Raw genomic sequence first — 288,358 nt, 5'->3', positions numbered from 1 at the left:
TGTGGTCATATAGGGTATGAATCATGTACTAGTTGGAGATTGAGGGAAATTGGTCAGTCTGCTTATGAAGGGAGAAGGAAATGATAAAAAAGGAAGCATTGGGTGGGTGTCACAGTCCTTGTCTGCAATCCCAGCACTTGGGTGATAAAAGCAGGAGAACCGGGAGTTCAAAGCCAGCCTCTGCTACATAGTGAATTCCGGGTCAGCTTGGCTATGTTAGATAGCCCCTCTCTATGTGAGTGTGTTTCATGAATTATTTGCTAGTGTGTGGGTATGCACACATGTTTGCACCTATGTGTGGAAGCCGGAGATTTCCATCAGGTGTGTGTAGCATGAATCTTAAAATGTCTTATTAATAAAATCAAACCTGAGGCCAGTTATTGGGGTGAATGCTGGAAGATCAGAGAAGCAGAACAAACCACAGCTTCTTCACCTGGCCAGTTCCTCAGCTGATCTTGTTTCCTCAGACTGCAAGCTTCTGTGTCCTTATCCCAATGGCTCTCAGCTGAACTGGGGCTCAAAAGCCTGAATGCTTAACCAGCCAAATGCTGCTAGTTTCTGGTCTTCACTCCTTATATATCTTTCTCTTTCTGCCGTCACTCTCTGGGATTAAAGGCGTGTGTCTCCATGCTGTCTGTATCCTTGAACACAGAGATCCACCTGCCTCTGCCTCCCAAGTGCTGGGATTAAAGGCGTGCGCCACCACCGCCCAGCTTCTGCTATGGCTTGCTCTGACCCATTTTCTAGCCACCATGTTTGGCTCTGTATCTAGTGGCTGTCTGTTCTCTGACCCCAGATAAATTTATTAGGGTGCACAATATTTTGGGGAATACAATACCACAGGTGTGCTCCCCTTTCACTCCCACCTTATGCTTTTTCAGATGGATTCTTTCATTGGACCTGGAATCCACTGATGCAGCTAGACAGGGTAACAGCAAGTGCCAACAACCTTCCTGTCTTAAGCCTCCCACTTCTAGCACTGGGACTCCAGGCAAAGACAGCTGCACCTGACGTTTTATGTTGATTCTGGGTGTCTGAATTCAGGTCTTCAGGCTTGCCAAGCAAGCCTTTCAATTTTCAGTCTTGCAAGGCAGGCAGTTCACTGACAGTGCCATCTCCTCAGCCTCCAAGCCCCATCTCAAAAATATAAAATGTGTTTTTAAAGGAATTGATATTTTGAATTCAAAATAGAAATTAAATAATAAAAGTCTGGACTTTAATTGCTTGCATGAATCTCACAGGGGGCAATCAAGATGAGTAGGTTATTACAACATACACTATGACATGGTTCTGAAATTGTAGAATAATTGTTCTTTTAAGAAAAGGCATTCTGCCAGGTAGTGCGGTGCACACCTTTAATCCCAGATCTTGAGAGGCAGAGGTATGTAGAGCTCTGTGAGTCTGAGGACAGCCTGGTCCATAGAGCAAGTTCCAGGACAGCCAGGGCTACACAGAGAAACCCTGCCTCAAAAAAAAAAAAAAAAAAAAAAAAAAAAAAAACAACCAGAAAAGGCATTCCTTTCCATATTAGGACAGAAATTTAACTCAGCTTTATAAAATCCTATACTATTCTTATATTCCACTGACTTAGCCAACTCCATCTGTCTCTTGAGACCCCAGTTTCTACATCTGAAGACCACATGCTTTACCATTCTCCATGACTTATCTCATTGGAATGAGACAGGGATTCAGTGTGTGTGAGACTTTGTGAAGTATTGTGAGTACCAAGCAATGAAAACCATAAAGACTGAGAAAGATTCATATAAACAGTGATGTTGAAGGAGTGGTTAGAAACTGACATAAAAAGTACTTGCTTATTTTAATTTCCCTGTGATCTATACAACTTTAGGGTTTTATTTGGTCATGAATTATTTAATTTTTTTTAACTGTAATTTTATGAACTTACAATTTTCATTTCTCTTTAGTGAAAGCCACTCACAGAATCATTGTGAAAATAAAATTAGATGAGTATGAGAAGGCAGTTCTGAAAACGTAGACATTACCATTTTTAGATATTGTCCTTGGGATCTGTGTTATTTGATGTGTGGGTTGAAGAAGGTTCATAGATGTTGACATAATGACATCATCCAAGAGCTGGGACTAATTATGCACATCAGCAGATTTTATGATTACAAAGATGATCTGTGTACTAATTCAGCTTCAGTGGAATGTTTCAATTTTCTTATAAAGTGGGGGAGAGCCACATTTGTGTCATTAAAGAAAGCAAGTCTAAAATTAGTATTGTTTCAACTGGTAAGTATATTATCTATTCTTGCAGGGACTTGAGATGAATTTCAAACAAAAACAGCAGACAGGACAGTGCTCAAAGGGAAATACACACACACACACACACACACACACACACACACACACACACACACATGTCTTCCTGACACACCAGGAGGAAAGAAGAGGTCTCATGCAACTATATGGTTAAGAATATAGGGTTCTCAAAAAACTATCACAAACCAATATGGAAGACAAAACCAGATATTTATAAAAAAGTTAATTTAATTTCATCACTTTGCATTAATTATGCACGAAAATCAGTTTGTTAAACAAGAAGGAGAACATAAACATGAACTCTGCTCATTTTCCCAAAGGACCTCCTCCACAGAAACAGCAAAGGAGTAGATGGCCAAGGAAAAGTACACAGATTTGACTCAGAAAATGAAATATTTATGCATCATAAAACGTAACAAGCCCCAATGGAAAAATGATGGAGTGGGGATTGTTTTTAATGTGTGAACAGCCATGTGAAAAAACAAAAATAAAATGTGATAATTGAGTAAGAAATGCATATTATTCCAGTAGGGAAAGGACACATATCACAAGCAATTGACAATAAAAGAATTTCATACGGCTGATAAAAGAATAAGCAGCCTTGATGTCAGTACACACAAGGTGAATGAAATATGACTTGTCCTCTTTTAGCATGTAATAGAACACATTTAAATGGATATAGATGACAACAGATCCCTGGCATTGCTGGTAGGATTTAGGGTTCTTCTCTTTCTGGAAACCAGTCTGTTCACAAGTTTAGGAAATAATTATATATTTTTTACATAGTCACTTCAATTTTAGAGTATCAGATGAAACTATCAGAAAGCTTTGAATGTTAATAGTCAGGAATGTTCCTTTATACTGGTTTTTGTACAGAGAAATTTTCCTAAATATTGAATACTAAGAAAATAGGTAAATATAATTTTTGTTTTTTTATGAGCCACCAAAACAAGGTGAAAAACACACTCAGAATATGTGAAATTGATGGCCTCTAGAGGACAAGACATTATTGAGGTTTATAGAAGATGTCCTTTTATTTACACATTTGTGTTATTTGTTTTATCCTTCACAGCAGGCAGTTAGGATAACATTTAAAAGTTGGTGTGTCTAATGAAGTGCAGAGCCAATAATGATAAAATGTGAAGGGGCTGAGGTGTGTGTGTGTGTGTGTGTGTGTGTGTGTGTGTAATTATGCATAAGATTCTGATTTGTGTAAAAGATAAGTAGTGCAAATTAAGGAGAAACATCAGTATGTCAGCCATAGGCTTCTCCCATCTCCTTTTCTCTTTGTAAATGTTTCCCTATCTTCTAAACTATGTGTGATGGCATGAGTGTTTTATCACATGGAGATAGATTGGGCAGATGACAGACTCTGGAATTCAGATTGACCTTGGCACATTCTGGGCATTTCTGGTGTGTGTTTCTCAGCCTTTTTAGGAGATTTTTTTTTTTTTTTTTTAAAAAGCCTGGATAAAGTTAGTGATATTAAGTATGTGCATTTTCAAAACCGTAAACCTTGCAAGGATATATAGGCAATGTTCTTTTCCTCATTCTTTCCCCACCCTGTTCTAGGATTTGTTCTCAGCTGAAAGGAGCTCAGAAAGCTGTGCCCCACAGATTCCTGACATTCCTTCCTAACCAGGATCATCTTGAAGGGCTAGTGTGAAATTCTTCCTCAAAACTCATGCCCTGCCTCTTCCTTTGTTATTGGGCAGCGTTCATACTGTTTCATAGCTAGTGCTATCATATTACTTTCCTTCTTTAAACATCTGTCCATGATTTGTGAATACATCTGTTAACGTGGTGGACATCAATTCATGTGACATTGAGCAAATCACATTTTCTTCTTTCATTCCTTTTTATTTTCTTGGAGTGCTGTGGATCAGCCCATCACCCTGCACAGGTATGCAAACACTGTACCACTGACCCTCACCAGCCATCTTTCTTTTACATTTTTACGTGTGTTTACGATGGTCACCACTGTCACTGGTATTATTCCTTTTTGAGACAGACTCTCATAGCCTAGGTTGGCTTAGATCTTGCTATGTAGCCTATGCCTCATAGCCATCCACCTGCCTGAGCTGGCAGAGTTCTAGGGTTATGGGTTTGCACTGTCACACTAACACTCAGCCTTTTTTCTTTCTAAAGATGACATATTTTAAAAAGTAAAAAAAAAAAAAAAAATCAATATTGATTAATAAACATTCTCTCTCTCTCTCTCTCTCTCTCTCTCTCTCTCTCTTTCTCTCTTGGTTTTTCGAGACAGGGTTTCTCTGTGTAGCCTTGGAGCCTGTCCTGGAACTTGTTCTGTAGACCAGGCTGGCATTGACTCACAGAGATCTGTCTGTCTCTGCTTCCTGAGTGCTGGGGTGTTCCACCACCACCTGGCCTTCTCTACCCTTCTTTAGAACAGATTAGTCAATATCTTCTGACTTAATATCAGCTTATTAGTAGAACATTCTTTGGCCATCTTTAGAAATGTCGCTGATTTTAGCCACTCAGTCTAAGTCCCTTTGGGGAATTTAGATATTTTAAGTTAGTAGCAAGTACCTAAGATGGAGAGGAGGAACTTGGAGTAGATTGCAGGAAAAAATTGATTCTGTGAAATAAGGGTTGGCGGTCTCTGTGTAGCAACTATGAAAAGCAGTTTCGAGGAAAAGCTCTTTTTGTTTTAGACTCATGTAAGTTACTTTGAAAGATAAACACATCACTTTTAACAAATAGAACCATTGCAAGCTTTTCTTATATAGAGTAGATAGATGTAATGAGCCAGTTCTAAGGAAGTGCTATTGCCTTTTAATTGTTTTATATAACTGTTGGGACATATGTAAGTGATGCCAAACAATACTGCTGTGTATCTAAACTAATACCCAAGAAACAAGGGCAAACTAGACAACTCTTGCGTAGGATCTTTCCTCGGGTCGTCGTTTGTCCATTGTGATGATGTAGTCATTAAAACTGAAGATGAAGAATATGAAGAACAGAGGTTTTATGAAGTCTTGTGCATGTGTCTTTTTTTTTCCATACATGGCTGTGTCTGGTGTATGCTGGTTACCTTTAGTGGGTTCCAAATGCTCAGGTGGGGTTACTCAAGCAAAGAGGTAACAGTTCTTGGTACCATTAAGCTCTGTTTTCTCTAGTTCCAACATTTGCCACATTTCCTCACTTGAAAGAGTGAAGGCTGAAATAGGACACAGTAAGGGAAGATGGGCATGCATATGTGTGTGAGCGTGTGCATGTACGTGTGTGCGTGTGTGCGTGTGTGCGTGTGTGTGTGTGTGTGTGTGTGTGTGTGTGTGTGTGTCCCGCACAGGTGCATACTTGGAAATGAACCCAGGGCCTGGTGTATGCTAAGCAAACTATTATTCTATCACTAAACTATTCCCTCAGAATATAATACACTCCTTTTGGCAATATGCTGAAGTATTATTAGGAAAGAATGGACTAAGTTACATGCTATGGCAAAGTCATTTAGGAAATACAAAGAGGACCTGCAAGACAGTTCAGCAGGTAAAGGAGCTTGTGTCCAAGCCTAAGGACATGAGTTCAATCTCAGAAGCCCACGAAATGGAAGGAGAGAATTAACTCCTGCTGATTGTCATCTTATTGCCACACGTGTGGGTACCCGCTCACACATACGCACTCATATATACCTACATTCACTCACACCTAAGTAAATACATGTAAATAAAATAAGACAGCTATGGAAAAGATTCTGGTGCATCATGAGCTGGACTTCCAGGTTCTCCCCAAAGCTGTGGCATCAGGCATGAGTCTCCATATTTTTATATCTACAGCCCAGGCTGGATTAAATCAGTGATTTACAATCCAAGTTCCATGAAGTCATTTACAGATAGCCACGGGATGGACGAGGCACAAGAGGAGATCAGGTATTGTTCTCAGTGTGCTAGTGTTAGTACTTCAACAGCAGGGTAGGTGTGTGTGTGTGTGTGTGTGTGTGTGTGTGTGTGTGTGTGTGTGCATTTTGTCTCTCTGCGTTTGTCTGTACATATATGTGCATGTGTGTGTCAGCATACATGTGTCTATGTGCATTTGTGTATTTGTGTATGTGTGTGTGTGTGTCTGTGTATACACGTGTCTATGAGTGCATATCTGTTCTCGTGCATGCATGTTCCTGTGTGTGTGCATGTGTATATCTGTATGTATTTCCATGTGTACACCTGCTCTGTTTCACCATATCTGTTCCGTCCTCTACACTGATTCTAAACAAAAATTCTTTTGGAAAAAAAAAAGTTCTATCTCTAAAAAGTAGTGTGAAAAACACTGGACCAAATAATTGTTAAGATTGCTTCTAGCTCAAACTTTCTGTGAGCCTGTGAAAAAGGGTTTAAAGACAAAATCCTATTATTTTTACTAAAACACAATCCTTAAAAATTGCAAGAAACATTTTTCAACTGGGAATTTCAGAAACGTCAAAGAACAAAAGCAGTATCATAACCTATAACTGAGGTAAGAAATCAGGCATATGGTTTCTACATTTTTAGAGAAACTGTAGGTTTCTTTTGGCATCTACCTTTTGAAAATGTATTGCTTTTCTCTTTGTGAGAAGCAGGAGATGGTGCTATTCACAGCTGTATGTTGTAGAATATACTTTTCAACAGGAAATTACTTATCCTTAAAGTCATCAGGAAGTTCATTTTCCATCTGGTCTTTTTCTCTTGAGAGTTTATCCTGTCCCGGTTAGAACACATTTTTTTTTTTCCTGTTTCTTTTCCTAGGTGACAATCTATCAACTGGACACTGGAAATGAAATAGAATGTTTAGCTGTTTAGCTGAAAAATTTGCTTTTGAATTCCTTGTAGTTTTTGAGATCTTTATTTTAAAACCATGTTAAGTTTCCATTCTGTTGTTATGTAAAAATACTGACTAAAAGTAACTCATGAGAGGAGAGGATACAGTGTGTTTACAGTTCTGGGTCATAGTCAATCATTGAGGAGAATCAGGGTAGAAACTTGAGCAGAAGCTGGAAGTAGAAACTATGGGAGAAGGCTGCTTGCTGGCTTCTTCTCAGGCTCATGCTTATCTGGCTTTTTTATTCAGGTTAGGACTACCTGCCAAGAGAATGGTGCTGCCCACAGTGGGCTGGGCCCTCCTATGTCACCTAATAGTGAAAACAATCCCCCACGGGCCAATCTGATCTGGGCAATCTCTCAATTGAGACTCCTTTTCAAGTGAACCTAGACTATGTCCAGTTGATAATAGTTGACAGTCAGTGTCCAACCATTAATTACTGGTATTAATATGAAATATCATTTAGTTTCACAGTTTCAGGTGATAGGTAGCTGGAGCTGTGGCTTTGACCCTGAGGTGAGGGTCATGGAAGTGGGGAACATGACAAAGCTGATCACTTTATGGTGTCTAGGAAGCAGAGGAAAGATAGGAAGGGACCAGGAACAAGATGTGCATGTCAAGGACAGAAACCCAGTGACCCATTTCCTCCCACTTAGTCCTCACAACCTAGTGGTCCATTCACCTATGAGCAGTCTACTGACAAAGTTAGCATCCTCATGTTCCTATCACTGCACCAACAGGAAGCAAGCCTTCTACACAAAACACTTGGGGCTATTTTATCTCCAATCAATAACATTAGGCTAAGTATTTTAAATCCTTATTTAACCTTTAAAACCATGTGTTCTATTACTGCTACATTTTTACTTAGTCTCAGAGAGGTTAAATGACTTTCCTCGAACCACATTGGAAGGAAATGCAAGGCCCATCTGTATGCTGGCTCTTGAGATTGCATACTTATCCATAACACAGTTCATCACAGAACCACTTCTTCAAAGTTAGCACAGAGGCATACTCTAAAAGAAACTTCCAAACATTTCTTTTGAATATAATTTCCTCCCCCGAGGACATTTATTGTTAATTTATTCTGAATGATGACTTTCCCATTTCTTCTGCAATTTATAAGAGGCGTTCTTTTTCTGTGTAAACAAGAATGCTCTTCATTTCTGAAATTGGCATAAGCTGGGTATTGTCTCTTGAGATGTGAACCTGTATAGGAATCTAAATTAGATTTTTCTTGCAAATAAAGATTCACTTGAATAACAGAAACTCAATGATTACCGAAATTATGTTAAGCATTTGGCAGGCTTTGGTGAATTTTGATAGATATTAGTGATGGGCAAGAGAAAAAGGATTCCAAGATATGCAATGAACTCCCTCAATGATTGAGAGTGTGCCATTATTATTTTAATATACTCCTTGATGTTATACTGTGTCTTTATTTATGACACATTTTTCACATATATGTAAATATATATATCTTTATTTTCTTGGTGTCCACGTACATTGATTTAGAAATAAATTTTCCATTGTAATCGAAAATTCACAAAATCCAAGTTTTGGTATTTGTTTCTACTTTTATTTTTTCCCTCTATCTACTAATCTTACATTCTTATTCAGTGAATCCCAATTGTGCTGCCACTCTCCAAGCCTCCCCATTGGCTCTCAAAGAACATGATCCGTACCATCAACTGAACTATAGCAGGCCTACCATCTACACGAGTATTGTAAATTATTATTGTAATGTTTCCATTCTTTCCTGAAATGCACGAATGTGCATGTGTGTCCATGCATCAGTGCATGTGCATGATAGCGTGTGATGAGTAAAGGTTAGAGGACAACCTGCAGGGGTCTGTCTTTCCTTCTGCAATGTGGGGTCTGAGTATTGAACTCAGATTTTCAAGCTTGGTGGCAAACCTTTACCCCCTGAACCGTCTCTCTAGACCTACTTTCCATTCTTGAAGTAACTATCACATGTGATTAACTTTAGAGAAGAAATATTATGTTAAGAAAAGACATGGTTCATGTGAGGTGAGGACTGTGCCAAAGGAAATGGAAAGGGATTAGTTTTAGAAACAAAGAGATCTACATTTCAGCGGGTAAAGGAGCTGGTGTGATTGAAATGGACTGGACTTTCTACCCTAAGAGTCTAGCAGGAAGGTTCCACGAGATTTCTTGACAAGGCAAAGAACAAAATATAAGCAGAGAAGAGAAGGGATATTCGGGGAATGCCAAACAGTTATAATAGCAGGAATCAAGAAAGAAGAGGAAGTTAAGGCCACGTTGTGAAGACATGCAAATGTCATTGTCATAGTGTGTCACCAGCCAGTGTGAGGTCTGTTCCTCTGTCCCTCAGGAAGTTATTATTTTCATTAAATCCGCCATGTATGTATGGACTGCCTTCCCTTACAGAGTAAGATCTCGGTCATATTTACTTAGATTTACAGGTTTACTTAATGTATTGGTTGTTAAATATATATAAATATCTGAGACTATATAGTTTCCTTTACATTTTATGCATGGATATTTATTGATGATATTTATATTATATAATCAATGTTAGAAAAACTTTTTGTTAATTATATTAGAGTGTATATAGTTTCTATCAGTTGAATTGGTTAAATACTCTATATTCTCAAGACATTTAAAAAGCTTTCTGTCTAGACATTTCAGTTTGATCATGGGACTAAATCAGAGTCCACTTTTTCAGATGCTAATTCAACCATGGTGTACTGGGACTGCAAATTTCTCAGTAGCCATCTCTTCCCTCATCCTCTCCATTTTATAGAAGAGGAAATCAGGTTATCTCAAAGTCACCAGCCAGTTACTGGCAATGCCAAGGCTAAATCCTAGTTTGGTGTTATCTTTCTACCACATAACACCCTTTCTTATCTAAATAAATGGCCAACAAATGCAGAACACATGAATGACAATGTGCCCTGGTTATTTAAAAACTTAAATTTATAGATCACAGTAAAACATATCAACCAATTCTAAAGTTCAGACATACTAGTGTACTACCTGGCAGGTTATTTTTTAAAATTAATTTTTAGAACAGTAGTATTTGGTTTTTAACTATAGGTCCCTCAGCTACTTAGTTTCAGGTTCTTGGTCACCCTAGCAGTGCCAAGTATGGGTTCCATCTTGTGGAGTGGACCTTCAGTCAAATCAGATGTTGGATGGTTATGCTCACGAGATTTGTACTACCATTGCACTAACATAACTTGCAGGGAGGACAGTACTGGCAAAATCAAAAGGTTTGCACCTGGGTTGGTGTTTATGTTTCTACTTTGGTAGCCTGTAGAGTATCTTCCTGTACCAAAGAGGCTAGCACACAGAGGTTTAGGCTCTATGTGAGTACCAGCTTGGCTTCTCCATTTTCAATGATTTGTGTAGATGTTGTCTTCAGCAGTGGGGCCTTGCTGTCAGTTTGTGGAGAACAACTTGTAGTCTTGGCAACAGCCTTGTTTGTTTGGGAGTTTCTATGGGAGCCCTTTGGCCAAAATGACTTCTTTTTGGGAGGGGGGAGCTGAGGATTGAACCCAGGGCCTTGGGCTTGTTAGGCAAGCGCTCTACCACTGAGCTAAATCTCCAACCCCCCAAAATGACTCCTAATGACATTCTGTTATACTCATAGATGAGTGCCTTGCTCATCATCAGAGAAGCTTCCTCCTGCAGCAGATGGGAACAAATACAGAGACCCACAGCCAGACATTATGCAGAGTAAGAGACCTTAGAACACTCAGCCATAAATAAGATGTCTTCATCAAATCTTTTCCCTTGTGGATCAGGGAACCCCATAGAAGAAGAGATGGAAAGAATGTAAGAGCCAGAGGGGATGGAGGATACCGTGAAAACAGGCCTTCTAAATCAACATGGTGGATACACATTGAACTCACAGAGACTGAGGCAGCATGCACAAGGCCTGCATAGGTCTGTACCAGTTGGGGTTCTAGGAAACTGGACACAAGCATCCATCCCTAACCCAAAACTAATTTCCAACTGATAATCACTTGCAAATGAAAATGTAGTTTCCTCCAAGGGAGTCTCACTGGGGAAACAAACTACTCTTAAGGGCAGCAGTAGATAGCCAATAAAAAAGTGAACTCAATGGCATCTTTGGAGTTTCCTTGTTTTATATTGTTGTGTCAGGATTCTTCCTTTTTCTTCTTCTGTTTTTTTTTTTTTTTAACAATTACCTTAATATTTTTAATTTTATTTTTTTCTTCTCTCTTTTTACCTACTTCAGGTCCTTTGCATATATATCATGGTTCCCAGTTTATTGTTTTTATGAGTGTGCAAATGAGTAGGTCTGTTGCTTGTGCCTTCTCTTGGGCTCTTTTCCTTCTTTTTGCTTTGCTTTCATCTTATTTTATTTTATTATTATCCCACAGAAGCCCATTTGTTTTCTAATGAGAGACAGGAAAGGGGTGGATCTGGATGGGGGGCAGGAACTAAAATCAGAATGTATTAAGTGAGGAAAAAAAAAAACCCCTATTTTCAATAAAAGAAAAAAACTCAGCGCATATGTTGGGATATTTTCCAAGGGAAAATAGAATTAATCCTATTATCATTTACAGCAAGTAATCCTCTTTATTATTAATGCACCCCCAGGGTTCTGGAGCCTTCTTGGGAAGAGCTTGGTAAGATTTAACTCTGAAGTGAGAATCACATCCCTAGACAAAGTGGCCAGGATTTAACTCCTTACTCCAGCACAGGCACACCAGAGAGCATGTGGGTCTGTATTCAAGATTCCTCAAAGAAATGCTTGATAGAGTCAGACTTCAAAAGAACAAAAGGAACTCGCTGTGAAAAACGACTCTAATCAGTAACTCACTTCAAAGCCGATGGCATTTTTTTTTTTTTTTTCAGCTCTCTACAGATGGGTTTGTTTCTCACTTAAGGCCACAGAAAACAACAAACAAGAAAGATAAAACACAAATCAGCCTACGGAGCTGCTGGCTCTCACTTGGGCGGCTTTGTTAATAGTTGTCTGTCCTTTGTCCCCTTCCTCAACCATGCCATGCCCCAGGCTCCAAGCTGCTCTCTGAGTCTACAGCCTGAGCCACAGGAGGTTGGGGAACTGAAAAGCAGCGGAACCAGAAGTGAAGGGAGCGGTGCGGTCGTGGGGGTAAGAGAGGCGGAGGACCGGTAGGCCTAGTTTCCAGGCCGCGGTCGCGGTTGCAAAGGGATGGAACCTCTGCGTGTCTTGGAGCTCTACAGTGGCATTGGTGGCATGCACCACGCGCTGCGAGGTGAGAGCGGACAGAAAACTTCTGGGTGATTCCTTCCGGGCCGCAGGAGTCAGCTCTCGCGCCGCCGAGGGGCGGAGCGGCGGGGCGGCTCCTGGTGGCCGCGGACCTCGGTTGCCCTGGAAACCGCCTCAGCGCCGCCCCGGTCCGCCCCTCAGGGCAGTGGCTCCCCTACTCTGGCCCCAAGCTTTGTAGCCTAAGCAGGCTGGGTGCCCCAGAGTGCTGTTTGTGAGGGAGGATTCTTGGGCCTGTGAAGTCAAATGAATTTAATTTGGTTGAGACAAAGTTAAGGGAAGAGGGAGTCCTTTGTCCTGTGCCAAGGCCCATTCTAGGCTGGCTGTCACTGAGCCTGGAGGAAGTCACGAAAATGGGAGGGGGTAGACGGGGGTGGGGTGGAGCAAGGCGATAACTACAATTCAAGATAGAACTGTGCAAGTATTAGGATGTAGGGGAAGCGAAAAGGGGGAGGGAGTATGGTTAAGTCTGTGGAAAGAAACGTGCCTTCTGCAGGCCTTCACAGATGCCAGGGAACTGGGATCAAATTTTGCAACTTTGGCTTTACATTTTCGAACCTGTTACTTGGTTTTAAATGTGTGAAATAGAACTTCCAGAAAGGAACCTCAAGAATTAAAGATAGAGTAAGGTCCCTGACACGTTGTAGCTAGTTAGAAATTAGATCGCTGTCACTTTCGTTTTGAGAGGCTGTTTAATTTCTTTGGTATCTACCCACTTTTCGTGATAGTGACTCAAAAATAATTACTTTGTCAACTCCGTTGCCATGTAGAGAAACACACTGGATATGTGTGTGTGTCTATTCTGAAGCTGTTAAGGCAAACACAAAACCAATTCCTCTGCTTCCCTTTTTGGTATCTTGAGTAACAGGAGCCTAAGAAGCATGCAGTATCTAGTGGATTGAACTTGTACATTTTTCCCAGCAAATATTAATTTTTGAATCTATACTAGATTAGAAATATTACATACTACTTACTTTTTTTGGTCTTTACATTCATTTATCATATTAAAATTAAGCAAATTAGGGAAACGTGTACTATCTGCTTTATGAATTTTGTGCAGCATATAGTGTTACCGTTTTCCCAATATCTTAAAATTTTTTAATTAACACAATTTAAAAAAACACTTAGTACCTTGTTACAAGCTATACATAACAACCACTTACATTTTGAACTTGTAGATTTCTCCTAATTCTTTTCCTTAAACACATTGTGCTTCAAGTAAATCCTTGAATGTAAATCTTAATTTTTTTCTTGAAATGTGCTTATGATTTTTGGATTGATTCATCCAACAGTGAAAGCTAGAACCACAGTCATTTCTTATCTGGACTGTAAGCTCTTTTTTATGTCTACCCAGCTGCCCTCTTGTCTAGGCTCAGTGAGCTCAGTGGGCTTTGTGTTCCTTCACTCTTCTAAGTTCCTTCTTAGTTCTAGCCTTTGCTTTTGTTACCACTTGGGGTATTGCATACCCAGACTTTCCTATGATGCCTTTTTCCCCCCACCCATCTTATGTTAGTACTAAGTAAATGTTTTTTTTTCCTCCCTCCCTCCAGTTAACTGTTTTCACTGTGGTGTTTCCTCACTGATAAAATAAGATAAAAATCATGGTAACTATAACATTTTGTATTATAGAGTTTGAAATGCTAAGTTAATATTGATGAAAGGCATATGCATCTAAAAAGAATTAACCATTGAGCAAACAGGACTCAAACTGACAAATTGAAATGGGATTTTCAGAAGTTAGTTTGAGAGAACTTTATGAGTGATACCATAATTGTTTATATATTATATATGTTTTACACACACACACACACACACACACACACACACACACATACACATGGGTGCTAGAAGAGACCATTAAAGGTTGTTAGATTTCCTGATGCTGGAGTTACAGGTGGTTGTAAGTCACCCAACATGGGTGCTAGGAATTGAACTGGGATTCTCTGGAAGAGTAGTAAGTGCTCTTAACCACTGAGCCATCTCTCAAACCCCTATAATTGTATTTTATGGCAGTTTTGATAGTTAACTCGAGATGGAATACTGTCTTGTCCTCTCCTATAGTTTTCATTGACTTTTATCTGAATATGTCAAACATTGTGAAATTATTGATTATTGAGAAAATACCAGCAAAGAACATTGTAATATTTTATAGTGGTGGGACATTTACCAAATGGTTCTGTTTCCTCAAAGCAAATTTACAAAAGATACATTCAGAGTCTTTGTTATTGAAGTCTATAATCCTCTGGATCCCAGGTGTTTGAATTACTTGTTCACTATTTACATTGTTTATTTCCTTTGAATTCTGCATGTGAACATTAATTGGTTTCCTATCTATAAAGGACTGTAAAGAATTGATTTCCTGTCTATAAAGGACTGTAAAGAACTTTAACTTGTATTTTTTCTTTTTATTGAGTCGATGGGATCGAGTCATGCATTGAGTCACTCTTGTGGGATGTGTGTGCTCACAGTCTAAAATGTGTGCTTTGAGAAGTGTCTTTTGTTGTTCATCATCAGTATTTTCCTCTTATTTCTCAGGCTCATAACAAAAAGACCATTGAATTCTTTTATTTAAATATCAGAAAAGTTAATTTGTCCATTTGCTTTGTACTGATTGTAAAAGTAGTGCATTTTCTGGGGTCATGGTGGAGCATGCCTGTTATCCCAACCTTCAGAATATGAGCCAAGGGTATCAGGAGTTTAAGGCTAGTGTGAGCTACATGGTGAAATCATATCTCTAAAATCAGTTTAGACCTAATAAAACAAACAAACAAACAAACAAACAAACAAACAAAGCAAGAAGTAGTTCATCCTTACTGTTTTTAAACAATTGAATAGTACAAGGAAGCAAAGATTATATCTCCTGCAAATTTCATCATGAAGATAGCCCCTGATAACATTTTCTGTTTTCCCTGTTGTGATATGTACAAACCACCCACAGAGACATCAACTTGTGGTTCATGACTCAACAGGATACTCTGTAATTAGCTGTGGCAGTGAACAGGATGATTTTTACTTTGTATCAATAGCATGGATTGTCTTTTAAATATAACTGTTCCCATACATGCATGTAGTTTACATGTATATCTTTTTACATTTGCCAACATTTTTCTTTAGTACAAATTTCCAGATAACTAGGTCTAATAACTAGAAAAATTTGTAGACTGTAGGACTGAAAATATTACACATTCCTTAAAAAATATTGGAGATACCATTTACAAATAGCCCTCTCAGTATTTACTGTATTTAGCGTTCACATACAGAAATAGGTTATGGAGTTGCTCTGTGATGAAGTTCCTGCTTCCATAATTGAAGAACCCTTCCTTCTTAACTCCGTTTAGGATACCTGGGAAATGTTCATTAAAAGGTGTATTTTTGTTTTCAAATGTGTAGCTAGTTGACTAATCAGGTTGTTGTGTTGATAGTGCCCTGCCTTGAAGGTGACGTTTAAAATGCATTTCTTCATAGGAGCAAAGATGTGTCAGTGTGCATTCACTTGAGTGGCTAGTAGAAGCGTTTTCTGCAAATGACAAAACTCACCCAAACTAGTTGGCATAAAAGTTTTAAATACAGATTCATTTAAAGTCAGACTCTAAATTTGGGGTAGAACTTGAAGTAGTGACCCAAATCATGTCACCAGGAATTAATTTCTGTATACATGTGAGTTTTACTCCACATGGATTGGGTGCATGCACAGCCATCCTGGATTTTTATGTGAGAACTGGGGATTTGAATTCAAGTCCTCATGGTTTCAGAGCAAGTACTCTTACTCAGTGAACCATCTCATGAGCTCCCCAGCCCCGAACCATGTAGTTAACAATATAGTTGTTAAAAAAGCAATTGGACAGCAATTTTAAAGGAATTTTCCTTTTGCTTTAGTTTTCTGCTTCTGTGAATTTGGCACCGAGGTCTGGGTCAAAGAATGGCAGGTCATGAAAGATGATCTGAAGATCCACCCTCTTTTCCTAAACACTCATTGAGTACTGGGGACAGAAAGTTTCTTTAGAAGTTTTTTTGTGTGGACTATCTTCCTGCAAATTAGAGAAAACAAGTAATACATATTCTGGGCAGGGGAGGATTGCCTCACCGCTCCCCGTTCTCTCCTGTCAGCCTATGGGTTGATAGCAAGGCCAGGAAAGTTTTGCTTTTCTCAGCGCTCCTCTCAGATCATATTTTAGTCAAGTTTTACTTAATATTTATAGTGGAGGTTAAAGCCTTCTGGTTACTGTTGTGAAAGCTTTCTGCTTATGCTACTCTGAAATCTCTTAAAAACACTTCTGAAATTTGTGTCTGAATAGTCACAACTTAAATTTTCTCATTGGCCTAATTTCTTTGTAGCACGAATCTTAAAAGTTCTTATTAATAGAAATGAACTCAGAGCCAGGTATTGTGGTGAACACTGGAAGATCAGAGAAACAGAACAAGCCACAGCTACCTCACCTCGCCAATTCCTCAGCTGGTCTGGTTTCCCCAAGCTGGAAGCCTCTGAGTCCTCATCCGAATGGTTCTTAGCTGAACTGCTTCTAAAAGCCTAAAAGCTTAACCAGGCTCTAGTTCCTCGTCCTCATGCCTTAAATACCTTTCTGTTTCCTGCCATCACTTCCTGGGATTAAAGGCATGAGTCACCAAGCCTGGCTCGGTTTCTAGTGTGGCCTTGAAATCACAGAGATCCAGGTGGATCTCTGTCTCCCAAGTGATAGGATTAAAGGTGTGTGTGCCACCATTTTCTGGCCTCTATGACTGTCTAGTGGCTGTTCTTTCTCTGACCCCAGATAAGTTTATTAGGGTGCACAATATATTGGGGAACATAATATCACCTCATTTCCTAGCTTTAATAATGATAAAAACTAAACAATTATCATCATCATCATCATCATCATCATCATCACTATTTTGTCTGTAACTTTTTCAGATAAGTGCTAAGTGATGAGTGGGTTTTTTAATAATTACCAAGTATCTCCTGTTGCTAGAGATTTTATTGACTCTATTTCATTTATTTTTAATAGGAGCCCTTTATGGGAACTGTTTTAAATATCCATTTCACTAACGAGAGAGGATGAGTGAATTTATTTCCCAACACTGTAGCTCATGGGATTCCAACACGAATCTCTCTTCCACTGTCTCCCCACTGTACAGTGCTGACTGCTTGCCAGGACATCTCTTGATGAGCCTGGTGGTTAAAAGCTCACTGTGGATGCCAGCAGCCAAATGCAGCTGTCTATATTTCAATTAGATGAAATTAGAGAAAAATTTAGTTCCTTAGTTGTACTGGTCTCAAGCTAAATGCTTAATACCCATCCATATGTGTATCATACCAGACTATGCAAATATGGACCGTCCCTGTTGTCATCCATTGTAGAGTCCCATTGGATGGAGGAGCTGTTTTAGAGTAACTCTTAATTTCAGCTACCTATATTTAGAAACAAAAATTTTAGGGACAGTGCCTGCCCTGGGAAATTAACTCCTCAACCGTAAGGGTTATCTGTCCAAGGACTAAGGGTAGTGTTGGTGCTGCACATCATGCACTGTGTGGCCTTGACAAAGGGGTTCTTGAGTGACCTTTCTCTGTTGGTCTTCTGAGGAAAGCTCCAGGGAATCAGGAGGAGAAGACAGGAGCGGGTGGGTGTGGATGGGGCCGGTAGTGGCTCCCTCCTCTCAGGAACACAGCTTTGGTTGGGCTTTCCCAAACACTTCCTAGAAAAGAATTTTTGTGCCTCAGTTTCCTTTCTCAAGTTCTCCCCAAAATCCACCCATGCTTTCTTGAACTGTGTTGTGTTTTCTGAGGTGATCTCTTTACGTTTTGTGCCTGTAAGCTCCCTCATGTGTTCCTTTTTATTCAGTAACCTGCCTTCTTTCTCGCTCCCATGTCACTTCCCCAGATCTCTGTCTTTCCACATTTTTGTTGAAAAATAATATTTCAGTTCTAAGATGCAGTGTCCGTGGCATAATCAGATCTCAGTCCACACATCTAACCATATTCCTATGTGGCCTTCTGTACCAAGTGGGGTGTTAGCAGCAGTACTCTAAGGAGTGTCTTGACCCAGAGTAAACATGGCTGTTGATTATCTAAATTTGTAAGGCTTTCAGAGGAAATAGGTAGATCTATGTGTGTATGTGTGTTGGGGGAGGCTTAGTTTTCATTTTGTGTGTAGAAACAATTTCTTAGCAGTGTCTAGACATGCAAACAACTTTTAAGAAAAGCCAGGAAATATATTTGCTAATAGCAATAAAAACATTTTAAAGTGATTTTATGTATATATGTATGTATGTATGTATGTATGTATGCATGCATGTATTTATGTATGTATGTATGTATGTATGTATTTATTTATTTATGTATTTATTTATTTATTTATTTATGTATTTTGGGAGGCATGTGCCACGTGTTCGTTTGTGTGGGGCATCCATTCTCTTCACTGTGGTTCCTGGGATCAAGTACATGTTGTCAGCCCCAGCTGGCAAAGATGCCTTTATGTGTCTCAATGGCCCCAGTTGACAAATTTTTTAAATTAAAAGTCTTTATAATTCCATTTCTACCTAGCGTTTTTATTCCCAATGAAGCTGTCTCTGAATGAAGACTAGACCTTGGGTATACTCATCTGCTTCACCATTTCACAACTAGAGGTCAGTGTTAACATACCTACCTGATTAAAAGTCACAGGTGTGAGGCTGAGGCCACTTGAATATGTGTCCAGTGTTTTATGAGGGCCAGATCATAAAAAAAGTAGATGATAAAGAAAGACAAAAGCTCTTAAGAACTAGTTATTTCAGCGTGAACTGCTTAATTCTACATTTGAATTAAAAAAACTATTGGTATTTCTCCATGGAGTAACTATTCGTGAGTTTATCTATTAGGCCAGGTAGAGAAGGAACTTGCACCTTTTACTACCAGCTAAGTTCTTCCCTACAGCTTTTCCAGAAGCCTTAACCAGAAAAAGAAGGAAAACTATTGCTCTTCAAAGGTAACTTCAGTCCTCAGAAATGGAAACATGATGTCCATATAGATCCTGCCTCACATTGTCCACAATAGAGTGCACTGTGTGTCTCTGTCAGAATGTCTCACCTTTCTAAGAAACTGTGCTTCTTGTTAATAAACATGAAACCCAGCATATTAACTGAAATGTCATGGATAAATCTATGCACAGCCTGGGATCAAACTCCCTCTACTTCCAAAGCCCTGCTGGGTTCCTCTCCCAGTTCTAGTTCCTGTGAGAATTACTCTTGGGTCTTAGAGAGGAGACAACTCACATGGGCACAGTTCTAGAGCATTCTTTCCACTTGGACATTTTCAACTTGTCATTTTCAAAATGTCTCTGCTGCTCAAAGGCTTTTGGAATCTGTGGATTTAAAATTTATTAGGGACTATTAAGATGGCTTTCTTTGGATTCTAGTTGAAGACGTTGCCAGAAACTGATCAGCTTGCTTTTTCCATTGTTACATATAAGTTTAATTACTTCTTATAAGCATACCTAAACACTTGTTTTAAATACCTAAACATACCTAACAATTTTTTAAAAAATCAAGTTGAAGTTAACATCAGTAATGGCTTACTACAGGATGAGCATTCTAATTTAAACAGCAAACTGTGAAATGCTCCAAAATGAAAGACTTTGTAACTATCAACTTGATGCCACAAGTGGAAAATTCCACTCCATCTCATATAATTCGTTGGAGTAAAAAATGCCCAGAAACCAAACATTTTATACAAGATTAGGGCCAGTGAGATGACCTCCAGGCCTTATGTACAAGGCATATAGGAAATAAATTTTGTGTTTATAATTGGGTCCTACTGTTGAGCTATCTTGCTATATATATGCAGATATGCAGGGTTTAGATACTCTCTCTCTCTCTCTCTCTCTCTTTCTCTCTCTCTCTCTCTCTCTCTGTGTGTGTGTGTTTCCTAATACAAATAACTTTTTTGATAGTGCGGTAGGTTCCAATTTTAAAACAGTTTAAAATCTGTGCATCAGTCCACAAGAACAGTGCATTTGCTTATTGACTTTAAAACTCCATTCTTTTCTGAGAATTCCTTTCCAGTTCATCAGGCTTTGGATCTCCACATGAGACATTCATTTGTCAGTTGCTTTTTGTCAGGTTTTATGTCCTCCGGCATATTATACAAGAACATAAAATTACTTATTGACTATGGTATGGATTCAGCACATGATTAGATTTTCAGTCAACCTGAAAAAAAGATGAAAGTCATGTTAACCACCTCCAGGCCATCCTGCCTGCTTCTGTGGGGAACTGCAAGCAGGCTGCACCATGGAGATTTTAATTTATCTTATTTAGCAAAGTTGAATTCTGAGTACTCATAGTGATTAGTGACTTGAATTAGTAAGTTTTGTGATTTTTTAAAAATTAATCTTTATATATCTTTTAGCTTAGAAACCTTTTTGTTTTAGGTTTTAAAGTCTTTCATGCTTTTAAACAAAGATATAATTTATAAACTCATATATTTTAAAACAAGAAACTAGTTATTAAATTTAAATTCAGCCAGAGGCAGCCACCTGTGGTATTAAGTCTAGGGCCCATGTGCAAGGCACAGAGGACCATCCTTTTCCACAGAAAGGAAGAACCTGGGGGGATAGCTGAGTGATTTGGGCCTACCAGACAGACTATTTACTTGAAACATTGAAGTCCCTCTGTTCCCTTGAGCCTGTCTTTACTAGGATTGTGTGTCAGGTTGCAGTGACTTTCTGAGCATGCGTCTTTCTCCTCCTTTTGTCCTGTGATCTGGGCAGGCACTTAGATCCTGATTTTCCTTCTCTTTAAATGTCTGGACCAGGGAAAGCTGATTGTTAATGGCTACTAAAGAGAGCTGTTTGGGTCTGCTGGTGATCTCATCATGTAAACCAATAATTTTCTCAAGTTTCAGGTTCTTTTATGTTTAAAATTCCCCATGTTTCCTCTTGATTTTGAACAAGGTATATGCATAATTGATTTTGTACTTGGTTGGAGGTAACAGGGTGGTAGCCATGAGGTATAGCAACAGCCACACTTATAGAGTTCAAACTTTTATTACAACCAAAAATATGTTCAGATTCTTTGTTTCTGAAGCTGTGTTGAAAATGTGTTTCCTCAGCAGCAAGGTGAACCTTAATATGAGCATCTCTTCCTCTGTTGTCTCTTATATACTGTCAAAATTTAAGTTTTAGGCTCTGAACCTTTTACATTTGGACACCAATGAATTTACCTCACTTAAAAATTAAACTCTAATTAGGCTGATTGTGTTGTGTGTAAGTTATCTCTCAGTGAAGCTGTTATTACAAAATAAGCTTATATTAAAAGCAATTTCAGTGGTATTGTGAATCAGCTTTTCCTTAATACAGGAAGGTGAGAATACATGGTCATGTATTTATATGAAGTTCTGAATAATAGGGCTTCTAGAGTGTGTTATAAGTGTTGCTGTCTTTATTTAACTTGGAACACTGTGTCTGGCATAAGTGTGTGGTTTAATGAGGAAGGAAAGCCATCTCCTAAGATAATGTAAGAAAGGTGAAATCTTCTCAGCACTCAGCCTGCTGCCGGAAGTGGTTCTGGAAGACCCCCTCCTGCCTGTCCCTCCTGCCTGTCCCTCCTGCCTGTCCCTCCTGCCTGTCCCTCCTGCCTGTCCCTCCTGCCTGTCCCTCCTGCCTGTCCCTCCTGCCTGCCTCTTTATCAGGGTCTGAGATCAAGCTGGGTAGCTGAGGAACAAGTCAGTGCACTGCTGGGTTCTGCTCTTTCAGCCTTTCTTTATGGTGGTCTGATGCTGAAGACCTCTGAAGACATCCCGTTTATCATTACAGAAAGTGGTATCCCTGCACTCGTGGTGGCTGCTATTGATGTGAATACTGTTGCTAATGAAGTGTACAAGCATAATTTTCCTCACACACACTTGCTGGCAAAGACAATTGAGGTGAGTATATATTATTAGTTTAATACATATAATAGCAGTGAAAATGCATATTTCTAACAATTTCTAAATACTGGTTTCTAGCAGCTTGATTGGAAAATAAATCATGCAAATGAGAGTTTAGGAGAAGAGAATGTTTGAAATTCTATCAAAAGAGGGAGTTTTATTTTTATTAAGAAAAAATTTTAATTCATTTTACATGCCAATCAAAAATTCCCCTCTTTCCTTCTCCCACCCCTCCAGCCTCCCTGTCCTAACCCCCCCCACGTCCCTCCTATAAGAAGATAAAGCCTCCCATGGGAGGTATACATTTAGTAGAGGTACCCAAGCCCCTCCCCCTGCCTCAAGGCTGTGTGAGGTGTCCATCATAGGGAGTAAGTTATATAAAAACCCACTTAAAGAGTGAGGTCAGTATCTTGGTTTCAGAAAAAAAAATTTTGATAAGAACATGCTTAACTTGTAAACTTTAATGGTTCACATTCAGTTAATAGTTATGTAATACTTACAGCACTTGGTAACACTAAGGAACAGGTTCCTTGGCTATTACTTTTTGAATACTCATTAGCAAACTTGTCAGAGTTAATTTTTTTCACCTATCATGGACTCTGTTTTAAAAAGAATATGAACAGTAGATGGCCAACACAAAGGGAACTCAATTGGGAGATTTTGTCTTACAATGCTTTTGTTGGGATTTTTTTTTTTTTTTTTTTTAAGCTTGCTTGTCTTTTGCTTATCTATTATGGTTCCCAATTTTTGTTTTTATGGGTGTTTTGTATGTGTATTTCTCATGCTTTTTCTTTTTTCTCTGTTGTATTTTATTCTATTTTTTTTTAAAGACTTTTATCATGGGCCTGTTTCCTAAAGAGAAAGAAGGCATGTAGTTGGATGGGTAGGGAGAGAGGTGGGGAGGATCTGGGAGGAGATGGGGGAGGGTTAACCATGGTCAGAATAGACAATGAAAAAATGATTTTCAATAAAAATAAATAATAAGTAAAAAGAATATGAACATAAACACCCTGTTTCTTTCCTATTGCTTGTGTGTGTGTGTGTGTGTGTGTGTGTGTGTGTGTGTGTGTATGTGTGAGAGAGAGACAGATTGAGAGAGAGAGAGAGAAAGACAGAGAGAGAGAGACTGTGCATAAAATGGCATGAGCGTGTAGGGTTTTGTGTGTGTGTGTGTGTGTGTGTGTGTGTGTGTGTGTGTGTAGGTCAGAGGACAACTTGCAAGTGTTAGTCCTCTATTTATACTATGTGGCTTCTGAGGATTGAACATTGGGCTTGGGGGCAAGGAAGTGCTTTACCCACACTCTCACTGTGAAAGACTACCAGCAGCAAGTGCAGCTGCTTCGTGAGTTTTCCCACCGAGACGTTGATGGAACCACGTTAGATGGTTAAAGCACCTTGGAAAACTGTTGTTATCTCATAGCTTTGAAGATAATTGTCGCAGACCCAGTAATTGCATTCCTAGGTGCTTATCCACGGGGAAGGGAAGAAAAAACCCAACAGAGACCAATATTTCTTACTGTGAGAGTAAGGCCTCATTTTCTTATTGTGGAAATTTTACATGCAAAATTCTCATGAAGCCATTATCATACACAGTGCAGTGGCATCCATGCAAAGTGTGCAGTTTGTATTACTTACTTAGTTATATCAGTTATATGTGTTTTCTGGAATAAAATTTTTTGTTTAGAATGTGTATAACAAATATTTTCTCTAATTTTATGGCTTGTCTTTTTATTTCTTTAGGTGTTTCCATTAAAGAGCAGATGCTATAGTTATAAGAATTAGTTTTTTCTACATGGGACTTTTTCTAATGTATTCTGTGAAATCTTTTCATTCTCCAAATTTTTCTGTTTCTTTTTTTTCTTCTAGGTTTGTAGGTTTGGCTTTTACATTTTTATCTATTATCCATTCAGACTTACTTTTTGCAAACAGTATGCAGAATGGGTTAAACTTTTCCCCTTAAGAGAATGCAAAGTTGATCATTTGCTGAAGAGAGCAGTCTTCTCTTAGTTAGTTTCCCTGACATGTTATCAGAAATAGATCACAATTATGAGTGTATTTCTGAGTCCTTTTCTCAGTAGTATGCATATATCAATTCTTACTTCAATAATATATAGCTTTGATAGTGATAATTTTTAATACATACTAAATTCTGGCAATGTAAATTCTCTGTTGGACTATTGCTATACATACCTAGGTTCTCTGCTTTGTACTAAGTGATGCTTAATCTTGTGTGAAATCTGGAAATTGTATCTTTTCAGTAATTGTTCTTTCCCTAGTAGATGTTCTTTGCTCCATCTCATCCCACATTGACTGTTGTGTGCACAGACTGTTACCCAGAGACTACGTAGATAGATTATGTATAGCTTCCTTCATCCTGTGACACATTCTAGGCACCTTGACCTCCTTCCTTGATCTCCTTCCTGTCTCTCCTCCACTTGTTTAGGTTACTTGGTTCTGTTTGGGAGTTGCCTCTCTTTGCTGCTGTCTAGAAATAACTACTTAGCAGAAAGCTGTGGCAATTGTAAGTAAGATCCCACTTCAGTTTTTCAGTCTCTTCCTGGCAATGGTAGCCTGCACTAACTGGAGTCTACTATCTGAAAACAACAGCAGTTCTTACTTACATTTAACACAGCTTTCTAGGGCTTATGAGATTGTTTTGATTTTTTAAAAATGAAGGTTAAGTTGTTAGAACCTAAACTCTTATAGTTTCATTGTAGACGTTCACTGCCAGGTTTTTTCAACCTTTCTGCCTCCTCTTCCAAGATGATCCCTGACGCGTGTGCGCGTGTGTGTGTGTGTGTGTGTGTGTGTGTGTGTGTGTGTGTGAGAGAGAGAGAGAGAGAGAGAGAGAGAGAGAGAGAGAGAGAGAGAGAGGTCTCATTTAAGAGTTGAGGCTGAGCATGGCATAGTCTCTTATCCCGCTCTTTGAGCAGTTATGGGTCTCTGTTAACCTCCATCTTCTACTCCATCTCCTCTGATGAAGCTTCAGAGATGCAATATGGATATAATAATAATAAGTCATCAGGAGTCAGTTTAGCACTATGTCATTTTAGCAGAGTTATAATAGTAGGTTCTCACCTGAGGCCCATGACCTGTCTAGGTACAGATTTTTGGCCATGATTGCAGTACAAGGTATGATAATAACTAATAACAGTGCATTTCATAAGTATCATGGACAACCAGAATCAGTATAGCCTTCTCATCATGAAGGTAGCATTCAGAATAAGAATACCCAAAATATGTAATTCTGAATTGATTTAACAGACAGACTTAGGTATATTTAGGTTCCATAATTTCTGTAAGATAGCAAATGCCATAACTGATTATTTTGTAAAAATTTTTATTACAAAAGCAAATTTAATATAAATATTTTAAAGTAGGTGTAACCAAATATGACCCAAATCAACAGATTCTCAGTATAGTACCCACTCAATGCTTCACTTTCTTTTTTTATTTTATAATTAATTTAATTTTACATATCAGCCACGGATTCCCCTGTCCTCCCTCCTCTGCCCCCCCCCCCAGCCTACCCCTTCCCAAATCCACCTCCCATTCCCATCTACTCCAATCAAGGGCTCCCCTGGGGAGTCAGCCCAGCCTGGTAAATTCAGTTGAGTCCCCTCCTCCCTGTACCAAGGCTGAGCAAAGTGTCCCAGCATAGGCCCCAGGCTCCAGACAGTAGTTCATGCACCAAGGACAGGTCCTGTCTCCACTGCCTGGGGGCCTCCCACACAGTTCAAGCTAATCGACTATTTATCCAGAGAGCCTGATCCAGTTCAATATCCTGTCTGTTCTACTCTTTAAGAGAAATGATGCGAAATTATGTGTATTTGGACCTATTGAGAGCCCCAGATATGTACCAATAGAAGTTTGAGGGAGTCAAACTTTAATTATATTTCCTTGCTAGCTTTAATAGATAAAGGTAAACCATAATATATGCACAGTCTATAAAATTATTGGAAACAAGAATAGGGGCTGTGGGGAAGCACCTCTAGCTCATTTAAAGGAGAATCAGTTCATTCATGCTCCTAAGGGGAAAAAAGACTCTTTATTTTATAGTATAGTCAAGAAATAAGAATTATGTTTATGTATGGTATGTGATTTTTATGTATTCACATATGTAAGCTATGAAATGGTTCAGTTAAGCAAATTGGCATATTCTTCCCCCTACATTCTTACTTTGTGTGAGACTGCTGGGCAGGCACAAAGTACATCACCATGCTGTTCAGTGGGGTCACCCAAACTCACTCTGGTGGCTTACCTGAAGCTCGGTACTCTTCAGCCACTATTTCTCACCCAGTTTGCTCTTTGCCTCTATGAGTTTGTCTTTTTCAGTTAACATATGCAGGTGAGGTCATAAAGTATCAGCCAGAATCTAACTTAAGAGAAAACACTGATTTACCTTATGTCCCCGTGGATCAGCATGAAGGTGGAGGCTAGCTCCCTGCTTATGGTGTGAGGACTGGGTGAGTAGGAGGCTAAGAAGTGGAGAGTGCTTGGTTCTCAGAGAGAGAGAGTGAGGAAATTCTTTCAGTCTCCTCCTCCTCTCTCTAGTAGGCAGTAGCAGGTGACTTCTGATAGGCAAAGTTTGCAGATGAAGAAATGAATTCATTTAGAATAAATGAACACTCTGGGAGTAGGAAGATAACTGTGCTAAGAGCATGTTGTTCGGGGCAGTAAGACCTTGACAGCAGCTCCCTTCAGAGACTGGGATTCAGTTTTGGCTGTGTACCAGGTCTGTCTTGAGGAAGGCAGCTTTCTCCAGAAAGCCTGCCAGAAAAGTCTTTGTTATCATCCGTGGTCGGGCTGAGATGGCACACAAAGGTTCACAACCAGCAGCAGAACTCCTTAGTCAAAAAGCTGTAGATAAAACCAAAGTGCTCAGTTAAGTTAGCTTAAGTTAGTAAGTGAGAAATTACTAGTGGCTAGTGTGTAAGTGTCACGAGCAGACACTTCATTGAGCTTGTTCATTGTTGTGTACAACAATGCCTGCCATGTAAATGGTACTCAGAAATAGTAGTGAATTGAGTTATAAAAACTGCTTAATGAATGAACATTCTGTACTTATCAAAATGAACAGAGAAATACCAGGAAAATGCTGATAAAGGATGAAAGGGGGTTCAAAGCTGACATTAGATAAATGATTAAATGGTAATTGGTTTGTAAAATACCTTCACAGGGCAGGACAGGATAAGAAATAGCCAGCCAAGGTTTTCATTGTTTATCAGTTCTATGCTACAAGATAGGTAAACCATTGTCTTGTGAATACAGACTCCATAGTTACAAATAAAACATGAGCAAGCTAATCAGAAACACATCTTAAGTGTGTCTAAAGTGGGCTTTCAGAAATACATCAATGTCTAAAGTAAGGATTCTATTAATGTGATTTAATGAGATCCTCATTGAAAAGAAGATGACTATATCTGAAAGCATTCATCAAATTCAGTGTCTTTTCTGAACATTTTAATATCTTGTAACAAAATTAGAAAAAAAATTGAGCACTTCTCAAGATTGATATGTTATTTCCTGGACTTACGCATGTCACTAACTTTTAATTCAGTGGAGACAGCTGACGTGTTCCCAGGTTAACTCACTCTTCATAGAATTCAGAGCATAAAATTTCCTGCTTTATCAAAATACTTAAGCATTTTAGAGATTTGTTATAATAATTAGGGAGGTCATGATACTGGGCTATTTTTCTTACATTTCTGGCCATGAGTACATAATGAGAATTGGCAAATCCCTGACATGTGTTTCTCATTGTTTATCTTCTGTGTATACATATATATGTGTTTTTATATGCATCTATAAATGGAACCAATTAGGGATCATTGTAATTCATCTTGTCCCACTATGATTACTGTGCTAAACTGACATAGTACTAAACTGACTCTTCTGGCTATTCAGTAGTCTATCACACTTGCAAAACAGAGAAGTATATTGATAGATGCTTAAAGATTCCCCCAAACCTTTGCCAAATATGGTTAATTACAAAATAAAGTTCTGCTTGGTCAAGTCCAGAAAGAGCAGTGTTACACCAGAGACCTCCCAGAGGAACAAGTGTTGTGGAGGGAGGAAGCACGGATTTTTCTGACAAGATTGCTTTGTGAAGTTGGTGTAACTGAAGTGCTCTGTAAAGCACTGTGTTAGGTAGACCCATGGTTTCTGACGGCCTTCTTTCTAATTGTTTAGTTTTTTTTTCTTCACTCTATACATGTTTTTGTTTTCTTCCCAATGTTCATGCCTTAGGGTATTTCACTGGAAGAGTTTGACAAACTGTCTTTCAATATGATTTTAATGAGCCCTCCATGTCAGCCATTCACAAGGTATGTATAATACATATTTTCTGTTAAGGAAGAGTATCTGTGGGCTGAGGATACAGCTCAGTGGCAAATGCTTACCTAGCATGCATGGGCCCTGGGTTCAAATCACGACACACACACACACACACACACACACACACACACACACCTCACCACAAATAAGAAAATAAAGAGGAAGGAAGGAAGGAAGGAAGGAAGGAAGGAAGGAAGGAAGGAAGGAAAGAAGGAAGGAAGGAAGGAAGGAAGGAAGGAAGGGGGAAAGAGGAAGGGAAGATGAACAACTTTGTAGACTACAGCTGTACTCTCATAGCTTTCACATACTTTATAAATATATCCTTTTATTCACTCATATGTATAACTGAGCATCAAACATAGGATTTGACAGTTATTGTCAGAAGAGAAAAATAATTTCATCAATAGTGGATATGTAATACTATGTTATAGGTATATTAAGCTACATTTATTTTTGTTTCAAATTACCTTAATTGCTTTAAACTGTTGGGCATTTGAGTATTCAGAGCCAATTCTGATTAGTGAAGCTGAATTTCCTTAGGAAATGTTTCATTTGTAAATTACTTATGTAAAAAATTGAAAGCTAGTATAGCATATATTTGCAAATTGTGTATTTATCAAAATTAACATTATAATTCAGATTTTTCATAGCCACATTATAATTTCTCTTGCAGATTTATGTAATAATTGTCACAATGTGTCTTAAACCAAATTCATTTTCTCTATTTAACAAAATAAATTATTTTAAGTAGCCATATTAATGGAGTCTTATTGTTACCATTTTGTAGGTGAGAAACTGAGGCATAAAAAGGTTAACTTTCCCATGACTATATAGTTAGACAAAGGTCAGAACCATTATTTATTAATCATTTATATATTTTTATTATATGACTGTCTGAAGTGTTATATGTAATAAATATTTTGATTAGGATGAATATTCTTGTGCTACATTTTAACATCATTGAACTTAAGGAAGCTTGTCTCTCTGGGGTTATTGTGCCCATGTGCCATACAGTGTGTTTGATGCTGTAGTTGCTGATCTGTGGAGTTATAATTGAAAGGAATGACTCATAAATTAGTGTTACATAAACTGTGACATTTGGTACTATAAGATCCCTGGTAGTACCATGAGAACACTGAGGACAACATGGCATGTGTCAGAGAAGACAGAGAATGTGGCATATGAAAGTGGCGTTAAGCATGTGGGAGAGTGTGACCTAGTGTGCACAGAGCAGAATTCCCCTGCATATATGTCCTGCTGCAGTGGGCCCAGATCTAACCTCCTACCATCTTCACTGTATGTTAGCCTATTTCTAGCTGCTGATGCAAGCACTGACTCTATGGTTGTTATCTGAACTCTGGGTGGAAAGGGACAGAATATAAAAACTGAAGATTTCTGAGGAATCTGTTTAAGTCCAGTTTAATCCCCAGCCTTTAAGCCTCAAACCCACTGATAGATTGACAGAGATGTCACATAGCTTAGGGCCTTGAAGCCACTAATCACCGAAGTGGAAACCCCGAGCCTGGTCCTGCTATTCAGACCCCATCCAAGTGCTCCATTCCACTTGAACCTTGGCCATGCTGTGAACTTTGTCCGGTTTGTTTTCTAGCCCGGTGCTGCCTGACTCCTGTGCTGACCCTAGTTTGTCCAAATCTTGAGATCAAGGGTCTGTTTACACCGGACAAGACTATCTCAGTATCCTTATTGTCTAGTCTGTTGAAATGGCAGTTATCACCAGTGGTATCTGCTCTGGATTACTCCCCACCCCCCAGCATGTTTTCTTTCTTTTCTGTTTTCTTTCTTATGGTGAAGATCAACTTACTTAAAATTCTCTTAATTGACCAAGTCATTTTGGTATCATTATATACAATTTTTGATAGCCTTTTTTTGTGTTTGCTTTTTTTTAGAATTGGCCTACAGGGAGATATGACTGATCCAAGGACAAATAGCTTCTTATATATTCTAGATATTCTCCCAAGGTAAAAATTTAGATTTTTGTAAACTTTCCTTAAATTTAAAACTATGGGCATGGAAGGATGTAATGTTTGCCATTTTGTAGAGATTAACAGTTGCCACATGCACCCTTCTCTTGTCAGAACTAATAAAATGACAGCAAATGTCACTCTATAGTGAGTGACAGAACTTTTAGTAACCAGCTACATTTTCTTGCCTCTGCTCATTCCTATTAGCCATGCAGATGTTGCCAGTACTAATGAATACCTCCACCATGGCTGAATGGCAGCCAGTGCTGGTGATCACTGCTACCGTGGCTGAATGGCAGTCAGTGCTGGTGAACACTGCCACCGTGGCTGAATGGCAGCCAGTGCTAGTGAACACTGCCACCGTGGCTGAATGGCAGCCAGTGCTGGTGATCACTGCTACCGTGGCTGAATGGCAGCCAGTGCTGGTGATCACTGCCACCGTGGCTGAATGGCAGCCAGTGCTAGTGATCACTGCCACCGTGGCTGAATGGCAGCCAGTGCTGGTGATCACTGCTACCGTGGCTGAATGGCAGCCAGTGCTAGTGATCACTGCCACCATGGCTGAATGGCAGTCAGTGCTAGTGAACACTGCCACTGTGGCTGAATGGCAGCCAGTGCTAGTGAACACTGCCACTGTGGCTGAATGGCAGCCAGTGCTAGTGATCACTGCCACCGTGGCTGAATGGCAGCCCTTTGAGCTGTGCTGTGCAGAAGGCCTGTGAAACCCAGATTTTGAGATGTGCTTCAATGGACATTAACTCCTCAAGTGTGAACTTTTCCAAGTATACCATGTCTTGGGAGAAATTAATAAAATAGAGTTTAAAATTCTTTTTTTAAAAAAAATCTAGAAAGTTACTTAAACTTCTACTTCTCACAAGTTATGATTTTCTTTTTACTTCTTTGTAGTGAAATAGTTGCATTTCTGTTTGGTTTTGGTTTTTAGATTACAAAAATTACCCAAGTATATTCTTCTAGAAAATGTTAAAGGTTTTGAAGTATCATCTACAAGGTAAAAAAATATATTTGTCTTGCATATGTCTTAGAACTGGGGAGGGAAGTTAGGGGAAACTGTAGTCAGGGTGTAGTATTTGAGAGAAGATTGAAAGAATAAAATATTTGCTAAATTGAAAAATAAAAAAAAAAAATGTCATTTCTCAAGTAATAACCTAGGAGCCTTGTCTCTGAGTGGCTTGGGTAGATAGAGTTGGGTTTTTCCTGATGATGAAGTATTGTGTGTGCTGTTATATAAAAATGCCATGTCTAAGCAAGGGCTGGGAGCGTTTCTCTCCGACTCCTTTTCTCTTTCCAGAGGGCTGCTGATACAAACGATAGAAGCGTGTGGCTTTCAGCATCAAGAGTTTCTGTTATCTCCTTCCTCTGTAGGTACCACAGTTACAGACCCTTATGTAATTGATCATTTCAGGGCTTCCCCCACTGGGCATTTAATGTAATAACCAAATAGATCTATTTCTAATACTTTGTACAAGTGTTAAGTTGGCTCAGACATAGCTCTTACTTTTTGAAGAACATGGTGCATGCTTGTTGATTTACTTGTACATAAAATAGGTTCATTAAATCTCATGCATTTTTCTTTTAGGAAAATAAATGAGTGTAGGTTTTGAAAATGAGTTCTACATGTTTAAATTAGGTGTTTGCATGCTATAATGCTCAAAGTAATCTAAGATTGAAAGTAAAGTGGACATATTATTTATAATTCCTTTTTGTTGCATGACGTTAGGTTGTAAGCATTGTTTTCCTTTCATGTAAGAAATCAAAGCACTTATTATTTGAAAGATTGATTTTGTAAGTGTTGCTGTATTTGTTGTTTTCTTTTTAGTTTCTTATCATCATTAGCTATATTATATAGTTGTCCACAAATGAAAAGAAAATCTAGTTTAAAAATTTACTGTGTAAATTGTCAGAACTGGCAGTGTAACTGATCTTGTTAGCTTTATTTCAGATCATTGCCTCTTCTAGAGTATGGTAAATCCTCCTCTTCACAAGGAAAAGTAATAATAGCAAGAATATCTATATTTGAAGTTAATGTTTTTACTGCTATTATATTATCAATAGCAAATACAACATGTCTCTATTTCTTACTTGTGAATTATGACCCATGGATACATGATTTGTCAAGGATAACAATCATTCAGCAAAATGTAAAGAAGACTTGCAGCAATCAGTAGCAACATCTGCACTGGCAGAAACCGGGTGCACATCTGTCTGAGTTGTTCTGTAGGTGCTGCAGTTGCTCCAGATCCCCCACATTTCATGTGGTAACTAACCTCTCTGCTCTGCTTGCAGCTTGGTGTTCCAAACTCAAGGCTACGGTATTTTCTCATTGCAAAGCGGCAGTCGGAGCCTTTCCCTTTTCAGGCCCCTGGTCAGGTATTGTTGCTGCTGCTGCTATTACTGTTTACTTGTGAATGGATCTCAGTAACTGCTTAAGGCTTCTGTGTGTAGAGTTTATAGTACAGGTCATTTTCATGTCCATTCCAGGTCTCTGCTTCTCCTCATGTTTACTTTTATCTCTCTTCTCTCTTTACTTTTCACTAAATTAATTAAAACTAAAACTCATAAAGGCTTCATAAGTTTAAAAATTATCTTTAGTATTGTTATCCTTTGTCTCCCCATAACTTCAAGGACCACTGACATTTACATCTGTCATTCTCTCTTCCCAGTTAAAGCCATTGATTACTTCTGATGAAATGTAATGTGCTGCCTTTAAAATGGCCTGTTTAAACATATTTATTGTACTTTCCCTGACGCCAGTGTTATTTGTCTTAATTGGTTAAAAATGTAGTAATGACTAGTATAAGCTAATCACTCGCTTATACAAATTCTCAGCTGCTAAGTTGGGATTCTTGATGGATAATTTTATGTTTTCATGAGACATGAGGAAAGGTAACAGTTTCAGCGGCTGAAAGAGCTTTGCTCTGCATGGTCGTCTCCAGTTCAGCTCACCGCTAGTCACTCTGCTAGTGAAGACCAGTTATCATTTTGACTGTCTGTGACAGGCGCTCTTTCTCATACTGGACAGTTCCAGAAACAACATAAAAAGTATATTAGGGAAGACTTAATCACTAAAAATTCCTTGAGTAGTTTTATCATTTGTAAAATAGAAAGAAGTTTATCCAAATTATAAGTTTCCAATTACCCCACTGCCCACCCCTCCATGGGAAGCCCCATGGGACCTAAGTGTTCTCAGTGAAAACACTGTGAGTTTTGTTTTACATTTGAGTATGTTACAGCATTTCCTCTTTAATGAAGGTGTTTGGTAATCTTTAGTTCTGTGCACATTTTCCAATGCCAACATTGCCTTTTAAACTTACTTCTCGTGCTGCTGTGTTTATATTTTGTGAGCTTTTCTGTTAATAAGTACACCAAACAGGAATTCCATGAAAAAAGTCCCCTGCAGCTTACTTTCTGTATGGCTGTATGATTAATAACTTCTGACAATAACTCATGGCCATACAATCAAACCACAATGTCTGTCTTTTTAATGTCAACCTTATAAAGGCTAAAAAGGTTTCCACATATTCTGTTGACATTGATTTATCGTTATTTTAAGTAAAACTTTAACAGTTTATATTTTTTTATTTAATGCCAGATACTGATGGAGTTTCCTAAAATTGCAACTATACAGCCACAAAACTCCGCAGCAGTTGCAGCAGATACATTAGGAGTGCAGAGGAGTGAACCAAGTGTCTGCTCGGACAGCAGCAGCACACGGTGTTCTGGCAAAGACGCCATCCTTTTTAAGCTTGAAACTGCAGAGGAGATTGAGAGGAAAGCCCGGCAGGACAGTGACCTCTCTGTGCAGATGCTGAGAGATTTTCTTGAAGATGATGACACAAATCAGTGCTTTTTACCCCCAAAGTTATTGCTGCGATATGCTCTTTTATTGGACATCGTCAAACCCACTTCCAGAAGGTCCATGTGCTTTACCAAAGGGTAAGTTTGAAAGCAGTTTCCTCCATGTTGTATCTAAAATCCTGGGTCTCAGCTGGCCTTTTAGTTTTTCTCAGAACAAGACGTGTTTGATAAAACGTTTCTCTTAGCCTGACTTCTTTCCTAATTGCCAGTAGAGCATGAGTGGACATTCCTCATGCAGAACATTCTGTGCACCACCCACAAAGTGTTCACAGAAGATGAGGTCATTTGTGAGTGACCTCTGTATAGCTTAAATACTTGTGTTAACATGATTCCTGTAGTTTGTGAATTGGTCTTTTCATCACCTCTTTTTTCTGTGAGACACTTCAAACCTCGAGAGTGTATCAAAAGGAATTATATTTTAGTTTAAAGAAATAAATTGAATCATCTGGTTACAGTTTTAAAACTAAAACTTAATAGGTCTTTAAATGTATCTACATGTTCCAGAATTCAAAAGTTACTAAGATTATGAAACTCCCTACTAAATCTGTCTCTTGGCTGTCTAGTGTCTTTTGTTACCAGCCTGTGGTATCAGTGTACTGCATGGCCTTCCAAAGTGGTGTTGCTAACATTGCTTCTGGGGATGAACATCAAAGAACGTTTTCTCACCATGGCAAGAATGCCCTGTTCCTAATGTCCCAGCCACAAACTGAGGCATGATTCCACCAGAGTTTACTCTTGAGAACCAATGAGTTTACTGCATTTCCTTCCATAGCACAGATAAGGGGTTACTTAAAGGGATGTGGGTACTCCTGTCCTCAGCAGGCTGCACCTGGAAAGTCTTTACCCAGTGGGAATGATGCCTTGACTGTGTCTGCACAGATGGAGGATCCTTTTTCTAGTCTTCCCTGGCCTATATACTCCAGGCCTCCCTGAAGCCATATGCAGTGAAGGCAGAGTTGCACAGAACAGGTGGTAGGGAGCAGCTGGATACTCAGGTGCAGTCTCTAGCCCTCCCTACCCCTCCATGAGAGGCAAAACCAGTCACCAGGCCCAGCTGGGGTAATCTTCCCTAAGAGAACATAGATGAATTTCCAAAATGGTGACTGCTGGCTTAGAGGGTAGTCACTCATAATCTTTGGAGATTGTTGCCATGGTAATATAAAAATCTTTTTATGTTCATGGTAAAAGAGGATCGTAATTTGTTTTATTGGTTGCCTATGGTTGAACATTTTAGTGTTTTGCCTTTGTTTTTTTCTTGACTTATGACAATTTTTAAAAAGCTTAGTGTGATGGGAAAATTGGACCTTTCAGGAAAAGAAGTTGAAGACCCTATCTATTCTGTGCATGCCCCTCAACTTCATTCACTGGGTAGGTAGTTGGGTGATGTGACAGTTCAAACGGTCTTTTTGTCTGCTGGTTCTAGTCCCTCCTGCAGCCACGTGGACTCAGCCTGATTTTATGATCTGCCTCTGTGCTTGCAAGAGAAAGAACTTAGTACTTTAGAAGACTCCATTCGGCTGTTATCTATTACCAAGTGCAATAAGCTCTGCTTAGGACTCTCATAGAATAGCACTTGTCAATCTTGTAATGAAAAGCAACCCTGGTATTCTCATGTGATAAAGATGACATAGAGGAACCTTACTGTGGCTGTCCCTTCTGCTAAAGATGGCACACACACATATTTAACTGTGTGGCGCATACAAAGAGGCAGAGTGAAACAGTATTTTTCCCGATGTACTTTCCTAGTTTATAGTTTAAATTGTCCTTATTGTGAAAATAGAGTGTTTATGTGGTAGAAAGCCAGCTTGGCATCAACAGAAAAATAATGCTACCTTTCATTTCTGAAATATTTTATACTTCTTGTACAATTTTTAAAGTAGTTAATTCTTAAATGAAAATGATAATATAAGAATACTGAGGGGTTGGGGATTTAGCTCAGTGGTAGAGCACTTGCACTGGGTGTGGTCCTCAGCTCTGGAAAAAAAAAAGAATACTGAGTTGATGGAAGTTAAACTCAGATTTAGTTTCAGTGAACCATGTCTATGTGGTATTAGGGGGCTGAAGATTTTTGGATGCTGAAAAGAAATTTTAATTCAGGCATTATAAAAATAATAGTATGTTTTCATCTAGACATTTGACTTGGTGTGGCATGGACTTTTGTGTTATAGTGTGCACGTTCTAGTAAGGAACATTGCAAATATGACAGTTAATAAAAAATGCTAGTACCTCATTCAGTGGTGTCTCTACACCTCAACTGCCATGTGTAGTTTCTGAGTTTAGATAGAATTATGTCTTCTGTCTTATTTTAAATTACAAAGCATATTTATATACTACTACTCAAGATGTTTCAGAAGAATATAAATGTATGTCATCCAAGAAATACTTTATCACTTAAAAATATTTTTTAGAGAAATCTTGGAGGATTCTCAGGTCAGTACAGTGTTCTTAATCAGAACAGGAGTGAGAATTAGAACCCCAGAATCCATGTCAAATATAGTTAGGCGTGGTGGCATGCACCTGCGATCTCAGCTCTGGGGAAGTGAGAACGGCAGATCCCTGGGCCTTCCTGGCTGGCCAGCTTAACCTGTTTGGTGTGTTTGATACCAATGAGAGAGCCTGTCTCCAAAAAACATTGGAGTGTCCTTGAGGCATGACATCCAGTGTTGTCCTCAGACCTTCACACACATGCACATACATGCACACCTGCGTACACATAAACAGCACACAGACTCCCACATGAATACAGACACACACACACACACACACACACACACACACACACACACACACACAGATATTTGGCATTAAAATACATTGGGTATTGTGTATTATTCATGTGAATTTTTCAGGTACGGAAGCTACGTTGAAGGGACAGGCTCAGTGTTACAGACTGCAGAGGATGTGCAGGTACCATGTATGTTTTTACACTCAAACTTTCCATTCAATAACGTTAAATATTTAATTTAAGAATATTACAATAATTTTAAATGGCCGTTGTTGAGCCAATTACACTGCTGTTGCCCAGGGATACTTTGCTCACACATTCTGCTACCGTACAGCTCAGCAGATTGCTTGTCCACCGTTCTTAAGCTACTTTACAACTGGAAATGGTTAAGTTGGGTCACTTGGTAGTTTTTAATTTCTCTTGGATTTTTTTTTAACAGATTGAGAATATCTTCAAATCTCTTAATGATTTGCCACAAGAAGAAAAGATAGCTAAGTTGTCAATGCTTAAACTGCGATATTTCACCCCTAGAGAAATCGCAAACCTCCAGGGATTTCCTCCAGAATTCGGTATGTGGGATCCATGTAGACCACAGCTTTCCTTTATTTGAGTTCTCAGCATTTTGTTAGGAACTCACATGTGATTTTTGTGAATGAATCCGTGTACGACAGGTGAGTTAAGGAATCCCCCTGCTTTCTGCTGTGACAGCTTTGGTGTTTTCCTGACTGGTCTGCCCCTCAGTCATGTCTCAGACATGACCCTTCTACCCTGTTTTCCCTTACATCTGGTAGTGAGTCAGTCTACTCAGGCTGAGAGTAAAATAGTGATTACTAATTCCCTCAGGCAGTGGATGGAATCCCCTTTCTATTTACATCTTTGTTTCCAGAGGTCCGAACTTGGTAAGTCCACACTAGATTGTGTGTGGAGGGGGGAAGAATCCTTCAATTGACTCATTTTGTTGTTATTTTTATTAACTCAGGCCCTCAACTATGCTATATCAAGCTACATTCCCCTGCCTTTCCCTTTGTAATTTTTATAATGAGACAGGTTCTTTTTAAGTTGACCAAGTAGTCATGAGCCTACTTTTTAGCTCAGGTGCTCCTTGAACTCATGATCTTCCTCCTCCTCCTCCTCCTCAGCCCCCTTGGTAGCTGGGATTACAGGCTCTACAGCAGACTCAGCTAGGCTCGACTGGCATTTTCACAGTAAGAAGGTAAAGGGTAGTTGAGTTAACCAGTTGTTAGATCAGAGTTGTATTTGTGGTTGTTTTTTTACTCGGGCAAAACTACATTATCAGTCATTTGCCTTTGTTCTCTGCTATAAGGAATGTAAGGGGCACTCAAGATCCTTAGGGGATCTACAGCAGGGGAGTTCACAAACAAAAGCAAAGATAGAGGGAAGCCAAAGTCCTAGCCCCACCATAGTGCAGGAAATCCAGGGATTAGTGCCAGGAAGCTTGGACACTGCCCTGTGTCCTTGCAGTGACTCCAACCCCCCCCCCCCCCCCCCCCCCGTCCCCATTGCCACCAATGCTCAGCTCTAAGAGACCCATGTTTTTTTACACCAGGGCTCATGGGCTCTCCATACCTGGTTAAACAGGCAGAGGCACAAACAGACCCACCCAGCATGCCTCCAAGGCCAAGGAGGAGGAACTCTGCCTCTGAAGACCCTGCTTAAGGATTCGAATATAGAAGGAAGATTCATTACATCCAGTAAAGTTGTGATATTGATGCATGTTTGTGAGGTGAATAATGAGCCAAAGAGACTGGGCTTCAGATTCTGAATAATAAACTTACACATGAGGTCTTGGAACCCAGTCCTCTCATACTAACAGCCAGGCAGCCGTCCCACTTAACTGCTCTCAGTATTTGCTTCTGTGGACGTAATCACAGCAGCCGGGCTTATTTTCTACTCCCTGTGCTTTGAAAGTTAATCACTGTTGCAGTTTGTATTTATAAATGTAGGTGTTGTTATATGTGTGTGGTGTAAAATAACAATTGAAAGAGAGAGACCATCATTTTGAGAGGGAGCAGGGGTCAGGGAGAGGAGAGAGACGTGGGAGGAAAGAGAAGTGGAAATGCTCTAATTTTATTCTACTTTTTTTAACTTAAGAAAAAATTACTATTTTTCCCCTTTTTGGTCATCTCATTCAATCCTCAGTGTTTTAGTGATTATCACTTAAGAAAGGAAGACTCCTTGGTTTATGTCGCAAAGGGAGAAAATTGTAGGACCTGAGGGTTGGACTGACTTTCCTAGTGACTATTTTCTTCGTATTTTGACCAAACAGATGTAGTCTGCATACTACCTAAAAGTTTTGATTGTCTAATCAAAATGAGTTCCTAAGTCTCAGTACACTGATTATTTTACCTCTAAAGTTGTAGTCACCATGGTAATATTGAAACTTGATAAGGGATTTGGAGGGCCAGAGTCAGACCAAGCTATAGTCTTTGTCTGCTTACCTTAGATTAACTTTTCTCTTTCAGTTTGCTTGTTTGTAAAATGTAGATATAACACCCACTTTGTGAGGTGTTATGACAGTTGACTGAATTAGTATATTTAAATGCCTATATAATAACCTATAAAATTACATTGGTTTTAATTTTTAAATTATAGGGAAACAATTTTTAAATATTACATTATTTATTTTTTATTTATTTGTGTGTGCGCGCGTGCGCGAGTGTGTGTGTGTGTGTGCATGTGTGCACACATATGTGCAAGTGCCCTGATGTGTGTGTGTGGATCAAAGGCTACCTTGCAGGAGTTGGCTTTCTCTTTTTATCATATAGGTCTCATGAACTCATGTCTTTAGGCAATGGCACTGAGCTAGCTTGGTAGACCCTAGAGATGGGTACTGTTTATTTTATAAATTTCATGAATATTTTCTCTGTTTTGGAATTTGACGTAGTAAAATAGATTTTCTTGAGGTTCTTCAAATATATTTGTTTACAGAATATATGAAGAGTCTCTTAATTTTTAATTCCATTTAATTGTTAACATTTTTAGATTAGAATATAATCACATCACTTTCCTTCCCTTTCATCCCTCCAACCCCGCCCATGTGCCCTTTTCGTTCTTTCTCAAATTCATAGCCTCATTTTTTGTTATAGTTACTTATTTTAAATTGCTGAATTCTTTAAAATATATCATATGCTTGTGTTGACAGTCATGTCCAGATGCTCCCATAGAACACGACACAACCGTCCTTGATGTGTGCTTCCAACATAGGCTGTGGGTGCAAACTGGACATTGATCCATTGTCTCCTGCAGTGATGGGTTCATAGTGACCTTTCTGTTCATCTGTCCTGGTGTCTTGTGACTGACGACTTGCGTGTCTGTGACTAGGTGGCTTTAGGAGAGAGACACTGACCTTTATTGGGAGAAAGCTGCTGTCTTGACCTTGTACATTCTGGGTGGTTTTGTTTTTGAAGATTGTCATTACTTTAATATATCTAGGTTTTTTAAAATCATCTTTTAACTTAAAAACTATTTAATTTCCCCATCACTTAGTTTAGACTTTAATATCTATATAAAATAAAATTCTGTTTCTCAACTTCCCTTTCCCTTTCATGTAGTTATTAGAGAAATGTAAGTGGAACCACTGTAAACTACTCCTCTAGAGTAAAATGAAACAGTGTTAATGCCTGCAAACATTAAACTCAGATATGACTCAGCAGTTTCACCTCTAGATACATAGCCAAGAAAAGATTCCTGTAACATGTATATATTATTACGTATAATAAATATCCCAAAGTGAAACAACTCAAATGTTTACCAGTAAATGAATGAATAAGCAAAATATGTCTTCTCCATTAAAAATATTATTAAGTAATAGAAAGTAAGTACAAACTTTTGCTATAATGTGAATGAATTATTATAACTGTAAAGAGATAGACATAGAACATATCCCTTGATTCCATGTATATGAAATTAAAATAGCCAGATCTGTAATAGCATCAAAAAGTAGTGGTTGAGGGAAGACACAGACAAGGAGCAGATACTGACTGGTTGCTGATAGGTACAAGGTATTTTTATTTTGAAGCAATGGAAATGAAGATGTTTGAGAACTCTATCCTAAAATGCATGAGGCATATATTTAAGGTAAATTTTATGATATGTGAAGTAGAGCTCCATAAAAGTGTTGTTTAAAAAAAAATCTACCAAGAAAAATAGTAGCAACCATTTTTCCAAAGTGTAATAACACGTTTCTGTGAACTCGTGAGTATGTGTTTGTATTAACCATACTCTGATATTACATAATTGTGTTATACAGCACCTTGTAGAACATTATAGCATGATGTTATACAGTATTCAGGCCTCCAAATTCTCATTTATTTGTAAAATTTCATGGTCATATTAGCTATCTAGCATCTTTTGTGTTTAGTTAGGGGTATAATTTCTTGGCAGTGTGTCCTTAGGCAATTTCATGTGTGAGCACCCTCGAGTATGCTTCCACAAACACAAGTGCAGCATCACAAAGTGATACATTGTTTAGGTCCTCCATCATGCATAGGGCCTTCATTAACCATGACACTGCCAAGAAGACATGAATGTGTTTATAAAATGAACATTGGGCCTTTACTAAAGGTATCTTTTACTTCTGGAAACTAGGATTGCAAGTGACTGTATTATAAATGCCACCTCTGTTTTCTAGGATTTCCTGAGAAGTTAACAGTGAAACAGTGTTACCGTCTCCTTGGCAACAGCCTCAATGTGCATGTAGTAGCAAAACTCATCAGAATCCTGTGTGAATAATTGGAAGTACCTCTGAGAGGTGTCATAGTGTTCCTCCAATTCTAGACAGTAATTCTAAAATCCTATTTTAAACTAATTCATATCAAATTTAAGTTATTTTAATAGCATTTTAGTGGATAATTGGGAACTCATTCAATGCATGTCAAATTGTTTTCTTAAATTTATATTACTGTATCTAATAAACTTCACTTTGTTGTTTTGCTTTATGGGCAAATATTTTTATGAAGCTTTTAAATATGTATATTAAATATCTTTCACATTATGCTACAAACAAGAATGTTTAAATTTTTGTATTTATTTTTTTACTACTTTATAAAGTATGACATGGATAATATAATGATCCTTAGAAAAATCATTTCTGTATGTTAATTTTAATATTGTTTTATGTATTGGAGAAACTAAGTGGATATGGACCTAAAAGCTTCATCCTCTGACTAGCTTTCAAAAATGCCGGAAGGTGCTATGCATGCTACTGAAAGGAAAAATAATCACCATTCTTCGAACCCTATGAGCTACAGTAATGACTATCCTCTTAAGATATGCCCACGAATGTTAAGGGATTATCCCACTGCTCTCTGATTTGATTTAAGGCCTGATCAATGAGATAGAACCATGCTTGGCGCTGTTGTCTGGTTCAGCAGCCTGTGGCTCGATAGGTCGTGGGTCCCAGCATTGAGAGTGGTGAAGTGGGTATCAAGTCACACCCTAGCTGCTGGGAGAGGAAGAGTGGGTTTTCTTCAAGGGTGTGTTTTCTGGTATGGGATCACACTGCAGGGCAGGCTTATATTCAAGAATATTTGAGCAACACAAATTGGACTTGATTTTTTTTTTAAAGAAGACACAAAGTGGGGAGTTGGGGAGGGAGGGTGAATATGATCCAAATAAATTGTACAACAATCTCAAAGAATTAATATTTAAAAAATAAAAAAATTGTTTTAAAATCTCACTCTTGTTAATTTGTCCTAACAAACCAATTCTAATTCTAGCCTGTTGAATGTTTTACTTAGTTTCAGTCCTTTTTTGACAATTGCATACATTTTAAAACAAATTATCATCATCCAAATTAGACATCAGTGTGAAGAATATATTAGAAAAAATGCTCATAAATACTTAATCATATCTTTGTCAAAAGGCCTCGGAAAATGCAAACGCAGGTGAATTATCTATTCATTAATTCTTTTTTTTTTTTTTTTTTTTTTTTCTGAGACAGTGTCTCACTGTGTAGCCTGGCTGGCTTGGAGCTTGGTATGTCTGGAACTTGCTATGTCTGGCTTCTAACTCAGAGCGATCTGACTGCCCCAGCCTCCAGAGAGCTAGAACTAAAGACCAGCGCTACTAAACCCCATTCTTCATTGTATTGACTCTGAAGTAAACCTTTTCTGTCTCCAACCAATGCATTCATGACATCAGTAGATGAGTGGACAAACAAACTGTGGCACATGCATACACTGGAATAGCAGTCAACATTAACTGGCATGCGTTTATGATGCATGCCATGACCTGGACGAGCCCTGGGAAACTGCTAATGAAATAACTGGTCATGGAAAGACAGATATGGTTTCATTCCACTGCGAGTCAAGTTCATAGAGACAATAAGTAGGGCAGTGTTTGTCAGGGGTGGGAGGAGGGCCACTTGGAAGTTAGTGTTCAGCAGATGCAGAGTTTCTGTCTGGGAAGATGAGAAAGATCTGAAAGTGGGTAGCATTGATGGTCAGACATCAGGAATGTGCTTAGTGCCACCGAACTGTACGCTGAGAGTTAGTTGAATCACCAGTTTTATATTGTGTATATTGTGCTGAAATTTTAAAACTTAACTTTTCTGAACTCAGGTAAATATAGGTCTATCAAAGCTATAAGTTATATATGTAGCAATAGTAACTGTCTACGTTTTGTATCTGTTTAAAGATGAACCTCATTAAAGTCTCATAATTATGACCTGAAATCAACTTGGTGTACTGTCATGCAGGTTATCTTTACTGCTGAAAGTTCTTTATCAATAAGGTGGTTTATAGTTTAACTGTAATTATACTATGCTTACAATGATGTGGTCCAATTATAAGGTCCAGTGCCCACTGAACAATATTACAGTAAGTGCTGAGTTGTAGTGCCTCAACTATGAACACATTTGATAGGTCTAGGGAGCACTCTCCTATAATTTGGGAAACAAAATATGGCTTTATAAAAATGTTAAGGGCTGGAGAGGTGGCTCAGCAGTTAACAGCATTCACTGTTCTTGCTGAGGAGTAGGGTTTAATTCCTATCGTGTATAATTCTAAGGTACTTATTCCTTGCCTCATAGTTTTAGTGTTTAAAGGCCCCAAACTAATGAATAGATGCAAAGTAATTAATACTAGCAAGATGATTTATATTGGAGAATAATCTGGAAGATGGCAGTCATCCTAGGCGTGAGAGCTGGACCATGTGCTTCATTTTGACAATGTCATTATGCAGAATCATGAGGTTTCCACAAGTCAAAACAACGAGGGCCGGGTCTGAGCATTCAAATGTGCTTTCTTGTGTGACTTGTGCTGGTGTTGCACCTCTGTGATAGAGTGAGATCAGCATGCTCATGACCCTGAGTTTAAATCTCAGCTTATGTGTGAACACACACACACACACACACACACACACACACACACACACACACACACGAAAAAAAAGAGAAGGGAGTGGGAGATAAAGAGAAGAATTTACATGCTGCTTTCCCTTCAGCTGGGGGCTGCTTCAATTATGTAACTTTTAATTATATAACTTTTAATTATGTAACTTTTAAGCGAGATTGCCTTAAGGCTTTGGGTTTAAGAAGGTCACTGTCTGAGAAGTTTCTCGAAGCCTGCAGTTACGATGGTTTGGATTATTTTTAAAAACATGACTTTTGGGCCTCGTGACTAGTTCATCTTTTCTGTCAGCATTGACTGCCTGTGTGCACGGCATACAGTTGTCGTGTCAAAAGAATCTCCCGGCCTGATTTTCCCCGTCGCCAGCCGTGTCTAACATACGCCTGTAAGAGACCATTTGGAAGAGCCCTGTGCATGATTTACAACCAACATGGCACACATTTTCCAGCTCCAGAGTGTAGCGCTCAAACTGTTGGCGCTCTACTCCCTCTTCTTGTTGCTACTAGAAATTCGAAATTTCGAATAAAAGAATATTCTCCCTGAGCGTTTCTGTCTTTGGGACTTTTAGGACATTTTACTATAGGGTATGTATGCTCTTCAAAATAGACAATCACAATTCAAACTATATAATCTTTCTGTGTGTTTTTAAAAATAGTATCAATTTGTCCTAGTTAATTTACCTCAGGAATTGAAATATTCAGCCGAACATGATGGCGTACACCTTTAATCCCAGCACTAGAGAGACAGAGGCAGATGGATCTCTGTGAGCTCAAGGCCAGCCTGGTCCACATGGTAAGTTCTGGGACAGCCAGGGCTATGTAGAAAGACCCTGTCTTAAAAGGAAAATAAAAAGTAAATATTCTTTAAATACAGACCTATAAAATAATAACTATCTGAAGAAAATTCTGCTCCTTGGTACATACTGGTTACATCTCTACAACTTCCATGTTAATCTCAGGAGGCAGGGGCCAGTCACTTGGGGATGAATATGTATTTTCTAAGAAATCCCACTGGAGTCAGAATTTGCTCTTAAAGTGGAATCCACTGTGGCACCCTGAAACCCAACATCCTGAGGAGAGAAGTAATGAGTTGTTAGGAAGACCAATCTCAATGAGGAGGGAATTTGTTCCTGTGGATTCCTAATAGGAAGCTATCCTTGAACATGGTTACCAGGCAGGAGAATTCCTGTTATCAGAACCTCCACAGAGGCCCTGGGGAATAGTTCAGGTGATGCTGGATGGTGTCCAAGCAGGACTTGATACATACACAGAAAGCAGGACTTGATATGTACACGATGCAGATTTCAGTATCCCAGCCTAATTTATTGGAGAAACTCCTTAGAGACTACCAGTAACTTGGATTTTAGACAAGTAGCATAATATTTAGAATTTTAGAGTTGTAATATATGATATATATTGATTTTATATATATATATATATATATATATATGTAATCAGATATAACTATTTTTCTGTTATTTTGTTTCTAATTTCATTTATAAAATATTTCATTCTCAATTGTAAAATATAGTCTTTATACTAAGCATTGATGAATGAGATACTTGGAAAATTAGAAATCTAGTGTTCTGTTGACCAGGACTACAGTGAACTTACTTAGAAATAATCTTTTTTTTTAAGCATTGCTTGTAAGCTTTACACATTATTTCTACTTTGACTGGTTTTTGTCCAGTTGTTGAGGCATTCTCTAATGTCTCTTGAATATTGAGGTTCCTTTTCCCCCCGACACTGTTGAGAAAATAAATTCTTAAGTAAGGAGTACATGCTAGATATTTTCTTTATGCCTTTTAAAAAATTTTAAATGTAGGAGTTATTTTTGGGATTTTCTGCTCAGTTTGGCGCATAGTTAAGTTCTGAAGCCTCAGAAGGCAAACTGGGTAGTTAGAGCCTGTGGTGGTGTAGAGAAACATTCCACTCAGGTACTGCCTCTGTTAAAGCGCATGTGAATTCTCCAGAAGAGTGAATTTTGTGATATTTTGTTACATGCACATAAAATACTTTCCTCATGCCCCTGCTGCCCTCAGACCCTCTCCATCTTTCTTAGCTTTAAATGTGTTTGCTCAAGAAACACAAACATGTGCAGAAAGCTGTTTTGTCTTCTCCTCCATGTTCTCAAATAAATTTGTTTTGTATTTACCATAGCTTCTGCATCTTCTCTTAGTTCTAAAAAACTTCAGTGTATTTAGTGATTGTGTCTTTATGTGTGTTCTTGAGTGCATACACATTCCAGGGCATGTGTATAAAGGTCAGAGGACAACACATATTTAGTGATTGTGTCTTTATGTGTGTTCTTGAGTGCATACACGTTTCATGGCCTGCATATAGAGGTCAGAGGACAACACATATTTAGTGATTGTGTCTTTGTGTGTGTTCTTGAGTGCATACACGTTTCATGGCCTGCATATAGAGGTCAGAGGACAGTTTGCAGAAGTCAGTTCTCTTCTTCTGCCCTGTGGGTCCTCGGGTCACTAGGCTTGGCAGCTGAGTCATCTCGCTGGCCCTGAGTCATATTTTCAGCTACATCCAATGCTTCCCTCAATACAGCATGGCTGACTCCTAAAGCTTCAAAAATTGTATTTTCCCCATAAAAAGGAGCTTAGAAAGTTTTATGAATAGTAGGAGAGAGGCTGTTTTCCCCACAGGATTCTCTCCTTTTCAATTTTATACTGCTCGCATGCCTTTGCTTGCATATGCATAAGGTTTCATTGTGTACTCTGCATTTGGAGGCCCTTTCGGTGTCTGTTCGTACTGGCAAAGATTGGAATCCTAAGTGGAAGTGGTTGTTTATCTGGGCTGGCTCTATAATTAGATGAGATCACCTAGAAGGGGAGAGGCAGAAAGAGGGTGGTTCTGGAGCTGCACTCTTAACTGTCCTTGGGGATTTAGACTACCCTCATTGTCAAGACTACTTGTTTCTCAGAGATGCTCATCCCTTCTTAAACTTCTCCTCTTTACTGATCACACTGAGATGAATGTAGATCGGGTGTTTCCAGAATTTTTATGCTAGGCATTTTCAACTGGGAAAGATTGCTGTCACATCAAATTTAGGAGAAAAAAAAAACCCTAAACATTTTTATTCTAAATCAGTTTTTATAACTTCAACAGTTCTCTTTATGGAGTATTAGTTCTCCTAGCCTACCGAGTCTTCTGTTAGAAGCAGCCTTTCAGGGAAAACTATATCAGATGAACAGTGTTGCCGTATGCTTTTGAGAATATAAGCTTCCATGAGAGTAAGAGTAAATATTTGTGTGGGGTGTGTGTGTGTGTGTGTGTGTGTGTGCGCGCGCATAGATCAGTTCAGCATCAAGTGTCTTTCTTGCCATTCTACACCTTGTTTTTTGAGACAAGGTCTCTCAGTGAAATTGGTGCTAACCATTTTGACTAGTTCCCAGCCACTGTGCCCCTACCCACTCCCCAGCACTGGGATTACAGGCACACCTGGGTGGGGAGGACCTGAACTTGGGTCCTTGCATTTGGGCGGCAAGGATTTCATTCACTGAACTGGCTCCTCAGGCGACAGTGAAGATTTTTAAACACTTTTCCCCACTACTATTTACCCAGTAGTGGTGTCACATAGAAAACACTCAAATACCTGCTGAATGGATGGACATCGTGCCCATAGGGGAACTGGAATCAAAGCTGTCGAGAGAATATCACAATATGATGTTTAAGCTTAAAAAGTTCATTACTGTCACTTTTTCCATCTTCAGGTGGCCAAATTTACTCAAGTTTGGAATACATGACCATAAAAATAACCTCTAGGATATGTTTTGGGTCTAGGGAATATATACAGATAGTAACAAATCCTAAAGTACTGTGTTTTGATTTCTATGCTTGACCAGAGAATTTGAATTTATCCTTTTTTCTCCATTAGTACAATTTTAAATTCAGTGTGAATATAATTATATAATAAGACAGAAGGTAGAGAAGACTCTGCAGGTGTGAAGAGAAACATGAGCTGGCGTAGGTTCCCAGGGCTAGAGGACAGTTACCAGACATCTTCTGACATCTCGGCTGCACAGAAAATGGGTGACTTGGAGTCAGTGGTCCCCAACATAAAGCCTAGAAGCAGAAGGCAGCCTGGGAGGCTCACTTCAGTCCAAATAGAACTGCTTCTTGTCATAACACCAATACAGTGGCCTCATCTGCTACTCGTATGTCCAAAGCCCACAGAGAAGCATCTAAGCATAGTGTTCCACTTCCCTGCCAGACCTCAGATCCTACACATGCGCAAGAGGATCATCCAATGGTACCGTCAACGGGATCAAACCACAGAGATGCCTGACCTGGGAAGTCTTCCTCACTATGGTCCATACACTTTTGTCCATCAGAGTCACCAGGTTAGCCTAGCCCAAGAAAGATGCTATTTTCACTTAGAGCAGTAGCATTGATGGACCATTGAGACCTCATCAGGACCATATAAACCAAGCAGACCAAAATAACAAAGGTCTTGTGAACTAAACTGTCATCAGAATAACAGGTTTTTTTTTTTTTTTTTTTTAAAGTCTTTAGAAACCTTTAATAACACATTCATTCATTAAGGATAGCCCTCCTTTCCCCTCAGCTCTTCTGGCTTGAAGCTCTCCACCAAGGTCTCCACCCTAAGGAAAGAGTCACGATGTGGGGCGCTCATCAGCACAGTGAGGGGGGTCACCCTTATCACAGGCAGGTCCACTCTAGAGCTCAGCCTCAGGGCCTGGGACAGATACCCACAACTGTGCTGCAAGCACATTTCCTGGAGAGAGGACATTGGTGCCCTGGTAGAATGTGTGGGAAGAGGGCATGACACTTCCAGGCCAGTTTTCTGGCCAAGAGCAGCCTGGCAGTTTGTCTTCTGTGTGCTAGAAAAATATTCTTTCCACATGCTGTGTCATGAAAAAGACCAAGAAATACTGAACTGAGAAGCTAGGGAAGCGTCACCATGGGCTTCTCCGCAGAAAGGCATCCAGGGACTGCATGCTTCTCCAAAAACTGCCCCATAAAGGGTCACCTGCCTGCTCAGCCATATGCTCCCTCACTGTACCTTGCTGGACACTAGCCATGCACCAGGCACCATGCTGAATGCCAGAGACACAGATTAATGAGACCCTTGGAAGGGCACAAGCATGGTGGGTTTGGGAGACCAAGGCCAAGAGAGAAGCAGATCCCCCACAGATGACCAACATCGAAAGGTTATGTCCGAATCTGAAGCAGATTCCATCTCTCCAAAAGTTGCCCATGGGGAAGACTGTACACATCCCTGGGGGAAAGGACACTAGCTGGAAGCATGGCCTGACCTGCAAGGGTGATGGGGGCGTGGATCTGGCCTCACCGTGGCCAATGGTCAGTGAACGATGGAGATGACCTGGTCCGCCACAGCAAAGACGGGGAACAGCGGCGGAGGGAAGGACGTGCGGTGGATGTGGAGCACAGTCCCTGAGGCAGGCTCATAGAAGACCAGCTCTCCTGCTTGGAGGTCCAGCAGCACGCCCAGCTGGGCCGGGCACCAAAACAGCTCCAGAGTTCATGCTGTCCATTGTGTGATAAACGGAACTCTTGATCATAGCGCGAGAAGACCCAGGAGAAGGCATTGTGGCCCAGGCGGCAGTCACTACTGGAACCCTTTCGGGGCAGCTGGGCCGAGGCCATGCCCACAACTGTGCTGAAAGTTCACTATCCAGGCATGGAGCCCAGCCTGGAAGGTGGTAGCAGCCAGGGCATTGGGCCAGTGGTCAAAGCGCTCTGGGTCATCTGAGCAGGCCTTGGACTCCTTGGCACTGAAGGTCAGGGTCCTTCTATGTTCGGACAAATGCAGTAAGGGGCTGACAGTCCTTTCATTGATATGCACCTCCTCCAGGCCTGAGAGAGACCCGAGAACCGATGTTGCCCAGAGTTGAGTCAGTAATGGGCTTCAAGCACACTTCTCGTTAAAGCTTAATTTGTCCAACTCCTGGGGATCCAAAATGCCTTCTGCTTCCTCGGCCCTCTCAGAAAACTCCCGCTCCTTCTGAATTAAATGGACAAATCACCTGCTAAAATAAAAGATTAAGGTAGGACCCAGTTGTATGTTGGTGTATGCCTGTAAATGCAACACTTGGCAGTCTGAGTCAGAAAGATTGCAGGTTTGGGACCAGTCTAGCCTACAAAGGAAGTTCCAGTCTACTCTGCGTTATAGTAAGAGTTCATTTCAAAACTACAACAATAAAATAGGATCCATGGTCATATATAATAATCTGAAGTCACAGTTTGAGTACGAAAGACATGACAATAGCAAGATATGCCAGATGCTGAGAAAGCTAGTTATGTTCCAGCTTCATTTCCATTCTGATGTCATGGGATACAATTCCCTACCTCCTGGACATTTTTCTAGAGGACAAAGGCTGCGTATTTCCCAGTTCTGTACTCATGACACCTCTCTCAGCTGCAGTGGGTGCCTACTAAATAGTTGTCTGGTTACCTGACTTGAATGGGAATGTGCTTTGCATGGTCATTGTCATTTCTTTCATGACTTGGGAAAGTTTTTAGTAATTTTATTAGTCTACCAACAGAGGAGGGACAAGCTGATGTTATTGGGAAAGGTATTTAATGCCAGAATTGTGTACAAGTCTTACTGTATTCTTTATGACTCTTCAAACATAGTCTAGGAACTGTTGACAACCCCTGATTTAGCAGTGCCTCTGTAATAAATATAGACCAAGCCACCATAAAGAAAACATCCAAAGGGGCAAAGGCTTTGTTTTATATAGAATAATGACACTGGAAAAGACTTAGAGGTGAGGTCATCCCATCCTTCTTCCTGCCCTTGATGACAACACCTTAAATCTTCCCATGGGTTGGTGCTGCACTTCAATTAACAAATCCCCTGCCAATGACAGGCCTTTGGAAAGCACTGGCCTTGTTAAGTCACCCTGATCATAAATCACAGGGACCAAGCAAAGCTTCCTCTGAGATAAAGGTGCCGCTGTGCACCACTTTTATGTGTATCTTGTTAATTAAAATCACAAAAGGTCTGAGGAGTGCTGAGGATCAGTGAGATTGATCCCTCCATGGAGGTATGCTCACTTCCTTGCCTCCTCTCATCAGACACAACATTTGCTGAAAATGTACTTCACTTTCTTTGAAAAAAAAAATCACATCCATTCTAAGTGTTTTTGCCATTACTTATTGCCTTTAGTCACCCACAGTGGACTCTGGGTGCAGGCATCTTCAATTATAGTACATATGGTGTCTCATCTCACACCATTATCTCATTCAGAGAATTCAAGACATCACCAAGTAAAAAAATACTTTTATCCTTGTAAGTTGATTGGGAAAGGATTATTATGGGGATCCATGGATGTCTCCACCAAAGCTGAGCCTTGCCTTACTACTGCACACCTTCCTGGAAATCCAGCTTTGACTTGTCCCTAGGAAGTGTTGGACTCCTGGTTGTAGCAGCAGGTACAGAGCTGCGTTGTTTCCCACTAGCTTTTGAGTCCCCAAATCCCAGAAGTTTATATTTATTTAGCTCTACGCCCTTTTTGTAAGAAATCCTTTATTCACAGTGATGGGGGACTACCGGTACATGTTTACGTTTCCAGAATATGTTAACTGAGGAAGCCTATAGTACAGGGCATGTATTCACACATGCCATCGACACCCCAGTTTCCCAGTGGTTGATACCCAAAACTTAATTCTCTTCCCTTTTCTCTCTATTTAGGAGTGTTTGTATTATTCTTGTAACTGTTTTGGCAGGATTTTTGTGGGTTAAAAAACTTGAAGAGCTGGGCAGTTGTGGCGCACGCCTTTAATCCCAGCACTCGAGAGGCAGAGCCAGGAGGATCTCTGTGAGTTCAAGGCCAGCCTGGGCTACCAAGTGAGTTCCAGGAAAGGCAGAAAGCTACACAGACAAACCCTGTCTTGAAAAACTAAAAAAACAAAAACAAAAACAAAAACAAAAAAAAACAAAACAAAAAAACTTGAAGAAACAAAAATACGCCAAACTCTCAATAATGTCTAACAATCTACTTGCTAGGGACCATCCCTGCCAACACTGAACTATTCACATGTAATGATATGTAATGATTAACTTGTGCTTCTTTTTCATTTTCCCTGGTGATAATTACAGTCACTGTAATAATGAGCATGGAGAACAAATGCAGGATTATATTCCATGACTCAAGATCACACTGTATTAAAAAAGCTCAACTCAACACAAGAGCAGATTTGTTCTTTTTCTAGGTGATAATGCACTTCCCAGGGAGTAAGCAAGCTAACAATTTTAAACTACATGCTTTTCCATAATTATTTCATAGTATCTTACATGGAAAATGAAGATAATTGGATCAATGTTGTATTGCCATGAAATTTTGTATATATATATACCACTACAGTGGCATATGTAAACATAGGGTTTTTAAAGTTTTATTTTTATTTATGCATGTATGCATGCATGTCTGCAGACGTGGATGCCTCAAGCAAAATGCCTTCAAATGTTTAAGATTCCCATGAAATTGCCATCTTGCCCTCTGATAAGCCTGGGTAGCTATAAACACTACCCATGGACTTGGAGCTTGCCATCTGCTTTCTATTATCTTAAGCTGAGATTAATTGCTCAGAGATGGTTCAGTGAGGTTCTGGAGAGCAATTCGTATATGAAATAGATCCAGGCAAGCCAGCAAACAGGAGACAAAGAACTTAGAGCCAAGCCCTCACGAGAAACAAAAGAAATAGTAAAAAATGGGCTTTCACTTTTTAAAATTTACAGATGATGCTACTTCTATTAACAACAAGCTATGAAATGGAAAGATTTACACTCAGGAGAAAAAAGTGCCTTTTTACCAAGTAGAACCCCAGAAGGCAAAGAGGTAGAGTTGCAGAAACTTTGAAGAGTGGACTAAGAAACACAGAAACACAAGTACAGTTACTTGCCTGACATGGTGAGTGACAGTCTTCACACTTAACTGATCACGAGTGTGGGTGTCTTTAGAGGGAAAGGTTCGATTTAGTAGACCCAGAGAAGAAACGGAGGTTTTTGAGCCTGAGTTGGGTCAAGCAGCACTCCTAGAGAGTCACACGGTTTTCTAGTCCAGACCACTTCTAGCTCTTTCCAGCCCCATGTTAGGTGAGTGGTGGAAAGGAAGCTGTAAGGCAGCGAGGGGCAGAAGTTTCTTGGATGGATCTCTCCTTTCACAGACTTCCTCTGACTCTCTCATTTAACTAATGACACCTTATCCTCCTAACTTCTCAAATAAGAAGCATGAATGTTACCTCCCTGATACTTCTGAGGGAATATGAACTGTGTCCTTCTTTTTCAGTAGTTATTATTGTTAAAATATCTTTCTCGCTGTCTTTTATTGGCTCCTGCCACAGCCAGGACCTCTTCAAGCCATGTCTCTTGTCCTGTGCTCCAGCCTCTGAACCCTGGACCTGAGACTTCTCTAAGCAAGGATGCTGTAAGATGAAAAATGGTCATGCTCATCTCTTCCCTGGAAAACTAGCGTACCTATTCATCCTTTACAGTGCTAGGCTCATTAAATTGCAATGAAAGATCCTCTCTGATATAACTTCCTGGCTGTTTTTAAAATTTCATCTTTCACACAATACACATGAGCTTTCTAGAACTTCTGTAGCCCCCCTCAAAGCTTTATGTCTCCCCATTTCTCTCTCTGCAACTTCAAATCCCGTGAGTTTTCCTGAAGAAATACTTAATTCTTTTGGACTCAAATGGGCTTCTAGGTAAACTGCCCTTCTTAGCCATCATTACCTCACTTCTCCACTGTGATCTAATAATGTTTTGTGGTGTGGTGATGTGTGGTGTGGTGTGGGGTGGTACGGTGTGTGTGTGTGTATGTATGTGTGTGTGTGTGTGTGTGTGTGTGTGTGTGTGTGTGTATGTGTGTGTGTGTATATGTGTGTGTGTGTGTGTGTGTGTGTCCTTATAACAGTGTTCTCATTACAATGGCCCTTTCTTGCCCCAAATCCCCCTCCTGTGACATTCTTGCGTACTGATATTTACTTACATAGACACTCTTGATGACCATAGGTTTCATTTGTGAAAGATTAACATTAAAAAGTGGAGGCAGAACTGAGAGTTTAGAATATAAAAGAAAATGAGCTAATGTCACAGAAAAAGCAAACATGTGCCAAGATCTTGGGAAAGTTAAAGAGCAGAGAAAAGAGAAAGTCATTCAGGTTATTAACACTATGCTTGGGGAAGAGAGAAAAGTGGTCTAAGACATCTGTAAGAAAGACTGTGGGGCTAAAACTCCAAGAAGAAGGTGAGACCAGAGGTGGGACTGGGAACAGAGGTTAGGAAATCATAAATTATTGGTTTATTAGTGACCATTTGGAGCAGCACATCCCATCCTCTCTCTATATAGCACCTGGCATCATAGACAAAGCAAAATACATTTGCATGTACTTGGCTAAAGATGTGAAAGAGAATAGAGGCCGGTGAACATAAGTCAAGAGTATAACAAACACCATTAAGAGCTTGCTCAGGCATACTAGTTTTATTTTGATGAGTTAAAAATGTTTATGAGGGAATTCTTGGGTGTTTTGCAACCAATCTCACATGTGGTTCCTTTTCCCGGTACTTAGCAGATCCTAAAGCAAATCTTCCTTATTCAAGGCCCCAGCTGCTGGCACCTTGTGAAAAATCCACTGTATCCTGTTTATGAGGCTCCTGTTTGGTCAGACTGCTGTTGAAGATACCTGGATTTAAGTTAATCTTGCTTTGTATCTCCTAAGGTAGAGTTGTTATCTGCTTCCTGGACCCCGAGTGCCTTGTCTTCAGACAGCAATTGACCTTTGCTCTATACTCCTGTCTCCAGCTCAGCTATCTTCTTCACTCAGAGTCCAAGATGAATGATTCTCTTCTGGAATCTTCTAAGTAAGGAGATCATGCACTCCTACTTGTACCTAATGTTGTCTCACAGTAAAATGTGGACAACCATGGATTCTGTATTTTGTTGTTGGTCTACATATCTCTTTGTTTTGCTTCTAGGAAACTAAACCAGAGAGAAGGTGGAGACTGAGGGACAAATTATATCTGTTTATTAATATATGACATGATAGCAACTTTGTATATGTAGTGAACAGTTGTTACATACCAGAGATTGAATGTGCTGTGCAGTTTTATGTCCCTTTGGTGTTGTGATCCTCCTTTTGCTATGTGGAAATATAATGAAGAAATCAGGGGGATCATGAACCTGGATGATGAGCCTCAGAACCCCTGCTTTTCCCATCAGCTGTATGGTATTCTCTAGAAGTGAGCCTTTGGAGGAAAGCAATTTCTCTTTGTTTTATACTAAATTTGTAGCTTCCAGAAGGTAACTGATATGGAAAGGCATGTGTAAACTTTTAGTAAATGCATTCTGGATTCAGGAGTAGACACGACCTTTGTTAGTCAGAGCTGGAATTTCATGGCTATGGACCATTTGCCATCAGAGAAAGCAGAGGAGGTTATTCTGAAGGTCATGTATTGTAAAAGGATTTCGTCTTTGCTGCAGAAACTCTGCATACAGCAAGGGAACAGAATGAGTGATAATGTCCCACAGTGAGCAGATTGATTTTTATATTGCTTTCAATGTCATTGGAATAGGGGAGTCTGACTTGTCTATTGATTTGAGGAAAAGCTGAGTCAATGAGCTGGATATAAAATCCCCAACTCCTCATCAAAGGTCAGCCAGACCTTCAAAGAATTTGCCTAGTTTTTTTGTTTGTTTGGTTTTTTTTGTTTTTTTCATTCTAACATAAAAGATAATTAAGAGCCACAGACCTAGATTGGAATTAGAGTAAAGATTTTACCTTGTTGAACAAAAAGCACATTATTAAAATGAGAAAAATGTGGTAAAAGAGGAAGTTTTTATTAAGACCATACCAGAGACTTTTAAGCTACAAAGATCTGCCAAGTCAGGGATGTTTAGGAAAAGCATAATCAAGAAATGTGTTTGTTCAGACCTAGAGAGTCTGAATTGTCCTTTGCACAGGAAGACACCAGCCTGTCTTATCATTGTCTGAACTTGCCAAATAGTTTCCATTGTCAAACTTCCCTCTTATCTCTGTGCCAGTGGTTAAACTTCAAGCATTGGGTCATTGTGTAACATTTATCTGTTCTTACTTGTGAGGAAGCTATCGGGTGTTTTTCATGGCATTCAGTACCAACACCAGTATCGTCTACCACCCTTCTATATGGCGGCTGTGATGTTTGAATGAAAATGTCTCCCATGGACCCACATGTTCGAACCCTTGCTCCTCAGTTGCTGTCACTGTTTAGAGAGGTTTAGGAGGTGTAGTCTTGTTGGAGCAAGAACTGGAGGCCCTTTCGGAGTTTGAAGACTCCTGCCATTGGCAGCTCTTCTCTCTGACTGCAGTTCAGCATATGACTTCTCAGCTTGCTGCTGCAGCCTCCATGCATGCCTGCTGCCATGCTTCCCTACCATGACGGTGATGGATGTTTGTCCGTCTGGATCCACAAGCTCTAATACACTCTTCCTTCTGTACATTGCCTTGGTTATGGTTTATCACAGCAATGGAAAACATTGACAGCACAGTGGCATTTACAAACATAAGACAAATAATTTTAAGTCATTTAAAAAAGTAATAGCTTACACTCACAAGAGGTCATCTATTTTAAGCATGCAGTTCTATAAATCATACAAACAAGATATCAAGCATTTATTATTTATCATAAATATTCCCTCATATTTTCTTACTGACAATGCCTCCCACCCAACCTTGGACAACTTCTGATTAGTTTCTATTAATATAACTTTGGCTTTTCTGAAGTTTCATATTGAATGATACCATCTGGAATTACTTACTATATAGTCTTTTTAAATTTTCATTTATTGCTCATTACTTGAAAAATACTTGTAAGCAAATGAATAGTTTTACACAGGTTATGAGGAAAAATACTTGCAAGATATATATTTGGAAAGACTTGAATTTAGGTATGCTAACTCTTCAGTAAAATTGGTTATCTAATAGCAGATGGTCAGCACTGAAAATGAACACATACAAGAAATATCACAGGAAGAACATGGCAGGGTTTGAAGGTGGGAAAACAGAAGGGAAAATGATGTAATTATATTATAATTAAAGATAGACAACAGATTTGAACAAATCACCAAATAAGATGTACAAATGACAAAAATAATACAAAGACTTGTAGTCTCTCCAGTCATTAGGAAACTCTCACTTGAATCATAATGAGATACCACTGCATACCAACTAAGATGGCCAGAAGTTTAAACACCAACAATGCCAAGTGACGGGCACAATGTGAACAACTGGGGCACTTGTACATAATTAGGATGTTCTAAGGAAAATAGCTTGATGAATTCTAGTAAAGCTGTAACTCTTTAACCATGTCTCAGCAATCGCCTTTAATATTTACCAGAAAAGACTAAAACATGCACATTGACACACAGACCTTCCAAGATATTTATAATTGTTTTATTTATGATAATGCTGAACTGGAACCAATTCAGCTGATGACTGGACAGGCAAGCAGGGGCATGAAATACAATGAAATGCTCTTCTATAAAAAAGAGAATGCATTCCATGGCAAAAACCAACCAAAGGCATGAACTCCAAAAGCACACAGTTTAGTGAAAGAATTATAAACTAACAGTTATACAGCTCTGTCCATTGTCATACAGCTGTAATGTCAACATTTGCTATACTTGAGTAGGAACATCTCAGATGTGAGGCCAGCAGGCCACATGGTTAGACTATGTCTCAAAAAACAAAGCAAAATAGCGACACCCAAATATGCAGGAGAATTTTAGAAGGCTTTAAAAACAAAAAGTAGTAAATATTTGAATACCATAGACAAGGCATGCTGTATACTATACTGTGTAATTATCCTTGACCACAGAGCATCCATTTAACTATGTGCATAATTAATCAATGTAATGGTAAAATACCAAGGGATATTTTTAGAGTTGAGTTTTCATGTGGTTGTTCTCCCAGTCTCAAATTTGGTTTTGTTTTCCTTAGTATAAGTTTGTCTGTGTGCTCACAGAAGGTTAGAGTGCATCAGTAACTAATTAGGACCCCTCCAAATACACTCTACTACACCCTTCACTATTCTCCAGTAATTCTAGCTTTTGCATAGAATCAGAGAGGGACATACATGGTCCATGCTCTCAAACTATGTCATTCAGCTGAAAGAGAGTCCAGTCCAGTGAGGAAGCTGAGGAGTGGATTCAGTAGTGGTAGATCCAGTCTATATGGCTTAGTGGAACAGGAAAAGTAAATAGTCCTGGGACCCAGAGATGAGGATTCACAGATAGTGAGTGGGTGTCAACAGTTTTCAGGTGATTCCCTAAATGTCATCTCCTCAGAGATGCTATCCTGCCTGCCACAGTTAAGTATGTCCTTCTTCCCTAGTCTCTTTATGCCATACCACCCTCTTACCCTTTTATTTTATTTGAGAATAGCCTGTACATTTATATCTTTGTATTCTTTTCTGTCTTCTTGCCCCAGAGTTAAAGTTATTTAGCTGTTATTAACTGACATTTCCCAATGTATAATACAGTCTCATACAAATTAGGTGTTCTGGAAATATCAGCTCAGTAAAACGAAATCCAATTAAGTAAGAGTAAATTAGGAGGTAATAGTAAATGTCTGAAGAAATAATTAGAAATTAACTTCTAAGACAAATTTCCTCATCTGTCATAAAGATGAAATGATTGAACCCACGTAAATTACAGCATAGAGACAGGCACATAGCGAGCCCAGAACTATAGCAATTACAAAAGCCACGGCAAGGATAGAGCCCCTCACCATAGCAACAGCATAAGACATGCCCACTTCTCTGGATCCATCTCTAATCATTTTATTTTTCACTTTTACCAAAAAAAAACTTTTACTTTTTCAAAAGTCTTGCTACTCTTTCAATTCTCTAGTCAATTCCCAAGAATGTTGGGGTTGGAACCAAAAGCCCAATCTTGAACTAGTCCACTTATTAAAAGATGTCTTAGGTTCTAGTAGTTTTAGAAAAGTTTTACTTCTGTGTGATTTGGGGGTCTACCAAAATGGTAAATTGCAAATTTGGATAAATGAACATTTTAAACTATTATGTTCAACCTCAAATACTATGTGTTACATTTATTTTTCCATTTTAAGAGATTTTTGTATTTAAAATTATGCATGCAGGTGTGTGCACATGTACAGGTGTTCACATAGGCCAGAAGGGTAAGAACCCTTTAGAGCTGGAGTCACAGACAGACAGCTGTGAGCTACTGGACATGGGTTCTGGGATGGAACTCTGATTCTTTGGCAGAGCAGTACATGAGCCGTTTTTCCAGCCCATTACATCACATCTATCTCGTAAACAACAAAACCTATCACCATTTGATCTCAATATCGGCTTGAAGGAAAATCAACTTTGTGATTCCCCAAGTGGAGGAGAAAGAAGAATCAGAAGAATGGATGTAAAGATCAGCATGCTGGGGCAGAGATGACTCTTCTCCAGAAACCTCTAGAAGATGAGTTATTCTTACAGTCAATCCAAATAGTTGCAGCTCCCTTGAGCTTAGGTTGACTTGGTCAAAGCCCATGTTGAGCCAGAGCTCTGGGATGGGCTTCGAGCTGCTTGCTGGCATAGAGAAGTTGAGGTGCAGATGCTGGTAGCATATACACCTTGAAATGAAATTACTGGATTATATGTTAAGTCCTCATTGAATTTTCGAGGAACTTCTGGCTGGTTTCCATAACAACAGCATCATTTCTCTACCAATACACCAAACTTCCGGTTTTTGCCAGCACTTGTTTTCTGTTTTTCAATAGTATTGAGCTTGCTGGGTATGGAGTTACATCTCATTATGGTTTTGTTTTGGATTCCTTAAGTGAGTATAGATGTTAACCATATCTTCATGAATGTCTGTAAGTCTTTTTCTGTGGGGAATACTCACTCAGTGCTTTACTCACTTTTAAATTGTGTTGTTTTGTTGTTGAATTGTGGGAATTTTAAAGAAATTCAGGATATTAATCTTTTGGTGTATATGGTTTCTAAATATTTCCTTCAAATTCTTTGAGTGACTTTAAAAGTATTTTTATTTCTTTTTGACAATTTCATATATATATGTATCAAGTATTTTAATCATATTCGTGCCCATTACCCTTTCCTCTCCTTCTCCCACTGAGCCCCTTCTTTTCAACAAGCTCCCTGGCTATTTCCATGCCTTTCTGTGGATGTGACCTACTGAGTTTAATTACCTACATGAACAGGGGTGAGAGTCATGTCCTGTAGTAGAAACACCTTCACAGCGGCTCTCCACTATGAAAGGTGGCTCCCTCTGAAGCTACCTTGTGATTCCTCTCAAAAGTGTCCTTCCTGATGAGCAATAGCTTTGAATTTTGACATAGAATCTTTCTCTTTCAGTTTCTTTTGCTTTTTTTTTTTTTTTTTCCCCCAGACAGGGTTTCTCTGTGTAGCTTTGTACCTTTCCTGGAACTCACTTGGTAGCCCAGGCTGGCCTTGAACTCACAAAGATCCGCCTGCCTCTGCCTCCCAAGTGCTGGGATTAAAGGCGTGCACCACCATCGCCCAGTTTCTTTTGCTTTTTATTGCTCATATTTTTGTCATTCAGGACCAAGAAATGATTCCAAATTCAGAGGCATATTTCCCCCCTGTTTTCTGCTAATACTTTTTGTAATTTTAGTTCTTAAATTGGGGTCTTAAATGAAGAGCATTTAGCAGTAGCGTTTATGCAAGGTAGTGACAAGGAATCAACTTCTCTTGCAGAAATTCTCTTTCTCCAGCACTATTTGCCTAAAGCTGAGTGCCTCCTAGGCAAGGACTCCTTTGGTGGATGTTTCCAAAGCTGCTGGTTACTGTTTCAAAGGTTAAACAAATAATGATTAAGTTGTACATCACTTAAGGTAGATTTTGACCCCTTGTAAGTTGAACAGTACTGGAGATCTAAGATCATTGACATTCCGCAGGAAGGACAAAATAACTAAAGCCTTCTTGGAAAGCCTGGAAAGTTAAAGAATATTCTGCTGATCAAAGTACAGCCGCCTGCCTCACTGCTCTCAAATTGCCAGACTCAGTTGGCTGGAGTGGTCTCCCTCTGGCCTGGCAAGCTGGGAGGCTGCTGAGGAACATGTCCTCACATTTTCTCTGGGGTTTTGTTACTTTATTGATGATAGCCAAATTGGATGGCGAAACTGGAGAGCTTGAACAGAGGCGACAGAAAAGGATTGCTGATCTCCACCAGTAAGTAGACACATGGCTCATTTCTACTAACAGGTATGTCCTCGCTATCTGTCACAAGGAACCAGATTTCTGGAGGAGAGCAGTGATGGTGTAAAGCCAACAGGGAGAAGATTGGTGCTGGTATAAGGAATTGGTTTCTTATTCACAATTATTCTTTGTCCACTTGTGAATGAGTCACATCTGCAATTCCGGGGAAATACCATTAGGAAATTCTCAGAGAACAAATGATAGATGAACAGAGAAGATTTGGCTGGGTTGAATGCAAGGTGAAGATGTAGAAAGTCTCTTGTTATTCAGCATGAAACTGCTTTAAAATTAGATTTGCTAATGACTGATAAATTCTCTGGTTTAATTGTATAGGCCTCGGATGACGACAGAGGGGGGAAACTTAGTGTTTCTTACAAGCTCTGCCCAAAACATTGAATTTAGAACTGGATCCCTTGGAAAAGTCAAATTAAACGATGAAGATCTTGGTGAATGTTTACATCAGGTAACACACTGGAAAAATACAGATGTTGCTTGTATATCCATCTGCTGTAACTTAGTTGTCCAGGATAGTATTGGTTGGCACCTTGAATCCTGAGCATAGAGAACACAACTGGAAGATAAGTTCTTAAAAAGAAGCCCATAGGAAGGCTTCATGGTGGGGAAAGAGGGATCAATTCTAAAAGAGGAGGCTCACTGTGCAGTTACAGATTCCACAGTCCAGAGCAGATCCAGAAAGAAAACCCAAAACTCCTTCAATGGGGAAGGAAGTAAGGAGGGAGACCAGAGGCAGGCACAGGTGTGCTCTACGGCATCTTTGCCACAGCAGAGTGGCCACTCACTCCCATGCTGTATCGAGTGTTTTCAGTACTCAGTATGGATGATACCAAACTGTGTTAGCCATAATGTTAGAGCCGGCATTTAGAGCTGTGTCTGAGTCACAAACGGGTTGTATATTATATCATTTGACTCTTAAGATTTCCCCATAAAGGTGTTTATTATTACTCCACTTGTAAGCTATAAGTGTGATAAATCAGTTTTTAATATCCAAAAATGCACAATAAATGATTGAGGCAAGATTTAAAATTCAGAAAGTCTCATTCAAAATCATATTGGGGATTGAACCAGGATTTTTACACAATAGGCAAATTCTCTATCATGGAGCTCTATCCACATCCCACCATGCTTTGTAATAAACACCCTAAAATGTTTGTATATAATGGGGATGCATATCAAAAAAACATTTTTATGTTGCTATAGAAGAGAGTCAATGAGGTTGTGCCATATCTATTCTGGTCTAATTATTATTATATGTGGCACTGCACTGGGCTTCATAGTAGGTAAGGCGTTAATGCTTGCTCTTGTAAGATGGAAATGATTTTTACCCTACCATTACTCCCCTCCTTTTTCTTCATTTCTTTTTAAAAATTAGATCCAGAGAAACAAAGATGACATTATAGATTTAAAGAGGAACACAACTGGTCTTCCTCAGAATATACTTAGTCAGATCCAGCAACTTGACTCCAAGGTAAGGCTGGCATACACATTGCACACATTGTAAGAGCAAATGAGTTCTTGTTAGTCCAACTTTGTAAGGGATGCACTTTTCAGGTGATGTGGCGTATTAACTCGGTTCCGTCTTTAGATGTTTGCCGTTATCACTGTGAACTTTGGGGCTAAGTGCTATAACTGTAACGGAGGGTTAGGAGTGGTGGCGGGCGGAAGAAGGCAAAAGCTAAGACACGGGTTTGTTGCAAGACCTGTCCTTGCTCACGTTCTGACAGCATCTTCCTTGCTGGTGGAGGGGGTTATCACTGTCATTTGTGCCACAATCGCCATGTTAAAGAAGCAGAGAGGCAGCTTATCAGTGCGTTGTACTCCTTTTCAAAAGAGCTTGGGATAGGATGGGAAGGAGCCCCGGAAGGGAGAGAGATGAGGAGGGAAAAAAAAATCAATGAATGAAAACCAGGGCAAAGCATGTCCCTCAAGGAGAAGTAGAGCGGAGGTCAACAGCCCATCTGAAATGTCTGCACCAGCTAACTGATGCATTTTCTTCCCCACTACTACAGCTTGTGGATCTTGAGAGGAATTTTCAGAGTTTGCAGCAGGTAAGTCCTATGACTGGATAGTCCTTGAAAAATATACAAACATCATTTCTAAGGTAGATGTGACTATTGATCCTCTATAAACCTAGTACTCAGGAGACTGAGTCAGGAGGATTGAGAGTTTGAACCCAGTTTAGGGTACACTGTGAGTTACAAGCCAGCTTGGGATACTTAGTGTGACTTTGCCTAAAAAAAAGAAAAATTAAAAATTAATTTTAAAAAAGCTGTCTTATTTTAAGGGGTACATGATTAATATCAAAAACTTGATTTTCCAATGTTTGATTCTTGTTCCAACATATGTCCCCTAGGATGCATGTAAGGACCCTGGGCATTATGCCACTGTAAGGCCACTAAGAATGTGAGGTTTTTGACCTCTGATTCACAGCCCAAGGCCTCTCCCCTAACTGCTGCCTTTAGCCATGCTGCTGTGGGCTTACTTGCATACTCTTACTCAGCTAGCAATCTCCCAACGTTCACTAATAACTGGGTTTCAAAATGCCACATAGTCTCTTCAAACTGAGCTCAGGATTCCAGGGGTGTGCACAATGTTCCCAGTTTCCTTAAACTGCACTGGCTGGTAACTCAAGTTGCAACACTTCCCAGAGCAAACACCCTATAACCTTGCCATGTCCAGCTATGCAAGTTTAGGCCTTTTGCCTTCCTTGTGGGTAAATGACTAAGGCTTATGTTGAGACCCCAGCCTTCTGCCCAAAAGATGTAGAGAATCTATCAGTACTTACAATTCCATATGACATTTCTGCAATTTCCAGTTGATAGCATCTGCTCTAATAGTCACAATTTATTTCCATGGCAATTCAAGCATTGTCTTCTACCTTGGGAATTAAGTTTGATGAACAAATTCATTCCCCCCCCCTCTTTTTTTTTAAACCACTGACAGTGAGAATGAACAAGGAACAGTGTGTGTTGTGGAGCAAAGCAGCATGGGCATTTTCTTTTTCTTTCTTTCTTTCTTTCTTTCTTTCTTTCTTTCTTTCTTTCTTTCTTCCTTCCTTCCTTCCTTCCTTCCTTCCTTCTTTCTTTCTTTCTTTCTTTCTTTCTTTCTTTCTTTTCTTTTCTTTTCTTTTTTTGAGACAGGGTTTTTCTGTGTAGCTTTGCACCTTTCCTGAAACTCACTCTGTAGCCCAGGCTGGCCTCGAACTCACAGAGATCTGCCTGCCTCTCCTTCCAAGTGCTGGGATTAAAGGCGTGCACCACCACTGCTCGGCTGCATGGGCAGTTTCTAATTCCTATAGTGCTTCCCAGTTTCACTACTGGTCAAGAACCAAAGATTATGATCAAAATGAGCTTCTGCTGTCCTCTCCCCCACCACTCAAGAAGAGTTTTTGGTAATTTCCAATGTCAATTTCTTTCTGCTTTTGGATAGGACAAGGGGTCAGTACAGCTGCTCCCCACTGTCTTCCTCCTGACTGCTCACTGATTTCCCTTCCTGCTGGACCCCCACAATCTCTGGCCTTTTAATCCCTAGACAGCATTGCTTTTGTTCACCAGAAAACTCATAAGTTTGTGGCAAATGTTCTTAATAACGTCCTTTGATCCTTTAATGGGCACAGCTCATTGTGGTTCTGGAACAGAGACGAGTCAAGTGGGGGAAGAAAGCTGAGTTCATAACAAGACACACACATGTGCAGTCCTGTGATTTAGGACAAGGGCAGAGAAAGAATGGGCTTTGCAATAAGCAGCGCCAGGCCAGTTGGTGATCTTCTAGTTCTGAATTTTGTTCCCAGAACCAAGTTGAGTTCCTCTGAGCTTTTGGTTGTACATGTACATCCACATAATGAACGCTTTGTCCCTGTTTTAAACAGAATTTTACCAAAACCAATGTAAGTGCCTTGATTGCATCATGACTTGCCCTCTATGAAGCAGTTGCCTCTGCACCCCCAAGTCTTTACAAAGTGTACAGAATTGAAACTGGTAGCTGATGAAGGGTGAGGTCCCCAGTTTGTGTGGACAAAGGTAGTCCTGTTTGCTCAAAGCGGTCAGGTGAGCAGAGGGCGGGAGGTGTATCTTAGCTGGCCACATTTCAAACAAAGGGGCTTGGACAGAAAAGAGTTCAGTCACCTGAGCCAATGGCAGAAGGGGTGGTAATCAAAGGTGATCAGTTTTCAAAGGCTTTCAAAGAGGTGCCTGAGATAAGACCACTAGGCAAAAGGAATGGAAATTTCCGTTTCATTTTCTTAGTGCAACAGGAACATCCATTCTTACATCTACACTTGAACCCTTTATTCCTATCTAGTGGCACATATTTCTCAGATGAATGATGCTTCTAAGGAACAGGGAATCATCTCCCTATTCATGATTAAAGTATGCAAAGTGTTAAGGAAAGTGAGCATGATTGATACTTTCACAAGAGAAATGACTTGAAGGATAGACAAAGTGAGTCACCTGGATTGAAGCCTTCCCTGCACTGTGTGCTGAGGACAAGTGCCGTTCTCTCCCTGACTTTGACCGCCCTGTTGTTTTCCAGAATGTGGAGAGGAAGGTTTGCAGTAGCAATCCCTGCCTCAATGGTGGCACCTGCGTCAATCTGCACAACTCCTTTTTTTGTATCTGCCCTTTACAGTGGAAGGTGAGTCACATTATCTCTGACTTAAAAATCAAAGAACTGCTGGCAGGTGAGTCAGCACTGGTTTCTTTGGGTTCATTCAGACATATCTAATTATCCACCGAAGTTTCTAGGGTTCTGTGGCCTCAGGAGTCAGAATGAATTGTGCCAAATGGTGTTAAAGTTGATTATTTAACTCACTGAGTCCTTGGCCATCTCAACCAGCTCTCTCCAGTGGATAAGGAAATGGTAGGGCATGGCGGCTCTGTTAGCATTGCCTTAAGTAATTCAGCCCTGGAAAGCGTGGACTGAGTCTTGGAATGCATATGTGGTACTCTTTTTGCAGTAGTAAAAATACAGCTAGCAGATATCAACAAAAAGATTACTAAGTCAGGCAGGGCAGTGGTGGCGCACGCCTTCAATTCCAGCACTCGGGAGGCAGAACCAGGCAGATCTCTGTGAGTTGGAGGCCAGCATGGTCTACAGAGTGAGATCCAGGACAGGCACCAAAACTATACAGAGAAACTCTGTCTCAAAAAACAAACTAACTAACAAAAGATCACTGAGTCACTATCCCCAAGTATAGCACCCTTTTGAAATAAGGACTAGTCTATGAAAGGATTCCCCTCATGTGGCCACTGTGCTCTTGTGAGGAGCTTCTTGGTTCCACTGGGTCCAATCTGAGTTCTAGAGGATTCTTTCTCCCAAGATTAATATTAGTAATATAGTATTTGGCTTTACCAAGGAGTTACTGGCAACATGTAAGTCATTAAATATATCATGTAAATATTTTTTCATAAAAGCCCATGCCCTATTGCACATTACTGAGTTCCTTACATCTCTGCAGGGCCTTTTCTGCTCAGAGGATGTTGATGAGTGTGCAATCTACTCAGGAACACCTTTTGGCTGCCAGAGTGGATCCACCTGTGTGAATACAATGGGGAGCTTCAGGTAACTTCTTTTAAAAATGTCACATGCATTTCTGAAGTACAAGAATACCAAATAATTAAAAGACATTATAGAAATTAATGTCTATAATACCAGAAAAACTAGGAGCCCCATAGGAATCTATTGAATGTATTTATAGATATTTTTGCTCCAATGAATTAAAAAACCTTTCATTCCATGAAGAAATAATTTTGGCAGCATCTCTGAGCAAGAAGGCCACTATGACTGCCACAGAACAGTCAACAGAGCATGGTGTAAGCTGAGCTGATGCCTGAGACAGAAGCAGAGCTTTAAAGGGCAGCAATGATGTGGGATTATGTGGGGGATGAAGAGAACAGCCCATCATTCCAGTGTCCCCAGTGTTGCGTTGATTCCAGGTACTAGCAAGTTTACAGTTGCAGTCGGGATAGTTCATTCAGATTATATAAGAATGTTGGCCAAAATGAATCAAAGGTCAAAGTGATGTTCAGAGAATCAATTAACCCACTCCATTCTCAATTAGCCGCCAGGTCACAGCCACAGTCCCTGGGCAACTTGTCTTCTTTCCAGATTCACTTTTTATCAAAGGATCCACTCATGGCAGACATCTCCTGATCATACCACCCATAGTCTTTCTCAGGAAAGCATCTCTTAAACTGAGCTAGACTTCCCAAGGCCTCTGTGTTCCCACTGTACTTGAGCAGTATTGGCCACCAATGCCAGAGGCCTGAGAAGCATCTTCTGATAATCAAGTCATGAAGTTTAGGCCCATCATCGTCAGATTCACTAGTGTATAGTTTCTTAGTGTCACGTTTGAGAAGAATTCGACATCATCTTTTGCTATGTTTTGGCTGCTGCCTGTGTTCTGAGACTCCCTAAGGATTAAGAAGCCTGTTTTGCTAGGGTGTGAACTACTCATTGTGCTGCAGGATAATCTAGCTTGATTGAAAGGCAATTCTTTGCTCTTCCTTATGCCTCTGGCATCTTGTAACAATATCCTGCAGAAGCGAGTGGAGTCATTTTGTTTCTCAGTCCCTGTTGTCTTAGACGTAACACACATACTCAGAAAGTCGCCACAGTCCTTTTGTTCCTTTAGCCTGAGCTTTACACTTTAGTTCACTCTAGATTAATAAACTCTACTCATGCAGACTTCTGCTAGACATGTAGATAAATTCAATTATTGGGCAAAACCGCCAAAGACCTCTACCTTAAGTCTAACACTATGTGATATGAGAGGCCTGACTGTAGGACACCGTGAGCTGAGGGCATTAACAGGAGCCATAGCTCTGAAGGGTCAACCAGGGGACTCCTCTGAGGACTTTGCTTTTGGACTTTGGATCTAATTGAAATGATGCCAGCACCATTGCTGTTAGTCACATTCTGGCTCCAGGTGGTTTCCTTGAAAGCATCATTTCATGGTTTCTGTTTATGGGTGCTTAACAAGCAGAATTTCCATTTGGAGTTATCAGTGAGAATTGTCCCCACTTGACTCCCAGCACACGATTGCTTGCTTGCCCAGTATCTAGTAATGTCCTGGAGATTAGATATAACTCCAATCTTCCTTTACCATCTCTGTCTTTTGATGTATTTTGTGCCACTGGAGGGATGGCTGTGTGGGTGGAGTGGGAGCCATGCCCACAAGCCGATGTTACTGCTTTTCAGAGCATTATGTTTTAGACCTACCCCTGTAAAAATGGAAAGGGAGGCAGGAGCCTGTAGCATACACAATTCACAGCTCTGTTGTATGTCAAGAATGAGACACACACAGGGTTAGATGAGAGGGAGAGGGCGAGACCTACCAACCGAGAGAGCGATGAGGAAGGAGAAAGGGAGCAAGTGAGTTTATTGGTTAAGAGCAGTTTTGAGTTGGTAGTGTCCCTTTGCAAGACAGTATTAGACTTGTTCTATACATGGACATTAATCTTATAGAAGAGTCTAATCTTTGTATAAGATTAATGTCCACTTATCTCCAAGTGATAATAGTTAGGCAAAAGTCAGTGGGAACTAAGGAGAGAGGGTGGCCCTCAGGTGCGTGGCCACAATCTCCTTTGACATCTTAATTTTCCAGTGGTTAAGTTTTTAGCTGTAAGAGAAACACACTTCCGAGTACTTCCTAGAGAGGAATGCCTTTAGAAGGGTCATGAGTTAGTAGTGGGCAGAGGTGAATGATGAGTATGTTTTTTCAGGATTTAAACCCATGTCACTTTGTCCCAGATGTTCCCAAACATTCAGATATCCCTTATATGGAAAATACATTTAGAAAAACTTAATAATGACTGGCTCTGAGTTTTTTTTTTTTTACATGCCAAATGTATGGATATAACAGAAAAATATTTAGCAATGTATTAAATTCTTAAATGTGTGCTCAAAAATATTGTAATCCCAAAGAGTGTAATTAAATTATTTGGATGAGTATCCTATGTAAAAAATGAGATCGACAAGAAGAAAGGGAACAGGCCATAAGGGCAAGTGTAGAATGGGGTGAGTAAGCTATTGGGTAGGGAGCTAACATCCAGTGTAAGTTTGATCACTAATTATTGTTAATCCATGACCTGGTCTTAATGATAAAAGAAATCCTGGAATACTCATAGACATGATTTACTGATTAACTTTTCTATAAGTATGTAGTGAGTGCACTATAAATTGCATGGATCATACATGTTTTACAGAATATTCATTTACCTGAACTAGAATTGTGTAACTGTGTACCCTCGATTTTCCTTTGCTGAGTCTGGTAGCACTACAAGCTAGTGCACAGATACGCTCCTGCCACTCTTTCTCTCCACGGCTGGCAACACCAGTTGATCTCTTTTTACCTGGAAACGATTCAAAGGGGTCACACCAGCAATTGTTTCTGGGTCCAGCCATGGCATGCCTTATTCTGTATCTAGGCCTGGCTCCTGATTGTTTTCAAACTCCCTTCTTGCACTCTTACCCACACCTTGACTTCTGTGATTAGCTGATCCCCTGGTACCTTTAACGCATGTTGCTAAGACAACCTTTCCACTTTGTAATAAGCATTCTTTTCCAGAACCCTCAGAAACCAGCTCAATGTTAGATGAGAGACAGACATGCCATGCAGACAGACACTTCCTCATACTTGTCTCTGGCATCAGCACTGCTTTCCAATTCCCTTCATGATGATTCTTTGCTGGAATCTAACAGTGATCTCTGAGTTTGACCTTTTCATTGTCTAGGGTTCGGTCAGACTTAGCCTGTGTGAGTCCTTCATCCCTCACCATACCTCCCAATCCCTATTCCCACTGCTTTGCAGACACAAAGCCAGCAACTTAAAGAGTCACACAGTAACTTAAGCGAACTTTTCTATTTTATTTTTGTTCATCTGAATTTTTCTAGTGACAGAGCATCTCCTGGCATCTAGGTATCCTACAATAATTATGTTTTGTTATGCATTAAAATATGACTATGAAAGAAATATCTCACCATCAACTATATCTCTTCCTGACAGAATGCATATTGTCCTCTGTACTATAAAGGCACTGAGCATAGATCATCATCTGCACTTGCTGGCAGGTGCCGAAGGATGGATGCTGAGTGAACTTGCTGATCTTTCCTTTTCCCTTCTTGAATGAACTCTGTCACCCATGGTTTACAGACGTCTGACCTTTGAAAGTACATGATTCTTTTGATGACTTGAGATCAAAAGAATTTATTGCTGTAGTTCAATGAAATGTTGAGTCATCATTCTCTAAGAGCATATTTGCAAAGATAATATGTTCACTCAATGCTCTGCTTGGAAAAGAACTGGGAAATTTTATTCTAATGCTGCAGCTGACAAAGCTGCAGTGTTGGTTTATTATTAACATTATTGGTTTGCAATGTGGACATTTTTTTTTACTGATGCTAATAGACGGCTTCTGGTATTAAAAACCCAAACCCTGACATTGTGCTCTTCTCTTATGTAACCAACAGATGTGACTGCACACCTGATACTTATGGACCCCAGTGTACATCCAAGTATAATGACTGTGACCAGGGCTCTGAGCAGCTCTGTAAGCATGGCATCTGTGAGGATTTAGAGCGAGTGCAACATGGACAGGTGTGTCCTTCCCCCTTGTGCTCCTTGTGGAAGCCATAGTTTCTCTCTCCACAACCCATTGCTGACTCTGGCACTGTGCTGGGCGTGACTGCAGAGGTGAAGTCACTTCCATCCCTTAGCAGAACACACACAGAAGGAGATGACATATACAGAAAACTGGACTCAGGAAATAGAAAAGTCTGTTATGTAAAATATGAACCTTCTAATTATTCCTTCATGAATCTCTCTGTGAGGCGTGACCCCCTAACCTGTTAGTCTAACAGTGACAAGACATGCAAACATTACAGGCTATCTTGTCAACAGCATTTTGTGTCTGGATTGCTCTGGCCTTGAGTCTCCATGAGTGGTGCAGACTTTTGGGGTCTACATCTCTGGTGTCCCTCATGTGCTTTTGGTCCTACATGCCTAACACTCAGGGTAGCCTGGCCAGTTTTTCTTGTCATGATTATTTTAGTTATTTATTCTTAATTCATTAAAAAACATTCTGTGTGATAGAAAACAGTTCCTTCCAGCAATAGGGGAATAGGGGAAGGAATGAAGGGAAGGGTGGAGGGAAGAGAAGAAATGTTTAAAGAAGGAAATGACTGCCCCAAGCCTGTGCCTACTTGAGTGTTTATCCCTTTAAAAACATAGCCCACTGAGTGCATTGACTTTAATTACAGGTCTTGATTATTGTTGCTCTTTTCTGGGCATCTTTGGGATAAATTATATGGTCCTCTTATTCTGAAATAAAGATGTACCTGTCTCCATGGTCTAATCTAAATGCTTAAATCACATGGGAAGGAAAAGAATCCACTCAACTGGCCTGACACAAATGAATGTCAGACAATGGATAGTTTGGGGTTTGGTGAGATTCTCCCCTCTTCCTGGTTGATTACTTACTTTATTGTTTTTCTGCCAGCCAAAAATGAATTGCATCTGTGACGCTGGGTGGACAACACCCCCAAATGGCATCGCCTGTACAGAGGACAAAGATGAATGCAGCTTCCAACCTTCGCCTTGTGCAGAGCATGTGCAGTGTTTCAATACACCAGGCTCTTTCTACTGTGGGGCTTGCCCCAAAGGTACGTTCTTGGGGACACATGATAGGCTCTGAATACGACACAGACAGGGTACAAGAATCAATTTCCTTGCCAGGTGATGGTGGCACACACCTTTAATCCCAGCACTCAGGAGGCAGAGGCAGAGGCAGGCAGATCTCTGTGAGTTCGAGGCCAGCCTGGGCTGCCAAGTGAGTTCCAGGAAAGGCGCAAAGCTACACAGAGAAACTCTGTCTCGAAAAACTAAAAAAAAAAAAAAAAAAAAAAAAAAAAATCAATTTCCCTCTACTAATGATGGATAAGAAGATCATTTTTTTTTGGAAGTGTCTAAAGCTAGCACTACATGTTCTACTCAAGATCATCTCACTGCTAGAGCAGGTCCTTGGTGGAGCTTGGAGATATGTCAGAGTGCTAACATCCTACTTTGGGACACAACTGGACATAGAAATGGAAGGGTCTAATCTTGGATTGCTATGGTTGTCAGATGGCTAATTGGTGGTTAAAAGACATACGCTATAATCCTACTTTTTCAACTAGCCAACTATTTGTAAATTTGGGTAAATTCCTTGACTGTTTTGTGTCTCTGCAACAAGTCAGTAGTTCTTCCTTTTGTGTGTCCTTGAATATCCTATATCCTTGCTATAAATAGAGGTGTTTGGCTTCCTCAGTACTGAAGACTGAATCTTTAAGGGAAGCCATTGTATTGTGTTGAGTTGCTGAAGAATCTGAACTCTGTACTCAGAGATGGCCCAATGACATGAGATCACCACTACCACTCAGCACAGATTTGTAGGGCATGTGTCATGAGCAAAGCCCTGTGCTGGATGTAGCTGTTAACCGGACTTCAGGGAGCTTATAGGGCCACTTTCTACTCCTGGGTATAATTAAGGAGTACAGCACAGATGGAAGACTACAACAGCAGTTAAATTCTATGCAAATGGCATTAAGGTACCATCCAAGTGTTAACAATTCTACAGCCACAACAAATGCCAAGACATGGTAAGAGAGTTATTTGCACTTTAGATACAAAGAGTTGAGACTTGGAGAGATTAAATAACTTCTGTAAGTACACAATGCTTGTAGGAGGCCAGATCCAAATCCAGGTCTACCTGGCCCAGCTGAGCTGCAGGGAATTCCCTCCGTTAAACCAAGGTACATGCACATCTAGTGCTTTCATTTAGAGATGCATAGTTTAGTGAGTGCCTGCATGGTGCTGGTGTAGAACTAGAAAAGCTAAGGAGAAAGAAGGACTCCCCTCTTGCCTCTCAGGAACAAAATTTGCAAATAGCTAAATTTCTGAAGGTAATTTATGATGACAGTCTGTAATCAGTAGAAATCAGAAAAACAGATGTTTTGAATTAGAGAATGGTCAGTATAGGCCCAATTCTTCTTTTTCTTATTTGAAGAAAACAATGAGAAACAAAAACTTATACAAAAGAAATCAAAAGCAAAGTTTTTGTTTTTGTGTTTAATCACTTCATTTTTCCAAGTCTTAAAAGTTTTATATGTTGCTTATAAACGTAAGGAACTACAAGACTACCTGTATAAGAGGAAAGCAGGGTACCATGCCCTGAAGATCATCATTAGGGGTAGAGTGTATTTCCATCAGCTCTTCCTTGCATACTCACCTAACCATGCTCAAACATGATTATTTCCTTAAGTCAGTGTATGAAGGGATACCCTACTTAGATCAACCATTATAAATATGCTAAAGGTTTGAAGATATTTAAATATGATTATTATTATGATAATGAATTATGAGACTGGTACTAATGTTGTCATGATTGACTACAACATGAATATCTAAAGGTGACTCTCCACCTTCAATCTCATCATCTGTTTTCTTCATGTGTAGAAACATTGTCACTGTTTTAAGCCATTCATGGTCTTATTAATATTCAGTCAACAGTCTACAAGTGTACCCCATTTACCCACCGCTTTACCAGAAGTAGATTATATACATTTAGAACAATTTTAGACAACCTGTTAGGAATCTTTCATTTTAATCTCTAGTTTTGTGCAGAACAAAATTTTCTTTGTTAATTTTTATTATTCTTTAAATATTCATTTAACAAATTAATTAATTTGTGTTGGGGTGCATGCCATAGCATGCCTATAGAGGTCAGAAAACAAATTGGAGTTAGATCTCTCCTTCTATCAAGTGGGTCCCACAGATTGAAGTCAAATGATAGGCTTAGTAGTAAGCATCTTTAACCACTGAGCCATGTTGCCAACCCAGAACTATTTTGTGGATGCCTTAACTATCTGTATTTCTTCCTTGTTAAGTTGTTAACAGTGCCAATCTTGCAAATCTTCTCAATATTTTTTTCTAGGCTGGCAAGGAAACGGTTATCAATGCTACGATATCAATGAATGTGAGATAAACAATGGCGGATGCTCTGTGGCTCCACTTGTCCCCTGTCTCAATTCGCCTGGGTCTTTCACCTGTGGGAACTGCCCACCAGGTACTGCACTGGGCTTCCTGATGCCACCACAGCCAATGCACTTACCATGGAATCTGTGCTCACTTTAACATGATTTCTAAGACAAGAAAAGCAATGTTCCAGAATGTTTAACTTAAAGTGTAGATTCGGCGTACACTAGTACAGCAAAGTAAGAAAGGAATAGGAAATAATGTCAGCAGCAAGAGCAAACAGTGAGAAAGCACAGGACTGGGAAATGGTTCTGTGAGAATCTCTAGATCCATTACTGCACTGTTACTACACATAAGTATTTATTTACTACATGCACTCGTGGACTGCTCACAGACAATGGTCATAGACATAACACATGTTAGTTTCCTTTTTCTTCTGGAAAGATGTCTTTCTGGCTGTCCTCTAGTTTAAACACAATTGATCTCCAAGAAGCTCTTGACAATGTTTCTCACCCTCTGTTTGGTTTGGTCAGGTTTCAGCGGTGATGGCAGAGAGTGCACGCCCTTGGACATCTGCTCGATCAATAACGGAGGTTGCCACCCAGATGCATCCTGCTCCTCAGCTCTTGGTATAGGTAATGACTCACCCCTTTTTGTCCTTAGATGTTTCAGTCAAACTCTCTCAACAATCCATAGTCTAAAAGTAAATTTTTTTTTTCTCCTTGAAATTCCTTTGGGGGAGAGCAAAGTCTCACTCTGTAGCTCATCTGACCTTGAAATACAATCTTCCTGCCTCAGTCTCCCAGGTGCTGGTGTTATAGGCATAAACTACCATTTACAACTGTCAAAATTCTTATTTTGACCTTCCAAAAAAATCCAACCCATCTCAAAACCCTACAACAATTTGGTACCCTTGAATGATCTACTTTGACTGGAAGTTGTTTCCCATGGTAATTAATCCACGTACTCAATTAATGATTTTAGTAAACAAAATGGAGAAATGGAAGAACATGACTGGAGTTGTGCCATCGGGCAGCACGGAATATATAGCATTTATTTCAAGTATCGTGGATTCAGATGAAATAAGGAGCTTACTTCTATGAAAGGGGAAGTGGATCTTGCTGTATAGTTGCTGTGGTACTGCATAAAAGAGGGCCAGCTCATCTATGCAGCAACACACCTCTTTGAGAATTCTATCATTGTATGTCCTAGTCAACAGTCGGAAAAATGTTTGTGTACCCCAGCTCTGACAACTACAGCTATCATTTTTTGACTTGATACATTAAAAAAAAATTAAGACATGGTTTCTCTGTGTAGCTGTGGTTGTCCTAGAACTCACTCTGTAGACCATGCTGGCCTCCAACTCACAGAGATCTGCCAGTCTCTGCCTCCCAAGTGCTAGGATTAAAGGCGTGAGCCACCCCTGACTGGTGTCTTGATACATTTTATAGCCAACAGTTAATTGATTCTTTCTTTCTTTTTTTTTTTTTTTCTCAAGACAGGGTTTCCCTGTGTAGCTTTGCGCCTTTCCTGGAACTCACTTGGTAGCCCAGCGTGGCCTCGAATTCACAGAGATCCACCTGGCTCTGCCTCCTGAGTGCTGGGATTAAAGGCATGCGCTACTCCTGCCTGGCTGGTTTTTTTGTTTGTTTGTTTTTTGTTTGTTTGTTTGTTTTTTGAGACAGAGTTTATCTGTGTGTAGCCCTGGTTGTCCTAGAACTCACTCTGTAGACCAGGCTGGACTCAAACTCACAGAGTTCCTCCTGCCTCTGCCTCCTGAGTGCTGGAATTAAAGGTGTGTGTCACCACTACCTGGATTGTTTCTTATCTCCTTTAAACTGTGCTTTTGTGTGACTAATGAATAATAATGTTCCCATTTTTATTGATCACCTTTTCTATTTTTTTTACATACTCATTTGCTTTCTTATTACTTTGCAATTTTCGTTTGTACTGAGGAAATGATCTTTCCATCTGTGTTGTGTTTTACAACACTTTGTTCATAACATGTTGTTCTGTTGGTTTTGTACTAGTATTTTCTATTTAGAGGCTTAAGAATTTCATCACCAAAGAATAAATCAGTTTTTCTTATTTTTCTTGTGTTAGCATCATGTTGAGAAATGCCTTTCCTACTGAGTTCTTTACACATTGTCTGGTTGTCTTCTTATGTTTTCTTTTGCTACATCAGGGTCTTAGACAGTTTTAGAATTTATTGCTCACTTATGTATCAAATGGAAACCCAGATGAATTTTGTCCAAATGGATATACATAATTCATCTATTAAATAATGTCACATTTCCTGATTTTTCAAATTTTCATTTTTATTTTTACTAATGCATTTTTAATGTGCACATGTAGATAAGAACATATATATACACATACGTACACAGGTCTATTCATACATGGTCAGATATATACCTCATACATGTAGGAGTGATCAAATGCTTATTAAATGATTCATAATGAGAGTAGTTGTGTAGTCAAGAACAGAATTTCTCAGAGAAAATCATTTGATTTCTCCCTTGGTCCCAGCATACTTTTCCTTTCTGACGGTGGTCAAGTCACCTCAGGCTTGTCCTTCCACTTGTCTGTTTGTGAACTAAGGCAGTAAGAGCACTCATTGCATCGAGTTCGGGAGATCACAATGAAACAACACTTAGGAAAATAATTCATTTGTAAGGACAGAAGCTGGTCAGATTTCAGATGATGTGTGAAGTGGCATATCACATTCTTTACTGATCTCCACTGAAGGCTGTGGTCTTGTCTGAGGAACGGCTGCAGTTGTCCAGGCAAAGTATAGCAGTGTCTGAGTTTCCTTACACTATTTCCTTCAGTAAATACTTTAAAAGAGATAAATACATAAAAGGACACATCTTTATGCAATTCTTTATGTAGGGAAGATAGCTGTATGTCTTATTTTTTAAATTCAAAACTTGCAAGTACTGTAACCTGAGGGCACAAAACATCATTATCTATGTTATAAATTGGTCACATTATATCATTTATTCCATTTGAATGTTTTCACTAAGATTGTCTATCCATTTTCATCAGTATTTGCTGGTGGAGAAATGTGCTTAAATTAATCATCATATTAATTTTCATGTATTACTCTGGCTATTTTATAGTGATAGAAACAATGTATTTCTGCAGTGACATGTGATCTTTGGCCATTAAGGAATCACAAAGTCTCTGGACATGACACCTGGTGGAATTTTTTAAAAATATCAAAGGGGGTACTTGTTCTAAGCATTACAGTATGAAATTGAAACTTCTGGATGTTTTAATATTATTTTAGCTTTTATTTTCACTCATACCATAATTATTAGTGGTACTGAAAGATTCAATTTCTTTACACTTCTTTGACCAGCTTCTCCCTCTGACCATTTAGATTGTCATCGCGTGAATTCTGTGACATGGAAGCAAAGAGCTTAGAAAAACAGTAGAAGAAACATCAGTGTTTGTGTTTTGTAGCTTGTGTTACTATGTTATCTTAATGTGTAGTTTCACTGCAAATCTTCTTTGAATGCATCAAATTCATTCTTCAGTGAAACAGTATGTAGGTGCAATCTGCATGTGCGCGTGCCTAGAACATGAGAGCTTCCCATTAATGCTGATCCAATGCTACAACTGGTGCCATATCCCTAAGTTTCTTTTAACTCTCACATTCACACTGTGTGTCCTTTGTCAGGACAATCTTAGAATACTTTGTTTTTATTTGTAAAGATATAAATGTTTATAGAAGAATCTGTTTATAAGGTTATCTAGAGGATGGAGCAATCTCTCTATATGTGTAGACACATACAGGTATATATTGCTTGCAACAGACACTGTTGTCATAAAACTCTTATTTTCTTCTAAGGATCCCTTCCTGATGAAGAAATCCCATCTTCCTTTTCATCTTCCCTTCTTATTTGTATGTAGCTCTAGATCATCCATCATATGAGATGAAAGCATGATTGCAAACATATATATAAGAAATTAGAAACACGCCTTGCTTTAAGATAAGATGGGAAGAACAGAGATTTTAATCATTTCTCCTCTTGCTTTCTCTTGCCTGCCCATGGGAATAGATGCACTTGATATTGATGGATTCTTGTCTAGACACCAGAGTTGAGTTTCATGACTGCCTCTGAACCGAGGACCCCTGCACTTACACATCCATTTTTCTTTCTGAACAGGGTTTTTGCCTCTCTGCACCTGTCCTCCAGGATATACAGGAAATGGTTTCGGGCCAAATGGATGTGTACACCTCAGTAATATTTGCTCAAGTCATCCATGTGTACATGGACAGTGCATAGTGAGTCTTGTTCTTCCTGGTTAGATAAAAAACTTGCAAGTAATCACTATTTTATTTGGTATGATTCATACTTTTAAGATAATGATTCAAACTGTATGTTAAGGTCTCTCGTTCTCATATTATAGGTAGTTAGTAACTTTGGCTCAAAGGAAAACCAGTAAGCCAATAAGTTGACTTTTTAAAAAAGATATATTTATTTATTTTTATGTGTATATATGTGTCCTTGCATAGATTTGTGTGCACCATGTACATGTAGGTGTCAGCAGAGGCGAGAAGGTGTCATATTTCCCAGAACTAGAATTAGAGGCAGTTGTGAACTGCCTGATATGGGTTCTGAGAATTGAATCCTGGTCCTCTACAAAAACAATAAGCCCCCTTAAACTTTGAGCTCTATCTTCAGCGAGGACTTAATTTATTTTATCAATGATTTTCAAAATAGTAAGCAAACTCCATAGTTTTATGGAAATAAATATGACTAATTATACTTAGTAATTAATGAATTTGTCTACTGGAAAAAGTATGCTATTGTTTAATTCCTGTTAAATATATACCTTATGTTATCACTTCTTTTCATGATTTGGGTTGTTCTGTCATATAGTCACCCACGTGTTTTATACTATGATGCATTTATTTTTTCCTTAGGAAACAGTATCTAGTTATTTCTGTAAGTGTGACTCAGGCTGGTCTGGAACCAACTGCACAGAAAACATTAATGAGTGCCTGAGCAACCCCTGTTTGAATGGAGGCACCTGTATCGATGGTATCAATGGCTTCACTTGTGACTGCACAAGCTCCTGGACTGGATATTATTGTCAGATACCCCAGAGAGGTACGGAAGACATCCCATCAACTGCTTAGAGACATCATCCTCCAATAGGCCTTTTGCATACTTGCCAGTGTAACCTGATTTCTTACCACTTTAGATGCTAAGATGTAGATTTCTTCTTGCAGGAATCGCACAGTGGATATTTATAAACCTAGTTTTAAACAAGAAACACTTTTCTTCAAAAATATTGTTAGAATTTTCCATGTTCATGATATTCTTTTAGAATACACCCTGTACTTGGGAACACCCTTTCAGTTTTCCTAGAGGGTCACTTCCTGCATGGCTGGCACCTAATGTTCACAGAATACTCTTCTACCTTACTCATCATTCTTCTATTTGCTGATGTATTGGTTCTTCATTGTCCAGTCAATCATGGTTTAGGTTGTTTTTCATTGATCTTCCATGAGCAACCTTCATTTTCTCCATATCACCATGTTTTTCTCTAGTTCCCTAGAAATGCTCTCATTCAAGCAGGCTTTTTCCTTTTGCTACTCAACTCCATGGGCCACATGAGTATTGTCACTGTGTTCTTTCATTTGGGACAGTTCTCCTTACGACCTCCAAAACCCCTCCTTTATTTCCCAGACAGCTGCATCTATTACTTAGACACCACACCCAGACTTTTCCTCCAAGGTTTCCCTAACGACTCCACCCTCTCTTCTTCCTCCTGCTTTGGAATCAGTGCCTTGACTGAGGTCTTAGCACAGGTTTAGGAAGATGATAAAATACAAAGCATGAAACATCCTCTCCACTTATCAGGAGCTGAGCCTGCCTGGAAGGTGCAGGAAGGGGGCATGAGATGCAGAACTAATGCTGTGATTGAATCAGGGTTAAGGTCTAGTTCATCAGCGTTTGGAGAGGGTTAGCAAAAGAAAATAAAGGAATCCAGTGAAGTATGTAGAAAAGGTGATGGGAATGAAATAGACTGTGTTACAAGGTGGCGTGTGGCTTGATGTCAACAGAAAAGGGACCGGAGAAGAGGAAACTTTAGGGTGGGGGGTGCCTGGCTTCTTCCATTTGAGAATCTATGAAAAACACAATTCTTTTTTTTTTTTTTAATAGCTTGTGGAGGGATCCTCTCAGGGACTCAAGGATTCGTTGCCTACCAGAGCCCTAATGATACCTATGTTCATGATGTTAACTGTTTCTGGGTTGTCAGGACTGATGAGGAAAAGGTAAATATAGTAATTTTTTTTGTCCATGAGCAGATTTCACTTATACATTTAAACATTTGATATGTGTGACATATATATGCATGTGTACACACACATATAAAATATATACAATGATAATTCAACTCTCCATATTGAATATTTGGTAAGTGCTGGGCTTTGGGCTAAAAAGTTGTTTTTCTTCATCTAACTTCACACAAATTCTTCTAAATAAACAAATATCTTTATTTTATAGTTGAAATAATAGAAAATAAGAGAAGCTTTGTGGTTTTTATTTTTAATACTACCTAGTTTATAAGAGGAATAGATGAATTTCCAAGTCAAGTTTGGTTCTAGAGCCCATTGTTTTTTGTTTGTTTGTTTACTTCTGATAAGGAAGGATTCCCAATATTGGTGGTTTAGCTACAGACCAGTAGTTAATCTGTAAGACCATGCTGTTTCTGCAAAAGTAGTATTTGAAGATGACCACAGACCTCAATGTACTGTCCTGAAATGGTGGCAACTTGCATTAAGATAGCTTCCTTATAACGTATCCACTCTGTGCCTAATACAATATGTTCCTCATATAATGTACTTTAAACTCTAAAGCTAGGAATTATTAACCCCATTTTATACATGCATAAAGGGAGCCTAGAGTGTTTAAGATATTTGTCCAGGTATTTTTTTTTTTTTTAATAGCATATGGTTTTTAAGAAACAGCCTCAGGCCATCTGATTCCAAAGTTCATGACCAAGCCATTACATAAGCACTTAAAACTAAAACCTGAGCCTATGACTTTCATTTTTATCATTCCTGAACAGTCAGATCCCCAAAGTACTTGTTTTCTAAGCAATTCTTAACGTGGTATGCCTTAATAGGTAAGTTTCCACTCTGAAATCTCATTAACTTTTCCCAGCAAACTAAGGCTATAGAGGAAGTTGTGTGAGGGTTAGAAAACAGTAATTTCCCTTAAAGAAGGACAGCCAATTGTAGCTTGGTCATCCACAATAGAATAAATTCCAGAAGAGTTTCCCACCGAGTATGTTGTGTGAATTTCCTTCCTTCCATTTAGTTCTAATGAATTCCATTTCCTGACATTGAAAACATAGTTTCCAAGGAAAAGATTTTATGTGAAAAATTTTATACGTATATTACCATTTTTAAGAAAATTTATCCCATTTTTGATATAATTTTTTATTCTTGTCATCATAATACATAATATAATAAAAACATAAACAACTAATTAAATTTATTTGATTTCCATTTAAATTGCTTCAAGTAATAAAATAATGTAATTATAGGAAACCTATTAAAATAGTCTAACAGAATTTTGAAAACATTTTGAAATTATTTATCCTAGCTAAATACTGTTGTGAATTTTGATTCTGGTGAAAATCAAATCTAACAGCCTCCTTTCAGACATTTGTGTTAAAATAGGGTTATCAATTTAAAATCTTTTGTGTTTTATTGCATTCAAAATGCACACTTGGTCACTCCATTCTACTTTTGTGCTTAGTACCTTAAACAGCCCCCTTTTCCTGTTTGCTGCTCTGGGTACTGTTTGCTCTTTGAAGCTGTCCATCCCCTGAAGACCTTCCCCAGGCCCACTTATTCCCACATTCCAGTCTTAGTCTAGGCTGGACAACTGACCCTGTGGAATCAATGTGGAATGGGGTGAACAGACACTACAGGTTCTTCAGTGGCTCAGGGGAGATTCTTGTGAATATAAATCTTAGCCATTTGGACTTAATTCAAGCTATAGTTTTTTTCAAATGATCATTTAATGTTTTTGATTTAGAAATATTCTTGACCATACACTTGATAGATTAATCAGTTTGATAAAAATCTTAGTATATTTATTTATTAAGAGTTTTTAAAATTGATACATAGCATTAGTACATATTTTATGGAGCACAATATGACCATGATCATTTGATACATTCATACAATATATAATGAATCGATTAGGGTAAATAGCATTTCCATCTCCCCAGAGACATTTTCATATTTCAGTATGAATTAAAATTTGGTTTAAATACTTTTAAAGCCAGCCCTTTACGTGTAGACTTGTCGCACGCATTGATGGGTAACTAGGGGTGGATGGCTGTATCTCTTTATGTAAATGCTTGCTAGCTAGTAGAAGAAATGATTTAGCATTAACATGGAAATGTTTATGTTCTTCTAGGTTCTGCATATCACTTTCACGTTTTTTGACTTAGAACCAGCCAGTAATTGTCCCCGAGAATTTCTTCAGATTCATGATGGAGATTCCTCAGCAGCTTTCCCTCTTGGGAGATACTGTGGCTCCAGTCCCCCACAGGGCATCCACAGCAGTGGCAACGCTCTTTTTTTTCATCTCTACTCTGAGTACATAAGACGTGGAAGAGGCTTTACAGCGAGGTGGGAGGCAAAGCAGCCAGGTGAGTGTAAAGTGAGGAGAAAGCAACACATATCATCATAATATGATGACATTTGGGGAACCTAGAAATAATGCAACATTTTTAATAATTATGTTAAGAACAAATAATTTTAAAATGAATTAAATTTTGAATTTAAGACCAGAAAAATTAGTGTGTGTTGCAAAGTTTAAAATGCATGAGTAGTAATGAGGTCTTGATTAAATTACTGGACAGAGTTTTTTGGTTTTATTAAAATAATATTTGTATTAATTGTTTCAGAACTTTACAATTTATTTTTATTGTATTTACTTCCTCTCTTCCCTAACTCCTCTCAGATCCACCCTTACTTTACCTTACCCAACATTATTTCACTTTCTTTTTTTAAAAATAATTCACCAAGTCCAATTTGTTTTTCCCATATACTATTGGAGGTGCAACCCTCACTGGGGCTGCTAGGGAGCTGGTCATCGAGAACTGGGTTCTTGGCCAGATTTACAGTACCAAGCATGTATTTCTTTCTATGGAGCAAACCTTGAATCCATTCAGAATGTGATTGGTTGCCCAATAACTAATGCATGCCACTATGGCACCATGGGCATATCTTGTGCAGGTCATTATTGCAGTTTACAGGGTTCACAGATGAATACCTACCCCCATCCCCAATCCCAGCAGCCTACATAGAACCTTCTAGAACTACAAAAGCTAGCCAACAGGGAGGAAACTTCCCGGTCAGTACCAACTTGATTTCTACATGTTCTATGACCAGAGGATGTGGTGTCTTCATCAATAGGCTCTCACTATCAATCAGAAAACTATTTTTATAACTTCTACTAGTAGATTTACTACACGAATATCACTGGGGACATTGCCTGTTCCTTTCTGTAATAGTCCTTACTTTAATGACCACTTAATAATTAATAATTCTTTTTCATTGTTCTTAGATTTTTGTTTGATTTGGTCTCACTGTTTAGTTCCAGCCAGTCTGGAACTTACTTTATGGACCAGGCTAGACTTGACCTCACAGTGATTCTCCTGTCTCTGTCCTCCAAGTGGTGGAACTGAAAGTATGTGCCACTGTGCCCTGCTGTTGTTCTTATATTATACTCAATTGATACTCATTTTTTATAAGCTTTTATCTGGTAATGCTTCATAGATTTCAGTTTAAGTTGTAAGTCTTTCAAAGATTCTTTTCTCTTTTTCATGTGCCATCATGTCATCTATGAGGATATTTGTAATCTTTCATATTTTTCTAACTTATACATCTTTACCTTTACTTATTACCTTGGCTAAAATGTGCAATATGGTGCTAAGATAAAGAGGAGAGGAGAGTTTTTTGTTTTTGTTTTTTGTTTTGTCTTTTTCTCAACTACATTGGGGAAATATTCAGTACTTTTTTTTAATTGAATACAATGTTAGATGTAAATTTTTGTAGGTGACCTTTATTAAACCAAGAGTGTTTTCTCCTATTGCAATTACTATCTGGCAAATGACTGAAAAATTCAGTGTTATGGAATCTTTTTTATTATTATTATTTATTTATTTATTTATTTTATTTATTTTTTATTATATTTGTGTTTTAATTTTACACATCAGCCATGGGTTCCCCTGTCCTCCCCTCTCCCGTTCCCGCCCCCACCTTCCCCCCATCCCCTCCCCTCCATCCCCATCTCCTCCAGGGCCAAGACTCCCCTGGGGATTATTTTAAACCTGGTGGATTCAGTACAGGCAGGTCCAGTCTCCTCCTTCCAGGCTGAGCAAAGTGTCCCTGTGTAAGCCCAAGGTTCGAAACAGCCAGCTAATGCACTAAGGACAGGTCCTGGTCCCACAGCCTGGATGCCTCCCAAACATTTCAAGCTATTCAATTGTCTCACTTATCCAGATGGCCTGATGCAGCTGGGGGCTCCACAGCCTTTGGTTCATAATCCATGTGATTCCATTCCTTGGCTATTTGTCCCTGTGCTTTTCCAATCTTGGTCTCAACAATTCACTCTCTTACAGTTCCTCCTCTTTCTCGACAATTGGACTCCTGGAGTCTTAATTAGTTTATTTTGTGGGCTTGAACTTTGGAAAGGGCTCAAGATGACGATTATTAACTAAAATTTGTTAAGCAGCAACTATCAGACGTTAGCTAGTTTTGTAGGTCTCTGAAGGTCCAAGTGGGCTACACCATCAAAATGGATCCCTTGAGCTTGATAGAAGGGGCTCTTGTTGGACACATGAGGTCCTGAGTTTGAGCCCCAGCACTAGGGAAAAGGGCAGCAATATTGTCTTTAAGTGAGAGTACTATCAGGCTGGTGCCCCTCCGACAGGTGTTCTTTTATGTCAATTGCCATCACCCAGAGGAAGCACTGCAGCAAAGCCTGGCAGGTGCTGGAGCTGGAAGTCAGTTCCTTAAAGTCACACTGCATTCTTCTGCCACATTAGTGTGTTGAATCCATCTCAAGCTTACTTACATTAAAGGTGAACTTTTTCTCTCTCTTATATTTGGAAGGCTTAACTTACTGTTGCTTTTATGATTTTCTGAGATTTTGACCTAGAAGGTTTGAAAAGTGGTTTCTGGCCTTTAAAAATACTTTTTTAGGGGCCGAGGAGAGGCTTAGTGGGCAAAGTGCTTGCTATGAGATTACAGGGACCTCCATAAAAGCCAGGCAAGAATAACAACCTGCCTATAACCCCAGTGTTTGGGAGGCAGAGGAAGTAGATCCTCAGAGCACACGGCTGGCTAGATGAACCAAATGAGAAGGCTTGCTTCAATGTGTGAGGTGGTGTGTTACTGAGAAAGACCCCTGACCTCTGCATATACATATACACATCACGTACTCACAAGCAACAAAAATACTTGTTAATATATGCACTGAAGCGAAGCATTTTACTTTGTTTTATCTTTATCCATAGGTTTTAATGTGTACTTTTATAGTATTTAGTTTTAAGATATTTTTCCATTTTTATTTTGGTTTCTCAGTGACCATAATTACCAGTCACTCAATAATGAAGTAGTGTATCAAGTGTTCAGAATTTGCTTCATGGATTAATGTTTTTATTTTGGTATTCACCTTATTGGGAGGAAAAACATACATTTTGCAAAAATTGGGTATGGCCATCTATGTATGTTAACTTAGTCAATTTGGACAGTAGTTTGTTCAAATATTTTATTTCTCCAGTGACTTAAGATGTTTGCTGTACTGATGAGAGAACTGTGCTGAGGTATCAAGCTGTGATTATAGAGTTCATTTATTTGGTTCTGACAGCTTTGCTTCACATAGTTTATTTGATTTTCCTTTTCTAATTATTTCAAATATTTATTTTTTCTGCCTAAATATTACTTCAAATATTTATTTTTCTTTTTCATTCTGTATGTAGTGAGAATGTTTAAGAACTATTCTCTTAGCAAATTTCAATTACATCATGTTGTGTTAACTATTGCTACCATGCTGAGCTTCAGAGGTCCAGAGTTGATCCTGCAGTATAACTTAAATGCACTTGCTGCCTAGCATTCCCCTGACAATGGCCATTCTAGTTCCTGGGGTTTGCCCCTCTGCTGTTGTTGATGTTCCTTATCTCTTTTGGCCATCAACCTCTCACCACACTATAAGATATGGATTATTGATGTTTTATCCACCCTCCAGGCTCTCCTCAGTCCATTGATTGTTTCTTTTGGTGTGCAGAAACATCTTATGGTGTATTATTTTTTTCCCCACTAACTATAGACTTTTGTTGCCTGTGTGTTTTGGAGTCATGTCCAAAATTAATGTTATTCAGAGCTACAATATGGATCTTTCCTTTTGTTTTAGTAGTGGTTTTACAGGGTCAGTCCATATATTTGTCATTAGTCCATTTTCGGTTTATATTTTTATAAGATATGAAATAATGGTCAAGTTCAATTATTTTGCAAATGGAGCCCCACCTTGAAAAACATTTAGAATGAAGGTTATTCTTTCTCTATTGATTGTTCTTAGAACCTTTTTCTAAAATCAGTCTAATAGGAAACAGATTCATTTTCGTGTTTTCTATTCTGGTATATAGAGCTAGGTGTCTGTTTACATACTCCTAATACAGCTTTGATTAGTGCTGTTTTGTATTTTTTGACACTAAGTGCTGTGATGTCTCCAGTTTTGTTCTTATTCAGGATTGTTTTATTGATTTGAAGTCTTTGTAGTTTTGTATGAAATACAGGACTGATTTTCTGTTTCTATGGAAAATACCATTGGAAATCTGAAGGAGGTGATAGTGAATTTGTTGATCACCTTGGGTTCCATGGGTTTTAAAAAAAATAACATTAATTCTTCCAATTTATGAATGTATCTCTTCCCATTTATTTCTATTTTACTGCTTCACTTAGCACTCTCGTATAGTTTTCAGTCTGTGGATATCCCACGTCCTTAAATTATTCATGAGGTGAATCACTTTTTGATGCTATTTTGAATGGAAGTTTTAAAAAAAATCTCTTATTTTGGATAATTTATTATTAATATATACATAGCTAATAAATAACCTGTAGCCTTCCTGAATTAGTTTATTAGCTTATTTTATTGATCTAACTATTTTTGGTGGAGTCTTTAGGGATTTTTCTGTGTGTAAAATTACGTCTTTTGCAAATAGAGAGAAATCTGCATTCTATGTAGGGTTATTTTACTTCCTCTTCAAGCACATCCTTTAATGCACCTAATACCACATGCACTGCTGTTGGCTTCAGCATTTGCTGGACCAGTAGTCGCCTTTATACTCTGATCGTGGAAGAATATTATCACAATCTGTTCTTTCATTGTCTCTGTCCTTCATAGTTTCTCTCTGGAAAGTCAACAGTAATACTTAGGTTGCCACACCTTCCCCTCTAATACCCCTATTTCCTCTCAATGTGGGATTCATATGATATACTAATATATGTTAGAGGCTATGATTGTGCTTCACTAATTTCTTATTCTTGCATTCCTTTCCCTTTCCGATTAGTTTTTCTCCTTCTTCTTTTAAACTTGATTCACTTATTTATTTTCTTTTGGAATTTTTGAAATGTCTAGCTAGGTACATGAGGTCCTGTCTTCTACTGTATTCAATGTAATGATAAAAATCACTCACCATGTAAAGACCTCTCTATTACAGATATCACATTTTTCTCTTTCTTTTTTCATTTATGGAAAATAGATTTTTTTCCTCAAACATACCCTAATTACAGTTTCCCCTCCCTCCACTCCTCTCAGTTCCTCCCCTCCTCCCCTGCCATCCAGATCCACTCCCTTTCTGTCTCTCATAAGAAAACAAACAGGCTTCTAAGGGATAATAATATGATATGATATGATATGATATATGATATGATATGATGTGATGTGATGTGATATCATACGATAAAACAAAAACTAACACATCAAAGTTGGACAAGACAAACAGAAGGAAAAGAGTCTAAGAGAAGGCAAAAGATACCCACTTACTCATTCACACATTCAGGAAACCCATAAAAACACTAAACTGAAAACCATAATTTGTACACAGACAACCTGGTTGCAGACCTGTGCAGGGCCTGTGCATGCTGCCTCTGTCTCTGTGAATTCATATGTGCTTTCATAGTGTTGATTTAGAGAGCCTTGTTTTCTGTACACCCTAGTCTCTTACTCTATACCTAACCTCTGGGGTCCTATGAATTGTTTGGGAACTCCAATATCAGATTTGTTTCTGGCTTTGCTCAGAGTGACTACCTTGTTAATTATTGTTTACTTTTCCCCACTTGGGCCTAATACATTTGTATCATGAGCAGAACATCACAGATACGCTATAATCAGGACTCTGGGTTGTGTTATATTCTGTCAACAGTTGGTTTTGTTTTAGCTGGCAGCTACAGCATTGACAGATCACCTTGATCCAATTGATGCCAGAATTGAGAAGGGCGTTTCAAAATGTCCTCTTAATCCCAGTGGAGTACCATGGTTCCTGCCCTATGGTTCTAGCTTTGCTGAGCTTTCCATTCAGTTTTCAGGATGTTTACAAAACTCCTTCCCTCCTGACTGGGTCTATACTAGTAGTAGGTTATTCATTCTCTGCAACTTTGGCATCCTCTGGCTCCACACTCTGAACTAGTCTCAGTTAGATATCCTGTGCTCTCTTCAGTGTATCAGCAATTAAGGCTTCTTCTAATTACTGGGGAAACTCCCACAAAAATGTTTGGTGTTGTTTTCATGCAACTGCTTTCTTAGATGATGCTCTGAAATCTTGACTACTTGAGAAACTTCATATTTTTGTGGACTTCAGTTAGCAGAAGTTATTGTCTCCTTTGTTTACCTCTGTACAATCTGGAAGTTACACACAGGAAGAATTTCAGGATGAGTACAGGGTTCAGCATATAGGCTTCTCCATTGTTCAAAGATCACAGTACCAGGCTCTCTGTTTCTTGATACCCCCAAACAGCAACAACAAACAATAGTTCTTAATACCAAGAATCAAGCACTGTTGGAGTTTATTTGATAAAGACTACTTGTGTGTTCTATACATCATCCAACATTATGAATTGTAGTGTTTGCATCCATGTGCCATTTATAATGTTGTAAAATGGTTCTTGGGTCAAAAGTTCTATTTAATCCATTTTTTAAATCTGGCCAAAGTGTCCACTTTGGGTAGCACATCATATCTTCTTTTTCTTTAGTATTATTTTAGTATTAATCAACAGTAAGACTGTTGATCTTGGTTGATCTTCTCATTCCAAAGTGTCTCTTTTGTTCTTTCTACAGTTTTTTGTTTGTTTTTGGTGTTTTTTTTTGCAGCTTTTAAATTCATAGGAACTCAAAAAATGATGAGAGTGTATGATTTATTAATGTATTTATTACTTTAAATTATCAAGTGGATTATAAGTTCACTATGTCAGATATTTACTTATACATAGACACTAGATTCTTGGACCTAGAGAATATGCTCCTTGTCAATTTGATGCAAATTTGAGTCACCTGAGAATAGGACATGTTAATGGGTCATTTTCTTACCTGGTAATTGATGACAGAGGGCCTGTCCCACTGTGGCTGGTATCATTCCTAGGCAGGTAGTCCTTATTTGTGTAAAAAGTCTAACTGAGCAAGCCATGGAGAGCAGGACAGTAAGAAACATTCCTCCTGGGTCTCTGCTGTTTCAGTTCCTGCCCCCAGATTCCTACCTTGGTTTCTTTGATGACCACCATAACCTAAGCCAAACAAATTCTTTTCCTCCCTAGGTTGCTCTTGCTCAGGTTTTATGGGAGCCACAGGAAGCAACCTAGAACACAGGAACTGTGGAATACATTTACAATTTGCTCCCTTTTCTATTGGTATTTCAGTTAATGACTTGGTTCTCCAGAATTCTTCAAAATGATTATTTATTATTCCATTTTGTTTTTGATATCTAGAAATTAGTATATTTGATAAGAGTTGATGTGTTTTAAAATATTTTCGATACTTTAAAAATGTTCAATTGTTTCATTTAGTGAGAGTTTTTTTTCTACTTTGTTTCTGAGTCTGTTTGACCAGACCCCAGTTACCTTTGAAAGTTGCTTTGTTTTCCAGTTTGAAAGAATGTTCCAGACCATTTCCATGTTTTTACGGTCTCAGCACTGTAAAGGGCTGCTTCCTGAAAGATCTGCCATTCTTTCAATGGGAAATGGACTTTAGATCCTATGTATGGGTGCTGGGAATGGTTTCCTTTGCTGGGGCTCTCAGTGTCTCTGGAGAACTCAATGAGAAGAAGTAGAAAATGCCTTTTTAATAATATTATTAAGGGAAGTAAGTGCTAGACCTGCGGTAATCCTGCAATATATAGTGTATTGAGATTTTAAGGTTTTTTTCCCTTGATATTTATGGCTCTTCTCTCATCCACTAAAAAACATGATTTCCAGTGACATTAGCATATCACTTCTGGATTTGATCCTACAAATTTGATTTTCCAAGGCCAATGCCAATATTATCACATACTGGAAAACTATTTAATGCTTTGTTGCTGATGTTTTATGCTGAAAACATTTTATGCGGGGCATGCTGGTACACATCTATAGTCCCAGTACTCAGGAAGTGGAGGGCAGGAAGATCACAAATCCCAAACCTGTATGACAAACATAGCACAACCCCATCTAAGTAAGTAAATAAATGAAGCTAAAGGTACATTTTTTCTTGGCAGTATTATAGGGTTTTAAAGACACATATTTTTAGCATTCATGTTTAGCTTTTCAGTGTGGTGAAATTCTTTCTTTCTTTCTTCCTTTCTTCCTTTCTTTCTTTCTTTCTTTTTTTGTTGTTGTTTTATTTTTTCAAGACAGGGTTTCTCTGTGTTGTTTTGATGCCTGTCCTGGATCTTCCTCTGTTGACCAGGCTGGCCTCAAACTCACAGAGATCAGCCTGGCTCTGCCTCCCGAGTGCTGGGATTAAAGGTGTGCACCACCACCTTATTTCTTTTTGTTTGTGATTTTTAAGATTATTTTAAATGTCACTTTATAATTGTATAAAATGTATGCACAGATGCTAAAGCCATCTCAATAAACATTGTGCATTTTCAAATGTCTAGCTTCCATTCCTGACTCCTGCCCTGCTGTCTGCTATAAGTAGATGGCTTTTAAAATTAGCTTTACACTTATCCCTCCAATGGTCACACAGACTAATACTTACCCTTCTCAGATAAAAGGAAGCATTTCATATTCAGAGGGTTTCCTTGTCCTTCCTGGCCACTGGAGACTAGATACATCACAGCCTAGTCAATCAAATGTGTTTGATGGCCATTTTGTCTGTTTCCTCTAGTCTTTTGAAATATTAGATTTTATGGCAACAGATATATTGTATATTGGCTTTATTCCAACCTTGCCACTGTGCCTTTGGGATTGTTTGGTCAACAAGCTTGCAAAAGGTTTTGCTAGTTTATGTGACATATTTCTTCTGCAGTTGATAGACCATTCTATAGTCTTACAACAGTGTGGGACAGTGACTATTTCCCCACAGCCAGTCTAGTAACTTGTTCTAAAAATTCTGGGCTTTTATCACTTCAACAGTCAAGAAAACTTATCTCTGTGGTCGCAGAGATGCTGGACATTTTCCTATGTGTACAAAGGACACTGGAATCTTTTCAGTGTACTCTCTCTTCATATTACTACTCTTTTTAGAAATTTTCTACATTACAGATGATAACTGTTATTTATGACATTTACATTTGATCTTTAAGATTTTACTTTGACTATATTATTTTATGAATTAAAAAGCTTTATGTTCATAATAATTTTTAAGTTAAGTTTTATAAGAGTACCTTTCTCTGAACTTGGATGGTCCCTGCTAGAAGCAATGAAAAACTATGTAACTAATTGTTTCAGGTTTTGCTTTGCCTGAGTGTGGTTATCTGAATATAGTTATCTGAATATCATATCATTTTGCATACTTAAAATGTCACCTTAGTTAATTTCTTTCTCAGGGTATATTTATCAAAGTCCAGAATAGTTGGTATTTCTACTTTTTGATTCTATAGTAACATTCCTTACTAGCCACCACAGATTCTTCATTAAATAAATGTGAATATTAAAGAGAAAGAGTTCTTCTTCACATTTCCAGTCATTGAGTACCATGTAAGGAGCTGGTGTGGTATGCTGTAGATGGCACCAGGAAGCCCCATTCAGTGCCCTACCTGCTTCATTCTGGACAGTGGCTTAATCACCATATATATTTAAATGTCCTCATTTATAAAGTGAAAAATGTATTTATTTTATAATTTATATATTACAAAATTTATATATGATTGATATATAAGACAATTTATTTTGTAATTATATAATATATAAATATAATAATTTATTGTAGTATACAAAAACCCTTCCAAAAGAAAATTATGTGTTCCTTAATTGTTTTGAAATATAAAGTGATCTGGTTCATGGAAAGATGTAGGGGCTGCCAGAAGTTCCAGCATTTTTAGAGTTAATATATAGAAACTAATCTTCAGGGCTAAAGAACTGAATCTATATTCTCATTATTTATGTCTCAGAAGGGTCATCTCTGTGTTTTAAATCACATAACTGTACAATGTTCTGTAGGTACAGAGTTCCTGCATGGGTGACTTGTTTACTTATCAGTTTGTAGTAGATTTATAGCCATGAAGTTGGGCAGCTCCAAGGACTCTGTAATTCATGAGGACCTCCTAACCTAAACTCTTCATAGTTATGGAAAAGATCTTGCCTCCTGACAGCAGAGTCTATGTGAATTTACCCCACATATGAACTTAGTCATTTTCCTTCTTGTTTCAGAATGTGGCGGCATACTGACTAGTGATTATGGTTCTATTACATCTCCGGGGTACCCTGGAAACTACCCTCCAGGAAGAGATTGTGTCTGGCACATTCTAGCTAGTCCTGGCTACTTGATAACATTTACCTTTGGGACCTTGAGCCTGGAGAGCCACAGTGACTGCAGTAAAGATTATTTGGAGGTAAAGCAAAACAAACCCAAACTACATTTAGATAGGCCTTCATATGACCAGCTCTCAGGACACAGGTTAATGATGGGCATGGATGGCCCAGGTTTGTTATGAATACTTAGGCAACCAATGCTAAATCTTTAATTTCCATCACTCTAGTTTGTTACTTTATTTCTAGGTTTGTCTTGAGTGTGGAAGAACTTGCCTTGCCTTCCCCCATCCCTTACTGGAGATTTAGGCTCCTGGAATGAGAATAAATCCTAAGCAATGACTGTCTCCTCCAATATAGACTCCAATTTTTAGTTGTCCAAGGCAAGCCCTCAGGGTGTCCCACCACTTGATTTTAGTGGGCCGTAACGATTCTGTGGAAAGGGTTGTCAGTGTTAAATCTCACTGGGAAATGTTGAAAATCACCCTTAAGAGATGAGTCAGTCTGCTCTATCCCATTAGCAAAAAATTACAATATAGAGGAGGAAAGGGACTGTTGCATTCAAATTCCATACACAGTTAGATACATCAAAAACGTTGCTCTCCACTTGTAGACTGGAAAGGTCACTAAGGAGATTGAGTTCATGGGTGCTTCCTGTCCCTTTGATACCATAAATCTCAGTACCCTACAGCTAAAGAGACAATGAGACTTTATCAGTCCATTAGAGAAGGATGGAGTGCTGTGGAATTATTCATAAAGGATGAAGGATGCAGCTGCCAAGCAGGTCTCCAAAGTTGAAGTCATTAGTCATTAGCAGTGGTAATAATGGATTTGAAACCTTTGGGAATGACTCAAAGATCAGCTTCTCCTTGGAAAGTCTTAGTAAAATATCCTTTAAAAAGTTGACAGTAAAAAGTGAGTTATTGTGAAATTAATATTCAATAAATCCCATCAAATTAAGATTAAAGCCTTTTTATTCTTACATATTAATTCCTTAACACCACATTATAGAAAGTATCAATCACCTGGACAATATTGAACTCCCTCTCATTTCTCATCAGTGTTTCAAGGAACTAGTTGCAAGTGAAAAATAAAGTAACATTGCCCTATAAATTTGCTGCCAATGGAAAAATTAATTTGAGTAAATGAAATTGACCATATGAGAATATTCTTCAGTTCATTCACTCTTTGGTGTTCAGTATAGTATAGATTTTTGCAATTATGTCAGAATTATTGAGTGGTCAATGTGATTTATCTAATGCCTAAAAAGCCAACAAGGGTTTTTAACCCTGGAGATTATGCAAGACCCTAGGTTCAATATTCGGTCCTGTTAAAAAGAAGAGAGCAAGGAGCCGGGGAAGATGGGGGAGAAAAGAATAAAGAAAGAAGAAGAGGTGGAGGAGGAGGAGGAGGAGGAGGAGGAGGAGGAGGAGGAGGAGGAGGAGGAGAAGGAGAAGGAAACCATTGAGTGGAGGTTACATTATGCATGTAACCTCATTATAGGTTGGGTAGGTGAAATGGTTCAGCTGGTAAAAGCACCTGTCCAGTAAGCCTGAGGGCCTGACTTTGATTACCAGATCTGACAATGGAAGGGGAAAACTGATTCATGAATATTGTCTTTTGACCTTCATAAAAATGACCTGTCTACAAATACATATGCATGCTTATAGATACACACACACACACACCCCTATACCTATAATACACACACACTCATAGGCACATACACACAGATTTCACACACATGAGAACATAGAAAAAGAAACAGTTTGTTTACACTGTCAGCATACAGGATGCTACTGTATTTAGTGCTGAATGACCATCACAGTTGTGCTTTTAAAGGCATCTTTATGCTTCTGCTCTCCCATCCATATGCATCTCTCCGCACACCCTTGTTCTCACCCGATCAGTTCTCATTACTACTATCCATTCTCCTATTTCCTTTGAAATACTCATTTCCTTCAAATTACTAAGATTTCTTCATGTTAGGGAAGGGGAACCATGAGAGAAAACACTGAACTTTACATCAGCATAAGAAAAATCCAAAGTATGTATTCTGCCCCAGAGTTGAAATTCCAGAAGTAGATGAGGCATTTGACAAGACTGTGAGCACACATTCTTTACCCAACACTGACTGTGTGTTAGTTATGTATATGACATGGAAATGTCCTACATGATAGATTTTGTTAATCCAGTACTTCAAATTGCTCTGCCTTGCTACCATACTTAAACGACAGGTTTTTCTGAGGCTTATGTCCCAAGTAACTTGATTAGTGAGAACCTGACTTCTTTCAACTTAATGACTTGGTCTTTTGTTTTAGATTCGAGATGGTCCTTTCCAGCAAGATCCCCTTCTTGGGAAATTCTGTACTTCTCTGTCTACCCCACCGCTCCAGACTACAGGCCCCTCTGCCAGGATTCATTTCCATTCTGATGCTGACATCACTGACAAGGGTTTCTACATCACCTATCTAACCACACCATGTAAGTAACTGACCCACTGAGGACTGGCCATATACTGGGAGTATGGTGCTGTGCTCACAGCTGCTTGTTATGGGGATGCCTAAAATGAAGGCTTTCTTAGATTAGTGTCATACCTTCATGGATATTTCTCATACCACTTCAAATTCATTATTTATCTCCACAGTGTTAAATACAACAACACCCCTTAACCTTTCAACTATGGGGTCCATATTATGATGGAGACTACAGGCACCTAAAACGAACTAGTTCAGAACCTCAGTTCCCTAGTGTATTTTCTGTTTCGTTGCACACAAGTTTGTTCATGAGCACAGGACAGTCTGTTTGAGAGATACTTAGCTTCATTCTTGGATCATGTCCAGTGCACAAAAACCAACTTCCAGGAAGGTATTGTTCCTGTTCCTAGAGTTTAATTCCATACACTTAGCTATGGTGCCTTTAGTTACATTCAGACCTGGAAACACAGAACAAAAATGAAATACTGTGTGGTTTTCATTTGAGTGAGTTAGGGGGTTTCGCTTTTGATGCCTATTAATGTGTTCTCAGTGAGAATTCATGGGGGAAACACCTTGTAAATCCCTATAGCAGGAAAAATAATAACATTCTCATTGGTCCCCTTCTCCCTTTGCTTTGGCTTCAGGCTGAATGCACAGTCGTTCTCAGTAGTTCCTAGCTGTCATATCTATCTACCTATCTATCTACCTATCTATCTACCTACCTACCTATCTATCTATCTATCTATCTATCTATCTATCTACCTACCTATCTATATCTACCTATCCATCCATCTATCATCTATCTATATATCTATATCTATCTATATATCTACATCATATGTACATATTTATATGAAATTGAAAATCTTATAATGAGTGGCATGGACTTACACATGGTAGACAGAGCAGAGTGGAGCAGGAGCGAGCTAAAGTTTTGACAATTGACTCTAGTGTATCAAGCCAGAGGATTCCCATCCCCATAACCATTCCCTCCTCCTTTGTTCTCCTCAGCGGATCTGCCCTGTGGTGGGAACTACACGAACACCGAGGGTGAGCTCCTTTTTCCTCCCTTGTCTGGACCTTTCAATCGCAACAGACAGTGTGTCTATCTCATCACACAACCCAAAGGAGAGAAAATAGATATCAACTTTACCCACGTGGAGCTGGAGAGCCAGATGGGCTGTACTCACACTTACATCGAGGTAACCTTTCTACTCACTTACCCTTGGGGACACTCATGACAATCTTCATGTTCTGTTGAGTGGTGGTCTTCAAATGGCTGTCAAGCCAGGGGCATCTAGATCTCCAGAGAGCTTGTCAGAAATGGCCTTTCATACCTCTCCTCTGAACCAGCAGCATGGGGAGTGGGAAGCTGCCAGGTGAAGGGAGAGTTCAAGTGCTCAGGGGATCTAAAAGGGTCCGTCTACCGCAGACCTAAGGAAGGTGAAAGGACAAGAACTTGCTAAGGGAGCCAGGGAAGCATGAAAAGGAGAGCTGAAACTAGAAGCTCGCCATAGTGCTCACTTATGGGTTGTTCAGTGGAGCTTTGATCACCAAGGCGCATGCCCATGAGCAAATGTAACTAGATTTTCTTGATAGGATTAGAATTTCTGGAGCAATTTTATCTGCCAGACATCATAACACAGAGAAAATAAGATATTTGCTCATATTGCTGGGCCAGTCTTGACACAGTTTTACTGACTCACTAAATCCTCACATCCTCCCATTTTAATCTCAGGAATCCTAGGCTTAGAGAAGTTAACTTTCCTGCCCACAATTGATGTTTAGTAAGTAGTGGTTTGAATTTAGGAGTTTCACTGGTCTCTTGCAAGAACAGACTTGTAACTGTATGCCTTTAACCACAAGAGAAGCTTAGTCTTCCCTAGAGAGTATGGCTCTGTGAATTCCACACCTTATTCTCAAGTCACAGGAGACTGTGAAGCCAGGCATGGTAGTTGTCACAGATAAGCAAAAACATCACTGTGTTATGGAGGGACTCTGCAGAGTTTCTCTGTATTCCTGAGGAGGGTTCTTCTACTAATGCTAGCATCTGTGAGTGCATCTGGAATGATAGACTCTGTGTTTTCGATGAATACTCTCCAAGAATTTCTACCCATCTAGTCAACTCCTTTAAATTGCTGTGTGTGGGGGGGGGGTGGTCACAAAACTGACTGACACCCAGCAACTTAATTTGTAAAGTAGAGTGGCTAGTATTTTGTATTTAGAATGGGACTGGGTTAAATGATTTAAGTTATGACTTCAATTCTGTTGTTAGAAGTCAGTGTAACTTTGGGCAATTTTTTGAGTACTTCAGTTTCTACCTCAGTAAGATGCCTTATCTATTTATTTAACCTCTGGGAGAATAAAATCAAGGAAAGAAATGAGAAAGAAAGCTTTAAAGGTTATTACAAATGCCAGGTGGTGGTGGTGCATGCCTTTAATCCCAGCACTCGGGAGGCAGAGCCAGGTGGATCTCTGTGAGTTCAAGGCCAGCCTGGGCTACCAACTGAGTCCCAGGAAAGGTGCAAAGCTACACAGAGAAACCCTGTCTCGAAAAACCAAAAACCAAACCAAACCAAACAAAACAAACAAACAAACAAAAGGTTATTACAAAACATTATAAAAATTTAAGGTCTCCTAGACTAAATTTTCACTCTGGCTTTGAAGAGCTTATCAGCACAGAATCAGCCAATAAGACTCTTCCATAGCCAGCTTTATAACTACATTCTGATATGTGCACAATCCATAAGGTTGTGATGGAAATTATAAAAGATCATTGGTATCTTTAAAAAAACATACATTTTTACACATTCCTGTACATGCGCGCGCGCGCGCACACACACACACACACACACACACACATTTGCATGCACACACAGAGATATGCATACATGCATGCACACATGCACGCACACATGCATGCACACACAGACACACACATCTCAACTGAAGTTTCTACTTCTAAAAACACATTCGCCCATGGTCAGGGTGACATGGCTACAAAGGGTGAATTCAAAGAGAGATTAACTTTTAGTTCATTTGTTCTTGCCTATGAGAGCTTTTCAATCAGTACGATAGATCTTTCCAGGACACAAAGCAGTGCCTCTCATTAATTTCTTATGTGGCTTCAGCCATCGGGATTACTCTGAATGAAAGGCATGGGAGGTAGCGATGAAAGTTTACGTTTTTATTCCAGAAAATTCCAGTTGTAGATTGAGTAAGAATGTCGAAAGTATACGACATTAAGGCTGAGGCTTGAAGTAGGATATGGAGGGAAATGAATGGGACTTTACACCCCGCTTATATCCCAAACCATATACCCCACCCAGGGAGACTGGAAAAGGATCATTACAGGAGAGGCTGATGCATTGGGTGGGCCTGCCTTCTAGAGAAACAGAAGGGTTTCTGGGGAAGATCTTCCTTCTTAGGAGTGTGCTGCATCCTTGCACAGCCTCAGGGGCCAGACCTGACTGGGGTGGAGAGAGAATGGAAAAAAAGCAATCACACAGACCTGCAGAATAGCTGGGATCAGGTGTGCTGTACTCTGTGATGGAGAAAATGGAGCATCCCAGAAGCTTAGCTTACTAATTATGTACAGTTGGGCAGGAAAGCAGGGCTATTGCATACAGCTGAACAAGAACATGGTCTGTTGCATATGAATAAACAAGGAAGCAGAACTATTTTATACCAATGAACAAGGAGGCAGGTTGAGCTGACCTTGGTAGAAACAGTCTCTATAGGAGAGCAGTCTTCAGGACATAGATATCCATGGGAGAAAGCTGTGGTGGACATTCTCTGCACACACTATCAACACAGATCATAGTCAGGCTTTGCCATCCCTCCAAGCTTCATTCTGGGTGAAAGCTTTGTCACTTTTTTGTGCATCTGAGGTTAAGGTCTTTGACATTGTCACATCCACGTCAACAGCCCAATTCACTCAGGACTGTACTTGCTCAGGACTTCCTCCACTCTCCACAGACATGGAAATAAATTCTATATTTATGACAAAAAATGTAAAAAATACTATAAAGGAGTGAAATTAAAGAAAAGTATTGAGCTCTTGACTTTATCTCTGCTATGACTGGTCTGAGATAGCTTCCCTGAGGACAGTACATATTGGGTCTACAGGTGGGGAGTTGGCAACACAAATATTCAAGAGAAAGAGGATGTCAGATACAGTGGCCAACACAACCCCAGACACCAAATGATATAAAAGTATGATAAATAAAAAAACCCTAAAAACAGACTATAGTGACTAGAATCATAGAGAAGTAAAGAAATGAATTAGGCAAATACTAATCCTGTGTGACCATACAGGCTGAGATAAAGAGGTTGTGCTGTGCTCTGAGAGCCCTGGAACACTATAAGCAGGCTCTTAGCACTGTGCCTACCACTGAGTGGTCTTTACAACACAACAATGAGAAGGATGGGAAGGAGAAAGGGAAGCTTGTGTGCTGGGGTTTAGAATCAGGAGAGAAGATACTCTAGGAAAAACAGATTGCATTTTTTTGATTTTAGAAAGTAAGTTTTAAAATCTGATAATTTTATTGATAGAGGTATTGGAATCAATACTATTTTGTGAGACCTCAAATGTTCTGAAAATACTGAAATGCTGGCCACAAAGTGCTCAAGCAAGCTAATGAAGAATAAAAAGCAATAGCCAATAATAATGATATTAATACTAATGTAATTAGGCCATGCCTGGTGTCTCTCATCTTCCATCCCTTGAGTATCATTCTCTCATTTGGAGGAAAGCCACAGTCCTTTCCCATTCACTTGTGTTAGATGAACATAGTTTTTAAGATCAAGTCCCTCCGCCACCAAGGAGGCAATCGGCCTGCAATTCAATTCACAGAGAGTATGTTAATATGTTTAATGTTACCATATGGTCAGGTTCTGGCTTCAACCCTTGGATGGGGCAAATCTAGTTTTAGCATATTTGGTTTGTGCTGAATTAAGCTTTCATACTTAAATGGATTTAAAAATTTGTAGTGTAAAAACAAATTGGGATAGTTAGCTCACAGAGAAATGCACACGTGCATTAAGCGTGGCTTTGAGATGAGACCTGATCTCTTCCAGATGTCAACGTCTGCTGCTTACTCAGCTCTACAGCTCACACTTACAATTTCATATGAATTATGTTTGCAGCCCAGTTAATCTTTGCTCTCTGTAAAGGAAATAGTTCCTTTATAAGAATGCAGATTTTAATGGGCAATTGTTTTTTAGGAGCTAGTTCAACCTGTAAGTGCCATTTGCAATGCTTCACAGGCTAAATAGCCTGGGTTACTCATTATATCTTGGGCCTTTGGGGTTCTAATGTTCAGTATTTACAAAATGAATAAACAAGTCCTTGAGAGGCAGGCAGCAATACGCAGTTGGTGAAGAACTTACCTTGTAAGATGAGGGCCTGAGTTTGATCCCTAACCCATGTGTGGTGGCACACATTTGTAATCCCAGCGCTGGGGTGTTCTGTACAGGAGGCTCCCTGAGGTCAGCCAGTCTAACCTAATACCTGAGTTCCAGACCAATGAAAAACTCCATCTCAAAGGAGGTAGATGATGTTTTTGAGGATGACACGTTAAGGTATCCTTTGACCTCCACTTGTGCATGTACACACACATATATACACACATATAGATGTGCACCCTCACATACATGTGCACTTGTACAAACACAAGCACACACTCATATACAGTGAAACAAAATAAACCCTTGAGAAACCCGAACCCAGTTACAGAACACTGGTGTTTTGCTCTGGCCCTGTGGTTCTTTTGTAAATGTGATCACTAAATTAATGGATGTACTATACACCCTCTGCAAGTGAAAATTGCATGATATCCATGACTTCTTAAAAGAAGAGACACTTTGGTACTACAAACCAGGTTTCAATATTAGTTATCTTTCTTTAGGTTGTGTTGTAAAAAGCAATTAATAGCATTCCCCGGCAAATCAAACATGATAACCAACAGACCCCATGGTTTATTACTTGCTTACTGTTTGCCTGCTCAGCTGGTTAGTTTGGGCTCTGTTCTGCTTGAGCTGCTGCTGCTGTCTTCTAGGACTTTGACTTTGTAGGACCCAGGCTCCTGGTCTTTGTAGAGGAAAAAGTAAGCAATGAGTGAGTCACCCAATGACAGCCAAAGCCTCTATGAGGAAATAAGTTCATTTTATCTGCTCGAATTCCTCAAGGCTGAGCAATTCCTGTGGTGAAGCTCACAGTCAACAGAAAGGATTGTCAGTGCTCCATCAGGAGACATGGCAAGTCTCACAGCAGAGAACAGATATTGAGTCCTCTCACACAAAAGAAGCGATTATGTGATTAGGAAATCGTTTATTCTAGCATCCAAGCACAAAGAAGAGGATTTTTTTTGGATGAGAGTATGAATTTACAAGTGCCAGGATATTAATTACAAATGAATTTGGGGTCAGTTAGAGCATTTGATAAATTTTATTCTAGTATCTCTCTTTAAAATGTGGTGGTTAAAGTATTGCTCTGCCTGGGATCCAGGAAGAGTTCATGCTTTCAGAATTAATAAGGTTTCCTTCTACAAAGAGAGAAACCCAGCCAAAATCAATTGCACCTTCCAGGTTGAGGGCCCTTGAGGCCAGTAAGCTCCTCTTATAACATCTGGATGGCAGCTGCATTCCCCTTGCTAATGTCCTTGAGTTTCACTAATCAGGACCCGGGGGACCAGCCCGCTTCAGCTTGCTCTGATGCGGACTGGCTTTTTTTCTTCCTTGTCATCTTCTAATTGACTAATAGAAAAGAGAGACGATGGTCATAGAAGAAGCAAGCAGGAGCTGGGGATTAGAGGGCAGGGCACTATGTTACCATTGCTTCTTGTGTTCAAGTCTCCATAGCATGTGTGCCTCTGTTAAAGGCCGATTGTAGAGTCTGTACTTTCACATTAACTGACCAATGGGAATTTGTCAAGCACTATAAATACCTACTTAGAGAAGGTTTTGTTTTGTTTGTTTGTTTTGTCTTTGTTAGATACTTGAAAAGACAGTTTCTCTCCCCTCCGAGACCTGTTGTTTGGTCAAGTAGCATAAATTGACTTAAGTATAAGAAGTTTGTGTTGCAGATGTCAAGAGTAGGGAACTGGTAAAAACCTGATTCAGTGGAGTGGCATGCGATTACCTCACATGGGCGAGCTTTTAAAATAGTTTTAGTTCTTACCTTCACAGAACATCCTTGGATGTGGATCCACATGCAAATTAGTCTGCATCTGAGATGTTCTCATGATAGCATCCCGGGTATCATACACATGATATATGTTGACTAGCATCCTTCCAGAACTTTGTGCTTCTACCAGTTTTGGAGAAGAGGAACAGTGTCACAAATGTCCCACTGTCCCACCAATCTTTCCTTTACTAGCCACTGCCCTTAACCTAAATAATTCTTGTCAACCTCAGCTTAAAAGACATGTCTCCTGAGCACTCCTTAATTCCCTGCATGCAGAAATCTTTTCTACTTGAATATCTTTTTCTGCCCTCATTTTACTATCCTGAAATGAAATTCATCCATATAGATTGCCACACATTATATTAAAACATTAAGTTATGATTAAAATTAAGGCAGCAAAATAAAAACCGCATTTATTCCAATATGTGAGATGCCTGGACAAGCTTCAGTTTAAGATAAAACAGAGTCGGCTGTTTGTCTCCTAAACTACCAGGAATTCTCCAGAATAAATGCAGACCGATGTGGCTATATGGGCTGGTGGCAGACTTCTCTGAAAAGTGAGATCCTCTTCAGCAGCTTTCCTGAAGGAAGAAAAAAAATACTTTTTCATTTGTATTCTACTGGTCATCCAGGGGGAATTGCAAATATTAAAGATTTCCAAAAGTACTTTATGTTAGATACTTAAAATTGGACTAGATTTTGTGTTTAACAGCCAAAGTTTCACCTTAGTGAAAAAATCACACAGGATATTAGAGAATCCTTGTGTGTGACTCTCACATTTTAGTCTCCCTAGTGGTGTGAATATTAACTACTCTATGCTGATCATGTCCCACCAACATCAGAATAATAGATAAAAAACAAAAAAAAAATGCTCCCACAATTTCCCAAATGCCTAATTATGGTGCCCACTGGGAAGCCCTGGTTAAGTGATAGTGCTGAAACCTGCTTCTGTGGGAATGTCACACTTGCCATGGCCCCAGAGAGTTCCTGTGCCTGTCTTCAGTGCCTGTGAGCACTGACTGTCCCACAGCACTCCCGCCAGCACAGGGGCTCGATAATGCTAATTGAGAGTAGACTGATATTGGGGTGCTCCGTCCTCCAAAATAATGTCATGGAACTAGAGTCTCATATATATCCTTTGTATAATTCCCAACTGTGGAGAGAATCTCCAGTGTTTCACCTTTACAAAGGTCAGAAACAGAAAGAGTGTTTTTTGTTTGTTTGTTTGTTTTTTAGTCAATGTTTTATTACCAGAGATCTTGGGAAATTTCACAGCCATCTCATAGACTCCTTATCATCTCATTAGCTAGGCTTAGATGGAGTAACTTGCTACTGTTATTAAGGCAGGAAGTTGGTGGCAGATGGGGACAGGAACTGGGCCCATTGACACAGTTTGTAGCCACTGCACTGACTTGCTTTAATTTTTATTGCATTATTTATCTGTTTGTGTATTGTGTTGGGGGTGGGAGCTGCACTACAGCATGCATGCTGAAATCAGAATTCAGCTTAGAGAAACGGACTCTCTCCTTCCACCATGTCAGTCCTGGGGAATCGAACTTGGGTTGTCAGGCTTGGTATCAAGTGCCTTTACCCACTGAGCCAATGGTCTGTACATTTATTTTCCTAGAACTTTGTTTAGGATTCTGTATGTATAATAGTAAGCAAAATTGATCCACAGTTTTTATTTTTTACTGTTTATGTTGGAATTTGATAATAGAGAGCTGTGCTGCACCTGGGGACCTTTGAACAAGTTTTATGTGAAAGTTATCTGTTCCTTAAACATGCAAAAAGACTTAGCAAATACATATCATCCTCTTACAGTGCTTCCTCCTTGAGGAAAGTAGGGTGAAGAAACTGTGTAATGAAGCTCCACCTGTCCATATACACTGATTCCTAGTTTCCTCTTCTTCAGATCCTTTCAGTAATTTATGTAATTTTATGAAAATAATCAATCTTGAACATTCAAATACTTTAGCAAAGACCTGTACACAGACTTGCATTTAATTGATTGAATGTTTCTGAGACTCACTGTTTGTAATGTTTATAATTTTTGTTTTGTATCCTTAGATAGAGTTATTATTTTCTTATTAGATTTGTCTAAAATTTGCCTTTGGTATCCCCATTCACAACCCTCATTTAAAAAAGCTGTTTTTTGGTGTATTTATGATTCTGCTTCCTTTTGTATTTTAATTATCAGGTTTTACTCTTAGTACTTTTTATTTAGTGGTTTTATTCTGTGTTTAGTGTTGATTCTGTAAGCATGCTCTCTCTCTCTCTCTCTCTCTGTTTCTATCTCTCTGTCTCTGTCTCTCTGTCTGTCTCTGTCTCTCTCTCTTTCTGGGTATGTCTCTTCCCTCTCCTTTCCTCCTGCCTGCCTATTTTTTTAAATCTTTTATGTTTTTGGTAATGAGCACAGTTTATACCTTGAATTGTGGGGTTTAGGTGAATTTTCATCTTTTGATATGAAATATTCTTGGCTTTTGTTGGGGGAAACTATCTTCAGTTACAGATTTATTTCCTCTTTGATACTGTGGAAATTATTAGCACATTTTAAGAATTATGTAGTTATAGACTGTATTGACTAAAGACTGTATCAACATTTAGTACTACTAGTTTGTGCTAAAATTGACCTTCTGACTCCTTCTAAATATAATAGAGACACTAACTCATTAAACTTTTATTTATTTCGAATGTGCCATTGACTAGTCTCTAAATACTACCCCGACTACTGAAGTGACTTTCTTGATTAGTGTTACAAACCCTTCTTTACTTTTCTGCTTAGGTTAGAGACCATAACAACTTACTTCGAAAGATCTGTGGCAATGAAACCCTGCTACCTATTAGATCGATTTCTAACAGAGTCTGGATCAGACTGAGAATAGACGCTTTAGTCCAGAAGGCTAGTTTCAGAGCTGACTATCAAGTTGGTAAGGAAACTTCTGCTTACTTGTGTGTGCATATGTGTATGTGGTACGTGTGTGTGTGTGTGTGTGTGTGTGGTGTGCTGGTAGAGGCCAGGGCATTGATCTCTTCCTCAATTCTTTCCACCTTATTCAGATAGGCCCCCTCACTGAACGTAGTACTGCAATTCAGCTGGATTGGCTGGCCAGTGAGCTCTAGGGAGACACCTATTTCTGTGCTCTTCCCATCCCCCACCATATACAATTGTACTCAGCTTCATGGGTGCTGGAGATCAGAACTCAAGCATATGCTTTTTTGACTGAGCCATGTTTATATCCCAAGCTGTTTTTAAATTATTTTATTTTATGTGAATGGGCATTTTGTCAACATGAATGTCTGGAGGTGTCAGATTCCCTGGGACTGGAGTTGAAGGTGGTTGTAAGCTGACACATGGGTGCTGGGAATCAAACCCAGATCCTCTGGAAGAGCAGCCAGTGCTTTTAACTGTTCAGCTATCTCTCTAGCCCCCTCATGGTCCTTTCCTATTTGTTTTTAATGTCAAATTTATATTATTCTAATATTTTATTTTAGTTATTATATGTTCTTGAATGGCACAGAAAATATTCCCAAAGAAGTGTCACATTCTGCTGTGTCTTTAGGCAGAGTTAGATTTGTAATGGAATTGAGGTCAAGAATTTTTTTATTTCTGAGCAAAAATGGTTATCATTTTTCTATTTATAGCTTGCGGGGGTGAATTAACAGGAGAAGGAGTCATTCGCTCACCTTTTTATCCTAATGCATATCCTGGACAAAGAACCTGTAGGTGGACCATCTCCCAACCCTTAAGACAAATTGTTCTTCTCAACTTTACTGACTTTCAGATTGGAAGTACTGCCCCCTGTGATACTGATTACATTGAGGTAAGAGTGAAATATCATTGAATTATAGTAAAAGACACTATATGCTGTTTATATGAAAAGGTCCATTGTTTGTACAGACCAATATCTCATAAGTATAGGTATGAAGTTTCCTAGCAGAAGACTACTTAATAGAATCCAGTATGTGATTATATACCATGATGGAGGGGGAATTTTTCACTAGTATGTTTAGATTACTATTATATCCTAAAAATCAGTGGGCATTATAGTACAAAATATAATAGCATCAAAAAAGTAAAAGACAATGTATTCACTCAAGAGAATGCACAAAAAGCCCTTGACAGAATCTGTCTGCTTCTTATAATAAAAACAGTTTTAAAAAACTGTGGAAAGAATTTTCTTAATTTGATATAAGGCACCAAAACCACATAGATACTACTATATACAGTGATGGAAGTACTAAATGCTTTGCCTCTGTGTTTGGTTGACAGACAGGCATGCCATCTCATCACTTCTGCTCAGCCTTGTGCTGAAAACCCTCACTAGAGCAATGATGTAAGAATAAAATGCACCCTGAATGGAAAGCAAGAAATAAAACTTGTTTACTCACATTCCCCAAGAGACTACTGATTCTGCACACACCCGCTCCCCACCCACACACAGAGAGTTGTTGATTTCCAATAGCTTCTTCACCAAGGGCAACAGTTTTCCAAAATGGATATTTATAAAAAATTATATATATATATATATTGTTTTACTTTAGATTGGTGCCAGTTCTGTCTTGGGATCGCCTGGAAATGAGAAGTTTTGTGGCACAAACATACCATCATTTGAATCATCCGTGTATAATGTTCTTTATGTCACATTTGTGAAAAGTTCCTCTATGGAAAATCGTGGCTTCACGGCCAAGTTCAGTACTGATGATTTAGGTAAGAACATGTCTGTCTCTCCCTCTTTTATGCTGCTATCAGAATATGTGAACAGTTAAACAGGGATGTTTGCTTATGTGAGTAAGGCTCTGGATTCAATCCCCACCTATGAAAACATGAGTTCATTACAATAAGTGAATTATGTAAAAATCAATTATTCTGTGAAAAATTACAAAGTACACTTAAAAACAAATACTTATCAATAGTTACTATAAATCTATTAGTAAAAGTGAAGACTAAGTTATCATCAATGGCAGATAAGAAGCAACAGTTTTCTTCTGTGCTTTTAATCAATTATGATAGGCACATTTTATTTGGGACCCATGTATCTTATTCATTAACTGTTGTGATAATTATTGTTGTTATTATTTTAACAGAATGTGGAGAAGTTCTCACAGCATCAAATGGAGTCATTACAAGTCCTGGTTATCCAAATATCTACCCAAGTGGTGTAAATTGTACCTGGCATATAGTAGTCCAGCAAGGCCAACTGATTCGTTTGATATTTGATTCATTTTACCTGGATTTTCATTACAACTGCACAAATGACTACCTGGAAATTTATGACATTGTTGATCAGATATCTCTTGGGAGGTAAGACTGTTTTATTGTTTATACTGAACTTTCAAGCACAGCATATAGCATATATTTTTTGTGTGTGTGAGCCAGTATTGAACTTACATCATTATATATATCAGGTTTATTTTATAAATTGGCAACATATTTTGACCTTTCATATGATTATATTTTGAAATAAAGTGCATGGAATCATAAGATTTACCTTACTGACAAATACATTATTTAGAATATTCATCCTTCTACTGGTAATAACACAAAATGTCCACCTGGTACATATTTTTTAAGATATGATATGTCATCAACTACAGTCACCTTGCTATATAATAGATATCTGGTAATAGATATAATGTCCTCTCATTTCTACCTGATTTTACCAACATCTTTCCTTCCTTACTCCTATGCCCCAATCACCCTTAGGCTCTGGTAAGCCCTATTACTTTATCTACTTTTTAAGAATCCATATATCAGTGATATCATGGGGTACTACTATTTCTATGCCTGGTTTATTTAAGTTAATATAATATCTTCCACATTTACCTACTTTGTTCTGAATGGCAAGATTGCATTTCTTATATATATCACATTTCCTTTATTAATTTGCCTGTTGATGGGCACAGGCTGTTTCTGTATCTTTGCTATTGTATGTTATGCAGTAATGAACCCGAGTGCAGTTATTTCTTCAGCATACTGATTTAATTCCCTTCAGATATAGCCTTAGTAGTAAGGTCACTTGACCAAAAGATAGTTACAGTTTTAATTTCAGAAGAACTTCTGTATAAGTTTCCAAAATGGTTTCCACCTACTCACTAACAATGCATAAGGGTTTTTTTCTCTACATTCCCAACAATAACAAAAAAATTCTCTTTTTTTATAACAGCAATCATAAGGGGATGAGACTGGTGGAGTTTGAATGAGGATGGCTCCATAGGCCCCTATGTTTCAATGCTTGATCTCAAGTTAGTGGAGCTGTCTGGGAAGGATTAGGAGGTGTGGCCTTGTTGAAGTGGGTGTGGCCTTGTTGGAGGAGAGGTGCCACTGGCTTTGAGGTTTCAAAATCTCACTCCAGCCCCAGTGTCTCTCTGCCTTCTGTCTGTGGATCAGGGTGCCTTGGTGACTATTCCTGCTATGATGAGAATGGAATAACTTCAGCTGTGAGCAAGACCCCAATTACATGGTTTCTTTTTATCAGAGTTGCCTTGGTCATGGTGTCTCTTCACAGCAATTGAACAGTGACTAAGATATATCATTGTGGTCTTGATTTTTCATTTCCTTGTTAATTAATAAGTAATACTCCCCTTTGCATAGATTCATGACTCATTTCTATATCCTGTTTGGGATAATGCCTATTCAGGGCTTTTGGCCATTGTTTTGATCAGATTACTTGTTTCCTGTTGTTATTACTAAATGATTTGTATTATTCAAATATCTTGGGTATTAACTGTTTCTCCAGTGTATAGTTTGCCATTCCATGGCTGAATCTGCATTGTGCTGGGTTCTTAGCTTTGCAGAGGAATTGCAGATTTCTAGAATCCCATCTGTCTGTCTTGGCTTGCCTGTGCTTTTGAGGTCATAGCTATAGAAATCCTTGTCCAGACCCGTATCATGAGGGGTTTTTCCTGTGTCTTTCATCTAGTCACTTCTCACATTTAACTCTTTAACACAATTTGAGTTGATTTTATTTTTATTTAATTTTTCTGCATAAGCATATTTGGGTTTCCCAGCATTTAGCACCACGGACAATCTAGATAGAGTCTGTACATCTCTGTGTTGATTTTTCCATACTTTTAAATCTATGTGATACAGTTATTTATTTTAGTGTCTTTTCTTATTCGGTGATTATGTAATTACTTTCTATGTTTTAGTTGATCATTCTCTCTCATTATGAGTTACACTTTCCAGTTTCTTTTTGTACTTGATATTTTACAGGCTGTTAAGAATTTTTAATTCTATGTTTGGGGCAGGCACCAGTCATTATACATTCTTGTAAAAATATTTTTGGATTTTGTCCTGTAATATTATTAAGTTACTTGAACTAAAGTTGGTCCTTTCCAGTTTCCCATTTAATTAATTTATTTCCCATTTTTTGAGGGATTTCCTTTATTTGATAGTTAGTGTGTTGAGAACTACTTACACACTTCCCCTAGAGTTTCAGATGTTTTAGTGCAAAGTTAAAAACCAGCCTCTATTATTATGTTTGTGTTGAAAGCAGAGTTCTGGCTGCGTTTTAAGTATCTATCTATCTATCTATCTATCTATCTATCTATCTATCTATTGTGTATCAGTTTATTGACTGTATGTATGTCTGTGTATCACATGGATGGTGCCCACAGAGAATTGGATCCCTGGAACTGGAGTTACAGTTAGTTACTAACCTCTATGTAGATGCTAGGAATTGAACTCATATCCTCTAGAAGAGCTGTCAGTACATGTAACTGCTGAACCATCTCTCCAACCTCCTTTGATTACTTCTTTTTAAATGTCTTATTACATCTTCTTTTCTTTTTATCTATTAACTTGTTGTTAACTAAGTTGGTCTCTAAATTTATTCCTTCTGTGTTTACTGATTCTCATCTTCTTTAGCTTCTTACCTCAGTCTTTCATCTTTAAAATTTTTCTTCTTCTTTTTTTTTTTTTTTTTAAGTAGAATCTGGGTACTTTTAACCATGACAAAGAAATGCAGTTTTTCCTGAGGGGAATAAACTTTAATGATCGTATTCCAATTTAGGATACATGGCCATGTGTGCACATGTTTTTTTTTTTTTTTTTTTTTACATTTATCTGCCATTAGTCTTATTAAGATGGTAATCCCCTGTTGATAATAAAATGCTAGTCTATATCAAACTTCGTTAATTCTCATATTTCTCACATTCAACATTTTAGCTTATTTTTGTTTTGTATTGTTTTTTCTCTTTGGTTCCAGGCATGCATTGGCTTGAGATTTCTATTTTTCTAGCCTTTTCTTCTTACATGTGTTTCTCAAGATAAAGTATGGCATAACCTCATTTACTGCTATTGTGTTTTGGGTATTACTCAAATAGACTTTCTCAGTAAACTTTCTCTGTTCTGAAGGAAAAATCACATGGTTTACTAATCACACTTTTACCTTTCCATAAGCTAGCTGTTTAAAGACAGTAGTCAGCTTACACCACAGATCACTAACCAGACACTGTTTTTGATGCTTATGTGCAATGTATTAACTGAGGAAGATGTTAAGAAGTATGTGAAGTTGACAGGAAAAGTGGGGTAGAACAATTGAGCTATGTGTCCATAGTCATGATGCCCTTGATTGACAGGGCTGGCGAGGGCTTGTGCTGGATAAGTTTAGAGTACATTGATTCCCTTTATTACAGTCCTGTGAATGACTACCTCAGTGTGCTAACAGCGGCCTAATGCTGCCCTGTTTAACTTCCCATTCGTGCCAAGGCACTGAGCTGAACACACAACTATTTCAGTTAAGGAATCATGAACAAGTATGTTTATGCTGTTACTGAAATATATTTGGTTTCAAGAGTGATAGAAAATAGATAACCCATTCTTATCTTTACATGTCCTAAATTTTGGAATATTAGTTCAAATTTACTCAACGTTTAAAAATCTGATTATCTCTTCTTGTTTTCTTTGGAACAGATATTGTGGAAAGTCCATTCCACCTTCTCTTACCAGCAGTTCCCACTCAATAAAGGTCATGTTTGTATCTGACTCTGCTCTTGCCCACGAAGGCTTTTCCATACATTATGAAACAGTGAATGCATCATCAGGTAACATTTTCTCTATTGCAAAAGGGATTTAATGTCTAAAACACACAAATACTTACCTGGAATAAAGTATAAAGACAATGTCCACCTTACTAAAAATAGGGTAATGCCTCTACCTGAGCTCTGAGCCTTTTTAGGGTCTCCGGGCCTTACTTTGTTTTTGGTTTTTTGAGACAGGGTTTTTCTGTGTAGTTTTAGTGCCTGTCCTGCATCTAGGCCAGCCTCAAACTCACAAAGATCCACCTTGCTCTGCCTTCCAAGTGCTGGCATTAAAGATGTGTATCACTGCTGCCTGCTGGGCCTTAACTTTTATAGTACTTAGAAAAATATTTGATAGAGAAAAGTAGCATCCAGTGCATATCCACAGCAGGCACATGGTACCTCTACTTGCCAAGCATCCCACACCTTGGGGATTTCTCTGGGCCTGCACTTATCTTTCTGATAGTCTTGTGTCCAGTCATCCTTTGAGGTGCCATTCTCTATAGCCCTTACTTCCATAATAAATAAAGGAAAAGTTCTTCCCTAGCCAACTTTTCTCTTCTCCAGAGAGTTGGGTCACTGAACTTTGATCCAGGCAAAAGTACTTCAACTTCTGTGTTCTGGAAGCGTGACTTGAGAAATTCAGAGTGCAAGGGATCTGTGTATGTTCCTCGCTGGTGGAACTCACTGGGGCAGATAGCTCACTATCTAGCCCAAGCACATGGGGAGTGACAGCCCAAGGATTTCAAGTGTAGTGTGTTTTGTTGTATAATTAACATTTTCACTGGGCCTTATTCAGGTGGTTAACAGCCAAAGACCAAAGTGGATTTCTCAGGAAATTACAGTGTGTGCACAATTTTCCATACTGTAGTTTCATCTCTCTCATATACTTGGCTCTAAACCACACTGAATATTAGATTTGGAGTAAGTCAGTTGAACTTCGTGGGGTACAATTTTCTCATCTGTGTAATTAAAAGATTAGATTTGATGATCTTTGAAATGTTTTCTGGCCCTAATCTTCTATGAACATAATTTTAATTTGCTGCATGAATAAGCTAGTTGTATCTTAAATAACATGTAATTCAGACAGTGCCGCCTGCAAATATCATGGAGATCTTTGTAACTGCACCTGCTTGGAAGGCGGTATGAAGGGAAGTGACTGCCACAAGCATTAACATAACTTGGGGAGGGGGGAAATGAATTTACAATTTAGTAAAATTGTTCAGAAAGATGCGATGTAGATAAAACTCAACAAAGCAACAGGTAAGCTAGACAGGAGGGAAAACTGACATAGAGAATAGAGTTTGGAGCATGCTCAACTATAGCATATGCTCAAAAACCATGACTAGGTTCATTCCCTCCCAAACCGTCCAACCCGGAAGAATAAAGGAAAGAGAAGAAATGAGAGATGAGAAAAACCAAGTGCTAAAACAGGAGACACTGAAGGAGCAGCTGCAAAGGACTGTCTGCCCTGTTTCCCTGTGTGTTAGTCATTACCTCAGAGCCACCACGTTGGTCCAGACTGAGCTGAAGTCACAGGCAAGGGAGCACATCCTCTCCACCCCTTGACCATTCACTGTGTGTCTGCCTTTCGCTGGATGAGCTCAGAGGACTGGTTAACATAGTCACAGCACTTGACATAGCAATCAGATGATGGTACCCAGAAAGTCATATGGGCGGCTGGATTGCATGAGTTCCTGAGGCTGGCTCTGTGGTATGTCTCAGCTGGCTTAGGAGACTGGAATAGGGAGTAAGTGGGTGCTAGCCAGGCAGCTGACTAGTGCTCCCAGGAGCCTGGATGAAATGAGCTGCTGGCTGGAAGGACAGAGGTGGGGACTCTCTTTTCAGGGTATTTTCTGTAGACTGAAATCATGTCAGATACAAGCACCAGAGGACAACAGTCACTGGCCTGTAACCTGTTTTATTTCTCTGGCAGACATTCATTTTAGGGAGATGATGATGGTTTGGACTGTTGGTGTCTAGTTTCTTAGCTCAGCCCTTGAACGTTTCCTCCTGAATCTGCCCTGTCTGCATTTGATAGAGTCAGAATTTCCTGATTTAAATCCAGTTACACTTCCATCTGTAGTTCCTGCCATAAGGCTATGATGTCAGCCCTTAAATATGTGTTTGGGAGGAAGGACATCCTTCTTGTTCATACTCCGACTCCCTCTCTAAGCATGCAGCTGCAGTTCTCATTCATACGTGCCTGGGGAGATAAAAACAAAAGACATAACAAAAGGAACAATGTTGGGTAGAAACTCCTAACAACTCCTTACCACCAATTGTAACATTCAGCATTTACTAGCATGAAGTAGAAAATATTTGGACATTGAGATAATATAACTGATATACTTTACCATTTAAGTTATAATCATATCCTATTAAAATCTATTACTTATCTACTAATTAAATATAGAACTAATAAGAAAGAATTTTACAAGTATAAACAAGGGCAGAAATGAACTTAAGCTTTAAGATTAAATAATATCTATTTAACAATTACTCCATAATTTTTCAAACTAATTCCTGGTTCATTTATTAAAACTGTGGAGCTGAATAAAAACAAAAGAGTAGAAAATATCAGAGTTATCATACAAAATTAGGCATCTCTTCACAAAATCTGTCTAATAATCTCAGTAGACATGATTGAATTTTATTTTTATGATGTGTCAAGAAAGTAAAAGCACAGTCTATCCCAATTAATCTTTCAAGGAGGGAGATGGCAGTCTAGAATGTTGACTGTCATCGAAGAATAAATAGTTGGCTTGTGTAAGAGCCAGCCAGGTTTCACTATGTAGCCCCTATCTATTGTCACAGGGCTACAGTAGACCTGTGATGATGTTTCTTACTTTTGCAAAGAGAAGAGCTTCACAATTATCCAGAGAAGTGGCTAAGCCTGGTCCAAAGCACAATATTATGAACAAATATAAATATAAAAAGGCGAATCCACTGGGATCTCCCATCCTTTTCATTTCCTCTTACACCCCAGTGAGTATTTAGTGCTAGTTTTCAATGGGCATCTTGGAATGAACCCAGAAAGCGAACACATGAAGTTAAGAAGGCATGAAGCCAAGAGGGCCACAGGGAATTTATTTCAAAGAAATGGGCAGAGAGCAATCTGTTTCTATTTTTTTAAATTTCAATGTGGTAAGAACAACATTCTCAGACTCTAATGGTCATTTTAAAAATTCTTCAGAAAGAGCAGATTGTCTTGTTATAAATTCAGGTACCTGAGTTCAATTAGAATTCTGGTTAAGGTCTAGAGTAAACTTTTACTGAGCAATTCAAATGAATCTGATTGAATTCGTCTTTATAGTTCATAAAAAACTGTTACAAAATGACATGATGAACGATGGTGCTCATGTTTGAAGGTCCTATTTACTGTAGATTGAAAGTAAGGCCAAGGACAGTCAGCCTGCTGTTAGTGCCAGCTTGACTGGGAACACCTTGGGCAAGTGTCAGACCTCCCTTCCTCCCTTGCTTATATACCTCAATCAGAAATTTCTGATATTGCATGCTTAGATACTTTTTGGAAAAGTTTTTTTTTTCAAATCTATTAATCTCTAAAATATTTTCCTCTAGTAAATCTTAAATATTTTATGTTTGTGTGCGCAAATAGCCCACCAATTCTTTCCTGAGTTTGTGTGTGTGTGTGTGTGTGTGTGTGTGTGTGTGTGTGTGTGTGTGTGTTGATCCTTAGAATGAAAATAGTGCTTAATTGTCATGTTTTTAAATCTCTTACTAGTCTAGGTTGAAAACTAGACTCTGTAGAAAATCTAGGAATTATAGGGCTGGGGAGATAACTCAATGGGTAAAGTGCCCATTAGACCCGAGTTCAAATCCCAGGTACTCATGTAAAAAGTAAAGCCAAGACTGGTGGTCTACACCTGTCACCTCAGTGACAGAAAGGTGTGGACAAGCCAGATTCAGGGATTCACTGGCTAACACACAGTGCCTAGCACAAATGGCAAGCTTAGGTTAAATAAGGGACTCTTTTCTCAAAAACTAAGTGGAAAAGTGATCAAGGAAGACATCTGACAGTCAACCTCTGCCTCTGCACATACCCACACACATAAGTGTTGCTCCACACAAGTATACATACACAGAAGAACAAACTAGGGATTATTAAAGAATTCAGGATTTGAAGAGCTTGAATTGTATCTTGTGTCCAAACTAGAAGAATTTAAAAACATACTCTCAAACAGCCTCGGTCCTCTTCCACACCTCTTTAACTAGAGGGGACGTCTATGTTATTCACAGAACGTGAAAAAATAAAACGAGACATTCAGTGTAAAAATTACATGATGGTGGGCTGGAAGGACAGCTCAGTGATATGGTGCCTGCTCGAGTTGAGATCCCTACCACCTATGTAAAAAAAGCCAGGCTTGAGTGTGACCCTATGCACCTATGATCCCAACGCTAGGAAGAGGGAGACAGGAAGACTCCTGGCGTCTACTAGACAGCTATCCTAGCAGATCAGGGAACTTTGGGTTCAGTGACAGACCCTATTTCAAAAATGAAGGTGAAAAGTGAGGACAGAAACACTAGCATTGACCTTTGGCCATCACACACACTCATACACTCAGGTGTATACACACAGAGACACACAGATTATATTACATATGTAAGGCCCATGGCTTTGCCAGATTTAAAATGTGATTGCTGATGCCCACACAGTTCTATAATAGCTGCTCTGCTTATATTCACCATCACCTGATAGGTCACCCTTGAGGACAAGGAAAAGGCAGATGGTGAACTCAAGATGTCATCTAGGTGTGCATATAACCTGTTCTTTTACTTACAAAAGTCTTTTTCCCTTTCTGGTTAGTGGGCTTCTGTTTCCTCTCAAGGAAATGTTTGCTTGTCAAAATTATGAAGACTTCCTCTGTGTGTCTTCTAGAAGTGTTATAGCTTGAGCTTTTAGGTCTGCAATTCATTTTAATTTCCCAGTATGGTCTAATTTAAGTTTCCAAGTCCATTCATTTAGGAAAATGATGTTCAAGGAAATGTGCAAGAAAATGTCTTGAACCCATCATCCCCAACTCTACCGCCCTCACACACAGAGTTCCCTTTAAGCCATTGCTGGCACCCATTGTCCATGTGTATTTTGAAATTGGCAGAAGTCCTGTTGAATTCATAGGTCACTTTGGAATTACAAGACGTCTCAAACTGTCTTCCATTCCAAGAACATATTTTAACCTGCTATGTATTCATACTTTCTCTATTTCTATGAGAACTGTTTTAAAGCTCCTAGTGTTGATTTTTACATTTTCACTGAGATCACCATGTGCTTCATGCTGTTGTATACTGTTTTGTGCATTTTCCAGTTCTGCCCATACATGCATCCTAAACTGATTTTCAGATATTTATCTTTTATTATGTAAACTTTTAAGGAGCAGTTATTAGTGCCAACACAATTTTCTTGGATTCATAATTTACACAGATGGTCACAACTGTGAAATCCTGCTTTGCTTTACTCTGTCTTTCCTTTCCCCTTCTTTCTTAATGCAGCAAGTAGGTCTGGCAATGCTCAACAGAAAGGGTGAGGCTGGACATAGTCTCAGTCTTCATTTGGGCCAGAAAACATTTAATCTTCTACACTTTAAGAATGACGGTGGCTCCGGGATTTTCATAGATTACTCTTTAATTTCTGCTTGATGAGAGTCTTCATCAAGGGTGGATATTGATTTCTCCAAATGATTTAATCAGAAGATTTTTATGTTGATTGGTTTTCCCACATCAAATAATCTGATACTCCCAATGTGAGCAATACTTGCTATAATATAATTTTCACATTCTCTGGAACTGATTTTCTTAAGTTTTATGACAGCTATTTTATCTATATTTATGAGACATGTTTATCTGTAGTGTTTTGTGGCAAGTTGGTCTTGTTTGGGCATAACAATAATACTTGGTCTTACAAAATGAACTAGAGTGTCACCTCCTCTTAATTCCTAAGCCTGATTAGTATAAATATTTCCTTAACTTGCTTAACTATCACCAGGGACTATTTGAGTACCCTGTTTTCTTTGGAGAAGGGTATTTAATGACAGATTAGGTTTCTTTGGTGGATCGAGGCCATGAGAGATCTTAATATTTTCTCTTGGGTCAGCTATGGCACTTTGTGGCTGTGAACAAATTTATCAAATTTATTTGCACTGTTTTTGTGACTCTGCTCTTTGGCTAGCTGGAGACTCTGTAGTGACTCTTCCTCTTTTACTCTTTCTCTGTTTCTACCCCATTTTACTTGATTTCAGTTCTCATCTACGTCACTTCTTTCAGTGCATTGCTTGTTTCATTTGTTCCTTTTGAGAGCTTGTTCAAAAGCTCTGGTTGGTGTGGCATGAAGCTGGTCTTCTCTTTGACCGTAGTCTTCTGTTGCGTGAGGATTTCCTTGGATCCAGAGTGCAAGTGGGTCTGGGAGAAGGACACACATGCAGCTGGGGATGGGGTGCCCACCTAGACAGACTCACGACTGCAGTCCTCACAGCGGTGACTCTCAAGTCCTGTTCACTTGTTTTCTTTAGTTTCTTTGGGTGAATATTAACTAATTTGTTTTCTAATTGGAGAGACAATTTGCTTTAGATATTTGAATAACTGGCTGACACTCCACTGTGTGTGGACTCATGGGCTTGTCAGTTATGTCAGTTCAGCAACACTGTGCCCTAAATCCTGTTCACAGCCCATCAGTCTGCTGAATTTTATCTATAATTTTCATAGCTGGGTATGAAGCACTTAGGATAAGCCTCTTCCATTCCTTATACCGTCCTCTCATCCTGGACAACTTTTCTTTCTCTCTCTTACCTTCATTTACTCCCTCCGTTCTTGCCTTCCTTTCCGAGTGAACTATCACTGTGAGCCTTCTCAATAAACTGAAGCCTTGATTTTTTAGAATAAGTTCAAATATTTAACCAATATTTGTTACTTCACAGGACACGCATAAATAGTAGAGCCTATAACACTTTATACGTGTCTTTGTGTTCCCAATACCAATGATGTTCCTGGATGAATATATGGCAAAAATTGGGGAAATATAACTACACAGCCCCTTTCATCATGGATTCTGTCTACTCCAACGACCTAGATTTAGGTCATTACTGGATGAAATTTGAAACTAGATGAAGAGCACAGTTAAGCTAGACTTTCTTTATAAGACATCTTGGATTATAAGGGAGTGATGGGTTGTTAAACAGAGTCTGGCTGGGTGGTGGTAGCACATGCCTTTAATCCCAGCACTCGGGAGGCAGAGGCAGGCGGATATTTGTGAGTTCGAGGCCAGCCTCGTCTACCAAGCGAGATCCAGGAAAGGTGAAAAGCTACACAGAGAAATCCTGTCTCGAACCCCCCCCAAAAACAAAACAAAACAAAACAAACAAACAAACAAACAAAAAAACCAGAGTCTGAAGAGACTGAACAGGCAAAGTTTAAACAAACTGGAGCCATTGCTATTTAATTAGGGTGCAGCATTCCAGGTGGGCTGCTAATCATTTCATGATAATAAACATACTCTTCATAATTACACTTTCTTAGGCTCCTTCTATTTTGAAGTATAATGATGATTATTGCCGCATGTTTATGGTGAGGTAGATATTTTAGCTGCATCATCTCATTCTGTTAGCATAATACCCAAAGTTAGTAACCATCTCCATCATAGAAATGAGGGAACTGAGATCAGGAGATTGGTGGCTTGCCTATTTCCGTGGCCTGTCTGTACTTGAGACAGGCTTTGATGGAAAGTACCTTCAACAGCAGGTGTGTACCAAACCTAGCTCTGGTCTCCCATACTTCCTGCATGGCTAAGACTCCTACCTAGCCATTTCTCATAAATACATACATCTGTAAAGGGAAGTTATGAAGGAAAGTACAGAACTGAATTATTTCTAACTCCCCTGATATCTGCATAGTTTAACCCAATTTTAATGTTTATGGTAATTTATATGAATTAGAAAAATTATACCTCTTCTAAGACAAAACTGTTACCTTGTCAAAATATATGTGACTATGTCTGCCACATTAAGATATAGGATTTGGTTGTATCTGAAATTTTAAAAACATTGTTTCAAAATGAAATCAATCTTTGAACAATAAAAAAATACTGAAATTCAAGTATAGGGGCTCAAATTAATGCATTGCACATAACTGGACATATGCAAATGTATAATGTTTCCCATTTTTCTCTCTGTTTCTTTTCACAGTGTGCTTAGAAGACTACACAGATAGCTATGGATTAATCACCTCCCCAAACTTCCCCAGAAATTACCCCAATAACTTGGATTGCATTTACAGGATCACAGTGGGATTCAATGAACAGATTGAACTGGATTTTATAGACTTTGAACTGGAGGAGGCCTCGGGGCAACGGTGTTTCGATTTTCTGGAAATCAGGTGTGGCTTTTATTTCATTATAACCTTTATTTTCATCAGTAATCTTTTCAGAAAAGATTAAAGGAAACATGGAAAGTTTTGTAAAGTTATCTTTTATGTTCTTTATTATGACATATAAAATTTATCATTTTAAATTAAATATAAAAGAAAAGGAGAAATTGTATAAGATTTGATGGTTATTTGAGACTTTGATTTCTTGATTTAAATTACGTTTATATGCATGTGTGGGGGTATGGTTGGGTGTATGTAAGTGCATTGCCTGTGAAGGCCAGAGGAGGATGTTGGATCCTCTGGAGTTGCAGGTGGTTATAAGCTACCCATTATGGACACTGGGAATTGAATGCTGGTCCTCTGTAAGAACAATCTTAACTACTGAGCCATCTTCTCGGCCCCTGATAGTTATTTCAAATTCTCATATTAGAAATATTTTGCAATAAATTTCAGATTTTATTTAGGCCAAGGAAACAGATGTACTACTATTCTGAAATTCGATGCTCACTATTGTTGACATTTAGTTTCATTTCCATTGCTGTGATGAAATACTTTGATCAAAAGAAACTTAGGTGAGGAAGGCTTTATTGTAGCACACAATTTCAGGTTCCAGTCTGTCATAGCACATGAGCAAGATGCCAGGAACTCAGCTTGCCACATCATACCCACAGTAAAGAGCAAAAAGAAATGAATACACGTGCACTTCTTGCTAGCTTACTTCATTACTTGTGCTCAGCTCTATCTTTCTATCTCATATGGCTCAGGAACCCCTGCCTAGGGAATGATGTCACCTACAGTGGCTCATTCTTCCCATGTTGGCTAATTTAATTAAGACAACACCCCAAAGACATGGCCACAGACTAACCCAGTGGTCTCATTAATATTCCTATCCCAAGTGATTCTAGGTTGTATCAAGTTGATAATCAATACCTACAGCCATATTTAAGTACCTTTGTTCTCTATGTAATATCAATCTAAGGTTTTGGGTCTTTGCTGTCCATTTACTCTAATAATGTCACTAAAATCATTGATATAATAGCAACCTTACCTTATTTTTAAATAATAAGAGTCTAGAATTGTGGATTTCAGTGCTTGACATTTTCTTTAACTGTTTGCACTTTAAATAAATGTAATTTTTAAAAAATGATATCACTGGCAATGGTATATTAGTATACACCTATTTATATATATATTCTTATATCATTACATCAAGTAATATTAGGCTGATTATTTTGGCAGCCTATATAAAATATTTTATTTGTTATTTTGAACTTGAAATCTTTCAACACTTTATAGTAAATTTTATTCTTTGCTACAATGTAAAATACCAATTAACAAATTATAATTGAACCATATCAAACTAAACTAACATAATTTTATTTGAGGGGAGGGGGGAGTTTAAGGGTCTCACTCTATAGCCTAAGGTGATTCAGAATTCACTAGCTAATCTAGGCTGCCTTCAGACTCACAGAAATTCTCCTGATTCAGCCTACGGAGTGCTGTGATTATAGGTGGGAACTTTCAAGCTCAACTTAATTTTCTTAATTTATAGCAACTAAGCACTTGGCTTTATCATTCAATGAATCATCCTTTTTCTTAAAAAAAACCTATAGATTTAAAGCACCCCAAACTTCTTAGGAAAATAATTATTTCTACAATTGTTCCAAATATAACAAATATGTTATATTGCATCTTGAAGATTTCAAAATCAGTAAGAAATATATAATATTTCTCTCTAAAAATTAAAAATACTGGTTTATACTGTGGATAATTAGTTCTATATTCTGTATTCTCTGATTTATTTGACAGAGGCTTTGAGAAGGTGAATTTCAAATACATTCTCTCGGCAGCTGATATAAAGATGCCATGCAAGCCATAAATAATAGATACTCTTTATTAGGTCATTCAAATTCTAGTCAGTAAAGACCTGAGAACTTGAAATTATGTTTTTTAAAGTAGTGTTTAGGAGATGCTAGCTGAGGAGATCAGCTGCTCATCTGCATCCCCATACTTTGAATATGTTGTGTGTTTATTGTACGTTGCAGCCCAACTGTAACCTAATCCATTCATTTCTGTACCTGTCACAGAGATGGAGGCTATGAAACTTCACCACTCCTTGGATCTTATTGCGGCTCAGTTTTTCCTCCTAGAATCATCTCTCAGAGTAACAAGTTATGGCTGAGGTTTAACAGTGATAGATTGGATACAAAGAGGGGTTTCTCTGTCCACTGGGACGTAGCATCAACAGGTAAGTAGCAAAGACTTGACTTTTTACTGGAGAAGCCAAGCTGATTGGTTTTTTTCATTGTCAGGCTCTGTCACATCTTGTCAATTTTCCTAGTTAACTTTTATCATTCTTTATAATAAATTCCAACATTACAAATGTCTTTGGACATTAACAGCAGCATATATTTTGAAGGAAAAGGAAAACTCTAATTCCCAAGGAAATTCAATCAAGTTACTCATTTTGACTGGAAAAAGGAAAGTCCACCAGTGTGAAGCAGAACGTTAGATGGTCTCCTGTTCTGTGAGGAGCAGGAGCATAGGTTAAAGAGGAGCTCAGGTTGGGTGTGGTGGTGAATTCCTACAATCCCAGCCCCAGAGAGGCAGAGGCAGGAGGATCCCAAGTTTGAGGCAAGCCTGGACTGCATAATGAATTCTTGTGTCTGAAAGCTAAAGACTTGAGGTGTGAGACTCGGTGTTAGAACTCTTGCTTAGTTTGTGTGAGGCCCCAGGCTCCGTCCCCAGCACTGGAGAGAGTTCAGCCTAGGAAGAAGAGCAGAGTAGCGGCAGGATGATTAATATTAATCTTGAAGGAAAAAAAGGCCATGTTTCATCACTGTTTCCCCCCACAGGCTGTGGAGGCAATCTCACCACCCCCACGGGGTTGATCACATCCCCCAACTACCCGATGCCATACTATCACAGCTCTGAGTGCTACTGGCGGCTGGAAGCCAGCCATGGCAGTGCTTTCCAGCTCGAATTCCAAGACTTCCACCTGGAGCATCATCCCAGCTGCTCTCTGGATTACTTGGCTGTATGTACAATGAGACTCTGTGCTGTCTGATGCTCCTTTCTTACTCAATGCACAAGATGCATTTCAAAAATATTTTTAAGATTCAAAAAGAAGCAAGATATAAGAAGAGGAGCGTCCACATAAAACATTTAAACAAAGATAAACCTTAAAGAAATGTAGTAAAATGAAAATCTTTTACATAGAATGTATACTGAGTGACCTGATACATTAATTATTTAAGGTATTTTACTATAAGCGATAAAGATTTGGTAAAAATATCCTGAGTAGTTATGGACCTTGTCCTAATCATAATCTACATGACTTTATTATATATGTTTTGAAAGCTTACAATTGACTGAACTATTGAGGTGAATTAGAGGAGATAATAAACTCATCTAGCTATGTCTTTTTATAGTTCATGCAATTCACCCCTCTAGAATCCTATAAACAAAATGGGCTGAAGTTTCTCAAATTATGCATTTTGGATTTAAAAACCACATATCAGTTATGGTCTCAAAGTTTGTATTGAGCTTCCATTTTGCATGTTCAGATTTCAATCTCAGTTCACTTACTTACTGTCATACATTTCAGTTCATTGACCAAGTTTAGAGACACTTTGATACAATTTAGAACTAGTGTTTTGTTAAAGAACACATATATTTGGTCCTCATTTCCTTACTGAAAAGTCCTTTACATTCATACATGCCTTGCCTGTCTGATGTGCAAAATGTCTTATTAAAGGTGTACGATGGCCCACATACCAGCTCCCACCTGATAAATAAACTCTGTGGAGACACAACACCAGCTCCCATCCGCACCAGCGGAGACAGCATATTGTTGAAACTGAGGACAGATGAAGGTCAACAAGGACGTGGCTTTGAAGTAAAATACCGCCAGAGTAAGTACAAATTCCAGCAGCAGAGAATGCCCAGCAGACCTCCAGACTCCGTGAAACAACCCAGATAATGTTAACCAGTGGTTTGAGCCTTTGAAATTAGTCTTGAGTTCTTATGTGAAAACTCTGGAGTCATTGGAAGGAAAAACACAGACATATTAAACCCAGTCTCATATCACTAAAGCATCTAATAAACCAAGAGACTCAGAGATGGCTGAAGTTCAGCTCCAGGTCATAGAATGCTCCAGTGACTCCTGGTTTTCACTCATGCCGCATTTCACAATCCTTTAATGAGGCATTGGTTCAGCAACCAAACTAAACTCTCAGCCTAGGTTCTGTCCTCTGCCTGAGTTTTATTAGCTAGAGAAGCATGCATGGGGAAGATACATTCTTTATAGTGGACCATATCTTCCCATTCCCTTTCTTGTCCACCTCCTTCCCCTGGCATGCTGAGATTTTCTGTATAATCTGTTCTTCAGAAATTAATCATTATTTTATATGCAAACAGCTCCTTAATGCTCCATGGGGTGACCATCTGTTTGACTGCTCATGTGGTAGTTCCTTTAATGTTGTCACTGCTTTGCCTCGCTTTCTCTTGGCTATTATCAGGTTATTAAAGCCTCTCTCTCTCTCTCTCTCTCTCTCTCTCTCTCTCTCTCTCTCTCTCTCTCTCTTTTTCTTTCCTTCTAGTAGTTTTTATATACACGATATCAGTCCTTACAGATAGAAGCAGAGGCTGGGGAGGTGGATCAGCTGGCAGAGTGCCTGCCTAATGTGAAGTTCTAAATTCCATCTCCAACACATCATAAAACTAAGTGTGGTGGCATGTGTGTAGGGTTCCAGTATTTGAGAAGTGGAGGCAGGAGGGTCAGAAGTTCAAGGTCATCCTTAACTATGTAGCTAGTTCAATGCTCACCTGTGCTACATGAGCTCCTGCCCCCCCCCCCCCCCCCCCCCAAAAAAAAAACCACTTGCCATTTGAAATCAGAGAGTTTGGGCCATTTGAGATCTGAGTTTGCAGACAGTGTGATTTGTGAGAAGTGAGAGCCACCTGTGTAGGTGTGGAATGCAGACTGTTGTTTTGACCTGGCCACCAGGCCTGTGGTTCTAGTAGCCTATGGGCGTACTCTCCCACACATACCTAAAGCGAAAAAATATTACTGAGAATTCCTCTGTTAACAAAAATGTAGCCTGAAGATCTTCCAGAAGAATACAGCTGGTTATTGTGTCTGCCGCAGCAAAGGAAGAAGTTGAAGGGCCATACGCTACGTCCCCAAATCTCTAAGTGGTGTCACCACATTCAATGTGGAGTAGAAAATGTCTAGGAGCCACATTGCAGAGACAGCATTTTCAGTGTTTTTTTCCCACCTTCTTTTTATTGCACATCATAAATAAAGAAATAGAAAATAATTTTTAAAAATATAAACAATGAGAAGAGTGATGCATTTACCTTGCTCAGGTCATTTCAATTGGTTGGATTTGTTGCTTAATCCCAGAATAAACATAGCTAGAGCCACTTCTGTGGCTCTGAAAAAAAATTCATCTTAAGAAAAGGCTACCTGTGATATTTCAAAAATCGTTCATAATTGAGGACTTTGATTTCTTCTTTCCTATTTTGTGTTCTCTCTGTTCACTCAGAATTTCATGATGAGTAACTTGAGGGACAACAGAGTCTTTGCTGAGGCTCATGCAGATAGTTGTTACTCACGTACCATTCACAAAGGCCATATGTTTCTAATTGTTGAGTTCAAAGATCAGAATGTTCATTTATTCTAAATGTTGAAGCTAGAAAACACAGAGTGCTCACCACATGTTTCTAAATACAGCTGAGAGATCAGAGTAGAGCCAAGTTATTTGTCTAACAGTAGATAGGAACTGGATGTCTATTTTAATGTAGCTCTTCCATTTTCATGACATTTTGATGCTTCAATTCACCTAAATGCTATTTCACATTATTCTAAATGGAGTCTCCTTCAGCATCAAAATGCCATGCCATGTATACATATATATTTATTAATCTAGAGGGAAAAGTGGAAAAATCTTGGTGTTTTGTTAAATAGGAACTTCATATGTATCTCAGAGACATTATGATTATGTGTGAGAGCTCTTCTTAACACTCATGGCTGTTTTTTTTTTTTTCCTCCAGTATGTGACAATGTAGTAATAGTGAATAAAACCCATGGCATCTTGGAGAGCATAAATTATCCAAAGCCCTATGATAACAATCAACGTTGTAACTGGACCATCCAAGCAACAAAAGGCAACACTGTGAACTACACATTTCTGGAATTTGAAGTGGAAAATGACCCAAACTGCTTCACAGATTATTTAGAGGTAAGTGTTCTGCAGCTCAATAAATGATTCCATGTTCATATCAACTAAAATAACCTATGCTAGAAGTTCTCCATCCTTTTCAGAATCAAACCCCTAATCACACTATGTGTGTCTGTAACATATCAACTATCAGTATTATATGAATGCGTGTGTTTCATATCTCTCTGCACCATTTTAACCTTAACTTAAAATTATTATCTTGTTTGTTGTTTTATGTTTGATCTCTATACATGAGAGAAATGTTTAAATATGTTCAATGCCTAATTTTCCTGGTACTAAGTATTACTTTTATATTTTAAAATTCATTTAAGTCAATTTTCTGTTTGCAAAATAGACATTTTATTTGTTATACAAAAATCCATCCATCTCTAATGTGAATCCAAGTTTCTTTGTGCAATATTATTCAATAGAAGTTGCTTTAATATTAAATATAGAATATGAGGCAATGTAGGGGAGGGGCCGGGGGAAGGTGGGGGGGGGGGCTGGAGAGGGGAGGACAGGGGAACTCATGGCTGATGTATAAAATTAAAACACAAATATAATGAAAAAAGTAAAAAAAAAAAAAAGACTATGAGGCAATGTAGAATACGAGGTAATCTGCTATTTTTTTCATGGGAAATTTCATTTAAGAAAGTTGTTCTGATGATTTGTATATGCAACTTTTAGGATTATAGATGTTAAAAATTAGGAAGACACTTACTTTGTTTATTTTAGTATTAATAGTCACTCACATGAATATTAACTTAGATCTTGGTTTATAACTCATGCATTGTACAATTTCATTTAAACAATTGGCATATATTTGACATCGATGTTCCATAGTTAATAACATCACTGTTGAGTCAGCTAACATATTAGCTTTATTTCCCTCTTTGCTGTTAACATAGAACACTGCTGTGTCTGCCTCCACTGCTTTTGCTGGACATCTTTTCTGAAGTGTAGGGGACCCACTCTGACTATATGTATTGGTCATGTTTTCCAAGGTATCCACCATCTATATGACTTAGATTTTTAAAGATTATTAGTGAGGATGTAGCTAGTGGCAGAGTGCTTGCCTGGAATGTGCAAAGCCCTAGGTTCAATGCCTGCTGAAAATATATGATTTGTGACTTTTCAAAGTCTCCCCTGCAAAGACTTACAGAGTCAGCACTTGTAAGCTGAGGCCATATTCCCAGGGGAACAATCTTTGCAAACCCTCTTCCTAACTCTCTTTTACCAACTTTACTGAAAGACTAATGTGATTCTACTGTTGTTTGAGATCACCATGCCTTTTCGAAGTACTACGTTAGCTTTAAAAACAAGGAAGAGAGAGCATCTTTTCTTTGAGAGACTTTTGCTTGAAGTCAAGAATATAAGGAGATTCCTTTGCTTGGGGAGAAGTTCTTTTGGATTAATAACAACAAAATCAAACAAAAACTTTATCCAAGTGTAGTGATGCATACTTGTAATCTCAGCACTTGGGAGGCTGGGCAGGAGGATTGTCAGCCCTAGGCCAACCTGAGAAATAATAGTTAGAGTCTATCAAAATAAAAAAAGAGAGCAATCAAGCAAACATAAAACAGCCCTTGTTTTATATGTAGAAAAAATTTATGTAGAAGTAGTATTCGCACCTTAGAAAGCTGCATATACTAGTTACCCTAAGAAAATACAATGCACTACACAGCAAATTTGCAAGCATGAAGTTTAATGGCATTTGCCGTTGTTTGGCTTTCAGGCTTTAGGGACAGGGTCTCCTGCTGTAGGACAGGTTAGCCTCAAACTTGCTGGATAGCCAAGTTTGGCCTTGAGAGCCTGTTTCTGCTGCCTCTACCACCGAAATGTTGGGATTATAGGTGTGTATTATGGCTGGCTTGCCAATGGTTTTAAGGTCTGCTTAACTTCTCCTCAAGTCAGATGCCTCCAGGATATCAGGAACCACCTTACTTTGTTTACATAACTGAATTATACTTTTCTCCACATGGGAGACTTCAATCACAGTTTAACTAGCAAGTTTTACCAGTTAGGGCTTTCATCTCATCCTGAACTCATGACTTCTTGATGTACCAGCTGTCTGATATTAACTCTGACTAAGTCCTTCCTTTACACTGAGACTTAGTACAAATTTGAGAAACTGAGATTAAATTATCACAGCCATATTTCAACTGTAATATGATGATAGCTATTAATGAATGAGGAAGAATTGAATCCCACACCAATGTTTTTGCAAACTCCTATACATTCACTACAGCCCTACAACTTTGAGCACAAACCACAACATGCAACATGTCAAATGCTGGGTGTGCAACCAACACCATGCTCAGTGGGCACCACAGTTGTAATCTGAGAAAGTCCAGTGCAGAGAGCTAAAGAGAAGAGGAAGTGAATGGACTGGTCTTTAGATGGGAGACACAGTGGGAAGGAAATGAAATGAACATTTCCAGGAACTGTACACCACTTCTTTGAACTTGCCTGGGGGTGCAATGGCAACAAAGCACCTCACCAGGTAATTTTTAGAGGTGTTTTTGAAAACTCAAATAAGAATGCTTGTTCCGTCAGCTACAGAACAGCTCATTAGAGGTCCCTTGTGATGGTGCGCCTGTCATGGTGCAGGCATGCATTTCTCTTGTGCAACAAGGATGGTGAAAGTGCAGAAATACAAAATGAGAAACAGAAGTTCAGAAAAGCCTTCCAAAGAATGACATTGTTGCCAGAGGGAAGAGATTCTTTTTTCCATTGCTATAAGCCAAGGGGCAAGACCAGAGCCATAGCTGCAGAGGCTGGTCTATGATGGAAAATTAAAAACAAACAAACAAACAAAAAAGCTAACCATTTAAGGAGAAAAAAGCCACAAGCACAAAATCTCTAGCTCCCATTATTTTAATCTCTTCTAGTTAAAGGTTTGTTTTGTTCTGTTTTCCTTCAAGTGACTTAGCCAATTCCCCAATGAGTGATGATTTCTGGGCCCAGAAATTAGTTATTTTGAAGTAATAAAACTGAAACTATAAAAAGACTGGATGAGGTCCAGTCCAAACCTCACTGGGAAATGAACCTACCCTTTATTATTTTATCCTCTGGCCCAAACAAGACACATCAGGCTTAGAAATGGATCTCAGTGGGAGTACAGGGCATTTGTTTAGGGAAGCTGGACATTGCCCATGCAGCTATGTGAAGTCAGTCCAGGGATTCAGTCTATGTTTCATAATGTGATTTCATGTTTGCCCTGGGTCTCCATTTAGAAAGACATTTCCAATAGGTGACTGAGGATATGGGGAAAGGGGTAGATTTAGGAGAAATCGGCAAGCTGATGTGTAAACACTTCTGGCAGGTGTTAGAGGTGTTAGGTCAGTGGGGGGAGGGAAGTGAGGGGAGTGGGGGGGTGTTCAATGGTGAGAAGGGGACAGAGAAAGGGAGTTGGCTCAGTGAAACAAAGAGAGGACTATGGAAGGTGTAAGAGATAGTACTCAGAGTGGTCAAGGAAGGTGAGGGCTAGGACAGATCATTGGAAGATTAGTGTGACTGAACAGGGCCGTGTTGTGGATTAGCAGGAGGCAGATGGCCATGAGGAGACATAAATGTGCAGAGAGTGAGTTTTGACTGGGTTCTTTGCCTCAAACAAATATAGGAGACCAGGGCCACTTTTCTCTAATCCTCTCCTATATTTCCTAAACTGGTTCTCAAGAGGCAAGCTTTCATGGGAGTCCCCCTCCACATGTTCTTTTGCATGCCAGAGTGTCCTAAACGTGGCCCCAGAACTGGAGAGAACCTTCCATGATCCTGGGTAGAGATGCCTTCCCTGAGAGTATGTTATTTGGTTAAAATGTTCCTGGTCTTACAGGTAGAAGCTACATTGAAGTTTATTACCACCCAAGTTAAATCAAGACCCGTAATCTCCCAGCTGCCTCTTAGGTGAACTGTTATAGCCGCTAAGCTTTGTGGCTTATAATTCTTATTCACCTGAGCTCATACAGCTTAAAAAGGTCCCAAAGGGCATTACTCCTAGTAAGTTATGTTTAAATTTGTCTGGGAATTTCTTCACATCATGATCCCCCTACATCCACATTTATTACTCTTTAGACTTATTCATTACCCATTACCTGTGGGCAAACAACTTCTTCAAAAATCATTGATAAAGAGTTGGAAGATTGAGGAGGTAGGAAGGATCTGGAGGGAAAGAGGGAAAATGATCAGCCTATATCGTATGAAAAAAGTTTACTTTCGATTAAAAAGTAATTGATAAAAATGTTGCCCAGGATGGCACACGCTTCAAATACTCTCATCCACTGGTTTTAGATTACATGGATCTGTTGATGAATATTTGGGAGCTGTCACTATTTAAATACCCAGGTTATAATAATAGCTACCGTTTACTAAGCATATATTATAGCTGGATAACACAGGAAATATTGTTCTTATCTGACAGGTAAGAAAAGTTATATAGATGTGAGTTTCCCATAGCTAAAAATAATGGTAGTAAGAGGCAGGTATGCTGAACATCAGGCGCTGTGCCTTGGGCCGGTGCCATTGGCTGCAACACTTCTTCACACACCGTAAATACTCTTTCATAACTTTCTGGTACCTTCACAGAAAGCATGAGGGGATGTCATGGGTCCCTCACATCTGTGGTTCTGACACTGTTGTCAAGAGGAATGGATGTTGTTCTATCATGTCTTCTTCACAGAAATGGCCTTTTACTATAATAATCCTGATTTATTTTTATATGCTAAAATTACTTTTGATGTCTGATTTAAGATATTAGCTGAAATTCCTGTCAATCTCACTCATGAAATGTCAGAACAAAACATTTCTATATTTATAAGCTGAAAGACATTTTCTACAAACCTTGGGCAGTTCTCACATTCATTTTTCTACATTATAGTTACCACAGGTGCATCTCACTTTCAGTAAGATGGGCGAAGGGATTCTTAATGTTTGCTGTGGGATTGCAGCTGTGAGGGGCATAGGCCACACAGGAGAGCCCAAGAGTCCAGGAAAGGCCCAAGAGTGAACTCTCCACCCTCTCTCCTTTTGTGAAGCTCTGTTACTTCTCCATGGTTGTTCCCATCTCGTCCCACTTTGCTCCAAAAGCTCCACAGAGTTTCTATACCCTTGCCATTGTGGGCTTAACATGAATACTGAAGTCATGCCTGTGCAGAGGATACCCACCTCAATCACTTAAAATCAGTGGCTCAACACTTAAAACTTAGCAGCCAAGGTGTGGGTCTAGCTTGCATGTGCATGTGCAACTCTCAAGGTGGTATGAGCAGCCCTCCTCACATATAATGACTGTGAGCAATGGCAAATTTCTTGTTTGCTGTCGTTCTAAACTATTTTACGACAACCAAGAATCCACCAAGATGGCAATTCCTGTAATATAATAGAGTTCATTTATTCCTGCAAAGACTCACTTCAAGTAGCTGACTTATCTCCGAACTGAAATTCTACGTCTCTTTCTCCAGTTTCAAACTAACGCTCATCCACCTCCTCTGTGTCAAGTTCCTCCTTATCTGACGGCATCCACCTGCTCAACTCAGTCATCCTCTTCTTACTCTGATCATAGCTTTAAAAACTAGGACCCTTTTCCTAGTTACAATAGACCCCAATGTTTAGCCAATTTGTACACGTGCTCACAAGGATAGTCAGAAAGCTTCCCAGGTGGGTCGCTTTCTTCACAGGCTTCCCCTTTGGTTAACCCTCTGCTCCCATGCCATTTCTGACATAGGCATAATTTAGTTTTTAATAATCTGTAACTTACCTGGAATTTTATTTTCCCTTCCTATCCCTTCCCTTTTAAGAATTATTCTTTCTTTCTTGACCTATCTTGAGATAGATAGCCTTCTAGATCACTTTGAAATCAGAGTCACACAAGTCTTAGACTCACAACTGATGTACTCAGCTATTCTCTGTCCTTTCAGACAGTTTGTCACATGGCTCCAGTGTTTTGTCCCTTCTGAACAACAGCTACTCCTTCCACAGCAACAGCACATCCAGGGTAGCACTTGTCTTCACTTTCTGAGAAATAAGCATGTAAATAAGTCAACAAATCCTATCTTGTCAAAACAAGATATCTAACAAGAGCCCATGTGGCTGCTTGGTCTTCCAACTGCCATTTCTGCAGATCATGTAGGTGCAGCAGTGTGGTGTTGACAAGTTTCCTTCCTAGAGGCTGCAGTCTAGGAAGTGGGGAGGTGGCTTGGTGAGTCAGAGCCCTTGAGCACAAACATGAGGGCCAGAGTTCAGATCCCACAGCACACCTGTAACACCATGGAAAGAGGAGATGGAAGGCTTGTTGAGGCAGATTGCTGGTGTTTGCTGGCTTCCAGCCTAGCTGAGAGAAATATGAACCTCAGGTTCAGGGAGAGACTCTGCATAAGATGAATTGCTAAACAATCTTATTAATAAAAAAAAATCCCAGAGCCAGATATTGGGGTGATAGCTGAAAGATCAGAGAAACAGAACAAGCCACAGCCAACCTCACCTTGCCAACTCCTCAGCCTCCAGAGCGTGAGTTCCTGTTTCCTCACACCTCATATACCTTTATGTGTCTTGCCATATTACTTCCTGGGATTAAAGGTGTGTGTCCTTCCCAAGCAAAGACATGAGGTTTTAAGGGCTGGGATTAAAGGCGTGTGCCACCACACCTGACCTCTATAACTAATTTGGTGGCTGGCTCTGTTCTCTGATCCCCAGATAAGTTTTATTGGGGTGCAGAAATAAAATATCACTACAATCCTGCTTCTACAAAAAGGGGGCAGAGAATGATAAAGGACATCTGATACTCTCTTATGGCCACCTCATGTGTGCATAGAGTAACCATACATATACACATACATACATACATAGATGACCAATAGGTGGTAGAAGATAGATAGATAGATAGATAGATAGATAGATAGATAGATAGTACTTTCAAAGAAATTGCTGTCTCTATTGATTTAAAAAATTATATTTTTAAACTGGCCATTAAATTTAGCTGCATTCCAGAATCAACTAGGGATCTTATTAGATAGAGAAGCATGTTCTAAGACCCTACCTCAGACTTCACCAGAACCCAGGAGTATTCCAGCAGAGTAAGGCCCCATAAGCCTTTGGCCAGCACCAGAGATCACTGTCTATAGCCTGCTCTGTCACAGCTGATGGTGATATCTTCATTTCAAAGCTCTATTGGGAAGTTACAAGTGTTCTGATAGGTAGCTTAGTATCTACCTTTGTGTACAATTAAATAGTTCTCTTTAAAGTGAAACTTACTTTTCCATAGCTACAGGAGTACTTGTATTCTCAGAGGCCTTGTGATGATGTTATTACAGCTACCACATCACATAACCAATATCAGCTTGATGGTAGAATGCTTGAATTCGAACTCTGAATTTTTGATGCCTATACTTTTCTTATTTGGCCACTCTAGTCTTTGTCTTAGGGTTTCTATTGCTATGATGAAAGACCATGACCAGAACAACTTGGGGAGGAAAGAGGGTTTTGCCTTACATTTCCACTGTTCACAACTAAAGGAAATCGGGCAAGGACTCAAACATGGCAAGATCCCAGAGGCAGGAACTGATGCAATGGCCATGAAGGGTGCTGCTTACTGGCTTGCTCCCCCTGGCTTGGCAGTCTGCTTTCTTATAGAACCCAGGACCACCAGCCCAGGAACAGCATCTCCCACAATGGACTGGGCCCTCCCCCATCAATCACTAATTAAGAAAATGCCTTACTGCTGGGTCTTACAGAGGCATTTTCTCAATTGAGATTTCTTTTCAGATAACTGTAGCTTGTGTTAAGTTAACACACAACAAGCCAGCACAGTCTTCCATCCCATCCTTTCCTCCCTTCCTGTCCCTTTTCAACTTTAGAAAGTTTCAGATTCTTCCTGCTTATGATGCTAGTGCCTTCTGTCAAATGCATTTCTCTCTAGTGTGGAAAAATCTCTTTCATCTCTTGCCAAATCCTTCTTGATGTCATTCATCCTGTTCACCAGATGTTTATATCATTGTATATTTCACTATCACGTCCTCTTTTCAATTGCAAAACAACCATTGTGCCACGGAGTCTGTCAATTGCAAAATAATGCATTCAGTTAAAGAATGGATTGAAGAACTCATCACCAATGTCCCTGAATCCTCCAGTTTGACACCATGTTTCCTATATCTATGTCCTGAGCAGTATTTCCTGTCCCACAACTGTGAATCACATGGTAATTACCCAATGCTGTACCAGCTGTATTTGTGGAGAACTCACATAGGCTTGCTGGTGCTTTATGCAACAGTAGTTCATGTCTCAATCACATCAGAGTCATAACAGGTATTCTTAGTTTTCCATATAGTGATTCATGAACACAGACATAGGGAAGTCACTGCAGGGTAATCACATAGTGATATGCCACAGAAGTTGGTGATGTTTCACAAACAGGAGCTTTGTGTTGTAGTGAATTAGGAAAACGCTGAGTTAAACACAATTTGGTAGGTCTGGTTATTTTGCTTTTCATTGGCTGTGTTACTTCTTCAAGCTGTCTCTATCCTGATATGCACTGTTCAGACAGGAGGATATAATTTAGACACCTAGACTATGGAGATATAACTGCTTATAATTAGTTTCTTATGTCATAATGGATGAAACAGTTGTTACCATGTCACACAATAAAGGTTCTACTGTAGGCTGTGCTATCTGCTGAGAGGGGAAGCCAGTGGGTGCTCTGAAGGCATCAGACAAGGAAGCAGCCAAGCTTTTCTGAGGGCCAGAAAAGGCAAACCTGGGGAAGAAGGTACCTAGGCATCACAAGGGTTCAGGATCGACAAGGGAAAGCTATGTCTGCAGACCTGAAGGTAGATCACAGGGGCCTACAGGGTGTCTACTTTAGTGTTCTTTTTCCAAACAGCAGGTCTCTCAAGGGCCAGATCAGTGAAATAGCATATTCAGATAGGCATTCTTAAGAATGTAATATTTTCTTTATATGAATACGTATATGGTTGGGGTTTTTTGTTTTGTTTTGTTTTTTTGTTTTTTGTTTTGTTTTATTTTTTTGAGCCAGGTTTGTCTCCTAAATTCTCTTGTCTCCACCTTCTGAGCGCTGGGAGTACAGGCAAGTGCCACCATGCTGGTTTGAGATCAACATTTTTTAAAGATGATTCTGGCTATTCGAATAATATGGAAACCCATTAAGGGCTTGCTATAGACAGTGAGAGCAATGGGGCCAAGTTTTGTATTGCTGTGAAGAGAGAATGTTCAAAGAGGAATTTTAAGAACAGTTTAGGATTGCTTTCTTGGCTATTCTTCCCCATACTCCTGAAGAGAGCTTAACCATCATTCTTGGCCATTTCAAGTCTACTTAGGGCATTTGAAGAAGATGTTTTCCACCCTTATTACAACATCCTTTCTTGAAAATGTCACCTGTGTTTTTCTAGCTGACTGGCAGCTCAGTCTAGTGAGGTCTGTCTCCCCCAGGTCCAGGGTTGTGCTGTTCAGCAGCTCCCATGGTTCATCAGGCTGCCTTTGACTTCCATGTCCCCTTACTCCATATATTCAACTCTGGATAGGACTGGCTTCTCTTTCTTTCCTGGAGCTGTTTAAAGACAGAATCTTTTATCCAATTAAAGTGTTTCCTCTCCAATAAGGGAAGTGAAAAAGATGCTTGTATTTGTGCATCATTGCTGGTCACATGACTACATAACTGCTTCTATGCAGGACTCCAGAACTCAGTATCCAGGATTTCTGGTTTCAAGATACATAATAGTCTTCTTTAATTCTCTATGAAAAGTATTATTGGAAATAGTTATTTCTTGTGCGATTGAAGAACCCATTACCAGAATCAAGTCTGTTTAAGTAGGCTTAGTGAAATCTCTTTAAACTGCTGATTGCTGTGGGGTGCTAAGAATAAAGCACAGTGCTCTTCAAATATTCCTCAGCCAGAATTCACAGGCAGTGGGCCCCATAGCAGTCCTGATCCTTCCTTTCCATGCTGCTCAGTGGAGCATGATATTTCAGAAAGAAGATTCTAGAGCCTGGTTTTAAAGCTAAGCTTGGGTAACCTCGGGTAAGTTGTTCAGTCTCTATGTGCCTCATTTTCCTTGGTAAAATGGAGCAATCAGAGTAAATAAATAAGCATGAAGAATGAGAACAGAGCCCAGCACACAGCAAATTCTCCCTGTTGTCACTGGTGCTAATAGTAGCGATGCTTCTGTACCAGACTTAGGAATTCTTCCATCCTACAGGCTGAGGGAATTAATGGCCCCCTTCTGGATTCTTTCTTCTCCTCTTGCCCTCTGTCTGCAACCAGCTTCTTTAGTGCATGTTGGCACTTGTCACAAAGGATAAGTTGTAAATCACAACACCCACATTCTAACCCACTCATCTAACTGAGGCTCTGAGGAAATAGGATGAAGAAAGGGTAGATTCCATTGAAGTTTTGGGAACTATCATCATAGCTTTAAAAACCATGTTGTTGATCTCTGTATCCCTTAACAGAGAATGAGGACTTTTTGCTACAAACAGTTTTTTATTTTTAGAAAGAAAATTTTGGTGAAGAAGATGATAACATCTGTCCTTGGATAGTTGGTGAATTTCATGATCCTGCATTATTAAACCTGCACACATCTCAACTTGTAGAGCTCCACAGTAAAAATGACAATCCTGTCTTCATCCCAGAGTTGTTAGGCATTTTAACCTAGAATAGTGCCTGGTAGAGAATGCATGCCCATGAACAGTGCATTGTTAGTCTAGCATGAGCAGAATCTCAAAGAATACTGTTGGCTTTTTGGAGCCTTTTACACTACATAAAAAGCTATATTTGAGACCTGAGGAGTTATTTCAGTTACTAAAGTGCTTGTCACACAAGCATGAATTCAGACTCCTCTACAGAAAGCTGAGTGTGACATCACATCTCACATCTCCGTAATTCCAGCCCTGGGGGATAGGGATGTGGAAACAGGAGGGTCCTTGGATCTGGCCAGCCAAACTAGTTAAACTGGGGAGAAACTTTGTCTCAAAATATAAGAGCAATTGAAGCACCAGTGTTGATCTCTGGCCTCCACACACCAGCACATATGTGGACTGAGACCCACATGCTCTTGAAAATACCCTCTACACATAACTACTTACATAACCCACCCACCCCACAGGCTCTAGTCTGCAAGACAGTTTTCCTAACTATGATTAACGGACTCACACTGTCCCCATGTGTGGAGCCCAGGGCTCCCTCCCTCTGCCTCTTGGTCTTCTTACAAAGGCCACAGGCCTCCTCTATCTAAATCTGAGCAGCCTGGTAATTAAAAATCTCACTTCCTGGTTAGAGCAAAGCAAGGGCTCTGCCTCTCTTTGATCTGGAGGGCTCCTCCTTGCACCCTTCCTGAGCAGATGAGTCACACTTCCTAGAACTGTCCTTTAGAGGAAGTCCGCTTCTGGGACTTCAGCAGTCTGCTGATAGCTCAGAGAAGTACTAGGCCACCTGCCACTCACAAGCAAGTGTAAGTAGAAGCTATATGCCAGCCATTCAGGTTTTTTCTTGACAGCAGCTGTGAATCTCCAGCACTCTTCTAGGATAATCTCCAAGCAGAACTTGGAGAAGTACAGCAATGAAGCCGAACTCTCACATGTCATAAAGCAGTCCCAGATGCATCGAACACAACATGTAGACTCCTAAGTTGTCTGGGTAAAATGTGATTTTTTTTTTTTTATTTTAACAACTTAAGAGATCTTTATTTTAATGTGATTCAAATTCTTTTTGGGTAGGGAATGGTATCTGGTGGCATACACCTATAATCCTAGCACTGCAGAGGCTAAGGCATGAGGATCCATTTAAGGCCTGACTGCTACATAAAACCCCCATCTTTAGGGAAAGGGCAAAGAGCTGCTCTTTTCTGACCATCCTCACAGTGAATTTTCAAGTGATTAATTTGCTATACTCGATGCAGAGGCACCAGCCCTCAAAAGACAGCCTGCCCTTGGGTTTAAAAGTGCAGTGGTCTCTGCTCTCCAGATCCTCTCAGATTTGAAGCAAGAGATGCAGAAGAATAAGAGCCAAACCTATCAAGTTCCTGAACTACCTTCAAAATCTTAAAATCCTTTTTACATGCTCACAGCTCGAAATCATTTCCCACAACAGTTCCCTCCTGCTATGTCCTGCCTTTTTTTTTTTTTTTCCCTTCACTCCAGCCAAGGGCTGAAAAGCATAGCAACATCTGCTACCAGGCCTGCAGGCACACTGCATGAGCAGGACCATGTTTAAACCAGGCCTGCAGGCACACTGCATGAGCAGGACCATGTTTAAACCAGGCCTGCAGGCACACTGCATGAGCAGGACCATGTTTAAACCAGGCCTGCAGGCACACTGCATGAGCAGGACCATGTTTAAACCAGGCCTGCAGGCACACTGCATGAGCAGGACCATGTTTAAACCAGGCCTGCAGGCACACTGCATGAGTGGGACCATGTTTAAAGGCACACTCACTACTGAATGGGTAGGAAGGTGCTGGTCACAAGGCTGAGTTTTAATTATTGTGAATCCCAGTTGCGGATTTCAATTTACTTTTCAAAATGAAGAAGATTTCTAATTGCAGCATTATGGGTATTATAATAACTATGTACATACATACATACATACATACATACATTCATATACATGCATGCACACATACATACATACATTAGCTTTTTTTAGTTGGCATGTAGAATAATCACTGCATTTCATGTCCGTTTTAACCTATCTTGCAGGACCGCCTCCAGAGTTCCCCTCTGCTTTCTTTTCTTATGTTAAAAACACGTAATGACATTTTAATTTCAGTTCTTATTTAACAGGCTTACTCTTTCTGCTGTGGTGATTTGGGGAAAGAGACAGGTGCAAGCGCTTGAGGTCTCTAGGGCTCAAGGCTCTATGATATCATGTTTTTCTATCAACTAGACTTTGCTCTGTCCCAGAGTCCATTTGCAGCAGATGCAGAGACTTTTAGAAGATACATTAATATATTTTTAGAGCGTTTCGTGTTTCACTATGGCAAGACAATTGGCAGAAGAACAGCCGCAGCTTATGGAATTAACTGTTCATATATTCACAGGAGAGTATTATTGGCTTTCAAAGCCTCTCCCTTCCCCCTGGAGAGGGAACTAGGCACTCACTGCTCCATCAGTTGTTATAAAAACCAGTATTTATAGAATATCTTTAGCCCCTGGACTCCTAATTTTTTAAGGAAGATTACAATAATAAATAATAAAAAGTTAGTTACTATGAAAAAGGAAATACTTGGGACAAAAATGGTTTGAAGATAATGCTGGAACAGATTGCTTTCTGTAACAACGTTTTAGGACAGCCATATTGATATTTGATCCTTAGTGCAGAAAAGAGATATGGAAATAGCAGAATATTTTTAGTGGACTAGCTGGGTGTCTGACAACGTAGAGGGGTGTGGAATTATAGCATAGGGAAAACATTACCAAGACGTACTTATATTATGATGTCAATAGTTACCCCAAAATAATGCATTAAAAATAGATTTATCTAATCAAAAAAGAACACACAGTCATTGCAGGAGACTGAGAAAACATAGAAAAGCCTAGAGGAAACAAAAAAATCAAATTGCACCACTACTAATAGTATTTAGTGGTATTTATTTCCTGTTCTCTTTTGATGTTTATTTTAACATTCATAGATTATCTCATGCATTATACCTTATTATGACATTTTCCTATGGGACTTATCTATTATGTGTGTTGATTCTGTTACCACAGTGCAGCCTGCTGTGAGACATCTGTCCTTTAAATTTTCACTTTTCTAAACATTTCTGAGATGCACATCTTTATAGTTAAACATTAGCCTACATCCATGGTTAGACACTGATTTAAACAAAAAATAAAACAAAGCAAACAAAAAACACAACAACAACAACAACAAAAAACTCAAAATCAACCTTTGTGGCTTCTGATGTGAGTGACCCGTAGAAAGCAAGACTTGAAACTATAAATGCAGCTAGAGTACGTGGAGACCAGCCAGCCCACAGACAGGCCACTAAGCCGTCTGGATTTCAGATAAACCTCTAATTCAAAGTGATACAAAATAACTCAGAATGTGGTATTCTGCTGCTCTCTAGCTCGCATGCAAAGCCTGACATTATGAGTAATCATTGACTTTAGATGGGTATTTCACATTTCCTGCCCCACCCTGACAGTACATGGCAGCATGGCTTTTCCTGCAGTGAGGAGATGTGTGTGAGCTTCAGATGCCAGTGCACTGTGAGTGAGTAGCTGCATGTTTACTGAGGAGAGGCACTGAGCCTCCAAAGAGCCACGGTGGAGCGGTCTTGAGTGTACCCTACACTATCAACCTTCCTGGACATTTGCCTAATTTACCTTCTGCAGTTCAATGATATATTCCCCATCCACTCTGTGTTTTTTTTTCTATTCATAATGACAACTTTGTATCTCACTCTGTGATTTTCCTTTGGCAAAAGTACAGAAACATACCCAAATCCTTAAAGTTTAAACCAACCTACAAAGGTCCCATGTTTACTAAGATAATGTGTGTAAAACTTAACAACATCCATAAGGATTACTCTTGTGCTTTGGATATGGGATGTAGCTCAGAGGGGAGTGCTTTCCCAGCCAGCACAACACCCTGGGTTCATCCTCAGCTCTGGAAAAATAATGAGTTAATGCCACAGGCATTCTACAGTTGTTTTTTTGGGGGGTGGGGGGGTGGGGTGAAAGAGGTGTGAACAAACGTTTCAAGAATTCAGCAGCTCTGGCCCTCTTGTGTTCCAGGGCCAGCAGGAACTGCAGGTAGATAGAAGAAAGGTCACTAAAAATAAGGACAAGCATTTTTCACTTCAGCATGCCTAGCCCCTTCTCACCTCATCATGCTAGCCTCAGCAGTTTCTGATGTCCTCTTTCTTCTTGGGCCATCCCCTGCTATGATGGATTACACTTCTTCTACTCCTGCACACAGACTTCACCTCCTTGACCACACAGGGTGATCTGCAGCTGGCTCTACACCCAGAATGGCAGGGATAGCTGCAGTGGCCTCTCATCCCGAGGTTGCCATAGTAACATGATGCAAGAAAGGGCTATCCATTTCCAGGCTTGATTCATTTCTTCCCTGTCTTCTCAGCCAGTGACGATTCTAAGGCTAACCATGAGTCAGCCTCAGCTGTCTAGACTCATATTTCATTTCACAAAGCTACTTTTGGGCGGTTTCTTTTGAGAAAAAAAAAAACAACCTAATTTTGTTCCCTTTATGTCTGACCAAAAGTTGAAGGACATTTCAAGCATACTCTACCTGTCAGGCCTTGTTACCATGTAGTTTTCTCATTTGTCACAAAGCTGTAGAAACTTTATGATACCAAACGTATACATTCATAAAGGAAGTTTAGATTCAAGAAGTTAAGCAATTTCCTCACGACTGTGTGCTAAGCAAAGTTCCTATAGCAAGACTATGCCTAACTCTGACCACGTTGACTGTGGATGTCCTGACAAGGAAAAGATCTGACTGCTTCCATCAATTACACATCACTTCAAAAGCCCATCTAAGAACTCCTTCTCAGGAGTTTAATGAGCTGGCCCTGACTAGAGTCTCCCTTTATATAAAGAAAGGAAAATCTGCTGCATCTGAAAATTCTTCTTCCCAGCAGATAAATTATTTCAGTTACGTGTTCAGATCTGAAGCAATTTTCCTTGGAAGTTACAAGATTTATATATAATAGTATGGGACTAAATTTTCCAAAGTTTATGTCAAATTTAATGGTATCATACAAAAAAGGTTTAATTTGCTTTCTCTGTCTTAACATGAATCTTCTGCAATAGAGAAAAGTGAGATTTATTTCTAGACACACTTCAAGAAAATAATACTTTTTGGTTGTGGTTATGGCTTGGTGGTACAGCGTGTGCCTCACATTGGCAAGATGCTGGGTCTGAGCTTCAGGACCAGGAAAGGAAAAGTGAAAAGAAAAGAAAAAAGAATCCATAAAGAATGAATTCTGTGCTGATCTGAAGTAGAAAGGACTGCTTTGGATGTCACATTCCCATTATGAAAGACTTAGGAAAATGTCAATCTAGTCATCTACTCTGTGTGGCAGACATTCAATTAGCATTTTCTTCTATTATAGTCCCAAATTCCCAAAGTCACAAAACAGCATCATAAAGCAACTCAGAGATGAGACCCTCAAAAACCAAGGGTCTTGAAGAACATGTTCTTGAGAGTTCTTGAAGTTAGTGAAGAGAGGATCTGGTGTGGTCAGAGCATGTTGCATGAGGCTCTACTCACTTAGAACCAGATTTCCAGTGATTCTGAAAGTGTCCACAAAGCCAAGCGACTTTTTTGTTTGTTGGTTGGTTGGTTTCTTTTAAGACAGTATCTCTCTACATGGTCCTGGCTGTCCTAGAACTCACTATGTAGACAAAGCTGGCCTCAAACTCATAGAAATCCACCTATCTCTGCCTCCCAAGCACTGGGATTAAAGGCATGTACCACCATGTTTGAAAGCCAGGGTTCTTTAATCTTCAGGGCCAATGGTGCAACAGGTGAAGGCACTTGCCTCTACAAGGGAGCTAGCCTGAGTTTGATCCCTAGATACCATGGTGGAAGGGGAGGATTAATTCCTCACCATTGTCTCTGACCTCCAGACATGCATAAACACAAAGGACCCCATACAAACACCATTCACACGTATACACAAACAATAATACAAATTGAAAAAACAAACTATCTCAGTAGGCCAGTGGGATGGCTCAGCAGGTCAAAGTCACTAGCTGTGACTGCCTGGTGAGCTGGGTTCTATTTCCAGGGCCCATATGATGAGGAGAGAAAATGGGTTTCTGAAAGTTTTCTCTAACCTCCACATGCATGATGTTCCACTTGCATGCCTTCACTCATGCACATATATCATACACACACACACACACACACACACACACACACACACACACATCATAACTAAATAAAACTTTAAGAAGCCTTAACATCACAATAATTGTACTATCTCCCTCAGATATTGACATGCTCTGTATATCTTCAATTCTGTATTGTTGGCTTTTGTGGCCCTTAATATTGAGAGGGGCCCATGTATCGTTTCATACTGTAACTGGAGTCTCAACTCACTAACGGTCTCCATGTTTGCACAGATTTTCAACCACACAGGGTAAATAACCCAGTAGCCCAGCATGCTGGGAAGTGTGGCCTGACCAAGGGATTCCCCCTTCTCTGTGTGTCCTGAGAAGGGCTGAGATTTTTGTGTTGGAGTGGAGGCTAGGGAGACTTGAACCACAAACATTATACATGAATTTTGTTCTGAGAGAAAAACTGACAAGATTGAACACAGAAGTTGATACACAATCTTACATTTGAGATGTTTTTGATGGCCAAGGTGACAAAGGGAGAATCGGTTCAAGTATCAAAAGGCTGTGGGCGACACAAACAAGGACTCATATTCAAGGTGAGAAAAATCTCATTCACAGTTTTTAGTTTCTTTTAAATGAGCTCACTTAGGACATCTTGGTGGTTCTGTGGAGTAGCTCTTGGGCTCGCTAAAAGCAGAAGAAATCATAGTTTTACCAGGTCCAAACCAGCAAGTTTTCTGGTCGCGGCTATGAGTCACAAGTGGAATATCCTGTGGTTAACATTCTGCACTGAAAACAGAATCAAGAGTGGCAAGACACCAGCTGGTTTCCATGGTGACTGGTATTTGTGTACTTTGAAAAATGACTGTTACTTTTTGTGTGGTGAGATTACTCTGGAATGAATTGTGGAGGTGACACTGACATCTGTGTGAATGCAAACAAAAAAATTGATTTAATTAACTGTAAATGTAAATGTAAAAAGACATAAAACTGAGGGAATGGGGTGGGAGTCCCCCTTCTCTATTATGGAAGTATCGCTGTGCACTAATTAGTTTGTTAATTTATCTGACATTTTATTTAAGCATCTTTAAATGTGTCCACCTGATATTTACTGTAATGTGTCTTTCCCTTCCTCCCAGAAGATAAAGACATTTAATTATCATTCATCAGTGGTTCCACAAACCCATCCTCCTTAGCCACCTACTTGCCCAGTCCAACTCACAATGTGCTATTTTAAGACCACTGGCTTCTGGCATTTAGGGGTTCTTCTTTAGTGAAGGAATCCCATTAGAAAGAAGAAAAATTACCCTCTATGTCATGTAAAAGGTCACAGCTCCTAACTTCATTGAGCTATGGGGAAAAACAATGCTCTGTGGTGTAGTGTACTATATAATGACTGTGTATGGAATCACAGTATGTTCCTCAGCTTGCTGCTATCCAGTGCTTACTAAAATTCACCAGGTTGAGGGTGTAATGGTCCTAAAGGCCTAAAGGTTTTGCAGGTTATAGATGAAATAATTTCAGCTTTGGTCACTAAACCACAATCCAAAGTTAGAATCTCTTGGTTTAAAGAGTCTAAGCTGAAAGACTTGCCTATTATGTTAATATTTGGAGACAGTGTATTTATTTTTTGTATTTCATTTCAAAGTAGACATGATGCAAAAAAACTGATGAAAACTCTGAAACTGAGAAAAATATTCTGCAATGAGACAGTGACTCGGGAGCACTCCCAGTCCAGCCTGGGAGCACTCCCAGTCCAGCCTGCCTTCCTCTTGCCCCCATTTGGCTCTTATTTCGCTTTTCTGATTTTCTTGTGTTTATTTCCTTCCTTCCTTCCTTCCTTCCTTCCTTCCTTCCTCTTTCTTTCTTTCTTTCTTTCTTTCTTTCTTTCTTTCTTTCTTTCTCTCTCTTTCTTTCTTTCTTTCTTTCTCTCTCTCTCTCTTCCTTCCTTCCTCTTTCTTTCTTTCTTTCTTTCTTTCTCTCTCTCTTCCTTCCTTCCTTCCTCTTTCTTTCTTTCTCTCTCTCTCTTTCTTTCTTTCTTTCTTTCTTTCTTTCTTTCTTTCTTTCTTTCTTTTCTTTCTTGTCTTTTCCTTTCTTTCACTCTTCCTCCTCCATCTGGCTTCTGTTATTAAGTAGTGTTCTCGGAGTTTCTATTACTGAAGTAAAATATCATGTTCAAAAGCAACTTGGGAAGAAAAGAGTCATTTAAAACTTACAGTCCCACATCACATTCCATCAATGGAGGCAGGAACCTGGAGGCAGGAACTGGAAGCAGAGGCCATGAAGGAATGCTGCTTACTGGACTGATCTTCATGGCTTACTCAGCTTGCTTTCTTATAGCACCCAGGGTTTGCACCACCCACTATGGGCTGGCTCTTCCCACATCATTAATCATGAAAATACTCCCTAGGCTTACCAAGAAGTCAATCTGGTGAGGGTGTTTTCTTAATTGAGGGTCTTTCTTCGCAAATGACTCTAGGCTGTGTCAAGTTGACATAAAACTAGCCAATGCATGTAGTATGCTAGAAACCTGTAAGAGTATTTACAAAACAGAAACAAGGTAAAGTAATAAACCTGAGAAATGAGCACTATCTTATTCATTTACTTAAAAATCATGGATTTAGTGCCAAGCTGTGAATGGCATATTGGACTCTGCTTCCCATTTTAAATCTCTGCAAACTTTCCCCACATCTAATAAACATGGTGACCAAGTGGTTGAGCATTTGATGAGGTGGACCAACATTCAGAAATCATGATTTATTAGGAGCCTGAACAAGATAACACCTAGGTCCCCACTCTACAGAATGACCACAAAGTGATTCAAACCTTTTACTGTAGAAAATTATTAGACTGATATTTACAATTGTATGATTCAAATTCTTATCTAACTATACAGAAGTAGTAGTAGATATTAAGTCCTTAAAGTAAATGCATTTGTGGAAGAAACCCAAGTGTCCATTCACTGAATATGTACTGGATTCGACTCTCATAATGCTCCGCTTTTAACAATGAAGGAAAAGAAATCCAGGAGTGGCCTGTTTGCTAAGGAAATTCACAATCAGTAGGGGTAAGAGGATGCTGTGCCCATCACTAGGAAGGCAGGCAATGTGACTGCCTGCATAGAAGGACAAGTAAAGAGCTAAGGTTTCACTAGGTGTGGTAGCTCACCCCTGTAATCCTACCATATAAGAAGCTGAGACAGGTGAATTGCTACAAATTTAAGCCATCCTAGGTTGCATAGTGATTTTCAAGCCTTCCTGGGCTACAGAGTTAGGCCCTGTCTCAGTAAATAAATAAATAAATAAATAAATAAATAAATAAATAAATAAATAAATAGAAAGAAAGAAGAAAGAAAGCCAAAACCCAAAGAAAGATGATTCATTCAAAAGTGAAAAAATATTCACATCTAATCATTGAAATTAGGAAAGATTCCACTGAAGTACTTTGAAAAATTTAGTTATAAAGTTTTTAAAGCTGAGTCAATGTATTTAAAGCACATATATTACATTTTAGTAAATAAAAGTAACTTCATCAGTTTGAAAGTCACCAAGTCCATATTACACATGTACTCACAGACACACCAAATGTACAGCCACTGAAAAAACAACCAGGGAAGGTTGGAGATACAGCTCAGTGGCAGGGTGCTTGCCAGCACACAAGACAGGCCAGTCCCCACAGGGAAAAATAGTCTGGAAATTTAATCCCAGGACTTGGGATGCAGAGGCAAAGGGACCTCTGAATTCAAGGCCAGCCTGGTCTACAGAGTGAGTTCCAGAATAGCCAGTGCTACATAGAGAGATAAAAATAAATAATAAATTAATAAATAAATAAATAACAAGAATAATCAGGGAAGTCCATGTGCACATTTTCAGATATGTTCCATTTTGTTATCACATGCAGCTCATTCTAAGGGTAACTAAAACAAAGTGATAAATGTGGACTTCACGGGGATGAAGGGGAAATCTAATGGCCTATTACATGAGGAGGGCACATTATCAGGATGGCATTCTTTTTCCTAAGTGAAAAGAGAAAAAAATGGGTTTTCTTATTTTAAATTGGATATCTGTTTATATATAATGATATGGTTATTAAATGAGACATTAAAAAGGCTGTAGAAATATGTCCATGGAATGATGGACAATGACCTGAGCAGAGAGATTCCCAGGGAAGAAATGTAAATGTCCATTAGACATGCAAGGGGGAAAACCCAAAAGGCTTCAGTTGTACAGGGCTCAACCTAACACACATGACAATAATTACAGAAGCACACTTTTTCATTCTTAGCACTAGCATTTCCAATTTTATGTTTTTATGGTGTGTGTGTGTGTGTGTGTGTGTGTGTGTGTGTGTGTGTGTGTGTGTTTCTCATGCACTTTTCCCTCGTTTGTTTTAATCTGGTTCACTTGTTTATGACTGGCCTATTTTCTAAAGAGAGAAAGAAAAAGCTTGGAGTTGGATGTGTGGGAAGGTGAGAGGATATGAAGGAGGGGAAATATCAATCAGAATATATTGTATGAAAAATTTATTTTTAAGAAAAAAGTATAATCTTTATTGAAAGAAAAAATAAAAATATATTAGCAGCCAAATTTAACAAACTTGAATAAAAAACATGTCTATAAAGTGCTAGTATGATTTCAGTTTGGCACAGACTTTCTGCTAAGAAATTTAATAATATTATACAGCAACAAAAAGTATACATTTTTGGAATCTTTAGTGGAAATTTTAACAGACACCTTTAAAGTATCAGATATTTATACTGCCAAAAATCAGAAGCCATTGTCGGTGAACAGCAGAATTACAATGAAAACATAGTACATCATTGACATTTTTTGCTGCTGGTAAAAAGTGCTCACTTGGTGCTGGGGATGTTTACTTGGTTCAGGGCTTGCCTTGCATACACAAAGCCCTAGGTTTGATCCCGGAGCAGTGTCAATCTAGCTTAGTCCTGTACACCTGTCATCCCAGACTTGGAGAGAGATTTTCAGGAGAATCAGAAGTTCATTATGGCTACACAGCTAATTCAAGAACAGCCCAGTTCCCTATTCTGGATTTTAATTAGACTATTCGTGGTTTAATTTTCACATTTATTGAGTTTAATAATCCAATCCTTCTCCCAAACACTCTCTATGTAATTAAATTTTAAATCTTATAATATCCCATGAGAGCAGATTTACCTTTAACTTTTGAACCAGTGTGCATCTATATAGCTAAGCTAGTCCTATTCCTTGAAAAGAAACAAAGAAACAACAACAACAACAACAACAACAACAACAACAACAAAATATGTGCAGTGCTTTCACTTTGTGAAATTTCTCTTTAATTTCAGCTCTATGATGGACCACAAAAGATAGGACGATACTGTGGAAGAGATATCCTCCCATCAGGGGCCACCACAGGCTCCAATCTTCATGTACTGTTCTATACAGATTCGCTTCTTTCATATGACAAAGGATTTAGGATGCAGTGGTTCATTCATGGTAAGTCCCGTGTTGATATCGGTTGTATTAATAATTGTTATTTGGCCGGTTCTATCCTTAAAAATAGTAGCATCAACGAATAATAAAAGCAAAGCAGTAGCTAGAGCTAGGCTTAAGAGACTTACTGAGAAGTCTGTGGAATTTGGGGAGTTAAATTTTGCTAGTGTTCTGAGAAGAAATGGTTAGAGTGGAAGCGATTCAGGTAACTGCCTAAGCAGGTGGTGTGATAATCTGCCTTGGAACAGACACATTACAGAGTAGCATGGGAGTCTCCCAGGTGCAGTAGACCAGAAAGAGATGTAAGGCTCACCTTGCCATTTATCAGAGAAAGAATGATTGGGAGAATATAAAGAACAGGAGTCACAAAGGTCAGGGAAAGGAGAAAGGAAAGGCCGGGATGAAAGAAACAGCAGGTAATTTGAGCTGGATGCAAGATCCAAGCTTGTCTTGTGTCTGCTGAATGGAGTAGGGACACACTGAAGCCCACCTACAAACAGTGGTGGGAGATAATTACTTCTGTAAAAGTCATGTGAAACTTCAAAATTGGACCTCCTGTGCATCAATCTACAGGTAGGTGGTTCCAGAGCAACGGTTTTCAAAATGTGGCCCCCAAGAACAGTAGCAGCACAGGGAACTTTTAATAAGTGGAAATTCTTAGGCCCTACCCTAGATCTACTGGATCAGAAACTACGAAAGTAGGCCCAGGACAGTATTTTAATTGATCTCCCTGGTGATTAAGATTTAAGAGCTATTGTGCTAGGATAATCCAACTTCAAAAGAGCATCAAACAGTAGTTCTCAACTATTCGACCACAATGTTAGGACTCATGGTGAATTTCAGTAAACCAAAGAGAGGTAGAATTGCAATGCTATACCAGAAATCTAGCAGGTGCCTAAAAGGGCTGGTGAGATGTGCCAGTTGGTAAAGCCCTTGTCTCACAAGTATGAGAATCTAGTTAAACCCTGAAGCCAAGCCAAGCACAATAGCATGCTCTTATGATCTCAGTGATGACAAGATGGGATGTGAGGGTTAGCAGAACATTGGACCTCACTGAGCAGCTGGCCTAGCCCTACTTGGCAGAGTTCTAGATCAATGAGAGACCTTGTCTCAAACAAAAGTTGGGAGATTCATAAGGACCAGTACTCACCATTGTACTCAGACCTCTACCTTCATGTGCACACAGTACACCTCCCTGACATGTGTAAATGCTCACAAAAACAAATAGAGAAATACACAGAGAAAGAAGGAAAGAGGAGGGGGAATTTGAATCAGAGTTACTTCAGCCAAGCACCTGAGCATTTGAGATGAGATTTATTGGTGTTGCAGCCCACTCATATAAATCTCAGAGCTGCCATACAGGACTTTCCAATTGTAGACCCCTTATTTATCAGGATGAAACCCTTTCCATTTATGATCAAATTATATCCCAATGAATCCATTGTAAATTGAAAATGTCTTGTCATTTTATGTATCTAACTTAACTAACCTTGTTAGCCTAACCTACTTTACACATGCTCAAAACACTTCAGCTAACTTACAGTTGGGTAATATCATCTAATATAAAGCCTATTTTGTAAAATAATGAAGAGTGTTGAATATGACATTAAAAATTCAAAATATGTTTTCTATTGATTGCTTATCATTTTTAGTTATTTGAAGGTGAGAAGTATCTCTATCTGCAAGAACATTAGGTCCTCTGACATTGTATATTATGGGTTGAGCATATTTTTGTTAAACTGTGAATGTAGACTTTTCCATATTTAAGTATTTGGTGGTAATCCATAGGGCTTCTGGTAGCTTGAAATACAGATTATGAATTCTCAAAGTAAATGAGATACAGTGGTCAATCTTGTAGACCTCCTGGGTATTCTTCTTTATCAAGTGAGGTTTAAACTTTATTGATTGACTTAATAAAAGGATTTAGTTGATTTCTCTTCCAAGTGTAGTCTATTTCCAGTTTTCTGCTGTTGAGCAATATTGTGGTTCTAAGCAATCTAGATATGGTCTAATAAAACAGACCAGGCAGAAAAATCTTGAAACATGGCCCTGATTGTCAGTTTCTGGGGTACTCTTGAAAGCAGTGTATGCCAGGTGTGCATATCCACAGAACAACTAGGGGTTTCCTTGTGATTGTATCTAGTTTGGCATTGCTGGAGGATCAACACCAGGGCCTCACATGTGCTAGGCAAGTACTCTAATGATGAGCTATATCCTCAGCCCTCACTGGGGATCTTGTAACTATAGAGTAGTTGGGCACACCAACTGGAGTTTCCAAGACCCTCCCTGTGGATGGTAGTGTTACTATTCCATGTAACTCAATTTTAGGAGCAAGGCATAACCAGTGTTGAGCTTGGTGAAATGAAATGGTGGACAGACAGTATCCCCAGAGTCTGGAGAACACTTGTAAGATGTTTAAATCACACACTGTCCTAACCAGGTTTAAACAGCACCAGGAGGGTAGCAAGGATCCCTGAAGGAGACAACTTTCTGTTTCAAAGATTTAAAGAGCAGAAAGCTCCCCTGGGCACACAAGAGTTCAGTTCAGGAAATGACTTGGGCCAAAGGCCTCAGAATGTGGTCCTCAGTCCTAGGTGCACAGGAGTTTAAAACTCTGTGAGGATTCCAAGCCCCAAGAGATAGGATTCAATTGGTCAGGGTTTTGCTATTGCTACCTTTCAATCTCTTCCTAAGCATTGCAGCCTCGCAATCAGGATGGAAGAAAGAAGAGATGCAGGCATTGCTTTTGCTAGCTGATCTCTTTAGTCAAGAGGCTGCTCACCCTCCCTCTAGGCACACTGGCTAGAGGCCACCCTAAGGAGCTTGATGGGATGGTCATTACCGGCTACACACAGCTTACTGTATCATTGGGTTCCTCTAGACAACATGCCAAGTCCTTTGCTGAAGGCTCTAAGGTTTTGTTTTTGAGCCAAGATGTTTCTTTCACTTCTATTTGGAATCTGTCTTCTTTTAAGAGAGTCAAAGACACCCTCTGTCTATTCTCTTTTCCTGTTTACTATTGCAAAATTTCCCCCCATTTGCTGAAAATTTGCTCAACTCAGAGCCAGAGTTATGCAACAGTATGTTACTAGTTAGGACCAAACTGAAAAAAATGTTTAACTCTGTACTGCCCACTATATATAAATGGTACTTGACAAGGAGATCGCCAGTAGTTTAAATCAATACAAAAGTAATTCATGTCACATTATTATCATGCCATACTTATATATCTTACGTTCTATGTCTGAACTATGTGATTTGAGATGACTTGAGGGAGGAGTCAATAGAGTAAGCATCAGGCAGAACGCTTTCATTGGGAGTGGTACCATGATTATCCATTAGAGAAAACCTGAAGAGAAAGATTGCAAACTGTCATTCTTGTTTTTATTAAAGCTATGGGTATCAGGGGATGTTCTTGTACCAGATACCATGCTATGACTAGGGACACAGATCTATGTGCACACACTGAAATGGTTCAATTCCCACAGCCATTGCAGTAAAGGGAAGACATTAGGCATGCAAATGAATATGTACAATCAGATCTGTTAAGTGCTGAGGGAACACAGAAGGAGATGAGATGGGATTAGGCAGGCAGGCAGGCAGGCAGGGAAGTCTTCTATAAAATTGCAACCTCTGAACTAAAACCTGAAAAATAAGCAGGTGCTACCTGGACTAATTGGGGAAGAGAGGATGCAGTGATGCTAGGAAGTAGGGGGAGGAAGATGGCTCTAACAAGTCACAGGTGATTGGAATCAAGGTCAAAAGGTGAAGCACTAAAGGAGACCAGAAAGCTGTGCAGTGGCTACCACTAACTGGCCCCTAAGGCGCAAACTCACACTGTAGAGGCCACAGTGTCTTCCGATATGCAAATCCTTTATACTTTATAAAAACAGGTCTGGGGTAGGATCCCCAAGGATGAAGAAGCGTGACAAATTGTGTGGCTTAACATGCAGGGTGCAATATAAACTACGAACTAAACATAGCCATGCATCACTAACCAACAGGGGCATGTTTTGAGCACCACAGTGCTAGCCCTTTTCATTATGGAGAGCCTCCCAGAGTGTTTTCTCACACACACTGTAATTGCTACAAGGTCACCTGATGACATAATCTGTGGGGCTCCCCAGTTTGTGCTGCCCATCCTTGAGTGGAATTCATCCTGCAGCATGTGACTCTCAGTCTTCACCTGTGGTACTGATACACTTTCATGTGTTTGTGTGTGCATAAATTCATGTAAGACATCAGTGGACAAAAATCCATGACAAGTGTCTGCTCTGTCCCTCTGGGTTGTACACAGAGTCAGTGGAGGCCTCGAGTCCTAGCTTGACCTGGCCCTAAGCATCTCTTTCTCACCTGGCCAGGATGTTAAAGCTCTCTCCTCTTTCCCTCAGAATCAAATCACACAAAGCCCCTTTCCCACTGGCTCCTTTCCAGACTATGCTATAAGAGCTCAGCAAAGGCTTGCAGAGCCCGGAACAAACAGTGACATCATTTCCTGAGCACGGTGGCTCAGGAATCCCTACACACTTCATTCATTTTGCTCAATAATAAATAAATCCATTTACCCGGAGTGCCTTTTTGTCAAAAGCACAAATCTTCTATTTACTTTAAGAAAATGGATCTACAGTCGGGCTTTCTCTGTGGGTGCGTTTTGAAAGTGGCTCTGTAGATGCAAGATAAAGCCCACACTACAGTGCCTTTATGCAGATCTTCAAAGAAAATCCCACCCAAAAAATAAAGAAACGGCCACGGCCGCCATGCCCGGCTAATCGGTTCACAGAATTCAGCATTGACAGCATTGTTCAGAACCTGAATTCCACCCTGGGAGCCTCAGCCTGGGCTGCTGAAGGGCGTATAGGACTTTCCATAAGTTGTGTGAATAGGAGCTCCCAGCCAGCTGCACACGCCCCTCCTCCTGCGCTCAGGAGACCTCCTCTCACTTGGCAGTGGAGCCCAGCATACAAACAAGGTCAAGGAGCTTTGTGAGCAGAGAGTGACATTTGCAAAGGCAGCAGGCACTTCAGCTAGGGAGCCAACAGGGAAAGAGCTAAGTGGCATATGAGCAGGAGGTGATGTCACCATGGACTTCCACAAAGGAAAGTGTGGCCTTTTCTTTGGGGAGATAGATGACATCATCCTCTCGGATGGGGCCACTCCATTCTATTTTCTTTTTAGTTGTTAATGAGATTTCTGGGACCCTAGAGTTTTCAGAAATTGGTTTGGGAGAACATTTTAAAATATTTTCAACACCCTCCATGAGTGACTGGATTTGAAAGACCATGCCTCGTTGGTTAACTGGACATTCAGCACCGCACCAAGGGCTTCTCAAAAGTTCACGTTCCCAATGCTGGCCAGGAACCTCCACAGGGTCAGCCATGCTTCTTTTCAATCCTCATTCCAACTCTTGGTCAGTAGCTTCTGGCTATTGTTGGTCTTTCAGGGGAATTCCTTCTAGTTTGATAATTTTATTGTTTTGTGCCTTAGAATTATGAGCTCAGGCTTCTGGGAGCACTCGAGTCTCAACTGTTGTGATTCTGTTATTTTGTTTTTTTCTTGCAAACATGGATGCTGGGTGGTCAGTTTCTCAGATTAAATTAGCTGCGTTCTGTAGGTAAATGTAGAGAGATGGCACACAGAATCTATGATCCCTGTTTTAAAAAGAAGAAAGTCTAATTCTTTCAAATATATAGATAACAAGCATCCTAGCAGCACAGGCACATGCAGTACACAGAAGATATTTAGACTATCTCAATATTAAATGCCATGGATGAAAAATTAGAAAATATTGTGGAAGACTCCATAGGGGGCTGATAATAAACAGAAGGCTGAGACACACTAAGCAAAGCGTGTGATAGAAATTAAGGTGGACCTGGCTGTCCAACTGACAAAAGACAAGCGAAAAAACCATAATTTTTGCTGCCACCAGAAAAAAACCATTGATGGACTTTTTTTTTCTGTTGCTAGGGATGGATCTCAAGGCTTTGAACATGCTAGGCAAGCACTCTGTTGCTCTGCTGCATTGTATCCCCTAATCGCCAGAAATGGATTTTTATTTTGAGCACTAGGACTATATGTATATAAAGAAATGTAGTGACTTCACTGATGTACATTCTGCAATAATAATATAGATAGTGTGGCTTTCACAGGCACACAGAGACAATAGCTTGAGGATGCCTATGAAAAAATGGCTCAACAATTAAGAGCATTAGCTTCTCTTCCAGAGGACCTGGGTTCAGTTCCCAGTACCAGCATGGTAGCTCACAACAATCTATAATTGTAATTCCAGTGGATCCAGTGCCCTCTGGCCTATGTAGCTGTCACACATATACAGGGTACACAGACATACCAGCAGACAAAACACCCATACACATAAAAATGAAACCTAAATCTAAAATAAGTAAGAGGATACAGAAATGCACACAAAGATAGAGATAGAGTGACTGTTGGGGTACTGTGCTAATAGAACAGGGGGAAAGAACCTTAACAAAAGTGTATTAGGAGGTTTGTGGAAACTGGGATAGGCAGACATGATGTCCGATTAGGTGCCTATGAGTCTATGCAATGAAGAGTGGGTCTTAGTCCAGTGTCCTCATGGTAGATCATCTGGTGCTTGTTGCCACCAGCAACCATAGACAGGGAACCTGAAAGGAGACTGTAGGACTGTGGAAATATGAGGTCCAATTTGAGCATGCAGAATTCAGGATCCTGTGGAATGATTGGAAGAGGTGTCCTTCAGGCCATTGTCTGTGTGCCTGTGAAGGTTAGGTAAGAGTCCAAGGCAGAAGGATGATGCAGTAAGTCACTGATTGGTGAATTCAGCACCATAAACATGATGGTTTTGTTTTGGTTTTTTGTTTTGTTTTGTTTTTTTATGACCAAGACTTCTAAACTAAGAAGTTCTATATTAGTCTTTGTCTCCAAGGTGTATACAATTCAGTAAGGAAGGAACTTTGAAAGACAGACAGCCAGTTTAAATAGCACATGGGTAACTATTAATTTTTTCCATGTGTATGTATATGAAGGTGTGACTATCCATGTGGATAGTCCTGGAGGCCTATGGATATGGAGGCCTGAGGTTGATGTTGGGAATAATCCTGCATGCTCTTCCACCATATTCATTGACATAGGGTCTCTCAATCAAATCTCAAGCTCATTGATGTGTCTGCTCTTGCTAGTCAACTTGCTCTGGGGAGCCTGTCTCTTCCTTCAGAGGCTAAAAACACAAGTGGGCCACTGTGCCCATCTGTGCTTCTTAATGTGGGTTTCTAGGTATCCAAAACCCAGTCCAAAAGCATGCGTTTTAACACCCTGAGTTGTCTCCCCAGTTCACTAATATTGTCTTAAAAGCATGGAGTGGAAGATGTCAGGGAAGGAGATTAGAGTTGGAGAAATTTCAGAAATTGTGACAGAGAAGACTTGAGGTGACCTGTATGGACCATGGCTACGGAAAGAGGGGGATAGAGATGTGTAAAGTAAACACACAAAGGGTCAAGGAGAGCTAATGATCTACCAAGTCCTTAAGGGAGACAGATTCCAGCTATGTTGAGTTAGTCCTGTGCCTGACAATGTGCTAAGACCTCACCACAGAACAGAAACTCCATATTTTGTTGCTACTTGAACTGAAAGACAAAATGAATAGTGTAATTTTGTGGGGAGCTCTTAACAAAGACACTAGAGGTGACCCAGACAGCACTGTAATGAATTCTAACACAGAACTGCCACATTCTCTCTCCCTGATACTTCCTTCAAAGCTATAGCTCAGAAATCATATTTAGGTCTTCATATTTGAGCATTGTTTTAGGACCTTTTAATTATCTCATGTCTACTCTTTTGTGTCTGTCTTAAGCCTCGTTTATTTATGATGTTTGCAATGAAAGTGATTTTATGAATTGTGGTCATCAAAGATCCCAATTAACAAAAGTTGTGCATCACTCCCTCTGGGGGAGCCCTTCCTCTCAGTTGGTGACGGAATTACTTTCACGGTGCCACTTCCTGCTAAGCTGTGACAAATATAACATCACACAGAGAGAAGTGAGAATACACATGCTCCTCTGTCTCTAAAGGGTCCTCTCTTATGATTAAGGTACACCTCACTCACACACCAAATCTTCAAACAAGTGATTGGAAAAATAAGAGAAGAGATGGAATCCTATCATTGTTTTATGGTTATAGTATGCTGTGAAATAAATTCTCTTTGATTTGGATAGAGATTTAAGAAAAAGCAAAGGAAGATGGACTAGTTGTGTTGACATGCAAAGGTAGTTATTTAGCAGCTCACTACATTTCCCCTCATGATTTGTGATTAGCCTGGGAAATATTAGAGCAATCTTGTCTCAAAAACAAACAGATCTGTTTACCAATGACCCTGCTTTTGGAATAATTTACTCAAAAAAAAAGTTTTGCAGCTGGTTTTACTTTATGCTCAAGAGTTTTCATGGTGAGTTCTGTGATCAGAAGTAATGGTAAACATGTGTGGATCTTTCACAATTTGTGGAAAAGCTAAATCCTGACTTTGTTTTTTGGCCTCCATGACAACATCCATAAACACACACACACACACACACACACACACACACACACACACACACACACAATGATGACCTTCATCTAATATTGACTCTGAGTCTGTAGCCAGAGCCTTTAGTGCCTTACATCCCAATTCCCACATCGCTACTGTTTAAAAATGTTTGAGCGGTTTCCACCGCTGCTCTTTCAAAACCATTATAAAATGGAAAAAAAAATAACCCTCAAACAATCATGACCTTCCAAAATCATATATTGCACAATTTAGAATACTTCTTGATTTGGGGCCAAAGGGAGAGTTTTCTCAATTTTTCTATTTGTATTCTGGTTTCCTAGCAACAACATCCCTGATAGCAATTGCTCATTCTTTCCAGGAGATTCCAGTATTTTACACAATGTGAAAAATGAAGCTCCAGGTTATTTCTTTTCAACTTCAAATATTGTAACAAACACAAATGACCAAAATCACATGCAATAATTATTCTGTTCAGTATGGAGCATTCATTTTTATCCATATTTCTTAACCATCTACATATGTACCGATTACTTTTACATAAATACCACAGTGAGCTCAGAGAAACTACCACTAGTCACCCTCCTCTCACCAAATAAAGAGAGTCTCTGGTGTAGGACAGAAACGATACTGAAGAAGTTAGTAGAACTGTATACTCTGTATATATGTAATGAGTGAGACAAAAGCATTTTGTTTCGAATGCTTTTCCTTCTCATCTAAAAGGCTAAACAATGCAGGTTTAACTACCTAAGAATAATTTTAAGTCTATCTTTAGGAATTTTTAAACTATTTATTTATTTATTTATTTTTATGTGTGTAGTATGTAGGTGTGCACACCATAGCATGCATGTGGAGGTCAGAGGTCACCTTATGAGAGTCAGCTCTCTCCAGCCACCAAGCTAGTTGCCATCTTTACGTGTACAGACATCTCTCTAGCCAGTAAATCTATCTTAACTTATTAATTATGACAAAACAAACTACACTGGCCTGTGGAAATCGAGTTAAAGTAGGGTTAGATACTGAGCATACTGACCTTGCTAGCATTTTACTTACTACTACGCTTAGTGTTGTTTTTTAGAAAAATGATGATTTCAGTGCACTGGGTACTTTAAAATATTATCTCCTTCTAATAATTCTGTGAAGGAAGCAACATTGTCTCATATCGTAGATGAAAATGACTGAGAAAGGCACCTTCAAGAGATTAAGTAGCAGCTCCGACTCAGAAGTCCAGAGGTGGGGGGATCAGCACAAAGAAATCTTTGGTGTCTGACACCAAAGTCTGCACTTTAAGTAGAAGCCTGCTGTCTGACATCAAGATTCTCCCACCGTGTCATGTGAAAAAGTGACATCACAGTGCAATACAAAGAAGTCCAGAGCTTTCCCATGTAAGTTATGTTCTAGTTTCAAGAGCTCCCCACAAAATTACACTATTCATTTTGTCTTTCAGTTCAAGTAGCAACAAAATATGGAGTTTCTGTTCTGTGGTGAGGTCTTAGCACACTATCAGGCACAGGACTAACTCAACATAGCTGAAGTCTGTCTCCCTTTCCACACAATGTTTCCTTTTCTTCAGCGGGTTGATTGTACTCATGCTCACGACGAATGTGCTCAACCCTGAGCTATGATTCATTTGAGTCCGGATTCATTTACATAATGTTCTGTTGGAGTCGCCAACAGAAGGGGCCGGATTGGCTCGGCATACAGGATGGAGCCTGTGAGGATTCTGCTGACTTCGTTGTTTTGCTTCCCTTTAGACAGGGACCTAGGCTGGCTGGCTGGCAAGCTGGCTGACTACATCCAGCCCTGGATATAATAGTAACAGAAAACAATCTTGGACTCATCTGTCCCTGTAACCACAATCTCTGCTGCCATCTTCATGGCCTTTCCCCTTCTCTATGTCTTTGCTCTTAGGGGAGAGAGTGTTGAATTTCAGTTCAACTATAAGATGGTGGCCTCTCCTTGACTTAATGATGTCCATGGCTGTATTAACACCATCAACATGGAGCTATCTGTTTTTGTGCATTTTTCTGGTGTAGCAAAGCTTGGGAATTGAGGGCAAAGTGAAAGGCAGAATTAGAGAGAAGGGGGTGAGGTGGAGCCCTGGAGACTCCCTGACCTTCTCCCTAGAAAAAAGTTGTCTAAAATAATGACATTGAAGTTCTGAAGGTTTTGAATACTTTAAAGTAGAAGTGTGGATGTTGGACGTGCAAATGCAAGAGGGCGTGATTCCTCTATCTTTATCTGTTCCTAGGATTTTTAAGAAGTATCTGCTTTATGCATGACTTCTTATTTTGGAAGAAATTTATTCCATTTCCTTTGCAGATATTCTATACTACACTTTGCTTAGAAATCTTAATAATTTCAAAACTATTTGAGAGGCAGAGAGAAGATAGATGATAGAGAGATAGATAGATAGATAGATAGGTAGATAGAATGAGTATAATCAGTGGATTGATTTATCCTAGAGAACTATAAGCAAAGAATGTCTACTGGGAAAACATTTTGAATCTGGCTAGAAATTCACAATAGAAATGAGTAGATGGGAAGGAAAGAGGTACAGATCATCACAATGAAAAGATGATGGGACTGGATATGCTTCTCTGGGTTAAAATGAAAGATGTTTATCCTTTATGTACAGGAAATTAAATTTTATATAAAGTACGGGCAGTCTGGATTTATTTCTTTTACTGGTGTACTTAAATGAGGAACTTCAATATTCAGACCCAGGACATCCTATATAGAAGCTGGTATATAGAAAACAGTCAAAATAAATTATCACAAAGTGTGGGGTAATCATAAAGTTCACATGGAAGATGAACATTTTCAACCCTAAATGACTACTTAAATCTTTTTTTTCTTACGACATTGTTTTGACTCCTTCTTTCCCCTAATGTGGTTCTGGACCCAGTGTCTGTCACTGTTTTCCTCAATGGTAGATCTTTTCTGTTCCTAACCTCATCTTTGTTTAGTCATCATCTAATATCCAAAGAGATAAACAGGAAGTGGTCAGTACAAGACAAGGGAGGAGAAGGTACACATCTCCCTTCTTCCCATGTCATAGCTGGAGCTGCTGCTGCCTCATGCCTGCCTGGGTGTTTGTTCGTCTCATTTATGAGCAAAAGAATGAGATGTATTAGCTTCATAAAGCTATTATAATAAGGTACCCAGGGGGCTGGAGAGATGGCTCAGAGGTTAAGAGCACTGACTGCTCTTCCAGAGGTCCTGAGTTTAATCCCCAGCAACCACATGGTGGCTTACAACTGTCTGTAATGAGATCTGGCGCCCTCTTCTGTATACATAATAAATAAATAAATCTTAAAAAAAAATGGTGCCCAGGGTAGGTGGCATAAGACAACAGGAATTTATTACTTTGCTCTAGAAAGCACAGATCTAAACTCAAGGTATCGACAAGATCATCCCACGAAAACAGTACCCTGGGGAAGAATCCTACATCCTCACCAAGCTGATGAAAATTGTCTGATGGAAATTCTTGGTTTTCGTGGCTTATAGCAGATATGACCTCAACTTCTGCCTCAAAATTTATATGAGTGCCTCCTCTCGGTGTTGGGTTCACTTTCTTTCTTCTTGTGAGGACCTCAGTCGTGTTAGATTTCAGCCCTACCAGTAGTAACCTCTCCTTGCTTGTGATAACATTGCAAAGACCCACCTGTCACATTCTCAGGTTTCTGGTGGACATGAATCTGGGAAACGACTCTACTTACTCCAGGATGTTCTATTCCATGACTTTGGACAACTCTCCTCCTCTGGCTTTGTCTGCTCTCTTGTTTCTGTCTTCCTTAGGAAAATCTCACATTTCTTGCCTTTAAAGTCACAGGCAAAGCCAGTCTCCCAAATTTGTCAGGACTACTGACCTGAACTTTAGAATTTGCAGATTCATTTTCTAGGGAATATGAATGGGTTAGCATTTATCTGTGAGAACGAGAGCACAAGCTAAGATGATTATGGAATGAAGTAAAACATGAGAACCAGGAAATAGTTTACATTGTCATAGTTTGGACCTTCCCTAAATTCCCAGCTTTTCATTGTTAAATCCCATCAAACCTCCCTGGCCAAGAGTGGAACTTCACTCCCTAGTCTTCCCCAGACCTCTCTAGCTCTTCCTTCTCTTGTTGGCCATTGCTAAACTTGCTTGCTTTTAAAGATAACTGAAATTTCCATTCATAACAGAACTCTTCTAATATTGCTTCTGTTGTATCTGACACAAGCTGTGAATTTTAAATTCTGGTACAGAGAATAAAATAAGACTCTTCTATGGATGCTCTGCCTTCAAGTCTTTGTGTTTGTGTGCTTTAAATAAAATCAGCTTCAATAAAACAAACCAGAGGTGAGACAGCCAATTACAGGCAGAGGCACACAGAGGCCTTTTAAGTGATATAAATAAATTGACCTGACCGATGATCCCATTTCAAGGTATAACAGAACAAAAGTTTGCATTCTAGGACATAAATAAATATCTAGTTGAGTATGTGAGCCTTCTCACTTTGTTGTGTTTAACATTTGTTTGTATTGTAGTTGTTTTTACTATACTCTGGCTCTCAAGCTTTGTACCAGCAAATGCTGACTCCTCAGGCATGACCCTCAGGAAGTAGAGAATAGAGTGTGAGGGTACCCTGGAAGCTGCCTTCCCAGTTTTCCTCCAGCATTAGTGGGCTTTGGTCATATTTATTCCATACTGGCACCTCTCCTGACAAATTGGCTTCTGGATTATAGTGTTAGGAAGACACCAAATGTCAAGAGATGACAGTTTGAGTGATCCTGGGGCATAGGAGGGTGACCTGAAACTCTGTGCCTCTGATCATAATTGGCTTAAAGACAGAATATACATAGGAGATCCTCACTCTATTTTTGTGCTGCAATTTAAAAATTCATAGCTTGTTTTAGACAAAACAAAAATAGTATTAGTTAAGTTATTTCATGAACAAAATTTTTAATTATGTATCAAAATAAACAGACTAAGCAACAGCTTTCAACTCTTCCTTGTTCAGAGCCCTGTAGGGCAGTGTGCTTCCTGCTGATAAGGTAAGTGCTTCCTTTCAGCTGATGACTGGGATTTGGAGGAAAAGAAAATCAAATAGATTATTAGTCAATGGTAAAGGTTTTCTAAAGATCAGCTGTTTAAAACTGGAAAAACATGTGAGTCGCTTCAAAGCACTATTGTAGTCCAGTTCAGCTGGTGGCTGTGACATTAACATACTAGACAGTGTCAGATTAGCCTCAAAGTCGATGAAAAGATTTTGCTCCTCTTCCTTTATCTAGGTTGCTGTGGTAATTCTCTGTTTAGTTAGTGACCAGAGCAGCCAGGAGGGTAGTGTACAATGCAGTCATGACAACTATACCATCATCAGGCTGGCATGGCCCAGGGGCTTAATGCAGACAGCACCGGACTCAATAGGGGCAGGGTGTCAGGATAATTGAGAATTTTCCCTAGAGTAGTTCACTAAGTGACTTGGACTCAGAGATCATCTCTAAAGTGAGCATTGAATACTGTTCTTGCCTGCCTCATGTTGTAATGTGCTTTTAAAAAGCATTTTGAAAACTGCACTACCATGTACATATAAGTTTTTAAAACCATATAACTTAATGAACAATGAATTTTATTTCTATTGACAGTTAAATTTTTAGCCAATAATTAGTCCTAGCCCCACTTTTTTTTTTTTTTTAAATAGTGTGTTCCCATATCTACTAAACTCTTGCTAGGAGATACCACATAGTACAAACAGAGACACTTTTTCAAAAACCTTATTTTGACTCTTTTATTAACTTATAGAACAACTCCATGAGTTAGGGACTAATATTCATGGAGCTGGTCTGGAGATCAGGGATGGTCAATTGCTTATCCACGAAGTATCATAGTCAGAATTGACGGCCCCTTTGTCTAATGTCAAAATCCATGTTTGTCCCATATACTAGACTGTTTCTGAAAGTGTTTGCTCTAACATGCTAATTAAAGTTACAAATCTTGCTCTCTATGAAAACCTTTCACAGACCAGGTGCAAGGAGCCTCATCACTGTTCTACTCAATTCCGAACTCTGAAGTTTTGGTTTATCATGCTCTTGTTTCCTCAGCAGTTGACATTTGTGTCATTTTGTCAGCTTCTCCATGGAGAGACCTGGAATGCCTTTTCTCAGTCAGCTTTCATCTATTTCAGTCACAAATATCTAGTTATTGAAAGCCACCCTATTTCTTCTATATTTTGTTATTCATTCGACCACAAACACAGCATGACCACACAGAGGGTATTGGTAGTTTGAAATCACCTCCTGTGTTATTTCCATCTGGATAATTGTCAGTTGTCATGATGTTTTTCTTCTTCAGTATTCCCTTTCTACAGCTTCATGTCCCATACCCAAAGCCACCAATCCAACAGAATGTGACATGGTCATCCATTCATTCTCGTTGGTATTAAGAGCTTTTAAGGGCCGGGTGTAGGGGGAACACCTTTGATCTCAGCACTCTGAGAGGCAGACAGATGTTTATGAAGCTAGCCTGGTCTATATAGTGAGTTCCAGGCCAGCCAAGAGTACATAATGAGACCCTGTCTCAAACCAAAAAAAGAACAAAAACTCTAGAGGGCACCATTCACAGTCTACTTTCTTTAAAAATTAGTACTTCCTGAGTTGGGGCAGCACTGGGACCTGTGCTATTTTCAAACATGCAGCCTTTTCCAAAATTACAAATGTGTGAAGCCATTGTTTTTACACACTAGGGTTCTTGATCACCATTTTATCAAATAAACAACCCCATGAAAAAACCCTTTGAGAGAAGGAGCTGGGGGCTCAGCTAGTGTATCTCTGTGTCTTCCCTTAGGTTCAGTCCATCAACCAATTGAATCCATTGTTGTAAAGTCTACCAGCCAATTGAATCCATTGTTGTAAAGTCAAAATTGACGCATCTAAGTGTCTGCATCCCATTTTCCCATTGTTTCTAATTGTTTTAGACTTCCTTTGCACATAATGGAGTATTAATACAGTGACCCGTCACTGTGCGCTGAAATGATAATACCAGATTCTTGGCTCCAGTACTGCTTTGGAAAGCTAATCAATAAAGTATAAAAACAACTCATCTGTTTTTTAAATAAAAACATTGAAATTAATCTTTACAAATCAAAGTAAAAGCAATAATAGTTTAATGGTATATAATCCTTAAAATGTATGTTCATAAATTTATTTTTAAGAAATATTAAATGTACCTCATTGCTACAGTGACGTTTATCCTAAGGCATATACCAATAATAACTCATTTAATAGGTGAATGGATGAATGGAGGAAACTGGAAAATTATTTTGCTTTTATGAAATTTAGAATAGCAAATATGTAGTCACATCTCTAACGTAATTATCAGAATTGGCTTTATTTTCTATACATTTATGGTTTCAACCACAAATACTACTAAAGTCCATACCTTAATTTGTATTTGATTTGAAATTTGAAGTCAAATCTATTATCTTTTAATATGGTAAACTACAGAAGTAATAATAACATGATGAAAAAAAACAGAATTTGACCGAATTTTCAAGCTTCAACAGTCTCTCTTATTTTTTCCCATAACCACATGTTTTCCTGACAGGATAAAACTGACAGTATTAAAATTTCTCTTCAAAGACACACACACACATACACACACACACACACACACACACACACACACACACACACCCTCACTCACTATTGATGGGAGCATCAAATGATACACTTAAAAACAATATTTTACTCGTATTATTAAGCACACCTTGTTTATTATTGGTCTTGAATTGTAGAAGAGGGTACTGTGGCTCTACAGGGCTGAAACTGCAGCTTCCAAAGCCACACCGGAGTCGAGAATCTCATATCATCCCAGTGCACAGTGATGAGTCAGGGTGTAAGTATCCTGTGAGGTGCAAAGGAATCCACAAGGAAGTCTAAAACAATTGCAAACAACAGGAAAATGGGATGCAGAGGCTTAGATAAGTCAACTTTGTCTTTAAAACAATGGATTCAATTAGCAGATGGACTTTACAACAATGGATTCGATTGGCTGATGGACTTTACAACAATGGATTCGGTTGGCTGATGGACTTTACAACAATGGATTCGATTGGCTGATGGACTTTACAACAATGGATTCGATTGGCTGATGGACTGAACCTAAGGGATGCCCTAGCTGAGCTCCCATCTCCATCTCTCGAAGGACTTTCTCATTGGGTTGTCTATTTGATAAAATGGTTATCAACAACCCTCGTGTGTAAACACAATGGCTTCACACACTTGTAATTTAGGGAAAAGCTCCATATTTGAACATAGCACAGGCCCCAGTGCTGCCCCAACTCAGGAAGTACCAATTTCTAGAGTAAGTAGACTCTGAACAGTGCCCCCTAGGTTGAGCAGATGTACTGAAGAATTGTACAAGCTATGCTGGCTTTAGCTTCAGGAATATTTTCAGCATGTTTTTACAGTAGGAAAAATATTTAAAATATTTCCTAATTTTTGAGACACTTATTTTTAGACGATTCTCCACAGTCTAAATATAATGTCAATATTTTTAGTTTTAAATCTTTTTTTTTTTTTCAAAATGGCATCCTCCTGCCCCCAAAATAAAAGGAGAAACATTTTAAGACATAGGGAAGGTCGTCTGGGAACAAAAGTTCCAAGTGGAAGGAGGGGAAAAGCATGTGAAGAAGATGCTAACTAGCACTCAAGGAACTTTGAGCCAGAATCAGGGCTCCCTCTCTCCCTCCCCACCTCCTGAGTCAATCTCAGGTGTTACAAGCTGGCTCAAACTTGCTTTGTAACTGAGGTTGATCTTGTCCTCCTGATCCTGCCTCTACTTCCCCTTCTGGGATTACAGGGTTACACCACCATGCTCGGCTAGAATCAGGTCCTTCAGTGATTCCAAATCCTGCTGTTAACTCAGGACTCCCACTCTTAGAATCCACTGTCTTCCTCCGAGGTCTTTTCACCTAAAGCTAATGAAGAAAATCTAGATGTGGTAGGAACAAGAACTCAGCATTATTATAGAAATAAAGTAATAAGCATTTATCTTAGAATAAATTTAATAACTATGATTTTTTTCCCCTGTTTTGCCTCTTCTGCTAGGAGTTAAAGCCAGGGGGTTGTACACCCTAAGCTTGTGTTCTACACTTAACTGTACCTTGTACCCTTCTTACTGTTCTATGATGGCAAAATTAAACTGTATTGTAACTTTTCTTCTATATCAGGCATTGTACATTCTCTGTCACTTTGGGTGACCTGAAGGGTTTAAATATGTTCTAGCCACTGTTGCCACTGGGCATTAACTGAGCTTTTTTTGTTCTTGTTCAACAGGCTGTGGTGGGGAGATGTCTGGAGTCACGGGCTCCTTCAGCAGCCCTGGGTACCCTAACAGCTATCCTCACAACAAGGAGTGTATCTGGAACATTCGAGTGGCCCCGGGGAAGAGAATTCAGCTCACCATCCATGATTTTGATGTGGAATATCACTCCAGCTGCAACTTTGACTCCCTGGAGGTAGGAAGTCAGATTGGTTTTCAGCATACTACAAAAGCTAGGGTAGAACTGGGGAGAGCCCACATTCTTTCCAGTGGCTAGGCCTGTTCTATTCTTAGACATTCTAACAAGTATCTCTTCTCTGTGGATAATGTTAGCAGACATATGGGATTAATATGCCAGTTGGACTTCTCTCCTAGTAGTGCCTGTGGGCCTTGGCAGGGGCTGGTTCACTAGGAGGTAAGGACAGCCAGCAGCAATTGGAGAACAGTATGAGCAAAGACCTGGGAAAGGAGAACCAATGAAAGGAAGGAGCCGCAGTGGGCAGGTTGGGTTTAGGCCCTTTGACAGATCCATAGAAGGCTGTTCATTGTTCCCCTATCTCCGGTCCCTGTTGATAAAGACTGTGCTTGAGATCTTCAGCAGCCCACACTTCTCCTTCTGGTCTGAGGGGTCTGGGGAATCTCCCTCAGAGAAAACTCTCTGCATTTGGAAGTCAGTGGGAAGATGGGCCCCAGTACACTGACCACGTGTGCCAGTACTGCCTTCACAGCTGCCCCTGCTGCCTGGGGGTCTGGCCACTGTTCTGCTCAAGGTACAGTAGCAGCTGCTGGAGGGGGCTGTTTTTCAAGTCACTTAGTGTCCCCATCACCTCTGCTATGGAGACTACTCTTTCATATCATTCCACAGCTAATAATATGTAGACTCCACAAGGCTGGGTATTTGGTTTGTTCTGTTTTCCCTTGTATTCATAGTGCCAAACACCCAGCAGAGAATAAGCATTCAATGTTTGTGAGTGAGCAAAAGCATCCACAACTCTAAATAACATGAGGTAATGAAGCACATTTGGATCACAAATATTGTACACAACCACATTCACATTTGGATGTGAATAGTCCTGAGAAAGGAGAGGAGGATTCTGTTCACCTATTATAGTTGTCAAAACCAAGTCTCAAGTTCATGGGCTTTCCTGTGACCACCTGGAAGGTGGCTGTTATAGCCATGGATATTACTTGATAAAGTTTCCAGTTTCATGTGTCTCAGGGCAAAGAAGTGGACCAAAGATACATGGTTATAAATGGACATATAGACAGTTATTAAGAAAAGAAAATGAGAGTGAGTTAGTGAGTTGAGGTAAATGCAGGCCCTTGAGAGTACTGGGCCCCGGCACCCCTTACCTTCACAGGTCATGTACACAGCTCAAGCCTCTCCCACATTTGTAGATCTGGGCTTTACTCTCCTCCACATGGAAGGCCTAAGAAATGAACCCAGTCGCCACTCACTGCTCTATGCAAGCCCAGATAAAATAAGGTAGGGGCGAAGACTGAAAACAATAGAGAGGACTTTATAGGAAAACTTTAACCCTTAAAAGTTATTTGGTAAGAGGAAATGGGGATCTCAAGGCCTAGTGGTGGGTTCAGTCATGAGGAATTACATTCAGCACCTCAGTTACCTCTACAAGGAGGCAATGGTAAGAAAAGGCAGTTGGAGCCAAGAGCAGGATCCTGGTCTTGGGTCAAATTTATACCTTCTCTGTGGTGTCACTGCTACTATGCCATGACTCCGTATTGCTGGAGGGTTGGTATTCAGGAGAGAACGAGGTGCCTCCCAAAATTCACCCTCATAGCTTGAAGAAAGACCTGTGGGATGCTGAAGTCCTTTCTGTACCAACAAGGATACTACTTGATTGCATAAAACCCTTAACACTTACAAAGAGCTGGCAGCTAATTCTTTGTAGCGCCGCACACTGTTCCAGGCTCCAAGTCCTCTGTTTTCATATTCCAGAGTACATGTGATTGGTGCTCACTTGGCAAAATGTAAATGGATTCATTGTGCTTTGGGTCTTGTCACACCCATTACATGAGCAGGCAGACAAGGGGTGTTCTCTGTAAGCAGTTTCAAGAGCACAGGGACAAAATGAGAGACTCCAGGCAGCAAGCAGCCCTGTTGGGGGTAGATGTCCTATGCCAGCTCAAAAATGTCTGTGACAAGAGGGGGCAGCCTGCTTGGCTTTATGCTTATTAGGACAAGCTGATGATTCTGTGGGCTCCCAAGTTCTCCTAAGAGCACAGTTTGAAGGCACATGTCAATGCCTGGAGGCTAAAAGAGGAACTCCTTGGTCTTTTGTACACAAACCTTTTCATATCTCTGCCGGTGCTCAGCTCAGATAGAGAGTTCTGTAGTGAGTTAATGTTGAAATCAGCCTGAGGAGGTTTGGTTTTTTTTTTAAATTTTCTTTCCTTAGTCACTGATAATATATCGACAGTGAGTTTCTCAATCTGTTACCCAGATGGGTGTGTGCTCCAGAAACAAGGCTAACTTTCTCAATTTACACACTCACGTTTCCAATTCTGCTGGGCACAGCCAAGTAGGACTGACTGTCTGTCACAAGACACTAGACTTTCTGGGATCCGCTAAATTTTACTGGGAGCTATCTCTTCCCTTAAAGAATCATAGTCCAGAAAGTGGCCGGTTGCACAAACAACAGCCGGAGAGCTACTCATAACCCTGGAATGCTGACTTGATCTTCCAAATAAATGGAGCTAACAGGGCAGAAAGCGATGTTCACAACAGATGAAAACCGCAGGCTTTGAAACACCCTCCATTCTGGGCATTTGCTAAAAACCCACTTTAATCTCTGATCAGCAGACCATTTCTTCCCCCCACAGAGTTTAGTCACAAACGGGAGTGGAGTGAATCACACCCTGAAATTCTTTCCATCCTTTCCTGCTTTGGCCATGTGCTAACTATCAGTTTTATTTATGGGAACCAAAAAATCGCCATTCTGTTGTTTTGGTTATGGAAATCCCAGGCTGATTTTGTTTCAGTCTCCAAGAATGCTCTGTGCAGACTGGATCGGCATCCCGGGGAGGAAATCCCCACCCTGGTGCAATAAAGCAAGACAATCGCTTGGTGTGGGCAGTTTGCGCAGCCAGGGCCTCTCAGCAATGGTCATTTGTGAGCTGAGACCAGCGCCAGGGGAAGCAAAGAATGTCACAAGTGGCAGTGTTTATTCTTTTGGAGGCTTCTGGGCCGAGCCAACTCATAGCCATTATGTTTGTGATCTCAAGGGGATGCATGAACAGGAAAAACAAAGATTATTTTGCCGACTGGTAGGTTTCTTTGTGAGCACTTAGCGGCGGCCGGTGTTCTCTGGGAATATGTGCCGGTTGCTGTGCTCCTCAGAATGCTGGGGACTGCGTTCTGGGCGGAGGTAGGGAAGACAGATATGGGAAAAGGTTTCTTAACTAGATGAGCTTCCATTCACATGTGCGTTCATGGAAAGGGCCAGCGGAGAAGCCCGGCTTTTCATGGCACTTTCAGGGCCTCACAAACAGCAAATGCTAGTTCCTCCTAATGAAAATAAGCCCAGAGCATCTGCCTGCTTCATTCCTTTGCAATTACTGGGCTTGTGCTCAGCCCTCTGGGCAACAGCAGTTTCTTTTGCTGGAGCGGTTCCTGCCCAGCTAGGGTGGGAGGATGTGGGGAGAGATAATCAGACAAAGAAATCATTAAAGATTCAAGTCATGTACTCCTCCTCCCAAGTAAGTTTCTTGTCCTCACTGTCTCCCCAGGGAACTCTTGAGTGAATTCCCTATCCATCAGCAGAGGACTTGAGAGTGAGCAGGGAAGGGGGGTATGTGGAGGAGCAGAAAGAAAGAGGCCCCACTTGCAGAGGTGAGGGGTTGCTGCCCATGGTGGTCTCACCCAGAGATGCCTTCCTGGCTTTGGCCCTGGATGCTGTGAAGGACTCAGACATCAATATACTTGAAAACTGTCCCCCAAAGTGGTCTGTTTTCTACACAACAACTTTGAGAAGACCTTGAAGATGGGACAGTATCTTCTCTTTAAGTCATTTCGTCCCCTCACCCCCAGTCCCACATACACTTCAGATAAAAATGTCCACTGTGTAAGTTCTACAGGAGGTAGGGCTGAGGAAAGGGAACCCTTTCTGGCAGAATGTACCACTGAGTTGAGGGATTCCAGTCAGACACATAGCTGGGGGAATTTGGAAGTGCCTAAGGGCTGCAGACATGTTTTACAGACTTAGAGGGCTTCTACACAGGAGGTGGGAAATCCTGGCCACACTCTTCAGAGAAGGCATGGAAGAATGCATATCACTCCTGTGATGTCCAAAATACACTTCTGTGGGTTGTATTTTGACTCCCTTTGAAGAAGCAAATCTGTTATGTTTGATTACTAATCTTATAAAACATTCAATTTTCAGGGTAGATGGAATTTCTAAAAATGTAACAGAAAAATCCAAAGCCTTCAGTGAGCTCAGTATTTGTAAACAAAAACATATTTCTCCTGAGACTTACAAGATTTAGAAAATTTGTCTTCATACTGCTGTGTTATATGCAATGTCTCTGTTAGAGAAAGCATGAACTCTCAGATATGTAAAAAAGAAGAAAGCAAAAGATGGGAAGGTGCTGCGATGATGATCTCTGTGTTCCAACTTCACTATTCAATCTGTGAAGCAAATAGGTATTTGGTGGGTGATTGAAATTCGGTCTTCTTAAAGCTGAAGAGTACCTATGAACACTCAGTTCAAATTTATAGTTCATCTTACCCGGAGAGACTAAGTACAATCTCTAGTCATGAGAGTTTCTAAGAGTTGGCTGTACAAAGGCAGCCCAGGAAGGGGCAGAAATGCCTAGCTGTATCTTTTCACTAAAGTCCCTTTCTGTACCTTGTTAGATCTACACAGGCCTTGATTTTCACTCTCCGAGAATAGCTCAATTGTGTTCCCAAACACCATCAGCGATCCCCATGCAGATCTTCAGCACTGGAAATGAGCTAGCAGTCCGATTTAAGACTGATAACACTATAACCAGAAGAGGCTTCAATGCTTCGTGGCTAGCAGTCCCTGGAGGTAAGTGAATAGAGGGAGGTATCCTGAAAGTCTTTGAGCTGAAGCCTAGTTGAATTTTACAAAATTATTGGAAAAAATCATGGGAGTTTATACCCTGATGACTTTGTAACTTCTCGAGTAGCCAGTGTTTTTTGATACATGGTCTTCCTTCAAAATCATGATGTGGTTTAACTTTCTTTGGATATAAATAGGCCAGTCTGTTGTTTGAACTCTTAAAAGGTCTTATAATAAAAAACCCGGAGCCAGATATCAGGGTGAAGAAACTGAAAGATCAGAGAAGCAGAGTAAGCCACAGCCACACACCTCACCAACTCCACAAATCCTCTGACTGAAATCCTGTGTCTTCACCCAAAAGGGTCTCAGCTGAAGTGCCTGAGTTTCTGTCTCCTCATGCCTAATATACCTTTCTCTGCCCAGCAGAATTGAGGGGGTTGTAAAGACTTGTTTGCTGACACATGATTAGTTCCTATTCACCGGGTCAAATCTAAACATCAGTAAGCATCCAGTTACCTCATACCATAGAGTAGACTTTGGATTCTTAGCAAATGTAAGAAATAAGCATTAAATTGTCAAATTCAAAATTAAGTGTTGCAGTGGTGATTTTCTGCTCAAGATCTTAGGTTGTCAAAATAAGTTTCTTGTTGCAGATTTTTTTTAAAATTCCACATTATATCCCAATCTTTTTTTAACAGACAATCACAGGATTGCTGAGGTTAGTGGTGTTCATAGAATGGTTACTATATCACAGGTAGTTTTTTAGTTAATGAGGATTATCCCATTTAATCTTTACAATTTACACTGAGGGAAGTCTATTGTATACCCACATCTGACAGAAGGAAGCTTAGAGAACTTAGTCACTTTCTCATGGTCTCATTTCTATATGCTAGTGAAGAGATGTTACAGGAGGCCATCTTAGGCCACTTCCTTTATGCCAAGGCAGTGTGGCGCTATGTGAAATCTCTCTTAGGGTGAATTACATATTAATTTATATGGAGAGTATTAAGATTAGTCCCACTGCCAGAAAACAGTGCTGAAATTTCCTATCAGTTGTTTGTATTATCATAAATCCAAGGAACAATGATTTACACGGATAGACTTTTCATTAACAAATATTTGAAACATTGTAAGAATTAAACACAGCTTGAGTAATGCACTTTATTTAGACTATTAACAACTTCAAAGGCAGACATTAAGTAATTTATGACATTATGTGCTACTGGACCATCTAGCATTTCAAAGGCAAGGATGATTCTTATGCTGTTTTAGAGAACATAGGGATACTTTATGGACTGTGAAAAAATGAATCCATCTGTATTTATTTTTGCTGTTATATTTTTTGAGACATGATTATATTTAGACCATAGTAAGCTTTCCAAATAGTAACAGATAACTTTGTACTGCTGGCCCTCCTGTCTCTACCTCCTGAATACTGGCATTATAGGATGCATGACTGTGCATAGTTTATGCAGTGCAGTGCTGGAGTTTGAACCCAGGTTCTTGTGAATGCTAGGCAAACACTCTACCAATTGAATTATACCCTCAGCCACAATATTATTTTAATTAGCATTGGCACCAATATTTATAGTATCTGAAATATTTTACTCATATTATTCATATTCCCTCGTTTATCTTGAGATGAATGAATTAAAATGGGTATTTCGTTCTTTAAAGTTTTAGCATAGAGCCAAAACAGTAGTCAAACCAAGTAGGAGTCTGGTCATCTGGATGTGGTTAGAACTAGATGACGTACAGTTCTGTATAACAGGGATTCCTCTCATGGATGGACTGGATTTTCTATTTGCAGGTTGTGGTGGGGTTTTCCAGATTCCCAGAGGAGAGATTCATTCTCCAAATTACCCCAATAGCTACAGTGCTAATACTGAGTGTTCTTGGACCATTCAAGTTGAAAAACATCACCGTGTTCTCTTGAACATCACTGAATTCGACCTTGAAGCCGTAGATTCGTGTATTATGGTAAGTGACACAAATTTCAAACATCATTTCCATTACAATGTGAGCTAATTTTGAGGATGTACTTAGTTATGGATGTTTTCAGTGCCAGGGTCATAGGAGAACCAATTCCTAGCAACTTTAAATATAAGGACGCTGTATTTTTGTTTGTTTGTTTTGCTTAAAATCTGATCGAGGTGGCAGATACAGAGGTTTGCTCAGCAACGGCATCCCTACTCTAGCATTATTAGCTTTTATTTTATTTTATTTTTTTGCTTCATATCAAGAAATAACTTCAATAGCCCTATCTCAGTCCATTATCTGGGGAAAGGAAGAAGGGACAGTGTGTGTGTGTGTGTGTGTGTGTGTGTGTGTGTGTGTGTGTGTGTCTGTCTGTATGTATGTATGTATGTATGTTGTATGTATGTATTTGTGTGTGTACAAGGAAAATTTTCTACAAAGCCTCCTTATGGACATGATGGTCACAAACTAGGTCAGGGAAGCCCACTGTGAGATTTATCATAACTATCTTAGATGGGTTATCATTAGACTGGTCATAAGTAGTTTAGATGGATTATCATTAGACTTGTCATAACTGGTTTAGATGGGTTATCATTAGACTCATCATAACTAGTTTAGATAGGTTATCATTAGACTCATCATAACTAGTTTAGATGGGTTATCATTAGGCTTGTCATAAATAATTTAGATGGGTTATCATTAGACTTGTCACAACTAGTTTAGATGGGTTATCATTAGACTCCTCATAACTAGTTTAAATGGGTTATCATTAGACTTGTCATAACTAGCTTAGATGGGTTATCATTAGACTCATCATAACTAGTTTAGATGTGTTATCATTAGACTCATCATAACTAGTTTAGATGGGTTATCATTAGACTCATCATAACTAGTTTAGATGGGTTATCATTAGGCTTGTCATAACTAATTTAGATGGGTTATCATTAGACTTGTCATAACTAATTTAGATGGGTTATCATTAAGCTTCTGTGGTTCCTGGAGAGTTTTACTTTTTCTTGTGATAAGAATTTTTCATTTTGCTACTTGAACAAATCAATATTCTGGTAGAATAAACAGGTTGGGAGATTGGGGTGCAGAAAAGATGTGACTATTAGTGGGTTTATTGATAAAGACTTGTTGCAGCTACCAACAGCTAAAGCTTTCTGACTTGAAATGAATACTTTGTAGTTAATGTAAGAATGAATAAAGCTTTCTTTATCTTTTCAATTTAAAAGGTTTTGGTTACTGACTTTCCAGCAAAGAATTTTCCATGTTCCATTTGTTTATAGGTATTTCATTCTAATATAAACTAGGCTTTCTTGGCTAATGGACCTTCCTATTTTAGCTTCCTCCCAGTTCCTTACACACACTCCAACTGGCTAGCTGATTGAAATTTGTCTCAAGGAAATCCAGAGGTTTTTCCATGTTTCAAAAGCATTAAGTACGATGCTGTGTATTTTAAGCATTATTTTAAAAGGCTGGATCATTAGAAAAAGTTCATTTGACTCACAACTATATACTCAACCCCTAACAAGCCTTCAGAGTCCAAGTGGGCAAGGCAGTATAGGTGGAACATCCATTATCCATAATGCTAATTTGTACCAACTCTCCTAAAAAAAGTATTTAAAATCGGATGACATTTAAAAACAGCTTTCTAAATGCAGCAATGTCTCATTTAATATGTGAAATGAGAACACAGTATTTGAAACAGTTTTTGCCCATAAGGGTTTTGACCATTCAGAAAAGGTCATCAGTACTTGTGGGGCTTCAGGAGCAATGACAACAGTGAGCTCTGAACCCAGTTAGGTGCAGGACCTGGGGGAAAAAAAAAACCATTTATATCCTGAGTAAAATGAAGGTGCAAAAGCCTCTGCAGCAACTGCTTCCAGTCATCTGAGTGCTCCTCATAGATTCCAGGATGAAGAAGAGCAAATCTTGTATTGCTTATGTATTCAGGTAAAGTTTTCTTTAAGGGGAAAGAAAATCATCCTAGACCCTCTGTATGTTCTCATGTGTAGTAGTCCCAGCCTGTTGAAGGCATGCACTTGATGAGACGCTATTACATAAGTGAGACACAGCAGAGCAACAGGCAGCAGAAACAAAGTTGCTGCCATGCCCCAAACTGAGGTCACCAGATACATGATTCCTAAGCTCCTGAAGATAAAAATCAAGCTAAAGTATTTCAGCAAAGAAGTGTAAGCTATAAAAAGTCACATTACAACCTTAAAAAAGAGCTAATTGAACATTTTAAACCAACAACAGCAACAATATGTACACACACAAAACAAACAAACAAAACACTATCTAAGTTGAAGACTCCAGAATAAGGATGTTTGGGAAAATTAGATTATGATGAAGTGAGAAATGATGAACTAGAAGATAAGTCAGAATAATGAACATGAAGAAAGGCATAGGTGAACAAAAGACTAAAATACAGAAAAGAGGCTCAGACATGTCAAGATGCATAGAAAAGATCCTAGAAGGAAGAGAGAAGAGAATGTACCAGGAGCAGTATTTAGACAGCTAATGATTAAGACTTCTGAAATCAAGTAAAGAACTAACTTAATAAGAATTACTTAAATTCACAAGCAGAATAAATAGAAAGGCATATTTCCTTAAGAAAAATCTTAAAGCAAGGGGGCAGGGTGGGGAAAGACTGTATTTCAGAATCCTATAGAACAAAAGCTGACTTTCTACAGAAGTCATCAGAAGCAAGCAGACAAACAAAAGGTGAACGGAATTGTATGTTCTGCCTGAAGAAGGAAACCCTACAGACTTGCGAAAGTTCTTTACAAGTAAAACATAATAAATACTGATTCAAAGAAGGGTCTTCAGTAGAAGTTGAATGGGCTGGAAGCATACTTTCTGCCCACAGACAGGGACACCAGGTACTTCTCTACTTCCTCTTCCCTAAGCAGACAAGTGGAGATATAGCTCCTTCCTGGCACATTCCACAATCCTGCGAGCCCAACATACAGAGTGTGATCAGGTCAAAACCCAGATCAGAGGCACACCCAACAGGGGTGTGTTTTTCCTTCCTGTGCTCATGAAACAATTTTTCCATGGACCTTGGGGACAAATACAAAATCAAAAGTTTGTGTTAACTACTAGCACAGCTCTGTGCAGAGCAGGGCTTGGCTTCACCAGCCATTGCCAGAGAGAATGAGCAAGAGGAGGTCATCAGAGGATGGAGGGGCGCAAGTAAACTGGCAGACAGGTTCTGAGAGGGATTCAGCTTAGCAGATACATCAGAACACAACGTGTGATCATCCAAACATGTTGTTAGTATGAAACAACTCAAGTAGCCTAGGCAGAGGGCAGAAGGGTGCTGAGAAGCAGGTATCCTGAAGCACTTGGCGAGTTATGATGTAAAAAGTGAACTGCACCAACGTTGTGAGTCACTGTAATGCAGTGGCTCAGAGATCTGGCTTTCTGGTAGGATGACATGGTCACTGCTAACTGTGCTGCTTGAGAAGAATTCAGCATTCAGCTTTAGTCACATTGACTGGAATAGGTTAATAAGGGGCCTATGACACATTTATCATTGGGTTATTTGAGAAAATGTGGAAGATGTGTTTGCTGTCAAAGAGAAGCTTCTGTCACTGATGGGACATGTGCTTTCATGCAGACATGTTCAAGGATCAGGAGAAGAGGCAGAATGGACTATTAGGAGGATCAACGGGCTTAGGAACAAGCTGGGAGGCTCCACATCTCTGACACTGGACTCAAACTCCTTAGATGCAGAAGTTTAGGAATCTTCCTAATGGAATTCTACCTTAGTGTACCCAGGACTCAGCACACTGCCATAATAATCACAAGAAAGCAGCAGGGGTGACTCATTTGGTCCTGGAAACCAGGAAACCTTTCACACTGGAGGCAGCATTTAAGTGACAGAGAGCACCAGTGAGGCAAAGGGTGAGGGAGACTGCCAGAGAAAGAAGGATGGGAAAACAGCACATGGACTTCAGAACAGGAAAGGCCAGATTTGTGCCAGGAGTGTAGATAGTTGTTAAGAAGCATGGAGACCAAAGCCAACAGAAGCCATCCAAGTTGAATGCTCTTCCATGCCTTAGTTAAAAAGAAAAAAAAAATGAAATCATCTTATAGGTAGATTCAGTCTATGTACATTTTTTCCACATAATAGAGGAATAACTTACTCAGGACTGTATTTTACAATGAGTGTTGTAAGGAATGAGCTGACAGAGAAAGAAAAAGTTTTAGTAAAGACCATTGAGAATCAGTGGGACATGCTGAGTGGTAGTCTTACTCTGGGCAGTTGTCTTAGGAATGGAAAGAAGAGACCATTCATAATAGAGATCTGTTATGGTGACAAAGTGAAAGATCCATGGACCAATCACATGGTGGAAGATACTAGAGGGTGTGATTAAAGCTATTTGCAAAAAAAAAAAAAAAACAAAACAAAACAAAAACCAGGTGAGTGACAGTGTCATTGACTGGGTGAAGAGTTAAGTTTTTGGGCTTGCAAGGAAGCTTTTGTGTTTAATGGCTACTCTATAGAGTTTAGAGTTTGAGTACAGTGCTCAAGGTGGGGGGGGGGTCTTAATTGGAGATATGTATGTAATTGTACATGTATTTTTACTTGGGTGGTTCTTGAAGTCATGAGAGTAAACATGGTCACTTCCAGGAGAACCAGGTAAACTCTTAGGGGTCATGCTACCATTTGAGGGGCAAAGGAAAACTCAGAAGACAGGAGCTGATGAGAATACCAGGGACACAGGAGAAGAACCAGAGAGAGTGGTCACAGAGAGACCTAGGGTAAAGCTGAATGTAAAAAGTAGATGACCAAGGGTATCACATTAAGCAGAAAGGACAGTATAAGAAGGATGGAAACAGAGTCACTGGGTTTAATAGCCTTGTAAGGAAAAGGTCAGTGTCGGTAGTGGTGGCAGACTCTAAATCACATCAGGATAGAAAGTGCAGAACTTCTTGAGTGTTCCCATAAAATTATAGACATAAATGACATGGAAGGATAAAAGGTAATAACCCATGGATAAAAATAATCAATGGAAAATTGTATCTAAAAGTCATAGGAAAACTAGATATAGTTCATAAGGATAAGATGCTTATGAGAAGAGATCAGCCAAATATAAGAGACAAAGAAATTGTTGTTGTCCTGTTATCAGCACACAGACTTGACACACAGTCTTCTGGTTTAAATCTGAGGTATCTCCCAAAGGCTAACAATTTCAGCACTTCCTTTCTAGCTTGTAGTGCTATTTGGAGGGCTGTGGATCCTTTGGGTGTGGGGGTTGACAGGCAGAAGTAGGTTGCTAGAAGCATCCATGTGAATGTTATACTTTGTTGTTTTCTGGTTTATGCTATGTGAGTTCTCCAGTTCACATGCTGTTATCCCTGGAGATGGAGCCTTTCCACAACCATGCTCTTTCTGTTGTCAGGAACTGAAGCCACTGTGAAACCATCAGCCAGGTTAGCTGTATCTGTCAGGTTTTCTGCAACTGACACAAAATTAACTAATGCAATGACCCAGATGGGTCCTATAATTGTATATTTTTAGAATGAGAAATTAGAGCACATGATCTATTTTTTTCTGATTTATACATTTATGTTGTCAATGGCACAAACTTTGTATAAGCTAAGTCATCTTTTCTTATATAATTTAGAAATCACCTTCCCGACAACATAATTAAGTACAAAAAACACATACAGGTAAGTTGGAAAAGAGATCTGCTACGCACAGTCACCAAGTACACCAGATTATGGGAACAGGAGGTCTACAAAGTTTGTGCCAGGCAGGGGAATGCTTTGGTGAGGCTGGAAGCTTGGATCCAATATGTAGTTAATTATGTAGGGATTTGTGAAGGCCAGCATTGAACCCCAGCCATTTATCTTTATGGCCAGATGGACATTGGATGTGAAATACACCCTGATGTCCAATGTCTTACACAAGACTCTCTGTAGCTAAAGCTTGTACAAAGCCAATCATTCATGTTGGAGACAGCAAAGGTAATTTCTTGTTCCTGTTGCTTAGACAGAGCCATTAGCAAGGGGAAAAATAACAGCAGCCAATGATGCTTTTAATAATGATTGCCTTAGGGCATTTTCAGAAAAGCTCAAGTGTACCATCAATACTACAGCAAACTACTTAAATGAGACAAGTCATCCTGTTTTCATTAAAAAAAAAAAGTGGTAATTAGGATTATAGTGGAAATATCAACAGTCATAGAGTTAATAAAGATACAGAATGCTAAGTCAGGAGAGATTCCAAATCATTTAGCATCATTTCCTTAAGAAAGAGACTACCAGGGTCTAGGTCAAGATGCAGTACACATTAATAGCAGGCCTAGTACTCAAGGGAAGCCCTTATCATACTCCCTAAAGTAAGAATAAGTATTTTGATAAACTATAAAAGTTGACTTCTATTTCTCGTGAACCTGGACTTGAATTATCACTGAAGGAAAAAAAAATGTTAGAAATTTAAACATGGAGTGGAAAATGTCCTTGGTTAGCAGTCAGGAGGTCTAGATTACATTGATTGACTGATTGACTGGTTGGCTCATTCTTTCATTCTTCATTCATTAATTAATTCATTCAATGTTTGGTGCTGAGTATGTGCAGCCACTGCTAGGTCCTTGGTGTTGAGTATGGCCTCTCTCTCTCCCTCCCCCTCTCCCTCCCCCCTCACTCCCCTCTGAATGACCTGAGGCTCTTAGTTCACTAAGGGCTCTGGGAACATGGAAAGCTAGAGAAGAGCATTCAGTTTGTGAGTAGAAAAGGGGGAAGGGTGGGTGCAATGGACAGTAAGTCTGACACACAGGACCTCTCAGGTTCAGTCTCTGGAATGCAAGAACCCCAGGGTCTGAGTGGCCATCCCACTTTTCTCCTCCTTGTACACAGATGGCAGCTCATCTGGAAGGTAGGGTGGGCCCACAAATAGCCCTGAGCTGGAGCACTGGGAATGAACAGCCAACTTTAGCATGCAGAGGAAACAAATTAAAAAATTAAAAACCGAGCCATCGGCTCAGTTAAACGTTTCTTCCCTTCAGCTGTGTCTGTCGGGTGTTCTCTCCCTGGGATGCACAATTAACTTAGGAATAAAGTAATAGCCACTGTCCATCTCCTCTCATTTCACCCACAGCGGTCTGCACCCAAAGGCAGCAGCAATGCGGTGATGCGGGAATCCTAAAAGACGAACAGGGACTAATGAGTGAATGAGTCTTTGCCATCTGTCCTCCTGCTGGGATCAGTGCAGTCTAAGATTTGCAGTGGATACCTGTGGGATTGTGCTGCAATCCGCTCATTCCTGGCACTGTTATTGATGTAGAACCTCATTATTCTGAGCTGTATGAGGACATAGGATTCATGGACGACCAGGTGGAGTTTTCAGAATTTCACCCTGCAATAATGAAAACAGGGGGAAACCGATTTATTAAACAAAACAAAACAAAAAAACCTTCTATTAAAATGATGAGGGTGGGTACCACAGAGAGTTGACCTGCAAGGCAGACTAGGAGTTGGGTTACAACAGATCTGGTGACATGACTGTGCTTTCTGTTCACCTGATTTCCAGCCTGGCCTTAGCTCTCCTCTGCCTTCCGGGAATGATACATCAGGCGTGTTTCATGCTAGGCAGTAGTGGGACCTGCTGGCTGGGGAGTGGCTCTGGGTGTTCAGCAGGGGAAAGCGGCTTCCTCACGGTTTCCTTTCTGAGGGCTAAGTGTTAGAGTGACCTCCAACTGCCAGTTTAATTGCTTCATTAGAATTTCTCTCCTGAGCTTTAGATGCTGTGGCTCTGCAAGTTCTTATTGATCTGGGAGAAAATGGTTGGGCTCAGTGTGAGGGAGGGAGGAGGGAAGAAGGAGGAGGGAGGGCAGCTGAGGGGCGCCCAGGGCCCCTGGAGGCTGACCTCTGTTTCCAGCAGCCTCTTTGCTCAGCACAATGGAATGTCTGCCTTGTGAGAATGAGCACAGATAAAAAAGCAAACAGAGCCCAGGCCCATCCTGCCTCTCATTTGCAGGGAGCATACACTAAGGCGAACGGAAGAGCTGGGGCTGAAGGAGGCAGGCAAGCCCTCACTGGTTTTGTTCTGTTCTGGACCTTTTGGTGTCTATCTAAGTGAAAGGAAGCCGAGGGTGGGATCTGAACCGAAACAAGCCAGATCCCTCAGCCTCACTCCCAGGCAGCAGAGCTTGTGGTTCACATTATCTGCTCACAACACCAGGGTGCAACAGGACAGGCACCTAATACATCCACATTTTGTCTTATTATTTTTGTTTTGCCATGCAGCCTATGATATGTTGCTTTAAAATAGTCATTTCTCAAAAGAAGCCAAAGGGAAGCAGGACTAGCAGATGACTGGAGCTTCAGAGAGACAAAGGAAAACAGCCTTCTTTAAATATTTACTGTTTTACAAAGGAATCAGGAGAGTCTCTCTTCTTCCCACTCTCCTCCTCCTTAGCTCTCCTGTTCTCGCCTCCCTCACCTTTTATGTACCTTCTCCCCTCCCGCCTTATCCCCATCAAACATCTGAGTTTGCACTGAGCTGCTGGAATAAGGTCTTTAAAATGTTTGCTTTGTGACTCACTCACGTTTGATAACCTGCTTAGCCATTGCCATGCCCATGCCAGTGAATCTCCAGCCGCTGTGCCAAAGCAAAGGCCGGAGCTGAGCTGCAGTCACAGCTCTTGGTTCATGGGCCAGGGTAGTTATTGTGTTTTCTGTTGCCTTTGGCTCAGAGTCTCTTTAAATGCTGCCTTTTAAAGTCACGGCGTGTAGACACTGCACATTTTTGCATCTCGTAGTCTTGCAAAAATGTGAAGAGCGATTCAGATAGTGTAGAGCAACAACAGCCCAGGAGCAGGAGTCCTGAGCTAAGATGGAGAGGTGTGAGTTTAACTTGGTATTCCTTTTCAGAGCAGTGTGCTGGGAAAGGTCACTGCTGAGGAAGCCCATGCTTCCTTCCTCTCTCCCCTCAAGAAAGCCGTTACAAGGAGTCATGTTTCCATATCCTTCCCTGGTTATATTTATGACTAACAGCATGGACAATATCCTGAGGGACTCCCCTCTTTGTCATTTAGTACTTCCTCTATCTTGGAGCCAGATCTGAAGCTGGGAATTCCATTAGCAGCTACACTACTGTATATAACATGTGAAGGTGGTTCACGGGTTCCCTGCTCTCTTGGTTGATTTTAGTACCTCGATATTGTATAAACAAACGACATGACTGCTCCGTGATATGGGAACATTTTATTGTGTGTAAGAGAGAGGAAATATCCAGAGGCATCTGGAAGAGTCCAGAGCAGGGAGAGAAAGAAGTAGACTGAATGTGGCCTGCAGGCGGGACATGGCAAGTGCTGTCTGCAAGAGAGGGGAAAAGAACAGGGGGTGGAAAACATATTGGGAATAGCAGCAGCAGAGGTCTAGAGTAGTGCCAATGGCCAGGTTATAAGAAGGGGAGAGAAGGGCCAGGAGAACGGGCAAGGGGGCATTGAATTGTACAACAAGAACTTGAGAGAAGGGACTGAGGGAGCCTGGAGGCTAGCATGCACCTTGGTTATGCTGAGAGGTGCCAGAGGTATATGTTAATTGGAGATTCCTTTGTCCCTGTTGCTGGAGGTAGAGGGGAACTGGCTTCACAAGTTCCTGAGGTGTGCTGCTGGCTTTTATCTAACCTCCAGAAACCCTCCCATAGCAGGCTGAGCTCATGTCTGGATATTTGGAGTGCTTTTTGGAGTTTGGGGAACTGGAGTTTCCTTTGGACCTGACAGATATAAATTAGCTCTTTTACCACCACCCGAGTGTATTCCCCTCCCCCACATCTCTCTCACCTTAAGATTTAAAGCCCTTGAACCAGGAGACCTGAGTTGCCAGAGTTACAGTTTAGTGAAGAGTAAGGAGCAGGCGGCCAAATGACGTCAGGGGGGCAGTGAGTGAAGAGGCCGGGCCAGAGGTCTGTGATTAGACCTGAGAAGGGAAGTGGACGGTTGCTACTACACCCAGGTCCAAGAGCACAGCCGGGTTTAGCAGGCAGGGATGCAAGTTTTAGGTTTATTTATTAACCCAGACATTGGGCTGTTTGTTAGGACATCTTGCTGGATTAGCCACGTTGGAAATGCTGTAGCTCTTTAGTGGAATGGAATGCAGGACAGAACCCTCTGAAATCCACAGGAGCCCGACACAAGACTTGCTAAAATGTCCCTGGATTCATCAGGGTTCTCTGGAGGAACAGGAGAGAGGAACTGGCCAGTGAGAATGAGGGCGAGCAGGCAGAAGGCAGAAGCTTCCATCTTCCTTGTCTTTTTCTGTGAGCTCCACAAAGGTGTGGTCCAGATTTTGAGTAGGTCTTCTGACCTCAACTGATCCAGATTAGGGTGGGGTCCACCTCAAATAATCCAACCAAGAAAAACCCCTCCCAGGTGTGTCCAACAGATTGGCTTTTCTTAAATTCTAGATGAAGTCAAGTTGACTGCCAGGATCACAGCCCCTAAGGATGCTTTATTGCAGTTTTAGGTGCCCAGGAAGCTCCTGTGATTATCTTTCTAAAAGGTTGTGGGGATCTCACTTAGCTTCACAGAATTCTGGCCTCCTAATATTTCAGCTCGATGAATGGAACTTGATTTTACCTTTCCCTTTGGTTCAATGATAATTAGTAAGACATCGGGAAGACAGGGCTTACACTGCTCTGTGCTACTAGTAAGTATTTGATTCCAAGACACTTACATTTTCTAAATCTCAAGTTTTCAAGCTGCATAATGGGACCATAAAAAGAACTAACTTTATATATTTATATTTGAGGTTCTTACCGTGCCTCATCTTGGCATTTTGCTGTTACTACTAAGTCTCCTATTATCACTACTTGTGACACTATTAATCATATTATGTTAAAGGTCTTAGTTGTCTTTTTACATTGTGGACCTTAGGAACACAGAACTGGATTCAGAATCCTCAGCTCTTTGCTCACTATCATTATTAAATCATTAACACTGCCCCTTTGTGTTTAAATACTTAAAATTTAAGATGTATAACTATCTTTCAGTCTTTCATACATTGTCCTAACTAAATTAACTTTTAAATACATTTTCTGTATTAATTTTGGTCCATGTGGGTATGCATATGGAGGTCAGAAAACAATTTGTTACAGCCACTTCTCTCCTTCCATCATGTGAGTGGGTCCCAGCAATCAAACTCCAATCATCAGGCTTGCCTGCAGCTGTCTTGACCTCCTGAGCCATCCCACCAGCCCCCACCTGACACGTTTTGTTAGGCTGCGATCGCATTATTTTGTTATTCCCCAGACGATTTGCAAATAAGTTAAGGAAAGAAAAAGTATAGCACCACACATGGAAAGAAAACCACACACTTCTACATTCCCAGCTTCTCTCCGTGGAAAGCCCAACTTGGAAGTTTTAGAAGTAAAAGATGTGTTATTGCCACAGCTGAAATTCATTTTTGCCCTGTGGTCATGAGCTTTGGGCCATAAGGAGTGACTGGTATTTCTTTCCATCAGTCGATCATGAGCCACATATAATCATTCCAGGGTTATGATCACTGCAGAGTGGGTACTCCAGGCTAACGCATTGTTACTAGCATCCACATTAATCACATGTTCAGTTCTCAAGTGTATCCACCAGTGGCTGCTTATCTGATGTCATCCACAAACCTATAGGGCTGTTCAGCTTGCCTTTTGTATTTGACTTCAGACAGCGCATGGTACAATGGCAGTTGCTGGGAGACTGAATTGAAAGATAACACAAAGCCAAGGCAGAAAAAAGGGGCTGGGGGTCGAGGCAAGATCCAAATACTAAAGTACCCAGAGGGAGCCTCCAGGCATGAGAAGGAGAGATGGAATCAAAAGATACAGCAGAGAAAACTGACAGCATACTGATCCTCTGGGTTGGGAGACAGAGGAGAGTTGTAAAATGTTTTGTCATGGAGATTTGTGCTATTTAATCGCTATCTGTTACACAAACAGTATACCAGGAACTACCCTAATTCTTTTTCCTTCATTCTTTTTCCTTCTCACAATAATATTTGATAAAGACTAATATTCGTTCCCTTTCACAGAGTAGGTGGCTAAACAATGATTAGGAAGCACATGAAGGGGAGCAGCTTGTCCCCTAAGACAGGAAACATCACCTCCATTATTCCACTCCCACATTGAAGCTTATAGAGATGATTTGTTAAAGATTCTTTCCCTCTAAAAAAATTCTTTCACTGTTTCAACAGCTCATACAGTTCATTCATAATGAATATGTACATTATATCCAATAAATTAAAAGACTCTCATTGTATTTCCTCAAACTGCCACTTTGTAAGACTCTGAACATACAGCCCCTCCTCCCAGGTCTGTAAACGGCATCAGGAAGGGATGTCAAACTCTCATTGAATGATTTGTTTCCTAATGCCACTTGACCTATGACGAGGGGACATGTATTAACCTGACAATAGTTGACATTTACTCAAACCTCACACTATTGAAATGTCAAATATGAAAATTCCTAATCCATTAGTTCAGTTCTTGATTCTGGCTAGGGCTCAGGGTATGGAAAGAGCTGAGGCATTGCAACTAGTCCTGCATCTGAGATACTCTGGGCTGTGGGCTAAGCTCAAAGCCCTTGGCCCACCTCATCCCTCCCCATTCTCTCACGGTGTGAGGGTGGGAGCTGAGTGTGTGAGGCTGGCTATGCTCTGTGACTACACCCTTGCCATTCACTCCTTGGGCCCAGAATATAGAAAAACTGGCATGACTGCAGCCACAGGGGACCCCGCTCCCCTGCGAAGAGCTTGTTACTGCTGAGCCTGCTTTGTGTTTTGTTTCTATAGTCCACCTCATGAAGGAGAGGGCAGCTTTTTCTCAAGGTGTTTCTCAACCCAGCTCTCTGTTCTTAGAAACTATAGACTGACCTATGTTTGACGTTTACACATCTCTTTTTACTGGCTATTACGTGCCAGGCTATGTACTTTTTCTTTCTTTTTATACACTAAAGTTTCATTTTTGGCTTAGTCAATGTGTATGTTAGAATCCTGTAATTTCATACCATCCCCAGTCCCTTCAAAAGGGGCTCCCTTTCCCACAGAAATGTTTATCATTTAGCCAGCTCTGGCTCAGCTTTTTGGGAGCTGTGCTAGTTCGAGTCCAGAACATGGTGGCTGTTTTTTCTTTTGTGGATTCAACTTCATTACTTCATTAGTGTCACCTAGAAGAAAAGAGTAAGTTGAGAGTCTTATCTTGTGTGTACACTGCTGTGGCATTTCCTACTTCGATAGTGGGTTGAAAAATCAATTCCCAAGCGTAGTCTTGGCAGCAGACTTAAGAATTACTTAGGTTATATGAATGCATTATACGTCTATGTAGTGGTGATACAATTTGCTAGCTCTGCTTTGGGAGCTAAGGAGAAATAAGGGACCATACATATTGATAGGCTCGTGACTGTAGGCCTTTAAATAAGCAGAAACAAATTTCTTGTATCTTCTTTCTTGCTGTGCTTCCTTGTAACTTTGCAAATTAAAAATTAAAATGTGAGAATATTGTCTTAATATTGCTAATGTTGAAAGCATTCTCAAGCACAATTGATATTTCACATGCAATTTAAAAATACTGTCTCATTGCTAGTCTGAGACTTTGAAATTTTACAAAATGATAATTAAGTATGCATAAATTATTTTCTTATGTAGCCAGCATCTTACTATTGTAGTCCAAGTTGGGCTTGAATTTATGATCTCCTACTATAGTCTTCAAAATTCTGGGGTTACAAGCACATTACAATAAGCCAGCTATCACAAATGTTTTTAAAAAGAAGCAATGTTATGTAGAATTTGGTGAGTGAAGACTCATGCTCACTAGCTTATCTTAGGTAAGTTACTAGCTTTTTTTGGACAAGGCATAATTTCATAATAAGCACATTTGCCTCACTTTCTTTATTTAAAAACAACCACTGACTGCTCTTTCAGAGGTCCTGAGTTCAATTCCCAGCAACTACATGGTGGCTCACAACCATCTATAATGAGATCTGGTGCCCTCTTCTGGCCTGCTGTATACATAATAAGTAAATAAATCTTAAAAAAAAAAAGAAAGAAAAAGAAAACCACATGTTGTTGGAGAGTAACTTGAGGCATTTTTAGTCATGCCTATAAACTTATAACACAGACACACACAAATATTTGATATGCTGTTGGTATATAACTTCAATTCAAGGACAAGAATGGCCTAGGAAGAGAGTCTCAAGGAGGGATTGTCTATATTGGGTGGGCATGTTTATGGGGAATTCAACTTAATTAACTGATATAAGTAGCATCCCACTTTGGGTGGTACCATTCCCTAGGTAAAAGGTCCTGAACTTTGTAAGAGTAATCAAGCTGAGAACAAGCAAGGAAGGGGCTAAGCTCTTTTCTTGAATGTAATGTGATTAGCTGTTTGAGGTTCCTGCCATGACTTCCTCACAATGACTGACTGTAAATGGGAATTATAAGCTGAATTAAAGCCTTTTCCTCCCTAAATTGTTTGTCAGGATATTTTATCACAGCAGCAGAAAGTAAACCAGAACATTTTGCCTTTTTAAGTGTGGGCTTGGAAAAGGTTCAGGTTTCTATTCTTTTGGGAGTTTGTATATAATTCATAGAGTCTAGTACTTTACCAACATTTAAGAAATTAAGCAAATTAAGAGGTGTGTTTGTGATGGCTTATATATTGCTTAGCTCTAAACAACGTCTGAAAGAAGCAATAATACCAGACTGGAAACAATATTTTTTATTTTGAAATTTTCATACATGTATATAATTGATTTTGATCATAATCATCCCTCAGGCCCCCTCCTCCTCCTGGATCCCTCCTCTCAACCCATCCCCAACTGCATGCCTTTGTATGTTTGTTTGCTTAATAACTGTATAAACTGACAGGATGACTATTCCATGGTATGGTGAAGAAGAATGTTTTTAACTGTAGATATAAGAGAGAGAACAACCAGAGGCATCTGGAAGAGTCCAGAGCATAGAGAAAAAGAAGCAGACCAAACATGGTCAGCAGACAGCAAGAAAGGGGAGAATAGCAGGGAATTGAGAATAGAGGAAAAAATGAGAGAAGCAGGAGCAGAGCATAGAGGAAACATATTGAGGATAGCAGGATTATAAGGAAACTAGGTAGCTGGGGGCATAGGGGTGTAGAGGAAAGCCCATGAGCTGGAAGGAGTTTAGGGGACAAGAAAGGATAGAATGCTAGCGTGGACTTTGAAATGGGTAACAGGTACTTGGGATACTGAATGATCTGGAAGCCAGCCTGAGTTTTGATATACTGATAGGCACTATATGCAGCCATGGTCCCTTCTTCTGGAGGTAAGGGAAATGAGTCCTTTTGGTAGACAGGAACTTACTCTACAAGTTGCTGAAGAATGCTGGCTTTTATCTAATCACCAGAAATCCTCCTAAGGTACAGGTTGAGCTCATTTATGGATATTTGGAATGCCTTTTGGAGTTTGGGGAATTGGAGGGTTTTTGTTTTGGACCTGACAACAACCATCTGAGTACAGGGCTGCTTGTGCATAACTGAGTATAGAGTTATACACTGGAGCACAAACAAGGCCCATATCACAGAAGAAAACGCACCCTTTCCCATCAGCCATCAGCTGCCAGTAGTTCCTTAGCTAGGGGGAGGAGCCTCATGAATCCCTCCATTCTCCATGTTTGGATATTGACTCCCTTGATCATGTGCAGGCCTTATGCAAGCAACCATGGCTGTGTAAGTTTATGGGTGCAAAGACCCAGTCATGTCCATAAGACACTGCTCTCCAGCAGTCCTCCCTAACCTCTGACTCTCACAGTCCTATCTGCTGCCCTCTTCCAGGATATCCTCTGAGCTATCCTGACACATATGTCCCATGGCTGAACACCCTCTGCAGAGACTTAAATAACAGGTTAAACTGATTAGATCTGAAAATTATATTTTGAAATGGCTAGGAGAATATTCAATTTTCAGTCAATGTTTGTTGAATAAAAATCATTTTTAGAGTTTCATGTATTGAATGTTTGGATTTAAAATGTAAACATTAAATGATAAAAGGGGGAAGGGAGAGAGAAGTGTTGTTTTAGAACCAGACTTACTTTGTACTTATTACTATAAAAGCCTGGTCCCTTTCTCTGAGGATTTAAATCCTATAGCCATCTGATTCATATGCTTGTACAAATCAGTTCAGAATACACTCCCAACCCTGATTATCTAATAGAATGCTGATTACCGTCATCACTAGGTTTTCCAAGTTACTTGAGAAACCTCCTTTACTTTAGTTCCCTGAATATTCTGTTCTCTACCTACATTTTTCTAACAAAATGCAGATGGCAATTAGGTTTGAGTGAGATAGTCATAATTAATTTAATATTTCCAGATACTGACTCTCATTATAGTAATATATCTACCTTGTTCAACAGATATCTTATATTGGACAAAGTAAGAGTTTCAATGCTAGACTCTAAAATCAAGTTTTTGGGTTCAAAGTGACTTGTTCCCTCTTAGGAATTATATAACTTAGACATTACTAAGATTGTCTATGAATTTTTTGATAAAAAATATAGGTAGAGAAAATGGTTGGAGGAATCAAATAAGAAAGACTGAATTCAATTTCTGACAAAGTAGGTACTTAGTGTTCCCAAGTGTTACTATGCAAAGACAAGAGACTCATTAATTGCTGATTTATACATAAAAGTGTTCAAGAGTTCATGTTAGCTCAGAATGCCAAACAGATGAGTAAACTCCAGTTTTACAGAATGATGCGGAGATTTGGGGCACATATAAACTTTACTCCACTGGCACAGAAGGTATGTCAAAGGAGTTCCAGCATAGTACTGGGCAGGGATGGAACCTGATACATGTCTTTGAATGAGTCTATGCCAGGCTAATCCCACTCATATTATTCTTGCCATTTTTCTTACTCATTGTCTATGATCCTCTGAGGAGCAAAAGGTGCCAAGAATGTTGTATTTCTAAGAATGAATAGTTACTTGTTATCTCTCACCTGTTTTTCTTTTGTGCATCAACTTTGCATCAAACATTTTCAATATACATCGTGGGCATGTGCTGATGGTCATGAGAAAAAGGAGGGCTCTGTGAGGGTCAGAACTTGCAGAGGTAATTGTGGTGTTAGCAGAAAACCTCACTCTGAAATCTTTGTACTGTCTCTAAAAATGACCGAATACTCAGACATGTCCCTGGAACTCTCCAATAAGACAATGAAATAAAGCCAATTGTTCTAGATCCAGCCAATGCAATGCTTTACTGGTTCATTGATATGCAGATGATGCACAGAATATGGGCCTTATAGATGTCAACCTGCAGTATTGAGAGTTTCCTGTCTTTCCTCTTTGTAGATGTATGATGGCTCAAGTTCCACAAACACCCGTGTCGCCACAGTGTGTGGAAGACAGACACCACCTAACTCTATCACTTCTTCAGGAAACAGCCTCTTTGTGAGATTCCGGTCTGGCTCTTCCAGACAGAACAGGGGCTTCCGAGCTCAGTTCAGGCAAGGCAAGTATCCTGTGGGTCACCTGAGCCCTGGACTGCTGTAATGACACCAGACTTCAGAAGTTCAACAGAGTTTCCAACTTAACATGCGAATGTTCAGATACTTACGAATATGCTAGCTGTTCATATATTTTATGCATCTTCGTCTACCTTAAACGATGATGTCTTAGGATCTGTAAATCTCTTAAGCACTATGTTTTCAGGATAACATGTAATGGTACAGTACCATTAATATAAAAAAGAATTAGCCAAATTAATTTATCTAGTACCTAACCAAGGAGATCTACAACTGTAAGACTTGTTTGTAATGTAGAGTCAGATTCTATCTCCACAGAATGGTTTACCTCATTGCCGAATTCCATATTTTTCCAATGTTTTTGTCCTCAAGTCCCCACTTCTCAATTTCCTCTCCCAAGCCTTTCACCCATCACCTTTCACCAAATTTTTTCTCAGAGATTGAATCTTTACCAAATTGGCAGACATGGAAAGAACCCAGAACTTAGGGGGATTGTTAATTGGTTTGAATGGGGCTATGATTTTTTTTGTCTAGATGACGCGAATCATTTACTTCAAAAGTTTTTTTAATTAAAAATTGTACATGTGTTTATTTGTATGTGTCATGGTGCACATGTAGAGGTCTGAGGACAACTAATGGGACTCAGTTCTCTCCTTTCTCTTCTTTTCTTTTTTTTTTTTTGAGCTGAGGATCGAACCCCAGTCCTTGCACTTGCTAGGCAAGTGTGCTCTACCACTGAGTTAAATCCCCATCCCCCAGTTCTCTCCTTTCATGTGGCTCTCAGGGATTGAACTCATGTCTACAGGCTTGATGGCAATGCCTTTATCAGCTGAGCCATCTCCCTGGCCTCACCTCAGATAAGGTTAGCCTGTTCAGTCATCATGTGCCTGTCCACGCTAGTAGACTTGCTGTTATCATATTAGTAAACACGCCTAGGTGGAGAGTGTTTCTGAGTCAGTCTGACAAAGGTGCACCCTCAGAGACTTTGGAGCAAGACACTAGCAGGTGTGTCTACCATTCTTGGTGATTTCAAAGAAAAAGCAGTACTTAACACTATTTTTCTTTACACTTACTATTCCCTTAAGTGTTGCTTCAGAGTAAAAGTCCCCTCTAGTCCCTATCTGAACTCTTATAACAGCCTCCTCAAGCTCACTCGCTCTTGCTCCCAAATAACTCGTCGGGGACACACTCTGATCACACTGAGACACCTCCTGTCTGTCTTTCTCTGTGTGGCTTGAAGGTGGAAGTCAAGCCAGTCCAACTGTTAAGTACAGGTCCAAAACCTGCCCTGACCTTTTACAATGATCTTCCAATACAATCTAAGCCTCATATGCTTCAGTCAAGACCAGACAAATATGGCCCTTCTCCCCACCAAGGTCTTTGCTCAGGCTGCCCATTCCCTGCACTATGCTTCTCATCCTCCAGATCCTGGTCCAGCCCTGCCTCCTCTGGAGACTGGGTGCTCAACAGTGCAACACACTCTCCTCTCCTTGGTTCCCACAGAGCACTGTACTTCTCTGGTTAATTTGCAATCACCTTTATAAATAGAGTGTTTTCTAGAGAAAAATAAAGTTCATTTATAAACAAATTTCCCTTCTTATAGTTAATGAGTAAATAGAATGAGTGAATCAAAGCCAGGGTATTGGTTGAATGGTTCAGACAATTCACAGCCATCTAATGTGTTGTTCTATGTCTCCACTTCCTGTAATATGTTGTTACCATGTCCCCACTTCCTGTCATTGAAAAATATTGTAACTGTAACTGTAAAGTATTTTCTCATTATCTGATGGATTATGTGCAGCATCCTTATCAGAGAGCTTTCTTGGAAAGCACTGTGGAAATAAGTATTTTCAGTCATCTCATAATTGTTTGATGTAGTTGGTAGAAATCAAAAGTAGATGACAAGTGTGCTTGTACTTCCCAGAATGTGGAGGCCACATCATCACTGACTCTTCTGATACTATTTCCTCTCCATTGTTCCCTGGTAAATATCCAAACAATCAAAACTGTACCTGGATACTTGAAGCTCAACCTCCATGTAAGTAACAAAAATAAAAAACAGGGGAGTCCGGGGCAAGGGATACCTTTGAGAAGTATGCTCTCAGTAGAACCTCTTCAGTGGTGACAACTGATGACTGACTGCTTTTTTGGAAGTCCTGGTTCCTGGTTTTGGAAAACAGTCATTTTCTAGTCTAGCACACAAACATTTTTAAAAGTGATTCATATTAATTTAAAGTAATTTTTAAGGCTGGATGTGGTAATCCTAGTACTCTGGAGGCTAAGGCAAATGGCTTTTGAAGTTAAGGCCAACCTGAGTAATATATGGAGATCTTGTCTCTAAAAAATCCACGGACTGGGGAGTTGAAGGTGTAGCTCAGTGGATTGAGTACCTACCTATCACCATTGTAGCTCTGGGTTTTATCCCCAGAACTACATGTATCAAGTGGTGGCACATGCTTGTCATTGCAACACGCACTGAGTAGAAGAAGCAGAAGTTCAAGGTCACCTTCTTTTCATATCCAGTTAGATACTATTCTGGGATCAGTGAAATCCTTGTCTTAAAAACAAACAAGCAAGCAAACAAACAAAGACAAAGGGTTGAGGATGTGGCTCCTAGAACATGTACCTACCTACCATGCACAAAACCCTAGGTTGGACCCCCAACACTGTTAAACAGTATTTGTGTGCATCTTTGTTGTACTGGCAGGCATGTGAGATTGAGGTCATGAAAAAGTAATTGATAGATAAGCAGCTCTTGGCATGTGTTGCTGAGTATGGTAGATGCTGGATGAATATGTGAATAATGAAGATATAGTTTAGAGAACTACCTTACAGTTGGAGGATACGATGTCACAAGCTATTGGTCACTAAAGGGGAAACTAATAGCAAAACCTATTCTCTCCTGCCATGTATATATTGATGAAACCCCAGCACAGGCCTAGAAGCACTCAATAAATGCTTACTTTCTTTCATTTTTGAATCTTAGAATTCTGTTCTCTGACATGGTAATAGTCTGCCCATGTTTTACAGGCAGAGAAAATGAGATGGCCCTTATAGACACATCAGAATGCCTCTGAACACAGTGATCCTGGTCCCATTAGGAATTCATTTGAACTCTGCCCTCCTTTAAGGTTGCCAGGAAGAATTTGTGATTTCAGACACAAAGTGGGAAAGCCATCAAGCCCTCTTCTGTGTTCTCTAATTAATGACCTGTGTGAAAATAGGACAGTCACTTAGGCTAATCAGGTCCCAGCATAAAATAATTTGCAGAAGAGCTGGGCTTAAATATCATCAAGTTTAATTTAATTGTTATTAGTTGTGAAATAGAACTTCACAAATTGACACTATTTTGTGGCCATGCATAAGATGTGGGAGCTAGTGATGTAATTCTTAGTCTTTGCAGAAGGAGAGGGTGGAGCCCCAGCAAAGCAGAGAAAAAGAAGCCCGCTCCCAGTCCAGCAGTTATGTGCCTATTGATTATTTTCTAAGGAGCTGTAAAAACATCCAGAGGAAAGTTCTCACTGCAAGGACAGCAACAGGAAAAGATCCCATTCTGAAGATTAGGGACGCTGTGAGGAACAACAAAGGGAAAATGTTCCCAGGCACTTGCTGTTCCTTGCGTGGTTCAAAGCTTTCTTGATGGATGATTCAGAAGCTCTCGGGCACGGGTTCTGACCCCTAAATAAGCTTGAGTGTGCTGTGTCTTGTGGAAGAAGGCTGTCTCAGTACAATGCACGTGAGGAATCAGAATCTAAGAAAACTGACCTGTGGAGAAGAATGTGTGCGAGAGGAACACACCAATAGGCAATAAAACAAAAGAACAGCCTATGGTTATATTTTCCAATAAGACATTCCCCAAAGTCTCTGGGATGAACTTACCGAAGAGTCCTGATTTACCATGCCTGGCATTTGGGATTCTACAGGCATTTTCAAAAGCATCGATTCTGTTACTCTTCAAAGGAAGCCCTTTAAGCATGAAGCTGAGCCCTTAGCTCTGTTTACCCACCCCACCCCTGTGCAAAGCTGCCAAACGCCTGGCTTCCCTGCTGGAAAACCCTCATCTCAAAGTACCAGAGGCAAAAATCTCTCTGTTCTGCTTGCCAATATTTTATTAAATAACCCTCCCGCTTCTCTCTTTTTTCTGTAGTTAGTCATATCACCCTCTCCTTTAGCCGGTTTCAAATTCAAGACAGCACAGACTGTACACGGGATTATTTAGAAATTTTGGATGGCAAGGACTATGACGCACCTGTCCAAGGTACAAAGACTCAAGTAATTTACATCTGTAGTCTTGGCATGTAGTGTGTGTGTGTGTGTGTGTGTGTGTGTGTGTGTGTGTGTGAGTGTGTGTGTGTGTGCGCACGAGTGTTGTTAACATTCAAAGTTACAGTGTTTCCAATAAGCACAAAGAGCCTTATAAGACACATAGGAGTAATCAGAGGGTAGGAAAGCAGGATAATGTGGGACTCAAGAAACTCAACTTATTTATGTTCACAAATAGTTTGTATATTTTAGTTTGTTTCTAAAGTGCAAATGACAGTTTCCAAATCACAATCTGCAGCAGTAATGGAACAAAGACCATTTTATCATTAAACAGAAAATTCAGAAATCTCTGGCTAGTTCTTTAAAATACTTCTTATATTCCATTGGAAATGTTTCTTCTGTCTCCAGAGAAAGGAAATCATTTTAAAATTAATTAATTGATTTAATTAAAAATTCACCAGTTTGTTAGACATCCCAATAAAGTTAAAATGTGTGTGGCATAGCTCTTCAAGTGGTTCAGACAGAATAATCTTAGATGCATTATAATAATCTTAGATCTTAAGCTTTCTCTGTGAGCATTTTGCCATGGAAGTGCCTCCCCCCTCCCCCCTGCAGAAGACAAGCTCTGTCAGAGGAGACTACTTTTATTACTGTGCCCATAACAGAGCCTAGTGGACAAGGACTGGGCACCAGGCACACCTCGAACTGTATTGTGTGAGGTGTTAATCCATTGGCATAGTACCAAAGACAAGGATGTGTTATATATTATACACTCTTCCCCAACCACCTCCTGTGAAGCACTGCTCTAAGTACTTTATAAGTGGTTACTCAGTCTTTACAGCCTCATAACATGGATTTAGTTGTTTCTAACATGCCACCCTCTTCATAGGGGGAAACTGGGTCACAGAACACCCAAGTAGCTTGTCTTGGGTTACATAACTCATGAATGGCAAGCCAGGTGTTGACTCCATGGAACCTGATCCACCAACTCCTTCTCTCTGTGATAATGTACTGAGATTCTAAGTGCATTATTGTCATTACTGTCTGGTCCTCACTTGGCTGGAAGTGTTCACTTGAGTTACAGTTGGAGTCTAGTCACATATGCTTTCCCTCTGTCCCTCAATTTTTTTAAATTAATCATGTCTATATTCATCCTAGCTATGCTTGTATCTACAGTTTATGTTTAGTGCTCAGGCATTGTCTCAAACACAACTCTGATGTAAGTGGTTCTCATTGTGATGTCTTGTGTGGTCCTGCCATGGCATTACTTACCTCCTTGTCACCTCTTCATCCTTTAGGCCGTTACTGTGGTACTTCCCTGCCCCATCCCATCGTATCCTTTGGCAATGCCCTGACACTGAGGTTTGTCTCTGATTCTATCATTGTAAGTGAGGGTTTCCATGCCTTCTACTCTGCATCAACATCGGGTAAGTAAGAGGCATTCACAGATGACTGTGGGGTTAGCAACGTGGGATAGAAATCTTTGCTTGGCTATGTTGGACTCTTTTAAAGTGGGGAGCCAGTTTCCTAAAATTTCCCTTGTGCCTTCTTTATAATTTAATGTTGTGTAAATTCTCATAACCATGAGATCTAGAAAGTGAGGAGAATTGACTGAAAACCTGGCTGTTTTTTTCAGCCCCACCTTATCTTCTTAGAGACCTGTTCTCTAGTGTCACAGCAGTGTACTTGCTAAGGTGCTCTGTGACTGGCAGTTTGATGGAGACTCATACTGTGCACCACCTCATGGCTATTTTCTGCACTTGATGCTAGGGGTCAGGTAGATGTGTATATTGACAGATCCACTGTGCAGTGAGAAACGAGGTGCCATCCAGCAGTGTGCTTCTTGGCCAGGAGAGGGTGTTACAGCCCATGTGTAGAAAAGTAAAGAATGGTGTGTCTTAGTGCTCTCCCCAGAGGGACAAGCTGGACAGTTGCCTTTTTCATGGCAGCCGGGGAAAAGTACCCCTTCTTCCAGGGCAAGCTTGAAAATCACTCTGGCTATAAAAATCAAGTGGCTTCAAGATTGAAAACAAGTCCTTTTGAAAACCCAAAGTTCTAATTCACATGGAGAAAGACTTTTAGAAAAGAACTCCCTCTGTAGAGATCTTGGTTTTCTGTCTTTGGAATCTTCCCTCTGTTACTATATGTGAAACAGATCAATTGTTAATGTGAGATGGAAGTGTCCTGCCCTTTGCAGACGGCCCTAATGCTCTTCCTCTTGTATCTTGTGCTGTCTTTCATTTGGTCTTTGCTCTGAAACTTCCTTTTCTTCTTTTGCCTTCCAGCTTGTGGTGGAACCTTCAACATGGCTGATGGCATCTTCAACAGCCCTGACTACCCAGCAGCATACCATCCTCATGCAGAATGTGTCTGGAACATTGTTGGCTCCCCCGGAAACCAGCTGCAGCTGTCCTTCCTGTGAGTCCTTTACGTGGGTGTACGGTCTCAGGACTGGTGCATCTGCAGGGAGGAAGCACTGTTCCTGCTAGAGTGGGTACCCAGCATCCTGTGTCCCAGTCACTACCAGAGAGAACAAGTGGGAACCTTAGGAAGACTTCCCAGCTTCCTCTGTTCCATTCATAGCTTGACCCCTAGAAACCATTAAGAATCTCTCAACAATATTCTTCCTTCCAACTGAGAGAAATTGTGTCTGTCTCCATTTGTCCTTCTTTACCCACATGCTTAATCCCTATTCCAATCACCCTTCCTTTCCTATCAGAGAAAGGATCTTCGGAGGGTTTTTCATTTTAGTTTTTTATGTTAACAGTTGATTTGTAAAACTGCCTTCAAGCTTCTCATTGAATCCTAACATGGACTATGGATGTGGAATGAAGGGTAGATCTTCTTACATTCCAAATAGAGCTGGGTTAAACTAAACAGCAATAATCATATTTCCCAGAAGTAGATATAAGCAGCACATGGTATGTGAAATGGGATTGTGTCATCCCTCAGTAGAGAGGTTCCAATGACAAGCCATGCTGGTAATGGGTACTTAAAAAATATGCATGGCCAGCCAGGCATGGTGGTGCACACCTTGAATCCTAGCACTCAGGGGCAGAGGCAGGCACATAAATCTCTTTAAGTTTGAAACCAGACTGGTCTATACAGAGTGCTCCAGGACAGCCAGGGTGACACAGAGACCCAGTCTCAAAAAAATAAAAAAAAAGCAAAGAAAAAAAAAAAAGAACAATTATTTACCGAAGATATGTTGGTATTTAAATTACCACTTTGAGTTCAAAGCTATGTGCCATACTATATTACATGTTATGGGAGTCAGGTTGCAATCATTAATTCTTTGTTACTGTTGTTTTCCACATGTCCTCAGTGTGTAGCCCACAATGGCCTCAAACTTGTGATCCTCCTGCCTCACATGGCCTTGCAGGGATGGCAAACATGCATGGCAATGTCTGGCTGTTAATTTTGTTTTAAAAGGATGTAAATTCCTCCATGTTGAGAGGAGAGGAGGGCATTGTTTGCTGGCTCTTCCTCATAGACATGCCCATCTGTGCAACAAGAACTGATTACAAATGAGACAGCAAGTTCAAATATTTCAAATTGCTTTCTTGAATCCATCAGTCAGCCTGTACCTCCCCAGGTGCAAGTGACCTCGTGCTAAGGAAGACACTCTTCCTATATCTGAAAGGCAATGTGGGAATTTGGGGGTTGTCTTCGTTTTCACTGAAGTCATGATATTTCTTATGTAATAAGAAATTATACAAATATGCATATAATAATCTCTACATGATGTGTGTTTCTATTCAGCAAATATTTATCAGCACCCTGAGCACACATCCCCTCCCCTGGGGATGCTTTACAGACAGTGATGAGAGAAGTGCTGTCCTGTCTTAGTGACAAAGCCCAAGGTCCTCCCCGATCTTGTTAGACCTCAAACTTACCAAACACATGAACCTCCTTTGTGGCTTTCCCCTCCCACCTCGACCACATTCATTTTGTTTTCCCTTCTGGTGGTCAGCAGTTCCAGGAACTAGGTTAGCTGTGGGGGATATTTAATACACATATGCTTTCTGTTCTTGACAAATGTATTAACAAATCAACTTCAGGAAGCTAGTGAATAGAAACGTCAAAAAATTCATTCCATCCTTAGAAAGATAATCATAAACTTGAAGGATCCCTGTTAGGGTTAAGGATACTAAAATTTAAAATACAGAGCCCAAAGCCATAATATAGCAGTGTTCTGTGAAAGCTATTTCAGTATTTGCTGTGTCTGAAGAATCTCCTATGGTGCTTCAGGAACAAGCCCACGTGGCCCACACTAGACTTTCTCGAGAGCATGATGGGTGCTTATTTTGGTTGTCCACTTGACTCATGGAAAGAGGGAATTTCAACTGAAGGTTAGCCTGTGGGCATGCCTATAGAACACTGCCTTGATTGCTAATTGATGTGGGCACCCAGTGTGGGCCTAAATTATAGAAGAAAGGTAGCTGGATGCAAGCCTGGGTGCAAGGCTGTAAGCAGTGTTCCTTCTTGGTTTTCCTTCAGTTCCTGCCTCCAGGTTCCTGCCTAGGGCCCCTGCCTAGGTCTTTCCATGTGAGGAACTGTAATCCAGAAGCCAAACAAACTCTTTCTTTCTCAAGTTAGTTTTGGTGATGGTGTCTATCACAGCAACAGAAAGCAAAGAACAGAAAGTGTCATCCATTTTACCAGCTGACAGACATTAAATCTAATTGCTGAACAGAGAACTCAGTCACTCAGTTGTTTCTTTGCTCACTTGTATGAAGTTTGACTCCTTTGTGTTACTGGCTTGAGGTTTATTGTAAAGTGGCCTTTGTAGAATGCACATTGCTTTTGCTGTGTGTTAATAACAATGAGAAATGCTTCCTAGCAAGGCCTGGGAGTTATTTATCCCCTGATCTAAACTACATCCAGATGTGGACTAGACCTCTTCCCTCGGGTGTGTGGGAAACATATGAAGCACATCAAGTTCTAACACAGGGTTTAGATTATAGATGCTGTGGTGAGACTGGGTAGGGAGGAAACATGGATAAATTATAGTTGACTTTTCAAGGAAAAGGAGAGGGGAGGAATCAAACTTATTTATTCTATAGAAACAGATATTCAAAGGCATGAACAGAAATTGTACTTTATGCCAGAGAAGGCATTGAGGAAATGGTTGGTTCTGGGAGCAGAACTGAAATGAGATAATAAGAAACAGAAATTGTGTTATTTTTGTTGCACATTGTATTTTTACTGACAGATCTTAGCCAAAGGATAGATTTGCTTATAAAATGTACCAGCCTGAAACAGAGACTTCCAAGAACAAAGCTTGTATAAGAACTTTGGTTTGACTCTTGTGTCTATCACCGCTGGAATTTCTAATAAAAAGCCCTCCTTGCTGCTTACTCCTGGAAGACAAGCCGATCACTAGGAAAGACCTTGCATACTCTTCTGAGTCACTGGTCAGCATTTTAATAGGCATTCAGATCACCCCAAGTTTGCTAAATTTCCCGTCTTGATTCATTGCTATTTAGGGCTAGATTTGTCCCCCTTCCTGGATATATAATTATCTGTTTTGTATTGAAAAAATATTTTATACAATATATTCTGATTATGGTTTCCCCTCCCCAGCTCCTCCCAGCTCCTCCCCACTTCCCCCCTACCCAAATCCACACTTTTTTTCCTCTCCTTAGAATACAGTCACCTAAAACAATAATAATTATGATAACATAAAATAGGAACAAACAAACCAGGATAGCACAAAACAAACAGAAAAAAAAAAAAAAAGAGCCAAAGGAAAAGCACAAGAAACACAGACAGAATCTGAGACACATTTGCACCCACAGAAAACCCATAAAAACAAAATCGGAAACTATAATATGTATGCAAAGGATCTGTAAGCAGAGGGGAAGAAATGTGGGGTGCAGAGTCTTTATTTCAAGTGAGTCTTCAGGTGAGGCTAAGGCTGCTGGACAACACACCAGGCCTCAGGAGAAGGCTTCCAGAGGAATTCTGTGCCTTTACCTTCTGAGATGAGAGACGATTTGCCTCTCTCTTTTCTCAGGAGCAGAATAAAGCAATTTTGGAGTATATTGGCAATAGCATTAAGTTAAATAAAATTGAGCCTGAATTACACTGTTTATCTTATAGGTAGTACTATTTTGCATTTGTTTATCTCAAAGATTGTCTGTCTTGTAAGAGTTTTGTATTTCTAATATTTTGAGGACATATGTGAAATATGTTAAATTAGTTTCAGCATATAAAGAAAGAAATTTATTTTCTTTTTTCTTACTCTAGTATCGAATTATCGAAGCAACACTTTCAGTACTGAACTGCTTTGGCCCATGGGGGCCAGAAGAGAAGTTTGGCCCCTCTGAGCCTGAAATCAGGATAATCTCAATCTATCTATTCACTCTGTTACTTTTTGTTTGTTTGTTTTCAAACTAGAACCTTCCAGTTGGAGAGCTCTCCAAACTGTAACAAAGATTTTGTGGAAATCCGAGAAGGAAATGCCACAGGTCACTTGGTGGGACGATACTGTGGAAACACCCTCCCTGGCAATTATTCATCCATCAAGGGTCATATTCTGTGGATCAAATTTGTCTCTGATGACTCAGGCAGTGGCCTGGGCTTCCAGGCCAGGTTCAGTCACAGTAAGTTGGTTTGTTTCCCTAATGGCTTCCAGAATGTGTCTACACACTAGGAATGTTGACAAAAGTTTCAGTAACATATTAACTAAGAATAATCCTACACTCTACATTCCTTTCTCAGATTGTAGAATAATGAATCAGAAAAACTCAATTATTTATGGATGGCTTACTAACAGATAAGGAAATTGTGGTTGATGCTCTGAGTCTTTTATTTAGGGTCCAATTTCCACCTGCTATTAATGTTTATGATATTATGTAAATGAGCCTTTTACTTTTGTACAGGCAGATAAAGTTCTGTCAAACATGTTTCATTTGGTCTTTTAAGTGTGTTCTTCAAATTAAGACCTTTAGAATTATTTTTTGACTGGCTTAAGCATTCAGATAAAATGTGGGCTCTTCTTCCAATGATAACAATATTAATTATTTTTATTCTTTAATTCAAGTTTTTTACATGATTGGCTATTCTCTGTGTTGATTCTCATATAGAATTTTAAAAGGGAAGGAAAACTTCATTTCTTTCATAAAACAAAACAAAATTGGTAAAATACAGTTAAGGTGTGAGGTAGCACCCCTACTCCCCAGCCCCCCATGTCTGGGAAATCCTTTTCTCATGAGAAGATGTCCCTTCCTTTCATACCCTGCAGCCTTCTAAGAAGATGGAATTCCATTCAACAGCCATCCTTCTCCAGGACCTAATAGCCCAGAAAACCAAAAGGGAAGCAGTATTTCTTTCAGTGGTCAGAAAAGAAATCCCAGTCAATTAAAAGCCCATCCTTTCCAACAATCTTGCCTTTGTTTTTGTTTTTGTTTTTGTTTTTTTCTCATTTAGTTAAAGAGCAATTCTAAATAGGTCTGATTTACAACTCTGTTTTCCCTCCTAGTATTTGGCAATGATAATATTGTGGGAACTCATGGGAAAATCGCATCTCCCTTATGGCCTGGAAATTACCCCCCTAACTCCAATTACAGATGGACAGTAAATGTAAATGAATCTCAAATTATCCATGGTAGAATCTTGGAGATAGACATGGAAACAGCACTAAACTGCCGTTACGACAAATTAAAGGTGAGTTTCTTTGTGAGGGAGATGTTTATATATTTTGATGGATACTATTTGGTGAAAATAAGTCCAAACTCATACCTATTCAGATAAATAAAAGACATATGTGAAAGTCCTATCACACCATAACTGCTGCTTCACTGTCATCTATACTAAGTAATTCTTGTATTATATTTATTTTCTATTCTATATAAGATGATTGACTTTTGTCTAAGCATGCCTATTTGCTCTAGTTATGTGTTTATTCTATCTTCTGTCCCGTTATCCTGTTTGTTATTTTATTTGTCTTGTTTTGTTGTTTTTCTTGAAGCAAGGTGGGAATCTAAGAGAAGTCTTTATTGTAGATAGAAACCACAGTGTTAAGGTAGAGAGAAAGGAAGGGGGCATAGTGCATACTCAGATGCAGCAGACTTCCCAGGAGAAATAGAGTTGTCTGTTCTCATGGAACAGCCTTAAAACCTGAAATGGTGATATAAAAATAAGAAAATACAAACGGAGATGCTATGATGGCTTTTATTATCCATGCATTGGCTACTTTGTAAATTCCAGAAAACATTATCATATCCCTGAAGGTCACAATCCAATCACTCTTCTTGGAAGTTCAGTGCTCAAAGAAGAACCCAATGACCAATGACACAATGCCCAATAGGTGTGGAGATAATTGCGATGTAATTTGAAAGAAATAGGTTAACAGAGGATTTTATGATTATTACAATGAAATTGTTTGCAATTATTTGGAAACTATCATAAGATAGTCTCTAGTATTTTCAGGCAGATGGAATAGAATTACTAAGTATTTTGAATATGGGGAGCCCCATGAGCTGTGGTTCTTTCTCTGTTATTAGCTCTTTTCTCTCTTAGAGTATGAACCTCTTTACAATAGGTTGTACTTTCCCACCCACAGATTTGACTAAAAGTCATTAAATATGCTATATCCCACAAACATGTTTATTAAGATAATTCTGCAATGAAGCTATATGGAATACCTTAAATTATTTATAATAATACATTTAACATGACTTTCTATTTTAAAATGAAGTATTTTCTTGATATTCCTTCTAGTCTGATAAAATTATAAAATACAAACAATCCTTTCAATGTCTCTTTTAATGAAGAAAAATATAGACAGGTGCCTAGTTATGATGTTTTATTGTGGTGTTTTGTTTGTTTGTTTTTACATGCAGATCTATGATGGGTTTGATATTCATTCCCGCCTGATTGGCACTTACTGCAGTACCCCTGTGGAATCTTTTAGTTCCAGTAGTAACTCTTTGACATTCCAGTTTTCTTCTGACACTACTGTTTCCGGGAAGGGATTCCTTCTGGAGTGGTTTGCAGAAGATGTTTTTGGTGGCACTGTTCCTACCATTGCTCCAGGTGTGTTTGGTAGTGTATTGGGGTCTTTCTAAGATGTGTGTGTGTGTGTGTGTGTGTGTGTGTGTGTGTGTGTGTGTGTGTGTGTGTGTACTGGTGCCCTTACAGGCCAGAGGACAGGTCAAGTTACCTGGAGATGAAGTTACAGGTGGTTGTGAACTGCCTGACATGGGTATTGGGAACACAGTTCAGGTCTTCTGGAAGAATAGGAAGTGCTTTTAACTGTGTGTTATCTCTCAGCCCCAGAGTGCAGCCACTCTGAAGCACTTAAAGGACAAGTGCCTAAAGATGCAGTTTTCTTTCTCCAGGTGCTTGTGGAGGATACATGGTGACAGGAGACACTCCCCTCCTTTTTTTCTCCCCGGGCTGGCCTGGGCAGTACCATAATCATGCTGACTGTACATGGATCATCTATGCTCCTGATTCTACTGTGGAACTCAACATCCTCTCCATGGACATTGAATCTTATCTATTGTGTGCCTATGACAAGCTGATCATAAGAGATGGTAAGAAACAGTGTCAAAATCACTGTTTAAACTCTTACACACAGTCACATTCATTTGTATTTATGCCTGTGTACCAGCTCCATACACTTTGTCTATGGGATTTCATAGACACTGTAACCAATAAAACCATCAAATAGAATAAATAGCTACAATGTCTAGAGAATGTAGGCAGAGTACTATATTACCTATCACAAAATGTCCAGGATAGCACATTCCTCAGAGAAAACAAAAGCCTTTGGAGGGGAGACACAGTCTGGATTTCCAGACTTAGCTAAATTTTTATTGATACAATGAAAATAGATATTGACATTTCTACTTATGGCTTTAAGATCCAAATGAAAAAACCAAGAAGTATCTAAGATAGGCTACGTATCCATTTCCCCTGAATCTGTGGGTAGAGTAGATAGAAATGAGAATGTTGTGGTATTGCTATACAATGATGAAGGGGCATGAACTTTGAAACTATACAATACACATACAATTGCCCTTCACACTCGGCATCAACTAAACACAAAAGGACAATAGGAAGGCCACATCATCCATACCAGTGCTTCTCAGTGGCTCCCAGAACACCAGTGTCAGCATCACCTGGAAATGAGGATTGTCAATAAAAGCAAAGATGTTTGACTAATATTCAAGAAGTTGCTTTCTTATATTCCTATCCCTATAAAACCTCCCAGTGAGAAACATTGCTTGGTGGAGATGCGTATCTCAATCTGTAGAGACTGGACACTAAGAAATAATCAATCAAGCCTTCATAGACCTTTTGTCCTGTGAACAACTGGTTTTCTGCACATGTCCAGAATACCTCCTCTTTTCTGACATAAAGGCATTCAGTAGATACTAAATTTTATTTTTATAGTGTAATTCAATGGATACATCCTGGCACACATAATTCTGAGTGTTCACAATACAGTTAGAACCTTTTAGAAATTTTTAGGAGGGAACTGCATCCATGGAGTAGCTTTCTAGTTCTTTGAAAATCACCAGCTACTGTGTTGCCTGTCTTGGAAACCTGGAATCTAAGGCGTACTGCCTTTCTTTTGAATGAACTATATAAGCCTGTTTAATCATCTATGAAAGAGATGAATGCTGCTTCTGAGGGCTTCTCCCCAAATGGCTTTTTATGATTCTCTGAAAAGGCAATAAATGTAAAATTCCAACAAAAGACCAAGAATTTTGTAAATACAAAAAGCTTCACTTTACTTAAGTAGACATTGCTGACATGTTCTATCTGTTTTCTTGCTTATAGGGTGAGTTGAAAGAGCTCAGAAATTGTGCTTTGTGCCCAAAGAACAAAAGCATTTAGATGAGTAGGGTAACAAATGCACATGGGTTCGCTTTGTTCATGTCCATGAATAAATGGCTCATAGCTTCCTTCCTTCTTCATCTGCTTACTTGCTTCTTCACAAAAGCATGTGTTGAACACCTGTGTCAGTTGTTGGGTATTTTGAGTAGTTTGTCCACTTGCATTGTGTTAAAATTATGTGGAATTATAATGTACTTTCTTATTATTTTACTTATTTGGATTTTTGCCCCACCAGTTATTTTGCTTCTGATTAGTAGGCATGTTTGACATTCTGAAGCAAATATATGAAGTTCATCGACCATAACACAGTGACACAGCCATCATGTGCAACTGGCCAGTCCTCATAAATTCTTGTCACATGGCGCAGAAAGGGTCCTGCAGCAGTCTTGGGAAATAAGTCATTTAATCTCCCAGCTAGGATTCTTTTTTATTGTTTTAAACCAAACCACTCTCTTAAGATAACACACATAAAATTTTATGTACTAAACATTCTGCCAAGTAGATTTCATAGAACTATCCTGAGCATAGTTTTTTTTGAAACATTTTTTGAAAGAAAGGAAAGTAAGAAAGGAATAAATAGAGAGAGAGAATGTGACAAGAGAGGGAGGGGAATATTACATCAGAAGTCTGTGATGTTGGACAGGGATAGAGTTGATAAGGTGCTTGCCTAGCATTCAAGAAGCCCTTGGTTCAGTTCTCAGGGCCACATACACTTGTAATCCCAGCACTCAGGAAGTGGAGGTAAGTAGATCAAAAGTTCCAGGTCATCTTCTGCTACTTTGTGAGTTCAAGGTGAGCCTGGAATACTCAGGACCCTGTCTCAAAACCAAAAATAAATCAATCCCCAATTCCTTTTTGTAGTCTCACTAGACATATCATCTTGTAGAAGAAGTTTGGAGTATTTAATCTGCCAGAGTTAGAGTCGTTGTTGACTTCTGTGCCCTTACATATGGTAACCAAACTTGTATCCCTTCTAAGACTCCTTTTCTGGTTGTGATAATAATACTCACCCAACTGCTTTTGTGAAGAAAAATTAGAAACCATATGTAGTAACTACTACAATAAATGTCAGTTTTTTTTTTTTTATCATCTTAGTACCTATTTCCACATCTCTAAGACAGTCAGGCTGGCCTAGGGAATCACCAAACTATATCGTAGACCTGATGTTTATGACTGTCAGGCTTATAGAGATGGGTTTTTTGGGGGGTCTAAAATTGAAATGTTTAGCATTTGGAACTTTATCAAAATGCTCCAGAATTAGGTTTGGAGACTAGAAAGATGAGTGAAGAATACCATTTTATAGTTATTAAGTTAATGAGTGAATTAAACAAGTAACCATGTAGGGATAAGCATTGTTTCACTAAATAGTCTGCGGTGGTACTTAGAAAATACATAAAAATTAATAGATAAATCCCAGTGTCGGTGAGAAGTAAAACATGTGTTGACATAAATGAAACAAAATTTGGTCACTATGATAATTACAGAAAAAGTCAACAAAAATTCTGTCCCAAGCTTCTTCAAGAAGTTCATATTTATAACTGCCAGTGTAGTGATAATCACACAGAAAGTAGAAACTGACTTGTCAGTATTTTTAAATATATATGTATATGTATATACATATATAAATGTATCATACAAATATATAACTATATTTATAATATACATGATGCTGGTTGTGTAAAGAGCACATTTCCTCACGTCTCAAATTTCCTTATGTTTTATAAGTTTAAAGTCTGCCAGTTTTCTGCCTTTATTATTTTCCCAGCCAAGGACTCTGAGTTTGCTATAATCCCCTTTATCCCATTCAGCTTTTGGCTGAGACAGCTGACAGCTGGTTTGATGGAAACTTACACCCAAAGGAAGCAAAAGGAAAGGGGGCCATACAATAGCCTGACTTCCCTTTGGGTTTCTTCCTGGGGACCACATTTTCTAGAATCATCTTTTTCATCCTCCACATAACTATGGTCCTTTTACCAGAAAGCAAAACAAAATTTAAAAAACACCAAAAAAAAAAAAATCACCTGTGGGCTGGGGGAATTGTCATATAAAGCTTCTGTACCTCCCAGTGAAAGATCTGCGAATGTGAGCCCAGGGCTAGGCTGAGGAACCGGTCTTTCTCTCTCCTTGCATATTTGATCTTCAGCCAACACAGAAGCTGAGATCAGAGTCTCCAACTCCCACTCACAGAAACATGGACCTTACCCCTACCCAGTCTCAGCTCCCTTCTTTCTGACTTTAGTGCCAGGAAGAACCAGCAGCCAGGAAGACAGTGAGGCTTGACCCAAAGGTCTTTATTGAGAAGGGTTAAGGAAAGGGTAAGCAGACCATGACAAGCTGGAGCCAGAATGATGTAGCTGGCTGTCTCTCTTATTGAGAACACTAGGAACTTGGGTGTTCTGAGAAAAATACGTGAGTAGTTTTGGCTGGGCTGCAAACACTGGTGGAGTGGATTCTTGTGACTGTCTTTTTGACATTTTCCTTCTTTGGTCACAGGGGACAATGACTTTGCCCAGCAGCTGGCTGTTCTGTGTGGTAGAAATATTCCTGGGCCCATCCGGTCAACTGGAGAGTACATGTACATCCGTTTCATCTCAGACTCCAGCATGACTGCAGCCGGCTTCAACGCCTCCCTTCACAAGAGTAATGTGGCACTTAATTTCATCCCTGCCCCTCTCTCTCCCTTTCTCCCTTCCTTCTTTGGTCCTCCCCCTCTCCCCACACACACTCACCTTTCTTCTCTCTTCTCCCAAATCTTTCTGTCCTCTTCTCTTTTTCTTGTATTTCTCCCTCCTCTCCTCTCCCTCCCTTCCTCTTTTCTTTCTATCCTCTCTACTCCTCTCCCCTCTCCTTCCCTCTCTTCCCTCCCCTCCCATATTCTCCCCTATCCTTCATTCTCTTCTCTTAGCTTTCTGCCTAATCACCCATCTCATTTTCCCATGCTAAGAACAAATTATAAACCAAAAGTCACAGGTACCAAGTACTCACACAAACCAGAGTTGTCTAGTTGTACAGGAGTGTCTCTTGCCCTCAGGTGTCTGAGTGGCACCTCTCACTTCTGTAAGAGGTGTGCTCATGGAAGACACAAGAGAAAGATCTTTAAAATAGCTTTTACTTTAGCTAACTGGAAGACAATACACATCATAGCCCATCTAAAGAACTATAGACACATTCTGTCTCCAGTTTAAGAAGTAACCAGGAAACATGATACAGGAGACACCTTTATGAAGGTTTTGGTTGAAGTCATCCACTTGAGTGTGGAAGAGCCTGTAGCTCTTGAAATGGTCTTGATTCGTCAGAGGATGTCTGTAGAATATGAAATGCTCTGTTGTGTCATATCATTGAGATTTCTCAGAACTTGACAGCATGTGAAATCTAATAATAACTTTGAAGCTAAGATAGATTAACATTAAAGAAATTGTCTATGGAATATTGAAGGATAGTCATGTATGAACAATTTAATTTTAAAATGGAATCTTAATCTAATATTAAAAATAATCTAGTAGTTCCTTCCAGGTTTATATGTAGCTCTTCTATGAATGGTGCAATCAAAGGAAAATGATCTACCCTCCACTCAATAGAAGCAGGCTGTGCAGGGGATAGAGTGAGCTTTGGAATTAGAGCTTGAAAAATTGTCTGCCTCTGCAATTTAACATGTGGGGAGTGTCTTCATTTACTTGATGACAGGCTGTCTACCACTTGACAATGACAACTTAAGGTCTGCTTCCTCAACTCCCAGTTTCTAATAGAGATATAGTACATCTCATTAGATAGATACACAAGCAGATAGATAAATGATAGATGATAGATGGATAGATAGATAAGGATAGATAGATAGATAGATAGATAGATAGATAGATAGATAGATAGATAGATGACAATAGACAGATAAATAGATCAGTAGGTAGATGGATGTATGGATGGAAGGATGGACAGGCAGGCAGACAGATAGATATATGGATGATAGATACACAGGTGATCCCCAAAGCCTTTCTGTTCCAGAATAAGTCTTCTCTGCTTCATGCTTAATCTCACCAAGCTACTTTCTGAATTGCTCATGCTACCTCATCTATCCTGAGTCGCAGGGACACCCCTCTTACCACATTAAGTCTTTATGCTGTTTTCTGGATTACAGTGTTTGTCTGTCTTCCCTAAGCTCACCCAGTTTGATTCCTTATTCCACCCAGGTCTCTGCTCAGATATTACCTTTGTAACTTCCCTAGCAACAGTACATTTCCCCCTCACCCTTCATTTCTCTTTCCTGGACTTACTACTATTTCACATAGTATACATTTGTTTTTAACATGTCTTCCACCTCTGGAAGCCAATTTCTGTGAAAGTAAAATTGTTCTTTTCTCTATGACTCACATCTAAACCCCAGCACTGTGAGTATCCAGCAATGTGTGCTCACTTAGCCTCTAATCATTTGTTGTACTTTGATCCCAATTAGGTTCAAGTATCTCATCAGTTACTTGGTTACTTGCATTTTAAAAAATTCACAATTGTGGGTCAAGGGTGTGGGGAGAAAAGTATAAAAACCTCATTGTCAATAGAATTTAAATAACTTACCTTTCTTTTTCTTCTTGGGAAGGCTGTGGTGGATATTTGCATGCAGACAGAGGGATTATCACATCCCCCAAGTACCCAGACTCCTACCTTCCCAATCTCAACTGCTCCTGGCATGTTCTGGTCCAGAGGGGTCTCACCATTGCTGTCCATTTTGAGCAGCCTTTCCAGATTCAAAATAGAGACTCTTCTTGCAGCCAGGGCGATTACTTGGTGGTAGGTCATATTTGTTACTCTTTGTAGTTAACTGCCTTTGCAGGCTTAATTTAAAATTCTTAGTATGCAAATTGATAGGACTTTTAACACTGTTTTGCGATACAAAGGATGTTACACAATTTTAATCCCTTCCTAGCTAAGAAATGGACCAGATATCCATTCTCCACCCTTGGGACCTGCTGGAAGAAATGGTCGTTTCTGTGGGACTTACGCTCCATCAACTCTGTTCACCTCAGACAATGAAATGTTTGTTCAGTTCATTTCTGATAATAGTAACGGTGGGCAAGGATTTAAGATCAGATATGAGGCCAAGAGTTTAGGTAAGTATTCTCCCTGAGAATTATGTCTATATTTTTCCTGAGATTCTTTGATTGTTATTGAGATGGATTTTAGGGGGACATGCCAATTTTTCTGATGTGAAAGTCACAGTATTAGTAGTAACAGGTATCGATGATCAACCTTGGTCTTAGACCATGTTATGCACACTATTTAGCGTGATGCTTTTTAAGGGGAGTATAGTATAGTTATTTCTACTTGACAGGTAAGTAAAATGAGGCTTTGAGTTTTTCAAGTTATTGGTTTTGTTTTGTTTTGTTTTGTTTTTGTTTTTGTTTTCCAATTATTGACAAAGTGAATTCTCCATGTGTAGAAAATGAACTGAAGCCAGGCCATGGTGGCTCACACCTTTAATCCCAGCACTCAGGAGGCAGAGCCAGGCAGATCTCTGTGAGTTTGAGGCCAGCCTGGGCTACAGAGTGAGTTCCAGGAAAAGGTGCAAAGCTACATGGAGAAACTGTCTCGAAAAACCATAAAAAGAAAATGAAGTGATCTTAACAGGCCCCTGGACTTCTTTAGGCCTTTCCATGTTGGGATGCCTGAGTCAAACTTAGTTACAGTAGCCTGGTAAAGGCTGTGATTGTTCTTCCTTATCATCATTGTGTTCTTCCTTTGTAGTGAACACTGACCTGTGACTCTGCTACGGCCCATTTAGTTATTATTCCTGTATTATTGCATTGCAGCAGCAATCTTTATATAATCATCCTTACTTAATTTTGTTTAATTATTTAATTTTACTGTGATTATTTGATTTTTATGACATTTACTTTTTAATAGCATTTAATTAAATGTTGGTGGAGAGTAAACAACAAAACAAAATCTTTACTTGTCTCCCCAAATTCAATATCATGAATGATTATATGACATTAATTCCAGATTTTCAAATATGCTACAAAAGATACATTGATCTTAATGAAACCATTTTGGTTTTTTTGTTTTGTTTTGTTTTTGCTATTGCTGCTACTGCTGTTTGAAATAAGGTTTCTAGTAGCCCAAGGTAGCCAGGAATTCGATCAGTAGCTGAAGACCTTGAATCCCTGATCCTCTTGCCTTGACATCCCAAATACTGGAATTATAAAGCATATGCCACCGTACACAACAGAAACCTTTTGTTCTTTTACACATTATTTCAGATGTGAGAGAGTTCAGAATGTCAGCATAATTTTCTAATTTGGGAAAAGAAAAGGAAATAAAAATCTATTAATCATCCCCCCCCCCAAAGCATTTAATAACTTGTTCAAGGCCCAAGAAAACAGTGTGTTCAGTCACTTCATAGTGCATTAAGCTCTGGCATGCAGGGATCTGTTACCAGCTCTGAGGGCAGCTGCACTGCTGTTCAAGGTTGGCATTTTCTCTTACATCCCTGTCTTCATGTTGGGAGTCACAGTGAGTTTGAAAGGGCTGATTTGACCTCCCTGCAGGACTCATTTCCCTACTTTGTTAATGGTTAATGCTGGATTAAGCTTAACTCTGTGACAGTTCAGATATACTGTGTATTTTCTTCTTAGTTCCTTTCTAGGCCCACTGGTCATGCATCTATACTAGTGATCATTATCATCTTCCTGCCTTTCCTCACACTCATGACCATGCTTAATATTAAGATCAAACAAAGATCTTTTGGTTTTAAAATCTATTTTGAGGCAGCCCCAAGCAATATGGTCATGCTTTGCTTGTCTCCAACTACTTACTAAGCCAGACTTCTCCCTGGCTCTCTTCCCATTGTGTCTACTTCATACCATTTCCCATGTCTTAAATTATGTTTTGTGTGAATAGCTCTTGGCATCACTTGCTGAGCTTTATACTATCTTTGCCCCCAAAGACTTCTCTTTGCTCTAGTTGATTGAGATCTCTGTGGCCCTGTACTAAATATCTTTTATTCTCACCTGATTAATTGGCTTGTTAATTAGTTCGCTAAACATTTATAAAGAGCTTTACAATGCACACACTACCAAGTTCCATCAAGAGGCTCCATGCAATGAAGGAGACAGACAAGCAGAGGCAATTATTGTACAACATAGTAAGTTCCAGATGGAGAAATGCTCCAGGATCTGTAACCACAGGGAGAAGCACCTGTCCAATTGATGGGACCAGAGAAGAAAGGAATGAACAGAGATTTGTGCTTTAGCAAAGGACAATGTAACAACATGAGACATCTCAGCACTAGAAGATAATTCACAGTTCTGCAAGAATTTACTGTGTTGTTGAATAGTCAAAAAGAGGTGAATATGGTGATGAACCACATACTTGTCATGATGCTAAGAGCCATTAGTACTAGTATTCCCAGATGGTGATGGGGAGCCACTGAAAGGTTTAAATCCAAAGCACCATGGCTTGACCAGAACAGAAATATCAACATAGCTGCATGATTGGAAGAATGAAATAAGAACCCAGATAAAAGAATAATTCAGGAAAAACTGCTGTGTCCTGAGCTAAGGCAATGTCAGTAAGAAGGTAGAAAAAGAGGCCATGTTGAAAGATGTTATAAGTCAGGAATTCAGTGGATTTTCAGGTCTCTTGAAGGTGGAAGTGGAGAGAAGGGGTGAAGGAGCATGAATAACAGCTAGGTGCACACAAGGTGCCAGATTGACACATGTTCATCCTAAAATCCCTAAATTACATCTCCAAAGATGTCTGGTAGGCTATTGGAAAATGGAGATGGGAAGATTGGTCTAGCCTGGACTGACAAAGTGTAGGTTGTGGTTTAAACCATGTGGATATGGGGCAACCAAGGACTTCTTTTGAATGAAAAGCTGGAAGACCTGCAGAATGATTCCTGGGGCTCTCCAGCACTGTCCAGAAGCCCTGGCAGGAGACACAGACAGGCTGAGAAAAAGTGCTGACAGAAGCAGAAGAAGAGTTTGATGTCTGAGAAGCTGAGAGACACAGATGGAAAGAAGATGATGTAGGCAACCATGTTAAATGCAATAGGTATCAATCCTAATTATAAAGAAGGCACCTCCAGGTATACAACTTGCAAGAGACTGAAGGGTGAAATAAGCATGCTGGATAAGTTTGAAGGAAGAGAAAGCAAAAGGAAGGCGTGAGTGAGGGATGGAAGAAGAGGGGAGAGAAGAGAGGAGGAAAAGAAGGGTTGGAGATGCTAAGTACAGTAAGATCCCAGAGGGGGCAGATACAGAGTGCTGTGGGAAGAGGTGACAGATGCAAATGAATTTATTCTGACTAGTCACAAATGACAGATTAAAAACTGACATGATGATGATCCATTTTCTGTATCAAATAGAACTCTGTGTAGTACTGAGAATCCAAAGGTACAGGGAGAAGGGAGAAGGTTTAATGAGAGATGCTTGAAATGACTGTTGACGTTTGTATGAGAAGCAGTTAGCAGATTGCCCAACAGAATTGAGACTGGAGAATAAATACCTTCAACAACGTTAATTTCTACAAATATCTAGAATTGAATGCAACCATAAAATTCATGTGTCGGGTGGTAGCAGGGGATCTGAAAGAAAGGAGCAAGGTACTCAGTTCTCAGGAGGCATAGGCAGGAAAATGACTACAAATTTAATGTCAGTCTGTTCATGTAACGAATTCCAGGCCAGCCAGAGTTGCATAAAAAGACTCTGTCTCCAAAGCAAGCCAATACTAAACATGTGAGATTCATGTGTGGAGTCAGAGGATGATCCAGAGCAATGGTTCTCAACCTTCCTGATGCTGTGACACTTTACTACACAGTTCCACATGCTTTATGTCACCCTCAACCATAAACTTATTTTCATTGCTACTTTATAACTGTAATTTTGCTATGATATGAATTTTAATGTAAATATCCGTGTTTTCCGATGGTCTTAGGTGACCCCTGTGAAAGAGTTGTTTGTTCCCAAAAGAGTTTCAACCCACAAGTTAAGAACTGCTGACCTAGAGTAATAGTCCTCAAAATACTCCTTGTTTCTGAGGCAGGATCTCTTTTGGTTTGCCACTGCACTGTGTACTCCAACTGGTCAAGCATCTCGAGATGCTCCTGGCTCTGCTTCCTGTTTCATTAGAGGAATTCTGGGGTTGTAGATGCATGCTTCCCCCTGCTATACTTCTGGCCTTCACAAAGGTTCTAAGAATCTGAATTTCATAAGCTTTGAATAGCAAATGTTTTTACCTACTGAGGTGTCTCCCCAGCTCTGCTTAGCTTTTTGTTTTGTTTTTGTTTTAACATATTGAGATCACAGGTCTTTAGTGAGTGAAAGCTCACTGACCTGAGCTTCTAATGGAAGTTATGGCTGCTTGCATACTTCCTCACTCATCTGAGTGATGGGTATGTATTTATTGATGCAGAAACACAGCTTTAATATAAAAGGGAATAAGGGAAATTTTTTTTCTGGATTCCAAGTATAAATGACCATGATCTGGGAAAATAGAATCAGGTTATCCTCAAATGCTAGGTTCTGACAGAGTAATGATTTCAGGAAACTTTTGTGGTAACAGAACAAAAGAGAGGCACTTACCAAATACATTGGTGGGAATAACAGCCAGATGGCTTGTAACAAAGAAAGAAAATTTCTATTGGCCTCAAGTGCTAATGATGACATTCTTAGCCTTTGGGTTGATGAAGCCGGGAATCTATTAGTATATTTTAAAAGAATTTACCTAACAGCCATTAAAATGCATGTTAGATCGAACACAGGTGGACAGTAAGTGACTATTAAGGGGGCTAAAGACAGCCCAAGATGATTTCACTCCAGACTACAACAGTCCAGCTCTACAATTCTGGAAGTTCTAACCAGTCAGTCAGCCTTGTAGAACAATTTATGTGTTCATGTGATGCTGCATATACTTTGCACAATAATTTTGTTAGCTTTAGTGAAAAATAAAATTTTCAATCAGAATAGATAATTTGGATATAGGCATTGTGATATGTGTCTATAATCCCAGCTCATGGGAGGTGGACGTAAGAGGTTCAGCAATTCAAGGCAACCTCAGTGACATAGAGAGATTGGGCTTAGCCAAGACTATCTCAAACAGCAAACAAATGAGCTAGAGAGATTGGTCAGTGGTTTAAGAGTACTAGCTGTGCTAGTTTCTTTTCCAGAGGACCAAGGTTCAAGTCCCAGCACCCATATGACAGCTCACAGCTGTCTGTAACTCCATTTCCAGGGGATCTTCTGGCCTCAAATGGCACCAAGCATGCATGTGGTGCACAGACATACATGTAGGCAAAACACCCATATAAATAAGGTTAAAAGTAAAATAGAATTAAATAACAAGCAAACAAGCAAATAACACCCCCTGCACATACACACATTTCAAAATGAAACACCTGACCTAATGAAAAGAGCAGAATAGATGATTTGACAGAATAAAAAGGGACATACATGGTAGCTTATTTTACAGGAACGACAGAATTTATTTACTTAAAAAGAACATGAAGATAATTCTGATGAAAGGAAGTTGAGAGGAAAAATAAAGACAAATTGACTGTACACAGGAATCGTGGTAGCTGATTATGTTTCCATCCACCAGACTGTAGATTGATTTAACTGTTTCTTGACAGCCTGTGGGGGCACTATCTACATGCATGGTGCCGATTCTGATGGATATGTGACCTCCCCCAACTATCCTGCTAATTATCCCCAGCATGTTGAATGCATTTGGATTTTAGAGGCTCCTTCTGGGAAAAGTATCCAGCTCCAATTTGAAGATCAGTTCAATATTGCAGAAACACCCAAGTAAGTCACCTACATTTTAGTGTTCCTCCAACCCAAAGTTAATATTTTTTCAGCTGTTATGTCTCAAGACAACTTATTTCTTCTTTGCTTGGTGGTACACCACTGCCCAGAAAAAAATGCAGAGACAAAGAGATAAGTAAATGTCTAAGACCTCAAAGCCTTGCCTGGCAGCTACTCCCATCTTGACCCTCAACACATTCTCCAAGAGATATTGAGGGTGTCTGTTTGAGATTGATGTCATCTGTTCTTCCTCCCACAGGAAAAATACAATCTCTGTTAGACAGGTAATTTTTTTTCCTCCAGCCTCATATTGAGTGTCACAGATAATAAATACCTGCTTAACAAATAAGACTTTGTGTGGCGTGGCACTAGAGGCCACCAGTGCCGCAAACAGCACTGAAATGAGCATTCTACAATGTCCCAGTCTTATTTGCATCAGGAATCTTGCAGGATCACAACTCAGAGAGCGTATATGACTATGCTGAAATCAAGGGAAACTATATAGTCTGTGAAAACAAAGCAAAATTACAAGCTACAGATATATGGTTTCTTTTCCATTTATCTAAAATATTCCTCTATTTGCATGAATGAATGCATGTCACAACAGAGCTACTGATCACCACTTTTTTTTTGACACTGAATGTGATTTGTTTTTACAGAAACTAGCATAGACTCTCTAGTTTGACTTTATTAGGAAACATTAGTAAAAGCTTGTCTTCTTTTATAGACATAGTACAGCTGTGTAGCCATAGTAGCCATAGTCATGAGGCTTGCAAAAGAGGTTGATCTATCTCATGTGAAATATATTCAAGTATCATGTCTGAAAAATTCCACTTTAGTTGAATCCATGATCCATCTGAAATGACTTTTATGTTTGTAAGACAAATTCAGACTATGTAAAGAACTATCTCCCAGTATAAAAAGCTGTCTCCTTCAGGAACTCATGGAAGGTTGTATTGTCATTGGAAAAACAAATATGGCATTTTAAAATGCCAGGAAGCCAAAAGAGACTCAGTCATGTGGTCTTACAAGACAAAAAATGATGATTAAATATTGTCCTTGAAGAAAGAAGTCTTGACTAACAAAATAAGTCAAAGTAACTGTTTAGTTTAGTTTTGTTTTTTTAATTTGCCAATATGTTTCTTCTAGCTGTTCTTCGAGCTACCTTGAATTGCGCGATGGAGCTGACTCAAGCGCCCCAGTGCTTTCCAAATTGTGTGGGCACACTTTACCTGGTAGCTGGATATCCTCAAGAGAACTTATGTACTTGAAATTCCAGACTGGCAATGGTTCCAGCCACATGGGATTCAAGGCCAAGTATTCCATAGGTAATGCTTTATTTTCAAGCAGGACAGCAATGGTAAAGGGAAACTCTGAAACTTAACCAAACCATGCCTCTCATCTGCCTAATGCTAAGACTTGGAAAAAGGTTACATATAAACTCACAACATCATCACCAGTTTTAAGTTATTTTATCTTAAGCTAAAATGTAATTTTTATTAAAACTTTAGTGTTTTATATTTTCCTAACTTGTGTATAAAAAGTATTTTCAGTTATATCAACCTTTGTTTCTATCTCTTACCATGAAATAAGTATAATATACTTGCAAAAAATAAAATTCCTGCCAGGTGGTGGTGGTGCACACCTTTAATCTCAGCACTCAGGAGGCAGAGGCAGGCGGTCTCTGTGAGTTCGAGGCCAGCCTGGTCTACAGAGTGAGATCGAGGACAAATGCCAAAACTACACAGAGAAACCATGTCTGGAAAAACAACAACAAAACAAAAAATTCCTTAGTGATCCAAAAACTGCACTTAGACAATGACTTAGAACACCAAGAATCCATGATATGGCCCAGCCTTTTCCTCCTGAATCTCTAACTCTAAGTCAGTCACTCAATGAAAAGCACATTGTTCCCCTGGAGTTTGATTTTGTTACTCAAAAAAATGAGCCATAAACACACATATTGAAGATTCACTCCAAATGATATAATCTACCACGTACCACATATCACATATAATTTAGTGTCTGGTGGGTCTGGACTCTCAACAAATATGTGCAGTGTATACTTATAGTTAACCTAGAGAGGTTGACACCAGCAGTCGCCAGTCAACTGCTCCTTCCAAAAGAGTGCAGACAGTGTGTGGCCATCAGCAGCAGAGGGTACCAGGCAGGCCTGATTACCCTACCAGTTGCTTCCTGGATGATGTTTATGTATGAATAACAGCTCTTACATGCTTTCCCAAGAGAGTCGATATGACATCCCACAGCCATCTTCCACTTCTCACACTGAGTAGGCCTGAGGTATCTTTCTATCCATCCACAGTAGATTGCAAATAATTAGGAAAGCTTTAAGCAAATCTTTTCAGATTTTCACAACTTCTGTTAATATTCACTTGGCTCCTAAAAGTTTTAAGTGATATTGTCTTAATCATAAAAATAATCTATAATAGAATATCCTTTGTGTACATGTGTTTTGCAGCCCCATGTGGAGGAACAGTCTCAGGGGTAAATGGAGTCATCGAGAGCATCGGATACCCTGCTCTTCCCTATCCGAACAATGCATTTTGTCAGTGGCGTCTTCGGGGCCTCCCAGGACACTATCTCACCATTCGTTTTGAAGATTTTAATCTTCAGCATTCCCCTGGGTGTGCAAAAGACTTTGTGGAGATCTGGGAAAACCATACCTCTGGTCAGTGAAATCCTGCTTTCTTTGGGGGTGTTTCCTTCTTAATCAATTAAGTCAATCCCCTGAAGCATCTTGGCTTCTGAGAAAGGCAAAGGTGTGTCTGATATCATCAGAGAAATGTAGATTCATGGGCTCTGGGCAAGACCGGCAGTTCTTTTCCTTGATTCTAACAGATTACAATGGATGCTCAGTATTGGTATAGCCATTCTGTAGTCATCTTAGAGACAGAGCACACTGAAAGAGCCTTGTGTTGGGATGGCATCCTTGTCCTGTGGAGACCCCAGTGTGCCACCTGTGGTATTTGGAGAAGTCTCCTGATGCACAAGGAGAGGGAGAGACAGTGTTATCATATCACAGTATAAGAGGCACTTGGACCATTTATTCAGCCATCTGAGCAAGCCTTCCTCACCAGGCTGACATAGACTTACCCCAGTGGGCTCCAGTCTTTATACATCTGCATATATTTAAATATATTGACTTGGATTCATGATTTTCATAACAGTGGTTGCTATTTCTTTATGGACAAAAGGTTGTCTCTTAAGATTTTCTTTGTCCATGCAAAACAACTTCAGTAAACATTGACAGAAAAAACATTCACCTGGGCATGGATATAATTAATTATTTGACTCTTGCAGGAAATATTTTGGGCAGATATTGTGGAAACTCCATCCCTAGCAGTGTGGACACTTCCAGCAATGTTGCTTTGGTCAGGTTTGTCACAGATGGCTCTGTCACTGCCTCAGGATTTAGGCTGCAGTTTACGTCCAGCAGAGCAGGTGAGTTCAATGGCGTATTCGAAAAGGCACTGATGATCTCCTACAGAGGCTAGATGCTGCACTGGGCACTGATAAAGAATTTGAAAACGAACGTGTGTTTTTTGTCTTTTTGACTCTTATGAGAAAGTGAAAGGCAGATGCTAATAAACAGTCACCAATTAATGAAAACTTAGAGCTGGAATAAATGCCACAAAGGAAAGTAACTTGTATCATGAGAGATGCAGGGCAGAGATGGGGCTTCTTTGTAAAAATCATCCAGAGAAATTGGCACATTGTGATGCCCTAGAGCTATCAAGAACTTAGGTTCCTAAATGCTCCCAACAAACTCGGGTGAAATAAAGGTCCTGTCAAAAAACAGAAAAATGACTTTAGCATTCCTGGGTTTGTTATATTTATTAGTCTTTCATAATCCTGGGCTCTGATAATAATTTAAATGCTGCTAGTTGACTGTTTTCCATGTAAGAAAACATTAAGTAAGTATTGACAGAGACAAGAAATGAATACAGATGTAAATATAAGAAGTCATGAAGTGAATATAGATGAGCGTTCTCAGACATGTGGAAAAAAATATGGCCAGTAATTTTGTTCAGATAGGTCATTAAGAACTAATTTTAAAACTGTTCCTTATTAAAAGAGATAATTTGACTAATTTTTTTTTCCTTTCTTTCTTTCAGTGTGTGGTGAGAATTTACATGGCCCTACTGGAACATTTACTTCTCCAAACTACCCAAACCCAAATTCTCATGCCTGGATCTGTGAGTGGACAATCACTGTACCAGAAAGCAGGAGAATCATCCTAACCTTTACCAACTTGAGGCTGAGCAACCATCCATCCTGCGACAGTGAACACCTCATAGTAAGTCCTCCACAGGCTGGCCACTGTGTTCCATTGTGTATGGAATGTATTCACCGGAAGTGGTAGTACAAAAACTCAACTATCAAACTATCCCCACCTACGCAACCACTTTTCAGAAAAATTCTGAGTAGTTTAGATAAAACAAAGTCACCACAAACTGCTTTCAGAGACTATTATCTGTCACCTCATGCACAAAGTTTACATGGTGGATATGTTTTCAGGGCAAACCATCATTACATCTGGCAAAAGAGAACAAGCAGATCACAGCTAAGCACACAGGCAAACTTCGTCGGTCTCAGCACAAGTACCTGTGAGACTTGAGCAGATGAATGGTCCTCCATAACCTCATTCTCTGCCAGAGGCATTGAGAGACCCTGGGCAGAAAGCCTGCCCTCTTGCAACTTCAAATGGGAGAGGCATGCCCTCAGCATTGTTAGCTTCCCTCAGCTGAAGAAAGCAAGTGAGACCCATGAGTATGAATAACAAATATGTTGTTGACTGGGAAGTGTGTGTTGACCTACATATTTATATGCATACATATATTTACTTATCGATATAGGTATGCATAGACTAAGGCTATCAAATGGAATTAGTGTTCGTATATTTCTCTACCCATCCTGCTCCCTTCTTCTGCCGTTTTTGTTTTGTTTTGTTTTGTTTTTTTCAAGACAGAGTTTTGTTGTGTAATCCTGGCTATCCTGGGATTTGCTCTGTAGACCATACTGGCCTCAAAGTGAGAGATCCACCTGCCTCTTCCTCCTGAGTGCTGGTGTTAAAGGTGTGTGTCACCATGCCTGGCCTCTTTAGTCTTTCTTATCTGAGTAGATAGTATTTCTAGTGGCTCAAGGAAACAATCTTGATGTTTATTTTGGAGTCATAGTTCCTACACCTATCTGTACACAAGAGCCAGTGGCTGCACTTTAGAAAATATCCAGCTCTAACATCTATATACCCACTGCTACTGCATCGTTCTTCACTTGGACTGTTCCATCAGTCTCAGCTGGTCTCTGTTTCTAGCCTTGTCCTCCCACATTCTCAGGACAGCAGCCAAAGTAATGGTTTCTGGTTTAAATAGGATCGTGTTGAGGGTAGGAGTTTATCTCAGTGGCAGAAACTTTGCCTGGCATGTATAAAACCCTAGGTTCAATCCTAAGCAGTGGGAAAACAATGTTTAATCATGTCATAGCACTTTCTCTTTGAAAAATCCTCCAATGATCTTTCATCTCAAAAAGATGAACCCTAACAAGGCCCACCCAACCAGCCAGTACCTGCTGATCCTCCCTCTCCCTCACCTGCCTCCTATGACCCAGCTCCCTAGCTTCTCTTTTATCCCTTGATATGCTAACAGGTGCTGTGAGCCACAGAAATATGAAGTAAGAACTCAGCTGGCATTGACAAGGCTGACCCATTAGAGCCTGGTGCTCTGATGGAGGTTAAGCCAAAACTCAAGGAGTCTTGGAGATAATGGCTTTTGAATGTATTAGCTATTTCCTTCAGTGAATTTCCTGTGTGCTATTGTAGCTTTTCCAATTAATTCTTTTTCCAAGAGTTTCTAACAATATGATCGATCCTTTATTGGGCACAACTTCCCCTGTACATTTGGGGTACATGGATAACATCCCCCAGGTGTGTATGAAAACAGTCTCAAAGTCAATACCTGTTTCCCACCACCAGATCTTTGTTCCTTTCTACAATGTAAACTTAGAGGTCTGCCCTCCTGCAATTACCTTCATTGCCAGGCATTTGGTCAGTGTGAAGTGTCCAGGCAAAACTATCTCATTTGAGACATTCTCAGGCACCCAAGGACATAGAATTACATGTCTGAGTTTGTTGATTCACAACCTTTAGATAGACAGGGAACCAGTGTGCCCTGGGCTCACCTTGCCTACAGATAGGCAAGTGCTACCCCAAGCTAACCTTGCACTAACAAATCCTTAGCTCCTTTTCCTTTCACTTTGGCTTACTAATCAACGTATTAGTAATCTAACCACACTTAGGAATGCAGTGTTACACACGGATTCCCTTTTCCCTTCTTAGATTTCCCTAATCGATTTAAGGTCTCTCTCCCTCTCATTTGACCCTGTTCCCTTTAAGAGTTCACTGAGGCATTTACAAGTTACCTCCTCTTTGAGCCATAAAGAAAGCCTGACAGTCACTACCTAGTATAAACTGCTATCTGCTTTTATGACCCTGAGAGAATTCAAGCCTTGTGACCTTGCTTGGGCCAGAGAATTTCTGACTGTATGTATATAAAAACTGGAAACTTCAGAGACTAGGTAAGAGAACTAAGATAGAACAAAGAATGAACAGCAGAGTAATGTGTGGGCAAAAAAGAAGCTGTAGATGTAGGGAAAATTCACTTAAAACAACAAAGTAAATGGACTAAAAGAGCATGGCGTGCGTAGATTCAATTGATATAGATTAGAATCCTAGCCATTTGCACACTTCTTTTCTGGGCTCTGGGAGAAATCTCCACGTGACAGGTACCCAGGGTAGGGGGTGGGGGTGGGATTGGCTTTCGATAAACAGGCTCCAATATCAGGCCTTAATGGTTGATTATGGCCTCTGTCTAGATTGTTCCTCCCAAGAGCCTGCCTGGTTATCTTTTCTTTTGGATCTCTACTCTAGTGGCTAACCCACACCACCTCACTGAGACCCTACATGAAGCAAACCCCACCCTCCCCGGGCCTCCCCCGTGTTGTTTCATAGCACTTCATGCCAGCTCTCTGAGGGCCGGGACTCAGTTTCCTCCAGTGAATCCCCAGGGGCCTATACATGGTCATGGAGATAAAGGTTTGATGAACGAATTACAGAATTAGTCTTTTGCTGCTGAATAGTAAATTCCAAAGGTCAAGCCTCCCATGACATCGCCTCATCACTCTCTATGACCTGAAAATTGCCGTATTTAACCTTCAGATTATTGTCTCAGTTCCAATATCTGAAGTACTGAAATGCTTTTCCCAGATACTAGGTATGGAAATGGTGTGTTCTTCTTAGTTTGAGAGGCAGGAAACGCTGTGTTGTTTTTGTTTTCCTTTTTCTTTCTCTCTTTCTTTTTTGGTTTTCCGAGACAGGGTTTCTCTGTGTAGTTTTGCACCTTTCCTGGATCTCCTCCGGTAGACCAGGCTGGCCTCGAACTCACAAAGATCCGCCTGCCTCTGCCTCCCGAGTGCTGGGATTAAAGGCGTGTGCCACCACCACCCGGCTTTTTTCTCTCTTTCTTGTTTACTTTCTTTTTCATTCTTTTTAGTTAGTTAGTTAGTTAGTTAGTTAGTTAGTTAGTTAGTTAGAGACAGGGTGTCAAATAGCCCAGGCTAGCTTACAACTCAGTATATAGCAGGGGATGGCTTTGAACTTCTGATCCTCCAGCTTCACTTCCAGACTGCTATAATTTCTGGTATGCACCACACATCTTGTTCATGTGGTGCTGGGGACTGAACCCAGGACTTGTGCATGCTAAGTAACTGAATTACAGCCCTACAATAAGATTGTTAATTTTAAAATTACATTTATTTACATCTCTATTGTGCTTGTGCATGTGTATTTATGGATGTATACATGCTACAGCACTCGTGTGAAGGTTTATACACAGCCATTTTGTTGCTCCAAGGTGTTAGGTGTTAGTTATAAAGAAACATTTTTCCTGTTACTAATTGCATGGATATGTAGACAAAGACAAGGAGAAAAAAGATTAAACATTCCCAGTGTACCATATTTTTATGTATTGTATGTCTTTCTGGTTTCTGCATAATTTTAAGTAGTTTTAACTAAGCAATGTAAATTCCCCTGAAAACTAATGTTTTCTGATTAAATAAAATGGATGTTTAGTGAACAGTATCTTAAAAGTTCAGAAAACAAAAAATACCTAATTTTTGCATTTTACATATCACTAAAATTTTCATAATACTGAGATTTTTTTTTTTGGTCCTTTGAAATTATGTCCATGATTCAAACCATGTTGAATCCAATGATTATTAGGAATTTTACCACCAAAGATTGTACATGACCTATAGGAAAGACAAAATGAGTCACAGTTTTAGAACTCAAATAATAAAAATAAAATTGATACTAGTGGTCACAAATTGCAAAACTAGACTTTACTTGTGACTTCTCCACTCCTAATCATTGAAGCCAGATGTATCTACTCCTCTGGCATCTAGCTATTTCTTGTAGCACTTATGCCATTGTATCTAGCTAATATTCTTATTCTGCACCTCTTCTGTTGGTCTTGAGTATCGTCTACCCATCTCCTGCTATAGAAACTGAGGAATTATCTCCCTCCCATGAGACATGCACATAGAGAACCCATAATTCCCATATTCTGCCAACTTCCCTACAAAACACATATGTCACAGTTTCCACAGTCATGGCCCTTTGGTGTTAAACCAAGGTGATTATGGAAACTGCATTCTAGTTACACTAGGCAATAAGCTATGGCCACATTTCCTTTGGCTTTTTCAAATGGCAGTAACAACAGCTGTGCTATTTTTACATTTTATGGATGTCACTAATTGTTCTAAACATCTTCCACCAAAGAGGCACACATGCCTATTTATATCACCAGTATCCTTCTGCAAATTTTTGTCCATCTGCAGCAAGCCTAATGGGAGCTGTTGTTTTGGGATTTCCCTGCACTGTCATGTTTGTGACCTCTCCATTCCCTTCTGGACTGGCCACCTGGCTTCAAGATGCTGTACATTTCCTTTCTTAGTCAGTTTCCTGTTTTTTGGCTGAGACATATGCTCTTGTAACTCCCTAAGGACACAAGTGTGGATGGTAACTTTTGTAGACTTATATGATTCCTGCTGTACCATAATCATTTGAATGCACGTATTAAACTATTGTAGAATCATAATTTGAAGTTTCATATTACTTCTATGAAGTTTCATATTGTTTCCTTCAGATTCTATCTCTATTTATATTGGTCTCTGCATTTCGTATTAGATGTTTCCCCAGAGCCCTGGTTGATCTTCATTAAAAATTAAAAAAGTGTGCAAAAGCTGATTGGCAGCTCTGCACATGTACTTGAATCTGGTAATTGGATCTTATGAAAGTAATTAATACAGATCTTAACCCATAATTAGTGATCTGAAAATATCATAGCTTCAGATCTTTCCTCCTGGGGAGGATGAACCTCCATCAAGGAATCACTTTGGGAATTCATTTCTGTAGGAGAATGTCCAAGTTCCATTTCTTTAAAACATATTTATGTGTTGGTGTTTACTTTATCCCTTTTCTTCCAAACAAGTGTTTGAACTGCTTTTTCCCACCCTCTGTGGACTTAACGCTTACCCAAATAGAAGGAAAGAAAACTTAAGACCTGCAAGTGGCATGGGAATTTTAAAGCATATTGTTGCTTGTTGAGTACCACACCCAGCTGGACTGGACTTGAAACTCCCCCAAATCCAGCAACAAATCTGATGATTCAGAAGCAGGAAATGAAAGGCTGCACCACACAGTGTGTGGGGTCATGAGACAAATGTCCAATTTCGTTCCTGCTCACAGCAGCTCATACCTTGTCTGGACCGTCATGTACCTGCTCCTTGCCTTGAGTCTTCTGAGGCTTCTTGTTTCTGACTACAAAAGACATTAGAGGACAAGACAGGAGCTCACAGTCGGTTGCTTCTAGATGGAGAAAGAAGTCCATATACTAACTGGATGACTGCACATGTTCTAGTCAATCCAGTTCTGTGCTGGGGTCAGATACATAAAGAGGCAACAAAGACCTTCGATCATTGCTTACAACATAGCCTATCAGCCTTGTAGTTGGTGATAAGTTCTTTCCAATCTAAGAATGAATGACCTATTCCTGTTCATAGTAGCATGAAATATGTATTGTCTTTTGTCGCTTCCCTTTGTGGTTTGATATTGGAATTTGAATCCAAATTCAGATATTTCTAGTTCTTAGAATTTCAACAAAGTACAAATCTCTGTACTCTACTGTCTGCATCTGGAAAAATGAAGTCCTAGTACATGCCTGAGAGGGAGAGGCATGGTAATGATCAGATAAGATAATCTGAGTAGGCCATTAGCAGAGTCTGGCTCCATATCTGCACAAGAGATGATGGAAACACTTCCTCTGGTCCTCTAGCTGGAAGGCATTTTAAACCAGAAACCACCCAAGAGCTAAATTCAGTCATTAATTACAGTAACTGGAAAAGCTTTTGTCCCCTTGGAGTAGAACATGGCCTACTTCCTCAAAGCTTTTAGGCTGATGTTTCTAATTGTGAGCCATTCAAATCCTTTTAAAGCGCAGGGATATCAATCACCAAGTAAATTGCTATTTATTTCTTTAGAAACATCTCTGAATTCTGAAACGCATTCACAAGGCTTTGGTGCAGAAGCAGTCATACTTTACCAGTTGGAACTAAAGCTATTAGTTGTATTTTGATACCAGTAAAAATACAGTTTTTAAAAGTCAGTAAGTAAGAACACACTGATTGGTTGTTATATTATAATCTCGAAAATGGTTGTTATATTATAATCTTGAAAATAAAAACTAAAACAAGTTAAGTCAAATGACTAAGAATATAGGAACTTTGAATCCATAATAATTAAGAAAGAGCTTTATTTTTTTAATTGCTTTTTAAGGGGCACTGGAGAATTGGCTCAGTGTTTAAAAACATGTTTTACTCTTGCAGAGGACTGGAGTTCAGTTTCCAGCACACACTTGGGGCATTCACGACTGCCTGTGGCTCCTGCTCCAGGCAAATCCAGTGCAAGCACCTGCACTCACATGCACACAACCACACCCAGATACACAGAGGTACACTTAATTAAAAGCAATAAAGAAAATTCAGTGCAAAGTACGTTCCAAGGTATTTGGAGTAGATGAATGGTTATACACTTGAAATCATCTAAGGCTAACATTTAAGTTATTATGTTAAAAAGCGTCCAAAGCATGATTAAGGAAACTGCATGTTGGTAAACTCAGTGACTATAAAGAAAGCACAGTGGCACATTTACTTCCCATGTAAAGCAGGGTCTCCACTTGCCAAATGCAGAGAAGCCTCTCATCTGTGGCCCATGGGAGGAGGACATTTACAAATCTTTCATTTTCTTGACATGACCCTAAGGCCAAAAAATATGCTTGGCGTGGCTCAGTGGTTTGTACAAGTCCTGGGAGAGGCTTCTGTACTGTTGACTGTGGTTTCTTTAGAAGGGCACAATTCAGGGCTCAGATGGTCATCTCCTGAAGGATATTCAGTAAAGTGAGCAGCACAGCTACAAGTCAACCTATTTTTCTAACAGGTGTTCAATGGCATTAGAAGGAACTCACCCCAACTAGAGAAATTGTGCAGCCGTGTGAATGTAACCAATGAGTTCAAATCTACTGGAAACACAATGAAGGTTGTATTCTTCACTGATGGATCCCGGCCATACGGAGGCTTCACTGCTTCCTACACCTCCAGTGAAGACGCAGGTGATGTAGGATGCTACAAATGTACCTCCTCTTTGCCAGACTCACTCAGTGCCCCCCAAACACTGCCCCAAACAGCCAAATCTTCTGTTTTCTCTGCAGTGATCAAAAGTATACTGGGATCTTCAACACAAGAGCAATATATATGAACAAATAGAAAATCTACTTGGGAGGATGGGAGGATCAACGATTGTGGTTTCAGAAAAAAAATTGTATTTTGAATTTTTTTAATAACAAAATTTTATTAGATTACTTTCTAGCATGATTCCCTGTAATACCACTGCTAGGACTGAGTCTGGACCCACAGTCTCTGATACATTATTTTATATCCAAGATAATACTTCCTAGGTAGCTTAGGACCACAGAGTAATTAATTTCTCAGACAACTAAATACATGTTATTGTTTTTTATTCACCTACTGATATGGGTATGTTCAGTGAAAATAATAATCCAGTTGTATTTAATATAGATTATCCCAAAATTAAGCAACATGTAGCCTAGATTATAAATATACTCTTCCTTTTAAGTCTGCTGCCATTACCCAAGGGTTTTGTAATTTAGGAAGAATGGAACTAAATACATCTTTAAAAATTGTTTAATTTGCCAGGCCGTGGTGGCACACGCCCTTAATCCCAGCACTTGGGAGACAAAGCTAGGTGGATCTCTGTGAGTTCAAGGCCTGTTATACAGAGCGAGATCCAGGACAGGCACCAAAACTACACGAGAAACCCTGTCCCAAAAAAAAAAAAAAAAAACCAAAATAAAAGCAAAAATTGTTTAATTTATTTGATTGGTTTAAGAGACATTCGTTACCATATAAAAAAGAGTAGGTTTGTTGGCACTCTAGTGTTATTTATTTAATGCAAATAAATTATTGGATCAAATAGAAAATAGTTTATCAAAAGCCAGTAGGACCTATCAGTGGTTTGTGTATTTTTCTAAATTAAATATTGAATGCATAATATATCTAAACTTGGAGATATTGATACATGGCCAAGCCACAGCCATCTTCTCCATTCCAGAAGGGAAATAAAGGAACTTGGTTGAACCCACAGGCACTCCTCCTGTAGTTTGCATGTCCTTTGTCTACAAGCCTGACTGCCTTTGAAGAGCAAATTGATGCAGTGTTTATTATTTCACTCATTGTGCCTTGATTGTTGGAATCATCTGTTACAATGCGGATCTCGTTACTCTCTCTCTCTCTCTGCCTTTTGTTGCCTTAGTGTGTGGTGGACCTCTTTCAAGTGTCTCTGGTGGAAACTTTACTTCTCCTGGCTATAATGGAATCCGTGATTATGCAAGAAACCTAGACTGTGAATGGACTCTCAGTAATCCAAATCAGGAAAATTCATCCATTAATATCCATTTTATAGCATTTTCCCTTGAAAGTCATCAAGACTGTGCATTTGATGTCCTTGAGTTTCGAGTGGGTGAGTTCCATCAAAGAATGTGTTCTCTAATTTATCTGCTTATTCTTCTTATTCCTGGAGACAACAGCAGGCGTTCAAATGACTTCTATCTCAAGTGCATAAGTTTCAAAAGAGCTTTGTCAACACAAAGCTGAAATCTCATGTTCCCAGATGGCAAATGTGACCTAAGAACTGTGAGGGAAGTGGGTCCTTAGCAAGGAAGAGTTTCTCTCTCAGGTTTACTATATGGGAGACTCATCCAAGTCAGGTTCCAGCCAGTCTCTGTCCTATCAGTGTGCTCCACTGGCCTCGGAAACTAAGCTTAGTGTGACCCGACACTGTCAGTAGTTTCCTGAACTTGCAGGTCTCACAAGGAGGTTGTTCATTCTTTTGTCTTTTAAGGCCCTAGAAGTTTAAAAACCTTCTGCACTGTACCAATGTGGAGCAGCACATGGGAGCTATTTGGAAGAATTAATCTAAAAGTCATCATTCATTTTTTTTTTTATGATAGAAAAGGATCAAGGCATATCTGATGAATCATACTTCTCTTAAGAATTTTTTCAAAACTTTGTGTTCATGGAAGGATTCCAGTTCCTTCTTAGATGATCTAAAGAGGTTGTTTCCATCGGCACGCTGATGCTTGCTTCCCAGTGAGAAAATAAGTAGACGGGGGGGGGGGGGGGGGGGGGATAATTGTAAAGGTGCTCTATGCTGTCAAATGTTGGTTGTGTTCTCCTTAATCCCCAGTGTTAAAGAAAAGAAAGCTGAAGGTGGACAACTCTAATAATCAGTGGTAGCTACCTTATATTATAGTATATAGTATATACTGTATATATAAAGTATATACTATACAACACATTATATTATATATTATATTCTTATTGCCATTGTGTTATTTTAACACCCTTTATTTTAGGGGAGGAAGTTCTTCTGCAAAGGTCTATCATAAACCTTTGGGTGGTAGAGAAATAGGGGAAATTACAGAGATGAGTAACAATCCTAATGTGGCTACACAGATGATATTAAACAGCAAGTAAGAATCAGTTGTGTTTGTGCAGAAAATAATGTTATAATATCATATGGAGTGGTTATAATAGTGTAGTGTTGTCAGGCTGAATAGTAATTTGACACATATAAAATAAAATTTAAGAAACCAAATGGGTTAATGAATGTGTTTCATCTCTATACTTTTAAAGATAATTTCTATCCAGTTTTAAATAAAATAATGTAGTGCTGAGACACATCATAGCTGCACCAAGGTCAAAATTGAGAAGACCTGCCCAGTCACTGACAGCCTCCTTTGAGAACATGGAAAACAGAGTTTTTAATGAGAGTTTTGATATAAACTTGGGTCGCAGGCCAGGGATTTTTGCAAGAGAAAATCGTCCCATCTGTTTGAGGGACATGGGTATAAACATGGAAGAGGCCATTGAGAATGCTTTCCATGAAACGGTGATAAATACTTACCACCTCTACCTGTTGCCAGGTATTCTATTCATTCATAGACTAAAGCAGAACAACTCTATATTCAATTTCCATCAGTGAAATTCAATCTTCTCTTTATTCCCCCTGATTTACAGACAGTAGAAAATACTCTATATCATTGATTTATAAGGTCAGCTGTGTTCATCTGACAGAATACAGAGGGAGCAGATAAATGTGCACTTTCCAGGTACTCTGTAAATGTTAATCAAATTTCTGTGAAAAGGAATCTTCGTGAAACTTATTCAACTCAACCCTGACAGTTCTTGGCCTGAGTGCTGAATATTCTGTTCATTTTAGAAGATCAAATGCAGTGAAGAATCTTGAGAAGTTTTGGCAATCATTGTCTCTATCCTAAGAGTGTATTTGTTATCACTATTGACATTCCTTCCTCCCTTACAAAGCACACAGCTAAAAGGGGTGTTAAGTTGATTGCATTTCACATTTAGATATGTGAAAGTGATTTTGAAGACATAAATTGGAATAAATTGGCACCAATAGTAAAGGCATCTCTACATCAGTGTGTTAGAGAACTCTTTTGTGTGTAACTGACAAAGATAATAGAGGATTTCTTTTGAAATGTCTGCTACTGTACCAGAATTGAAATGTATCAAGGAGTACTTTTTGTTGTTTTTATTGATTATTTGTTGTTCCTATTCATTAAAGATATTTGTCCAAAACCCTGTAAATAATGTCACTTGCCATACTATTCTGATCAGGTGATGCTGATGGGCCCCTGATAGAGAAGTTCTGCAGCTTGTCAGCACCAGCAGTACCCTTGGTTGTCCCCTACCCCCAGGTGTGGATACACTTTGTCACCAATGATCGTGTACAATATACTGGATTCAATGTAGAGTACTCCTTTACAGGTAAGCCTAAAAGATTTATGTCTTAGTATACAATAGTTTCATTGACAATTTCAGTGAAATTTTTCAGGTTAAATTTTTAACCAGTTGTTACTGATGCCAAGAAGAGTTTTATGGTTTTTATATATTTGCTTTTATTCCAGAGACCCTACTATAGTCTTATGGCTTTGATACTTCGATTGTCTTTGTTTCTCTGTGTAGACAACTGTGTCTTCTTCAAACTATAGTCTTTTGTTTTGTTTTTATGGTTTGGTTGGGCCCCCAAGCTTGGTCCCCAATTTACATTGACATGTTTTCTATTGTGAACCATTCTTACATTTCAGGGTAAATCCTACATGGTCACAGTTTATGTTTTATTCAGATTATTGCATATTTCTAATAATTTGTGTTAGACCTGTGTGTGTGTGACATTCAGAGTTTATATGTAGAAATTCAATCCAAGGTGGGCAGCAAAACTGCTTGCCCTGGTTCCAGGGTTGTTGTTGTTTTTTGTTTTTTGTTTTTTGTTTTTTCTGCTTCCTTTCACTAACATGGTAATCCTTTCACATTTGTGGCAGTGTTTCCCTTAGTGAAAGTCTAAACTCATATTTTCTTTTCCTGCCTTGTCTCCAAAGCTTTATTCCCACCCTAAGTCCATGTCTCCAAGATGACCCTCTCAGTCTGCCACACTTTCTGTTTGGCATTGATCCTCTGTGTTTGAGTCTACTTCTTGCTGACGGGTTTTATAATCCCACTTTTCCTTCTGTTGAGTTTGACTGTGAATCAACATATGTTCTGCTATAGTTTTATATACTATTCTTCCTGTTATAACCAAATATAGATGGATTTTTCTTTGACCTGCCAGCTCAAAAAAAAAAAAAAAACAACTTGAAACAAAGACTTATTATTAAATACATTATTAAAGGCTCATTTACCTTTATTCTGTACTGTTCATCCTGTTTCCTCAACGTCTGGCTAGCAACTTCCCCTTTCTTCTTCCCAGAGCTCTCTGTCCCCAGAAGTCCCACCTCACCTCTTTCTGCCTAGCTAATGGCCATTGAGCTTTTTATTAAAGTAATCAGAAGGTGCCTTAGCAAAAACACATCTTCACAATGTACAAAAAAGATCACTCCACAGCAACCAAATGTGCAGTTCAAGGAGGGAATAAGCGCAAACATAATCTACTTGGGCAAACATTTCATCCATTAGTTTTTTTCATCCCACTGAAAGGAGAATCAGACAAAGAAGCAGTGTTGTTTCTGTTGAATGGCAGATCATACGATGTTATAGACCTGCACCATCTTTTTAACATGCTTCAATAATCTGTTCTTTGAAACCTAAGTGCTTGTTATGATGCAATAGCTGATTATAGGGCAGATCATTTCTTCAGGTTTACCTATGTATCCATGGTCTGGTGTTCTCAGGAAAGGTAGTGTCTTTTCATTTGTCTATAGTACATTATTAGCTATATCCTATGGCTAGCTACTCCATTTACCATGAACCTCCTATTTTCTGCTCAGTTGAGGCTGTCTGTACTATGGAATTCTGTTTGGTGCACACTACTACTGTTAATTGTGATTCAGTTCATTCATTTCTATTCTTCCACCCTAACTTTGATCTTGTTCAGGTTTTTATTTCTTAATTGATTGGTTGATTGATTGATTGATTGGCTGATTATATTTTTTATCAGAGAGTATGATGACTGTCATTAAGTATTGTTTCAGCTCTGTGGGTATTTTCTTTTCTTTCATTTAGAGGTTTATAAATCTAATTTCAGATTGTGGTGGAATACAGACAGGCGAGAGTGGAGTGATCTCAAGTCCTAATTATCCAAACACTTATGGTAGATGGACCCACTGTTCATGGCTGTTGGAAGCCCCAGAAGGGCACATCATCACTGTGAGTTCTTACAGCTGGGTTAATGGGTCATGGAAATGGTGTGTGTGTCCTTATGTGTGTCTGTATGTGTGTGTATAAAGAAGTGATTACTGTAGGCTTTGGTTTTATAATCAGATAAAATTTTCTGTAAAATTCTTTGTTGAGCCTACAGATTTTGTTATCTACCAGTCTACAATTAGTGAAGACCATTATCTTTTCTCAAATTAGGAGAAGGAGTATGTAGAAGCTAGTTGAGCCTCCAGAAAAGAGGTGAATTCAGTATTGACATCAGCTGTCATTCTAGCCTAACAGGTTGCTGGGGTTCTCCCAAATGACTCTACTTCATGTAAAAAATACAGTCTAAATTCACAAGAGAACTTTTAACAAGGGAAACAGAGTGGAGAGGAAAGAATAACTAAAGAATCAGAAATACAAAGCTATGTGAATTATGACAAAATGAAAGTATCTGTAGAAACCTTGTCTACCTGCTGGCAGATGAACTTTATTTCTCAGGATGGCTCATTGTGTCTTTTCTCTTCCATAGCTTACATTTAGTGACTTTCATCTTGAGATGCATCCAACTTGTACTTCAGACTCAGTTACTGTCAGAAATGGTGGCTACCTTGAATCACCCATCATAGGACAGTACTGCGGGTGGTCAATCCCTGGACCAGTACAGTCTGGTTCCAACAAGCTTGTGGTGACTTTTAGCACAGACCGTCAAGGGCAAAGTCGTGGATTTTATGCTACATGGGACACAAGCACTTTAGGTAAAACAAACAAACAAAATAACTATTCTATACTTACCATTTATTTTTCAGTGACACATTTTTCTTAACTAATTTAAAGTATAGTCATTCCTTACTACTGAAGGGGGTGGGCTCCAGGATTCTGTTCAATAAACAAATCTAGAAGTGCTGAAGTTTCTTGTGCAAAATGATGTAGTACTTGTGTGCAGTGTATGAGTGTCCTCCATAAAACATTATCTCTAGATTATTTGTAATTCATAATACAATATAAATATAATATATATAGTTGCTATGTTCTTATTGTCCAGGAAATAGTGACAAGAGACAAATAGTCTCTCTCTCTCAGTTAACAGGCAGAATTTTAAGAAAGTTAAAACAGAGTATACATCACAAGACTCTTGGTATATATATATATATATATATATATATATATATATATATATATATATTGTCCCTAGAGACACCATGTTTGATGGAGGAGTTTGAGGATAAAGGTGACCAGATAAAATTTGTGATGGGGGGGGGGCTGCTATGGACACTGAATCAAAAGATAATGGAATTGATTTTTAAAAGTAGTATTATACCTCCTATGAAATATAAACCTTGTGAAAATTCTCAGAAAACATAAATATTTGTATTAGACAGTCAGGATTTTAGTAAATCCTAACTATCACAGAACAGTTCTTTGTAGCAGACTTTGTTAACATGAAGGTCTCTATAGAATGATTCCGTTCCCCATTAAACCATTAGCTTGCTCCTGATGTCATCAGGGAGTTACAGATGAAGTACCAGCTCAAAAGCAGAAGATTCAGGCAATGTCCCTTTATTTAACTTGGCTCTGTTCTGAATTCATACTTTTCTTTGTTTATCTTAGGTATGTGTTTTAAAGTTATGAAAATAATTCTGGATTTTCTTTCTTTATATTCCTATGATTTATTCAGAACAACCAATTAATTTCAATATGAATGATGAATCAGACACAAGAAAAGATTAGTTATGATTTCACATTTAGAAATATTCTCTAGCCATGTTTGGTTTCTAAATTTGATATTTTATCTTGAAGATTGATTTTTTTAATGGTAAACTTCCAGGTTGTGGTGGAACATTCCACTCAGATAATGGTACAATCAAATCTCCCCATTGGCCTCAGACATTCCCCCAGAACAGCAGATGCTCCTGGACAGCCATCACGCATGACAGTAAACACTGGGAGATTAGCTTTGACAGCAATTTCCAAATCCCCAGCAGTGACAGCCAGTGTCTGAACAGCTTTGTGAAGGTTGGTGTGTCTGTTTGTTTAACTGGTTTTGTGAACGTAAGCATTTTGACTACAGAAGATTCAGCATTTCTCAAGGCGAAAATAGTGCATTTTTATTGCTTGAATTGTTTAGATGTGAAAGCAAGAAACCTCAACTGTAAGCTTTGAACCACAAAGTACATCTCTCTTGTAGTCTTCCATGTTCTGGTCTGGGCAGAGTGACTAAATTAAGGAGATTTTTCTCTGATCTTAAATTGTCATGAGCATTGATGGGTGGTTTTTCCTTTCCTCTTTCATTTCTTCCTCCCTCATTTCTTCCCCCTTTCTTCTCTCCCTCCTTGTTTTTCCTCTCCCTCTCTCCTCCGATTTTTGTCTTTCTTTCCTAAAAGAAAGGACAGTATAAACAGCCTAAGGTCTCATCACAAGGAAAATTTAATACAGGCTATAAAATTTACAGGAGACTGAAGTAGCCAATGACAACCCTTGTTCTAGACATTAAGAGTCCATAAGGTGAAACAACCATGAGAGACCTGAATAAAACATGATGGTGAATGGGAAGTTAGACAGGCAGCTTTCCTCTAAAGCAGCTTTGCTGCACACATGGCATTGCTTTTCACTTCCCATTGACATGACCATAACTATATTTGAAGTTCACTTTAGTGCTGCTATATTACATCTTCATATTGTATCACTGTGAAACTTTTAGTGGAAAGACCCATTGACCTAAGTCCCATTAGCCAGAAATATATTCATTTCTTTCATACTTACCACCCACATCTATTTTATGATTTAATTTATATTTTGGCTTCAAATTACTTAACTATAAAATGAAGGGAATGATTCCCAGTTCAGTAGGGTTGTATTAAACATTAGAATATGACATCATAGCATAACAACTACCTAGTACTTGGGGATGTAAAAATCACCCAATGAATGGAAATGCCTTTTTTAAAACCAGTGTTATTATTTCATATCATCTCTCAAAATTTGTGTTTCACATTGACCCGTTGGTCTTATTTAAATGAAAATCTAATACTTACAAAATATGTACATAATAAAGTGGAATTAATATGTACTTCTCTTAGTTGCTTTTTCCTATGAAATAAGAGAGATTTCTTTTCATAAGATGAAGTCTTACAAGTTATTCAATGGGAAAAAGTTAATCTGGGAAACAGAGTGGGATCATTCTTCCTCTGGATAGAATGGAAATCCCTCTGAAAGTGTGACACAAGCCCAGCGCCAGCAGAAAATGGTATCAATGATATAAAAAATAAGTAAGGGAAGAAACACGCTATTTCACTGAGTGTGAGAGTTTCCATTGACAAAACTGTAATAACTGTGTTAGGAAACTCTTGTTTCTGCCAAAGGATGCTTCTGCATAGATGGAAATAATGAGTAAAAGGACCCAGTGACAGCAAACTACCTGGAGTGGGAAGGTCCGTGGTGTCTCTAAGTCAAGGACTCTTTTCTTTGCCATAGAGACACTAACGAAGGTGGACAGAATGGTCAAACATCCAAAAGTTCTTTCTTTGTTCTCAAAATTAGAGATGTTTCTCCTCCCCAAGACCCTAAGGTACTAATAGGGAAATCTTACTCCATCCTTTCCTTTGGTGGAGAAATACACAGAAGCCAAACGAGGTGAAAGACTCTATGTACCATGGGGAGACACTAACTAAAGCTAGAGTAGGCTTGGCTTTACACACTTATAATCCTTACATTCAAGAGGTAGGACAATCAGAGTGTCAAGCTTATTCTTGGCTACATAGGGAGTTTAAGGGTAGCCTGATCCACACGAGACCCTATCTCAAAGAAGTAAAAGGAAGAAAATACTAGTAACATCCAAAAGTACCATAAAAACCAAGGTGGAGAAAATTATGCTACAGATACTTAGAAAATCAAATCACTATTAGAAACAGAGCCCAAGAATATATGCAGGACTGTGTACTGAACATAAACATGGTGATACTCTTCTAAAATAAAAGACTGAAATAAGGACTCAGCGCCTACTAACACAATTAAATAAAATGTTTATGTTACAACAAGAAAGAACCCATCATAAGAGAAACAAAGACTATTACAACTTGAGTGAGGAAAAATAAATGTTATGTCAACCCTGGGATGAAACCAATGATGGACATATGTGACAAGGATGTCAATACTGCTGTCATAAAAATTCCTCAGGAACCACTGACAAGTTCTCTTTAAAGCATTGTCATGGCAAAATGAATTATAGAAAATCTCAACAAAGAAATAGGAACAACAATGAGGAACTATATTCAAATTATAGAACTGAAAAATACAATAAAAATAATGCACTGTTTAATCTCAATAGTTAAGTGGAAATGACAGAAAACAGAATCAGTAAATTTGAGAACAGAACAACAGAAGTCACCCCCTGGAACAATAATGAGAAAACAGACCTAAAAAAAAAAAAAATCAACAGAGCCTTAGGGACCCACGAACAATAACAAAATATCCAACACTCATACCAAGGAAAGACAACAGTTCAGCTGGCAGTAGTTAAAGAAACAATGAAGTACTCAAATAAAAAAAATTGTCAACAATAAATTTGGCATCTTGAAAATTACTCTTAATGTACAAGGGCGAATTTATAAATTCCCATGCAGATGGAAGCTAAAAGAAAACATCCATAAGGTACTTGCCATTAAAGATTGTTTAAGGGAACTTACTCTAACTACATAGAATGGTATGACAGGAACCTCAAGCATAAAGAAGAAGGGATGAGGAAATGAGCAGAAATGTTTACATCTGGTTAGAATATACCCTTCTCTATGCTTATGAATTAGGTTTAGTAATTTAAACAAAAGCTTATAATGGTATGTGACACTTGAAAATTGTAAAGGAACCCAAGTAGAGGTTGTATTTCCACACTCCCCTCAAAATGGCCCAGTGTGAATGTTGGAGTAAACTTCACTAATCTTGTATGTACATTTTAACACCTAGAATAATAAAAATTGTAAGAAAGGATACGAAGGCCTATAAAAAATGGGATAGCTAGGAAGTCAAGAAAAATACACAATGGATCAAGGAATAGAAGAAGGAAAAGGAATGCAAATAGAAAAATGGAGGCACAGTGTGTGTGTGTGTGTGTGTGTGTGTGTGTGTGTGTGTGTGTGTGTGTGTTAAATAACTTAGTTACTCCAATTAAAATAGACAGATTATTAGAGATAAAGCATGATACAAGTGGGAAAAAACTCACTTCAAGTACAACCATATAGGTAGGTTGAAAGAAAAGGATATAAATTGATAAATCATAGAAACATTATTTTTTAAAAAAGCAGTAATGGCCATATTAACATCTTCAAGAATGGAATCCAAATCTTTAAAATGGCGCTGTAGAAAAGAGACGTCTTACATGATAATGAACAACCAGTCTACCTGGAAGATGAAATGAAACTCAACATTCTTTTTTGAAACAATAGAGCCAGAAACATGAGAGACAAAACTTGGTAGAACTATAAAGATAACTCATCAGTTGGGTTAAGATTTCAACCCTCTGCTCTTAGTAGCTCATAGGGCAACCAGCTAGACAATGCACCAGGATGCAAGGGAGCTTGGAAACTGAGAAGCATTCGGATAAAACTGACAGATGTCAAAGAAACCACACATCAGCAAGAGCATACACATTTCCAATGTCTTTGTAACGTTCCAGGATAGACCGCATACTGAGATAAAAATAATGAAACCTTAGTAAATCAAATAACTAACCTGTAGAGAATATTTTCTCCAATGGTATAGAGTCAAACTACAAAGGAATAGGAGAAAAAGAGTTGGCCTTCCGCACATCAGAGTAAGCAGTCAGCTAAAACAACCAGCCAGAGTGAATGGAGAAATCAAGTCTTTAATTACTTCTGAAATGGCACATTCAAGAGGTGAAAAGGGCAAAAGTGTGGGCTCCTCCCATCTCACTTTTTGATAAGCCTGTGGACATGGTCATGTGGTCAGCATAGAGGTAGGACTGATTCACAGCTGTGTGAGCCCCAAACAAAACCAGAAAATCCTGAGTACTGACTTAGTGGAGGAAAACACCTCAACTTTCTCCCTTCCCCTCACAAGAGGTCTTGGCAAAGTTGCCATGAAGGCCTCCATCTTGGGGCTGCTGAAAAACAGACACCCCCTTCCAAAGGTGCCTGGGCTACAAATACACCTATGTATGAGAGTGTGCTTGGCCATCAGGGCCTGAAACCCTTACAGCAACCCACTTCACAGACTGGAACATTTGGCTGTGGAAAAGTTGGATGAGGAAAGTGAACATAGGGATTGGCAGGGAAAACTTTTGTAACTGTCATTGGCCAGGCCTGAAGATTCAGAGAGGATTTTGACAAAGATAAAATACACTGTGTGATAAAGCACATTGACATTAAACACCTTAAAATAACCCATGGGTCAAAGAAGAAGTCTCAAAGGAACTTTCAAAACACACAGAAGGTAATCAAAGAAAATAAGACCAATCAAGTATATAGATTATGGCAAAATTTTTGTTTAAAAGTAAATTGATAACACTAAAGACTTCATGTACATTTTTAATAAAGTCAAAGCCAATAATCAAGAAAATAATGATGAAAATGGAAATTAATGAACTTAACAATAGGAATACAGTGGAAAAATAAAGAAAATTGATGAATTTATTGCAAAGCTGACAAAAATCCAAAGTGGCCACACACATCACCAGTATCAGCTAGGGTGGAGTTTAGAGAGAGAAGAATATTCCTGCAGCCACTACCAAGGTTTTTAGACTGTGCACAGCATCCTTAGCTCATTTGCTCTATCACTTCCTTCCAGACCAAATGAGACTACCTTCATGGCCAAATGCCCATGTAGAAGGCAGGATTACCTGGTAGACCAATCAGAGGAAAACCTCACTGTCCAACTCTACAAAAGCCAAACACAACCTTCTTAGCACAACCAGGATGAAATAAACCACTTAAATGCCAGCTTTAAAAACTATTCTCAAAAGAAAATATTCCAGATTTGCATGTGACTTATTCGGTCTTACGTTTTTTTCCTGTAGAATTGAATACAATTATATTTAAGCCTACACCTGTTAAGATATTGCAGGTGAAAACGATGCCATTAAGTCATGTTTTTGCCCCCAACAGGTCTGGGGAGGAACTTTGGAGACCAATGATACCCTGTTAGCCACAAGCTGTGGGGATGTGGCTCCCGGTCCCATTGTCACATCAGGAAACATATTCACTGCTGTCTTCCAATCCGAGGAGATGCCAGCCCAGGGCTTCTCTGCATCCTTCCTAAGCCGTAAGTAGCACTGGAATCTAAACCCTTGAGGAAGGGCAGGTACCTCAGACAGGCTTGGGGAACAATGGGAGAGCCCCATCAAGAATGGCTCAGTAGGGATTCTGGGAAGGAACATGAGTGAGCCACCTAATTCTGTAGGAACATCCTTCCTTCGCAAGTCAGGCATGGCTGTATGTGCTTGTATTCTTAAGAAGGCAAAGACAGGAAGAACTGGAGTTTGAAACCATTTTGAAGAAAAAAAAAATAGAGTGCTATCGGAGCTGAATTTGAGAGTAGGTCAACTGGGTATGACACAAAAGGTTCCACTACGCTGATTGCTGAGCATGAACTAGGTTAGTGGGAACTGTAGCCGTTCTCAGGCTTGAGATGCTGTGGCCTGTGCATTTGGCTGAATTAAATCAGGTGGTCACTGTGTGCAAAGCGTTGTTCAAGGAAAAGCTTGGGGGAAGGAATCGGAGGGAATAATGCAGCAAACAGATATTTCAGATTTGAGTAAAAGAACAAGGGTGATGGAAAGGGAGTGGTGATGGCCAACTTCTGATGTAGCCTCGGTATTCAGATGACCTGCGCACATCTGTGTGTGTGTGTGTGTGTGTGTGTGTGTGTGTGTGTGTGTGTGTGTGTGTGTGCATGTGTGCGTGAGTGTGTGTGTGCGTATGTGTGTGTGTGTGCACGCGCGCGTGTGTCTGTGTGTGTATGTGTGTATGTATGTGTATGTATGTGTATGTGTGTGTGAGTGTGTGTGCGCGCATGTGTGTGTGAGTGTGTGTGCATGTGTGTGTGAGTGTGTGCATGTGTGTGAGTGTGTGTGCGCATGTGTGTGTGCACGTGTGTGCATGTGTGTGTGCACGTGTGTGTGCATGTGTGTGTGTGTGTCTGTGTGTGTGTGAGAGAGAGAGAGAACAGAGACAGACAGAGACAGAGACAGAGACAGAGAGATTCAGTGTAAAAGGATGCATACATTGTTATAATTTACCAGTCAGAGGGTGACATACATTAGCTAGAGATATATGAAAACAAATGTTGCATTAGTGATGCAAATGTATTAGTCTCTGCAATAGTGTGGTTGAACCTAGGGCTTTTTATATGCCAGAGAAGCATTACTTTAGAATTATGCTTCCAACCCTTTCCTCTCCACTTCTGAAGTTTTGATGTGTCTAGCTAAGTTGCCTAAGCTAGCCCTTAAGCTCCAGTGCAGCCCAGGCTTGCCTTGGACTTATACTTCTGCCTCTGCTTCCAGAGTAGCTGGGAATACTGGTGTGTACTGCCACACCTGCCTTCTGTATCTGTATTTCCTGCACCTGAGATTCGTGCAAAAATCTGATAAATGTCATGACTAGTAAACTAAACTAGCTTTTAAAAGCAACTATTGTTGTTTTTATTATGATTAGATTTAAAAATAAGGAACAGTTTTCTAATAAGACATTTAGAAAACACTTTATAAACTCTTTAGGTGACTACTATAATACTTTTCAAATAAAATTAAAGTAATTTTCAGAGACAAATCACACTGTATGTGTGTGCTTGTGCATGTGTGTGCAGGTGTATATGTGTATGAGTGAGTGCATATAGAAGCCTTGGGTATTCCTCAGGTGCTGTGTTTTCTTTTGCTTTGTGGATGGAGAATCTTGAATTGGCCTGTAACTCACTACATAGGCTGGACTGGCCTGTCAGCTAAGCTCCAGGGGTATTCCTCACTCTCTCTCCCCACAGCTGGAGTTCCCAGGGTACACCATGAAGCTTGGCTTTGTTTTTGCCTGGATTCTAATACTGAGCTCAGGTCCTCATGGTTGCAAGACAATCACTGTACAGGCTGAGTCATTTCCCCAGGCCTCCAATTCACTTTCATATGTTCTGTTTCTTTACACGAACAATAATATTTAATCTTTTGATAATCTTCTTAAAAATATTGTGAGACTTGAAGTGTATTGTATGGTAAAGTATCTATTATGTAGCATCTGAAATTCCTCATGCTATCTAATAAGTTTGTATTTTCCACGCATGTTGACTTATAAATCAAAGAGCCATTCTCTTGGTCCTCTCCTTCCATTTGGAGTGTCTCAAGATATTTTCTGTAGAGACTTCGTCAAATGGGATCTTACATTTTTCTCTTTATGAAATAGTTGCTACAGAATGAATGTCTTGATGATGTTTTTTTTATTCTTGTGTAGGATGTGGACGTAGGTTCAGTGGCACCAGAGGTGACATCATCTCTCCAAACTTCCCAAAGCATTATGACAACAACATGAACTGCACCTACTTCATAGATGTTGACCCTCAGTCTATGGTCATCCTGACCTTTGTGTCCTTCCATTTGGAAGGTATGTTTATTCCTTGCCAAAAATCAATTAATTTTAACTGACAAAATAGCTACAGTATTGATTTAGGGCTTTGATAAAGGTTTTCATATAAGGATGGTTGGCAGTGTGGCTATGTCAGGGGAGTTAAAATATCTACTAACATACAAATTTTTGATTGTGAGAGCATCTAGAGTCTATTCTTTTAGCAATGCTCAAGTAGATACTGCATCATCATTAATTATAATCCCCATGTTGTGCAGAAGATTTTCTGAATATATTCCTTTTGCACAAAGTTAAGCAATGTGATCTTTGATAGACATCTCCCCATCCTTGCATATTGTTCTAGTCTCCAAGCTCAGCTCTTTTAGATTTCACAGAGAAATGAGATTGTGTGCAATTTGTTTTTCCTCTATATATTGTTTTTTCTTTTACCATAATGCTTGAAATTTATTCATATTGCCACAAACTACAGTATTTTCTTCTTCACAAAGACAGAATAATATCCCATTGTACTTATTCATCTGTCTGTCTGTGTGTATCATTCTCTTTATTCATCAGGCAAAGGACTCGTGAGTTGATTTCATGTCTTGGCTACTATGAATATTTCTGCAACAAACATGGAAGAATAGATCGGTCTTCACGACACTGACTTCATTTCCTCTGGGTATATGCCCAAGAGTGGAGTTATTGAAAAGTATAGGTCTATTTTTAACTTTTTCAGAGTCCTCTTTTTCATAGTGGCTACACCAGCTTAAATACCCACATAGTCACCATTACTCATCTCTTGTCTTTTGATAATAGCCAAAGATTCAATTTATTTCAAGCAAACAAAAAATAATTATTAAGCTATTAGACACATGTAGGTAGAATGGTCTAAAACCACCACTTGAAGACAATAATAAACATGTTCTAAACTATAATGCAAATACAAATAAAATTACAAATAAAAAAATCCCTTTTATCTCCATACTGAGGACTGAACTTTGGGCAGGTGCAGTAAGCACCCTACAGCTAAGCTGTAACTACACCCATTACTCTTTATTGTAAAACAGGGTCTCATTAAGCTGCCAAACTGGTCTTGAACTCTTATGTAGACCAAATAAGGCTATAACTCCTGCCTCAGCTTATAGAGAAGCTGAGGTCTTAGGCCTGGCTTCCTTCTGGTTTTTAAAGAACAAAAGTACCATTTTATATATTGCATCCAGAATGAAAAAAAATAAAACAATAACTTTAAAGACACAGACACCACATAAAATCGATTAAAGAAAATACATCTGAAACCTGTTATATTTTAACATAGCATCTTTTTTTCCCCAAGCACAGAGGACTGAACTGAGCAATATACACCAAGTTTGGCAATTGATCTGCCACTGAGCTAAGTCTTTAGGCCTACTTTTATTTTTTGTTTTGAGATAGAGACTCTGGCTAAACTACTCAAGTTGCCCGTGAACTTACTCTATAGACTTGCAATATGCCTCAGACTCCCAAGTAGCTAGGATTACAGGTCTATGTCATTAGGCCAGGCTCATAGCTTTTAACATATTCATTTGCATTTATACTCTACACACATGCATGTAAACATACACACCTACAATCAGACATGCACTGAAAACTATCCAGTGAGAGAAGCAATTCTGTGAGTCAGAATGGGTACTCAATCAACAATGAATGAGAGATTAGGTGGGTAAGATTAGGATCTGCTCCGCTTTCATGAAATAGCACCATGGGATATCCTTTCATGCAAGTTCTGTGATCTTCACCTCCCAAGTCCTGATTCCTCAGTGGGAGGTTCTAAACACATGCACTTTTTCTCTGCTCACTTTCCACCTCTGTGGAAAGGACTCTTGGTGGATAAACAGGAAGGTTGTTGGTTTGAGCCAGGCTGTGGCTGAGAAAACACACTAGATGTTTAATGAAGACATGACAAGAAATCCCTTCAACTGGATGGGTGTTTTCATCTACTCTTGCTCATAATCATCTTTCCTCACAAATCATCTATTTATAAACTACAATTAATTTGCAATTCTGTCAAGATACTTCTGCATCTTCAAATCTGGAAGGATATATGCACAGCAGGCATGTTGAGCTAATGTGGGACCAAGAATCAAATCCAGCATTGGTAATGTTTCCCTGCATTGTGTGACTTCACGATTTTATATGTTTTTGCTAACTAAAGATATTTCTATAGTCCATGTGGTTGACTAAGTAAAACAAACCAAACACGAAAGATTGTGTTCCATGATTCTATTTGTGTGAAAAGTCCAGAATAAAGAAATCACACACATAGAATGTGGTCCCATGGGGGTAGGACTGCAGGACTAAGAGCAGAAGAGATAGGGATTGGTTGCCAGTTTTCTCTGTAGGGTGGTCAGAATGTAGAATTGGGAAGACTATCACATACTCAAGTGCTGTGGGAGTGTCAACTGGGAACACCTCACCAAAGAGCCTTTGGAGAAACCTGGAAAACATTCCTGCCTTCGTTCTAATAACTCAAACTCTAAAATTGTATTCTAATGAATAAGAAATTGTTCAAATATTTGTGGACAAGGATATGTGTTTTTACAATAGTGTTGAGAGAATTTATGGATCACAGAATTTTGAGCACGGGATGGTAACTTTTACATTAGAACTTAGTGTATACATTGGTAAAATATTTTAGAGGACTATCTACTCACATATGATGCAGTTTTTTGTTAATAAAAATTAGGCTGCAGTAAGTGTGGTCCCATGATGTTTGGAGAGTAGACACTTGCCTATAAACACAAATACACAGCAGTAGCAAAAATTTCCTTAATGCCTTTGAAAACTGCTGTATGTTGTCTTGCAGGAAGGGAAGAGATCAAGCATACCTTTGCTTTAAACTAGAAGAAAATGTTCATGCAAATTTACAATCACCAAAGCCCTGACATTGATGTTTGCATGAACATTGGAAAAGGCTCTCAGGAAACATCAAGGAATTTCTCATGTTCTGTTCATGGTTCCTCTTATCTTTACCTCACTAAGTTTCTCTCAAAGACAGTACTGCTGACATGTGGGCTGCCTGGTTTGGGGGTGTTGTTTTTGTTCTTTTCTGTTTTGTTTTTGTGGCAAGAGAGCTCAGAGTATGGGAATGGTCTCATGTGTGTTAAAGCCTGTTTAACAGCTTCTCTGGCCTCTATCTCATTCTCCAATGTGGCAGAAAAAAAAAATCTTCAGATACCACATCTCCCTTTGGAGGAAAATTGCCTCTGGTTTATAATCCCTGGGTAAATAGAATGGTTCTGTAGACAAGGAAATTCTGAGTAACAGCTGAGTTTATTTGTTCTGGAGTTCTGTCTACTTTCTCTTTTCTGTCCATATTTTGTATCCTGGATAAATATTATTTCATCTGGAACTGAAGTTACATACTGATATAGAGAACCATCTTTTAATTTTGGTTGCGATTTCTGGATCAGTCACAGAATTGTGGTATTTTGTCTGTTTATAGCATCGCTTGTCTTCAGCAGTTCTGCTCTGATGTCGGTCATTCTGTGTTCTGTGTAGATCGCTCAGCCATCACTGGAGACTGTGATCACGATGGCTTGCACATCATCAAAGGTCACAACCTCTCTTCCCCTCCTCTTGTGACCATATGTGGTTCTGAGGCCTTGCATCCCCTCACCGTGGATGGCCCAGTGTCGCTCAACTTTTATTCTAATGCACACGCCACAGACTTTGGGTTCAAGATTTCCTACAGAGTCACTAGTGAGTAACTATACTGCTATTATTTGGAATTTTTTCTTCTGTAATTCACATAAGTGGATTTTGTTATGATTCATCATAAGTCACCAACTTAAAGATTCAGAGACATTATAGCAAAAATGATCAGTTAAATACATGAATCAAAAGTAATTATTTCTTGTTAGAAATACACCATTAGGGACTGTAGAGATGGCTTTGTGGCTAAAAGCACTTGCTGTTCTTTTAAAGACCTATGTTTGGTTTCCAGTGCTCACATGACAGCTTACAATGCCCTCTTTTGGCCTCTGTGAACACTATCTAAATGTAATGCACATACAGACAAGCAGGCACACAAATATATGTGTAAATTTTAAAAAAATGTGTTTTTAAAAAATAAACACTTCCCCTGAACTTTAGCTAAAGTTACCCTCTGAAAATAAAACAGAGAATTGAGATTTACTTTGCAATAGTGTGTTATCCAGCACAGCCACTTCAGGGAAACAAGCACAGAAAACTGTTCCTGGGTTTGTTTTGTCTTTGCTCGGCCACATGAATGGCTAATGGTAGGAAATAAAGTAGTTTCTCTTTTAATAAAATAATCCACCATGCATCTACAGAGAACACCAAAACATGTATTTACCCATGAAAAGAGTCTCATGGTTTGTTCTCAGGAGCTGACATCTGGCTCTTGACCCTCAGCAACTAGAAAGAATGATACTGTGATGCTTTCTATGTCTGATTGCATCAATAAAAGTAGAACACATATTCTCTCCTGGTCTTGGGTGAAGAGGAAGAGGATTTGTTTTATTCTTAATTACTACTTTGGAGAATTAAGACCCCGATGTAGATTCTTCCACTTATTGCCCCTTATTTTCCTAAATTATAGTGAGCATGGTTCAACCCCCCTTCAGTGTCACTTACTTAAAGAATGTGGTTGCTTCTGGCTTCAGATCTTGGTAGTGTGTGGAGAAGTTGTTCAGCCACTGATAAGCTTTCAGAGATCATATAATGCCATTGAGTGAAATAAAGCAGTTGCTATCCAGATGACCTTTAATTTATGACTGCTCTATCCAGAGGTCTGAATGTATGAAGATTTTTGGCACAGTGAAGAATTTCCCCTGCAGAGTTGAGGCAAAACCAAATAAACAAAAGCCTTAAATAACAGCCACAAATTGGATCTAATCTTGGTGATATGTTAGTGGAGTGTATTCATTAGTGACCATAGAAACATCATCAAAATATACAAGCTTTGTATAATTTTAGAATCATAAAACAAATAAACATGCTCATGGGAATACCATCATAAGGTAGGAACATCTGATCCTTGCTAGATACAATTCATATAAAAACAATACCTTATTAGTTATGATGGAACATCATTATATTTTGTGGTGATTACACTGTTGACTGGTGGGTATTACAAAAGGCCATGAGTAGGGAGTAGGCCAAATATTCTCATGCTTCTTGAAGACAAATAACACAAATTTTGGCAAGTATAAGCTTTACTAATCTCACAACTAAATACAAATTTGTAGAACCTGAGAGTAAGGCATTTGACCCACAGAGGTAACTGAGTTCCAACATTTCACCTATAACATTGCATTCCTAAAAGAGAGGACCTGAATCCATGTTGATTTGGATTTCTGTATTGCTGTCTTCCACTATGAACAGAGACAACTGGGGTTCTGCCTGTCTTATTTGAAAACCCACTTGCCACACCATCTCTCTGTCAACCTGTAATTTAGAGTGAAGGGACAGATATACCCCAACATATGAAATATTCTTTCTTGTTGCTTTAATTCTGTTTTTGTTTTTGTTTTTTAAATTAGACTTATTCCCCTCCAAAATGTGCTTTCAAATAGTCTTCTTCATTTCTCTCCTGCCTGGGAAACTCAACATTATTCATAAACACATTGAAAGAGGTTTAGGTCATCTGAAGAACAATCAATATGAACTCTTTTAGGAAACAGTAAACAATATCTTAGACTATTCCCCAAAAGATTTGCCCATGTTATGAGCCACAATCATCATCTTCACATTGGCTTCTCTTCTGTTACAGCCTGTGGTGGAACCTACAATCAGTCCTTTGGGATTTTAAACAGTCCTTTAGAAACAAACACCAACTACCCCAACAATGCCTACTGTGTCTACAGCATCTACGTAAGAAGTGACAGATTGGTTCTACTTAGGTATGTAAGACAAATTCAGCTCTGTTCGCAGGAAAGCTACCTCACTGATGGAGAGCAGGAGTCCTCACAGTGGCCTAGCTGGAATCTAGAGAAAGATAGAGGGGTTCCATATAGCAGGAAAGCCTACAGAGGCAGTAGGCCTCTGATCCTCCACACAATCCAGTGGCGATGGATGTTAAAACAGGAGCTTGATCAGTTAACACCATCCTTGTGATTTCTCAACAGTTGTGATGGTGTTTCACATACTAGCTGTCAAGTTACAAGCCCTACTTAACATCAAAGAGGATACAAAGGGCTAGGAATAATGGTTGCTATTTGTTCAACATTTATTAGACACACGAAGCCTTGCTTAACACTTTTCTGTTACTGTACATGGTCACATTGTACTGATAAAAGTGTCGTGAGAATATGCAAGCATACTTGTATATGTGTCTCACAAAGGCCACATGGCTTCCCCAATGTAACACATATTTAAATGAAGTGGAAAAATCTGGACTTACATCAAGTGGCCTCCCAAACCCATGTCCTGAGTACTTCTACTGCTTTTTGTCTCTTGAAGATAGATTTTATCCCACAAAGTTAATTTTTATTTGTGAATCAAAGCCATTCTAAATTATTGCTTTATGTGATAAATTACATCACAAATAAGTTATCTCTCTAATTCTGCTTATTCCAAGCAAGACTGTTAAAGAGAATGCAGCCTCCATTGTCCAGAGGGATAACATAAGAGGCTTCTTTCTAAGATGCTTTATTTCCATCTCTTCAATTTCACTGATACCTGAAAATTTCAGCATGTGACAGGAGATCTGAAAGTTAGGCTAGTTGGTATGCAATGCAGAGTTTTCCACGTAGAAGCTTGACAAGCTGGGATAAATGCCTAGTCATCTGTCCCCTATTTGTCACTGATAGGTTCTTTCCTGCTGATTATGAACTCTAAAGTTTACTTTCAGCACTTACTGTCCATTGGGTTCATGAAGTGTAAGGCAGGACTCATCAAATTGATTTAGCTCAAGAAGAAAGTGGTTTATACATGGGACTTTGAAGGAAACTTCATGTCAATCCCACCTGAGATTATTTGTGAAGAAAATGTGTTCAAGGATAAAGGTCCTGCAAGTCTTAGAACAAAAAGCTGCCAAACTACTAGGAGGAAGAGGCCAGAGAAGGGATTGACCATCCCAGAATGGAAGTCCAGGCGCAGCTTGTCTAGGCTTCTTGTGGTAGTGTTTGCTTCTTACATGTATAGGATGTACAAGTTGCTGTAACAACGTGCCATGAGATAAATGACTTATACACAACAAAAATTCTCATAGTTTTAGAGTCAGGTGGGGGGTATTCAAGATAGGCAGTTTCAGCATCAGATGGTTATGTACTTTCTGGTTCATAGAAGAAAATACCTCCTAGCTGTACCAGACTTGTCCTTCAGCGGTGGAGGGTGGGAGGGCATTCTCAGAACTCATTCATAAGAATACCAATTCCATTCACAAAGTCTGCACTCTCACAAGCCAATCACCTCCAAGAGCCCTTACTTCATAACACTGTCAACCTAGAGTTAAGATTTTAAGATGGGAATTTTGAGGAGAAATATCCAGATCATCACTGACAAAGACATACATGTTTACATTTCCAGCTTGACCCTGGAGATCCATAGTCACAGGTCTTTCCACATTTTGGAAAGGTATTCACAGTATACATCTAGTAGCCTTTATTCTATGAAACAGATACTGTTACAGGGATTGTGAAGGCATACATACTAGTAAAAAAAAATGCCTGTACACAGGCTCTGAAAATGTGCTGGACACACATGGGGAAATGAGTTTTTCTTAGCATTTTCTATGCTGTTTTGGGGAAGTCATGACATATTTGAGTGCCCCTGAAAACTCAGATTTTGTCATTCCTTTTAGATTCCTCTTTTGTAAGAACAAATTTGTTATCTATACACAATAAACTCAAATATGTCAAAAATAACAATTAAAAATAAATAAAAATGTCATTGGAAATGGTTTTCCTATTGTTCTGACATAATATTCTTTAAAGAGAACAGTAAAAGTTGGATTTTATGCAAGGGATCAAGAATTTTTTTGCCTGGATCTTCAAAAACATTCATCTAACCAGCCAAAATCCTTTAGGGAAAGACTCAGGGTTATTTTAATACTCATAAAAAGGAAATATTTAGCTATTTGATATTTCAGAATTATTCCGTATTGTCATATTATTCCTTAAATGTGTTAACAAAAAATATTGAGAGAGCAGAACTAAGCCTGTCAGATGGGTCTAAGATAAGAGCACCTATGAAGTCTTCCTTTTTTGGGTATCAAGAAATAGTTGCTTAAAGCACTTGGGAGGCAGAGACAGGCTGCTTTCTGTGAGTTTAAGGCCAGCTTGGTCTACATCAAAAGTCTCAAGACCCTATCTCAAAACCAAAAAACAAAAAAAAAGAAATGGCAGAGCACAGGCCTGGAATAAAGTACTAACTAAGGCCATCAAAGGGAAATCAGGATGAATTTGTCAGGAAGGCTATAGTGGTAGCAAGCAGCCTGAGGCACACGGATTTAGCACTTCTCTTTGGTATGAGTAGTCTCAGTATAGCCGACAAGATGCTCGGCCAACTGTGCTCACTCAGTGGCCAGGGCAAATGGTAGCTTCACTCTTACGTTTGCTTCTGTGGTCCTCACTGCAACAGAAAGGCTGTATATCAAAACAAGCAGTGCCCTTACCCTCTGCTGCCATTTCTGTAGCCAGGGCAGGTCCTATGGCCACACTAGACTTGTGTGTGTGTACATCTAGTTATCTCTACCCAGGCAGGACAGGGCTGTGTCAGGAGCCTCCAGTGATCAACCCAGGGATCGATGTGTGAATTTCCTGTTAGATTAGTCCAGTGACACAGCAGAGTTTAGTTCATTCTATATTACCACTGCTTCATATATTATAAGAGCCAAAATTATTCCATATTCTTGTTTTATAAAACCATAACTTAATTTTACTGCGGACAGGCTGTGTAGCAGATGCAGTAATTTGGCTGTATCACATTGTTGCACTTGGTGTTTCTATAAACATGTTAAAAGATGGAAACAAGAAACTGGAAGAACCAAAGTTGAGCTATATGAACCAGAATTTCTTCTATTTCTCTTAGTATTCTTCACATAAATAAAGAATAAGACAGCAGTGCCAATTATCATACAACACAAGAAAAAAAGAGAGAAAGAGTATATTTTTAGGTGAGACTGAAAACACCTAGCCTCATATTGGGGTGATAACATAGGCCAACTTGTTAATCTTAAGAGCTAGAGGCAGATAATGGGAAGAAATGCTGGAAGGAGTCATGGTCCTTGAAGATGTAGTCACTAGTAAGTTGCCCTTGTTCAAGAAGTAACCCCCCCCCCCCGTCCCTGCCATACTTACACAAGCAACTCTAGTTAAATGATATAGGGCACATCAAAAAAACCATGGAAGTAGTGAGATGATTGCTGGGAAGAGAAAGGGGTTCAGCAGGAGAAAGGTGGGTGAAAGAATAATGGGGAGATATGATCAAAGTCTATTATATATGTATGTAATTGTGAAAGAATAAAAAATATCTTCTAAAAATTGACCTCACTTGAACCTGGGCCTCAATGGTCTTGGAATGTAGAACTGTATTTTATTCATCTTTACATCTCCAGCTCCTATCACAGCTATTAGTATATTGCAGCTACCCAACAAATACTGACTTCACGTTTAAACACATCAGTAATGTCTTGTTTATAAGATCTCTTTCCAAGTGAAGCTTGAATACTGTGTTGACAGTCTTTTGTTTTCTGCATTTTTAAATGTTATAAGAACTGCAGGCACAATTTGATGGTCATACAAAACAGGACATGAATAATAACCAGATGTACTTCACAGGTTCAAGCATTTTGACGTGGTTCCCTCCAACTTATGCAACAATGACTACCTGGAGGTTTTCGATGGTCCTGGCATTGGAAATCGGTCTCTTGGAAAGTTCTGTGGTTCCACAACTCCGCAAAATCTGAAGAGCACCAATAACAGCCTGACACTGCTGTTCAAGACAGATTCTTCACAAACAGCAAGAGGCTGGGAAATATATTTCTGGGAGACAATAGGTGAGCATTTGAGACATGAACGTTTTTTTCTTGCTACCCTTCTTTTTCTGCTTTATTTAATTTTTCCCACCAGCTAGTCCCAGCTGATTTTCATTTAAACATAGAGGAAGCCCACACAGAAGGCCTCATTTACTATGGTTGCTTTATTCCTGGAGTGGTCAAGAGTCTTGAGAATGTATGTAATGTTTTTCTGACTGTAAAAAGGAATGCACCAAGAACCCAACCACCTAAGGAAGGAAAGAGGAACTTAGAACAAAGGTCCTGATGGGAAATGGCCAAGGCTCTAACTAGCACAAGTGGGAATGGATGTAAAGAAAGAATCCAACTACCAAAGGTCTTTAGAAGGCCAAATATATCAAAAATGTAGCATTTGGAACTTGATGGGACATTATGAGGGGATGCAAAGTTGACGATGCGATCTTAAAGGCAACTTGTTGGATGATGTCACCTGACTCTACCTAGGTGGTACCTAAGTCTGTTCTGAGTACAGGAAGAATTGCTGCATTTAGTTTGCCATCTTTGGGGCTAGTAAGCTTGTCAGGAACATAAGTAGGGATATCTAAGAGATGGTTGACAAGACATTTGGGCTGGAGAGGGTGGTCTCAGAGTCATTGTGAGATGGTGGGATGGTTAAGTGTGAGGATAAACTGAGAACAACAGGCCAGTTTATTGCCACTGCACATGAAAGATAATTATCTGCCTAAGTTATCTTAGCACAGGAATGCCAGTCATTTAAAATTCCTGTGCTAAGTTCTCTGTTTGTACTAATTGCATAAGTGGCATAATTTGTATTTGACTCTGAGAAGCATTTTGATTTTTCCTTGAATATTGATGTGATTAATGTTCTGAGAACTAACAGATCCACAAACAAATCCCATTCTCTGAGAAGATTCGGAAAGACAGGAAGACTTTGCCACAATAAATAATTGGGGCTCCCTTTTTCCAGAGTTCTCTCTTTTCCTATGGCCTAATTCACCTCCATCTCTGTGACATGAAAACAGAATACTTTCAACTCCATTACATTTTCTATGTCCTGCTTTTCTGAATTTATTTTTAATGATTTATTTATTCATGTGAGGGTATCCATATACAAGTCTGTATGATTATACATGCACATATGTGTGCAAGATGTCCTCAGAGGCCAGAGAAGGTACTTGGAGCTGCAGTTATGGGGGACTGCACCATGTGGATGCTGGCCTCCAAACTCTCCCTTTCGGGTTCTTGTGACTGAGAAGCAAGAAATCCTGACTACAGAGCCACCTCTCCAGCCCCATTAATTCCCTTGTGGAGAGAGTTATAGACTGACACTGATGATCTGATGATCTCCATCATGGCAGGCATGGTGACAGTTGTATCAGAAAGGCACTTTGCCACTTACCCTTTACAGCTGTCATGGCAATAACAAGTCTCCCAGGACACAGACTGTGGGCTTACTAGAATGGTATGGGTGAAGCAATATGTAAAACACTGCAGGCTATTTGAAAAGAAAATCCTTTGGACACTAATTTTGCATGAAGGATCTCATGAATTGGGCTGCACTGTGCTTCCTGTAAAAAATTTACCACTTTCCCATCTGTGTAAATGCCATTGTCCACTTGAAGACATTCAAGAAATAATTTATACTATTAATTATACTCTTCAGTGGGAACTCGAGTATTATAATTTTTAATTGGGTCTTACAAAGCTTTTCAGCTCACACAACTAAGTGTATTGGCCAGTCTAAATAACTTACAGCTTTCTTTGTTCTGTGTGGGGAGGACAAGGAGTCACAAATGCCATTCTAGTGTTTCTAGAATCTTTTCTTTACAGATTTAACGAAAGTAAGAAGTGAAAGGTCAACCTTCGCTAATCGCATACACCTTTCTTTTTCACCTCATCCATTTACACCACTCCATCTTTTCTGTAAGGAGACAGCTACTCTGTGGACCAGACTGGCTGCTCATTTCCAAGGCTATCAGTCTGCCTGAACAATACCTTCCCTGGGTAAACACTGTAGCCCTTGACATTTCTGTTTAGTTTGATCTCAACTAGATTCCTAAGTACAGCTTTTGCAGCTTTGCTGTTGATTATACAGTTGATGATAATTTATGCCCATCCACTTTAATTTTTCAAACTTCAGTAAAATCAGCTTCCATGCTTATGTGACAGTTCAGCATCTCCCTGTGCATTTGCTACCTTTGTCTTTCTCATTGATGGAGAGAATTTGGGGGAACTCTCCACAGTAACTAGTAAATAGGTGGTGAAGTTGAGTCTCCTTTCTTTTGAGGAATTATTGCTCAAGTGTGGGGATAGGTGAAAGCAAAACCAATACCAGGGCCTGGCACCGAACCACAATATAAAATTTTCTCAGATTTCCCATGAGTCTCAACACAACATGGGTGACTGATCCTGAAAGAAGGGAAGTCAGAGAAAGGATTGTACCGATCCAGGAAATGAAATGATCTAGAAAGATGAGTACTCATCCTTTATCAGACCACCAGTGGCTCTGAGATCCCATCCTTTCTGTGGGTTTGGATGATGTGTGTCAGCTCTACAGGACAGATTTTGACACTGAAAGCACTCTGCTTTTTCTAATAATTTCTGATAGCTTTAGTTTTAGCCTCCCTTTGTCAGAAGGGCTCCCTTTGGCTATGGCCAACTTGCACATGTTATGAACGAAATACTTCATCTTTGAACACACGTTTTTACAGCTCTTGCCTGCATTCCTTACTATACTGACCTCATGTCCAAGTGTTTTGCTGAGTCTTTCACAATGTTATGAGTCTTTCATGACTACTCATTATGTTATATACAGATCTTCTAGATACAGAGCTAGGTGTGTACTTTCAGTACCACCGTAATTTTATTTATCTTTGTTTTTTTTTTTTCGTAGTGTGTGTGTGTGTGTGTGTGTGTGTGTGTGTGTGTGTGTGTGTGTGTTATGCATGAATGATGTATATCCACATGTATGTGCATATGGAGGCCCAAGATTGAGGCTGGACTCTGCCTCAGTCATTCTTTGCGTATACATCGAGGCAAGGTCTCTCAATTGACCCGTAGCTTACCAGCATAGCTAGTATAGCTAGTAAGCCTGTTTTAGAATCCGTCTCCACTTCCCAAGGGCTGTGATTACAGGTGAGTCATCTTGTCGGGCCAGCTTCTATCTATAGCAATAGGTTCCAAGCTCTAGGCCTCAAGCAAGCACTTTATCTCCTTAGCTATCTCCCTAGCCCCCTTCCATCCCTTCCCTCAAATCATTCATTTTGTACCACTTCAGCACAATTATAGTATACAACACTAAACTTGGCCCAATAAAGTTTTTGGGCATTGGAATCAATGAATATCCCAAGAGACAATTAGGAGTCCCTGCAATCTAGGGAGACAAATCCCTGTCCCTCCAGAAAAAAGCTGCATCAGGGACTGCAGTGGCCAGAAGCTTAACTTTAAGCTCCCTGCCTCCTGCTGATCACAGCAAATATGCCAATGATGGAGGTCACTATCCCTCTTCCATCACCTGGCTTGTTAGTCATGTGGAGACAAGCCAGGCAGCACTCAGGGCAAAGCCGGGGTGGCTGTGAGAGGAAGGTATGAGTACAAACATACATGTCTGTCAAGGACAGAATGAATCACAGGTCAACAAAGGCAGGAGTGTGGCCAAAGGGGAAAAGCTGTGTGCCAGGATTCAGGTACCCGGGATACAGATGACTCATCATCCCACTGCCTGTGTTGGAGCTTTAGGAAAAACCCTGATCGCTCTATGCTCAGTTTTTTATCTACTGAAGAAGACCAGCTTGAAATATTACCACTTTCTAATCTTTTAAGAATCTATTAAAGGTAAAAAAGATTAGTTCCTGGAACATACCATAGCTGTCCTAAAGTATATTTTATAACTTAAGTCAGCTCAGAAGTTAAATTCTAATTAAATCCTAAGGCCTTGTAGAGGCCCCAGACATACATAAATGTTACTCCATCAATAGTGACTGTGTGAATGAACTGAAGAATAGATTGGTAAATTATGCCTACTTTGAAATTACATTTGTATGTGCCTGATATAACATATTATAACTATATTTAATTTATTCTCAAAATTGATTCACAATTCATAGAGTTAAGCTATTTTACAGGGAGAAAGTAGAATCCCTTTCATCCAGTTCTGGAGATAGTGGATATGATTCAAAATTGGGTCACATGAGCTCGGTCTCTGGACCTGTTATCATACTCTTGGAGAACATCTCTCAAATGTGCTAAAAGTGCAGACAATGGGAAGGGGGTGGAAAGAAGGTGAGTGAATAAAATGGTTGGCTTCTAAAAGGGGATATGAAAGACAGCGGGGGCAGAGAGCCTGGGCTCACGGAAATGAAAACCATGGTCTCAACAAATGGAGGAGACTCTCCATTTGAGACTCTCATGCCCACTTGAGAATCCCACTTCTAGTTATATTTAGCCTTCCCAGTTGTGGTGTCAAGTTTGAACTCCGAGAGGCACTCTGAAATTGTGTAGCCTGGCAATAAAAGAATGCACTTTCAAACATTCACTGACATTAAAAATATGTGTGTATGTGTCTCTAGGCGCCTCTGAGCAGCTGGCGACAGGCTGCCAACTGCCCTGACTCCTAGAAGCACAGTACGGTCAGATAGCTGGGTTATCAGTTCAATAATCTGATAAATCACCACTCACATAACTTTCAGGGAAGCAATGGTAGGGTATGACTTGAAAGCAACCAGGGGATGCTATTCATCTGGTTTCTTAATGTCATTTGCTTCCTTTTATGAAGCCTGAAAATGAGATGAGCTGAAATTGTAAACCCATTTAAAGGAAACTAGACTCAGCTTGTTCCTGCCCCTTGCAAGCCTGCTTGCTTTCCCTGTTGATTAGCTGTCCCCAGAGGATAAAGCTAAACACAATGTTATCTGCAGCTTATTCTTTAGGGACTCACTGAGAAGAGTATTTGCTTAGCTTAGAATGTATGAACGGAATAAAGAAACTGCTAGCGCATAGTTCATCAAAACTATATAGAATCATGTAGGAGACAGGAGTTAAGTCTTAGATCAAGCAAGGAAAAGGTTTTAATAAACATATTCCAGTATCCCCCACAATCAAGTACCTTCCTTCCTGCCCCCTGAATGGCTAGGTTTGCCCCAAGTCTGGAAGGATAGGGTTGTCTGTCCTTCAGACAATAAGCCAGATGGTTTTTTAGATACCAAGCTATGTGGTCAGATTAATGGTCAAATAAGGTAACATGGTGAAAAGCATTTAGAGAGAAAGATCCGGAAAACAGTGATTCTACATGATGGAAGCCACACCCTCTGCAAAATGTGACTCAGCTTTGTCTCCAATAACTGGATGTCTGAGTTAAGTTATTGTAACTAGAAATTTCCTGTAATCATCCTTATGCATGCTGGATTGGCATTGATATGGTATTCTCAGGTACATAAAAGCAAAATACAGTCAACAATAAAATTTAAACAGACTTTAGTTATCAACGAGTCATTCAGAAATATTAAAAAGTATTATGGGACTGTTTATCTCTTTGTTCTAACTTGCTAGCAATCTGCTCACTTTGTATGGTAGCTTTATAGTCTGCTCACTCATGAGTAAAGACTTGTCACAAAATCACAGAGCATAATGACAGTGACTGCCCATCACTAAGCTTCTCCTCCAAGCTCCCTTACCTAGACTGATTCATCTAATCCTCATAACTACCTTATGAGGCAGGACTTAGTGTATTTTACAAAGAAGAAAATGAGAACTATTTATTAAAGATTAATTTGTTGGTGGTCAAAGCCAAGCATTGAACTAGATTTGACCATCTTCCAACCCACACTTTTCTAATTGGCTTATGTTGCCTCTGGGGCAATTTATAGAAGTACCAGGCTAAGGAGAGGTCCTGGGAATATTTCCTATAAGAAGAGTTAGTTTTCCTCTCCCTTTCTGTTAGCACTCTTTCCTTCCATGTTCATCTTCTCACTTGATTCTATCTGTTTTTAAATTGTGGGATGCCAGTCCTGAATAGTACACTCATGATTTACTATCACTCTATAATACTACAAAATAGAATAGTTATATATTTATATATGGCATATTTATAACAAATGGTATACAACCTTTATATGTTTCCAATCATAGTCATGTGTAATATAAAAATGTTATAATATGTAATATTGAAATACATATTACTTATTTAACATTTATATAAACAACAAAATTATGCTTTAAATATAATTTACACAGTTTATTACATAATTATAAATATAGCAAGTATATGTATTTTGTAGATATGAATATATGTTGTAAAAGCCACCTTTTTGGTGTTGATAGAAAAATGTCATATTTGCCCTATTGGCTTTGCATGGTTAAGCACAGATATAGGGAATATATTTATATTATAGTAATGGATAATAAATCTGTATGACAAAAAATTAGTAGTTTCAAACTATAGAGTCCAATTTAGTGACATTTCTTACCTAGGGTTCTGAAAAAAAAAATGAAGGGCTTTAGATATTTTATTCTGACAGTGCAACCCTGATTGGTACACTTGTCAGGTACTCAAGTTTGAAAGTGCAGGAATAAGTCACAAGGGAATTAAATGACTTCTCAAGGACACTTAGCAAGTTCTGAGAGGAGGGGAATTGATCTCTGTCACAATTAAATAAGATGACACCAGGGTAGTAAAAGTTAAAAAAAAATCAGCTATATATTTAGTATGAAATAACACATTAATGAAAATAAAAAAATTTATTTCCTTCTTTAAATTGTTATTATAAAACTCTTGATTGTTGGCTCTGATTTTATAAATTTCATCTCTTATATCATCATCTATTTTATGACATCCAAGTAATATGTGACTATTAACTTGCTTTTCTTTAAACAAAATGTTTTCCTTTTTTAAAACTTCTGCTTATGTAATTGTGAATATTCAGTAAAATCATATTACCTTTAAATAGAGAGTATGCTCATTAATATGTCCTGAATTCTACAAATGAATGAATGCATTCTACCTACTGACATACTACCCCAATACTCCGTGATTCAAATCCCTTAAGTAATAGACCTGACATCATTTGTTGTTGCCAAAGAAGCATTTCCTTACGGTGAGACAACCTGCTAGAGTGACTTATATAGTCATTATTTTGTATCTTTTGGTGAAATTTTTACTGCTGTTCTGCTGAAATATGCAGTCAAATATGGCATGAAAATTAGAAAAGTTGGCTTTGAAAGAAAGCTTACACTCAAGGGTAAACAGTCATTTTGCATATATATGTATGTATATATGTATACATGTGCATATACACATTTTTATAATAACACAATGCTATAATAATACATCAAGAAATAAGTTTGATTATGAATATTCCCTTTCTAACCCTATGCTAGAAGGCAAAGATCCATCTAATAACTGTGCTCAATGTATTCCTTCATTGTTTTTACAATATTCTCTAGCTACTTATTATGCAGGCAGTGATTTGAAGGATGCACTGGTGAATTTAGCAAGCTCTAGGCTTGTTAAACTCATAGTGAGAAGTCAACAGCTCCTTGTAAATTCAGTATGATATCTCTAGCTGTGAAAATGGCTGTCCTGAATAGTATGTATGCTTTGGAGTATCAGAGCCAGTTTATAGTTCTAACAAGTTTGGCCTTGGACAATATGCTTAGCTACTCTGTCTTGGTTTTCTAATCTATAAAATGGGCACACTCATCACTAATACTTTATAGGGCTGTAGTGTTGATTAAGCTAGAAAATTCTCCATACTTATCTGAGAAGCCAGGAATTCCCAGCTCTAACGAGTAGGTTTATCTTGGGAGGTTGAGAAAGGCGCTCACTGAGATCCATATACTCTATGAAGAACAATCATGCCTAAAGTCACTGTATCCTCTTAGGAGATTAATTCATATCATTATGCAATAACTTTTGAAAACATCTTAATCAAAATTTCCATTTTTCCTGATTTAGAATAATATGCATAGCTTTCTTTTGGACCCAAAAGGCATTTGGTTAAAAACTCTAATTATACTTGTGCACATATATGTGTATGGCGTATTTGTTGACCCTTTTACTTCCAGCCTTTCTCTATGCTGAAGAGTGTATTTTATGTTTGGCTTTTTCTTCCCATTGGGGAATTTAACATTTAACATATTTATGGGTAACAAAATAACTGGTGTTATAAGGTTTCACTCAGTCTTTGTAGTCTTTGTTGTTTATCCTGCCTCCTTGTGTGTTCCCGCTACCATCCTTTCTTGCCTTTAAACTTTTGATTGCATTTTGTTTTTCACTTATTGCGTGTGCATGTGTTTGGGAATGGAGTGCACAGTGCACAGAACATTAGAGGAAAACTTTGCAGGAGTCAACCAGTGTATAGGTCCTGAGCATTGAACCCCAGTCTTCAGGCTTGGTGGCAGGTGCTTTTGAGCCTCTAGCTCCTTTTCTTAGCTTCTGAAAAAATAATCACTTTTTGTCATTCTTCTTTTAATGTTATTACACACATATTATTTATTTTAGCTCTCACCTTACAGATTACATACTCATCAGTTGCTTTACTTCCCTTTAAAGCGGTATGGCACCGCAGACCAAAGAACAGCTCATACAAATTGATCTGGATGTGTAGAGTGAAAAGTGAACAACAACAAATGGCTTCTTTTCCCCACCAAGCCCCCGTTTGATGTGGGTCTAAGTCTACAGCAGACTCAGCAAGCTCCAGACTCAGTGAGAGGCTCTATCTCAAAATGCAATATGGAGAACAATTGCAAAATATACTGGACATTAGACCCTGGCCTCCACAGGCATGAACACACACACACACACACACACACACACACACACACACACACACACAATTTTTTAAAAGTTTGCTAATAGCTATAAGTTGTGCAGATATTCTTTATCAAATTGAGAAACTTCCCTTCTAATCCTTGTTTTCTGGGTTTTTTTTTTTTTAATCATGAAGTTTTGATGTAGTCTATGAAATCCTTTTAGAGAAAGAAGCACAGTGGGACCACCAGGAACCACGTAGAATTCTCCAGTGAGTTCACAACCCTGGATCAGTTGATGCTGCAGCTGTGAAAGTCACATGAACTTTACTCCAAACTGGGAGTGTGAAGCTCAGGCCCTGCGTGGTTGAAGAGAAGCCACATGGCATGCTCTGTCTTACCAGGGCACCGATTCTTAGATGCATTTGTGTCACGCTTCCAGCGCTCTTGGGCTGCCACCTCCAGCCACAGCGGGTGCTGGAAAGCAGGAATATGCTGAAGTCAGGGTGATCATTATCTGAAGTGCAGCTGACCACTCACCTCTAGAGCAGCAAGAGTCCAGAAACAGAGAGATACCATCCCCAAGACCTCGGGAAAGTGTCAGTCACAAAAAATGGCAGTCCTCAAAATAACTTCTTAATAAAGTTGTCTCCCTCCACTGAAGTCTCTGAGATGTTTCTCCGAGATACGGCAGCTATTTTTTCTCTTACCAGACTGATGCTGCCTTGTGCTGCACTCTGAAGTTTAGTCGTTCAGGATTCAGTTACTGAGTTAATTAAGTAGATCTGGCTGGGATTGTTCTGCTGAATGTGGGTTTATATCTCCAGTAGGGTTCCCCCTGCCCCCGGCCCCTTATCACTTTCTTTCTCTGCACAAATAGCTCTTTTGAGCTAAATGTTTCCAACTTACAGATTATTGCTCTAGTGACATTTGTTCTTGGGTCCAGGGTGTGTCAACCAAGTGGCTCTGACAGTCTGACTGCTAAAGCAGGTGCCATTTGCTAAGCACTTTAAATAGTAGAAGACTATGAGGTAATGGAAAAGATGATGGATTTGTGATGTCGAAGCAGAACATGTTATGATGTCTTTACCAGAAGAAAAGGAACTTCAAAATACCAATACGGGAAGCACAGATATTTTAGTATATGGGACTCTTCTGTAGTCACAGATCCCATTGTATCTTGTTACTGTAGATATTTTGGGCACAGCAATGTGGCCATAGAACTTTTTAACATTGCATCCTCATTTTGTTTTGTTTTGTTTATTATTATTTATTTTTTATTCAGAAATTTTTTATTCATTTTACATACCAACCACAGATCCCCCTCTCTTCCCTCCTCCCGCCCCTCCGGCCTTCTCCCCTCAACTCACCCCCCATTCCCTCCTCTAACAAGGTATGGCCTCCCCTGGGGAGTTAGCAGAGCCTGGTACATTCAGCAGAGACAGGTCCAAGCCCCTCCCCCTGCATCAAAGCTGTTCAAGGTGTCCCACCATAGGTAGAAGGCTCCAAAAAGCCCGCTCATGCACTCAGGATGGATCCTGATCCTATTGCCAGGGGGTCCCTTAAGCAATCAAGCTACCCAACTGTCTCACTCATGCAGAAGGCCTAGTCCAGTCCCATGGAGGCTCCACAGCTGTTGGTCTCAAGTTCATGAGTTTCCCTGAAATGGCTTACCCCAGTAATTAGCTCGGTGAATATCCTAACTGTCATCATAGAGCCTTTATCTAGTAACTGCTGGAAGCAGATTCAGAGATCCACAGCCAATCACCAGGCTGAGCTCAAGGAATCCAGATGAAGAGAGAGAAGAGGGATTCTATGAGCAAGGGGCATCATGATCATGATGGGGAAACTTACAAGGCATCCTCATTTTGTTAAGACTGCTGTTTACATTCCCCCAAAGACATGCACACTTGTGTTCCCATCTACCTTTGGAGGTCTGAAGTGTGGAGAAGTTGAACTATGTTTAAATACTAATATGGGACACTTGTCTGTTATCATTTCCAGAACACTGTAAACTTCTATTCACTCATATAATATCATTTTTCTTATAGTTACTTGGCTACTTTGGCCAGGGTTATCTAACTGATAATATTGATTAATATTAAGTAATGTTAGCTTTCCATCTTATTTGTTCTTTGTATTTTATGAATTGGGTTCTCTGTAATAGTTTGATAACTCAGACCAGCTCTCTCTCTCTCTCTCTCTCTCTCTCTCTCTCTCTCTCTCTCTCTCTCTCTCTCACTCTGTGTGTGTGTGTGTGTGTTTGCTATTACTACAGTGATACTGTGTAGCCAGCCAGATGTCATTTGCTTATAACTGAAACTTTTTTTTATCATTTATGTGTGTGTAGAGTTGCTTGCCCATCTCCATTTGAGCCCTATCTACCTTATGGCATCACTTTTATTAGTGGTATAGCTACTACTGAGTAGTAAGTGTGCATAATGCCGTTCACTTTGAGTGAGAAGAGTCATCTGATAACTTTCCCCTTATTAACTTGCTAGCTATAACTAACATGCAAATAGTGATAAAATATATAGGTTAACTTTTTAAAAGTAGCATTTCATTTTTGAAGCTGATATATTGATGATGTAATATATATTAAGTTCCAACTTTTCATTGCCTCTTGCCACTCCAGATCTATACTGTAGCAGCCACCTCTCCACTGGCACCACCTCCTCTAGTGAACTTCTTATATGTAAGAGGCTACTACCAGATGCAATTCCAGATAAAATTATACTACTACTTTTCTGATCAAAAAGCCTTTCAAGGAGCTATAGATGGCTTAAAAGTTTAACAATTACTACTCGTCCAGAGGATTCAAGCTCATTCACAACACCCACAGAGGGCAGTTCACAAAGCCTATATCTCCAGCTCCAAGAAATCTAACTATGCACTCTTTTGGTTTTGACAGGCTCTCATACATGTGTAACATTTGCTCACACATACAATAAATAAGAATAAAAATAAATCTTACAAAAAAGGTTTTCAAGTGGATCCCCACCATCCATAGAATACAATCAAAAGCTTTTCATGTCCTAGTCTTGAGCCTTGGTATGATCCTTTATTTGTCTCATGATTTTTAGAACAAAATTGTGCCTTCCTATACATATTGTTCACTTAACATTGGATGGTGAGCTTCATTCAGCCTGGACTAGATGATCTCAATCCTATTCTTACATGTTCTTATCATTCTCTCCACAGTATCATTGTTGTTTATGTTATTACTTCTAATGGACTTCAATCCTAAGTTACATCCTTGAATACTAAGGAAATATTAAAATAAACATACACTTTCCATTTCATTAATAATGTAATTGTTCCTCCTTGCTATGCAAGCCAATTAGCTTAATTGGGTTCCTTATGTAACAACCCATGACAGACTGTCCAAGCTCCAGTTCTTTCTGTCTTTTGCAGTCATGTTTCATGAGCTGACCCACCAGCAGCACATAGTGTGGCTATATGCAGTACTTATGTTTTACATTCATTTTGACCTGTACACTAGATGTGGCCATATTAGGGATCAGGCCTTTGGAAGCTTTTCAGTTCCAGGTTATATCTGGCTGTGCAAATACTCTAGTTTTACCTGGTTCAGAAGCTGGGACAGGGCAGCTTGGCCTGCCAAGTGCTGTGCTTTGCTGAAAGTCCCTCTGTATACTCTCTATACTTTAAGGTTAAAGCTGAGGAGAGATATCATCTTAGTGCCCCCTAATATGGAAGGTAATCTTTTCACTGGAAGTAGAGAAATAATTGGAATGAAACAAATGGAAATCCAATGACAAAGGAAATTAACTGCATTTGTGTCTTTTGCAAGTTGTAGAACATTAATTTGAACACTAATTTAGTGTTATTTTTACTGTGACTACTTTGAGCTTAATTTGACCTTTCTTTAGAAATCATCAGTAGGTTTTTCTTCATTGTATGTTCTTTCTCTGTCATTTCTGATAAACCTATTAGGCTGTGGAGTAGACAGAACCTAAATCCAGGGAATTTGGGTTCTACTTTTTCCCACAGCAGACATGCAGGCATCATCAGAGTACTCTGTATTATGTAATTTGGTTATGTATCACTAATTGTTGAATTTCAATGTAGGCAATTTTTCTCTAATGAAGTTCTTTGGTTCTTCAGTCTCATGACTTGATTCTGGAAAAGTAAAAAAAATTACAGAGAATGTAGTTTAATGTAAACTAGACTACTACAGAGCTAACTGCCTCCTCAGAGCCTCTTTCTGTGAGACTATTTAAATGAAAACCTGGTTGGGAGGTAATTTTCTTAGAGGTATTGGGTAAACCTTCATAAATTGAATTTCCAGTTTTGGCAGTGTTCACAAAAGTAGAACATAAAAGTCAGACATGTGCACATTTTCCACCAGCTTTATTATGCAAAATACTCAATTTTGTGAAAATTGAGTATTTCAAGGTTGGAAAAAACTTGAATAAATCACATGAATAGTTTCAAATAGGCACATGCATGCACCTCAATATGATTACTTGCTCTCAGGTATCTATCCATGCTGAAAAGGAGGCCACTCCAGTGGGCGATGGCAATAAAAAGAGAGTAAGTGTCTTAGTTAGGGTTTCTACTGCTGTGAAGAGCCCCCATGATCATGTCAACATTTACAAAGGAACATTTAACTGGGGTGGCTGACATTTTCAGAGGTGTAGTCCATTATCATCATGGTGTGACATGGTGATGTGTAGGCAGACATGGTGATGAAGAAGTAGCTGAATATCCTATATCTTGACTTGCAGGCAACATGAAGTGGTCTGTTTCACTGGGCCTGGCTTGAGCATATATGAATCCTCAAAGCCTGCCTCCACAGTGGAACACTTCCTCCAACAAGGCCACACCTCCTAATAGTGCCACTCCCTTTGGGGGGGCCATTTTCTTTCAAATGACCACAATAAGCAAGGAGCCAAGAAAATTTGAGGAACCCATGTACATGCCTGCCAGTGTTTGGAAACCTTTTGATAATGTTCACAAATATGTGGTGGAAAATGTAACCTGCCTATTGCTGCCTGGGAGCCCAGCCTCCAGCAGCACAGGGCTCAAGGGGAAATCCACAGTGTTGACATGTACTAGACTTTTCTATCTGAGGGGGTTAGGGAAAAAGACACTCACACACTCTCTTGATGTTTTCCTTGTTTATTCTCATTTCTTCTCTGTTTGTCTTCTGTATACCTTTTTTTCTATAGCTTTTATACACCAACAAAGTTTTTCAGGCAATATAGGAATTACAAAGTGGTTACATTCCATTTTTCAAGTGAATGATTATAATGAATACAGGTAAAACATGTTTTTCATCTCCCTTACATGATTAAAAACAAAGTCACTCCAATAACCCACATACATTACATCTCAGTTACTTGTTACAGATTAACAGAACACGAGCAAGCAGAAAGTGTTTTTCTCAGCCAACTCTTTTGTTGGCAGGCTGCATATTGCAGTTACAAAGAAAGAATCAATCACTGTATTATTTATCTTGAAATAAATCTTATAAGGAATCTTAAAGGAATCATAAACCTAAACTTTTATACATAAAAACCATCAGTCACTTACTTTAAATCTGTAGTGTACTTGCCCATTCATCAACAGTTTCTTATATCAAGAGATTGAAGGTGGGAACGGAAATTGAGGGTGGGAACAAGGGACTAATCATCACCTTTGATTATAAACCAAACCTAGCAAGGAAAGTATATCAGCTAGCCACAATTGGGCTGCTTTGTATTTTTGACCCCAATCTAATGAGTCTATAACTCAGCTATGTGTCCTTGTGAACTTTAGATTGTTTTCTGGGGTTTTTCATTTTAAAGCTATTATCAAAGCATCTTATCTAACTTGAAGTTATTTCAAAGCTTTGATTCAGCTAATAATGCACACCAAAACCTGTGACTGGGTCTTTCAGCATCAAGATTAAAGGAATTTGAGCCAGTCTAGCTCCCGGGACTCAACTGTTTTTCTTAATCATTAACCTGAGCTGTGATCTAATGCAGCTCCTTAAATGAAACTCACAGGCCCTAGCTGTGTAACATTTCCTTGTATTTTCCATTCATCAAAAATCTGTGTAAGCTAATATTATTATTATTATCAATTAGACAGTACAATTTAGGGAGGAATCATCTTCATATTAATCCACAGGTTAGAAATGCCCAGTAGAATGGGATGTTTCCAGGAGACGAACAAACTATATTACAGGCAGTGGGGATCTCTCCACACCTATTCACACCATGCCAGATGCCAGAGGAAGACAGCAGAAGCAAACATGTAAAGATCTCAGGGCCTAGACTATCCAAGATTCACCCATCAGGGAGTTGCTTCCTGGTGGGCTGACCCATTGAACTTCAGTTGCTACCTGCTGTTCCTCTGATGTGGCTATTGGCACCTCCCCTTTTCAAAAACCTTCCACGTGAAAGTTAAGATCATTTTGTTCATCTGCACAGTGATGTGTCTTTTTTTTTTTAAACAGGACCACAGCAAGGATGTGGTGGATACCTGACAGATGACAACAATACCTTTGTCTCTCCTGATTCTGATTCAGATGGAAAGTATGACCAAGGTCTAAACTGTATATGGTACATAATTGCACCTGAAAACAAACTCATTAACCTCACCTTCAGTGAGTTTTCTCTGGAGGCAGCAGCATACCAAGGAATCTGCAACTATGATTATGTGCAGGTAAGACTGCTACACTATAAAGTCTACTCTAAAATATTGTGTTCCAGCTTATCATCTAGAAGCCTTCAAAATGGGACCACAGTTGCTCACAGTGGCTTCAGGACATATTATAGATGCTAGTTTCCTGTTCAAGTTCATGTATCATGCCTCAAACTTGAAGTGACTTCTAACATTCACTCCAAGATTGAGTTATGTCTTGTTCAGTTCCTTGTTAAGAAGTGATCTGTGGGAAGTTTGGGCATATGGAGTGAGATATTCAAAGGAATTTGACAATCCCTTTTTTCTCCTTCCAGTTAACCCAATCCAGAAACTCCCTCACAGACACGCCCAGAGGCTGGTCCCCTAGGTCATTCTAGATCTTGTCAAGCTGATATCAATACTTCATATCACCTTTTAAACTGTCTGTTAAATATTGCAATAAAAGCACACTCTATGAAAGCTGAGTTGACTCAGCAAGCCAGATTATACCATAAAGATTAAATAACTGTTACTATGATAGTCTGGGTCTTGAATGTTCCACCAAAGCCCAGCGGTTAAGGAAGCATGGCTGACAACAGAGGGGCTCATTAGGAAGGTAGGTCCCTGAGGACACCACCGTTGGAGAGGGTACCTGAGCCCCAACCCTCCTTTCTCTCTTCATCACAGCTTCTATGCAGTGTGCAGCCGCCTCCAGTATGTCCTTCTGTCACGATGCTTAACCTCAGCACAGGCCCCAGACAACAGAGCTCTAACTATGTCGCTGTAGAGATTACTCATGCATGGACTGGGTCTGGGAGACGAAGTCTATCTTTTTATTGATTATTATAGGCATGTTGTCACAGTAATGCCAGGAAACAGGATTCTAGGAAGCAAGGTATGGCTGGGTTATTGTTCCAGGCACCATAGCCATTCCATCCCCACCCCAGTGTTGTACAGGGTCCCCCACAGTAGAGACTTGGTGTTGTCAGAGAACAGAAAAGAGATAGAAAGAATGTCAGGCTTGAGGGCACAGGAGCCTGGGAACCATGCTAGTTGTAAATATGTATCTCCAGTCAGTTGGGAGACTCTCACTTTAACAGTGATTGAATGAATGTCATGCCTGCACAGGGCCACCTTCTACCCAGCCCTGGCTTCTCCCTCATACTTCCCTTCACATTTACCAGTCTCTACTTAAAACCCATGTCAGGTCTTGTAGAATGAGGCCCAAGCTCCTTGGCATGAAATGGGTGGTCTTTCCTGCTTCTCTCATACCCAATACACTTCTTTCTTTTATAGTATGTATTTCCCCTATTTGATTTGACTTTATTTTACTTTTATCTTTCTTTTTTATTTTGTATTTTCCTCATACATATTTGTGTGTGTATATATATATAATGCTTAAATTTACTTTTGGCCCTTCTCACTGGTCAATAAGCATTTTGAAGGTACAGAGAGTGTTTTTATGCTTCTCCATACACAAAAGACCCAACGCAAGTCAGATACATGAAAAAAAAAGGGGGAAAGCTTGCGATGACCGTGAAGACCACAGTGGGTATCATGAAACTTGATTCATCAGAAAAAGTACATTGTCCTAGACTTGCAACTCTTTTTTCTGTAAATCGAGGATTTTAGATTACAGAATTCCACTTTTACAGTCTCGGCATGAATAGAAATTATGTTCATATAGGAGAGACAGTGCCATCTAGTGGTCAGTTTATCTAACTTTTAATTTTGAAATTCACCATCTCTAGAACAATGTCAGGGAAGCACTGCTCTGAGATCTCTGATCTGATGTGGTTCTGTTATGAGCTCACATCTGGAACTACACTAACACAGAACTCATGATTAAAGAACAATAAAGATTACTGAAATATAAGTAAAAGGTAAAACCTACTTCATTGTTTAATAAAGTATTTGAGGTACATCTAAACCATCACTATTTCCTTGGGTGTTTGTAAAATGGCTATTGGTGCTGGAGACACTACTGCCTCTACTTGTGAAACTCATATTCTTGCATAGAGAGAGCCCAGTAAAAGCAAATAAGCAATAAAAATACAGTTTGATCACAGTAAAGTAAAACAGGACGATACTGGAGGAGGTGACTTATGAGCTAAGGCTCCATGGCTAGGAGTTGCCAGTCCTTCAAGAGAGACTATGCCACCAAGGGAGGAGACTGCCAGAGGCAGTGAGGAGACAAATGTGAGAGGAAAGATAGCATCTTTATTGGCCAGGGCTTGCAGATAGTGGTAAAGAGTGAAGATTCTGCATTAGGTGAAGGTGTAGCTTTGCAGGATGAACAAGAGACTAATCGAGGTCACCAAACACCTGGGCAGCATGGTGGAGAACTCCGTGGGTACTCTGTGCAACTGACTTGTGAACCATGTTCTGGAGGCATGGGGTGATGTGGCATTGATGTAGATGTATTTAGAAGGTGGAAAGAAGCAGGTATGGTTGTAATGGGAATGAGAAAAAGCTAGGTATGACTAAAGTTTAGTCTTGAGCTATTTATTGAGATGGAAAAGACTTGGGGAGAACATTTTAGGAAAGCATACGCTGTGGTGTGAACTTATCACTCTAGTTTGTGTTAGAAACATAAACCTCAAATCCACATGCTAATGGTATAGGTAGAGCTTTGCAATTTAATTGGGGTTAGGTAAAGTTGTGAGAGTCGAGTTTCTAGGATGGGGTGAGTGACTCCATAAAAGAGGAAACTAGTGCGGAGCTGGCATGCTCCTGCTAGCTCTTCATGTGATGCTTTCATGTCAGAAGGTAAGAAGGTTCTCATTGGAGGCAGCCCTGGGATTGTGAAGACTTCTCAGCCTCCAGAACTGTCACAAATCAACTTGTTTCTTTATAAATGGTACGCTGGTACAATAAGACAACACAAACCAAGGCAGGTGGGTATTGGGGAAGAATCAAAGCATTTACTAGGGACTGATGAAACACTGTTTATGCCTTGCATACTCTTAAAGTCTGGGAAGTCATATAGGAGGCAAGACCTGAAGGGATCATAAAAAAGACACTGCGGATACAGGAAGCAGAGGAAGGCAGATGCTACAGCTGTGAAGCCCTACTGAGCCTGGGATGCTCAAGGAGCTCAGACCAGCAGACAGCCAGAAAGGAGACCCATGAGCTCTGAGGTGGGAGGGGAGCCCATTCTATTAGGCTGTGACAGCTGTTGTCATGGACACAGCCTTTGTTGTAAGAGGGTAGGAAGCTGTTAGGTAGCTCCTGGTCTGGCTTCATTTTAGCAGCAACTTCCTGGTGACATCTTGAGAGTAAAGAGGAGCAATAAGAGCTTGCCTAGCCGGGAAGCTTCAGGAAGAGCCTCTAGTAATAACTCGGGCAGCAGAGATATTAGTAATGGGTCTGATGAGTCCATGGCCATATTTTTAAATTATATACTACTTCTCCTAAGAGAAAACTATATGCTTGGCATCATACTGGATTTTTACTGAAAACCATTATAGTATTAGCAATCTAAATTAAGAACATCAATATAAAGACCCTTAGTGCTGACCCTATGGTAGCCTCAGTGCAAAATAACAAATTTCCCTAGTAATAATGAACTACTAAAAACTACTTTTTCTTCCAGATAGCAGATGGCAGTAGCATCAGATCAAATTTTGGTGGAAGATTCTGTGGTTCCCAAATACCTGCCCCGTTTATCTCTTCTGGCAACTTCCTTACGATTCAATTTGTCTCTGACATAACTTTCGAAGGGAAAGGATTTAATGCAACATACACCTTTGTAGACAGTAAGTATTTTGGCATACTATGAAATACATGTGTCCTTAGGCACAGACAAGAATACATGCTTACTATATCTAAATTAATTACAATTTTAGTGGATTATTAAACACATGTGGGCTACATTCATTTCTCTTCTTTTGCTCTTCTTTAACGAAGTCTCACTAAGCTGCCAAGCTAGCCTTGAACTTCATCCTCCTGCATCAAGCTTGCAAGGAACTGGGATTGTAGCCCTGTGTCACTAGGACATAAAGTCAAATCCTTAAAAGAATAATAAAACATTGCTGTGGGCCAGGCTAGAGCCAGATTTTAAAGATGGTATGCACAATTAGACATGATTAAAACATCTACATGTTTTCTTACTCCTCTCTTCAGTGCCTTGTGGCGGAACACATGTTGCAACTTTGACCCCACAAAATGCATCGTCACCTCATTTGTCAAACATCAGACGACAATTTTCCACCTGTACTTGGGTCATTGAGGCTCCTCCACACAAGCAGATCAAGATCACTGTGTGGGAATTACAGTTAACCTCACAAGACTGCTCACAGAGCTACTTAGAACTCCAGGATTCACCACAGGTAAAGACCCCAAAATGTTGGCCGTCACATCTGCACACACTGCAAGTAGTGAATCCACAGCTGAATAAAGTCCTTGTTACTTCTAGAATTGTATTTTATGTTCAGTAAGAGATGAAGCCCTCCTTTTCATAATACTGAGAGAGTTAAATGTAGTCCTGTGAGAAAGAGGCTTTCAAATTGTCCTGTGTCTAAGAATCATCCAGGTATCTTGATAAAAAATGCACCTCCCTAGCCCCCCCCCCCCAGACATTGATTCATCAGCATAGCACACATTCAGCAGTGTTTGATGAGCACATCTTGTACTCTGCCACCAATCCCAGAGCTCCATGGGCCACACCTGGAGAACCACATCTGTGGCCAGCAGGGTATGCACAGGGTGAACTGAAGGGATCCATACAGAATACAGGAAAACCAGCTAAGAGCCATTTGGCTTAGTGGGGTTACACTTATGGCAATGTGAGAGAATAAAAAAGGGGGAACATAGGCTGTTTGGACTCAAAGAGGTAAATAAATATCTGAGTCTTCATTTCACAGCTGGTGTGTGAAAGACCCAGAGATTTGAGCATGATCATGTTCTTGATAGGTAGTGGGATGAAGAACATAATGACACGGTGGCCAGAGAAAATATTTAAATCCAGGGCTCATGGGCTGAGCTCATGCCCTGAAACTGCTGGGAAACATCTGGGTGGTCTCTGTGGCCAAGTGAACGGCTAACCCGTTTACTCTCAGAAGACCATTTCAAATGCTCAGGGCCTGGTAGTCACAGAGCTCCACCTGTCACCTTCTGGGTTTTCAAACCTCCTCATTATAAAGCTGGGGGTTCCCTGGTTCTTACATGTCCCTAACTTGCTGGAGGAGGGAAAAGTCTAGCTTGACTTGGTATAGAGGGTCAGAGAGACACACAAGCTAGAGAACAGCTGAGTGCCGTGTAGATCCTGGAGACCCAGGTTACTCTTAGGCTTCCAGGCTGGCTGAGATGCTAGGTTAGTGACATTCCACCCACAGTGCTTGTCAGCACAGAATTCCTATTTCCCAGTGGAAGCCTACGAGAATGACTTAGAGCCAAGTGAAACTAGACCCTTTGTGTCAAAGTTCTTTCAGTTTCCTGTCACTTTATGAAGCTGGAACAAGGGGAATCAGGACAGATTCCTCATCACACACACACACACACACACACACACACACACACACACACACACACACACTAGCATGTAAAGGGTATGGGGGAACTGAGATATAAGATCAGCTGGATTGGCCTCAAATAATACAAGTGAGGATCTTTAATGCACTGTCTATAAAAATACTCAAAGGCTCATAACAAGCCTAGGACATAGAAAATTACTACGAGTTAGTATACCACAGAGGATAGATGCTATAATGAAAAACACACTATGTATTCTCAACAATGAGACATACGTATTTCTCATCACTAACAATCTGCTTAAACTGAATGAATAAAGGAGACTACAGCGGACAAATAGGGAATAAAGACAAAAATGATAGATGAGTTGGGGAAAAATTGGAATTCTCAAGTTCTCCAAGAGTAGGAGAAGCTAGTTGGAAGATCATGAAAGGCTTATTTGGTGGGTGTGGGAACATTGGAGAAGGTGTAGGTAGATAGTTGGCTCTGGGGTAGACAACCATGGAAAGTGGAAATAAGTATCACCCCTGTAAAGTTCAAAGTGAGGGTGTTTAATGGACTGTCTCTAAAACTACTTAAAGCCGCTCAGGGCTCAGAGCAAGGAAGGCTAGGACATAGGAAATTACTAGGAGCTAAGCCACCACAGAGAAGAGATGATATAATGAGGAATACAGAAGAACCCTCCCTACCACCCTGCACCTCTTCCACCCAGTGGACTGGGGAGAAAGGCTTCACGAGGCTGCTGGAGACCTGAGGTCCATGTAGGACTACAAAGTTAGAAGTCTTGGGATATAAACATTGCAGGGCTAGCAATGCAGTTACGTTTAGACTTTGTAGCAGACAAACACAGTACAAGGTCATTGCAGAAGACAGTGGGCTAAGGGTAGGTGTAGGAGCAGGGGCCAGTAACAGGAGTCTAGAAGCAGGGCTGGAGCCTGTGCCTTCAGACAGAGCCAAGAACGGCATGTATTTCAGCCATATGCATGCTGTGACAGGGGCTGCTGGGTGCTGTCTTTGGGGTACTTGCTTATCTGTGTAGAAAATATTAGACATTTACCCAGTGCATTGCCAGGGAACAAGGGCTCCAAAGTGCTGCTGAAGAGAATGGGGACATGATTACAGATGCTAACTGCCAGAGATGACAGGAAAGGGATGCTCATAGGAGTATGACCAGCTCTGGCTAATCTAACTGAACTACAGAGTGTGGGAGAAGCTGGAGTGAGAGACCTGTAGGGAGCTCACACAGCCTGGCTCTGCTTCCAACAAAACACATGCTTTCCCTGTGATATGGCTTAAGAAGGAACAATCTTGTTTTCTGTAGAGAAGAGTCTGCTCATGGCTTTCACAGAAACTCTGCTCCGTACCTCCCATCCCTCAAGGAAGGTGGGGCACTGCTAATGCTAAGTGCTGCTGGACACTGGAGACACTGGATACTAAAGTCACATGTTAAATACTGTTTACTATCTGGTGTGGCTGCCCTCTTCTGAAACCAAATCTTAGGCAATGTGGCTTCTATTTCATTTCAGAGAAATGGACCGGTGACTCAGTTCTGCGGTGCCAACTTTACAACCCTGCCAGCCTTTTATTCTTCAACGAGGACTGTAACTGTTGTTTTCAGATCTGACGTTTTGAACACAAACTCTCAAGTGCATTTCACCTATGAGATTGCAGGTGAGCCTAAAACTTCATGCTTATGGGGGAAAGCAGCTTTGGTGACAGGAATTGCTGGAACTGACTCCTGTGAATACATCAGGTGTTGTTAAGGTAAAATGAACCCATCTGAAGTAAGATTTAACTGAGACTCAGGCCTAACTTAGGCAATTGAAAACTAAGCTTTTCAAGGTTTCTTTCATAGCACACTATTCACTTATTCGAAGTTCACAGTTTAGTGATTTTTGGTGTGGCCACAATGGTGGGAATCACTATATCTTTGGAAATTATTTTGTAAATACCACAGTGCCTTGAAGAAGTTCCTGGATTTTGGTGACCAAGAAGTGCTTGCAGAGAATATTTCATGTAAGGACTGCTTTGAACTTGATTAAAACCAAAGCAGCATTTGATTCAAAGACACAGTTGCTTCTGGTTTTTATTTTACAAAATAAAATGGTAAAAAGAAATATGTGAATTGTATCAGAACTAACAATTCACCAAAGGGAAACTTAACACAGATAGTATCTGGGAGGTTGAGTCTTTGGGTCTAGAAAAGGTCTAAACATCAACACTGACTCTTGAACTTTCCCTCCGTGTGAGCAATAGAGTTCCAAAGATGCTGGAGTGTTCTTCAAAGGGTGCGGGCATTGCACACTTTTCACATTAGCGAGGCATGGCACTGCAGCTGTGCATATGCAGGGCACTGCAGCTGTGCATATGCGGTTCTCAGCATCGCTCAAATTATCACCATCTCTCAGATCCCAGTTTTCTCAAACATAGGCCAAGGGGCTGCAGTAGCTTCTGAACTTTGCTCAGATTCAGTAGACTTTAAACATCGAATTGTCAAGATGAAAGAACATCGAATATGTGGGTATGCACATTAATTATGAATATTGTTTTTATCTTAGATTGCAACAGAGAATACAACCAAGCATTTGGCACTCTGAAGAGTCCTGGGTGGCCTCAAGTATATGATAATAACCTGGACTGCACCATTATTCTCAGAGCCCCACAGAACAACACTATTTCCCTCTTTTTTTATTGGTTTCAGCTGGAAGATTCAAGACAATGCACGCGTGATTTCTTGGAGGTAATATATATTTGAATGTAATTTAAATGGATGATGTAAAAAGATGAAAGACTGCTAAGAATTTTTCTATAGTGATCTTAATCCAATGCGTCTCTCTTCATTTTATTAAGGTAATCGTTATTTTTCATTCTATAAATGTGTACTGAGCATATTCTAGTTTCAGTACTGGAAGCACATTATGGATGACAGTGTCACAGTCGGTTGAAGCAACATTCAGGAAGGGAAAAGAGAAGAGAAGACTTTTTCAAGGAAGTTAGATCCGAGTTGATCCAACCTGCAGAATGAGTGAGAACGCCAAGGGCGAGGTGCCGATGGCATTATTTATGTGTAAAGGCCTTGGCACATTGGTTCCTAGGGGCATTAAATGGGTGCAGCACCTATGTTATGCCAGCACTGAATCTAAAACTTCCTGATTGGCTTTGGAAAAGCTCCAAAAGATGTCCACAGCCTCCACACCTGACTCACAGATTTATGTATTCCTTTTGTTACGGGCCTCTTTGATCAGGTCGGTAAAAGCTTAATCACTATTTTATCTATGCTCCTAGTTGGGTTACAGTATGATATTGCAAACATATAGACAATGCATATTAATCAAATCAGGGTAGTTAAAATTTCTGTGTTTGATTAGCTTTATACTCCAAATAAGTTCTCCAGAATGGTCTGAGCTTCGTGGGATAAACCACTTCCAGGCTCATGGGCCTCTTTTCTTCTGATGTTCCTTTTCCAGGCTAACAGATCACCAGCACATCCCCAGCTATCTTGTTTCCATACCATCCTGTCCCACCCACCCCATGTGTGGTCTTCAATCTGAGGGAGAATGGTATCCCTGGACATGGTCCTTGCACATAGGTGCAGCTCCGACAAGCTTACTGAAGTCTGAGTGAAATCCCAGGGAATGAGTCTTCCTCATGGGATACTTTCCATGGCAGGAGAAGCTATGTCGTTTGTGCTAGTCAGGTATTAGACTTGAATTCACATGCTTATCCATCCTCAAAATCAAACGTTTCTATGAAGCATTAAGCAGAAACAAGAAGAGCGTGATATAGAAAAGGGGTGGGCTCCCCTGCTAACGCTGTCATCCCTAACCCAAATTGCCTTTTACTGGTCCTACTCAGCCTTGGTCATTTGTCATCTGGATGCTGGGAAGTGAAGTCTTGTTTTTCAGCATTGGAGGGTGAGAACTAGGTCACCCAGATATCTTCCTCCACTCCAGAGAATGGATGAGAAACTTCCGATTTCATACAGAGTCAGGAAGCTACAACACAGCCTGTCAAATGTATCTGAGTCTGGTGGATTGGTTTGTAAAGAGGATTGTGTGCAGGAAGCTCTAGTGTTCCACTCATGTTAACTATGGTGGGAATGGAAGTCTTTCATGAGAACTCTATAGTGTATTGCTAGCAGAGAGGGCCCTGCTCCAGACCCTACTGTGAACAAATGTACCTCCAACTCCCGCTCTATTCCTCAGATATGCCTCTGCTCTGAGTTACCCCCTTCTCCTTAGAAAAGTGAACATGGTAAGCTCTATGCTATATGTCTCTCATCCTCAGCAGTGATTTAAGAGGATCCCAAGGGAAGGAAACTCAAAGTCAAGAGTATGGGGGTGGCAGGTCAGGCCTTCCAACATTCTTAAATATGGTAGCTATCCCATGGACTTGGAGATAACGGGCCAGTCTGTCCCAGCTAGAGCCATTTTGTTTAAACATTTAGGGAAAGAACCAACAATAAACACTCGCTGTTGCCTAGGTCTAGAAGAAACTACCCCCCCCCACGTGCCCCCAGCTCATTCACCCAGTGAGTCCCTCTGCACCTTTGCAGAGACTGGGTGACTCAAGCTAACAGGCCAGCCAGGTTCTGAACTGTGGAAACCGAAAGGGAAGGAGGGTGGCTTCTCAGATTCTGAACACATAGATGCTAAATCCATCTCTTCCATGCATGCACAGCCTACCCATTGCCTATAACCATTCACACGTGAAGCCTCTAGAGTACTCTGAGAACACACAGTAGAAAGCAGGATATTACAGGTCCTTATCCCCCCGCCACACCCCACTCCTACCTCTGCTCATTTCCTGTTTCTCTTCCAGGCCTGAGAGGAAAAGAAACTCCACAGAGTCAGAAATATTATAGGTGCATGGAACCATTTCCTTTTCTCACATGGAAAAGACCTGTTTCTGAGCTTTGATATACTTCATACATTGCAGCCACTGTATGCTTTTCAGTGGGAAATATTGCACCAACCACTGTCTACCAGGAATAAAGTATAATGACTGGAAACAGTCCAAACACTGGTGCCCCCCACTTTAAAACTCACTTTCCATCCCTTTAAATGTCTGCACACATAGCAGAGTTTGTAGGACCATGGTACCTGCTAGTATATCACAAAGATGCCTGATGTTTCCATGGCTATAGTTCAAGGGGCATTTTCTAAATCCCAATGCAAATGGTATGTGATGTAAATTCTAATGTTTTTTCCTTTACAAATGAAGGTGACTTCCCCTGTGTTTACAGAAAAATCCTTCATTCTTAGGTGTGGAAAGCCTCATCCCAGTATTCTGAAACCCGAAGAATGGGAGTTTGGGGCCAGGCTGAGCTAGGGACATTGTCTCAAGATGCAAACAGAACACTTACTGGACTTGGTCTCAAGTGCTAATGATACATCGAAGCAGGAGTAATATGGATGAGATAACTAATGAGTGGTTTTAACAGGTAAGAAATGGCAGCAGCAGCAGCTCACCACTGCTTAGCAAGTACTGTGGAACCCTACTGCCGAACCCCATCTTCTCTCAGAGCAACGAACTCTATCTGCGGTTTAAGAGCGATGACTCGTTCACCTCCGCTGGATATGAAATTATCTGGACCTCCTCTCCATCCGGTAAGATGCTCACTGTGAGGCTAGACAAAGTGTCCATAGGAAATAGGATTACAGATGTAAAGGCCATTTTCACGTTACATCTGCACCTGATGATTCTATGTGAAACATTCAGATTTTTAAACAATGAAAGTACTGATTTTTCAAAATCCTACAATTGTTTATTATTCCTATGACATAAAAGACTGCGTTTTACATGTAGTAAGCTTGAGAAGGTAAACACCATAAACATTCCCATATCAACTTTATCCTGTTCTTCTGGTTTGATCACCAAGGAAGTCTCTTTGAGAATTCAATGGAAGAAATTACCGAAAGGCCAAATCAGGAGCATATCTGTGTGTGTACAAGCCGCTGACTGTGCACACAATGAGCAGCCAACAGTGCACATACAGACGCTCCTGATGGTGTGCACATATGCGCAACCGTGCTCTTCCTGGTTCCTGTCATTTGGTGGTGGTCCTGTGTCATAATTTCTTCTTCAGGAAAACTATCTTCCTGAATGTTTGGTTGCCTAGTTTTAAATAGCAGGAAATATAACTCATGTGAACACATTTAGCTCAAGAAAGGAGGGATACCTTTACAAAAGCTCTTTCATACCTGAAAACCTATGAAATAGAAATCACAAAAGGAATATTCTAAGTGTACTCAAGGATAAGAGAGGGTCCCATCCAATAGTCCCAGATAACAAAGTCTCTACACCCAAAGGCAGCTCAGTAATTAACTGCCCTAACTGGAGATAAAAGCCACAGTCCTGCCTGTGCTGGCTTAGAGGCCTGCAATCCCACACTTGGGGAGGCTAGGGTGGTGTGGTCATAATTTAAGGCCACCCTGACCTACATAATAAGAACCGATCTTGAAAAATTAAAATTAAAAAGAGAGAGAGATAAAAAAGCAAACAAAAAAAAATAAATCAACAGGAAATAAAGTGTGAAGATCAAGTTGTCCAGTCACCCTGGGCTGTTTCTTCTGGATCCCCTTGTCTACTCAAGTGGCAGCTTTGGAATATAAATGAACAAACCAAGTAAAGTGACACAGAGACCTAAGGAGCTATGACTTGAAGCATGCTCTTCACTACTACAGCTCAGGCCCCAGGAAACACTTTTCTAACTATTCGCTTTGCACAGGAAATTGGTTACTCGGGGAGAAATTTTGGTCTGAGACCAATAGGCACCCTGCCGCTATTATACACAGGAGCCCCACAGAAAGGAGACCCTGGTAAAGGCATCACATCAGATTCTGAAGAAGATTAGGTCTTAGAACTGTCAGCTTGGGCCTGATAAAGTCAGTTTTATTGTAGCATCTAGGCTGCAATATCAGCCTGGGTGTGCCACAGAACTTGATTTAGTTTTGGCTTCCTGGCCACGGTTACCTATCCTGTTGCGTTCTCAAAGCATGCAGACAGAGACTTGACTCTCTGGTAACTATGGTGCTGTTTTCCAGTTTGTTCCCAGCCTGAGGTTAGCAAAGAGCAGTCCTGGGAGAAGTCACCTTGGGTCACACCATCGGGAAAGGAATATCCAGTGGGAATGGGCCTGCAGGGCTGTCAACCAAGAAGAGGGTTTCTGCATTGCCTGGCTACTTTTGCAGACTCTCTACCCCCTTAAGAAGATGAAAGCTGTCCCTTCCATTGTCTGCATGTGTGGGAAAGCAGGTTGGATGGTTTATCATTTGCTAAATGGAACCTTTTTCTATTCCTTCCTTGCAGGCTGCGGAGGAACTCTCTTTAGTGACAATGGTCTATTAACCAACCCTGGCTATCCTGACAGCTACTCAAACAACACTCACTGTGAATGGACCATCATTGCTCCTTCTGGAAGACCTGTCAACATTAGGTTTCCTGTTGTCAATATCAACCCTCCAGGAGACTGTGCCCACAACTACCTCATTCTCTATAATGGGCCAGATGACAGCTCACCACCCTTTGGAACATACTGTGGAATAGTGAGTAAAACGTCATTATTAGATTTTTCACATGTGACTTTTAAACATTGACAGTAACAGGATAGGCACATGGCAAAAAACAAAGTCGTCCATTTTCTATTTTGGGAGCATGAGCGCTATCTGGTGGCAGATATGTTATATTACACTCACCACCGAACCCTATAGAATTAGGGCATTATATGTTTCTAATTATTCTCTCTTTATTCACACGAGTCTTTCAATCAAACTGGACAAGCATTATATCAATGGGAACCTAGAGAATTAAAAATATATAAATTATTTTTAAAATCTGTTGTAAAATTTTATTCTTAGAAATATCAATAAGTACATCAAAAATGTAAAAGCTTGAGAATGCTGTTATTTCCCAGAACCTTTCTTTGAACATACACACATATCTGCATATTTTATACTATCTAATCATTTACTAATCTATCATTGGTATCTTACCACACCGATTAGGTACACTTTCTACGTACCTGGGTACAGCCCAGATAACTTAACAAAGCCCCTCTGTTCGGAAATTAAGTTCTCCTTAACTTTCCACTATTACAGCTGACGCTCCAGGAAACCGTTTGCTAACTATATCTTCACACAGGAAGTTGGTTACTTGGGGAGAAATTTTGATCTTGGGATCAGTAGCCATCCTGTCGCTATTATACCCAAGATAAAATTAAAGAGATAAATCGATAAATTTTATCTTTGTACAGCTCCTGTTTGTGTATTTCAGTACCTTCTAAGCATTCAGCTCCATTTGATCCCACAGTCGACAGCCTGTGCTGTGGGAAGAACAGTTTACTCTGGATTTTGTAGCTGAAGGAGACCTGGGACACTAGGAGGCAGATGACTCCCATGTAGACCCGTGTCACATTAAATCCAAGGGTATAACTGGATATGCTGGCGCTTTCAAAATATACTCCCTCCCATGTGTAACTACTTTTTCTTTTATTTTGTTAAATGAAAGGCATCATCAATTTATTTAAAATTTCACAAGGTTAACCTGAAACATAAAGCCTAAGAATAAAAGAAAAAAGTAAAACACTGGCATAAGATGTCAGGCCCACATGCTCCCCCAGCAGCTAGCTTCAGTGTGATGATCTGCACGTGCTTTATGTTGCAGTAAAGATGCTGTCACTCTTCACACCCAGCTCAGAGATCTAGGAAACGAGAGACCAATGGGACTTCATCATTACCTCCCCACCCATCACCTCTCAGCCTCCTGTCCCTGGAAGCATTCTGTTGTATTAATTAATGCATTAATTATTGGCAAGTCACTTCTAGAAATATATGTTGGTTCACTATCAGAACTTACAGAATATAAACTCCATAAGGTTTCTATAGGTAATACTTTAAGTAGGCTGACATTTCTAGAAATATTTTCAATTTAAAGACTAACCTTTTTCCCCCTTCAATTTTAGGATACTAGTATAGCCGAATTCACAGCTTCATCCAATCAAGTCTTCATAAGATTTCATGCTGAGTATACAACGCAGCTGTCAGGGTTCCAGATATGGTGGGACAGCTGAATTGGGAGAGCTGTGTGTAAGACCAGGACTCTGACTCTGCCACAGCATCATCAGATGCCACCCTGCCCAGAACTCTGCCTTCCTCATCCCCGTGCCCGCCTATGCCATCAAACATGAACTGAATGTCTGTGGCCTTTACCAGAGACAGCATGGAACGAATTTTTCACAGTTGGTGTTCTGAATACAGAACATAACTGTGTTCAACTCAGCTGTACACACCATTCTTACTGGATGCACCATTTAGCTGACATCTTTTCAGAAGTTCTTCAAAATACTCTGGGGCATATTGATGTACATTTGTATTGTGATACACATATATGCATTGTTCTCACTACAAAAGTCAAAGTCAAGGCAGTAAACGTTACTGAAAACCATGTATGGTTCTGTTGTCTTCATTTTTTTTAAGCCATTGCAACTTGGCTTTTCTCTGTGGCTTGGGGTAGAAGCATTTTCTGTGACCTCTGAAACTGTTCTCCATCACAAGCTCTCCAGCTTCTGTTCCTGGCCATGCTGGGTCTTCCCTCTGATCATTCCCAGGACTCTGAGCTAGCCCAGCTGTTGAATCTCTGTGCACCCTCCACTCATTATTATTCATGGCTCCATAGTCCTAGAATGTCCCTGTTAACTTTTCTTATTTATGTTGCATCTGTCAGGTATTCACCACAGTCATGCTTCTGTACACTAAGGATGCTTCTTTCTTCCTTCACATGTCTGTGGTAAGAAAGGGTTTTGTTTTGCTCACTGTTTTAGAGGGCTTCTTTTCATCACACTGAAAAGGGCACAGTGGGACAGGCAGTAGGATCAAGTACAGAACTACCCACTTTGCAGAAAACCAGGAAGCAGAACACTTCCAAGATTCAGCCCTAGTATCCTAATTCCGCCAGCATAAGGTTCTATGGCCCCCCTCAATAGCACCATCAGCTGGGGACCAAAGGTTCTACAGTCTCCCCAGACAACATCACCAGCTGGAGACCAAAGGTTCTGCAGTCTTCCCAAACAGCACTTTAGCTGGGGATCAACTAACTGTTTAAACTGAGGAGCCTGTGGGGGCATGTCAGACTCCAACCATAACACATTACATTTTCAGAAAAAATCAGCCCTTATTTCCATCACACAGCAACTGTCTGGCTCTTCAACTTCACATACGCGCTCTTCTCACCATTGGCGTCCTGCCACCCTCCATGTTATACCGCACACATGGTACTTGGTACAGCAGAAACATTTGTCATACTTCTAGCCTCACAGTTACATCTTCAACTCACACGGGTCATCAGATATTATTGTATGTGTATTTTATTTAACAACTTAATATTTCCTTTCATGCCTTGTTTCAAGCTACTACTATAACAGATGAAAACCAATGACTATTTGGGTGTAAAAGTTTGTTGTTTTTGTCTGTTTAAAAGATGTGAGTAAAAACAAATTCTCAAAGAAATAATGTTTTGAGAAGGAGCATGTTCTAGTTCTGAAGCACATTCTATATATTTCTATTCAAGCTAAGCCAAGAGTATAGAGCATTTGCTGAAGACAATTCTATTTATTATCAAGCATAAAATGCACAGACCCACAAACCAAACCTTGCGTATGCCAACTTGTCCCTGAGTAGTGGCAATTGCATTTCTAAATCACAGTGTGTTGACATGGTATGTGTTGTCTTAGGGTGTGTGGCTCCTGTAAACACTACCTCCTTGGGTGCCCTAGCTTTGCAGTACCACCATGCAGCTTTGTCAAGAATGAGAGCATCCCATGGCATGTTGTCGCCTCTACTTTTCCAGATGGGTAACTAAGAGAGGTGCATATTAGCTTCCTTTCTGCATGAAAACCCAGTGCTTTCTGGAGTTTTCCATGGCTCCTGGCCGAGCAGATGACTTCACAGAAGGAAACTGACTACAGGTTAACTATGCAAAGTGAAGTCTTTAAGACCTGCACTGAATGAGAGTGTTGCTTCATCTAACTTTAACACTCAAATACTGGGAAGTTGTTTCTTTACAGAACATGCAACTACCTCAATGAAATATTATCACCTTAAATAGCCCTGCTCCCATTATCTATACATATATCTCTAGTTTATGTATTGAAAATATGGTAAAGCAATGGATAATATTGTTAAATTCAAAAGGGTCTTGACAAGCTGAAACAAGGCACCAGCTGCAAAAAGACCAGAACTCAAAAGTGATACATGCATAAGGATACACCAGATCGATCTGGCTTTTGGAACATTTTTATGTCCTTCACATCTGTAATCTTTCTCACATTCTGCACCTTTGCAATGCATTTAGGAAGAAAGAGCAAGATCATGCATTCACCCCTACAAGGAGAGAAAAACACAAACAGGGTCTTCGTCATGGATGTAAACCCCTTGGAAACTTAGAGTTCATGTTCTGTTTGCTGTGAGCACAGTGCTTCTGCCTGCAGGGTGGTTACTGCCTGGCCACTTAAAAACAACCCCTTGAGCCTGGATTGCTACCTTGGAAATGTTGTAGAGCTTTGCCTCCTTTTTACAAAATTAAGTTTTCAACTTTGCAATTACATGATAATATTGAGCATGCTTTCTTTAATTCTTTAGTCACACTTCCTGGCATACTAGCATGCATCTTGAGAAGTGTGGGGCCCTCTGTGTGGAAATCATTCATACAGATACTATTGTTCTGTGAACACCAAGTGAGATAAAGCTGGCTCTCTCTGGGGAAGCCCCATCTCTTAGTCACTGGTTCTAGTTTATAATTCATTCATTTGTAAATGTTTACTAAATGTCTATCCTGTGACACACACTAAAACATACTGAGGAGAAAATGAAGACTGCCCCAATTTCTATCAGCTACTGCACAATGCAGACTTCCCAGTTCCATCTTTTCTGGGTTCTTATGTGAACCCTCCTCTTCCCTTCCTTTTCCTCCCCTCCCCTCCCCTCTCCTTCCCTCCCTCATCCTTTTGGAATTAGACTTCCTTATCACATTTTCTTAGAATCACCAGCTCCCCAATAATGACACGGAAACTTATTAATTATGAAAGCTTGGCCTCTAGCTTAGGCTTGTTCCCAACTAGCTCTTATAACTCTAATTAACCTGTTTCTATTTATCTACATTCTGCCACTTGGCTTTTACCTCTCTCCCATTTTGTATGTCCAACTTGTTCCCAGTCTCATGGCATCTCTCAGGAGCCTAGATTCATCTCCAGCTCCCTGGAAGTCCTGCCTAGCTATTGGCTGTACCGCACTTTATTAAACCAATCAGAAGGCACCTTTCACATCATGTGATCAAATCTCCTGCAACATCCTTTTCCCTCTCATCTTTCTTCATCCCCTCTCCTCCTTTTTTTCTGCTTTCCTCTCACACCTCTTCTTTCCTTATTCCTTTTCACATTATTTTTTAATAGTCTTTAAATGTATCTAATGTGGGCCTCAACTTGTCTTATAGCATCAAACTAAAATCTTCCTGCCTCCACTTCCCAAGTGTTGGATTACAGGTATGTGCTACCATGCTCAGCCTCAGTTTTCTTCTGGTGAAACTTACACTAAGTCAACTCCTCAGAGCAAGTGGCAAGGGGCTTTTTCCTTCTCATCCCCAGAGTGATTCATTCTAAAGCTTCATTGCCATCCATCAAAACCCAGGCAGGCAAATAATTAGTTGATATTTCCACTAGCATTTTAGTGCTTAGGATACACACACACACACACACACACACACACACACACACACACACACTCCTTCAGGGCCCTAAATAGGAGCCATAAAGTCAAAATGTAAAATTCAGGGTCACGAGGTAAGTGGCAGGGAGCCTTATTTGGAGTTAATGGAAAGCTGTACTCTGCATGACTCTGAAGAAACCCAAAGGAAATACAAATGTAGTTTAAAAAAATTAAAATAAAATGTAGAGAAAAGGAAGTGTCTGCTTTTGGAG

General features: G+C 39.6%; 2 protein-coding genes and 1 pseudogene across 6 annotated transcripts; 2 read left to right on the top strand and 1 right to left on the bottom strand.

The window, feature by feature from the left end:
• Window positions 1-12,243: 12,243 nt before the first annotated feature.
• Trdmt1 (tRNA aspartic acid methyltransferase 1) lies at window positions 12,244-42,772 on the top strand. Of its 4 annotated transcripts, none has more exons than XM_036188995.1 (11): window positions 12,244-12,347; window positions 22,144-22,253; window positions 28,506-28,582; window positions 30,500-30,571; window positions 31,518-31,583; window positions 31,884-31,953; window positions 32,879-32,962; window positions 34,185-34,528; window positions 37,300-37,357; window positions 37,615-37,744; window positions 41,827-42,772. In XM_036188995.1, exons 1-11 carry the CDS (start codon window positions 12,284-12,286, stop codon window positions 41,925-41,927), a joined length of 1,176 nt encoding a protein of 391 aa, XP_036044888.1. In that variant the 5' UTR covers window positions 12,244-12,283; the 3' UTR covers window positions 41,928-42,772. The 4 variants fall into 4 exon arrangements, with proteins under 4 accessions (XP_036044888.1, XP_036044889.1, XP_036044887.1 ...); XM_036188996.1 differs by having other exon boundaries at window positions 40,339-41,894; XM_036188994.1 differs by lacking the exon at window positions 41,827-42,772 and adding an exon at window positions 38,743-39,240.
• Window positions 42,773-49,832: 7,060 nt separating this feature from the next.
• On the bottom strand, window positions 49,833-50,554 carry LOC118584597 (annotated as a pseudogene).
• Window positions 50,555-61,637: 11,083 nt separating this feature from the next.
• Cubn (cubilin) lies at window positions 61,638-284,458 on the top strand. Of its 2 annotated transcripts, none has more exons than XM_036188531.1 (67): window positions 61,638-61,753; window positions 62,114-62,243; window positions 63,171-63,266; window positions 63,808-63,846; window positions 66,329-66,430; window positions 67,254-67,357; window positions 71,267-71,393; window positions 72,295-72,457; window positions 74,767-74,898; window positions 75,341-75,436; window positions 78,983-79,101; window positions 79,744-79,930; window positions 80,990-81,102; window positions 83,264-83,498; window positions 93,697-93,878; window positions 96,117-96,279; window positions 97,284-97,474; window positions 106,241-106,385; window positions 107,101-107,279; window positions 108,001-108,166; window positions 108,544-108,760; window positions 112,373-112,503; window positions 120,675-120,864; window positions 122,943-123,103; window positions 123,711-123,892; window positions 124,613-124,769; window positions 126,913-127,100; window positions 149,215-149,365; window positions 167,220-167,401; window positions 172,082-172,256; window positions 174,061-174,230; window positions 191,559-191,718; window positions 193,656-193,773; window positions 195,883-195,989; window positions 197,293-197,421; window positions 198,280-198,412; window positions 202,397-202,602; window positions 203,481-203,665; window positions 204,844-205,036; window positions 205,342-205,539; window positions 209,342-209,488; window positions 211,437-211,627; window positions 211,764-211,947; window positions 217,467-217,641; window positions 218,791-218,969; window positions 220,121-220,330; window positions 220,963-221,103; window positions 221,778-221,959; window positions 229,211-229,382; window positions 230,603-230,809; window positions 232,990-233,139; window positions 234,893-235,014; window positions 235,538-235,763; window positions 236,834-237,021; window positions 242,121-242,277; window positions 244,449-244,598; window positions 248,100-248,300; window positions 250,336-250,465; window positions 254,345-254,562; window positions 269,750-269,958; window positions 273,512-273,674; window positions 274,042-274,247; window positions 276,915-277,059; window positions 277,947-278,128; window positions 280,832-280,997; window positions 282,700-282,935; window positions 284,351-284,458. In XM_036188531.1, exons 1-67 carry the CDS (start codon window positions 61,641-61,643, stop codon window positions 284,456-284,458), a joined length of 10,860 nt encoding a protein of 3,619 aa, XP_036044424.1. In that variant the 5' UTR covers window positions 61,638-61,640. The 2 variants fall into 2 exon arrangements, with proteins under 2 accessions (XP_036044424.1, XP_036044423.1); XM_036188530.1 differs by having other exon boundaries at window positions 61,641-61,753; window positions 75,341-75,442; window positions 193,656-193,769; window positions 195,879-195,989.
• The last annotated feature ends 3,900 nt before the right edge of the window (window positions 284,459-288,358 follow it).

Source organism: Onychomys torridus, chromosome 5 (genome assembly GCF_903995425.1).
Source record: "Onychomys torridus chromosome 5, mOncTor1.1, whole genome shotgun sequence".
In the NCBI taxonomy this organism is placed as follows: domain Eukaryota; kingdom Metazoa; phylum Chordata; class Mammalia; order Rodentia; family Cricetidae; genus Onychomys; species Onychomys torridus.
This window is presented reverse-complemented; position numbering and strand designations above follow the sequence as displayed.

What these genes read in the sequence shown, in the direction of transcription:
- Trdmt1 (XM_036188994.1), top strand. Translation starts at nt 12,284, where the DNA reads ATGGAACCTCTGCGTGTCTTGGAGCTCTACAGTGGCATTGGTGGCATG. An exon ending in TTTGAAGTATCATCTACAAG is followed by an intron (nt 31,584 to 31,883) that starts GTAAAAAAATAT and finishes TTCTCTTTCCAG; the next exon opens with AGGGCTGCTGATACAAACGA. An exon ending in TTCTGTTATCTCCTTCCTCT is followed by an intron (nt 31,954 to 32,878) that starts GTAGGTACCACA and finishes CTCTGCTTGCAG; the next exon opens with CTTGGTGTTCCAAACTCAAG.
- Cubn (XM_036188530.1), top strand. Translation starts at nt 61,641, where the DNA reads ATGTCCTCACATTTTCTCTGGGGTTTTGTTACTTTATTGATGATAGCC. An exon ending in CAGAGCTGACTATCAAGTTG is followed by an intron (nt 106,386 to 107,100) that starts GTAAGGAAACTT and finishes TTCTATTTATAG; the next exon opens with CTTGCGGGGGTGAATTAACA. An exon ending in CCAGGCCAGGTTCAGTCACA is followed by an intron (nt 202,603 to 203,480) that starts GTAAGTTGGTTT and finishes TTTCCCTCCTAG; the next exon opens with TATTTGGCAATGATAATATT.